Below are 245,110 nucleotides of genomic sequence, written 5' to 3' on the forward strand. Positions count from 1 at the left end.
ACTAACAAATTTAATATGGTATAAGATTTTTTCGATGGTAGGCTCCAGTTCATGAAAGCTTATGCCATAATAAAGCTAACGCAAGACTCCCTGTTAATTTTAACATGCTGAGGGTGAAATAAAATGAGGTTGGGGGCCTTAAAACCCCTGCTCAGTAGTCCAACACTATCCTATCTAACCTCCTGGGATTCCCACCAAAAACAGCCTCCTTTTCAAAGCCTATTTTTGCTTCCATAATGATTAGAAATTTGCTGAGATTCCCAGGATGTTCAGTTATGTGTGCAATCCCAAACTCTCTGCTTCCAAGGTATGATCATGGAACCAGGGGATAAACATAGCTCTGTGTTTCACCATATGAATTTATTAAGAGGGGACAATAAGGATTCTCCCCAGTATTTATACAAAAAAGCAACTGAAATTGTCTAAACTTATATACACAAAGACAAGGAGGGGAAGCATATAGGATTGTCAACATTCTCCTGTTTGCAAAATTCAGCCACTATATTCCTGAAGAGGAAAATAGTGGTATAGAATAAAGCTAATTGATAAATCAAGATTACAAGATATTTACCTCTGTGCTAGCCAATCATATAAAACACTTATTATACAAACTGGTTGCCCCAGACCAGGCTGGCTTTTTTCCATGCTGAAACATAATGGACCTAATTAGAAAATTGTTGAATGTAATTATAACGATGTCTTGATCAGAAACTTTTAAAATTTGTTTTTGTATTTTTTAGATTGAGAATACATGTTATACATTGATAAACTGCTATATTGTTGAAAATGAATAACAACTATATATACATATACATACATATATAAAAAAGAATAGCTGTTTTCATGATTTCTGTAACTTTTTTAAACATACTGCTCAAATATCAAAAAGCATGGCACTTCTGAGACACCTTGTAATGGGATGTGCTGCTTGTAAATGTAGCTTTGTTCAAGTATTTGACCATTAAAGAGAAAAAGATACACCCAGGCATTTATAAAACAAGACAAACAAAAGGGGGGGGGAAGTATTAGCAAAAACTGATGGACACATTCAGACGTCACAGGTGTGAGAAGTGGAGGTGTGGCTTGAAAGACTTGGAACGCCAAGGATCCCTGGAAAAGCTGGGATGGCAACCATGGGGACTCCAAACCAACTGGAAGGACACTCTTGAGATGCCTTGGAAACCGACTCAGGGGTCTGCCCTGGCGTATTTTCTCATCACAGCAATGCCCACTTCTGTAGAGCATGTACACAATTCAACGCACGCCACGTGGCAGCTTCCTTGGAACATTATCCCATCGGTGGGATTTTGCTCTTAGGGTAGGTTCCCTGTCTCACCCGCAGCAGGACCCACGGGATGCTCATAAGGCAGCGATGGCTTTGGCTGCCACCCTGCGTCCCAGAGGCAAGCTGAGATCCGTGATGGCCAGCACAATTCTTGGGCTAGACATGGTGGATGCTTTCACCAACTCCGACACCTGCCCAGAAGTAAAGGAGGGGAAAGAGGTCAAGGAAGACATGCCAGTGGCAAGTAGATGCTAGCAGAGTGAGCTCTGGGGTGTAGTGTAGGTTCCTCTTTGACGCAACCCATTTCCCTCCATGGCAAAGCAACAACTCAAGAGAGCTTGTGGCACTGATCCAGATGCATTGCCTAGCCTGTGTCTCATACCGCGTGTAGGGGTGTTTATATTTATTTACTGCACTTGTAAATATTAGCAGACTTGGGCATGATTCATGGATTTGTAAGCTATAAATAGCTACAAAAGGTCAATAAAAAAAATTTATTGTCTTTCTGCCAAGGCATTCTGAGCAGTAAACAAATTTGAAATACAGGGGATAAGGAGAGTTACAAGAGAACAGCAGGCGTATCTCAGGCTACTGGAAGTTTGTTCAGGAGCTGATGACCTAAACTCCCCGGCCTGGGCTTCTTCCTTTCTGCTTTTCCTCAAGGCATGAAAAACTTTATTTGGCCTTTACACAACCCTCTTTTCCCAGAGTCTTTTGGATGCTGAGGAAGCTGGAAATTCCAGGGTGGTGAGGGAGTAGATTTCCCCATGAGATCCTTTTCCCTTTAAGAAGAGGTTGATATTGAGAATTTATACCTTCTGGCCTAGGTACTCCCAGCATAGGATTAACAGTAGCTGAGGAGATACTGGAACCTTACCTGTTATGCTCAAAGTGGAATAACAGGTAAAGCAGAATAACAAGTACAGCAGAAGTTCTAAACCAGGAGCAGGAACTTGTGGTCTTCTGTTGATGGATTACAAGTCCCATCATCCCCAATTAGGCACGCTGGTTGGAGCTGATGGGAGGTGGAAGACCACAGGTTCCTGAGCCCTGGTTTAAATACTAAAAGGATGCTTTTAAATATAATAATGACAACAGTTACTATTATTATTATGTTCCTTTCAACAATTGTTCCCTCTCAACTGTTTTTCTATACACATGATTTGGTTGGTTTTGAAACGTCTGCAGGATTACATTCTACATCAACCCCAACATTCTGTAATATGCAAACTCAATAAAGCTTTAAAAATATAGTTTTACATGCACACAACAGACACCATCAAAAGCTGGGGACGATTCCCACCTTCATATTTCTGCAAAACTCACATCTCTAGTGTTTCTTCAAAGAGGAAGGTATATGCATGTACAAGTCAGAGAAAGGGATCAATTATGTTCTCTCAACCTAAGACATGTGTTTAACAGTACATTTCTATGCAAGCAGTTAAGTTCCACTATGTTCAATGGGCTTTACACCAATTAATTGTACACAGGATTGCAGCTTAGGGTGACCCTCACTTACTCCTCTGTCATTGTCTCTGGAGCTGTCAATTCCTGCCAACAGACTCCCTCTAGTGTTTGCCTTTCCTAACAACAGAGAACCAAAGAGACTTGAACTCTTAGGATTCATATGGATCATCTGTACCAGCCTTCCTCTATCTGGTGCTCTCTAGATGTTCTATACTATGTCTCCCACCAGTCTCAACCAACAATGCCAATGGTAAGGGAAGATAGGAGCTGCAGTCCAGCAACATCTGGAGGGCACCAAGTTGGAGAAGACTGGTCTACATGCATTGGGGAACTGCAAAGGGAAGATTTGCTTGTGCCTTTCTGGGCCAGGTCATATGACTGTTGGGTACTTAGAAGGCATCCCCACCCCCCACCCCTAGCTCATGGTAACACTTTTGCTGGCATATAGTGCATTGTCGCCACACACAAAACCCACATGTTTTGTACACCACCGTTTAGCCACTTTGGAAGCAAACACCCCTAACATTACGTGGTTCTCTATCTGTTAAATTCATCCAAAACTGAACTCTGAAGTGCAAAGAACCAACTAGGACCGAGATCCAGGTGACAGTTCTTTCTGCACGGCTCAGAAGTTCAAGGGGCTAAAATAGGGCACCCAAAGGTATGGAGGTGGCTTCCCTTAATGATTCCTTACTTTCCAGGGGCCATGCTGAATTGTGACTGCTGAGTGAGCAAAACTGCAGGAATTGGGGCTTTACTCAGGTCACACGGAAGAAGTCTGCCTGCAACCCCCTATAAGCCAAAAGCTTTCCTAGAGAGCAGCAATGGACCAAGAGCCCGAAGAGAGACTACAGAAATCTTCAAGAGGAAAATGGGAGTCGCTCACCATGGTGAAGGGCATGAACTGGAGGATGCTGCCACGGCTTCCTTGCTCCAAGCAGTCTACACACTCCTCCATGAACCACTGAACAAATTGTGTGTGTGTCCCGGCTGTCTTGGCTCCCAAGATGGAAGAAATCAGCAGGAAGAGGTTGGCTGGGGAGCAGAAGAGGGAGAAACTAAGCATTGTCTCCTCTAAACCCCTATTTTGAGGCCTTTTCAGTTTTTAAAAATACAGTCATACTCTGGTTTTCGAACACCCTACTTCTCAAACATTTTGGCTCCTGAATGATCGAAACCCGGAAGTGACTGTTCCGGTTTCCAAACGTTCTTTTGGAAGCTGAACGTCCAATGGGGCTTCTGTAGCTTCCGATTGGCTGCAGGAGCTTCCTGCAGCCAATCAGAAGCTGCGCTTTGGAAGTTGAATGCTTTGGAAGTAGAACGGACTTCCGGAACGAATTCCTTTCGACTTCCAAGATACGACTGTAATAATGTTAATAGTAATATTCACCATACATACATGCATCTATATCTATAGAAAGAATTTCAAGTGCATCTTTTCTCTGTGATCCTTACAAGAACCCCACAAAGTGCTATTGTTGCAGTTATATCTCCAACAGGTTTTCGTTTGGCAGCCACAAGATCCTAGATTCAGTTTATGCCAACATCAGTAACCGCACGCCGGCAGGCTGTGTCTTGCCCAAGGCCACCAAGCAGGGAGTTCATGGTACTGGAGAGATTTAACATAGTGCTGCCTGACAGTGGAACAGACTGCCTCAGGAGGTGATAGGTTCCTCTGCTTTGATTTAAGTGAAGTCTAGATGACCACCCGGCAGGGATGTCGTTGTTTTATTCTACACCGCAGATCGTGCATTGATAAAGGAAGGGTTGGCTTAGATGACTTCAAAGACCCCTTCTGCCTCTATCATTCCATAAAACGTTCAAAAGCAGGTTTCACAGCTGAACCCCTAGTGATCATCAAACAAAGCCCCACATAAACTGAGCTACATTTCAACCAGGCCAGCTGGGTGCCCAGCCTGCTTCTATAACTTTCCCTTCCGTTTAGCTAGGACTGAAGAGACTTACCTAGAACTCTGTTGAGAGGATCTCTCATGCTGACTGTGTGCAGCTGCGAGGCGGACAGCGAAGTGCTCATCGTGCGGTCTGCTGAAAGTAGAGAAAATACCAGAGTTTGGTGACTACTTGCATCCCAAACAAGAAATGCCTTTGAATTGGACCTTCCTTCCCTTTTTTAATGGGCTGGGTGCCTGAGGGGCTTGGGATGACAAGATGGCAGCAGCAGCAGCAGCAGGTTTCTGGCAAGTCACTTTGATCATGTTGGATCGCCATCCTAATGTTCAACAACATTACATTAAACTAACAGCACCACAATTTAGTATTTCCAAGTGTTCAACGTACGTTACCTCCACAAGGCCTCAAGCCATTTTCTCTTGGGCAACAGGCCAACAACTGCAATATGGGGATAATAGCACTGACCTACTATGCACGACTACTGAAATGATTACAACATAGTAATGTAAGTGAAAGAATTTGGGCGTATGAAAGCAGTCTGTCAAGGGTGGGGAAGCTCCAGCCTGCAGGCATAATTAGGCTTTGCCAGCCCACTGCCCCCAATTTGTTCTGTGAGACCGTTTTGGACAAGCCCAGGGCACCTGCCCCATGCCTGATGTAATATATGATGTCAGGTATGGGATGCATAAAGACCTGGCTCAAGCCAAATGGGGGTTTGCAGCATTGGCGATCAGCTGATTGGTGGCACCAGCAAAGCACTGCGCACAGGGCTTTGCAACATTCAAGAATCAGCTGATCATCAAGTCCTGTGAAGAGTTTGTCAAGATCCAGCAAGATCATCTGGTCTTCCAGAGCAGTTTGCAAGGGGATTCCCAAGATCCGAAGATCAGTTAATCACTGGCACTTTGAAGGCTGTCCCTCTGCCAGCACATTGATTTCAAACCATGTGGGCAAATAAGGGTCACTTGATGTCATTGTGTGATGTCAGATGAATGACAGGTGGTGGCCCTGCCCACTTGTCAAATGTTGACCTGGCTGTTGGTAGAGAGAGGGAGAATGATCTGGCCCGCTAGTTATAACCAGTTCCCCACTCCTGCACTATATAAATGTAAAGATTTAACTTCGTCTTACCACATTGCATGTTAGAACACTAAAAAAAGAAAAATGAACAAGGTGTGATTGAGTACCTGCTGCAAATATCCCAAGAGGACTAGACTAGAAACTTCTTTTTTTAAGAAGACATGAACACAGAGATTGGTCAACTGTTAAATCCAGCGCCAATTGTGCCCAGATCTGTTCTATGTGGCATAACTGAGGAATGTACAAAGATATTCTACAAAATCTATTGTACCACCAAGTGCTTAAAAGCTAAGCAGTTCAGCTTTGGATGGTGGGTTTCACAGACCTTCTCTATCCATTTCCACAATTCTGCCATGGAATTGCCCTGAGAGTGGAATCAGATGCAATGACGCTGCAAACAAGGAAGTTAAATTCCAACACTCCCTCTGATTCATAGCTGGATCAAGGATAGAGGCTTGGTTGTAAATAATCTCGTATGCAAATCAGAGAGGAAACACGGGTGTGCCAAATCACTGCTATGACAGGAGGAATTAGGGAGAGAAAACTCCCCAATAGCATTGTTATGTAGACAAAAGTAAAACCACAACAAAAGGATAACGAAATAAAGGGAAATCACGGGCCTCGAGAGCAATGGAAATATACAAAAACAAGATCTCTGAATCACCGGGCAAGAATCCAAGGTGATGAGCAGTGATGTTCTCCATATCCATAAACAAGAGGTCACCAGTTTCCCCTACTGACAAAGTTACTGATCATTTGATCTCCTGGTTCTCATCTGTGAGCTGATAACTGGAGCTGCATAGGAAAGTGGCCTTTCTCTTTGCATGTGGCTCTTGGTCCCCCAGAACACAGAAAGCCCAAGTGGGATTTGTGGCATGAAGCACCTTTTACTAGCTTTTACAGCTCCTCCTGGACACAGCCCATCCAGGTCTCAGTTCTTTCTAAGTAGTTTTAAGTTGTTGTTTTTTTAATTAGTTTTTCAGTTTAAAATTTTACAGTCCAGCAACCAACATAAAAACAAGATTCCAAAAAAACTCCTGAACTTCCTCCCCTTTGTGGGTCCTTGTGTTAACCATTTCCTCCTGCATCTTTTATAATAACCCAAACCTTTCATATCTCCATTATATCCAAAACTCAACATTCAACTACAAGTGCTATTCCAATCCTACTAATGATTTTAGCTGTTTACACAATGGTTTTTAAGATAAATTATACATTTTCCCCATTCCTTATTGAAATTTTGGTCTTCCTGATTTCTTCCAGTCATTTTTGCCATTTCAGCATAATCCACCAACTTAACCTGCCATTCTTCTCTGGTAGGGACTTTTGTCTTCTTTCCATCTAGTAGCTTTTGGTTTTTAGTTCCTGCGCCATTTCTTCCTTCATATCAAGAGATTCTTCCATCCGAGTTGGATGCCTACGCTGAGCCAGACTCCGTTTTGGACACTTCCACTGCCGACAGTGTTCTGTGCTGTACTGCTATCCTTAACTTTTAAAAAGTCAGCAAGGTAGGAAATTTTACCTTTACAGTGGTGCCTCGCAAGACGAAATTAATTTGGTCCGCAAGTTTTTTCGTCTTGCGAGTTTTTCGTCTTGCGAAGCACGGTTTCCCATAGGAATGCATTGAAAATCAATCAGTGCGTTCCTATGGAAACCGCCTTCAGACGAGGTCCGGGGACAGTCTGTCCCCCGACCTCTTCTGAAGGCCGGCGGGGGGCAAAAGTTTTTGCTCCCCCCCGTCTGCCTTCAAAAGCCGTCTGCCTTCAAAAGCGCTGCGTTTCTCCGCTCTCCCGGGAAGGCAGGCAGGGGGGAGCAAAGACTTTTGCCCCCCGCCGGCCTTCAGAAGAGTTTTTGCTCCCCCCCGTCTGCCTTCAAAAGCCGTCCGGGATAGCGGGAAGCGCTTCCCTGCTATCCCGGACCGCTTTTAAAATGCTGGCGGTGGACTGGGAAAGGTTGTGGACCACTGGGCTGAACTTCACTGCATGTAATGCTTTGAAGGAAAATGTAATGAAAATGATATACAGATGGTACATGACCCCAGTTAAACTGGCCAAAATATACCATTCGTCTGATAATAAATGCTGGAAATGTAAAGGAAATGAAGGAACATTCTTTCACCTCTGGTGGACCTGCCCTAAAGTGAAGGCCTTCTGGGAAATGATATATAATGAGCTGAAAAAGGTATTTAAGTATACCTTCACCAAGAAACCAGAGGCCTTCCTCTTGGGTATTGTCGGCCAGGGGGTGTTAAAGAAGGACCGAACATTTTTTATGTACGCAACAACAGCAGCAAGGATACTCATTGCCAAGAATTGGAAGACTCAAGATCTACCCACACTGGAAGAATGGCAGATGCAGCTGATAGACTATATGCAACTGGCAGAGATGACCGGCAGAATCCGAGACCTGGGAGAAGAAAGGATGGAAGAAGACTGGAAGAAATTTAAAACTTATTTACAAAAATATTGTAATTTGATTGAATGTTAAGAAGGATGCTTGATCATAAATAATTGGCCACCACTAAACTAGATTGAAATTAGATGATAAGTGAGATTAAGGAAAAGACAAATCCGTTGGGAGAACTATCAGATTATATTTAAACGAGTGGATATAAGATTGTAAACAAGATGATAATTTGCTTGAAAAAACTTTTTAACAATGTAAGTGGGAGCGGGAGACGTGAGGAAGTCCAAACGAGTTTTGAAATTTTGTGTATGACATAAGCAATGTTGTTTGTTATTTATGCTTTTTTCTTATAAAAATTCTTAATAAATATTTATAAAAAATAAAATAAAATAAAATGCTGGCGGTGGGGAGCAAAGCCTTTCAGCCCCCGCCGGCCTTCCTGGACCTCTTCTGAAGGCCGGAGGGGGGGGAAAGGCTTTGCTCCCCACCGCCAGCATTTAAAAGAGGTCCCCGGAGATTTCCCTATGGGCTTTCTTCTTGCGAAGCAAGCCCATAGGGAAATTCGTCTTGCGAAGCAACTCGCAAACGGAAAACCCTTTCGTCTTGCGGGTTTTCCGTCTTGCGAGGCATTCGTCTTGCGGGGCACCACTGTACTTGCTCCTGGTAGCATACCCTCCCAGGGGGCACAATTACAAATCAAAATGATGTGCAGAAGCCTCCAATAAGGGCCAGAATTGCTAGATAGCTGAGGAGCTGCATGTGACCTACATTGAGCTCTGACACCTCCACCCATTCCAAACAGCACACCTACATTTTCCCTGAAGCAAACAAAGTAACCCCCACATTCATTTCCTGTGGCTTATACCTATTTACTTATTATCTTGGAGGAAGCACAGTTCACAATAAATAACTTTTTTTAAAAAAAAGCAAAATATTAAATCTTTTAAATAGATCCATCTAATCTGAATCCTCCTACATGGAGAGAAGGTGTTGTTTTGACGTGATTAAAAGGAGAGAGAGAGGAAGTGGAATGAGCTTTAGTCAGGTTTAGAATGGATTCAAGATTGGCTAGTCTTTTCCAGGGAGCCTGTTTGGACTCATATTAATTTCAGGAAAAGCTTTCTCACCATGATTCCACTTACTGGGGCTAGACAGGATGCTGGTGTCTTCCTCATTGGAGCTGAGCAGGCGCATCAGTTTGGAAGGCTGGGTATCATCCAACGGGAAGAGACTGGTGTAATCCTGGAAGAGGAACCAAAAGGACAGAAAAGAGTCCATCATGGTTACTGATATACACAACCATGAATAAGGCAGGCGGTCTGGTCCTGATTTTGTCATTCATGTATGGACTTGTACTGTCTCATCTTTGCCTCTCTCAAAAAAAAGGATGATTCACATACTCCATTTCTCATCAACATATTTAAAAGAAGGAAGTAGAGGTGCCAGAGAGCCATTGTAGTGTGATGCCTGAGACTGAGCTGCGACCCACAAGCCCCCAATTCAAACTCCAGTTCTAACCTACCTCACAGGGCTGAGCTACTCCACAATGGATGTGACACACTGTAGAAATGAAATGCTATCCCTCCTGTTTGTAAAATGTCTGTTCCATTTGCTAATGTGACAAGCTGCTTTTGCACACTGATCTCACGGAAACAGGAATAATAATAATAATAATAATAATAATAATAATAATAATAATAATTTAATTAATTTATACTCCACCCATCTGGCTGGGTTTCCCCAGCCACTCTGGGCGGCTCCCAATAGAATAATAATAATAATAATAATAATAATAATAATAATAATAATGCGATAATAATAATTTAATTAATTAATTTATACTCCACCCATCTGGCTGGGTTTCCTCAGCCACTCTGGGCGGCTCCCAATAGAATAATAATAATAATAATAATAATAATAATAATAATAATAATAATAGCGATAAAACATCAAACATTAAAAACTTCCCTAAACAGGATTGCCTTCAGATGTCTACTAAAAGTCAGATAGTTGTTTATTTCCTTGACATCTGATGGGAGGGCATTCCACAGGTCGGGCGCCACCACCGACAAGGCCCTCTGCCTGGTTCCCTGTAGCTTCATTTCTCGCAGTGAGGGAACCACCAGAAGGGGTGGAGACGCTCCTTCAGGTATACTGGGCCAAGGCTGTTTAGGGCTTTAAAGGTCAGCACCAACACTTTGTGCTCAGAAACGTGCTGGGAGCCAATGTAGGTCTCTCAGGACTAGTGTCATATGGTCTCGGCAGCCATTCCCAGTCACCAGCCTGGAAGGTTGCTTTGTACAAAGGTCAGACTGTCGGTCCGCCTAGCAGAGTATTTTCTACCCTGACTTGCCATGTCTCTCCAAGGATTCAGGCAGAAGTCTTTCGCAGCCCAACCAGCAGATGCTGAAGACTGAAATTGGGGCCTCCTGTAACCCAAGTATATACTCTTACTGAACTATGTTTTTTCTCCTTCACTGGATCAGCTGAAGAAGCATCCAGGGAGTGAGCGAGGGATAGAATGAGGGAAAAAAGACTTTCCTGTTCCCCTGTGCGCCACACCTCTTGTTTTCATACAGAACTTTTTTCTCTGTGTGTGCTCACTTAATAATAATTGTTTTTGGAATTTCTAACACTGCAGAGCCACGTTATCTGATGCATGGACACTGGTGAAGTTCCCAAGAGGCAAACTCGGCCCTCCAGATGTTTTGGGACTTCAACTCCTATCATCCCTAGCTAACAGGACCAGTGGTCAGGGATGATGGGAGTTGTAGTCCCAAAACATCTGGAGGGCCAAGTTTGCCTATGCCTGCCCAAGAGCTTAGCGAACATAGGGAGTCACTTTGGTATCAATAAAGTTTCATATCTCAGGGGTCTGCATATATATTTTTTAATGCAAGCAAGTAAGGAAAACTGAAGTCCGAAATTGTTTCAGATAGGGTTGCATGCAGTCCAAGATGCTACACAATATCAGAGGGGCGGGGGGGGGGGGGGGGCGGGGAAGATAGCTTACCACAATCAGATCACCTTAGTGAAGGATTGACAAATTCATGAAGGACACGTCTATAAACAGCTATTAGTCATGTAGAGACAAAAAACCTCAATACCAGTTCAATTTTGGGAACATAAATTAAGGGAAGGTTGTCACTTCCATGCCCTGTTTCTGAGCCTCTCGGAGGCAACTGACTGGCTGTTCCTGGAAACGAAACGCTAGTTGAATTGAATCCTTGGTCTGATCCAACAAGGTGTTGCTGGTTTCTAATGTTCTTAGAGGTCAAGAAAAGACAATTCCTTTGCTACAGTCTCAAAGCTTACAATTTAAAACTGCGATTAATTTTTTAAAACGAAAAATCATAATTAAATTTTACAACTGAAAATTGTACAAGTTTGCTTTTTTGCACAGTTCTCCTTCCCCCATTCATTCCTCTCGCTTCTTCAAATCCAACCACTCCAATTGCACTTATCAATCCACTGCGGCCTGTTTTCCTTTTCCCAACATCCTTGTGGGAACAGCAGTTTACCTCTATATCTTCTCGGTGCCTCTTGCGCTGCCAAGCCGAAGTCTGCCCCTTGTTGTGGGAGGAGTAAGAGCTGGAGGCACACCACACAGACAGCCTAATGGAAAAAGAAGCATACATCAGCTCCAAAGAAGGACAAGTGATTTTTTATTTATTTTTTGCTTTTCCTTACTGGATGCGGGTTTTCATGAACCACGACATTCTCATACCGTATATGGAGTACAGGGAAACTAGCATCATATTTGGAGGAGATCAGTAATCAGAGAATGTCTCCTTAAGTTTACATCAATAAATGCATTCTTCCACTCCCACTCCCTGGACCCCATCATCCCTGGTACCCCAGCACACAGTATGTCACGCTAAGCTTGGAAGGCGGCCTCAACAGGGGGAAACAACATATTGCTGGGGCAATATGAGAAAAGCCGAGCTTGTGGTTTAATGGAGTGAACCCTAGAAGCTTGCATTTGGGTTGTGAAACTGTGCCATTTTTACTGCCTTGATGCAAAAAAATATGTTTCTTGTTAGTGTTTGTGGGAATTAAGCTTTGAAGTTCTAGGAGGGCCTTGGAGATGGGCTGGAAGGACTCCCATGTTTCATTCCCAAAGCTTGCCTCTAACAGCGTTTTCAATTTGTGGTCATTTTTCAACTTCCCATGTCTTATTGCTTCTAGCTTTCAGCTATCATTATTTCACATGTTTTAAAGCGCTCAGCAAAATGTTTTCACAAGAAAGAAAGAAAGAAAGAAAGAAAGAAAGAAAGAAAGAGGAAGGAAGGAAGGAAGGAAGGAAGGAAGGAAGGAAGGAAGGAAGGAAGGAAAGACTCTAGTTTTCATGGCTTGAAAGGGTACAGGGCAATAATAGTAATTTATAATTATTTATACCCCACCCATCTGGCTGGGACGCGGGTGGTGCTGTGGGTTAAACCATAGAGCCTAGGACTTGCTGATCAGAAGGTCGGTGGTTCAAATCCCTGTGACAGGGTGAGCTCCTGTTGCTTGTTCCCTGCTCCTGCCAACCTAGCAGTTTGAAAGCCCGTCAAAGTGCAAGTAGATAAATAGGTATGAAGGTAAACGGTGTTTCTGTGCGCTGCTCTGGTTCGCCAGAAGCGGCTTAGTCATGCTGGCCACATGACCCAGAAGCTGTACGCCGGCTCCCGAGATGGGCGCCACAACCCCAGAGTCGGTCACGACTGGACCTAATGGTCTGGGGTCCCTATACCTTTACCTTTACCATCTGGCTGGGTTTCCCCAGCCACTCTGGGCGGCTCCCAAACGAATATTAAAAACTTCCCTGCCTTCAGATGTCTTTTAAAAGTAAGATAGTTGCTTATTTCCATGAAATCTGATGGGAGGACATTCCACAGGGCAGGTGCCACTCCTGAGAAGGCCCTCTGCCTGGTTCCCTGTAACCTCACTGGTACCTGCTAACTACTGAATGCAGGATTCCCAGGAAGCTGGAGACAGAGCTTCTGCACTCAATATTTTTCCCTTTCTCATGGCAACCAGAAACTGAATAAACTGTGCAAAAAAATGGCACCAGTGTCCTTAGCATCACATCATATTTTGGCTTGTGGATTTCATACCAGCACAGAATTGGGGCTCATTAACACCTGTCTGCTCATCTCTTACTTGGCAAGAGCCTTGCCCGGAGGGTCCATCAGCATGTGCCACTTGGAGGAGTCTGTGAGCAGATTGGGCAGGATGTGTCCCAGGAGGGTGAGCGTCAGCTGCTGCATGTCCAGGCAGAAAATGGAGTAGAGCAATTCGACAGCCCGCATTGCGTGCTCTTTCCGTGTCTCTTTCAGCAGCTCCTGAGAGGGAAGAGAGGACAACAGAAAGTCACAAGAGCAGAGGGGCAACGAGCAGCAACATTCGCTCCTCGCTTAATGCCATGAGTGCCGAACTACTCTGGGAGCCTATGGCAGCCTAGGGCCGCGGACAAAACTCACACAGACTCTCTCTCTCGCCCATGCTTTGTCAGTGGTCAGAAACAGCCCCATAGAAAAGCACCGTGCAGCTAAACGCAGAAGAAGAAACATTCCTCTTGCAGTATCCCCAACAGAAAGAAGTGGAGGGGGTAGGTAGAGAGAGAGAGAGGCATAGTTTTGACCCACATAAGCCCACCTCTCAGGTGGCTAGGAGCAGGGAATATACCTAGGAGGCATTCAGTCCACTACATGCAGCTACAAATACCCCCAGGACTGTCTGTCATGGTGCTGAAGCTTTGGAAACTGTCTGCTCTGCAGTTCCACCTGAGTCCATCACTGTGGACATTTAGTCTCTGTCTCCATCGTTCAGCCTGGACACTGAGGTCCAGTTCCAAGGCCCTTCTGGAAGTTCCCTCATTGCGAAATGTGAAGCCACAGGGAACCAGACAGAGGGCCTTCTCAGTAGTGGCACCTGCCCTATGGACCGCCCTCCCATCAGATGTTCTGAAGACATCTGAACACAGCCCTGTATTGGGACGTTTTTAACGTTTGATGTTCCTCTTTGCTTTTTTATATTCTGTTGGAAGCTGCCCACAGTGGCTGGGGCAACCCAGTCATATAGGTGTGGTTTAAGTTAATAATAATAATAATAATAATAATAATAATAATAATAATAATAATAATAGGCAATATAACGGGGGGGGGTTGAGCTTAGAATTATGTGACTTGACTATTCATAATTAGCTCACAGGTCTTTCTCAAATATGCATATAGGAAGGCATGCAGCTGAGGCCAGGCATCAAGAGACTGCAATTCCGAGTAGCCTCATCTAGGCTGAATGTAGCTGCTAATGAGCTACGGTAAGGCCAAGAATGCAAATCATGGCGTCATCATGAGAATCCCTTGGGTGACTTAGAGGCAAGCCACTCTCTGCTTCAGTCTTGCCTCACCCAAGCGGGAATGCAGAAAGAAAACTTTTCTGCCTCGTAGGAGAGTGGGTGAGGGTTTTCAGAACAAATTCAGAGCCTTTTGACCACTTAGGTAAAGCAACTTGTTTTATGAAAAGCAAAGCTATTCCACTTATTTATTAAGCATTTACAACCCACATCTTGGCACCCACAACAATTTCAGGAAAACCATTTACAACGTAGTGCCTCCAATAGGTGAAGTCTTTTTTCTAGCTGTTGGAAAAGTACAGTACTCGCGTGTGCCCGTACCTTGACAAGGTTGTTGCAGAACCAGTAGACTCCACCCATGTGCAGAAGGGTGTCGAAGATGTGGATGGAGCGGCTGTCCACCCAGCCTTTCTCCAGCACCTTGGAGAAGACGCCCATCAGCACCTCTTTGATTGGCTTCTTGGCAGGAAGGAAGTTCCAGTAGGGCATAGTGACGACTCCTGTGGCTGAGAACTTGATATTCGCAGCTGTCTGCTGCAGGACATCAGCACACATGTGCTCAAGGATTGAACTCATGATCACCACTCTGGACGGGGGGCAGGGGAGAGAAAAAAGGGTAAAGTATGACCACCCTAAACCTGCATCCTTATCAAGGCTTCTTCGGCAGCTCCAAGTTGCTGATGCCCCCAAATTCCAAGGGGTTGAGGCTCTAAGGAATGTGCTGAAGCAGTCTTTGACCAGAGCTTAATATTTGCAAAATGACCCTTCAGAGCAGCAGTGATTGAGGAATAACAGAATTATCTTAGCGCTGCTGTGTAAATCTAACCCTCGCACTGGGACAGGAAACCATTGTCTCTCAGACCCAGATGAATGAGTGGCAATTCAGCAGCTTCACATTGCAGGTTCCCTCTGATGCTCTTTTTGTCCCAGGATGGCCACCTTAAGAACAGTGGGAGTGCAGCCTGGTAGCCAGAGTAGCCAGAGTAGCCTGATCAACTGCTCACTGCCCGTACTGCCTGTGGAGCCATAGAATCACAGAATGGTAGAGTCGGAAGGGACCCTGAGGATCATCTAGTCCAACCCCCTGCAATGCAGGAATATGCAGCTGTTCCATAAGGGGATCAAACCTTCAACCTTGGCATTAGCAGCACTATGCTTTAACCAAAGAGTATTCAAACTTTTTTTTTCATGCAGCAAAAAGCCTGGGCCGCCTCCCAGTTATATCTGAAGTTTCAGGATGCTTAATTCAGTGGTTTTTTTATGAGAGACATGATATCAGCATGGAAATCATACAAAAAAGCAGAACACGCACCGGGGGCACAAAGCAGAATACAAGCAGGTAATCCTGCCCTGCAGATGCAGCCTTTACCCCACATTTTAAACCCTTAGCTTAACACCCTGTTTTCTGCTACCCAGACTCTTACTTGCCTCTCACTGTAGAACTGCAGGGTGTTTTCAGCATACAGGGGAGTTGCCAACTGCCGGATCATCTGCAATGACTTCTCTCTCTCGTCCAAGCCCAACATACGGACGTGAGCTACGAGCCAGGCCACAGCGCACACGGCCATGCTGCACACCTTCCCCTTGATGTTGTCTGTGATTTTCTGGGGAAGAGAGGAGGAGGAGAAGGAGGAGGGAAAGTGAGGCAAAAAGGCAGCTGTTGAGACTCTAGATTTTCTACTTTTCATTCACTGAGGGATGGTTTGGATACCAAACACACTGCAACTGCAGCAGTAGTTCTAAGATCACTTCCAACTCTCAATTCTATGCATCCCATATGCAAGAGAAAGAACAAGCCTAAAGCACCAAATCATCAGGATTGTGCAGTGAGTTTGTTGCTACAGTTTTCTCTTTTCAGAGAGGTTTTCTATAAAGGGAGAAACACGCAGCCTCCCTGTTGCATGGTACAGCCCAGAATGTTTTTGCACCATTCCCGATTTGGATTTTTGCTTCTGAATGGTGGGGGGGGGGGTTTTAAAAGGTGAATAGCAACACATCTCCTTTGTATACAAGGCTCACTAGAAAAGCCTGCTCTTTGTCATTACCTGGACGGACTCAAAGGTGAGAACCCCGTTCTCCCAAGCGTTCAGGATCTCCAAGATAGCAGCAGAGATGCTCAGACACGCTTCTTGCCATTTCATCTGCCTGCTCAGATGCAAAGATATACAGGGAGGGAAAGAATCAAGGGGAAAACTGCTCAGGAATATAGGAGATCATTAGCTATTCCCTCCCCCATTCCAAACCCGCCTCCTCTTCTCTTGACAGTGTATTAGCGATACCTGCTAAAAGCTCAAAAGCGAGGGCTGAGCAAAGATTTCCAGTCTCTCCCTCCCGCAGTAAGCAGAAGCAGAATTATGCACCATTTGCAGGTTTTGTTGGCACCAAACGTAAATGTTGGTGAAACCATGTATACAGGATAAGGAAGGAGGCAGGAGCAGCTAGGGATGCACAGAAAGTCCACATCTTAACTATCAGAAAGCTCTGTTGAGATTGCCTGCCCTGTGTTCAACCATGAGGACTAGAAACCTGCTTTAAGAAATTGAAAGCCACGAGTCTCAGGAATCCGCTCTACAGCATGGACAGAGAAAACAACGAATAGCCCTGCAGCATGAAGAAAGTGACTGGTGCTCAGGAGAGGAGGGAACCTCCAGCGCGCTATTTTTAGTGCACCAATTCCTAGGCCAAGCTATTCTAGCACAGCTACTTACACCAACTTCATTTCTGACGAATTGTTGAGCAAAGCAACCAGAGACTCCACCTTGGTGGAATCGGGCCGGAAGCAAGGGTGGTCAGGGTTGAGGATCTTCCCTTCCTCTGGCATGCAGGTCTGCATCCAGGTCTCAAAGAAAGGCACTTCCCCAGGTGGACCAGCTTCAGAAAGGATCACCTGAAAGAGAGAAGGCCAAAGGGGTTGGGCAGGGTAGAGACATCATGAAGCCCTCGACCACAGCAACAGTGCCACCTAGTGAGAGGCTAGGGACAACACATGCAGGGCATGAACATGGGACCTGGTTTCCCGTGCCTGGAATAAGCCCTCACTGTCAGGGTTCTGGCCACCCAATTTGTTTATTTATGGCATTTTCATGGTACCCTGTTGCCAAGTTCTCAGGGTGGCTCACGACAAAACTCAAAGCAAATTAAAAATATTCCTCACAGGTGGAGGGGAGAAGAGAGTGGAAAGCTCGGAAGGTACACTGCACATGTTCAGAGAAGAACCCCCTTTTACTTACATCTCTGTGCCTATGCAGAGAACCTCTCCTCCACCATTACCTCTCCCTTGCCCCCGTATTGTACAGCGCAGAGAAGACCCTACCTCAGAGCCGTAGGTCTGGGCGACATGGCACAGCATGAGGAAGGAAATGTCGAAGAGAAGCGCTCTGACTGACGCCGCTTTGGCTAGAGAAGTGGGAGGAAACCCACAATGATAAGTTCACACAACAGCAACAAGAGATATATCAGTAATTTATTATGACCATTAACGACATCTGGTGCATAAGAAGTGCTCTGCAACTACATTCTTGTTCGTTGTACTGACACAAGAGGAGTTCTCTCGCTCTGTGTTTTTTCATTTCTTTCCATTCCTGAGTCCTTACGTCCCTCATTGATAACTGACAGCCTCTGATGGGGCGCTTCTGGCAGTCCCTCATCCCATATGCCTTCGCTGCGCCTTTAGCCTGGGGCTTGCCCTGCCCTGTGGAACTCCTTGCCAAGAGAAGTCTTGGCAGGGCTCAACCCTGCTTTCTTTTAGACATCTTTTGAAAACAGTCCTGTTGCCTGGGCTTTTGGTACATGCATCTTCTCTGCCTTTCCTCCAAACATGCATATATAAATGACACCCCCCCTAAAAAAAACATGGATCTATCTATTTATTTAAAAAGGACCCCCTGGACGGGTAAGTCCAGTCACATTCGACTATGGGGTTGCGGTGCTCATCTCGCTTTCAGGCCGAGGAAGCCAGTGTTTGTCCACAGACAGCTTTCCAGGTCATGTGGCCAGCAGGACTAAACTGCTTCTGGTGCAATGGAACACCGTGACGGAAACCAGAGCGCATGGAAACGCTGTTTACCTTCCCACCGCAGCAGTACCTATTTATCTACTTACACAGGTGTGCTTTCGAACTGCTAGGTTTGCAGGAGCTGGGACAGAGCAACAAGAACTCACCCTGTCGCAGGGATTCGAACCGCCAACCTTCTGATCGGCAAGCCCAAGAGGCTCAGTGGTTTAGACCACAGCGCCACCTGCATCCTTATCTATTTATTGGCCTTATAGTAATCATAGAAAGCAGCAAGAACAGAGCAATGGACATCCTTAATGAAAATCAGACTCAGGCCCCTCTTTCCAGCTCCTCACTTTTTATCAAACCCTTTTGAGGGTGTGACCAAGATTAACAGTTTCAAAGCACTCCAAACATCTTGAAAAATGAACGAGAAGGAAACAAAAACTGCCAATGGCTAAAGAGAGCTCCCTTTCCCATCAGTCCAGTGGAAGGTCAGAGGGTCTTTTGTGCATTTAATCACATGCAAAACGCATTCAGAATCCTTATCTTGGGTTAAGTGGGATTCACACACATCACTCCATCCAAAGGACTTGAGCTGTATGGGCGCTCAGAGGACTGTGGGGAGGAAAGGAAGGGGAGAGGAGAGGGAGGGCAAGCTCACAGCTGCAAGTTAACCCTTCTCCTCCCAGGGCCGAGGTCCCCCACCAAGCAGCACAAAGTGACTATTCTCAGGGGTGGTGGGGAAACGGGAGGATGCACGTGGTAGCCCAAAAGACAAAGAGACCCCAGTCATAACTTGAATGTCCCCCTTGTTGCATCAGGAATGCTGCGCTGGCACTGCCTACGCTGCCAGGCACCATGGCTCACTTTCAACTCTTCCCCACCCCCTCCAGACTTTTCAGTTAACACGCAAAAAAACCTAGAGCCTCAGGAAGGAGCTGCAGTAACATCAGACTGAAAAGAAAAGAAATAAAGCAAGACAACAGGGACTTACAGCCTTCTCCGCTGATGTGCTTGGTAAGTTCATTAAGCCTAAAATGAGAGGTGAAGGAACAGAAAAGGGAAAAGAATGAGCTAAGGCTGCATTTATTTTGTAAGAGACCAAATCAAGTATTGTAACTGCCCCCATGTATTTATTTTTTTGCTTTCTAAAATGTCGATCACCTTGCTGTGCGAAACACAATGTGAACTTAAAAAGTAGGTCGCAATCATTCCCATTCTACAGATGATAAGAAGAACCAAGACAGCAACTTGGCAAGACTAAATGCACCTCTCAAGTGGGACTTGAATTTGGGTGCTGTCCCATCCTTTTTTCTTTTTACCAATCTCATCAAGGTGAAACCTTCTTAGCCATTCCCCGCCTCCATTCTTCTCCTCTTAGGCTGTGCACACACTATACATTTAATTCACATTTCTTCTCACAAAGAATCCTGGGAACTAAAGTTTGTAAAGGGTGCTGGGAATTGTAGCTCTGCTGTGGGTAAGCTACAGTTCCCATATTTGGGGGGGGGGGAGGCTTGCTTTAGATATGCTCTGAAAATACAGTGGTACCTCGGGTTAAGAACTTAATTCATTCTGGAGGTGCGTTCTTAACCTGAAACTGTTCTTAACCTGAGGTACCACTTTAGCTAATGGGGCCTCCTGCTGCCACCGTGCGATTTCTGTTCTCATCCTGAGGTAAAGTTCTTACCCCGAGGTACTATTTCTGGGTTAGTGGAGTCTGTAACCTGAAGCGTCTGTAACCTGAGGTACCACTGTATACAGTGTGGATGCAGCCTTAGTCTGCCTTTACTCTTTTGGAAAAGATTCAGGCCTTTCCCACCCAGATATGGCTCATCCAGCAAGCCAAGTTCCCATAATGCAAACATTTTGACATTCTGGCAGGGCTTTTTTTCTAGATAGAAGAAGTGCCGGAACTTGTTTAGGAGGAGCACCCAAGTTGTTGAGCTTTTGTTAGGGGTGGGATCGCCTAAGAAAGGTTCTCACCACCAGTTCCAGAGCCTTATGCCACCACCCTCTGCCGCACAGATGTGCCGCCCACAGCCTCTGCCGCACACCACCGTGCTGCAGTGCTAGAGCTGCCGGAACGCGCCACATAGGTGACAGAACCCACCAACTCAGACACACTCAGTTCCGGTGAGTTCTGGCTGAAAGAAAGCCCTGCTTTCTGGTATGGCACAGCCTTTCGCTTTCAACCTCACACAGGATGCTGAATTACATACTCGGTATCATGTTCCACACTTGTGTGGACTACACATGGCCACAGCAGCTATACTGCAGCGCTAGGGCTCGCACGCTTGCAGCTTATACGTGGAGGAGTGGAATAGATTTATTCAGACAGGAGTCTTGTGACAGAAATATACCATCACATGGCTCGAAAGATAGTCCAGCCCCACCTCCCACTCCCGGTTCCCCCTCCTGACAGCAACATCAAAAACAAATCTGTCTTTACCCTGCAGGAGAATTGTTTGCGTCTAATAACGGGTGGGAGAAGACCCCCCCCCACCCCACAATCTTGCTTGATTTGCTCAAGTACAGAAAGGCCAGAGTGTGCTTGTAAAATAACCACTTGTGGGAGGTTTAACAGCCTCGTGAGCGGCTACCTAATAGCCCCTTCAGCTAAGACACAAATGGGTTCAGAAAAAAATGCAGCAGCCTTACATGGAATTGGGGATGGGCTGTGGAATAAAAGAAGAGGAATGGAGATAGGGGGTTGATCTCTTGTCATTGGCAGGAATCAGAAAAGCAAAACAGCCTTACAGCTAAAAGACATATAGTGCCTGTGTTCTGTTAGGATAGATTGGCTTACGGGCTTGAAGGCTTAGATCCAAGGCCAGTGCTAAACATTGGGGAAGCCACCTGGCTGCCATTGAAAGCAGCAGATCTGTATTGGGCTGCCCCAACAACACCTAAGTCACCATGTCTACACGTATTTCCAGTTTCCCAACTCCCAGGGCAGAGGAACACAACATGCAGTGATGTCATGTCATGAGAAGTGTTTCACAAGATGTCTGGGGAGAGAAACATTAACGAGAACTGCTAATTTGACATTGTTCACGCTGCTCTTGCTGTGAGATAGGTCAGCCTACCATGCCACCGAGGCTTCGGCCACCACCTCAGTTTCCCATCTATGCGAAATGGGAATTCTAAGAATCTGCCTCATTGTTTCTGCAGGGGGAGGAAGGGGAAGAACGAACTCCAGATCAAGAGCGATTTGTACATGATAGGGATATTTAAGTTGTTAACAGCTGGGGGCGCTTTACTCCGACACCTTGTGCAGTGGTTCCCCCACTGAACTGTGCCTGGAAGTGCTGATGCGGATCTAAAAACAGCCTGAATCCTATGTAGACAGAAGCCAGGTGGGGTACAGCTTCCAACACACTCAACCAATGGATGCTCAACTGCATTTTAGCCATTGCACATCAGCCTTGCAAGCTCCATTTGAATGACAACAGCACAATATTTCATTCTCCCAAGTTCAGAACTGGAAGGGCAAGGCTGGGTGAGACTATAGCCTTGGAGCATATTGTTTATCTGTTCTGTTCTATTTTATTTTGCTACTTTTTTCACTATTTTAATTGTACTTTACTTTATTTTTACCTCCCCCCCTCAATAATTTGTATTAGATTTCAATTACAATAATCCAATGGTAGCCTCATTATAACAATGCCAAATCAAAGTACAATTACTAATCCCAATCATTCAAATATCAAATTATAAAATTTGGGTGGCCTCCCACATGTGCTAGAACTAATGGTTTGATTATTTACTTTTCTGCATTCCAAACCTTATTCATCTCAAATACATTCCATCCAAAATAACAATCCGTTATACAACAACTGTAATATGAATGACATCCACTCATTTTAACACATTAAATGATTTATAAATCTATAGGTGAAGCATTCAAACTATATCCTTATTCCTCCTGTGTGTGACAATTATTCTGTTGGTGGTGTTCCTTCCTGTCCTTGTAAAATGTTATGTCTATCTTTTCCCAGCCATTGCTGCTCCTCATCATGCCTTGGGTGGAGCTAATACCCCACTGTTTATTTTTACTATTTTACCTTACTTTATTTTACTATTTTTATTTTACTATTAATAAAGACTACAGTATTTTTTGTTCTATAAGACTCACTTTTTCCCTCCTAAAAAGTAAGAGGAAATGTGTGTGCATCTTATGGAGCGAATGCAGGCTGCGCAGCTATCCCAGAAGCCAGAACAGCAAGAGCGATCGCTGCTTTCGCTGTGCAGCAATCCCTCTTGTTGTTCTGGCTTCTGAGATTCAGAATATTATTTTTCTTGTTTTCCTCCTCCAAAAACTAGGTGCGTCTTATGGTCTAGTGCATCTTATAGAGCGAAAAATACGGTATTTTTTATTTATTTTTTAAATAATAGGCCAGAGAACAGCAGAAGCTCAACCAAGCTGTGGGTGGGTGTTTTAGCACTTGCACGCTCTGTGACCGTAGTGACAGACTCCAGCTCCCCAACTTGAAAGGAGGCAGTGGCCAATCATATCCAGACCCACTCACTTGATAAATTTCCGGGCAAAGACTTTCAGCTTCCCTGTAGCTGCTGCAGCTGCCAACAACAGATCCAAGCTCTTCCCAGACAGCATATGTCCCAAGACACCCAGCAGCCCTTCTGGGGTTTTCGAGTGATCTGAATCCATTGTCTGGAGTAGCAGAGAAATAAATAAAGAAAGTAATTGAGTCGACGAAGGTTCCCGATTGGTAGCCGGCAGGGAACAAACTACAGAGAATTGTGTAAAGAGAAATCAGCTCTTAGCAACTTAACCACATGCCCGTGGGTATTCATCACCATTTCACAGAATTCAAATTGTAAAACAAAACAAAAAAAATGCAATATGAGAAATAAAAATAAATTAAAAATCAAGATGAATGTGGACATGCCGTGGTCCAGCTGAATGAAGCCAGCAGACCACTGGTGGTCTTCAGATCACAGTTTGGGAATCCCTGAACTAAAGAAAGGTGAAAAATTTTCCGATTGCTAAAAGGAATGTGAAGGCTTTGTCCAATATTAGAAAGAGAATTAACACAGAAATGTCTCCGGTTCCATTCTTTTAAAAAGAAAAAAATATGACTAAGTCACAATCAATCAACACACATTAACAAAGCACCAACTAAGAGGGGGGAAACACAGAACGCGTAACTTACCATAGATTGTCTTGATTGTCTTTACAAGCAGTATCAAGACATACAAGAAGGTAACAAGATACATAGAGAAGTCTTCAGAGAATTAACAGATATATCTGGATTGCATTTCCAAGACTAGTTCATGGATGTCTTTCCAGGTGAATTTGTATACTTCAGATGAGGGTCTGCCCATTGTTTCTTTGGTTACATGTTCAATAAAGGTTTGTCAGGCCTTGTAAAAATGTGTCTGGCTGTACTTAACCTTCAGAGTAGCAAAACTGGTAGTTGCTTCTCCAATAAACCATACTTTCAGATACCTTATGTCTAGGGTCACAATGTTTGTTAACTTGGTAAATGTTGGTGCGCCACCCCCAATTCCTGTGTCACTTTGTCCCAGAGGGCAAAGCCACCACAGATTTATGTGTGACAGCCCAATGGGTGTGACAGAACAACAGAATAGTGTGTGTTTTGCTGTGTTCTCTCTAATACAAGCACAGACAAACTACTCAAGTGGCTTCTTGTGCCAAACAGCTGACCACTGTCCCAGGATATTTCGTGCCCTGTCCCTTTCCCCAAAATGCCTTGAAATCATTTGATACACTTTGATATGCAAGGCGTAGGTTCAAATCCCCAGTCGTGAAGCTCTGCTATCAGCCAGAGACAAGACACTTTATTTCAACCTAATTTACAGTGCTATTCAAACCATGGGCCATGGGCTGGTCCACTGTCCCTCAGACCTTGTGGGGGGCCGGACTATATTTTTTTTTGGGGGGGGGGGAGAACAAATTCCTATGCCCCACAAATAACCCAGAGATGCATTTTAAATAAAAGCACACATTCTACTCATGTAAAAACACATTGATTCCTGGACAGTCTGTGGACCGGATTTAGAAGGCGATTGGGCAATATCCAGCCCACGGGCCTTAGTTTGCCTACCCCTATCTAGATTTCAGTAGCACCAAAGCACAGCAGTAGTACTAAAATAAATAAAGGTAATCCAGTTTCTGTGTTCAAGATGCCATCACAAGTTTAGTGCCTACTTTCAGGATGTTGGTGACGGTGGGCTCTGCTCGCAGGATGAGGCCTGGGTTGGGTTGAATGTTAGCATTCTCAGGAGACTTTAAACGTGGCGCATGTTCCCGATCAGCGGTCCTGGGTGAGGTCAGAAGAAAAATACCCAAAGTTGAAATAAGAGGGTAAAGAGCTCTTTAATGAAAGTGGAATGCTCTGCTATAAGGGCCACCCAACCAGTACAAAATTCACATATCTATAAGCTTCTGATGAAAAGTCAGGGCAATGAACTTGTAATTTCTGAGAGTTTGACTCAGGTTAGCATATTTAACCTGTGGGTTCTCAGAAACAAAGCTTCCTAGTCCCCGTGGGCTCAATGCAGATGACAAACTGACTGAGTGGTAAAGTTTTCTACCATGGTTTTGCTTTGTCTATACCCTTTAACCCTTTGGAAGCTTTTGGACTCCAACTCCTATCAGATTCGGCCAGCGTGGCCAATGGTCAGGGGGTGATGTAAATTGTTGTCCAACATCTGGAGAACCATAGGTATCCCATCCCCAGTCTGTATTTAGGAAAATGTGGTGGGATTCCCCCATCCGCTTGCAGCTCATTCTAATGTGTGCTAAAGTTTGAAGACCTTATCATGTGGCTAGGCTCCCCCACACTTACAGCTTATTTATTTGAAACATTTTTGTTCTAAAAAAGTAAAGGTAAAGGGACCCCTGGCCATTAGGTACAGTCGTGACCAACTTTGGGGTTGCGGTACTCATCTCGCTATGTCGGTGACAGGACAGTCCCTGTCTCCAGGCTCACAATCTAAAAAAGACATGGCACAAAAGGAAATGCAACTGAGAGGGTGGTGGAGGGGTTGGGTGGGGAAGCAAGCTCAGGAACTATTATTTCTTAGCTACAGAATTCTTGCAATGACAAGCTAGAATAGAAGGATTTCAAGGAGAGGAGGAGCAAAAAGTTTCGGGGCTTTTGGAAGAACAGATGAAGAAGGCCTACAGTCCCAACTTAATAAACTAGTCATCTGTATTAGTAATCTGTGGCAGGCAAATATGACCTGGAGTAAGGAAGACAGTCCCTGAGTTATAGCATGTCACAACTACGGCTGTCTTTCAAAGCAAGATTTTTGTCTCCCCTGCTTTTTTGCCATAGTTTTTTTTTAAAAAGAGTTCAGATATCCATTCCAAGTGCTGTTTATCATTTAAACATGCTGAAATATCTACAGCCTCTGACAGGTTGTTTTTTTTAATTAAAAAAAAATTATTAGCTTAAGTTTAGTGTATTTTGTTGAGGAGCAACCTTTTAATATGCAAACAGAACTCCTACTCACAAGCTGTTTGTGGCTGGATACCCTGAGCAGAAACTGAAAGAAAATGGAAGGAAAAGTCTACGTACATCCTTGCCCAATCCATATTAATAAAACAAGACTAAATCAGCACTGGACAGCTTACTACAGTGTGTCTGAGGGTTTATTTGCTAAGGCGTCAGTTTGTGCTATGGTGAGAGGTGGGTGGGGAGGGAAAGAGAATACAATTCCCCCCCAACCAGTTTAAAAGGTGTGAAATTAAGCACAGCAGATGCTTCGCAGGCTTAAAAAGCAATGCATTTAATGACTTTGCCAGCTTAAAACCAAATGCAATCTTTTTTTTAAAAAAAAGCCGTATTTTTTTTCCCCTTAAGAGAAAGAAAATTTGAAAGACAGGGTGAGAAGTTTCACTGGCCTCTTTGAAACAACAACGCTATTATCAGTATGAATAAACCCTTAAGATTGTGGGAATATATTAACCATCCACTTCCCTAAAGAAATAACTAGTGACAAAACGCTGCCAGAAGGCACAGAGGGTGATGTCTTCCCTCCACTGCAGCAGAGCAAGTCAGTAAATGAAGCTGAAGCCACAGCAGCCACAGATTAAAACAAAGCCTGCCACAGTCACCTGTGTACACTTGCACTTTTAAGCTTACATTTAAGAAATGGGCAAGCTTCCTTGCATTTACCACTTGATAAGTTGGATCGCATGCATTCGCCCATGGTTTTAGAGAAGCTGAGGATAATGCACGGCTGCTGGGGGAACGTCTTCAAGACGGTTGTCAGGCAGCCGAGAACTTCCTTTCCTCTTCCCCACAAGTTAAGGGGCAGAAGCTCAAGATATGCTGAAGCAACCACTATATGCGTCTTTGCCCCTGCATCTAGCCTATCGCCCCTTTTGCGCAAAGCTAGATAAGCCTACCGTTTGGCAATGAGGTTGTTCATGTTGGCTTCGGAGAGCAGACCCTGCTTGCCACATTCTTGAAAGAGAAGGCTCGTGCAGTCACAGCTGGAAGAACAACCACCAAAAGAGGAAGGGGAAAAAAACATGTGTAAAAATGTCTGAACAAACATGGTCCATGATGGAGACAGACTGTTCTCTCGCTGGGCCTTTTGGAGAAGGACACTAGATGGCACAAGGTGAATTAAGGAAGAGATTGTGGGAATACGACTAAAGGTAAAAGAATGTAACTGGGAGGAACAGAAAGAACCCCCTGTTAAAATGCCTCTCTTTGATCGGGTCCTTGCATTTCAGCTGTCATAAAATTTGTAGAATTTTTATTGTGCGCCATTTTTGACGTTGCAAATATAGTAACGATCGGGGAAAGGAGGAATACAAAGGGGGATACCAGGGTTGAACCTTCTAGTTTCCACAGTGTTAAAGAAAGGACAAACCTTGAGTGGAAGCAACTGCTGTTGAAAGGCTCAAAAGTTCAAAAAGGATCCGTGTGGTTTCAGTGACTGACACCTGCATGCTCTAAATTTCACTTTGGGCCCAGTAAGGAAATTGTTCAACCTGTCCTGAAGGGACTCAAGGATTGGTTAGCATTTTGAGAATGGCCACAGATCCAGCTTTGTCTCTAGAGGCCTAAGTGGCCTGCTGCAGTATGTTTTGCATTTCTATCTGTGCTGCTTCCAAGTTTTGCTTTCATGGGGAATATGTCATTTTAGCCACACAAACGCCTTCCGGGTAGAGACAGAAGCTTGCTCAATGCTGCCCAGTCAGCTTCCTAGTTGAGGAGCAGGGAAATGAACTCTGGTCTCCTCCATCCAAGCTCAATGCTCTTCCCATTACTACACAGCTACCTACAAGACCAACCAAATTGGTTGGCTCAATTCTGTAAACAAAGCACATTTGCATGTGTTCACTCACTTCCTTTGCATAATCTATTGAGTTTTTCTGCCAGCCATGAGAGAGAGGTCGCTAACTACTGGACGTTTCTGAGCCTCTATCCACTCATTTTCAAGGCTACTTTAAAAAAGCATGACACCTAAAAAAAACAACAACCCAAAAACCCGGCAGAAACCTAAAACAAACACCTGGATTCTCAGGAGTGCAGAATGAACAGAACCCAGGAATTGCCCATTCTACCCTACAGCTCTTTGGCAGGCAATTTATCATGTATCATGCACAGAGCACATCCAGCCCAGGCTGAAGGATTAAGAGTAAGAAAGAACCACCTCAAGTTTGTGCTTATGTCTTCATAACAGAACAAAGCGTTCAACAGCTGGGCACAAGAAAATTGGACCAAACTGATTCAAAATACTACTTTATGCAAGAGCGACACCGACTGCTTCACACATTGGGGAGTTTGGGTCTTAATCTTTCATGCAGAACAAACAGTTCTAATTGCGACATCAGCAGCAAACCTATGCATGGCGAATTCTGTTTACAAGGCTGCCCGCTTTCCCTGGCCCTTCCCCCAGTTCTAATCTCCTGTTATATCCCACCCAGCAGGGGGAAAACAGGGAATTTTCCTTGAAATATTCCCATTTCAGATTAAACTGTGCTAGCTTCTAGTTTTCTGTTGTCAGTGCTATTGTTCTGTATTTTATATATCTGTATTTTCAACACTTTCTTTCGATGCTTGGTGTAAGCCGCTTTGGACACAGCGGCATGTAAGTAAACGCAGTCAACCAATCAACATCTGGAATGCTACTGTGTTGGGAAAACAGGGAGTCCTCCCACAGGCCTCTTCTACTAACCAAAACCAGTTTCTGTAACTGGTGACCACTTCAGAGAGCTTCTACCAGGTTCCAGTTTGAGTAACAAACACACCTCCATCACCAGTTGGTCCATGTAACTTCCTCTGGATGTCAACCACCTCAGCAATTTATCCCACTATCTACCCTGCTCAACTCTGCCATGTCTATCAGGCTGTTCTCATCTCAACCTTGACTGTTCTCCCACCTTGTGTGCCCCTACTCCAAATAGCAAACTGGTTTTGCCCAAAATATCCCTCCAACCTCGTCTTCAATGCTCATTATTCAACTTGGCTCAATGGGGGGAAATAATGATGTGTTTATGTCCTGTCTCTAGTCACTTGCTGTATTTTTTTGCGTTCAATTAAATATATCAAACAACAACAACATTAAATTTTAAAAGCAGCCTTCATTTAAAAATTTAAAAAGCAACACCAGGGTTACCAAGCTCCCTAAGAGTTGGACCCTGAGATTCAAGGAGTGGAGCTTTGGAGGACAAAGGATGGTGGCTGGCAGCTAAGAGAGTAGCATCTCATGGGAGCAAAGACCCTGATAAACATGGGAGTGAAACTGAGAGAAGAACTCCCAGGCCAAGCAGGAAAAGCCCTTGGGCTCTGTCCCCTCTACTTGAAGAGCCATGAAGAAAGGGAACCTACTTGCAGCGTTGGTCAGCCTTGTCCAGAAGGGGCGTCAGCTTCAGGAGGAACTCAAAGGCACAATTCACATCTTCGGTGAAGTCCTGCAATTGCACAATTATTTTCTCCCTTACATCTAAAGGGTCTGCCAATGCTGTACTGGAATCCCCACCCAGAATCCCCTATAAAAATAGGCCAAGGCAGTGCATCCCAATAAGCCCACTGAGAACATTAGCTCCTGGTAATTTCTTTTCGGCAAGTTTTATTCTACAGAATTTGCCACTGAGCGAGCTAGGAAAAAAATTCCAGCAAACTTAAAGGGTTGGTTGTTTGTTTCTCTCCACGCCCCCCTTTTGTGGTGTAGAAGCTTGAATCACTTGATTAAGTAAACTGAAGCCCTGCAGACATACTGGTGAAGAATTACTTCTTTTGAACTGCTCTTTGCAAGTGGTACTTATGAATAGCAGGTGATTTTTTAAATTTGTATTTTTTAAAGGAGGCAGTCTCAAAAGTTAAGCTTTGAGGCTAATTTGTTTCCATTGGCCTCTCTTAAAGACCACATTAGATGACCTCCATTTAGCTCAGCATTCTGTCTAAGGCAGCAGACAGCAGTCAAATGCCTCTGTGAAGCTCACAAAGAGGGTATGATGGAAATGCCTTTCTTCTTTGATCTAAAGCATGATAATCATAGAAATTCTGGCTCTTCATCCTTACCCATCATGGCTAGAGTCACTGATGGGCCTTGTTCTCACTGAAAATCCCATCTTTAACCTAAGCATTATTAATTGCAAAACTAAAATTATGATGACTTGCTTCCATTTTTCTTCCCAAATAATTTTTAGCAGTTCTAAACAAATACAGTGGTACCTCGGGTTACGAACTTAATTTGTTCTGGAGGTCCGTTCTTAACCCAAAACCGTTCTTAACCTGAGGTGCGCTTTCGCTAACGGGGCCTCCTGCTGCCGCCACACTGCCTCCGCACAATTTCCGTTCTCATCCTGGGGCAAAGTTTGCAACCCGGAGCAACTACTTCCGGGTTAGCGGAGTTTGTAACCCAAAGCGTTTGTAGCCCGAGGTACCACTGTAAATAGAACACTGATGTAGCTGTTGTGATGATGATGATGATTTGCTTTTCAAAAAGCAACCTTTACCTTTTCTCCTTGAGGATATTTTTTCAGTTTTACGAGTACTTGTGGAATCTGAAAAAGAGCAAAGTAAGAATTTAATAAGGGACGTCAAAACTATCACCCCCCCCCCATCTCCTTGTGAATTTTGCTCCCTGGCTCACTCGTCCTGGACTGCCAAAAACTCCTTTGCATTTTCACTCCCTTCCCCCTTTTCACAGCCCCTCCTCCTCCTCCTCCTCCTAGACCCTGCAAGACAGTTGTTCTTGACTTCTGTTCCACTCAGTCCCATTGCCCTTTAACAATCCTCTGGCCCTCCAGAAGTTGCTGAACTACAACTCCCATCACCCCCAGCAAGAATGGCCAAGGATGGTTCAGCCATATCACGAGCGTCCAAAGTTTTCCACAGCTGCTTGCAGTCCTTTCCCAAAACACTTTCCTACCTCTATTCTCCTGTGGACCCTAACTACACACAGACCCTGTGCAAACTGGCCTTTGCTTTCCTCATAAATGCCAAGATGTTTTTCAACTTCTTGTTACTATTATCTTCACACTCCGATATTAGAACATTTCATGTTCCATCTACGAACATTCCATGACATGAAACTAGCCTAACTAATGCTCAGAAAAGGTTCGAAGTCAGTGTGGTTGCCGCTTCTGGTCTCCTTATCAACCAAGTCAAAGTCGCAAACTGGCTTAATTACTTCCAGTGACAAATCTGGGGTGGATGGTAATGTGGTCGAGGGCGATAAATATTGAATCGGAAGGTTTCAAATCTCAACTCGGCTATGAAACCGATTTCTCCCTTGCTTTTGAAGATAAGAAAGCATTTTGCACATGAAACTGGAAATAAATATTCAAAAAAACCCAACAAACTCCTAAATGTAGAATTAGGCATGTCTAATCTGATCTTCATGCTATCATATGGCAACAAGCTCCAGAGATTAACTGTTTGTTATTTCTTTTGCTTTCCAGTTTGTTCAGGAGTGTGTGTGTTTGTCTCTTTCATACTTCTTAATTTATTCCTCTTTGCATGGCTGATAAGTTACATGATGTACTTGAGTTGCAATGGAGATTTACTGAGCAGGCAGGGAATGCTAAGTTGCAATTTGCTGGATCTCTTTGGGGGAATCTAGCAGCATCACAAGTGTGTTTACCAAGAAAGCCAGGGAGAAGGAAGACAGAGCCATCTGGCTTATGTTTACATTGCAAAAAAAATAAAAAATAAAAGAAGTATATAGCTAAATACAGATACTCTTCCAGGCTCTACCAAAGATGACAGCCCAGAAAGAGCATAAGAAGAGATTGGTGTTTCCACTCACTATAATAGTGAATGGCATCTAAGACCCCAGCTGCTAGTAGATCTGAGAACCTAGATTGATGCAGATGGGGTAAACTATGATTACAAAGGGCAAGAATTAGCACGGCAGAGGTTACAGTGTGAGAGTAAAAGTCTTTGACCAAGACCCTAGAGGATTTTGGTATTTCTTCCTTTTTATTCCTAATCCCTAATGTTGCAGCTGTGTTGTGCCAGGACTGATACAGGGGCAGCCATACTTGATGCTGATCAGCAGCGTGTTTTACCAAACCAGGGTTCCAGAAGCCAGAGGTGAGGACTGGAGTAGAGTTGGCAGAAGCTACCGTTCTGTTGACCAGTCAAAAGCAAAAGGCTGGGCTCCAAAGTGCTCACAAGACTGGCCATTCCAGAGGTCTCGTGCTGCCTGCCAATTGCAGAGGTCGAGGTTGGACACACCTATCCATGCCTTCTATACCTGAAGAGAACTCTGGGGCCCAAGAACAGCCCCAGGTACTCATTAGGCTGGGTCCCAGCCAGAGTTCAATAAAGGTTTTAAGCAGAGATTGAGAATCTGTAGCTTTCCAGATGTCGTTCAATTACAGTTCCCAATTCCTGACCCGCTGGCCAAACTGACTCAGGCTGTTGGGAGTCTGAGTCCAATGACACCTGAAGGCCACAGGTTTAGATTCCCTGGTTGAGAACCTAGTAAGGAGCACTAGAGTGGTCAGGTTACTGAGACACTCTCCTTCCCCATTTTGCTTAAATAACATTTCTAGACCTTGCAGTTGCAGAAAACAACCACAGCCTTGAACATATAACTCACAGTTTCTGCTAAAAGTTTGGAATCAGTGTCTGAATGTTCCACATACACGTTTCCAAAGGTGCCCCTATCAAAAAATGAAGCAGGGGACAGGGGGCTGCAGGTAGACCCCCAAGGCTAATTGGGTGTTTGTGTGTAACCAGGCTGGAAAAACAGGAATATCAACCAGATATTTGGGAGAGTCTATCAAGCCTGTGCAATGCCAGAAAATAGAAGCAGAAAGAAGCCTGATGCAGGGAGGAGAAAACTGTTGAATTACGGAGAAGCGGGGTAGGTGAGGGATAAAGAGAAACCCGTTCCCTTCACCTAGGTCAACAACACTGCTCAGGAAGAGACATGGGCTAAGGCAATGTATCAGGAATGCAGGGAACTGCTTTATATCATGTCAGACTATGGGTCCCTCTAGTACTGTCTGCACCAACTGGGAGTGACCAACTGTCTCCAGGATTTCAGGCAAGGGATGTTCCCCAGCTCTCACATGGAGATACCAAAGAATGGACTTTGGGCATGCAACGCATGCGCTCTACCACTGAGTTACTGCCCTCTCTCTTGTACCTGATGCCCTAAAAAGACCATGAATTTATCCAACTTCCCATAACCCTTTTGGTTTCTGTTGCTCGGTAAGCTGGAAAACTCAGATGGCAACAAAAGAACTTTACGAAAGGCTGAGCCCCAGCTATTTGGGCTTAAGGGCACCTTACCTTGAGGAATGTGAAGGCTGTCCATTTGAGTTCCTCTGTCCCTTCAGGAGACTCAATCAGCCCCACAAAGCAGGCTTTCCAGATTTCCAGAATGAAAAGCGGGGACGGAATGCGCTAGCAGGGAGAAGAGAAACAGGGAGAGAAGGCCTCAGGATCTTCCTCAGGGAACACAGTTTGGATTCAGAGTGGTGCAGTACTGACAAAAAAAAAGGCTGGATGCAACTCGTTGGACTATCCAGCAGTCCCATTCCACCATCACCCCAACTTCTCACGCAAAGCAGACTTCCCACACTCTGAAGAGTGTTGTACATCATGATCCTTCAGCCAAGAGTCCACAAACTGCAGCTGGGCTTGATAACCTGTAATAATTTATCCTAGCCAACAAGAATAAGTGCCTATAAGCACTGACAGTCCCTCTTTCCACTAAGAGAGTGCAGCGCCCCCCCCCTTCCTCACCCACAAATGAATGAGAAGGGCTTAGAGGACAGATGGCATGGCTCCTGTGTACTTCTCTTATTAGAAAGCAGATACGGCCCCCACCTCCCTTGCAAATATAACATATGCTACTAAATAACAGAGCCTCCCTCTCCCAAAGTCTAGTCCTGGTTTTTCCCAACCCCTGTCTGACAGCTCTTCACAAAAATACTGCCTCCCTCTCAGCTCCTCCAAACTCTCTCGACTCAAATAGGTTCTTCCCTGTTCTTTGCACCCACTTCTACACAGATTCATTCATGCCCATACACAGCAAGGTAGGACTCCAACTTCAATAACAAGGGGCAAACGGCCAGTAAATGTATCCTTTCCTATCATAAACACCCACTTCATGTTTTGCTCTCTTCCCTGCAGCAACACACAAACACACAACCACATTTTTCTTTTACTAGGGGCTGCACCCCTGCTCACCAACCCCCTGCCATTCCCCCCACATTAACCCCTAGAGCTTCCTTCCCCTTCCCACCCCATACAATTACTAAGCTTGTTTTCCACCTTCCCAAGCCATTTCTGAAGCCACTTCTCTTTTGTATTCTGCAGCCCCACCACGTACCTGTTTTCACCTTTACCCTCATGCCCATTCCTCCCTCCTTTACTGCAAGCTCCCCTATACACCACCTCTGTGGGTAACTTCCTGCGTCTTCCTCCTACACATTTCAACTACTAAGCACCCTTACGTCCAGTTATGAAGCCACCATCCCCTCCTACACTTCAGAGAGAAAGAGAGAAGCATCACAAGAAAAACTGGGCCTTGGTTATCAGCCTGTTAAGTGAATAACGGCGGGAGAAATTATGCTGAAGCATTCTCTCCAGAGACTAGAAGCTCCCAGCTCTCCCAAGTTTCCAACCAAAAGCACAGAAAGTTTGCTTAAAAAGCTACATCTGCCTTTTTCCTCTTTCCATCCCCAAATTTATAGGGCAAAGCCAGCACTATACAGCCAGTATAGGTCTCCTACTGTCATCTAACTCTCTTTAATTTTCCATTGTTTTAATTTGTATTTCAAAAGAGAGGTACAACAGATGCCCAGACTAGATAAACAGTTCGCCTCATGGTAAAACTGATCCTGGACAGTACCGTTTCGGAATGCATAGGAGGGACCACAAGACTGAATTCACTGCTATACAAGCACGTTATTCATATAGAAAACTGTGCCAGGGGGAAGGGATCTAGTCCAGTCTTCCTGCGACATGCTAGCTACCTAAGTGCTGGATGTTCTTCTTTATTCATGGAAGAAAATTCAAATATGCAAGCCCCCGTCTGCAGTCTGAAGTGGAGCATTTCTACCATGCAATGGGACTGCCCAGCCCAATCCAATGGGAGTCACAGACACAGTGAGACAAAGCATCCTTCCTATGGTCCAGCCATACCTGCATCCTTTTGACCATCATGAGTTGCTCCACCAGCGGCTGTGGCTCTCCAGTCAGGTTCATTGTCCCCTCTAGCAGCACCACGGCATGGATTGTGGGGAAGCCAGTTTTGTTCAGCTGTTCTGCGTGCACAGATAGCATAGTGGGGATACTGTGTGGAAAATTGGGACAGGGAGGAAGAGGAGGTATTAGAAGTTCGGTTCTGCTTGTGTATGGAAAGGAAAAAGCTCGCTCCTCACTGTGCAGCTGCCATCTGCCCACCTCTTGACAAGGCCGATGCACTCCTCTGCCTGGCTTTGCAACTGGCTGTTGCTGATGTGTCCTAAATTGTCTCCCAGCTTGGAAAGAGACTGTTCGATCGCACTCCAGGAAGCTAAAAAGGAAAAGCAGCATTTTAAATTCCAATCAAGTCTTAGTCCTTGGTAACAGATTTTCCCCAGTTCTGCTGCCTTGGGAGATGCTAGGGGTTGACCCCAGGACCTTCTAAGCGAAACCGTTTCCTCAAACTGAGGCTTTTATCGTGACCAGGTAAATTTATTAATGTTTGGGATCACACCTCGAACGCTGAAGATACTGCTTCTATGTTGAACTTTTTAAAAAGGCAATGGAGACTCTGAAGTTTAAAAACAGGCATCAGAGTATTTCCAAATATTAATTTTTTTGAGGGAAAGCTGTGAAACAGCAGGCTTGCCCAATAGGGAAGCAGCAGTGCAATCTCCATGTAGGCAAAACACAAGAAACAAGGCCCGTGAATAAAGAAGACTGGGGTGGTGCTACTTCAGATCTTGTAAAGCAGTGTTTCCCAACCTTGGGTCTCCAGCTGTTTTTGGACTACAACTCCCATCATCCCTTGCTAGCAAGACCAATGGTCAGGGATGATGGGAACTGTAGTCCAACAGCAGCTGGAGACCCCCCACGCTGGAAGAATGGCAGATGCAACTGATGGACTATATGGAACTAGCTGAGATGACTGGCAGAATCCGAGACCTGGGAGAGGAGAGGGTCGAAGAAGATTGGAAGAAATTCAAGACTTATTTAATAAAACATTGTAATTTGGTTGAATGTTAAGAAAGGATGCTAGATCATAAATAATTGTGCACCACTAAATTAGATGGAATTAAGATGATAAGTAAGTTTGAGGAAAAATTATAAACCTATTGGAGAACTAACAGATTATATTTAAATGAACCTGACACAAGAGTGTAAACAAGATGATAAATTGCGGGCAAGAATTGACAACGATGCAAATGGGAGCGGGAGGTGTGAGGGAGTCCAAAGATGTTAAGAAAGTATGTTATGATATATGTTATTCTGTTTCTTTATCTTTGCATTTTTATTCAAAAATCTTAATAAAATATTTATTTAAAAAAAACAAAACAGCAGCTGGAGACCCAAGGTTGGGAAACACTGTTGTAAAGGGCCCTTGTGATTGAGGGGGCGGGGGCGGGAATCCATACCAAAACTACAGGAGAGTTCTGTAGTTGGCACTAGAATCTTGGATTCAAATCAAGCCCTACAGTGCTCAGTGTAAATATTTTGCCTCTCTCCCACAAGACCACCAGCCACTTACGTGTCTCTTCCAACTTGGCTATATGAATCAGGGCCCGGTTCTTGGTGCTGCCCAGGATCTTTGCGAGCCGCTCCAGGCACATTGTGAGCTGGTTCTCAGCAGACCCCTGCTCCAGAGGCTCCTTCATCTTCTCTGTGTAGAAGGCAGCGCAGCGCAGCATCCAATTGAGGACACTCATCAAGGCACGGCAGAGGCCAATGCATTCTTCTGCCTTGCCGTGGCAGCTGCACAAAAAGCAAAAATGAGAGGGCAAATTCAGTCACATGACTTCGGTAGCCCTAAGAACTTCACTTTGGGACACCTGCATCATTTTCCAGGTCTCATTCTCCCCCGCCCCCCCAAGCTCCACTCAGATGCGCGTGGGAACTTGGGAGACAATGAAAGAACCACCAAAAGAAAACTGTATCGAGGACCATCCAGTAACTTCTCAGGGGGAGGGGAAGCAGGACAGAGATGGGAGCAGAAAAGACAACTTGAATGTGAACACAATCAGGGAAGGTCTTTTTCTATTTGTGTTCTGGTTTATTGTGCCAAATGACAGAGGTGGGACAGGAGGCCTGAACTAGTAGAAAAACAGTGACTGGCCACCTAAATACCTTTTCATGCCCCCACCTTTATCTTCAACTCCATTCCCATGCCTCACACTCCCTCCTTTTGTGCAGTCCCCTTTGCCCTCTCATTTTCACCTTCATTCCCCTTTTTCTTACCCCCTCCTTACTTTTCTGAACTCTCTCTTGCACACAGATAACCCCCGTTTCCTTGCCTTATCCCCTCTCCTTCTGTTTACCCCCAGCTCTGCTATTTCTCCTCATTAAAACTAGTTTGCTTGCTTTTTTTAAAAAAAAGAACAGTCCCTCAGTGTCTCTCCATCCTTGCTATACTCAAATTTCTGCTGTTGTTTGAGTACAGCAAGAAGGGAGGAACACTGAAAGGGGTCGGAAATTGTTGTTGGAAATTTTCCTCTTCCTCAGCTGCCTCATGTGAGTTTCACAGTACAGTGGTACCTCAGGTTAAGTACTTAATTCGTTCTGGAGGTCCATTCTTAACCTGAAACTGTTCTTAACCTGAAGCAACACTTTAGCTAATGGGGCCTCCTGCTGCTGCTATGCCGCTGGAGCACGATTTCTGTTCTCATCCTGAAGCACTATTTCTGGGTTAGTGGAGTCTGTAATCTGAAGCATATGTAACATGAAGCGTGTGTAACCTGAGGTATCACTGTAACTGGTTTTTCCACAGTGATGTCTGAGCACTCTAACTGCCCTTACTGAAGAGATACAGTAGCCTCATTCCTGAGAGTCCCAATGGTCTGGCAAGTCTAGGCATATTTACTATGTGAAGATGCTGAATGCAATAGACAAGGGAGGTGGAGGCAGATGCATTTATGACATATGGTGCGTGCCTTCACTTCATCCACAGGAAGTAGTGAATAAAAGCTGCAAAGCTGTGTGTGGTTCAGTGAAAAGAAGACTAAGTACATTTTCAGGGACTCTGTGCAGCCTATTAAGAGAATAAACTGCAAACCAGGAAGTTCCTGGTTCAAATCATATCTTCAACAGGAACCTGCCAGGGTGCTCAGGCAAGCCATTATCTCAGCTTTAACCCTCCATCTGCAATATAAGCGTAACGACGCTCAGGTACCTACCTTACGGGACTATTTTAAGAATCACTGAGATAATATGGACGTAAAGCTATTCACAAGGGACATGGGTGGCGCTGTGGTCTAAACCACAGAGCCTAGGACTTGCCAATCAGAAGGTCAGCAGTTCGAATCCCTGTGATGGGGTGAGCTCCCGTTGCTCGGTCCCTGCTCCTGCCCACCTACCAATTTGAAGGCACGTCAAAGTGCAAGTAGATAAATAGGTACCGTTCTGGTGGGAAGGTAAACGGCGTTTCCGTGCGCTGCTCTGGTTCGCTAGAAGCGGCTTAGTCATGCTGGCCACATGACCCGCAAGCTGTACGACGGCTCCCTCAGCCAATAAAGCGAGATGAGCGCCGCAACCCCAGAGTCAGCCACGCCTGGACCTAATGGTCAGGGGTCCCTTTACCTTTTAAAAGCTATTCACAATAATGTGACGTATCATTACTGCCACCACACAGCAGTACGTGGGGAATGTAGGGGCTCAGAGAATGGCTCAAGTCGCAAAACTCTGTTGCCCAACCTCCTTAAGCTTCCAAGCATCTCTGCCCAATACTGTTTTACTGGGGCTTCACAGCAACCCCAGGAAGGGAGAGGATAATGGGGGATTTCTCCTACCATCCTGGGATGCCAGAATCGATGACTGGAAGAAATCAAGCATCTGGAGCTTGCACCCTGTGGCACTGCTGGGTACACTGTCACATTCACCATCGCCACAGTACTTGCCTTTGTTTAAACAAATTAAAAAAGGGAAAGGAAAATTATCCAAGCCTATGATTAAAGTGGCCTGGCTCAGAAAGCGAACGAGAATTGAAGAAGAAACCCTCTCAACGGGACAAGCACCACTGCAGTAGGAACAAATAATCCCAGACCTGAAGGGTTTTGATCAAATTGAAAAACAGAAGATTGAATTAACCAGGGAGAGGATTAAGTCGTCGGCTTTGTATATGGCTGAGACCAGCTGTTTATCACCATTCTGGTGACAGGTTAATATTCATTGTTTCTGTTTTCTTGTAGGAAGGGAGAGTTCCTGCTTCCTCCTGTTTCAGTCTGCTCCAGTGTACTCACCTGTTAGCTCTAAATAAACTAAGGGCTCTTATAGAAAAAATATCACAGGCTTTGTCAAGATTTTAGAAAGGCAGGGGTTTTATTCTTTGATAAAACCAAATATATGAGAGTTTCATGAAAAACTGTGGTTCTCCTGTACAGAGGGCAGAACTGGGTTTCCTGACAATTCTTGTGTTCTTTTACTGATACATCATTCTGCACATTTTAAAAAGCGCATTTCTAGTTCTCACGGTTGCGAATATAACATTTGCAATATCAGTCACTGCATGCCACTCAGGGGGTTTAAGCACATATTGCTGCCAATTTAGGTACAGTATTTTCATTGTAACGGCTCTTCATCCACCAAACTCCAATGCACTGTATTTTGTATGCATGCATATGCATGTCCTGTACAAACTCTGTCCCTAGCTACTTACGGCCACTGGACAAGGCACTTGATGAATCTATATTTAAAAAGTAGCACATTGTCACATTTAATACTGTCATAGGTAAAGGTAAAGGGACCCCTGACCATTAGGTCCAGTCGTGGCCGACTCTGGGGTTGTGGCACTCATCTCGCTTTAATGGCCAAGGGAGCTGGCATACAGCTTCCGGGTTATGTGGCCAGCATGACTAAGCCGCTTCTGGCAAACCAGAGCAGCGCACGGAAACGCCATTTACCTTCCTGCTGGAGCGGTACCTATTTATCTACTTGCACTTTGACATGCTTTCGAACTGCTAGGTTGGCAGGAGCTGGGACCGAACAACGGGAGCTCACCCCATCGTGGGGATTCGAATCGCTGACCTTCTGATCAGCAGGTCCTAGGCTCTGTGGTTTAACCCACAGTGCCACTGTCATACAGCATGTTATATAGGCTAAAAAGCTTTCCTGTGGCTCCCCATTGCTTTACATCACAAGTCTAGTAGCTGATTTTGAGCTACAAGGACTTCTGTGGCTTGGGCCAACCTACCTAAGAAAGCACCTCCACTCTAGTATGCCATCATTGGGTGGTATCCAATGCTGGTCATACTCAGAATAGACCCGCTGAAGTTAATGGACATGATGAACTTCGGTTCATTATTTTCTTTTTTCTCCCCCCACCCCCACCTTCGGTTCATTATTTTCAATAGGTCTGCTCTGAGTAGGACTAGCATAGCACACAGCCCCATTGTTTCCAAGTATCAAGAACATACTCTAAAAACACTCTGGACTAGCCAGGCCTTGGTCTGATCTAGCAGTACACTTTCATGTTCTTTTTTCTTTTCTTTTTTGAAATCGTTTTTTATTTTACAGATATAAATTTATAACCATACACAACCATATAAAGAGATTACTCTGAATCTTAAGACTTCTCCCCATCCCCTCCATGGGTCCTATTGTCAACATTTTCAACTGCATATTATTTCTTAATCTGTATTTTATACCTACCCATATTGTCCATAGTATCTGTTACACTGTAAGGGAGATTAAACTCTGCCAATGTTTTCATCAGCTTACAGTGGTCTCCTAAATAAATTCTAAACTTTTCCCATTCTTTCTTGAATTTCTTGTCTTCTTGGTCCTTGAGCTTTCTGGTCGGTTTTGCCTTTTCAGCGTAGTCTTCCCCTTCTCTAATCTTTTTCTGGTAAGCATTTTGTTGGGTGAAGAAACCTCTCATTACACTTTCATGTTCTTACACGGGCAAGTATACTGTATATCCAATGCAAATTAGTTCTGCTTTAATTATTAGGAGATGTAGTTGGTGGCTGTTAGTTGTTGTTTATGTCTGCTGCAGGTCAATTTCAGTCTTGTAGGAGTTTTTTTAAAAAAAACTAAATTACCATGATCCAATTTACAATGCAGGAGTACATACTTAGGACCTCCTAACAGTCAAGGCACAAAATAAAAAAAAAAAATCCTTCCAGTAGCACCTTAGAGACCAACTAAGTTTGTTCTTGGTATGAACTTTCGAGCACACGAAAGCTCATACCAAGAACAAACTTAGTTGGTTTCTAAGGTGCTACTGGAAGGATTTTTTTTTATTTTGTTTCGACTACGGCAGACCAACATGGCTACCTACCAGTAACTAGAGTCAATGCACAGTTCAGCAAAACAGAATACTGTACTTTTCCCTGTATAAGACGCCCCCTACTTTGAGGGACTCAAATTTAAGAAAATGGGGGGAGATGGCACAGAGTTGTTGAGCTTTTGAGGGGGGTTACCCAGGACTGTTGAGCTTTTTTGGGGGGAATTGCTGAAAACCACTCACCCACACACGTCAAAAAGTCTGCTTCTCGTCTGTCCCCTCACCGGCAGAAGCTGCCAATTGCCCGCCCAATTGCCGCAGCGTCAACCAATCAACACCAACCATTGACGCAGCAACCAATAACACGCACAATAGCTGCTAACAGCTGCGGCAGCAACCAATCAAACACCCATCCTTATACCCATGTATAAGATGACCCCCGTTTTTTAGCATGATTTTAAAAGAAAAAAACCTAGTCTTATACACGGAAAAGTACGGTACATGCTCTTATTTAAGAACCTAAGGAGTCCCTTGCCAGATCAGATGAAGGCCCACCTACTCAGTAATTCTTTTTCAACAATCCCAACAACCAGCAGGTGCCAGGTGGTCCATTAGCTGATTACTGTTCAGCTTCTGCCCACCCTGGATTATGTCTCACTACAAACGTGTGTACTGGAAAGTATCCCTCACTCCCTACCTGAGCCGGTCACAGAACATATCCATGATTTCCAGCAATGACTGGACACAGAGGTCTCGGGAGAAGTCATCAAACTGAAACAGGTAAAACAAAAGCAAGAGCTGGTGTCAAAAGAAAAGCATGCAAAACACAGACTTGGGACAGCTTCAAAAGGGAATGAAGACAAATTCACGGCATCTAAAGCTACCAGCCATGATGGCTGGGTACTGCTAGTTGCTTGGAATCACAAGTTGGGAGTGCTGTTGTGCTCAGGTCTTGTGTGCAGGCTTCCCATAGGCACCTAGCTAGCCACTCCAAGAATAAGATACTGGGCTATATGGGCTTTTGGTCTGATTTATAAGGCTCTTCATACATTCTATGAGAAGAGAGAAATCAAAGCACGAAAAGAAAGGAAAGAACTGTGAGCTGGAAGTGCACACCTGGTCTTATAGACACAGCTAAGAGTCACAGCTGGGTGATATCTGGTTTTCAACATTGCAATATATCACCAGGTAAACATCGCAATGTCTAAAATATGGATGGAACTATGTAGAGGCAAACAGTAGGGCGGGCGATGTCTGGTTTTCAGCTTTGTGATATATCACCATCTAAACGCTGTGATATACTGATATATCACAATGTCTGAAATAAGGATGGAGCTATGTAGAGATTTTGGCTGGCTTCATGGTTTCTCCCACATTTAGATTTTTGCATAGCGCGCGCACACACAATTTGCAATATATTGCCAGGTCAAAAATTATGAAACCAGTATCACGATACGAACTTCAAACTCTTTTGGACCATATAGACCAAACCTAGGTCAACAGAATGACGAAATACGTGCAAGTTTAAGGAATCTAATGTGGTAGGTGGGGAAGAGGAGATATGATCAGCCCCAAGACTGTGGTCATGCAGAGATTTCAATCCTCAGTCGTCTAAGCAGAACACTAGTACACTGGTTTCCAGTTTCCATTTCACATTTTGCCTTGCAGATCCTTGTAAGACTGCTATTCTTGTGATTTTATAGTCCCCTGGCACAGTGGCCATTCATGTCTACATTCTCAGCGAAACCACTTAGTGGATTGCTCCAAAGACTGTACTACTCGAGAGTAGAGTTGTGGGACAGTGTTTTTAAATACTTCATGTAAAAATTAAATCAATCTCACACTTTACATAGAAAACTGACACACTGAGGAGATGGCTAGGATAGGACCTTGAGATCCTTGTTTTCTTCCTACACAGGTTTTTGTTAATTCCCTTCCATTTGAAGTGGTGCGGTCCAAAAATACAGTACAGTTTTCCCCCCCCTTATAATCAAGTGCCATACAATTTTTTATGAAATAAATAAAATAAATAAGTAGTGCAGTTTATCACAGTTTCTCGAATTGAGTCCAGCAGTGCACCAGTTCCAACGCATTTTTTTAGAATCAGTACTGGAGTTTCAGAATTATTTAACTCCAGCGATGTTCTGAACCAGCTGCAGCACCTCATATAGTCTAGCCTGGCTGTTACAAGAGCAATGATAATTGCACCAAGGCCATCTCTGCCTAGAAGGGGCCATAATTAGTACGCCTAGCTGATGAAAAGGCGCTTTGTCCCATGTATGCAACTCAAGCGTCTAAGGAGGGGGGGCTGGATGTAACAGAACCCCCCCCACCCCCAAGTTACAAACCTGCTCCTTAAGTGAGAGTGCAACTCAATCCAGAATGGGCAAAACATCAACTCCCCAATCCACTGAATCACCAACTATCCTATCAGCACCTTGGTTTTGGTTTGGATTGCATTTTGCCCTGGCTATCCATTAAATAAATCCAGAAGTGATTTGGAGTCTTCCTGGTGCAAAGCGAGGGGAGAGGGGGCAAGAGGGGGTCCACGGCAAACACCCTCTGGGGCGTACATTTTTAAACTAGGCCCACTTTGCAAATACTTTAGTAACTGACAAAAGAAACTCTGCAAAGAAACGCTAAAGGAAAAGTATTGCATGTTCCATTTGTTGTGTACCATTTGAATTTCTGCTGGCTTTTGTCTGCTAACCTCTACTCAGCCTACACTTCTACAGGGTTAGAAGCCCAGCAGTGAAGAGGATGTTTTTATATATGAGAGTTGAAGTTCAACTCCTGGTAGCTGCAGTTAATGGATCTCAAGAAGGAGGTGAGCAAGACTACCATGTGAGAGGCTCAGGAGGGCTGGATTCAGATCTGCTGCCTGTTTAAACATCATGATCTCTTTTTTCCTATTTAGCAGGGACTTTATACACCTTTTAAAATCTCAAATTCTGTAAATAACCCAGGATTCTGAAATAGTGACAAACCATGCCGTTTCTATTTTATTTTCTACCATATTGTGAAGCACTTGTGAAGGACTAGGAAAGAAGGGAAAGGTACATGTCTGAAAAATAAGGCAGGGATAAACTCAGAGAATGCAAAGAAGCCTCATCTCCTCTCAAAACTTCAGTTTAGCAAAACCTGCAACGTATATTCTGACAGCTTTCAGCCATCAATAGTAACTACATTTGTACATAACGATGAGGGCTAGAAACATGCCATTGCTGTGCTTCTCTCCTGAGCTTACAAAAGCTGCTGGTTGTATATCATACACAATGCTGCAGTGAAGTTCCCACAATCCCTCAGTATTCACTGATGCCTTCTATCAAGGGATATTAGGAAAGAAAGCGGTGCTCAGGATTTAGGTAAAGGTAGAGAGAGAAATGCTTGAATGCTACCTTGCTGATGGCCATCAGAACTGAAGAATAGGACACCATCTGTAAACAATACAAAGGAGAGAGAGAGAGAGATGGTTACAAGCCAAAGATAACATTTAAACAAACCAATCCACAAACAAGCCTTGCCATTTCGACCGCCGAGGGGGGGCGACAAGGTCACTTAGCAGGGACGCAGCTTGTTGCTCAAGCACTGGTCTGGCACAAATTTAAACAGACATTTTTAGGTGATGGCATATTTGCTTCACATCAACTTTACAGTGAGCGAGTAGAGAGGAGGAAAGAAGTTAAAAAGCAACTGAAAAGCTTCTCTCTGTGGCGAGGGGTCTTGCAAACATCTTGTATGCACACAGCCAAGCACCTCTTGTAGTAAGAGGAAGAAAGAGGAAAGGCCATTTGTCATTTTCATCTTGGGAAAATTGCTATGTGGGAAAACACACTGTCAGTATCAACTTGGCGTAAGGTGAACAAAATATCCCAAGATTCTCTTTCAGACCCAGAGGTCCTTTAGTGGCAACTGCTTAGTAAACATTCACTTATTTTTCTTTTTAATTGGCCCAACGGCTTGTAACAACCCTTGAACTCCTAAACCAAAAATATAACATTCAAGACTACAATGGCACAGAATTTTTCAGAATTCTGCATCTTCAGATGCACATGTTTTACTTTTTAAAATAGCAAGTGTCTAGCGCTTGTGGTTGTAAAAATGTGCCCAAAAATGTGTGGGTAACTTATTTTGAAATTTCTGAATCCAGAAAAGGCACTTAGTAAGATTTCCAGTGGTTTGGGGTGGAGCTTCAATGCCCTGCATATCACCTTCCCCACAATTTAGCAAAACCAGAATAAATAATGCAAACGAATAAGAACTACAGAATCATGCAAAATAAATAACTATTTGTTTATTTATTTCATAAAAAATATGCATTGTAAAAAAAAGGGGGGTTAAGTACTTCAGAAAGGAAAAAAGCAGGAAAACTTTGTCAAGTTACTTAGGTCATGGTTCTGTCAAAAAATCTATTTTTTAAAAACATACAGATTTCCTAACTAAATAATTCACCCATTAATGTGTTTACACACTCTGAAGATGAAAGGGTCTACGATGGGATTATTACCTGGGAACTAATGGCATACTTCAGATAGGACAGGAGCAGTGGGTTTGGCGATGGGCCAATCATGGCTTGCTCAAGAAGTGCTTCTGCAATTAAAAAAAGAAGAAAAAAAGGAAAGAAATTCAATCTTGGAAATGTATATACACACTCATGAAGAATAAAGACCATTATGGCAAAGGCCTCTCACAAAATGTGGGGAACTCTCAGGAATTGCAAGGATGCTATAATATTGCATTCTCTGGCGGCGGCAGCAGAGTAAATAATTCAAGGAAGAAAAGAGGCAGTTGGTGGCATTCTGGATAGGAAATGGACACCGTGGCCACACACTCTCCCCATGTGCAGAAATTGCTGCAGTCAATGCAATGACCTCTGCCTGACCTCTGCGGCCTCAGATGGAAAAGGACACGTACACAGACTCTTCTCAGACCTCACCTCTGCTCGCTGGCAGCATCAGGGTTTGCAGATGCTTTTTCCTAAGACTGAAGGTGGTATGGAGGGAAGGGGCTGTGGAGAGATGGCAGGCAAGATCTCTCAGCAGAATGAGCACCAACTGCTGGCATGCGCTTCCCTGTGGCAGCCTGCCAACATGCCAGATTTGGCAAGGCTGAAAGGGGCAGCATACGTCTTATCTGCTCAGTCAAGCTTTTGATTAACCATCTGAATAACTACAGGGGTGTGGGGGGGATTTTCCAAGTCAAACCCATTTTACTGTGTGCCCTTTAACTATTACTTCCTGCTCCCTTTTCGAATCAGACCCCAAAAAAGGCCACAAACCCCCATTGCATGGTTGGCCCTCTTTGCCTACCGGTGTATAAATGACACACCCCGCCCATCAGTGCCGGATTTACGTATAAGCTAAACAAGAACTTTGAATTTTATTGTTATTCATGTTTTTATACCGTATTTTATGCTGCTTCTACAATTAAGTGTTTTAAATTTGTTGTTAGCAGCCCTGAGCCCGGTTTTCTGAACCAGGAAGGGCGGGGTATAAATAAAAAAATATTATTATTATATTAGGGCTACACTCTCTTGGGGGCCCAAATTTTTTTTTAAAGGAAACAAAAAACCAGGATGTACATTTCCAAAATATAAGATAAAAAACAAATAAAATAAAACCTAAATACAGCAACAGTGTTTTGTGTTGTGTATGGACCTATTAGGTCCACAAATTACCATATAGCATATATATTTTTTTTAAAAGACGATTTGTTGTTGACAAAGGACAGCTGGACATATAGAGCGCCCCATTACCTTCAGTCGCTTAGGGCCTCATAAAACCTAAATCCGGCCCTGCCTCGCATCAACATCCACAGTGTACTCAAAAGGTCGCCAACCACAACTAGAGAGACTACGCCAAAGGCAAACTAACAATTCAGGCAATGCACACCTTCACAGTGAACAACACCCCTATCATCAATTTAGGCCCAGTGGGGGTCTACCCCAAACAGCAATCTCAGCCATTAAGTTGTTCCAGTGTCAGCAATCGCTAGGCCTAGCCTGTGGTGCTGCAGCCTATGTCTAATGCTATTGCTAATTATTATTATTAATTTATTTATTTATTTATTTATTTATTTATTTATATCCCGCCCTCCCCAGCCGAAGCCGGGCTAAGAGCGGCTAACAACAATAAAAGTAACACAGCATTCTAAAATCAATTCATTTCTCAGTTATCTGTATTTTGAAGTTGCCCATAGCAACAGCTGCAGCCACCACAGGTGTGCCCTTTTAAGGCTGACCAGCCCACTCAAAGCCCAGTTTACTACAGTCCTTCCTAAGGTACCCTTCACAGTGTTGCCTTAGCAACCGCTAGGCCTACTCACAGTTCCATCTACCCAAAGCAGTTCACAGCATGAGGACTTCCCTCCAATGGGCATATCCTTCATATCCATCTCCTATGACCTTTGGAGAGTTATCAATGTCAACACCGTGATTATTCCTCCTCCAACTACTACAGCTACTCACAAAGGGACCCATCTTTACAGTCCATCCATGGCCTTCATGTGGAGGAGAGTTTCCACAGCTTATGCAGACATAAAGTTGTCACGTCCAAACAAAGAACCCAAATCTTCTGTGCTTCAGCTGGAAAACTCCAGAAGTCACGAAGGAGTATTAATGATGATCACTGCGGTTTATAGTTCATCATTAATCCACATGGTATGTTACAAAATTAAACAAAACAGATCCCAGCCATAAAATCTTTGCAGCCTTAAAAAAAAAAAAGTGCTGTGCAAACTTAATTCCAAAGCTTGTACCGTACAAGAAAAGATAACTAAAATGACCATAAAAGTGTCATCTGGGTTTTGAAAAGAAAAAAAAATATTAAAACAGAAGAGGAATGCAAGCAACAGCCAAAAGAGAGGGAAGCCCAGAAAACTACAGGGAAGTGGTAACACAAAATTCAGTAATATAGCAGAATTCCAAGTATCACATATATAATATTTCCCTAAAAAGCAAGCTTTTAGTCCTTAATGTTATGAAACCAAGTATGACAACCTGTGGACAGTGTCTACTTAGGTCTCAGGTTTCAGGATCTAGAGGGCAACATGGTCTGAAGGTGTACCTGTATTAGAAAATTAAATGTGAAACAAGTTTAATTTTCACTGCGGTCCTATTCAGATGGAACAGCGAACTATGGTTTATCATTATGTGAACAAGCCAAGGAGAATCTGGGACTTGCATGTCGTCTTCATCCTCTGGTGTGCCCATGAAGAGGGGCTCAGACACTTCCACTTCTGTTTGTAATTTACTACAGATAAGCATTATGTTCTAATCCAGACAAACAACAGATAAACTATGGTTTAACCATAGTTCTCTACTTGAGAACTGCCAACCTAGCAGTTTGAAAGCACACCAGTGCAAGTAGATAAATAAGTACTGCTGCGGCAGGAAGGTATACGGTGTTTCTGGGCACTCTGATTTCCATCACGGTGCTCCGTTGCACCAAAAGCAGTTTAGTCATGTTGGCCACATGACCCAGAAAGCTGTCTGTGGGCAAATGCCAGCTCCCTCAGCCTGAAAGCAAGATAAGCACTGCAACCCCATAGTCACCTTTGACTGGACTTAACCATCCAGAGGTCCTTTATCTTTACAGGATGATTTTAAAATAGGCTTGCTCCAAAGTTTAAACAGGACATAAGATTGATTTGAACTCTGTACTACTCATTCTTGCTCCAAGAAGACAACCAGGAGTTTTGCTCTCGTAACCCCACCCATTACTTCTTCTCAATCACTCCAGTTCTAGCAATCAGAACATTAAGAGACCCCAGAACAGTTGAGTCGGTCTGACTTCCCTTAGATCCCTCCTTCTGCTTTTCTTCTTTAATTTTCAATGCACACAATGTGAAAGTGATGCTTCTAATTATTATAACTATGTGCTTTTTAATTCATTCCTATCCCACCTTTTGGGCTGTATCAGAACCACACATCAGCCCAACGATAAAAAAAACCCAAATTTAAACTTTCCAAAGCCAACTTAAAACACTGCACAAGTTTTTAGATTCGTTTTCAATGACTGCGAGATGCGCAATAAAATTGAAGAACCAGTAAGGAGATAGACCTGCTAAAGTTACAGCTCATCAAAAGGCTTTCCAGAAACAGATGAGTCTTAACAAAATGTTTGAAGGCCACTGCAAGCCAGTCTGACCAACCTCAGTTTAATTGGTTGATTAATCAACAAAAACTTTAGTTAATACACTGGCAAGAGCCTAAGCAAAGACCAATTTTAACAGAGTTGAGAATGGTCTGGCTTGCTCATAACACTAAGCTGAACTATGGCTTAGCATGAACACAGGCGTGAGGGTACCCAGAGAGGAACTTGCAGCCGCTTTATTCCTTCTCTGGGCCTGCTGCTGCGAGCTAATCCATGGTTTGGCTTAGCATGTCATCTAAACCCAGGCCTTTTAGTTTGTCTTGCTCCACACAAATCACAAGCTGTAACCAAGGTTTGTTCCTGGTTTTCCAGCCCATGGCTTCTCTGAAGCAAGGCAAACCACCATGCAACATCGGATGGCTGAGAGGTGGACGGCCCCACCCACCCACCTGCCAGTGTGGCCTGCAGAGAGTTGAGGGATTTTTGGATCTGGCCCACCACCCCACCCCGTAATAAATAAAACTTGACTGAATAAATTCAGTCCCCACCCCGTAATAAATCATTGTTTGTTGAACACAAACCGTAATTTGCCTGCGAACTAGGCTGGCCATCATGCTAAACCCTGGTTTGGTATTATGTTTGAAAAATGGTACTGGGGTACAGCAAAAAAAAAAGTGGATATACATCCTTTATGTGGGCAAATGGTGAGACACAAGTCAAGGCACACACAGATCTGGCAAATCGGTCTCTGTCTAATTATCTGCATTTATTTTCATAACAAGAGCAGGCAGAGGCAATGTCAGTAGCAGCCTCTCTCAAAACTGCCCACAACCTGAGTCTTAAAATACAAAATAGAAAACAATTGATGAATCCAGAATATTCAGTTGCATGGTGCCCATTCACCTTAACTAATTGTCTTTTGCAGCACCAAAATGTACAACTACATTGTGATTTAGTCATGTTTACTGCCTTGTATTCTGACACAATACACATGAAATGTATTTTTTTCCCCATTTATTAAATTTCTATTCTATTCCTGGTGGAGCACAGGGTGGTACACATCAAAACAGAAAAACAATTTAAAGCATCTGAAAGCAAACAAACTACACACACACCTTCTTACTCATGTGCAAGTAGCATAGCATAAGAGGGAAGAGATGGAGCATTTGAAAAAGCCACAAGACTCAAATATTACTTTTTTTATCCATTTCATAATTTGTAGCTGTCAGCTTGCTGAAGTTCTTTAGGCAGCACCCAAACTAGAGAAAATATATTTTTTTAGGAAGCAAAAAGGTAGTTACTCCAAACCTGCAGACCACCTGCATCATCTCTAACATGATGGACCTCCCTGTAGCGACTAAATTTAATATAATGCAGCGCTATAAAGAACTAGAAACCACCGCAGTGGCTGGGGCATTTTCAGTCAAGTGCTAATATCTATGCTGTCAAAACAGTAGGCAACTGCAGTTTATTGCTTATAGGTCACAAAGTTAACTTTAGGAAAAACAAACTCAACACTTATGATTTGTACGAACTTTGAACCAGACCTGCTAAATTCAGGATGTCCCATGTAGTCCCCCGGGGAAAGAACTTTTTCATGTTTATCGCCCACTGGTAATCACTCCACCGCTCCTTCCAAGCCTGGAGGATGGCCTGTTTGAGGTTGACCACTTTCATCATCTTCCTGTCCTAAAGGAAACAGAAAAACATGACACAGCAACTCTGCCATATATCCCTGTCGAGTTTCCAGCACTCCAGTTATTATTAAACAACCCTATAACATTTTCCAGTGTGCACAGAGTAACCCCTACATCCTTTAGGCTAAGAGAACCCTTTCTCGGAGCCTTCCATGTACTTCCTGTACACAAAGATTTGAACCTGTGTTTCCCAAGCCCATACTCTTATCCCTCCCACCTCCTATATGCCATATACAGGCCCCATTTTGCTTAGACATTTGGCTTATGACAAGCTGTCTCCCTCAAAGAACAGTACTTGACATTCAAATGTGAGAGGCAGCCAGATCCTGTCCTCTATTTCCACTTCCAGAAAATACATCTGAAAAGCAGGTAGTGCCATACGGTGCTAGGTGAGTTAGGGAAGGAAGCATTCACAATCATTCATATAGCTTGTGCACATACATAAGCATGTCCAGGTTTTAGATAGGTCGTTATTCTACAGCAGCACCTCTGACCAGCCCACTGGTTTTAAACAATGCAATCCTATACATGTTTTTAATCAGGATGTAAGTCCCTCTGTGTTCAAAAGAACCAATTCTCTAATTATGTTTATGACTGCAGCCTAAGTGACTATGTCAGGCATCCCATTTAATTACTGATGACCAAAGGCATAAATTCCTTTGCTTAAAATATAGCGTGATTTTGCAATTTAATGTTGCAAATGATCAAAAACAAGTCTCTGAACCTTGCTTCAAATGTTGCATGCCTATACAAATGCAGCAAATATGAAATGGCACTGGTAGGTCTTGCAAATTGGGTGGTAGAAAAAGTGGGAAACCTGAATTCCTGGTTTATACTCCCAGGCCTAGGGAGGAAATCATTTTCGCATGTCAAATTCTAATGCTTTTTTTTCTAAGAAACAGAAGGGCTGAGCTACAGAAAGCAGAAGATATTTGGTAAATCCCACCATTCTATCTGGTTTGCCTGACCCAGAACCAAAATTAAATGAATGAGATCAGCAGGACAGGTAGACCACATTTGCACATCACTCTAATCCATCCCCCATTTGCTGCAGGTAGGATAGAGAAGAATCAGGTCTGCTGGATCAGGCCCAGTTCAGGTCTCCCTACCCCTGTGACATACATTCTGTTAAGCTCATCTCAAGAAGGATATGTAGCTGGAAAAGGTGCAGAAAGAGGCAACCCAAATGATCAAGTGCTTAGAGTATCATTCCCAGGAGGAAGGAATAAATCACTTGGGTGGGTTTTTTTTAGGAAAGAAAGAAAATGAAGAGTGGACATGATGTGGAGAAAATGGCGACCCATAGTACTAGAACGTAGTCACACAACGAACTTGATTTGTAGATGATTCATGTCAGACTTAAGTCCTTCATCACCACAATGTGTAATTGATTTAGTCTCGCTGTCACAAGATGTGGTGATAGTTTTAAAAAGGGATTAGACAAATTTAAGGAAGAAAAAATATATGAATGCCTATTTGTCATGATGCCTATATGGAGCTTCCATATTCTTGTTGTAAACCACTGAAATCCAGTTGGAAGGTGGTAACAGCTGGGAAGGGCCACTATCTTCAAACCAAGCTTGTAGGCATCCTAGAGGTGTCTATTGGCCACTGTGGGAAAGCAGATGCTGAATTAGATGGACCTTTCATCTGATCCAGCAAGCCTCTTCTTACGCCTCTTTTGGGAAAATCCCAGTTTACTAGTAAACCAGCAGAGCTGGCTGGTCCTATGTTTACAAGACCAGAACAGGTGAGAAGCAGGCATTCACACCAGCTTACATCTGCTCAGAAAACAAGGGCTTTTTCACAAGCCAGTATTTGCTGTTATATACACACTCACAGAGCCATTACTAACCATCGCTCCTGAATGAGCATATGTTTATGAGACACGTTTTAGGCTGTAAACTCAGCGAAGAAACCTGTCCTCTTTAAAGCACAATGAACACTGGATGGTGCACTCTGAAGATACAACAACATATCATAGTCCCCACTTTACAGTTGTACTTGTAAAACATGTTGAGAATCCATTCCTGTGCATCATGCTTATTTGGAAGTTCCACTGATTCTAACAGTGTCAACCTTAGGCTACATTACAAAAAAAAGAGTAATCCATGAAGTGGTTGTTAACCAACGCATGAGACAAGTAAAATGATATGAAATATCTTCATCTCACATTTGAATAACTACATCCAGCTACTCCTCATCTATTAGGGAGGTCTGAGAACCCAGGTAAAGATATGAGTCCTTAAAAAAAAAAATCCTAGGAAAATAATGTAGACTAGAAAAGAGATGGGGAGAAGGCAGATCATAGTGAACCGCTAGCTAATTTATGTTGGACCACCTGGCACTTGCTAAGATTCTTACAAATAAATAAATGATGCTGGACCTTGGTCTAAGCCAGCAAGACGCTTTTCATACTTTGAAACAAGAACAAGTACTCAAGATTACTTAATACACACCATTTAGGCCTGATTTGGAGATCCTGAGTTATCTGTATTCTAGAGTTGCCCTTAGCAACATGCTTACTTGGGAGTAAATCCCGTTAAATTCAGAGGGACTTTATTCCATATGCACACATATGGGATTCCCTGTTAAATTCTGAACACATCGGACGTGGTGCATTCATTCAACAAATACAGAGATCGCGAAAAGCTGAAGATAGTTTGCACCGGAATTAAAACAAAGGCGGGAGATTGGGGTGCCCGGGTGCTATAACTAGCTCTGGCAAGGAGAACTGGTTGGCCAAAGCAGGATTTGGCCGCTAAAAGGAAAAAATGCGCTGCCAACACTTACCGATTTCCTTTCCTGTACAAAAGAAACACAATCGTCTTAGTTCCTGGGCTCCGCCATCTTTGCACCTAACAAAGAACCTTTCCCGGATTGGCTGGGATCCACCCGTAAGCCGCACGGGCTTCTGGGAAGTGTAGTTTTTAGGCTGCGAGACTGAGCACGCTTACAAAGGCAAAAAGGCTGTTGAACAGACTTTGTTAATGGGTTTACTTTAGCGTGATTATTTAAGAGTCTGGGCTATAATTTCCGTATAATCTGTAAATCAACACTGCATAGAAACAAATGAGGACGAGTGGATTTTCAGTTATGTTTTCCCTCTTATCAAGAATTTTTTTCTTTATTTAATGTATTTCATTAGCCAGTTGAATATGGTTGTCATCATGAGCATGTAATCCTCTACATGAGAGAGTGCTGCCAGGGAGGAAGGTGTTGTTAGCCTCAAGTCTTTGGCAAGTGAAGCCTCCATTTAACTACTGTATTATGACTAATAGCCATTGACTGAACAGTTCAAGTCTGCAGCTTGATAAGCAGGCATTGGAAGCTGATCAAGCTTAACTCTGTTGCCGTCAAGCCGACTGAAAAACAGCCTAGGCTGCTTTCTCCTGGTCAATTGGCAACCTGAGAAGCTCCTGCACACCACTTTGGGTTCTAGGATAGAATAAAGGCAGTATATAAATGCAAAACAGCACATGAAAATATTTTAATGGTCATATTTATTAATATGTATTTTAATATTTGGTTGGAAGCCGCCCAGAGTGGCTGGGGAAGCCCAGCCAGATGGGTGGGGTATAAATAAATTATTATTATTATTATTATTATTATTATTATTAAGTCCAATAGTATATTTCATTCAAAAATAGCTTGCTACAATCATCTGAGAGAGGCACTGTACTATTAGAATAGTACTAATCTTTCTTCCCCTAAAAGTACGACAGAACCATACATTCAGCCCAACAGAATATGCCATAATTTTTGACACAGAGGCAGCTGATTGCAAGGAGGCAAAGCATTAGCTGCAAATATAATTATCAATAAATTGTTTATATGGAGTCATCCATTGAAAGAATGAGTGGACAGATCACTGCCCCAGGAGATCTACAATCAAAAAATAACCCAAAGGAGACAAGAGAGGAAGGGGGTGGGAAATGGAGGTAGGGGGATTAAGGGAAAGAATATGCAATTACTGTGGTTGCATGCACTTAGACTTAGTTGTAGTAGGATGTGGGGACTAGGCCTAGGGGTTTGCATCAAGGAAGCCACAGGAAAATGAAACATGCAGGAGAGAAATTAATCATGGCAGGGCAGGCAGCTTCTCTTTACTAACACCTAATACTGTACTTTTTATTTGTGTTTGCATTTTCAATCGGTAATATCAAGCAACTCATCAAAACATCCAGCATGCATTGAAAACACCAATAAATTGCAGTTGTAGGCTGTGTACACACTATACTTTCAAAGCACATTATTTCCTTCAAATAATTATGGGCAGTGCAGTTTATCCTTCACAGTTCCCAGCAAAGCCTCTCCTCCGTCCAGCAATCTGATTCAAAGAGCATCTCTCTTCTTTCCTACCTTCCAAGAAAGACACATTTTCCCCACCCAGGTATCACAACTTCTGACTATTGCAGCATCCATTTCTGTCACATGCTGCTCCATTTGCAGCAGAGGACTCTACAGTGTTCGCCATCTGCCTGGAAGAATCAGGCAGTGATGTGGAAAGGGACCTGAGGAGGTGGAGAGATTGATTCACCAGCAGCATGTGATCCTGCTGAGCTGTCAGCTTTTTACCCAGGGAATGGATGTTGTCACAGATGTGACCCGGACTTTCTCAGAATACCAGCAACCTGCTGGAATATGCTCTAATCTTATAATTAAGAGGTTACCTATATCGATTCCACTGCCCTAAAACGAAAGGTGGTGTATAATAAGTCTTAATTTTGTGGGGCAGCAAATCTTAGCCGTTCATATGTTTATGAATTAATCTAAGTGGCAGAGAGTGGGTGGCACTGTGGTCTAAAACACTGAGCCTCTTGAGCCTGCTGATTGGAATGTTGGTGGTTCAAATCTGCATGACGGGATGAGCTCCCGTTCTGTCCCAGCTTCTCCCAACCTAGCAGTTTGAAAGCACACCAGTGCAAGAAGATAAATAGGTACCACTGCGGCGGGAAGGGAAACAGCGTTTCCGTGTGCTCTGGCTTCCATCACAGTGTTCTGTATGCAGATGATACCCAGCTCTACCTCTCTTTCAAATCAGAACCAGTGAAGGCGGTGAAGGTCCTGTGTGAGTGCCTGGAGGCGGTTGGAGGATGGATGGCGGCTAATGGATTGAGGTTGAATCCTGACAAGACAGAAGTACTGTTTTTGGGGGACAGGGGGCGGGCTGGTGTGGGGGATGCCTGGTCCTGAATGGGGTAACTGTGCCCCTGAAGGACCAGGTGCACAGCCTGGGAGTCATTTTGGACTCTCAGCTGTCCATGGAGGCACAGGTCAATTCTGTATCCAGGGCAGCTGTCTACCAACTCCACCTGGTACGCAGGCTGAGACCCTACCTGCCCGCGGACTGTCTCGCCAGAGTGGTGCATGCTCTAGTTATCTCCCGCTTGGACTACTGCAATGCGCTCTACGTGGGGTTACCTTTGAAGGTGACTCGGAAACTACGACTAATCTAGAATGCGGCAGCTAGACTGGTGACTGGGGGCGGCCGCCGAGACCACATAACACCGGTCTTGAAAGACCTACATTGGCTCCCAGTACGTTTCCGAGCACAATTCAAAGTGCTGGTGTTGACCTTTAAAGCCCTAAACGGCCTCGGCCCAGTATACCTGAAGGAGCGTCTCCACCCCCATCGTTCTGCCCGGACGCTGAGGTCCAGCGCCAAGGGCCTTCTGGCGGTTCCCTCATTGCGAGAAGCAAAGCTACAGGGAACCAGGCAGAGGGCCTTCTTGATAGTGGCGCCCGCCCTGTGGAACGCCCTCCCATCAGATGTCAAAGCGATAAATAACTACCTGACATTCAGAAGACATCTTAAGGCAGCCCTGTTCAGGGAAGTTTTTAATCTGTGATATTTTAGTGTATTTTTGGTTTCTGTGGAAGCCGCCCAGAGTGGCTGGGGAAACCCAGCCAGATGGGCGGGGTACAAATAATAAATTATTATTATTATTATTATTATTATTATTATTATTATTATGACTATGAACACCTCCCTTGTTCTCTTAGAATGGCAATGGTGCCCTCCTGAGAGATGCCAGAACTGAGTTCCAGCAAGTTCCAGCTGAAAAAAGCCCTGGGGACAGGCTTTTGTTTAACCTTCACCTTAAGGGATGAATCCAGATTAAATGGGATGACTCCCCGCAAAGAATACTGGGAACTGTAGTTTACCCTCCCAGAGCTACAATTCCTAGCATTCTTAACAAACTACAGTTCCTAGGATTATTTGGGAGAAGTCATGTGGATTCTGCAAAAAATACTAATTACCAGTACATGCATGAGGAGCACCAGTTCCACAATAAACACCCATCAGAAGAACCCAACGCTGTCAATGAAACAGGTAACTCACATCCATTGTGGGTTTGGGCCTAGCTTTAGAACTGAAACTGCATTTGTCACCCAGGTAGATGGTAACAGACTGGATGTTGGCCAAAAACAAACTTGGGCCCAACAAGATGGAAGTTCTGAGGTTGGATGGGTTACATGTTTGAAATTAGGTCTTCATCCAGTATTAGATGGGGTTGCACGGCCTCTGAAGGATCAGGTTAGTAGTTTGGGAGGTGATTTTAGATTTGCGGTAGCTTTGTCATGAGATACCTAAATAACCTCAGTACATTTCACCATTTTGGTTTGATGTTCTAACTGCAACCTCTCCCAAGAGACAGAGTGAGGGGTTTGTCACAGACAGCTGACTTTGCTTGTCATTAAAGGGCAGCAATTTGAGAAGGATGTGATGTTTTATCGTGTTTTTAATATTCTGTTGGGACCCACCCAGAGTGGCTGGGGCAACCCAGTCAGATGGGCAGCATACAAATAATACTAATATTAATAATATGATATTGACAAGCTGGAACGTGTGCAGAGGAGGGCAACCGAGATGATCACGGGCCTGGAAACCAAGCCTTATGTGGAACGGTTGAGGGAGTTGTAATGTTTTGCTTAGGGAAGAGGAGACTGAGAGGATATATGATAGCGATCTTCCAATATCTAAAGGGCTGTCATATGGAAGATGGAGCAAGCTTGTTTTCTTCTGCTCTGGACGGTAGACCCATACCAATGCAATCAAGTTATAAGAAAGGAGATTCCGACTAAACATCAGGAAGAACTTTCTGAGGAGAAGAGCTGCTTGACAGTGGAATGGACTCCCTCGGGAGGTAGAGGTCTCTCCTTCCTTGGAGGTTTTTCAGCAGAGACTGGATGGCTGGCTGGCACAGATGCTATAGTTGAGATCTGTGCATTGCAGGGGGTTGGACTAGAATCAGGCATGGCCAAACTTGGCCCTCCAGCTGTTTTGGTACTACAACTCCCATCATCCCTGGCCACGGGTCCTGTTAGCTAGGGATGATGGGAGTTGTAGTTCCAAAACATCTGGAGGGCCAAGTTTGGCCATGCCTGGTCACTAGATGATCCTCAGAGTTGCCACTCTACAATTCAGTTTACAGTGGTACCTCAGGTTAGGAACTTAATTTGTTCTGGAGGTCTGTTCTTAACCTGAAACTGTTATTAACCTGAGGTACCACTTTAGCTAATGGGGCCTCCCGCTGCCGCTGCGCCACCACCATGTGATTTATGATCTCATCCTGAAGCAAAGTTCTTAACCTGAGGTGCTATTTCTGGGTTAGTGGAGCCTGTAACCTGAAGCATGTATAACCTGAGGTACCACTGTATTTTTATTTTTACTCCTAGGAAGAGCTGCTTGGGGGATTTTCTTCCTCAGGTACCAAAACAACTTACTGGGAACCTATCCCATAAGTGTTGCTAGCTTTGATAGGACCCCATACAGCTGGCTGATTTGGTGATGGATAGCTTTAACTGAAGATTCAGGTAGGTAGCCGTGTTGGTCTGACGCAGTTTAAATTATATATATATATATATATATATATATATATATATATATATATATATATATATATATAATTGTCCAGTAGCACCTTAGAAACCAACTAAGTTTGTTCTTGGTATAAGCTTTTGTGTGCATGCACACTTCTTCAGATACACTACAGTGTACTAAGAACAAACTTAGTTGGTCTCTAAGATGCTACTGGACAATTTTTAATATATATTTTAACTGAAGATGGTAAACTTTAATTGGCAGGTAATGGCCAAGCTTCGTTTTCTTATGCTGGCTCAGATATAGTACTGTAACATAAAATTAAAATGTTCTTTGAGTGGTAGCCCTTGTTTATTAAATTGTTAAGTCATGTTTTGCTTGCGTCAATCTCTCCGAAAGGCACTGTTGCGTAAATTGTGTCGGTATGCAAATCAATTAATTGATTACATTTTAAAACAGTGAATTTAATCCACTAATTTTGTTAATAAATTGACAGCCCTAGATGTCTAGAACGTGGGCTGAGATCCAATTATCCCATTTGCTCAGGCTGGCTTCCGATGATTTCCCTCCAACATATTCCGCCCCCCCCATTCCCACAGCCCCAAATTACAATCTATATTCTAAACAGCTGGGCAGTTCTAAAGCGCATTCTGCCGATTTGGAGCACAAATCAGAGGGAGAAAACAAAATCTGATATACCCCCCTCCTTTCCTTTTTTCAGATGAAGCTGCAGGGAAAATGTGTAAAATGTTTACTCAGTTGCAACATCATGTTGGGAATAAAAATAATACTCAAAAATGGAAGAAAGGGGGAGGCCTTGCTAGGTCTCCAGTAAAGCTGTAGGAGGTCTTCTGTTCTTAATAGAACAAGGATGGAACAGATATTGTCCTATGAATGAAAAAGTTCTGCCAAGGATAATTGGGGTGTGGGGTGTGGGGAGAATAACTGGATGATATGAAGAACAAGGAGGGGCTTGCATCATAATGCACATTAAACAGAATACTTTATTTATTATCACTGCAGAATTTTTCCACGGCAAAGCTACATCTGAGTCTGGGAATGGGCCCCAGAATCTGTTTTTCTGTGACATGTTTTCAGCAGTGGGACATGTGAAACATTAATAAGGCACACAAAGGAGGGGGCAGAGCTTAGCAGCACAGCGTATACGAGAGGTAGGCAAACTACGGTCCGCGGGCTGGATCTGGCCCAATTGCCCTCTGGATCCGGCCCGCAAACGGTTCTGCAATCACCACTTGGATTGGCGTGGTCGCCATTTTTTTCCATTTTTCTTCAGGCGCCATTTGCAATTCACCCCCCTCACCGTGGCGGCGCCTCCTCCCTTCTCCCTCCTTCCCTCTTCCTGGCTTCTCCCCACCCTGCGGAGGAAGGGGGCTGGGCTTTGATAGGAATCCTTGCTGCCTGCCCACCGGCCTCTCCCCACGGCCATGCTGTGGGCTGGAGCTTGGTGTGCCTGCTGGCCCCGTGCCTGGCGCCTGGGAAAGCTGTCCCGAAAAGGAGAGGTGCCGCCACCGCTGCCAGCTCCCAACTGCAGGCAGAGCGGCGGAGGAGGTAGGCTGGGGGGGAGAGAAGCCCCCTCCGCCACATGCACATAGTCCGGCCCGCCACTAGATCTGGGGGACGGTGAACCAGCCCCCTCCAAAAAAAAGTTTTCTGACCCCTAGTGTATACTCTGCATGCATCAAAGTTGTGGATTCGATCCCTGGTATCTACATTCTGAAAAGTTAACAGCTGGAAGAACTGGGAACTACTTTTACCTGAGGCCTTGGGAAGCATCTACCACTCAATAGGCAATACTGGACTAAATAGCAGACCCTCCAAGTGCCCCTATTTTCCAGGGACAGTCCCGGATTTACAGAAGCCATCCCGGTTTCTGATTTGATCCTGGAATGTCCTGCTTTTCCTTAGGTCGTCCCTATTTTCATCAGATAAATATTGCAGGGTATGGAGTTATGCAACCCGTTAGCCAAGGGGGTAAGTATACAATCTTTAGAAGACATCTGAAGGCAAAACTTTACCAGGAAGAAATTCAGCAGGACAAGCTTTTCCCCACATTTCCATAACTGCTGAATTTCTGGCTGCTGTGCCGTTGTTAAAAGGCACAGCAAGCTTGCCAGGAGCGAAACCGACAATGACATTCCACACCCATTCACAAAAAAGTGTGGGGAAAACACAAGCTTTGCTCCAGGTGAGCAATTGAATCCAGGCCAGGAATTGCTTGAGGCCTTACCTGAACAGGTATGGGGGGGAACCTCATCAACAGGAATGTGAGCCAAAGGGACCCCACCCACATGCCTTGAGGCCTGATATCCTTCATTTTATTGGAAAGGAGCCAGAGAACTTGGACTGGACAGGGTGGGAGGTTGATGGCAGCGAGAAAGATATGGGGCAGGGTGCAAAGGGCTTTCTAGCAATTATAAAAGCTGCGCTCCAGATAGCTCTGCACACTTCTGAAATCAGTCCTGGCAGCAGCATCTGAGGCTGGGAGTCATAATGTTGCAGTGCGATTCCCCCACCCCTTCTGCTATGCCTCAAGTCGCTCTGTTTCTTTGAACTATCATTATTAATAACTAACAGAATGCCCATAATTATGGCAAACTCTCTCTGTGTGTGTTCGTGCGTGTGCATGTTTGCAGGGAGGGTTCATGCCTTGCAAGGCTGTCTGGTGGGTGGTTACTTGTCTTTGAGGACCTAGTCACCCACTCTCGGGAACGCTGAGCAAGTTTTTGGTCCGTTTTTGTAAATCCGCCCCCTCTTAAGGACCAGATTCAAAGTGTTTCAAGGGCTGCGGCCAGCCCTTAGACGAGGGGGTGGCCTGTCCCGTTTTGAGGCCTGAGACAAAATGGGAAGGTGCTGCCTTGTGCATGTTCCTCGTGCCCCCTTCCTGCCCTCACCAATGCCTCACTTTCTGGGGCTGCATGGTTGTGGCTTCTGGGCTCTGTTGAGATTTTGCGAGAGGTCTGTGAGATTGCACAGAGGCCTCACATGACCTTCCTGAGACCCCCGGCGCATCGCTTATCGGGGTTTCGGGAAGGTTGTATCAGGCCTCTAGGCAACCTCGCAAGATCTCGCCAAAATGTGGAAGCCACCAGAGCTGCCTCTCCTCACTTCTCTGGTGCCCACAGAGGCTGAGGTGGCTGTCTCAATGTGCCTCATGGACAGGTCAGTCCTGCCTTGGGCTGCCTGCTGGCCTGCTCTGCTACACAACCATGTGCAATAATACCAAAGAAATTGACCAGAGGGATAATGTCCCTGTTTGTGTGCTGCCTCATTCCTACACTAGAGGCCTTGTATGAGGTGCCACTCACTAGCAATCCCCTCAGCCCTTAGCTGATGTTCATCTTGCTCCCTTAGCCGCAAGTAACCAACCTAGTGATGGTTTGGTCCCCTGAAGGCTGTTGGTTATTGTTTGGACCGCGAATCGGGCTGCCTGCCCCTGGCTCTGGATGCACAGCTGGTAGTGAAGGACACCACGTCCTTCCTTCCTTCCCTCTCAGGCAGCAGCCAAGCAGTGCCTGCTGTGCCAGCTAAAGGGGAAACAATGAAGGGTTTTGACACAGGAGATGGGTGTGTTGCAGCACCGAGAGCCTAACACACACGGTAAAAGTTTAGCCTCTGTGATTCCAAGCAAAAGGAGAATGGTAGGGCGAGGTTTACAAGAGGCCTTTGTTATTAGACATAAATCCCTTCCCTTCATCTCCTTCATTTGTGTGTGTGTGTGTGTGTGTGTGTGTGTGTGTGTGTGTGTGTGTATATATATATATATATGGGATTTAACTGTGCAGATGGCAAGAATACGATATCATATATTCTAATGGTCAAATCAGGATTTCCTGGTGTGGAAATCTGGGTCCTTTTGGTGCAGAATACAAGTCACTTTGGGCAAAAGTGCTGGAATAATATTTTCAAATTCTTGGGCAGCTCTGCACAGAGATTTCATACATGCATTCTTTGGATGGCAACACCAAATGTTTTAATAATCTGGACAAATAGGCATCTGAGTATTTCTCAGGCCTGCTTGTCTTTATTTCTCTCATTCAAGGTGAGTGAGTGAGTGAGTGAGTGAGTGAGTGATGCAGGCGCATTTGTGGTCTGTTTGTGTGCAGTGTTCACGAGAGAGGGATGATGGTGTAGCCAGTTCATTGTTTCTTGTACTGGGAAATGCTCCCTATTGTTATTAGCAACAGCACGTGTGTGTGTGTGTGTGTGTGTGTGTGTGTGAGAGAGAGAGAGAGAGAGAGAGAGAGAGAGAGAGAGAGAGAGTTCAGTAGTGTATCTCCAGAAACAGGACCAGTGGGACATGGCTGACTTCCCTCAGGAAGCCTGAGGTTGTCCAGGTTGCATGGAGCAGCAATGACTGTACTCTAATTCTGTGTCATGCCATTCTCCCACAGCAGCCATTTTGTGACTGGTGCCCGCAGCACTTTCTCAGAATTCAAAATGCACCCACTGGTCCTAAACGGTTGTTGACCACTGGCACAAGTGGGTATGAGTTCTCCTTGGAGAACAAGCTGTATGTGAGGGTCCCACACTTCATAATATCCAAGCAGGAGATCCCTTCTGCTGTTAAATGTGTACCACCACTAAAGTTTTTACTGCCATCCTGGCATGATCCCTCCCTGTCTCGCTCCATTGCTGATGCTCAGGAGACCAGTGGGTGGGATTGATTTCTCTTGAGGGAAGAGCAGGCCTCTTATTGTGTGGTGCAGGCCTAAGTTACAGAAAGGCACATTTTGGCTGAAAATTAAGAGAAGCCTCTGGCTGGTAACAGCAGTTGGACAGTGGAACTGACTTCCTTGTGAAGCTGGGCTACTTTGAAGACGGGCTACTTTTGGATATTTTTTTTGCCTCAATCAGGAAATTGGACTAGGTGACATAAAAGCAGGGATGTAAAGAGGCTGCTATTTCCATGTTTCCTGTGTTCATTGCAGTCAGCACTGTCTCCTTTCCATTTCAGCTTGGCTGCTGCTAAAGCCTATGATATTTATCTCGCTATAAAGTATGGCCGAAACAGACATAATTAATTATGTAATTAACACCAATGCATTTCAGTGGAAGGCAAGCAGTAACAGTAATGCAAAAAATAACGAAATTACTTATGTAACCTTCACAGACTTGAAGAAGAAGAAGAAGAAGAAGAAGAAGAAGAAGAAGAAGAAGAAGAAGAAGAAGAAAGTGAATATTGCTTGTATTCGCTTGGTGATTCTCCACTCCTGATCTCAAGTAAACATGCAGATTGCAGCAATTTCTTCTCCCATTTCCGATGGAATTATCCAGAGTCCCTGCCTACAAGGTACCCTCTGTGATTCTAAGATTATTGCCTGGGGCCCCAGCAAATATTCTGAGGGCACATGGTGCAGTTCTCATGTTGAAAAAAACTAATCAGACTTGGCCACATTAATTGCCTGGCTATAAAGATACTTGGGAACTATATGTAAGCTACTCCGAGCTATTTGGAAGAACACCAAGGTATAAGTGTAATAAATTTATTTATTTACAAAAAAAAAGCACCTGGAGATGGCCCTGATAAGACCTTAATTAAATGCTCAAAATTAAAAGGGAAAACACTCTCACTTTCACTGAGAAGACTCGAAAGAGTTCAATCATCTTACAGGTGAAAGGTGTGCCGTCATATGGAAGGGCGACCTTGCCTCTGGAAGCAGTCCTTGTTTTTATCTGTAAGCCGCCTTGGGTCCCGTTAGGGAAAAAGATGGGGTATAGATAAATATATAATGATAGTAACAATGCTGGCTGGAGATGATGGGACTTGCAGTCCAAAGGATCAGGAGGGCACCAGGTTGGAAAAGGCTCTTCTATTGCATATGGAAGTGTGGGCTCACTTAATTTGGGAGAGGTGGGGCACAGAAAGCAAGAATTATAATTATACCTGTGGGCCAAATTAGATGTAATAGCAGCCGATGTGACATTTGTGTAATCTTGGGTCTGCCTCATCTGTTTAGAAAGCGGAGAGGTTGAGCGTTTGATTTTACATCAAAAGGGAAGTGTGGGTAAAGGCTGCTGAACCCCTCTCATAGCTCCTCGCAGTCTGTTGCTCCAGGAATTATTCTCACTGGAAAATGAGCTTAACTGTGAGAAAAATGTCTGGCACAAAAAACAACAACAACAACTATGGGGCGCTGAGAAGAGGAAAGGTGTCCTTACCTTTTGAGAACCCTTTTTGAAGTTAAAATTAGACACACCTCACTTTGTACATGAACAAGGGAGACGCGGGATGAAGCAAGCACCGATCCACCATTCACATCTGTTTTTGAAATTGTGGCACAGCTGGGGCAATGTGGACCCTTCGCTCGGCCTGAACTCAGGCAGTCCAAGCTATTTTGCTGCCTGAAGCAGCATGCAAGGTGTTGCTCCCTCCCATTCCATGTACCAGCCGTTGAATCTTATCTTAATTCTTGTCAAAGGAAGGCTTCTTCCACCACACCTGATGGCAAAAGGCTAAGTTAGGAAACACAGGGCACAGATAGCTGTCCTCCACTGACTCTCCACTGGTCATTTCACCCCCAGCACCTGTTGCCTGAAGTGGCTACCTCACTCTGCTTAATGGTAGGGCCAACCCTGGGCCAGGAACAATTGCAGAAAGGACAATCTCAATAGCCATAGGTGGAAAACAACAGTGGTGCTTCCCTGTGAGCAATTGTTCATATTTCTCGCTCTTTTCCTTAAACACTGTTAACGATAAACATGTACGTATTTTTGCATGTTGGTAATATTTGATCATTTTATTTCTGTCAGGATTTGATGGGTAGTATCAAAAAGGTTCCGGAGGGTGGGGTGGGGGGAAGAGAATTTACAGGGCAATGTGGCAATGTCATTAGGAAAAATCCAATAGGACTTCATTCATTCATTCATTCATTGGAAGCGCCAGCTTGGCTGAGCCCCTGACGGTGTGGAAGTGGGTTATGGTTCCACCCGTCAGGGTGACTGCGATTTAGTTCCATATCAAGAACAATGCTATGCCCCCTGCAATGAGGTCGTTCAGCAGCCGCCTCGCCAATTTTGTCTTCCGGGGAGGCTCTGACCCTGTGGAGACCCCGATGCTGCTCCAGTTTTTTATTATTATTATTGCTCCAGCAACTGAGGTGGGGGGATGGGGGAAAGCTTGTCGGCGGGCAGCTCTTCCATGAAACTGCGGGAAACTGGGGAGGGGGACGTCATGTCTTGTCAGACCTAATCCAGAGAGCGGGAGGAGAAATCTCTCAAATTCCCGGAGTAAGAGCATCTGATATTTAGAGGCCAAACCTGAACAGAAACACAGCAAAACATTTAAATTTCTAACCTCATGTAGGAAATGCTTCAGTGCGTGGGCCCAGCCCCACCAACTCACAACACATACGTGTGCAAGGTAGACTCTCAGCAACTATTTTTCCTTTTAATTTGCTTTTGTTTTCTCTTTTCCTAAAACATGACTACTGTGATGTTCACAGTGTCTTGTTATCTGTCTGCCGTAGGAGTTATGAGGCTTTTGTGTTCTAAGGGGCCCTGGGTTGCCGTAGGTCCTCTTTCCCCAGGACATATCCTCTTTTTCATAGGTACATAAAATGAGAGTTGTCATAGAGATCCATTGTTAAAAGCAGAAGTTGACAAATGTGTCCTCTTTTTTTGCTCTTCAGAATATGGCAATGCTGCATAACAGGTTGAGCCCTACACTTATAATGGTGTAGCTCCTCCCACTTCTGCTGCTGCTGCTGTGTTGGGGCTGGTCTTCTGTGCTTGCTTTAAAACCCTTGATTTAAAGACTTGGAGATCTGGACTCCCCAGTTCAGATATTATAGCTGAGTACCCTGGAAGCAGGGGTAGAAGAATTTGTGCAACTTCTGTTTTTGGGTTAGTTTGTTCTTATTTTTATTAAGTATTTTGTGTTTTATGAAGGGCGGTCTACAAATTGAATAAATAATAGGAGTAGGGCTAAACACATGGTCCCTCAGCTTTATGTGAGTATTTGCCATGGGAGAGCTAAACCATCTGAACCTTTGTACCTTGGGACATTACTGGGGGGGGAAAGCTCAGCAACTTACGGGGTGTCCTGGTCTATATGGCAACCAGTCCTATGCATGGTTACTTCACTGTGCAGGACTTACTCCCAGGTAACCGTGGTTTTAGTTACCATCTGCTGCCTCCTTTTTTATCCAATTGCAATCTTAGGAAACCATGGGGGCCCCTCCCTTTTAATATACACTATGCATCAACTGGCAATGGCCTACAGAGAGGCATGTCTGGAACTCACTACCAGTGCAGATTCACAAGTCCAAGCCAAACTAACTTTTGAAAGCACTGCAAGATCTGCATGTTTTCAATAGCCCCTTGGGATCGTCAAGCAAAGAGGGACAATCTCACGGAATTGTCTGTTAGTAGATATTACTCCGGTTTGCCATTTATTGATTTATTTTGCTTTAGTTACCCACCTTTGGGAATATCGTGCAAGTGTTAGTTTGTATAATTTTATTCTGATTTTTCTGGATAGATGCACATAACTAGATGGGGCACATAAGCCCTTCCCACAAAATGATTGGAAATCCTGCAGTCCTCTGACAATTGGAAATCCTGCTCATCCTCAGTTTCTGAGACTCCATCAGATATTGCCTGAACATTTTCAAGCTTATCTTCAAAGCCTGTAAGCAGGGGTAGAATAAGTTAATTTTTAAAAACAAGGGTGCTGAATTCTGCATGTCACCACATTTTGCAGTTGTGTGCTGCAGACAAGGAACATACACAACCTTGGCAATGCACATATTGCTCGTAAGGTTGGGAGTTCACACACACACACACACACACACACACACACACACACACACACACACACTATCCTCCATTGAGCCAAGGAAGATTAATTTTAAGAATTCAAGGACACATTCCAGACAGGCAAAAAAGGAGGGTGTGAAGCAGGTAGGGATGTAAGAATCTGTCATTTTCAGCTCCCTTCGTTTCTCATTTCTCCAGTCTTAAATTCAGTCCCCCCTATTTGACAGAATTTTAAAAAATAATAAATTCCTCACGAAAATTCACCAGCATCTTAGTGCATATTTCTCCTAATACAGTAAATACTGTACTTTTGACGAGTGTACGCATTTTTGCAAGCCATCTCCCTAATATAATGCAATTCTGATCATTACTTTCACCAACACCTTCATTTTTATGCATGTTTCCCCCCATGAATGCAACTTTGTAAGCATTGTTCGGTCAGAGAACTACATTGCAACATTCAGATAAGTGTGATTTAAAAAAAGAAAAGAAACGCTGTGTTTCTATTTCCATATTTGGGAAAGTACAAATTTGATAGATTTGGCTTTCAACATGTGTTGAACTGAATTTCTTCCCCATCCCTAGAAGCAGGGCTGCTGTGGGGTGTGCCCTGAGCAGAGGGCATGTGATGTAGGGAGAGCCCCAACGGTGCTTAGACTGGGCCATATTTGAAGTCCTGAGCCTGGGTTTATTTATTTATAACATTTACAAACCACCTTTTCTTCCAAGGAGCTCTTAAGCTGGTCACATGTTTCTCCTCCTTCCCATTTCATCCTCACAACAGCCCTGTGAGGTAGGTTAGGCTTTGTTGTTGTTTAGTCGTTTAGTCGTGTCCGACTCTTCGTGACCCCATGGACCAGAGCATGCCAGGCACGCCAGGTTAGGCTAAGAGATGGTAACTGGCCCAAGGTCACCCAGCACTTACCTCATCCACCAAACTCCACCACAACCGCTCCCTCCAAACGTTCTTGCTCAAACTCCAATCCTCCACAGGTGTCAAAGGTCAGTGCAAGGGCTCCTGGGATTGCATTTATAAGGGCTTGTGGGGTTGCTAGATGCTGTTTACTTGCAATGTTTGCTCTTTTAGAGCCGTTTTTGCCCCTTTTTGTGCCACTTCTGGGTTCGCGGCGAAGCATGAATGGGGAGTTGCCCGTATAGCTTTCAGAAGACACCCATTAGCAATAATGGGCTGTGAGTGCAGCCACCGCTCTCGTGTGACTGATGATGTGTCAGGCACAAGCATATGCTCTGACATATACGTACACTAACAGTAAGAAATGAAACCCTCAACAGGTTGCTGGAGGCAATTTTAGAATAAATGAGGGCTGAAACAAGCTGAAACAACCCATTTGAGAATTAAGGCCCCGTCTGGAAGCAGCCCCAAACAAGACAGGACTGGTGTTGGTTGGGCAGACTGCTAATCTGGATGGAGGTTTGCAGCCAGTTGTGAATGAGGTTTCACTCCCCCTAAAGGGCCAAGCTCACAATATGGGGCTGCCTCTGAAGACGGCTCAGAAGCTTCAGCTGGTGCAGAGTTCGACAGCCAGCTTGCTCATTGGGACAAAACGGTTTGAGCGTATTACACTGATCCTGGCCCAATTGCACTGGCTGCTAGTTAGTATTTGGGCCCAATTCAAAATGCTGGTTTTGACCTACCAAGCCTTAAACTGCTCAAGGCTGCAATACCTGAAGGACCAGCTCTCCCCATATAAACCGCCCCAGACACGGCGTTCATCATCTGAGGCCTTTCTTTGTGAGGTCCGGAGGGTGGCAACACAAGACCAGGCCTTCTCTGTAGTGGCTCCCCATTTCTGGAATGCTCTCCCCAGGGAAGTTTGCCTGGCGTGTTCATTATATATTTTTAGAAGCCAGGCAAAAATGTTCTTCAGCCAGGCCTTTGGGTGATTAATATTCTACTGCCTTTTAACTGTGTCTGTGGGAAGCGGGTGGCTATTGTTTTACTGTTTTGTTTTATTTATTTACTTGTTTTTATCCTGTGTTTTATTCTGTGTACTGCCCTGAGATCGTCTATAAATCTTATAAATAACAACAACAACAACAACTGTGTAGGTGGTTGGTAACCAGATATGCCTTTTATCAGCCTTAACAATTTGGGACTGGTTTATTTGAAGGTCTGCCTATACCAGGGGTCAGCAAACTTTTTCAGCAGGGGGCCGGTCCACTGTCCCTCAGACCTTGTGGGGAGCAGGACTGTATTTTGAAAAAAAAAATGATCAAATTCCTATGCCCCACAAATAACCCAGAGATGCATTTTAAATAAAAGCACACATTCTACTCGTGTAAAAACACACTGATTCCTGGACCATACACGGGCCGGATTTAGAAGGTGATTGCGCCAGATCCGGCCCCCGGGCCTTAGATTGCCTACCCATGGCCTATACATCTTTGATATTCTTGGGCCCTAAGTTCAGACTCTCTGGCCTGCCCTTAAGAATGACCAATCTGGCAGGTCTCTCTGGTCAAAGGCCTTTTCAATCATGACCCCCACATCTTCAGAACTCCCTCGCCAGCTTCAGACTTTTAAAGTGAGCCCTGAAAATGCTTATGTTTTGCCAAGCCGTTGACTTATCCATTGCTCGTTTTTGTTGCTTTTTAAAGTCATGTGTGATATGGCTTTATTATATTGTTTAAAAGTTTTTATTGAATGCTTCCTTGGGAGGGTTTGTCCTAAAAGGTGGCTTATAGATAATGGAAATTCAGGTAGGTAGCCGTGTTGGTCTGATGCAGTTGAAATAAATAAATAAATAAAAATTTAAGAATTGTCCAGTAGCACCTTAGAGACCAACTAAGTTTGTTCTGGGTATAAGCTTTCATGTGCATGGTATCAGAAGAAGTGTGCATGCACATGAAAGCTAATAATGATGATAATGATAATGATAATGATGATAATGATAATGATAATGATGATAATAATAATAATAATAATAATAATAATAATAATAATAGTAATTTATTTATTCCCCGCCCATCTGACTGGGCTTCCCCAGCCACTCTGGGCGGCTTCCAACAAAATATTAAAATACAGTAATGCATCAAACTTTCAAAGCTTCTCTAAACGGGGCTGCCTTTAGATACCCAGAACAAACTTAAGATGGTCTCTAAGGTGCTACTGGACAATTTTTAAAATTTATTTATTTATTTAGATAATGGAAATAAGTATAATAATAATAATAATAATAATAATAATAATAATAATAATAATAATATAATTTGCAAACCACCCTTTATCTGTAGATCTCAGGGCAGTCCACAACATAAAATCACAATATAGAAAAACATAGAAGCAATCCACCACCCCACCTTATTCCAGCAGCAAACCTTGGAGCCTGAGACCTCAAACTGAGGCTCGTCTCCTTTAAAGAGGACAAGGGGCTCCTGCTGTTGATGTTTATTCTCAGGCACCAGGTTCCCTTCTTGCTGCAAACATTGGCTTTTACACCTCTGCCCTTCAAAGGCAGCTTCCTCCAGCTAAGTCCTGTCCATTCAGCCATCCAAAATGCCTGTGGTTTGGCCTGGGATTGGCTCTTGAGGTCACTGTGCCCTTGGGGACTGGCCATGGAGAGGATTTCTTCCCGAGGATACACACATGCATTGCTTAGGTGAGCAATGGACTGCCTCCGAGACAAATCTTTTTCCTAATGTGGATGCCAGCATCTCTTCCAAATATAGTTTATCCAGGGCCAGCAACTTGAAGCAGCCCAAATGCTTCTTCAGTTAAGTTTCTGCCCTATAGGCTCGAGTGGATTGTAAAAACCCCAGCCCAACTTGTATAGAAAATGAGCTGAATAACTGAAAACAGCCGGCATTTTTTTAAATTAAAAAAGCAATGGGATTGATCTAGGAGCCACATTATCTGAACTACTGTCGGACTTTCTCCCAATACTGGTGGCCAGTCGTGGTTAGCAAGTAGTACGTTACAAATTATCAGCAGCACACCTTGGTTTTTAAAAAAAACACTTTTGTGTTGTTTTCCCTGGGATAAAACCCTGGTTCGTGTTACACCTTCCGCTGCCAGACCTCTTCCTTCTCACCTTCATCCAAAACTGATGCCAGGTTTACCACTCTCAGTATTTAGATGTCTCCTTTTTCGATTCCAATCATGGCTTCCCACAGTGCATCTGGTGCACTCTTGTCTATACCTTTAAAGTGACTTTTTGGACCCCCTTACCACTCTCTCCTCATTTCCTGTTATATTTCTGACTATGATACCTTCATTTCAATCTCTGTCACTTGAACAGATGGTGACTGGCCCAAGGTCACTCAGTGAGCTTCAAAGCTGAGTGGGAGTTCAAACTCTGCTTTCCCAGGTCCTAGTGTTGTAATCAAAATCTGGCCTTCTTCCCTTATGGTGTACACAAGAGCCCTCATAGAGTCCTTTGTAGGTTCTCCATCGGTAGGAGAAAATAACAGAGGCCAACCAGAGAACATTGAGAAGCAAAGCAGCTAGTAAGCCTGATCTTTATTAAAGCTGTTGCAACAGAATGCTCCCCACACATGCAGGAGCGATGAGGAGAACCCATAACAAAGGTGTGCTCGCCCTTATATAGACTTTTGGAATTGCCCACCCTCAAACTCCAGACCACCCCCAAAAACATCATACATACATCACAGAAGGGGTGTAGCCCAGGACCACCTCCCGCAATACATCAGACATACATCACAGGGGGCTGTCTAAAACAGAATCCTGAGTGTGTTGTTTATCTCCTGTCTGGCAGGTTAGGTAAAGGTAAAGGGACCCCTGACCATTAGGTCCCGTCATGACCGACTCTGGGGTTGCGGCACTCATCTCGCTTTATTGGCCAAGTGAACCAGCGTACAGCTTCCGGGTCATGTGGCCAACATGACTAAGCTGCTTCTGGCAAACCATAGCAGCACAAGGAAATGCTGTTTACCTTTCTGCTGGAGCAGTACCTATTTATCTACTTGCACTTTGAGGTGCTTTCGAACTGCTAGGTTGGCAGGAGCAGGGACCAAGCAACAGGAGCTCACCCCGTAGCGGGGATTTGAACCGCCGACCTTCTGATCGGCAAGTCCTAGGCTCTGTGGTTTAACCCACAGCGCCACCCGTGTCCTATCTGGCAGGTTACCTGCTTGCATTATCTGGGTTTTGGCCACTCTTTTGTTATTATAATTACTTAATTCCTGAATCCAGGTTATGGGTAACAGGCTTGCCCTATTCACACTTTAAATGTGCCCTTAAGACAGGATTGGTGAGCACAGAGACGATGGGGAGGTTTTTTCAGTTCTTCCCTCCTTGCAGAGAAGCATTTGGTCAGTTTAGGAGAGTCAAAATGGTTTCAGGACTGTCTTCCTGTACTGTTTCAGACATGTGGCTTATGTATTTATGTACATGTTTGCCTTGTACATTTAATTTATATATTTGAGACCTGAAATTCTTATAACACTAGTCCAACACTCCAACAACTATGCCACTCAGGCTCTTAAGACTCTCAATCACAGGGTAATGAGTTCAAGCCCCATGTTGGACAAAAGATTCTTGTTCCAGGGGGTTGGACTAAATGACCCACGTAGTCCCTTCCAACTCTAAATTCTGTGATTCTGTGTTTCTCTGCAAAGTGTCTTCCTCTAGCTCTGCTCCTGCGCGTTTCACAGCAAATTTCTGTGCAGTAATGTAGGACATGCAACTTTTCCTTGCATAATTGATGGGAAAACCTTAACCTAGTTGGCTTATGTTTATCAGTTGGATGTTGAAGGCACAGTGGCAAAGCCAAGGGGGGGGGGGGGAAGGTTGGCAAACTTAGCCAAGTTTCCTCATCATATAACAGGCAGAGATGAGGGAAGTGAAAGTGACTCGTGCTTCTTCGTTTGGCATTTCCTGCAAAGCAGAAAGTTATATACATCTCCCTCAGGGAATCACTTCCTCTGTCACCATCTCTTCATCACATGGGAAGCTGCTCTTAAACTGCGATACCAGAAGCCACTTCTGCTTCCGAGAACTTAGCTAGCAAGAAGCTATGGTTCTGTGAGGCCCAGGGACAATGATTGGCTTGTCAACTGGCTGAGGAAGGAAAGATGCGCCAAGAATGTGCCTTTCGCACGATCCAATTTTGGAGAAGCGCTTCCCAAACTTGGGTCTCCAGCTGTTTTTGGACTACAACTCCCATCATCCCTAGCTAGCAGGACCAGTGTTCAGGGAAGATAGGAACTGTAGTCCAAAAGCAGCTGGAGACCCAAGTTTGGGAAACCCTGCTTTGGAGGATAAAGCTGCCACTGAAGCTATTGGGTGGTTGTGGATCTGATACAAATATGGCAACCCTAATAACCCCAGCTAGGGGTCTAACTCTACGCCATAATGTTATAAGATAGTCTCCATTGTGGTGGGATGGATGACACATTAATATCAGAAGTCTTTTTTAAATGAGCAGGAGTCACCCCGTATTTCTGACTTTTATTACCTTATTGCCACCATTTGCAGGGATTGTGTGCTTTTAACACAGGCAGAAGTTCACCAGGCATGGTTTTGTCCAACGGGAAACTGTTGTGAGGATTTTAATGCTTCACCTGTTGAATTTCTACATGTCAGGCAGGTATTTGAAGCAAAGGGATCTGACCAGGAAATAGCATACCTGATAGAGAGATGTGGCTCAAGTTAGACTGCTCAGAGAAAAGTCAGCTTGCACCTTCTACACACATTGCCGTTATTGATCTAAAAAAACCCACGTCAGGAGTAGGGTTGCCAACTGACCAGGAAAAAGACGCCTGCTCTGCTCTTATGCCTTTAACAGCAGGTTCAATCTGCAGAAATCAGCAGGTGAAGCTTTCTGCAACGTGATGATAAAACAAGCCTGTGTGCTAAAGTCAGCAGACCAAGCTGCTATTAAATATATAGCTATACGTTAACCAGGGTGGGTTCAGAATGGCTACAAATCTCATAGAAGGCCTCTGGTAGTTAGGTGGGGCAGCAAGCTATTGTAAACAGGCCCCTTGGCAGTTGGCTGCAAATTTCCCATTATTCCTGAATTACTAGGTACCCCCTCCCCCTTCCCACCATATCACACCCCACCTCCCAGCATTGAGTTACAGCAGTTGCTACTGCCAGGCAGGCTTGAAATTAAAGACTGGTGTATTTGCAGAAGAAATGGTAAATACTAGCTGGGTGTTTGTTTGGGGGGGAGCAAGAGGGGGTGGTAATTGCATGAAAGTCAGTTTTAACAAAAGCCAGCTAATTCTCATTATTAGCTATTCACTAGGCTGTGGATCTCCTGGGGATTTGGGAGATGTGGAAAGTAGTTGGGTGAGGGGGGGGAGTGCACTGTTGATCTTAATAGACGGGAATTTTTATTAATGACAGCTGAAATAAGACACCCAGGTCTCGCTGCCCTTTCCAGGGGAAATAATGGGATGCTGTTTTGGTCTCTCAATAGGAGGAGGGGAGCGTTCACATGTGCATTTAAACCTGACTGCTCATCCTTTTAAAAACAATTTAACCCCTTTTCTTTTGTTCACACAATGTCCTGGTGGTGGGGGATGTTTATGTGAAGTCAGGTGAGCAAGCTTCCCCCCCCTTAAAAAAAAACTTTTCTCAAATAAAATATAAATGGTGGTTGTGATTATTCTAGTATTTGCTAGGCCCTATTCACAGGCACAAATTGAGAATGCTGTTGAGTGGCTATTCAGAAGGTTGTGCCATACCCTCACTATGTACGGGAGTACATTTCCCCCATTTCATCCACAGTGATATCAGTGTAAGGCCTTTGCTTGTTCTCTGCTTACAAGAGAGGAGGTTGTTGTGTTTTCGGTGGGCAGAGCAGGAGCAGCTTGGGAAAAACAGGGCAGGCTAATCATGAAGTAAATTCAGGCATAGGGTTGCCAACCTTCAAGTATTTTTATTCATGGGCTGGGTATGTCTGCCTCTGTTTTTTTTAATTTTTATTTTAAGTGTACACTTGTACCTCGGAAGTCGAACGGAATCTGTGCCATGCCAGAAGTCCATTTGACTTCCAAATTGTTCGGAAACCAAGGCACGGCTTCTGATTGGCTGCAGGAGGCTCCTGCAGCCAATCAGAAGCCGCAGAAACCCCATTGGATGTTTGGGTTCCAAAAGAATGTTCACAAACCGGAACAATCACTTCTGGGTTTGCGGCGTTTGGAAGACAAAACTTCCGAGTTCCAGGGCGTTCGGGATCCAAGATACAACTGTATAGGGAAGGAAGAGTGGGAGAATGAAACTCCCCGCCCCCCCACTATTTCTGATCCACAGGTTTCTGCCACCTGGCTCAACTTGGGTCCCCACTCAAAAAATCCTGAGTGACACCCCATGTGTCAACATCCACTCCATACACTGCCCAATGGCCGGGTTTTTTTTACTGTCACAAGTTGGCAAACCTAATGACACAGTCGCATTAAGTAGTGGCTGACTTTGAATGCCTTTAAGGATAGGAAGGATAGGACTGAGCCACAATGAGACCAGCTGGTTAGTGTGTCAGACGAGGAGCTGGGAGACCAGGGTTCAAATCCCCACTCAGCCATGAAGGTAACTGAGTGACCTTGAGCCACTCATTGCCTCTCAGCCTAACCTAACCTCACAGGGTTGTTGTGGGGATTGCATGAGGAGGGTAAGAAACAGGTACACCACCTTGGAGAAAATGTTGGATAAAAACATCATCATCATCATCATCATCATCATAATAATAATAATAATAATACCTACTGGGACGTTCTCATGTGTAAGCTCCGATGAAATACAGTGGTACCTTGGGTTACAGACACTTCAGGTTACAAACGCATCAGGTTACAGACGCCCTAACCCAGAAATAGTACCTTGGGTTAAGAACTTTGCTTCAGGATGAGACCAGAAATCGTGCTCTGGCGGTGCGGCGGCAGTGAGAGGCTCCATTAGCTAAAGTGGTACCTCAGGTTAAGAACAGTTTCAGGTTAAGAACGGACCTCCAGAACAAATTAAGTTCTTAACCTGAGGTACCACTGTAAATGGAACCATACCAAAGCACTGTGTCTTATTAAGCCGAATGCACATCCCTAGATGATCATATTGGCACTATCCATGCATCAGAAAGAAGTATTGACAGGCTCAGGGGGAACTCGAGGTTGACAGAAGTACCAAAAAAAAAAAGTGGGGGAAAACTAAGAAAAGGTGGACTGAGAGTGCTCACTGGCAATTAAATGTTGACTGACTGGAGGGTGGTAGCAGTTGAAAACTGGGGTGGGGGGGGGGAGAGGAGAAGGAATGGAATGGAATGGAGCATCCTAACAGATCGCATGGTTGTCTGGAACCCTCAACAGGAGCATTCTACACTGCAATATTTTGTTGCACATCCCACCCTTGAATTCTAAGGGGACTTATGCAGGAGAATGTCCTAGCGTACAGTGCTATGTGGGTTAGATCTCTCTGCATCTCACCCATGCTGCCTTGAGGTACATCCGAAATCTGCTGTCCAAATTGCCTTTCTCATGTTGCCTTATGGTAGTACCGGTACATTGGCTCAGGGTTGGGCAAACCCCAAAGAACAGGGGTGGGGGGTTGGTATGGCTGAGGGTCCGTTTGGAGACGTTTGAGGGGTATGCAGCCCCTGAACGAACATACTAGTCTCTGTTGCAAAGTTGCTGAAGCTCAAGCATAAACAATCCCCCCTTGCCCCCCCTTCCCCAAACTGTGTTCCAAACTCATATCCCCAGTGGCTGTTTCTTAACAAATTGTGCAACATCCTGGATTCCATAGACCACAGAAGGGGAGGGGAGCTGAGGGAAGAGGAGGGGAGGCTTGGAGACGGCAAAGGGTGGTTGGGAGACATAATTTAATCTAAAGGAAGGAAACATGAGAATGGTGATGGGGGAGGGGGAGAGCTGTGGTGCTTTGATCCATGACTCCTGGGTTATTCGCAGGAACTCACCTATTTGTGGGGTGGGGGGGTTGCAAGGCCTCCTGTGCAGTTGCATAGCAGGCAGAAATTTAGTGAATGAAGTTTCCACCCTCCAGTCTGGAGAACGGAGATGTGATTTATGAGGAGACAGTTGCACCTGTTGAACTTCTGCCTATACTACACAGTTCTTACAGCTTGAAGAGTCTTCAGGAAATTTTTTTTTTAAAAGTGATATCCTTAAATTTGATAGTGCCCAGATTGAAAGGAACCAGAGTGAGGCCTAAAGGAGGAGAGGTCCGTTCTGAGTGCTTGTACCACTCCTGTCCATGGAGCCTGGTGTGCAGGGGACAGGCCTGGGAATCAGCCTGCCTAGATTCTCTCTGAATGTGCAATGCAGCCAGAGCTACAACCCAGGCAGGATGGATGGATTCCGTTTTGAACTTCAGAAGCAGAGGGAGGCCAATTGGGGTGGGGTTGTTGGCAGAGAGCCAGGATTCCTAGCTTCTCTTGGGAGGAGATGAACTCCTCTGGATTATACAAGGCGGTTTTTACAAACCAGGATTTGGGGGTTCCACCCCCCCAGGTTTGCAAGGAGATTTATGAATTAGAAAATGGGTGGGAGTTTCCTGGGGACCAGAATTTCTGGCTTCCCACTCTTCATCTTGGAGAAGAGTGGGGATTCACTGAGAACCAGGGCCGGTGAATCTGGTGTTGGGAGACATACATTCTTAGCTTTGTGAAGCTGTTTCTTGACTTACTTAATGGGAGCGTTTGGAGGTGGAGGGTAGGGGGACAAAAAAATATAAATCAAGAACCCCCTTTCCTCCAAAGGCTGTTGCAATTCTTTCTTTCTTTCTTTCTTTCTTTCTTTCTTTCTTTCTTTCTTTCTTTCTGCTATGTTCCTCCAATTACCCATCCAGCAACACCTCCCTTAAGATAGCAGGCCTTTTCGTAAGTTGCAGGTGACACTTGCCGGCTTACCCCTGAGTTATCCCAGAGGGATGGTTGTGCTGTTGTGTGTATAAGTTATTGTGTTGTGTGCATATGTGCGATGATCTCAGCCTGACTGGGGGCTTATCAGGGCCAGACGGAGCTTGCACTTGGGGAAGGGGCCGCCCAGACACTGCTTATTTGCAGAGGATAAAGTGTACTGTACAGGGGGAACGTCACAGACATGAAGAACCTTTTCCTTCCCCTCCCCTTTCCCCTCCGCCTCCCCCCCCCCCGCCCCTTCTCCCTTGCAGCATCCATGCCACGCTGGCTTCCTTCCATTCCACCCCCATCCCCAGACAGCAGAGCTTGCTTGAACTCTAACCCCCCTAGGAATAACCAGCCCTCCCTCAGCTATTCTGTGGCTGGAAAGACTCCCGGCAGAAGTTCTATCTATGGGGAGGGTGGGGTGGGGGCAGCCTGAAGGGGAACTTCCCTGTAAGCTGTAGGGTGGATCAAGGTCCTTTAAAGGCATGTATGTAAGGACAAAGTGTCACAATTCTTTTCTAGGAAGCTTCTCTAAGCCAAGAACACTGGAATTGCCAGCTTATTGCAATGCAAAAAATAAAATAAAATCTTAAGCTGAATGCCTCTGAGTATATGCAAAGTATCTGTCCTCTCCCACTGGGAGCAAAGTGTTTTGTTTTAATAACTTAAGCATAGTGCTTAGGAGCATATGCAGTAGAAGAGAAGCATCTTTTATCATAAAACTATGTAATAGTGCCCCTGGACATGGGCACTGCACTGCTGGAAAATGCCATTTTTAAAGACATGCATACTACTTACAGAATACAGGAAAATAACTATATATAAAAACAGTTTTAACATCATTTTGTCTGCCTAGGAGGATAATTGATGCCTGTGTGTCCTACTTTAAAGAGGACAGTCCTCCGTATAAAGCAGTCCTCTGTTCAAAGGGTTGTTTATCTAGTTTAAAGATAATGGGCCTTAAGGAAGGGGAAGGACAGGGGCCTTGAAATTGCCCATCAGCAGGTGACACCTGGAAGGCAGCCTGAGCAGGCACTCAACAGGTCACCTGGGCAGTTTTCCTCACTATGGTGGGATATATTTCTATTTAAAGTATAGCAATTATTTTTAAATCTGCATCTATACCTATAAATTGGCACATGAAATTTTGTGAAAATCCGTGTCTCTCTTTCTGGCCACCCTAGAGCATGGGTGGCCAGATCCGGCCCAATTGCCTTCTAAATCCGGCTTGCGTACGGTCCGGGAATCAGTGTGTTTTTATATGGGTAGAATGTGTCCTTTTATTTAAAATGCATCTCTGGGTTATTTGTGGGGCATAGGAATTCGCTCATTTTTTTCCTTCAAAATATTGTATGGCCCCCCACAAGGTCTGAGGACAGTGGACCAGCTCTCTGCTGAAAAAGTTTGCTGACCCCTGCCCTAGAGGATAACATTGTGGCTGGGCAGCAGCTATTCAATTTTAGCTTTGTTCTTGTCTCAGAGAAGTAGCCATTACAGTTCCAAAAGGGGAAATAAAGGGAAGGACTGTAGACACAAGCAACTTTTCCTTCCCAAATGGATGAGAGTAGCCAACTCACACAAGGTGAGTTAAAGGCCCGGGGGGGGGGGGGGCGGATTCCTGGCACTCTGCTTCTGCTTGTTGGCACCTTCCTGATTGCAAAGTGCACAATGCAAATTAAACTTCTGCCCTGGGCTTTTTTTCTCCTGTAAGCATCCCCATGGAGTTCTCAAAAGGATGCTCCGAAGTTCCCAACATTCTGGGGGGAAGGCAGCAGGAATTCACAAAGCTGGCTTTGGTGTTCTCCTGCCCTGTAGCATTGTAAAAGCATGCCTTACAGGGACGGATGGGAGACGGACTCTCTGGAGGGCCACCACCTCTGTATTTCCATGTGAATCCCTGGCGGGGGGGGGGGGACCAGGAAAGCTCGGATAGTTTTGCAACATCTCTGTTTCCACCAAACAAGGATACTGCCATGGCTCCTGTGTGAGATCACCATCTCCCCCAGAGCAGCCTTAAAAAAATATGTGGCTGGTTCTTAATCCCAGCTTTGCTGCCAGCTCATGTTTTTTTATATGTCACTGATTTATGTGCAACCGTCCACTTGACTGCATGGGCAGAGACGTCTCAGGGAGCTCCAGCATGTTTGCATGCGATCCGTGTGCATGGATCAATGAATCCTGCTTGTACACCTGCTTGTAGAAATCAAGGGCGTTTGTGTGCGTTCCCTGCTTTTGTGCATGTGTGTGGTCATACTTTCTGCTGCAGTTCTGTATACAAATAACTTTGCACAGGCCGATATGCATTCACACACTGGTCTGCCTGTTCTGTTCATCTGTATTTCTCTTCAGCTGATAAAAGGTGGGGGGAGTGCCATTTTTGCCACCTTGAGCAACTTGGAGAAGAGGAGGAATAACAAACGCAACAAACAAGCAAGCATGGTCTCCAAGCTTAATCTGTTTTCTCTCTCTTCACACTGGCACAGTGCATTTGAAATGTTTGCATATTGAAATCAGATCATTGGGCAGTACGGTTGTTTTATTGCGAGGGTTGGTTGAAATACAGACATAAGGGATCATATTCAACAAAGCTCTGCTCCGAGTAGACCCATTTAAATGAATAGAAGACCTGACTGTTGGCTCATTACATTTCCACTTGTCTCATTGTTTTCCTCCAGCAAAACTCACTGTTTACCACTGAATCGAAAGAAACGGCAATTGGGTTTTCAGCAGATTGGCATTTTCCCCTACTGGTAAACTGTAGGTTTTCCAGGGGAAAGCAATGGAACAAACAAACAAAAACCACTCAGACTGGTGCCGAGAAGCACAGGACAAGGGAAAACCTCTCGGACTCAGCACTGGACAAGTGGAAGTGTAGGTGAACAGTCATGTACAGTAACTTCAGTGGGTCTACTCTGAGTACGTGTTAGTTTAATGCCATCCAAGGGGTAGACCCATTGAAAGTAATAAACCTGTTAGTTATGTCCATTAAGTTAAAGGGGGCTGCTCTGAGTAAGACTAGCATTGAATACCACCAATTGTAATCTACCTTGAGCTCTTTAGATAGGGTGGGGAATCTAACTAAATTATCCATCACTAGCTTCATTCCTTCTGGGCCTTTTCAGTGACCTCTGGGTTCTTGTTCAGATACTAAGAATTAATAGACTTACTTTCTTTCCCTTTTTTTTAAGCACCAACAATGAAAGTTCCAGCCCTCACATACTCCATGGTTCTTCATATGTCAATAAAATGGAGGAGCCATAGTAATTATCTTACTTGTATGCGAGAGATGAGTCAGTGCAGAATCCGCCTCACCTCCACCTTACTACCCCAAATTGATATGCAAGTAGGACAGGCCTCTTCACCTCCTCTAATCAACTGCACCTGCTTTTGTAAAGAGAGTAGATGATATTATCCCCTCTGCACATACTGAAAGGCACTGCTTCCCCACCACCACCTTAATATTACTAGTTAAGGTGCCTCCAGAAAAGTAACTGTTTTGTGGGAAGGATCCAAGCATATACCGTAGCTTTTGGTTTTCTCAGATATAGTGGATTAAAGGGTTCTGCCCCCAGTGCAGCGTCTCAACCTTAGGAGGAACGAACAACTAGCAGAAAAAGTCTACGTAGCCCACAACAAATCAGTTTAAATGCAGAACGGATGTTCATTAGTTGTACAACCACCCCACAAACAAACTGGGACAGATGCTCAATGAAGACCAGAAACAGTCTAACGTCCACCTAAGCTTTGTGCAAGCAAATCAGGACAAATGCTTGATAGAACTGGTTGTCTGGAGAGGGCATTAATGTGCTCCAATGCTAAGCCACAAATAACTTTTAACATTCAAGGAAGGTGGGAACCAGCTAGATTCCACTCCACTGATCTGCAACAGTCTAGCTCTCTCACCTGTGGAAACTCCACCCTTGAAATTAAAGACCACACCTCCGTGAGCTTAGCCACGCCTACTGCCAAAGGAGGCCAGAGTGCGCAGAGAAGTCGCCATGAGCTACTTGTTATTTGAACAATGAAATGAACAAACCAATAAGGCTTTTATTGGTCCATAAGCATAAGTTAATAATTACAATGTTTGCCGCGTATTTTTCACTTGCATCTGCAGTTCGTAGTCACATTTAATGCCCAAAGAAGTTTACTGAGTCCACGGCTTTTGTGGAAGGGATCCTCTGCACTGCCTGTTACTAGGGAAGAGTGGTGGACTCAGGAATAGGGCTTGGCTGACCCAAGATACGTTGGAGATAAACCTGTGTCTTTGCAGGTGGCTGAATGTTCCTTGGCACAAAAAAGTTCCCTGCACGTAAAGGCCTAGGCAAAAACCATCCTCCTTGCATTTTAATTTCCTGTGCAGTGGTCATTGTTTTTTTGCATGGAGAACTATTAGCTCATATAAGCCTCCATGAGCACTGCAACCAGTCGCAAGTTGCTCTGGAGACATGAAATATACTCAGAGTTGAGAGTGGATTTCATGCTCTTTATTCAGCTCATAGTGGTGAGGAGGAATGAAAGTCCCCTCAAAGTATCTGCTTTATATACATTATTTACACAATGGGCTGCATGTGATTGGCTAATTCCAGAATTCTCCTGTAGGCCAATCAGGTTGTGGATTCACTTCCATCTGGATCTGGATTGGGTGGCTCCTGCAGACCAATCATACTGCTACATTGTTCTAGGACCAATCAGACTGCTGCATTTTGGATCCTATTGTTCTAGGACCAGTCAGACTGCTGCATTTTGGATCCTATTCAACTCAGTACATAACAAGACAAAAAGGAAATGCTGCTTCACACAGCGCATGGAATTTGATGTAGTGGCGGCCGTCAACATGGATGGCTTTAGAAGTGGATTTGACAAATTAATGGAGGATAAGGCAATCAATGACTACCAATCATGGCGGCTATTTACTATCTCCAGTATCACACACTTCAAATTTCTGAATACCAGTTTCTGGGTAACCAACTATGGGAGATGGCTATAACACTGCTTGTGGGATCCCTGGAAACATCTGATCAATGCTGCATTGATCCAGGAAGGCTCTCACTTTGTTTTTAAGTATACTGCCTCATTGAGTACCTGGCTTCCATTTGCATGGCACCCTCAACCCTGCTGTGCAGTCCCACTGTATTCTTTGGGGTTCTTCACCAAGGGAAGTTGAATGGTCCATAGCTGGACTATCAAACAGCATGCAAAGTTTTTTTGGTGAAGGCTATCCCCTGAAGGGGACGCGGGTGGCGCTGTGGGTTAAACCACAGAGCCTAGGACTTGCCGATCAGAAGGTCGGCGGTTCGAATCCCCGTGACCAGGTGAGCTCCCATTGCTCGGTCCCTGCTCCTGCCAACCTAGCAGTTCGAAAACACGCCAAAGTGCAAGTAGATAAATAGGTACCACTCTGGTGGGAAGGTAAACGGCATTTCCGTGCGCTGCTCTGGTTCGCCAGAAGCGGCTTAGTGTTGCTGGCCACATGACCCGGAAGCTGTACGCCAGGTCCCTTGGCCAATAAAGCGAGATGAGTGCTGCAACCCCAGAGTCATCCATGACTGGACCTAATGGTCAGGGGTCCCTTTACTATCCCCTGAAGAGACCAAGTCAATTGTCTCTCAAGAAGGGCCTTATTGCAACTCAAGATGTCTTGAACCTCAGTATGTTGTTCTCAATGCTCCTTGGTGGTCTCCTTCCTCTTCCATCTCATGCTATTCCTCAGGTGGAAGGATGCAGATAGAAATGGCTCTCCAAGAGTTTGAAATCTACTGAGAGGCTTGCCTGCTGCCAACTTTTGTTATCATTTCTGTGTGGGGCCTTTTTGGACTTTCGCAAGCATTTTAAATGTGAGTTGATCGTCATCGTTGGCTTTGTGCTGTTCCGCCATATGCTGTTCTACGTTCTGTATTTATTTATTTTTTAATGTATTTTTATCACTACAGCTTGAATTGCTGTATTTTTTAAAATAGTTTTGTGTAATGCCACTCTGGGGAAGTGGGTTTGGGGTTGTTGCGGGAAATGCATCTTTCAAAATAACTTAATAAATGGGACCTTTAACAGCGATGAAGAACCCGTCGCTCTGTGGATGTTGTTAGACTCTGACTCCCATCAGCTCCAGCCAGCATTGCCAGCAGTCAGGGAGGATGGGTGTTGTCATTCATCAATATTTGGAAGGCTACAGTTCCTTTACTTCTGGACTAGACAATCCATTTGGTTCCTTCAAGCCTTACAATTTTATTATCAGGGTGGGACCCAATGAAAGCGTGATTCACAAGATAAAGGAAGAAATTTTTTTAAGGCTACTAGTCACAAATTTGGGGTGCAGGGGTGCCACCAGTTACAAAGCCTCAGCAGATAGAGGCATAGATAGGCAGCTACTAATATCATGTTTGGTTGATATCTGATTCCTCCGTGAAAATGGCGACAGTCTTCACCACAGTGAATTCCTTGTGGCAGCGAGCAATTGTTCAGCTTTCCTCAAGCTAATAACCAGATACTGGCGCTGGGAGTATTGTGACTCAGATGCCACATTTTAAGAAGAATTTGCTGAGCCTTAGGCTGTGTACTCAGTGGCAGTTTAAAGTGGATTCAACGCACCAGCTGATTGCGTGCTTTTCACTTTGTCCTTTTTTAAAATATTTTTTATTAGATTTTCCATTAAAAAAAACATTTTTACAAAATTATACATCCATTTTTAACTTAAACCCTTTTTTCCAGAACTTCCCTCAGCTTGTCTGATAATTTTCCATTTATTTTTTTTATCCTTGTCTCACATTTCCCAATATTATATTGCACTCAGATACTCTTAATCACATCATATTTTTTAAACAATATTTCTAACAGTAATTTCACAGAGCTTCTTGAAAGCCAACGAACGTTATTTGCTCATCACAGAAATTTTTGATATACTCTGTAAATTTCTTCCAGTCCTTGGAGAATCTCTGGTCACGTGCTTTTCACTTTGTCAACATGACGTCGTCCTCCTCCAAGTAGCAACCTGTACTTCCTCTTCATTTTGTTTGGATTTTCTCAATCTATGGATAATGTAGTAAAGGGGAGGGGGGAATCCAGCATAAAATCACACATTACCCAACTTTGGACATACTGACGGGTGTTGTGTGGGCAGGTGTTTTTTCTTTAAAAAAATGTGTGTTGTGATGTTTCCCTGGGAGCTGTCTGTCACATGCCCTATTTCCCTTGGTGAGGTGCTCCTCCATAGGCTGCTGGTTGGGTAGGGTAAAGTGCAAAGATTATTTTTTGTTTTTCTAACCCACTTTGTTGTTGTTGTTGTTACCACCATCAATTTAATTTGTATACCACCCTTCATCTGAAGACCACAGGGTGGTTCACAACCTAAAGGTACAAAATGAGAACACAAAATACATAACAAAAACAACCCAGTAACAATCCACCCACAAACACATATAAAAGGCCGTAGAATGTTAATCAGCCCAAGTCTTGGTTGAAGAAGAATGTTTTCACCTAGTGCCTAAAGATGTACAGTGGTACCTCGGGTTAAGAACTTAATTTGTTCTGGAGGTCTGTTCTTAACCTGAAACTGTTCTTAACCTGAGGTACCACTTTAGCTAATGGGGCCTCCTGCTGCCGCTGCACCATTTCTGTTCTCATCCTGAAGCAAAGTTCTTAACCCGAGGTACTATTTCTGGGTTAGCGGAGTCTGTAACCTGAAGCATATGTAACCTGAAGCGTATGTAACCCAAGGTACCACTGTATAATGAAGGCACCAGACAAACCTCTCTGGCAAGAGCATTCCACAAACAGGGAGCCACTGCAGAAAAGGCCCGTTCTCATGTTCCTACCCTCCAGACCTCTCCTGGAGTAGGCACACAAAGAAGGGCCTCAGAGGATGATCACATGGTCTGCATTGGTTCATATGGGGAAAGGTGGTTCTTGACTGTTCCCTTCCATCAAAGTCCTTGTTTTGTTAGTTCTGCCCTTTATATATATCTGAGTTACAGCTATAAAGACAGCTCATCTTGCATTGATTTGTATGTGCCGAAATGTCTCTTCAGGCCGCCAACAGTTTTATGAAAGTCTGGTATATGGAAAAACTTGTATCTCAAAAATAATTTTTGAAAAAGGCTACACATACAGATCAACAACTACCTGTGTGCATTCCACAATAGACCTCAGGATTCTGGGAGGGTGGCATATACTATCTGTGAGGGAAGGGGGCAACAATACAAGCATCGCCTATTAGTGTAGATTGGGAAACACTGAGATAAGAGTTCAACTGAAAGTTTTTGTGTGGACGAACATGCACAAAAGAGCACATGGGAAACTGGATCTGTGCCCACCCACAAATGCCTCTCAGAGTACTTGTCTGTCATTTCTTCTTAACTTTCCACACTTAGCTTGTACCTTACCCCCCTCATCGAAACTCCCTTTTTCTTTCATCCCTCCTCCCAGCTCCTTAGAAATTCTCTTTTTCCTTTTATAAAAGCTTCCCTCCCTTATCTCCTTCCTCTCTATTCCTAGTTTATTACTATTACTTTTTTAAAAAAATATTAACCTTTTATCTCTCTTTCTGATTTATTTCAATGCCCCACTAGCTTTTTTCCCTCAGAGGAAGAAAGGGAGGCCTTGGCAGCAGACTGGGAAGGAAGGGAGGAAGACTGGTGCGTGGGGGGGTTTGTGAATGGTGTGTTATAAATTCTGTCCTTTATCCGATTAAAAACGATTTGTCATGTCGGTATGAGATTTGGCACGAAGAATCTAATTGAGACGGGGTATAATTCAGCCAACTTCCTCTCACTGTGTCTCGAACTTTTAGTTACAACGATGGGTTTGGTATGTGCACCTTGGTGCGTGTTGAGACAGAAATTCGCCTGATGCATTTGTCACAAGTTTTGGGATGCCGTATCTCACCTGAGCATTCACCACATGTTGCTATGGTGAAGAACACAATATATTTTACGGCAGAACGCAAAGCAAATGTTTCAGAAATAAGCACCTGTAGAATTAAAGATTTCCTCCTAAATAAAGACATTAGCAGTGGAGGTATTCTGACTTAGTTCTCCATTTCAGGAACAATCTGCTGATCCAGAGGTTCCGGGTAGACAAGGTCATTTAATTTATATTTTCCATCCTCCACTCATCTCTCTCAACCTTTTCCCCCACAATTCCTGTATCCGCTTTCCTTTGTTTTCATAATGAACTTGTATCTCATCCCCGCTCCACAAACTGCTACTTTCACTCCAGTTTACTTTTTTAAAAAATGCCTTTTATCTCTCCAGTTTCAGACCCTCCAAGTGCCCTGATTTTCCAGGGACAGTCCTGGATTTACAGAAGCTGTTTCGGTTTCTGATTTGATCCTGGAAGGTCCCACTTTTCCTTAGGACGTCCCTATTTTCATCAGAGAAATGTTGGAGAGAGTGGAATAGGATGTCTCTGAGGCTTTTTTTCAGTTGGAACTCACCACAACTCAGTTCCGGCACCTCTCAGGTGAGTGCCATTGTCACTTCTAGGACAGGGGTCAGCAACCTTTTTCAGCTGTGGGCCAGTCCACCATCCCTCAGACCATGTGGTGGGCCAGACTATATTTTGAAGAAAAAAATGAAAGAATTCCTATGCCCCACAAATAACCCAGAGATACACTTTAAATAAAAACACACATTCTACTCATGTAAAAATACCAGGCAGGCCCCACAAATAACCCAGAGATGCATTTTAAATAAAGGGACACATTCTGCTCACGTAAAACACGCTGATTCCCAGACTGTCCGTGGACAGGTTTGAGAAGGCGATTGGGTTGCATCCGGCCCATGGGCCTTAGGTTGCCTACCCCTGCTCTAGGAGAACGAGGGAGGTGTTCCTGATGAGTTCCAGCACCGCTTTTTCTAGAAAAATAACACTGGACATCCCTATTTTTATCAGCAAAATGTTGGAGGGTATGCAATTTCCTTCAGTGTATCCTCAGGTACTGTTCTACCTCTTCTGGCCCTCCCTGAGTCTCAACTCACCATGCAGGAAGTTACTGGTGCTGAATTCAGATCCAGTCAAAAGGCTACAACACATCAAAGTGGTTCTATTCAACCCCTTCCCCGACTCTACTTCACCTTCTCTTAAAATAGGTTTTGTAGAAAACATGCATAGGGGGATACCCTTACAAATCCCTGTTGATAAATATTGGCCACAAAAAAATGCCTTTTTAATTAGAACTACAAATACATTACATAACTGGATGCTGACCTTGACTTAAAACAACTTGTTTCCCAAAAGGAACAAAACAGATGGATAAATGTTTTGCCAAAACCCACCCCAGCGAAGTATATGGCAGAAAAATGCACATCACTTGTCAGCTTCATGAAGTCACTTGTCAAATGTTTAACTTGTTCAAAATAAGCCATTTCTTATTTCTTTTCCTTTCTACCTCAAACTTGGCACGGACCATCATCAAACTTACCTATCCTACACAGCCAAGTTTCAAATCAAGTTAGATGAGTCATTTTCTAACTAGGAGCCTAGAACTTCTTTCCCCTCCCCAATCTCTCATTACGATGGTGGAGTGGGATTCAGCCAAACTATAATTTTCACAATTAAATTTTCTCCTTCCAAATACACACCAAACCGCTCAGCTACACTTTTTATAAGTACTTGAATTCAAAATGCTTTAAATAAATCAAATCTGCTGCCCAATTGCCATTTTTAATTCATTTTAGAAGTGTCATTTCCTTGGAGGGGTTGCAGAGCTTAGAATCTTAGAATTGTTGATTTGGAAGGGACGAGGCTCATTTAGTCAAACCCTCTACAATGTCAGAATCTTTTGCCTGACGTGGGGCTCGAACCCACAACATTGAGATTAAGTCTCATGTTCAGCCAACTGATTATACACATGTAGCAGGGATGTAGGTTTGTGGAGCATCTCTCAACCATGTTTGTCATATGTTAAGGGGGTGGTGATTTAAAACCACAAAATTGCCAGTGGTTTTTTTTCCTTTTTCTAATTTCGTTTTTCTTACAACAGTTCAATTTGTCCCCTCCTCTCCATCTATTAGCATTTACACTCCCCACCTTCGTGCATAACCCGGCAGACACATTTTTGTATGATGAAAAGGTCAAGTCAGAATAGAATAATCTATACAGCCAAAGATAGCACAAGTACTTACCGTAAGTTGATGATATTACTGATATTAAAGGGTACACAATGGGGAAGAGGAAGGAAAAAAGAGTTCCATCTTTCACTCAGCTTGGTGTGTCTGCCACGTTATGAAGCATCAGGTGTTACTGAACAAACAGTTTCAAAAATCTGTTCCAGAGTTTACAGAATTTATCTCTCTTTTGTAGTCTGCTGTTTCTTGCATCTAGCAGGCAGGATAGCGACATCTGAACAGCTCCTTATCAAAAAAAAAACGTTTTGTATGTAAATCGTTAGGTTGCTTCTAGGCAGGAGGTTATTGTGGAGTTGTGGTGCTGCTCATGTTCTGCAGGGTTTTTGTTGTTGTTGTTGTTTTTATAAAAAATCATCATTTATTATTATTATTATTATTATTATTATTATTTAATTAATTAATATCTATCCTGCCCTTTCTCCTGACAGACAGACCAACACATCAACAATAAACCACCACTATTATTATTACAGTGGTACCTCAGGTTAAGTACTTAATTCGTTCCGGAGGTCCGTACTTAACCTGAAATTGTACTTAACCTGAAGCACCACTTTATCTAATGGGGCCTTCTGCTGCTGCCGCGCCGCCAGACCACAATTTCTGTTCTCATCCTGAAGCAAAATACTTAACCTGAAGCATTATTTATGGGTTAGCAGAGTCTGTAACCTGAAGCGTATGTAACCTGAGGTACCACTGTATTATTATTATTATTATTATTATTATTACTACTACTACTACTACTCTAAACACAGTTAAAACCTTTCTCTCATCCAGGAATATATTGGCTGTCAGGAACAGTGTCTTTCAGCCATCAAATGCCTGGGTCAATGGGAATGTTTCAAAATCCTGAAAGTCAACAATGAGGGAGTCAGATGCCCCTCATTAGGGAGGGCATTCCACAAACAAGGAACTGCCACTGAAAAGGCTCTGTCATGGGTCAAGGCGTAACAGGCATTGGCACAGTGTTGTTACTGGCCCATATTTTTCCTTCATTTAATCTAGATTTACCTGTTATGTAGAAAACTCATAAGTAAAAGTTATGCCATTATACATCCCGTGGTGTGGAAAGTTTGATGGCATATCATTATTTTGAGAGTGGGTTGTTTGTCACATAGTGGTGCTTCAGTGTGCAGCCTCTATCACCATACCTCTAGGCAGTGTGGTGTAGTGGTTAAGAGCGGTAGATTCATAATCTGGGGAACCGAGTTCGTGTCTCCGCTCCTCCACATGCAGCTGCTGGGTGACCTTGGGCCAGTCACACTTCTCTGAAGTCTCTCAGCCCCAGCTTTGAGACTCCTTCGGGTAGTGATAAAGTGGGATATCAAATCCAAACTACTACTACTCTTCTTCTTCTTCTTCTTCTTCTTCTTCTTCTTCTTCTTCTTCTTCTTCTTCTTCTTCTTCTTCCCTACTTCCATTTGCTCCTTGCCTAAGCACAACCTTGTCATTTTGCTCCGGTCCAAAGATTCTTTGCCATTTCCAGCAAATGTTGCATGCTTGAAGGCATGTCCGAATTTCAACAAACCAGTTTGGAAGAGCTATTTTCTCAAGAACTCCACACACCACAAGTGAGGGATTACCTCAAAGACTGTAATTGCAGTACATATGCAGGGCCTTTAAAAGAAAATTTATTATATGAAGGTTGTGCACAAGACCTCTGTATCAGAATTCAGTACAGTGGTACCTCTGTTTTCGAATGTCTCCACTGACAAAAGTTTTGTTTTTTGAATGCCAAAAACCCAGAAGTAAATGCTTAGGTTTTCAAACACGCCTTGAATGTCAAACATGCCACACGGCTTCTGTATTGAGTTTTCTGTATTGAGGTTTCTGTATTGAGTTTTCGGTTTTTGAACGTTTCAAAAACCGAGGTACCACTGTATTCCAATGTGGCTGCATGTTTTTGGGTGGGGGGAAATGTGTGGTTGGTTGTGCAGTTAAAAGGGGCTTACTGGGTATTTTATATATACAGCGCTATTTTGCTAGAAAAAGAGGTGCCAGAACTCACCATGAACGCCTCCCTCTTTCTCTTAGAATGGTAATGGCATTCATCTGAGAGGTGCTGGAACTGAGCTCTGGCAGGGGGAAAAAGCCCTGTATATATTCTGTATGTATAGCCATCCAGCCCAAATGAAACAGCGTATAGGTAAATATTTCTCCTTTGCAAGACCTCGGTATAATTACAAAAACAAAATTAAATGTATATTGCTGTTCCCACCTCAAAAGCTCAGCCCTCCATCTTGCCTACTGAGAAACACACTAACTTCGGTCTGGTAACATTTGCTCTTCTTCCAGTGGTTTTCTTGTCTGTTCATTTAAAGGTGTGCACACCCATGCCCAAAATGGAGGGGGGGGGGAAAGGATAGTGGAGTGGCTGAGGCGAAGAGACAAAACAACACAGAGCAGAAATATTCCCCAAGCTTTGCCCACAGGTTTGGGCAGAAAACAAGCTGAATAGCAGTGAATATCCATGTGGCCTGTGTGGAAGCGATGGTGTCAGTGGTCACACACATCTGACTGGCTTGTTTGCGACACACAAAGCTCCCAGCTGGAAGCACCCTAAGTTCCGCAGTGCAAAAGGACTCTGTGTTGTTGGTCACTGTTGTTTCCTGCTCTTTTATTATCCTGTTAAAGTTCAACTAAAAAATGTTTATATCATCCAAAAAGAAAGAAGAAGCGTCATTTTCTCTTCGATGTGTGGGGATGTCAGAAGAGCTCTGCTAGATTAGACCAGAGGTTCCATTTAGTTCAGCATCCCTGTTTCCTGCCTCTGAGAAACCTACAAGCAGGACATAGGACTCAACGCCTCTCCTGCTGCTCTACCCTAGCAGCTGGCAGTCAGTAGCAAAAGTCATCCGAACCTGGAAGTAGCATGTAGCCATCACAACTAACAGGAGCTACCGAGAGCTTTTCTGAATGAACAGTCCTTTTAAGGCAATACCTGCCACTTGTACTGTTTTAACTGATCCGAGGGCTTTTCAGCAACTAACTGACCAAACTTTGCAGCCTTAGAATTAACCCCTCAGAGGTGCCCACTCCTGATGGTTGCAACACGAGTCTTTGTTCCATGTGTGCCTTCTAACTAGAATAAGTCCATCCCAGAAATGCAACATAAAGCCAGCTCGAAAGATGAATAACTTGGCTGGGTCTCTACGCAGGAAGGGGTTGAATAAGCCAACTATTATGGAAGTCCCTCCAGATTTGGGGGGTGTTTCAGGTCTCACAGCATGTCATTGATGCAACAAAAGTGCATTAATGCTGGATTTATACTGGACTGTCCACACACATTCCTCTTTGTTAGTTTTATGTTCCTACCCCAGTGTTATTACTTTATTGTTGTCTGGAGGGGCATTCTTGCCCTTTGGAGGTTTGAGGTTTTTAAAAATCAATTGTATATTTTTTAATGAAACAAACAAACAAACAAACAAGTGGGACCAACATACCCTAGCCTTGAACATATGGGGTATAAAAAGTTGCAGGATTTCAACAGGAAGTTACGGTACCGGACATGCACTGATGGGAAAGGGAGCATTTTGGCCGCCCTGAAACCTTTGCAAGCACAAACGGTATTGAAAGAGGGATGACACAGAACTGCCTCAATACCATTGTGAGCACAAATAATAAAGAATCCACAATACAAAGGACGTCAGAAGCAGCCCACAGTCAGAAACCCATAATGTTCCAATTATGCAACACAGTCAATAACGATGCATTAAAAAAAAAGCATTGTTTCCACTAATGAATTTGGGATATCCCCATGCTTCAGATTATTATGCTAATGCTCTTCTAGGTTGCATCAACAGAAGCATAGCGTTCCGATCGAGGGAAGTAATTGTCTTGCTCTATTCTATCTTGGTCAGACTGCACTTGGGAGTATTGTGTCCAATTCTGGGCACCACAATTTAAGATGGATATTGACAAGCTGGAAGGTGTGCAGAGGGTAGGACCCAAACCAATGGCTTCAAGTTACAAGAAAGGAGATTCAGACTAAACATCAGGAAGAACTGACAGTGGAACAGACTACCATCAAAGGTGGTGGACTCTCTTTCCTTGAAGGTTTTTAAACAGAAGTTGGATGGCCATTTGTCATGTATGATCTAGTTGAAAGCCCTACATTGAGGAGGGTTGGACTTTTTTCAGCATTTACTTGGTATCAGGGACTGGACTGAGGAGGAATGGTGGGGACTGCCCCCCTCACCCTGAACCTTCCCGAGAAGAGGAGGACGGTATAGATTTAGAACAGTGGTTTGTAGAAGGTCATAGTTCAGAGGGGAGAAGCTGAGAAATATTGGGAGAGCAACAGGCAGCAGCAGCAGCAGCAGGGGAAAGACAGCTGACAAACTCAGTGTCTCTAGAAAGCATTCCTGACCCCCCCCCTCCCAGGACCCAGCGTGCATCGAGAGTAGTAGAACAGAAAGCTCAGAGGCAGAAAGCACAGATCAGCAGGCGCAGGGATGACGTAGAAGAGGAGAGACAGAGGGGGTGGGAATTTACTTGGAGCAATGTCATTATTGGAGAGGCAGCATCATCCGTCTCTCTCTGTGAATATTGAATAAAATACCATGGTAAGAACTTCTTGGTTTCCATTTCTGGGAAAGCTCATACCAATAACAAACTTAGTTGGTCTCTAAGGTGCTACTGGAAGGAATTTTTTTATTTTGGTTTGACTATGGCAGACCAACATGGCTACCTACCTGTAATAATAAATCCATCCGCCTTCTTAATCCTCTTGAATTCTGCTTCCAGAATAATGGTGTCTAAAAGGGCTTTATTCTGTTCCAGAACCCATTATGAATGCTATGGTTCAATCTTAGAACAAATGAAAAAAGACTAAAAGCAACCAAACTGTGTTTCCTTGACTTCCCCACTGAATAACTAGCACCGGTCCTAAACTTTGACGGAAGAGGAAACATATAGAGCTGCCTTCTACTAACTGGGCATATGTTTACATTACCGCTTACTTTGCAGCCAGGGTGTTCTCACTGCTGTTGGGTTGTTGTTTTTTTCTTTTTTTAAAAAAACATTTTTATTAAAGGTTTTATCATGCTACAAAACAAATAAAACGGGGGAAAGTAAATCTTTCATATCTTTCGCCATGACGTTAGCCACAATCCATTATTGATCCTGTAGTTTCTGGACAAATACTGCTGTTGCTTTGACTTTCCTTTTTCAAACCAGCTTCAATCCAATTTGAAAGCTGGATGTGGAGCAAGTGGTAATATGAACATTTGAGATCGCTGCTGTGCATTAACAGGTGAGAGTGCACATGCGCAGACCGACAGCTTCCTGAATAGGAGTTCCAGGGGGAGGGGATGCTGCAGGGGCAGTCATGTGCCTCGGGTACAGACATCCTTGCCTCCTTTCTGAAGTGAGCAACACAGTGCAAATGTAGCTTGAAACACAGTGTGGGTACGGGGGGCGGGGAATGACCTTGCTGCGTGTGAACATATCTGACTGATCAGACTGTTTGTTCCTCTAGCCCCGTAATGTCTTGTCTCCTCCACTCTTGACTGGTAGTGGCTCTCAGGCAAAGATAAATCTCTCCCCCCCCCCCCCGTTACCTGCAATTTGATTATTTTGATGGGGGATGCAAGGGATTAAAACTTGCACCTGTGCTCCAGTGGAGAGTGGTCCTTTTAGGTCAGTGATGGCCAAACTTAGCCCTCCAGCTGTTTTGGGACTACAATTCCCATCATCCATGACCACTGGTCCCATTAGCTAGGGATGATGGGAGTTGTAGTCCAAAAACAGCTGGGGGGCCAAGTTTGGCCATCACTGTTTTAGGTGAATGGGGCAGGGCCATTCTCACCAACCTCAGTCAACTCCTAACCAGCCACACTTCCCATACCTTATTACTTACAATTGGGTGGCCCTAGCTGTCAACACCCTTAGGGAGCCTCCATACTTTGCTTAATGTGGATTGTGAAGCCACACTTTCTCCTTAAATCCGAAGACTCCCTTTGCAACCAATGTAGCCACATGGATGAGAGAGAACTGAAGGAGGTACCAAGGGGGTTGACATTCTGCATTAAGCCAAGCAATGGGCAGGGCCTTGGACCTGGATGGGTCCACTGAACTCAGCAGGGAGGATGATAGGGACAAAACAAGTTGGCTCCACTCCCCGTCATTGGTCTTGGACCTCCCTATCTCCCACCCTACCAGAGATGTGTTCTACTGCAGAGACATGGTTTCTCAATTAAAGAGTAGGATAGCTGTTAGTTGTGGAGTGGCATGAAATAATAATAATAAGGTCCCAGTCTTTCCTTATTTATTGTGTCTATCCTGAATTTCTTCCATGACATTCAAGGCAGCATAGAGGACAGCCACGTGGTTTAGCTTCAGCAAGATGACCCAAAAAACCAAAATGTGCCTTTCAGACCACACCCTGGGGCTCTTTCCCAAGAACGGGAGTACCAACTTTCCCCACCCTCCAACAGGTATGCCAAAATCAGCGTGCAGCCCGAGCAATGATTGATGGGAACGCTTCCTCGGTTGGGTTCCAGTCTGTTGCACAGACCGTAAAACTTTCGAAGGAAAACACTGAAAGCTTCAACCCCTTGGCACCTTTATTTATTTATAACCCCGGCAGCAACTCTCCGGGCATTCCCTTTGGAGTTCTGCCCCGCGGAACTCAAGAGGGAATCACTTTCCCATCAAGCCCACGCAGGACCCGGCTTTACAAGCCTATGGAAAAAGCTCGAGCAGAGATGCTGCGAGAAGCCGGCGGCTTGTCCGCTTGGCAAAAGCCGGCGTGTCTTTCTGCGCAGCGCGGGGCAACGCTGTCGGGGCGCGCGGGCTGGCGAGAACTTGGCGCCGGGAGGAGTTGGGCGCTCTTGCTCCAAGAACCCACCTCCGGCCGCGAAAGATCCGCCGCGCAGGGACCGCCGCCGCGCGCCCTGGCGCACTCGCCCTCGGCCTGCAGGGTGCAGGCGTTAGCCAAGGCGGCGGCGGCGGCTGTGGGGAGGAGGAGGAGAGGAGGAGGAGCCAGGCCGGCCTCCTTCCCTTCGGCTCTCGAGTCCATTTCCCCAGCTCGAGTGACACAAACACACCAGGCGAGCGCCGCCGCTGCCCAAGCCAGGATCTTACAAACCCCTCTCCGCCGCCGCCGCCGTCCCTGCCGCCGCCTTCGCCTTCGCCGCTCCGGGCCCGTCTTCTCGCAGGCGCGCCGAGCACCCGAGCCGATCCCCTCCCCGGGGGCTGCACCGAAAGAAGCGCGCGGGGAAACTCCAGCTTGCAAGCAAGGCGAGGGGAAGGGGAGGGGGGCACGACGCCAGCTTCCTGCTTGCAAAGAAGGGGGGCGGGGGGAGAGAGAGAAGAAGACGAAGAAGAAGACGAGGAGAAGCGGCGGCGGCAGCAGCAGCAGCAGCAGCAACCCGAGGTAGGTTGCAGGGGGCCGAGAGGAGGCGAAGGGGATGGCGCGTTTCCGAGGATCCTCTTTGGGGAGGGGTGGTGGTGGTTTCCTTCCTTCCTTCGCGTTCCTGAACCCCAATATGTCTTCCGTTCCCGGCCCCCCACCCTCTCCCAGCTGTCTCCACCCTGCGCTCCCCGTCCCATCGCAGCTGTTCCTGTCACTGCCAACGTTGCAAATCTAAAGGAGATCGGGCAGGGGTGGTGGGAAAAAAGGTGGAACAGCCCCCCCCCCCACTTTCCATATAGAGATTTTTTTTTTTGGTCTCTGGAATCTTGTGGAGCGCAATGTTTTCTCGTCTCTCTTCCACCCCCCCCCCCTTTCTCGTTTAATCTCATCACTTACTCTTCTCCACCCCGCATCTTCTCTCCTCCCCCATCGGGTTTGGCACTATATATATATATATATATATATATATATATATATATATATATATATGCGTGCCATATATGTGTGTGTATGTGTGGCACGCACATACAGACACACACACACACATATATATACTGTCTTTTCCCCAGCAATGGAGAGGAGAGTGCTTTTAAGGAGAGAGGGAAGAAAAAGGGACACACACACACTTCCTTTAACATTTTTTTGCTGGTTTGTTTACTACCCTCATCAGGAGGTTTGTGCCAACTTGGGGTTTGCAGTAATTTTTCCCATGCAGAAATAAGAGGTTGGAATTGGAGTGATTCCTCGCAAAAGCAAAATTCTCTATAATGTACCACAGTAATCAAGATTATGTGTTCTGCAACTTAACTAGGAGATAAAGCAGCTATTTGGGTTGGATTGATATATATATCTTTTTTTCTCCTTGTGTGAATCCAGTACTTGGCACTAGTGGTGCCTCGAATTCTAATCCCGAGTGGGTTTATGTTTTTCTTATTTCATTTTACTTGTTATATTTAACTCTTTTTTTAAAAAATGGTTTGCAAAGGCCACAGCTAGGAAACTAGTTTTGACATTCACTTTGGGGTGGAGGAGTTTGGAGAGGGGATGGCGTTTTATTTTCTATTGGTGTTTAAAGGGGGGCAAATATGGGTAAATATTTTCTTAAAAAATAAGGACGTTTGGCATGTGGCTGGCCGATCACAAGTCTGGGGGGGCTGTAGGGGGGACTGCGTAGTGTTTGTTTCACATTGGCAGCAGGGCCCATTTTCGAGCTGGATCTCGTCACTGGTTGAGCTGGATTTAACTTTGCATGTTGCAGTCCTTCTTGCCCCCCCCCAAATATGGGAGGGGAAGGGTCGGAGGGGTGAGTGATGAGTTCCCCCTCTTGGCTTGATCAGAGAGAGGGGGGAGGAAGGGGGTTACTTTGGGTTGAAAGGGACCCATGCAGCAGGGAGCCTGTCCTTGAAGGAAGGGGGGTCCTGAGGGTCGACGCTGATCCTCAGTTCTGTGGTCGTGGTGACAGCTGTCCATGATGGGACATGACTGGGGGGGGGGGGGCTGGTTTAATCCTTGCTGCTAATGCATCCTGGTTCTTAAAAATCAAAAGCCTTGAGATGTGTGTCTGCAAAAGCTTCTCACCCCCAGCTCCCTGTGACATATTTTATTTAAATGTGAAAATGGAGACAGCGGTGGTGGCAGTGTGTGCAGGATAGCTCTGATATGCTGCTGTGGCCTGGAATTGTGCCCCTGTTTTTATGTCCATGGCAGCCCAGACAGCATGCAAGTTTTTGCACGCATCTGGCCCGAGGGGGGAACTGCAAACGCTGCCTCCTCCCTCTTCTCGGCAGACTTGGACTTGCTGTTTGTATATGTATATATATTTAATTGCAGCAAAAGCTCCCCACTTCCACACATTTTCCTTGCTGGTGCCCGTTAAGGTGGGGTGCAGGACGCAAAGGAAGGGGGAGGAAGAGGGCCTGCCCTTTGACACAAGGCTGTCCCTAGAGGACTGTCCCTTACTGTGGGTCAGCAAGAGGTGACAGGGTCAAGCCAGGCACCTTTCAGCCCCTTTCCCCTGAAAATGTGGGGCGCAGGGGGTTTTTTGGGTGGGGGAGAGGAGGGGGCAGGTGTGCTGGAGGGGAAAGGTGGCTTGGTTAGGTGGAGAATTCAGTCCGCCTCTCAGGTCGGACCTTGTTTCTTTCTATGTGGGTCCAGCGCTCTCTGTCTGGATGTGTGCATGTGCGACCCCCTCCACTCCCTCTGGACCCGTGTCCCTCTCTCTTCTTTCACTAGCCTTTAGCTCCCACTCTGACCCCCATGTAGGGATCTCCCTATGTCCGCCTTTAGCTGCCTTGCCCTGCCATATCACCATGCAATATTAATTGTCACATTACCTCCCTTCGGAGAGCGAGATGACTTTTGCTCTGTGTATGGGGAGCAGGGAGGGTGGTATCAAAGTCACCTTTTACTGCGGGGGGTGGGGAGGCGCAACTGTGCCTTTTCTTTCTTTAAAGAAAGAAATTCTATAGCTAGTAGGCTTTGAAGGAAGTTACAAGTGTTGGTTGCATGTTGGTAGTGGGTAAAAGGGCAAAGGTCGTGACCTGGAGAGCAACTTCAGCCTTGCCCATCCTAAAGGAGCTTATGCGGCCTGTAAGCAATGGAGGGGTGAGCGCAGGCCAGGCAATGTGACTTGTCCAAAGTCGGAGGTCAAAGCTGGGAATCCAACCCATAAATCCTTTATTTTCCTGCGAGAGCAGAGTTTTGTCAACATCGCAAAGAGCTTAGGGCAGACTTGGGGCGTTTTCCTCCGTCGGTACACTGAAAGTCCTTCACTGTCGTTGTCCTGTCCTGTGTCTCCCCCCTCCCCGCATTCCCTACCCTTATAAAACGTTACAGTAAATATTTTAAAATTTGAAATGTCCCTCTTTGCCTTTGTATATCACAATGGCACCATTTGTGCATTTAAAAGACTCGAAAGGAAGTTGTAAGGGTCTTTTGGTGACACATGTGAAAACACCCCTGCTGGATTTGAAGTGTGTGTGTGTGTGTTACACATGCCCCCCTCCACACACACACACACACACACACACACACACACACACGGAGGACCTGTAAATTCCCTTATTCCCAGGCAACTGGGGCTTGGCAAAAGCATCAGAATGTATTGTCCCTGCTGTTGGCTAAGGAAAGGAGAGAGAGGACACTGCTTTTCAAGTATCCTTTCAGATTCTCGAGAGAGAGAGAGAGAGAGATGTTGTGCTGTCCAGCTTTGGAAGCCCTTCCGTCCCAGTTCCAGAGGCGTGGAAGAAGCAAACTGTGATTACTCTACAGTGGTAGGAAATACACTTTGTGTGTGCTCAGATATGCTGCCCTTTGCATCAAAAAACAGGTTCCTGGCTCTGGTGACTTGTATTTGTAGATGGAACATTTTTGGTTGGTACTGGAATGTAAGGGGTGCTTGTCCTGAAGGTGGGGCTGTGTGTGTGTGTGTGTGTGTGTGAGAGAGAGAGAGAGAGAGAGAGAGAGAGAGAGAGAGAGAGAATATATCTGATAGGGCGAATGGGTGCTCTGCTTTGCTATGGCTGTGCCCAGGCAATGTTTCGTAGGAGCCCAGAGGTGCCACTGTGGGGAATAATCTGCAGTGGGCAGCTGAAGGGCAGCATTCTGGTTGCAAGCCTGAACTGCCTGTACGATATGTGGGTGATTGTGCTTTTGCTGGAAGCTTCCTGACAACAACCAAACAGGTTTCCCTACCTGTAAACATTATTAGCTATGTAAATAATTATTAGCAGACGTGTGCCCACACTCGCGTGGTACACCTCGGACTTGGTGGCAGCACCGTTAGCCAATGCTGTGTGCCGTGGCTTCCGGCTGGTGAATGCTACAATGCTGGTTTGACCTTTGGTTGCGATGACTCTGGGGGATACCCTTCCCCTGGGACCATTGCTGATTCTCCTTTCCGTATTGACAAGTTGCTGCTGCCATTGCAGAGAACAGAGCAGACTGCAGGGTGATATGCTGGGTTTGCTTACCCACTTGAGCATTTGCTTCTAGGGTTAATCTTACATCGTTCATTTCCCTTCTTGCTCAGAGACGTCCCAGGCCGGTCTGTTTGCCGTCACAGATTACTGGATTATTTTTCATTGTAAACATTTCTTTACGTTAACGTGATTTCATGCACCCCCTCTAAACCCAACACTTATGTATATTGGGGGTGTGTATGTGTATCTTCCTTTTAGAGGTGTGCACTGGTGTCTGGTCTGCACATTGTACGGGTTTGCCGCGCAAGGGTGTGTATGCACTCAGTTGCAGTGTGTGCCCAAGTTTCTTGCTTGCTGTATATGCAGGAAGTATAATATTTGCACGTGCCTTGTAGGAATACAGTACCTATATACATTTGCTCACAAGTGTGCACTTATACATACAGTTAGCACTCAGCTTGCATGACCACCCAAGCAGTTGTGGGGGATATACATATTAGGAGGCTTGGCCAATAGATAATACCTTGCTTGGAGCCATTTGGTGAGCTTCATGGTCGGGTAAGGGTGTTGCTTCTGTCCCTGGTGCATTTGACACAGTAGTCTTTCCATTGCACCACACTGGTTCTTGTGTAGCAACAGCAACATAGGCTGACCTTTTACACAGTATGGCTGTCTGAGTTTCACTGCTGCAGTGGAGGAGGCCCTGGAAGCACTCAGCCAGCATTAGTGGCACTATCCTCTGGTGCCAGAAACCAAGGACACATGGTCTCTTAGCAGGAAACCCAGGCATGGCAGACTTTCCCCAAAGATTAGAGATCTTGGGACTCAGGAATGGGCAGAACACTGCCAGAGAAATAGCCACTCTTTGCAAACTTTCAACAAAGTTAAATGCCCACTAATAAAACAATTTCCAACAGTGTTTTGTTGTGCCTAGATGCCTAGATACATGTTATTGGGAGCTGGAAAAGCTGTGCCTAAAAAAAAAAGTCCATATGCACATTGGTTTTCCGAGCCACGGACTAAAAAGCTGACATTTCCAAGAGCATTCAGAAAACCCCAGAGTGCAGAAACTGTGAGTTGTGTATTTTCGTAACCACGGTGTGTAGCGGCTTTTTTTGGTTAGGGGAGGTTGATGCCAAGAAGGTTATAAAATAAGAGGTGCTGGAGCTCAGACCTAGGTGGGAACCATCTACTTAATCCCAGAAGTTGTGGCGATTCAGTAATGAGGGAAACACTCTGCACATGCCCATAGGCATTCTTTCCCTTACTATGTTCCAGGCAAATGTTGGTACCTAGAGGTTTTGTGCTACAGCAGCGAGATCTGAGGGTTTGTTTCTTCTTCACTGCCACTGGTGTTGGTGGTGGAGTGCGTTGTTATAATAATACGCTGAAAGATATAATGCTCTGTCTAAATTGTAAGTGCGCTGTGTGTATTTATCTCGGTAATCCTTACAACAAACTTGTCAAGAAGACCGGTGGTGGTATTAGGCTGAGACGCAGTGGCATGCTTAGGACAATCTAGCGAGCAGTTTGTGACAGAAGCGAGATCCTCCGATAACGTGACAACAGCTTATTAATGCCCTCTCTGCCAAAGTTTTCGCATGGGGAATCAGAACTCCCTGGTTAGATGCTGCAATTTCTCCTTTTGGCCTGTATTTGCACCCTCGCTTTTGCTCTGCTTCTGGCAGGTAGCAGCAGCTGAATGCTGCACGCCCACAAGCCACCCCTTTGGTGAAAAGCAGCTCTCAGTCCCTGCAAGGCGTCAGGGAAGGGCAAACCCTGCTGGAAGGAAGCCACCCGAGAAGCTGGTCTGGGGAGAACTTGTTGATCAGACGCGAGCCAAGCAGACTCGCCCCTCCCCTGTTGCTGTGGCCTAGCACGTCTTCAGGCAGTTCGCCGTCAAGTTACAGTACAGTATAGGCCACCCCGGCCGGGTCTTCTGAGGCACGCAGGTCTGCCGCTGCTTTTTCTCTTTCCAAATTCCCTCTTGCTTCCCGAAGGGAGATGTGGAAGTGGAGCAGAGTTCACCACGCCTGGCAGAAGCAGGTGGAGTTGCTGTGTGAGGGTGGCGGTGGGCGGAGGGTATGTCAGCTGTGAAACCCACGTGGAGAGTCTCTTCCCCTGACAGTTTTGATATAAATGGTTGATTCAAAGGGGCGGGGTGGCGAAGTTGGGCAGAAAACAGGCCCAGCTCCACTGGGCAGAAATGCTGTTTCTGAGGCCACTACAGAGGCCTCTTCTGATTGAAGCCTTAAAGATTCCCTCAAACATCTCCCTAGCAAAGGGGCAAAAATGGCATAGCCTGGAAAAAAAGTGGAAAAGGAGCCGGGGTGTGGTGGGTAGGGAAGTTTTGGCTGAATATTGTCACTGTTAACCACATTCCATCATTTATCCTTCCTCTTGGTTTTAATGTATCTCCGTGGAGTTTTTTGTCTGCTTGTTTGGTTCCAAGTTGCTATTGGATGCCTTGGGCAAGACAAAGCAGGCAAAAAGGTAAAGGACCCCTGGACGGTTAAGTGCAGTCGAAGGCTACTATGGGGTTGCGGCACTCATCTCGCTTTCGGGCCGAGGGAGCCAGCATTTGTCCACAGACAGCTTTCCAGGTCATGTGGCCAGCATGACTAAACCGCTTCTGGCACAACGGAACACCGTAACGGATGCCAGAGCACATGGAAACACCATTTACCTTCCCGCTGCAGCAGTACCTGTTTATCTATTTGCACTGGCGTGCTTTCAAACTGCTAGGTTGGCAGCAGCTGGGACAGAGCAATGGGAGCTCACCCCGTCGCAGTGATCCGAACCGTCGAGCTTTCGATCGGCAAGCCCAAGAGGCTCAGTGGTTTAGACCACAGTGCCACCCACAAATTTAATTAATTAACAATAATGATCATTTGTTCACCTTTGAGGACTTTGCCTCCCATCAGCTATGGGAGTTCTCTCAGGCTCCTGTCTGTTACTCCATTTTTAGACTACAGCCAGGGATAGTTTTGCAGACATACAAATTGGTCTGGAGGGGCTTTGACCTGGGCACTGGTGTTGTAGCTGTTTCTAAATGTACTATGAAATCTGGGCGGGTGGGAGATTTGATAGGTGAGTGGTTGTTGCATTGGAATTTTATTTTTGTTGAGTTTTATTATTGCCCTTAAAAAATTGTTCTTTGAATTGCATACTGAAAAGAGGAAAACTGCACACTAAACATCTCCCCTTGCACTGGCATTTATGTTAATTCTCAGCCTTTGGCCTTGAAGATACGGCTTCGTCCAAGTCAGGTTACCTGGAATTTAGAGAGGGGACAGTTGCCTTCTTTCTGTCCTTGGTCGTTCGGTTGACTTGTTTGAATCTGCCTGGAGGTTCCTCCCAGGCCACTGCCACAAATGCCTCTTCTGTACTGCCTCTGCTCTTTTTTTTGCATATGGGGATTTCAGCCTTGTGGATTAATGAGCAGATGCAGTGGTGGCGGCGAAAAATTATCATGATTAGAGTACATTGCAATTTTTTAGAACAGCAACAACAAACACTTCTCATCTTTCCAGTAATGGCGCTGTGTTTAAAATGAAATGAAGATGGTAAGGTATGGAAAGCTAACATATGCTTCAGTGTTAGTATGGGGATACTGCTAGGAGTTTGAAAAATATTCAGACGCAGTTATCAGAATGCTGTTGAAAGGATAAAGGGGCAGTACTTAATTGTTGGAAACAGAGGTGACCAGGCTTGGACCTGCATTGGGAGCCTGCCGGCTACCTTAGATTTAAGACTGCTTCCTTAATTCCAGATGCGATGGAATTTGCTCAATAAAGAGGGGAAATTAGTCTGTGCATGCTCAGAGGTGCATTATCCTGTATATCAGGAATGGGGAACTGTGGTCCTTCAGATGTTACTGGAGTCCAGCTGAAGGATTAAAACAAAATGCTTAGAAAGAGCCCATAAGGAGAAGGAACTCTATAAACAGCCCAGTGTGAACTGAGCATGCTCCGTGGCTGTGGAATACAGTCCTTTTGCTGATGGTGAGGAGTGGAAGCCATGATCTGTGGCGGAGAGATGTGCAGTAGAATGAAATGGAGTACTGTATCCTGTGATGTGCAATGGGAGTACTATATCCTGAAAGAGTGGTTGTGACCCTGAAGAGGAGCACTCCACACTGCAATGCTTTGTTGAAGATTACATTTAGAACAGAACATTGTTTTGTTATCTTTGTCTTTTAATGAATGAGGCGGGACCGTCAAGAGGTGGCTAACGGAGAAGGGGACTTCAAGGCCAACGAAACCTGAACATTTATTTCTTGTTTCTATTTACACTTCCCTCGTCTCGTGGTTTCTATCGAGGCACATTTATTGTAAGCTGCAAAAGGAGCCATAGTTGACTTTCTATGCTAAATGCGTGTTGGGGAAGGGGTATAGCATGTTGCATGGTTTCTCTCTCTTGCCCATCCTAATATTTTGCATCTGCGCTGGTCTCTAGCCTAGTCTCTAGTTGGTACGATAAAGTCTTATGGGTCCCCACCTAGGACAATTCACCTGAGCACCTCGTTTTGATTTTTTCCAAACACTTTTTAAATAACTTGGGGGGGGGGGAGGCGGGAAGAGACTGTGCTAAGACACCTTTGAAATTCCAATGTGTCTGCACAGTTTCTTAAAGTAGAAGATGCTGCCTAGGAACCCTTGAGGTCTGTGATGGAAGAAAAGTGATAAATATATAAGAAAAAACGAAATAGTGCTATAAGAGTGCTGATGCAAAAGGAAACACACACACACACAGAGTTAAAATCAGTGTTCAGATTTGTGCTAAAATGCTTGTCAGAGTAGGTGCTATTCTGAATATATTTTAATAATTTTAAATATATATAGAAAAGGTGCAAATTAAAAGATTGATTTTGAAAGGGGGAACTGAACTGGCACTGGCGGGCAAACGGAGTTGTGCCAAATTCTAAAGGTGTGTCAATAGATGCACCCACTGGGGAGGTTGCTGCACGGGTCAAAGCCACAGTTGAAAGAGCAGCACCAAGCTGGGACTGCACTACTATTGCAACATTATTATTTTTTTAGGGTGGCAGCAGGGGGAGGACAGATTTTTTGAAGTTGCAAATAAGACAGAAGAACCTTACAGGGTTGGGGAAAGCAAACTGTTATGATATCATGCCGGTGCCCTGTAAAAAGTGAGTGGACAAAGGATAGCTGTCCCACAGTAGATTCCTAGCCCTCTTTTATTCCCATTTTACAGAGAAGGGGCTTGAAGACAGTGAGCTGTCCTAGGCTACAGCACTATGAAGGCATTGCTAAAGAAGGCCCTAGACTTTTATACAGGGCCTTTCGGTTATATGGATTTGAGGGCCAGTTAAAGTGGTTCACATTTGTCAGTGATCTCTGCCTGAACACCAGCTCTCTGTGCTTTCTTATGGAGGCTGTATATGCAGCTGCCACAACGTGAGGTATCTCAAAAAAGGTGCCGCCACAATCTGTGTTAATCGCAGCATGCCTCTGGTGCATCTCCCCATAAAGTCATACCTTGGAAGTAGGACAGAATCCGTTCCGGAAGTCTGTTTGACTTCCAAAACGTTCGAAAACTGAATCGCGACTTCTGATTAGCTGTAGAAAGCTCCTGCAGGCAATCAGAAGCCGTGGAAGCCCCACCAGATGTTTGTGTTCCCAAAGAATGTTTGCAAACCGGAACAATGACCTCCGGGTTTGCGGCGTTTGGGAGCCAAAACGTCTGAGTTCCAGGGCATTTGACAACCAAGGTATGACTGTTTAGAGACCCCAGTTCACATGAAGCACATTTCCAGGCGAATTCAGCCTGGGGCAGAGTTGCACTTCCTATTTATATCTCCACGAAGGACTGAGCGCAAGAGAGGAACTGTGCAGAAGTGGTATGTTACTTCACAAGGGCATAGCCCTGGTATGCTGCCTACAAATCTCTTAAACAAACAAACAAGTAAATAATACGAGGCGGCCTTTAATCTTTTCCCAAACTGCAATGCTACAGGTTTGCAACTCCCAATAACTGGGCTCTAAGCCATTCTTGTTCTAACCTTGTGGGCATTTAGAAAAACACCAGAATGTGGGCTCCCAGATCCTTTCCCAAAGCTTATTAACCTGTTAAACCCAGTTTGGCTTTCCACATCTATTGGGCCGGGAAGCAAAAAATTGTGGACGCCTGGCTCTTGTGCACCAAGAAATATGCTGCGGGGTGCAAATGAGTTGTTTCCAACGTAAGTTGTATTTGATGAGTAGACCCGTCAGAATTAATGAACCTAAGTTAGTCATGTTAATGAACTTCAGCGGGTCTACTCTGAGTAGGGCTAGTATTGGATACAACAAGGCTAAGGCTTTTTGAAATATTTATTGTTCCGTTTGGTACATTAAAAACACAGATTTCTGGGGATTTTTAAATGAAGACTAAAACTTGGGGCTGTGAGGTGATTCAGGGAGTGAGTATAACAGAGCAGAGCGACTTGGCGGTTTGAGCATATTACACGGATCCAGGCCCAACTGCACTGGCTGTCAACCGGTTTCTGGGCCCAATTCAAAGTGCTGCTGTTGTTGTTTTGACCTATAAAGCCTTAAATGGCTCAGGACTGCAATACCTCAAGAACCACCTCTCCCCATATAAACTGACCGGGTCTCTGTGATCATCACCTGAGGCCCTTCTTCGTGTGCCTCATCCAGGAGAGGTCAGGAAAGTGGCAACACGAGAACAGGCCTTTTCTGCAGCAGCTTCCATTTGTGGAATGCTCTCCCCAGGGAGGATTGACTGGTACCTTCATTATATATATTTAGGTGCCAGGCGAAAACATTCCTCTTCAACCAAGGCTGATTAATATCCCACAGCCTTTTCAATGTGTTTGGGGGGGAGAGGTTGTTTTGTTTTGTTTTGTTGAAACTATTTATTTTGGGCTTTTATCCTATATTTTAACTTGTGAACTGCCCTGAGATCTGTGGATGAAGGGCGGTATATAAATTTAATTAATAAATTAGCAATAAAGACAGGTTGCATGCAAAGACATTTATTGAAGGGCGCCTTATTCCAACAGGCTTTTGAGAACTGACTGTTTTTAATGAAAGGGCTGGTGCCATGCTGTTTTTATTTGTATGTTTTTAATATTTCTCACCTATATATTTATATTAATGTTCAATTGTTTTTTACGATATTTGTCCCCCTCCCTATGCTTTTAACTGTTCTTATTTTATCCGTAAACCGCCAAGGGTCCCTGTCAGGGGGAAAAGGCAGGTTATAAAAAAAGTATGTTGTTATAGTAATAATAATAATAATAACAACAATAATAATATACGGCTTTTAAGAAAGAAAAGAAAAACAGCTTTGAGAGGCTGCAGTTTTGAGCAATGAGGAAGCAGAGGCAGTGCTCCCTATCTGCTCTCCCTTCTCCACCCTGCACAACTGAAGGTGATTTTGAGTGGGAAAACAGCCGGTGGGGAAAGGATTAAGTGCCCCCCTCCCTCTGCTTTTCTGCTCTCAATTCCCTAAGTGGAATAACCCCTAAGTGGGAAAGGGAGGTTGGATCAGCCTGTAAGAGACAGATTAAGGGTGAAGACAGGAGGAGCTTGTCTGTGATTGTGTCATGAAAGTAGAATGTACAGCTGCTGACAGAAAATCTGCTGGCTTGTCATGAATGTGGCAAGCTTATATTGTAGGCTCCTCATGGCAGGGACCTGCTTGTGTGTCTTTTGTTTTGCCTGTGGTATTATGCAATAGGCTTACATACACAGGTATGTACTGAAACACATTCCTGTGTTTATCTTTCAAAAGTCACGCTTCTAGTCCCCTTGAAAAAAAGCCTGCCTGCAGTTTCCACGTCTCGGCAACAAATCTAGCCTCCCTATGAAATGCTAGGTATCAGGAGTCTCAGTCAGTACAATCTTTAAATCCTTTGCTGTTCTCACAGCTGTCCAATCAGCTTCTGACTCTCTCATTCCTCTGTGACCTGTTCCCCCTCCTTACTCTGCTAACTAGGCAGGCTGTGTTGGCAGTTGCATCCAGCGGCTAGATTTAAAGCTGCATTTGAAGGATGGTGTAGCTTTGTTTCCATATGCTCATCTGTTAGTGAGAGTTGGAGGGGTTTCCTGAGTGGACCACAGTCCTCTGTCTTCCGACGGTCTTGCATATCCGCTCTTCTGTGCTTTCATGTCAGGACTGGAATCAAGCTTCATGACAGGAAAAGGCCATAGCTCAGCCGTAAAGCAGAACACCCCACGTTCAATCCCTGACATCTAAAGTTCGGACTTAGAATGTCTCCTGTTGGAAACTCTAGACAGACAGTACTGAACTACATGGACCGATTGGTCTCACATGAAAGACGGAGTATGTTTCTTCCTGCTCCGGAGGGTAGGATCTGAAGGAGTGTCTCCACCCCCATCATCCAGCCCGGACACTGAGATCCAGCTCTGATGGTTTCTGGTGGTTCCCTCATTGCGAGAGGTGAGGTTACAGGGAACCAGGCAGAGGGCTTTTTCGGTATTCGCACCCACCCTGTGGAACATCCTTCGAGCAGATGTCAAACAGATAAACAACTATGTGATTTTTAAAAGACATCTGGAGGGAAGTTTTTAGTGTGTGATGTTATGTTGTGCTTTTACTCTTTTTTTTTGTTTGTTTGTTGGGAGTCACTCAGAGTGGCTGGGGCAACCCAGTCAGATTATTATTATTAATTGAATTTATATATTGCCCTATACCCGGAGGTCTCAGGGCGGCTCACAGAATAAAATCTAAATCTAAAACTACGAAATACATAATCAAAATAAAAAAAAAAAACCAATAACTCCCCCCCCAAACCCCACATTTTAAAAAGGCATAGAATCAATCAAATATTGATTGATTTGACCTAGAAAGCCTTAAACGGTTCAGGACCAAATCAATAGCCTGGTTAAAAAGGAACGTTTTTGCTTGGTGCCTAAAGGTGTATAATGAAGGTGTCAGGCAAACTTCCCTGGGGAGAGCATTCCACAGATGGGGAGCCACTGCAGAGAAGGCCCCGTTCTTGTGTTGCCACCCTCCAGACCTCTCGAGGAGGAGGGCCTCAGAAGATGATCTCAGGGTCTGGGTAGGTTCATATGGAAAGAGGCAGTCTGTGAGGTATTGCGGTCCTGAACTGTTTAAGGCTTTCTAGGTCAAAACCCGCACTTTGAATTGGGCCCACAAACTAATTGGTAGCCAGTGTGGTCAGACCAGGATTGGTATAATATGCTCAAACCATCTTGCTCCAGTGAGCAACCTGGCCGCTGAATTCTGTACTGAAGTTTCTGAACGCATCTTCAAAGGCTGCCCTACGTATAATGCATTGCAATAATCCAACCTTGAGGTTTCCAGAGCATGGACAACAGTAGTTAGGCTATCCCTGTCCAGATAGGGGCGTAGCCGAAGCTGATGGAAGGCAATCTGGGCCACTGAGGCCACCTGAGCCTTGAGAGACAGCAAAGGATCCGGGAGTAGCCCCAAACTATGAACCTGCTCCTTCAGAGGAAGTGTAACTCCATCAAGAGCAGGCAATCTCCCATCCATCCAGTCTAGCAATCTACCTACTAACAGTGCCTTGGTCCTATCTGGATTGAGTTTCAGTTTGTTGCTTCTCATCCAGTCCACTATCCAGTCCAAGACACTAGCCCAGCAGTTCCACTGCCTTACCTACAGATATAAAGGATAAATAGAGCTGAGTTTCATCAGCATACTGCTGACAACGTACAGTGGTGCCTCGCAAGACGAAATTAATTTGTTCCGCAAGTTTTTTCTTCTTGCGAGTTTTTCGTCTTGCGAAGCACGGTTTCCCATAGGAATGCATTGAAAATCAATCAATGCGTTCCTATGGAAACCGCCTTCAGACCAGGTCTGGGGACAGTCTGTCCCCCGACCTCTTCTGAAGGCTGGGGGGGGGACACAAGGGCTTTTCTTCCCACCCCCAGCATTTTAAAAAACCCCGGGACCTCTTCTGAAGGCCGGCGGGGGGCGAAAGTCTTTGCTCCCCCCTGCCTGCCTTCCCGGGAGAGTGGAGAAACGCAGCGTGTTTCTCCGCTATCCCGGACGGCTTTTGAAGGCGGGCGGGGGGGAGCAAAGACTTTCGCCCCCCGCCAGCCTTCAGAAGAGGTCCATGACCTCTTCTGAAGGCTGGCGGGGGGCGAAAGTCTTTGTCCCCCCGCCTGCCTTCCCGGGGGCTTTTAAATCGCCCCGGGACAGCAGAGAAGTCCTCCGCTGTCCCTGGGTTTTTTAAAATGCTGGCGGGCTGCAGCGAAGGCTTCGCTGCCGCTCGCCAGCATTTTAAGATTGCCCCGGGACAGCGGAGGACTTCTCCGCTGTCCCGGGGCGATTTAAAAGCCCCCGGGAAGGCAGGCAGGGGGGACAAAGACTTTTGCCCCCCGCCAGCCTTCAGAAGAGGACCTCTTCTGAAGGCCGGCGGGGGGCGAAAGTCTTTGCTCCCCCCCCCCCGCCTGCCTTCAAAATCCGTCCGGGATAGCGGAGAATCACGCTGCGTTTCTCCACTCTCCCGGGAAGGCAGGCAGGGGGAGCAAAGACTTTCGCCCCCCGCCGGCCTTCAGAAGAGGTCCCGGGGTTTTTTAAAATGCTGGGGGTGGGAAGAAAAGCCCTTGTGTCCCCCCCCCAGCCCACGCCTTGCTTGGACAGTCGCTCCAAAAGGATACCATGGTCGATGGTATGGAAAGCTGCTGCGAGGTTGAGAAGAATTAACAGGGACGTGTTCCCGTTGTCTCTCTCTCAACAGAGGTTATCATACAGGGCAACCCAAGCAGTTTCTGGGCCTAAGCCCTGATCGAAATGGATCCAGAAAATCAGTTTCTTCCAAAAGTGCCTGGATCTGGTCTACGGCCATTCACTCCAGAACCTTGTTCAGGAAAGGGAGATTAGCAACTGGCCTGTGGTTAGTTAGGCTTTCCAAATCCAGGGAAGGTTTCTTAAGGAGTGGTTTTACCACTGCCTCTTTCAAACAGGCAGGGACCACCCCACCTCGTAAAGAGGCATTGATCACCTCCCTGGCCCAGCCAGCTGTTCCATCTCTGCGGGTTTTTAGCAAGATGGGCAGTATATAATAAATTACTACTACTACTATCAGGACTTTTTCAGCTGGAACTTGCCAGAACTCTGACACCTCTCAGGTGGGCACCATTACCATTCTAAGAGTAAGAGGGTGGTGTTCATGGTGAGATCCTGCACCTCTTTTTCTAGAAAAATAGATCTGATTGCTATTATTATGAACCAGAAAAGGAGATTCCTACTAAACATCAGGAAGAACTTCCCGATTGCAGGGGGTTGGACCACGGGGTCCCTTCAAATTCTACCGTTCTATAAGTCTAAGGCAGAGGCAGGGGTCAGCAACCTTTTCCAGCTGTGGGCCGGAGGCAAGAGTCTGCACTACTTCTCACTACAAGGAGTCACTTAGACTGAGTAACCAGCCTGGATGGAAATAATTTATAAGGCCAGCTGTGTCTCCATTGGCTCGTGGAATCATATGGCAATGCTGAGTGTAGTACAATGGTACCTTGGTTCTCAAACACCAAAAACCCGGAAGTAAGTGTTCTGGTTTTTTAACCTTTTTCGGAAGCCGAAAATTCAGTGCGGTTGTCGGCTATTGTTTCCGGGGCGCCCGCATCAATCAGAAGCTGCGCCTTGGTTTTCAAACATTTTGGAAGTGAAACGGACTTCTGGAACGGATTAAGTTCAAGAACCAAGGTACCACTGTACTGCAGCTTAGATGACACCCTTGACCCACAGAGGCTGAGGGACCTGGATGAGGTGGTGCAGATGGCATGGTGCTGGAGGCTGGTGGTCCCTCTTTAAGGCTCCACCTTATTGTTTATTCTGTAGGCCCCAATCTGCTCAGCCCAACCTTGTCACAGGTGTATGAGCTTGGGTCAAGATCTGAGCCAAACCGAGGGTTAGTTCTGCTGCTGTGGTGGTCCGTAGATTCTGGAATGGCTTGCAGAAGTTCCTGTGCTGTTTCACTCCATCCAATAAGGAGGTATGGTACAGCTCTGATCTGAGGGCAGATGAGATCTCTTGGTGCCTTATTGGCTCTTCTATCCTTCCAAGCCTCTCATTTATTCTGTCTAATGGTAGAGGCCCTTCTGAACCTCAGCTTTTGCAGAGAGGGCTCCAGACTCCTTTACCAACCCCTGCTGTGATGTCAGTGGCCCTCAGTAGGCAAGAAGGGCATTATCTCAATGACATGAAAAGGTTTACTTGCTGAATTATGCAGATCAAGCGGCTGTTAAAGGCGCCTGCAGTTATCTGTTCCCCCACCTTCACTGATAATCCTAATTGCAGAGTCACGGGGGATTCCCTGCTGACAAAATCTGAGACCTAAGTAGTGGCTCCTGGAATTCAGTTAGTATATATATATTAATAGATTTCAACATGGTTCTGATATCCCCCAAAGGGCCTAATTAATAAGAGTGTTGCCTATGGGATCCTTGCCTCCATATATTTCTCTCTCTCTCTCTCTGATGTAGGATCTAATTCCCTCTCCTCCTCTCCCCCCCCCCCATTTGAATTTCCCTTGCCAGTTGTCGGAAAGCATTAAGCAATGGGCTGCCACTGCCTCCGTGCCAAATGAAAACTGAATCCTTCTTTCGTAGCTGCCTGCCTGCCGGGGTGGCAGAGAAAGGGGGAGGGAGTGAATGGGTGGGTGGGAGGAGAAGAGCTGACCCTTTTTCTTAGATGTCTTCCCCTCCCCACTCTCCCCTCTTTGGAAGCCTGTGTGTGTGTGTGTGTGTATCAGGAAACAGTAGCTAGCTGTGTCCCTGAGAAATCACTGTGAGCTGAATGACCTTCTCTCTGTGACACAAGGGGGGTTGATAGTTTTATTCCTTTATGGGCACCAGGTTTGGGAATGAGAGGGCAATGCTGAATATCTGAAATGAGGAGGGGCCAGACTTCCCCGGAAGGCCCTGGCAATCTCCTTTCCTACATTTCCTCTATTTTGTTACTTAAGCAACGTGGCGATTTTTACTGGATTTTATCAGTCGCCTTTTCTGGGTTCTCAAGGTGACATGCTGTGGCGTTACAATAAAATCACCCAAACCTGAATCAACAGTAAAAATAATGGCTAATGAGAAGCTGAAACTAGGTTCACCCCTCCTTTGAAAATTTGGGTCTTTAAAAAATAAAAAAAACACTGAGAAGGCGTTTAAAAACAGGACAGATAGTGTAATGGTTGAGGTAGTCAGGCCAAAATTAGACGTTACGTTACTCATGTTGTTAGCTCTTGTGCAATTTTTTTTTTTAAAAATAATTTGCAGGGGGATGAGGCCGTTCAGGACTGTGGCATGGGGGGAAAGGGGTGGTGGTAGTTATCCCTTTGCCCCTTCTGCTGTTCCAGTTGGAATGGGGTCCTAACTGGAATAAGGGGCTTTCCCAGTTGAGGCTATGGCAGGGCCAAAGGCTTAAAGGTCCCTTCCTCTCACCCCATGCCTCACAGCCTCTTGGACTGGGGAGAACTGAGTTTACACTCTTGTATGGCTAAGAGTGGATCCATAAGTCACAAAGGGTGGCCCAGCAAGATCAAAGCAAGCCGCCGGTTTTAATGGACAGCTCCACAGTAGAAGAGCGATTCTCAGAACCTCTAGTCAGGCATGGCCAAACTTGGCCCTCCAGCTGTTTTGGGACTACAACTCCCACCATCCCTAGCTAACAGGACCAGTGGTCAGGGATGATGAGAATTGTAGTCACAAAACAGCTGGAGGGCCAAGTTTGGCCATGCCTGCTAGCTGAAAGGTCCAAGTAATGGGGGGGGGGAGGGAGAGAGGAAATTGTACCTGAGGACTCTGGAAAGCTGCTGCCAGTCAGAATCAACTTTATTGAGGAGATGTAACAGAATTGCCCTGCATCCTTTTCAGTGGTGTTTATAAAGTGAGCAACATATAGCAGCTTACTTTTGATATTTTAATCACATATATTGTGTTTAGCTTTTGCTATAGTTCTCTTATCAGACCTGATTTCTCCTCCCCTCTACTTCTTCTTAAAAAAAAAACAACCCAACCCACCAAAACATCATAGTTGTGGTTTCTTGCTGGGCCGCAAGCAGTCACCATTTCAAAGCAAAAGTTATAGCACAGCCTCCCCAAACCTGGTGGCTTCCAGATGTTGTCAGGCTCTTTAACCCCTTTGCCAGCTGTGAAGGCTTCTGGGTAGCCCTTGACAAATCACGCCTCAGTTTTCCCCTTCTAAAACGGGATTATTACTTGGAAGGTAAATGAGAACTAAAAAAAAGTGCTAAATTAGCACATGCAAAAAGGGGTCTGAGCTGCAAGACAGGCTTTCCTGTTCAAATCCCATCTTAACCACTTAGTTACTAGGTTGGTGGCCTTAATTAAGCCCTGGTCTCTCAGCCTCATTCCACTATTTGCATATATGTGTATAATGCTGCCTTTCTTAAGGAGCATTGAGGATTGCTGAGATAATGCGTGTGAAGTGCTTTGAAACACTCGCGTGACATTCATATATTGCTTTTTATCACTAATAATGTTAATTATAGTCCGTATGTGGTGGTGGTGGGGCGGGTCTGGGTTTTGCATTAAGAGGGGCTTATAAGGTGGGAAGCTGGTTGCCTAGGCTTGGGCCTAGCTTTCTCAAAGAGCAAGACGGTGAAGTGGCAAACCTTTTCACCACCCCCATTGCCTGTTCCGCTTCAAACTGCGGTTGGGGGCAGAGCGATAAACGTGCCCCTCCAGAACCCGTTACAAACCCCCTTCACCCGCCCGAGTGGGAATGGAGATGACATTGTGGACAAGAGATAAGAGGAAGAAGGCCTCCTTTGCCATTGTGTAATGCCAAGGGGCCCTTTCGCACCACACACGCTGACCGTGTGCATCTGTCACGGTGCTTCTCGGAAGGCCAGGAGGCCCCCCAAGTCGTTGGGCGGAAGTTCCCTATCTAGCGGCATCGACTGCCGGTGCTTCCTGTTGAGAAGGACTTTGCAACATCCCTGTAGGGTGGAGAAACTGAAGCCCCCATTTCTCCCCCACAACAGGGACAAGGAACCCAACAAGGCCTGTTTCCAGCCCCACTGCTCCGTTACCCTTTGGATTCCTGCATGCTCTAACATCGCCATGTTGCGATGATGGGTGCATTTTTAGAACGAAAACACTAAACAGGCTACATGGCAATGGGAATGGGGTCTGGTCTATTCAGTGGCATTCCAGGCTCTTTCCTTACGTTTCCAGGTTTCCCTTTTAAATAAATAAATACATTTTCAGTTTGGTAGATTTCAGGAGAAATGTACATATGCTATTCTACCAAACTGTTTAGTAAGGAAGAGCCCTGCTCCCAGATTCTAGTCTCCCTGCCTGTGAGTATAAAAAACACTGGGGAGATTTCAGCAGCCTTTTTTAAAATTAAAATTAAATTTGCCCTCACTGGGTGCTGAGCCTAGAGGGTACCGCAGGAGGCTCGCAACAATGACTTAGAACGGAAGGTGGGGCAGGGGGCGCTGAATTTTGGCATCTCACAAGGCACCTCTGAAATTTTTGAAAGCCCAAAGTCCTCCACTGGGCCTGCATTTGGCCCCCGAGCTGAAAAAGGTACCCCACCTTTGCTATGCAGGTCTGTTTCAGAAGTCGAAGAAGAAAAAGGACACCTTTCTCACTCTCCAGAATTGCATCCTCTCTACTCCCTGGCTGCATAAGACGTTCTAGTTCTAGGCTGGAAGGTCTCTAACCTGGGCCACTTTCAGGGCACCCTGAGCAGAGGGCTCTCTGGTGACCCCCCCTCCCCTGTTAGTGGGCCCTGACAAGCCTTCCTGGACAGTGCTGGTGTTTGTGTGCGCTCTGTTGAAATTTACCACAATGTCCAGAGAGACCCTACATTGTAGGAACTGTAGGAAACTATAAGGCATCAGCTAAACCAAAGCCATGAGCTGCTTCTCGCAGCAGCAGCAGGCCAGAAAGAAATTAAGCTTTATCTAGGGCTTGATTTGAGCCAAGTTTATCTAGTTTCAGAAGTGGCTAGTCCACCTGTGTGTCTCTTGTTATAAGTAGGGTGTGAAGCTGCTGGATATCTTCTCCAATTTTTTTCTCCCTTTAGAATCGTGTGGCATTTAGAGATACACTGCCCCTGCACATGGAGGCTCCATTTTCACAATCCCTAACAGTAGCCATTGATTTAGCTTCCATAACAATTTGCTTGCCTAATCTTTTTCCTTTCTTTTTTTTAAAGCACCAGTGCTTCTTTCAAAGGTTCTTCTTTAGTCCCCCCCCCCCAACCGTCTTTCTAAAATATTTTTTAAATCCCAGAGTCATTTAAACCTTGACTAATTATGTTAAGGCTGATTCCAGGGGACCTTTGACCCGCTCCGAGGATGGTTGCCATAGGTTCTGTTGCCCCTACCCCCGCCCAAGTTTTCGCTGCGCATGTAACTTGCATTGCCCAATGACATTGATTGTTTGCTTCAAAATCCGAGCCTTTCCCATGGCGTTTTTAAACAAGAAAATCAACCTTGAGATTGCTCAAGGGAGCTCCCTTTTGCCTCCGCTTCCCACTCAACAACAGAGAGCTGTCACAGAATCAAAAGTACGAAAGGGGGAGAAAAAGGGTGAGGTTGGGGGAGAAACGTCTGGCTGCTACTTTCGCAGAAAAGCTATTTTTCCTGTTTTTCTGGGTGGGTTGGGACTTTGCATGCAGAGACAGAAAAAGTGAGAAATGTAGATTTTTCTCTGCTGAACTTGCTGCAGTGCTACACTTTGCAATTGCTGCAAGGACGCAAGGGTGTTACACCCGTGTTCCTGCAGCCAACAAGTGAAGTGTGTGATTCAACGCCCATGTAAACATATGATTGGAAACCCTGGTCCAGGCAAGTAAGCAGGGGTTTAAAGAGGCGTATATGTGCAGGTATATCGTTCACACTTCGCATGTTGTGGGCAAGGTTGGTGCCAGCAGCTGTTCCTTTGGCAGCTGTGGGGCTGATCACCAAATCCTACTTGCGCCCACATTTGAATCCACCATCAGGGAGGTGAGCCCAGGTGCTATTTTAATTTTCCAAGATTGCCCCAAATGTAGTGTGACTGTGGGTATTCTGCAAATTTTAAATGGGTTCTGTTTGGAATACCTCTGCTGCCACACGGGCTTGCTGGGACACACCAACAGAGAAGGGAGTCCCTCCAGATATCACTTTGCCCAAGATGTTCCCAGGCCAGCCCTGCATACAGGCAGCAACAGTGTGACAACAGGGTCGCTTGCACCAGTTGCACAGCTACCCAAAAATATTTGTGGCACAGTGTGTGTGTGTGTGTGTGTGTGTGTGTGTGTGTGTGTCAGAGAGAGAGAGAACAGGTGTGTGGGTTGTGCACCTTGGTTCCATTGGGCAGAGGCGACAAAATAACTTTTGTTGGACTGAGTGAGTTTGTTAATGGAATCATAGCTTTGGAAGGGACATCTAGTCCAACCCAATATTTTGCCCAACGTGGAACTCGAACCCACAACCCTGAGATTACGAGTCTGATAACCTACCGACCGAGCCACATGCTCTTGTGTGTGGACTTTGGAATTCTGCAAAAGTAAGCAGCAGCCAGATTTGAAAAGGAGCAGAACCTAGGGTTACATGCAAAGAGAATGTGCCTGGAAAAAAAGGAAAGGTTTTCTTGTTTTTTTAAAATAATGTAACGAAAGCATTCTTTTTGGGGGCGTCTACCTAAGAAGCAACACAGCCTGGATAAATTCCACATTTCACCTAATCCAGCATAGTTTGTGGGCATTTTGGAAATCTCCACCTTGTTGTGAAAACTGCCTTCTACATGAAGAGACCGAAAGCTCACTCTCCGAACCCAAAGGATCGATTCCTTCTCCCAGCCTGCCTTGACTCGTGCTAGCCCAGAGAGAGAGAGAGAGAGAGCCCTATGCCGTCAGTTCATGACCTCCAGATATAGGTCAGCTGTTTTCCGGATCAATCGTCGGGTCCGCCTGTCACAGGCCCAAGCAGAGGGAGTTCCTCTTTTTGCTTGATGTTCTTGGAATCGGAGGGACGCGCTGGCAAGCCACGTGACCTGGCCCTTTTGTGTTTTTTTGCTTTATATTGCGGTCTCTCTCTTCACCTCTTACAAGGAGACGTGTCTGTTTCACAATAGCTTGTCCTGTCGCCATGCCGATGGGAGTGTGCGTTGCAGGGCGAGGCATTCTTGGACATACATCTGGCGTGACCTCCCCTGGCGCCTCGGTGTTCTTGGGCTCTGCTTTGAGAGACCTGACGTGATACTGTTGGGTAACCCCGGGCCGTGGATTTGTTGTGGGGACAGGCACTGCGAGTGACTCAGTGTCTCTCCCACTCCAGGGACCACACTCCGTTTCCTTTGCTTATGTCATCCTTGTGGCATCCTCCGTCCGAACCAGAGCTGCTGGCAGTCTCAGCAGCTGCTGTCCCTAAATGCTTTGGATTCCAGTTGGGTTTGCTAATGGAGGGGCTCAAGATAGATCCTCTTTGGAACAAGTGCCCAGGGAACAAGTACGTATTTATTTGCACGTTCGTTTGCACACCCGTTTGCACACAGGTATTTATTCTGTATGTCCCTTTGCCTTATCCTTGGTTTTGGATCCCTTGAACCTGCTGGCGGCATGCAGGGTTTGCCCTGGTCATGATATTCGCTCAGAGGCAGTCAAGATTCCCGTACACATGCGTGCAGGCAACTCCCAGCCTTTTTGCTAGCTCACTCTTGCTTGCTGGACTCTGGAACCTAAAATCTGGGTGTTCATTTTGTGTGGGGTAAAACCTGTAGTTTGAATAGTTTTGGAGAGAGATTGGAAGATACGATGGTGAGAAATGAAAGGTTTGGGATTAAGCATACAAAATGTCCAAAACCAATGTTTTCAGCCAACCTCTCCCCACACAAAAATAGTCGCAAGTTGGAGTTGCTGCAATAAATTGCCCAAATGTTTACAATCTGCATAGATGGGATGGTCCAGATCTCCGTCTTGGCTCCCCAGATGCTCTTGAACCACAACTCCCATCATTCCTGACCACTGCCCATGCCGGCTAGGAATGATGGGAGTTGTAGTCCAACAACATCTAGGCACCCAAGGCTGAGAAAGGCTGGTCCAGAATCCAGATAGCTACGGCTGCCTGATTCATTTTACCTGGGGGGTTCATAGAAGAGAGGATTCTGTCCTCGGAGGTGGTGAGCCTTCTGTTCACCCACAAACCATAGATCTATGCATTCGCTGGAACATTTACTCAAACCCAGGCAGACATCTGTTTGTGTCTTCAGCTAGAAAGGCACTTAGGTGGGCAGAGAGTGATGGCACAGGCTCTACTAGAAAAGGAGGCTGAATTTATTTCCCCCTTGTCTCTCTGCACACATTTTAAAATGTCCAGATTAAACCTGCACAGAGCAGGTGCACATTTGACTTTTGTTATATTGCTTGCCATCCATGCAAACCTGTTGGGCCTTGCAGCAAGGTATATCACCGTTGACATGTCCAGCTGCTATTAGGCATACACATTTGTCTGTATAATGTGTGTGTACCTATAGATGTATGCATGCATGCACACACACACATATTAAGTGTTTATTTGTTCATTGTTATATTTATATCCCACCTCTCTTCCAAGGAGCTCAAGGTGGTGTGCATGATTTCCCCCTTCCCCATTTTATCCTCGCAACATGGAAACTAGAAATTCAAAATTGTTTTGCCATGACTGCTGTGGCCTAAGGAACCCTTGGAACTGTAGTTCGATCAAAGGTGTTGATAACTGTCTGCTGGAGGTCCCTGGCAGCTTTGTGGAACTATCAGACCCAGAGTTCTTTTCAGAGTTGTAAATATTTTTAAGCTGGTTTTCTAGTCTTGGTAGTAATAGCGGAATGAGTCCCAAACAGTGCGATGAGACACACCGTTGCACCATAAGAGAACTGAAAGCTCCCACCTGCTTGCAGATTAGGCTGCCTCTTGCCTTGATTCCTCTTGCTCTGGCCTTGATTCCTTACCATCAGTCTCTGCTGTGGGTGGATATTTCTGCCACACCTGTACACTGAGGGAGCTTGAATTATTCAGATGCTCCAAAAGCAAATGCAGCAGCCTCTGAGGAGGCTACCCGTTGTTTCTCTGAATGAGTATCTATGCTGGGTTTACCTCCTTCCATGTAGAAGCCATGTCCATGTCAGTGCCAGAAACACACGATGTGGTCTCCTATGGGGGTAAGTAATACTTACTCTTTCCATACTCTAAAAGCAATAATATGGGATTTCCAGAAGTGTTTGAATTGGGAAATTTCTTGCAAAATATTCTGATGCCCAGAGATCTGATATAGCATGTTTGTTTGATGCACAATGTAATCCTATGCATGACTACTTTGAAATAAGTCCTTTGTTTGTTCAGTGGCTCTTGCTCACTAATTGTGTTTGTGATTGCAGCCTCATATTTCTTTTTTTTATTATAAATATTTATTAACAGTTTTTGAATACAATACACAACAAAGAAACAATATAACATATATCTTAACGTAGTTTCTTGACATCTTTGGACTCCCTCACGTCTCCTGCTCTTGCGTTCCTCACAATAAAATTTTGCCAGCAATTTATCACCTTGTTTCCAATCTTATTTATCTAATTTTCCCATGTTGTTTCTCTAATTTTAGATATCCTTTATTCAGATCCTAAGAGTTTAGTGTAGTCTAGTAATTATCCAAAAATTTATCTTTTCTTAAATCTAACTTATCTTCATAATTCCATCTAAGTTAATGGTGCCAAATTATTTATGATCTAGCAACCTTCTTAACATTCATACAATTTACAGTATTTTTGTAAATAGATCTTAAATTTCTTCCAGTCTTCTTCAACCATCTCCTCTCCCAGGTCTCGGATTCTGCCGGTCATCTCGGCCAGTTCCATATAGTCTATCACTTGCATCTGCCATTCTTCCAGAGTGGGTAGATCTTGGGTTTTCCAGGGCTTAGCGACGAGTATCCTTGCTGCCGTGCAGCCTCATATTTCATGTGCATAATTAGAAATATGTCATGCTAATTTCATGTGCCATATAAAATATCTGAAAAGTTGTTCTGGTAGCCAAAAGTAGTTTATCTGAAATAATTTGATTTAAAGGGGAAGGGGGCAGGATCTATAAATGGCATTTATTGCACATTAAGTTTTATACTCAAAACAAGTGCAAAGCTTTAACCAAGAAATTATTTTCATTGGGATATTTGTAAATATTTTAAGACATGTTAGTTCAGTAGCATACACTTCCCTAATGTTATTTAGAGTTTAAGAAAAATAAGGAAGGCGCTGAAAACTGTTCCAACATATGTTGAATAGCTGTGTGCATGAATATGTGTCCTTGGAAGACTCACCGGGGGAAAATGTTAATTGCAGATTTTAAAAAATTGAGTAGTACAGTATTATGTCCTTTCCACTTTCAATTTTACTTTTATTGCGTTAGTTCATTATGTTACTAATTAATTCTATCTATGAGGAAAATACATTTCTAAAAAAGAAAATGGGAATCCGTGGAAAAATTTAGTACTGGGTTTTTTCCTGGGGAAGAGATTGTTACCGCACACCACTGTTTAAAAGCAAACCTTTTTCAGATGTCTGAGTAGAGTGGCCATCAACTCACAGAATTTTAGGAAACAACTCTTGCAGAAAAATACCTGGAAGTGAGTAGAGTTAGGTCTTTTTTCCAGCCCTAGTTGGAGATTGAGCTTGGAACCTTACTGCAGGTTCCACTGCAGAAGTGCTACCACTGAACAGGGCTGCCCGCCACTCGTATGATTTAGTTGATTATAGGCACATTTGCACATTAATGAAGACTTCAGTGTCCCTTTTGAGCATATTGAAGGAAGTGGGTGTGCAGTTGTTAAAGAGTGTTTTGGACTTCCCAGGCTGAAATCCTTGCTCAGCTACAAAGCTCTCCAAGTGACATTGAGTACGTCTACTCGGGTTTCCTTAGAAATCTGGGGGATAAAATGTGATAAACGCTACTACACATTAATTAGAAGGAAAAGTTGCCTTCTAATATTTTGCTTTTTCATTCCCTGCTCGAGTACACCAGGAACAAAATAGGTTTTTTTAAAAAAAGGGTGCCCTTCCATCTTGGTCTTGGTGTATGCGGACATGCTGGCTGGGGCGGAAACATGCCTGCTATCGTGGCTCCACTTGTAGAAGGAGCCACACATGTTGCCAGCACATAACTGCCCGTGTTAGCAAACGTGTTGTTGCCATGCGCTTTGGGCATGCGCTAAGACTTGGCCACTGTGGCAAATTCCTTGATAACGTCTAGATCAGATTACCGTAACATCGCTTTGCGTGAGGTGCCTTTGAAGAATTTTTTTGGAAACTTCAGCCGGTCCAGTAGATGACGGCTGGATTGCTAACTGGAGTTGGCTGCAGAGAGCGTATATTGCATGTGCTTAAAGTGGTACGCTTAGCTTGCAGTGAAGTGAACTTCCAGGCGCAAATTCAGCCTGCTGGTTTTAACCTTTAAAGCCCTTAGCTATCGGGCAGCCGGGGTACATTCAGGAATGCCTTGTTTGTGTGGAATCCTAAGGCAATGGTGTTAAAAAGTGGACTATGTTGTGGAAGCCATGGTTCTTAGAACCTTATCAGGAACTCTGATTTGGAAAAATCAGTCATTTGTGTTCACATTTTGTTAACTGCATTTTAAATCCCACCTGTCCTTCAAGTTGCTCAAGGCACCAAATGCATTTTTTGCCCTGGTGTCCTCACAACAGCCCTGTGAGGTGGGTTACGCTGAGACTGGCTGAAGATCACCCAGTGAGCTTCATGACTGAGTTGGGTTTGAACCCTTGTCTCCCAGGTCCTAGTCCAACACTCTGACCACAGTCCCACACTTGCTCTCTTGTCATGGCAGACGAGCTTCCTGGAAAAACATACTGTATTTTTATTATCATCTTCCCTGCAACCCACAGATGCAGGAGAGTGTCAGAGAGATTCTAAAAGGGTTTAAAAGTGGATCTGCCTGATGGGAAGTAGTTTGAAATCCTGCTTGAAAGTCTAAAGGTCCTGCCTTTATATGAGGTGCCACAGGGAGTTGGGTCACCTTAGTGCGGGGGCTTATCCTTGTGGAATTTGCATCCCAAGGAGAGGGTGATATTTAAAAGGGTGGTGGAAAACACTCTGTGGTCTTCATAGCCCTTATCTGATTTTTTAATTTTTTTTAGAAGGTGGATGCTCTTCCGGTTTAATCTTCTCTATTTTCCTGTGCATTGTTGTATTTATAGTCAATACTGTGTGTTAGCTTTTGCCATCTTGAGGGCCTGTTTTTGGACTGCAAGGTAGGGTGAAAACTTTTTTAAAAAGAGAGAGCAAATGAGAGTCTCTAGCATTGCAACCGCACCCATGCGTGCAAATCTTCCCTACCACCGACACATCTGCAAGATCATGCAAACACTTAGCCTAGCCTTCCCCCCCAATCCTGTCACTCATCCTCCCTCTTGCCAGATGTTGCTGATTTTTTGATTTTTTTTGGTTAATCAGCTTGCGTTGTCCCTACCCTCTGCAAAGTGTTCTCTGGATTAAACCTAAGCAGGGCTGAATCCTCACGCAGGTCACTTAACGCCATTCCCTGTAGCTCCATCCCCCCATTCTTCTGTCTGTCTGCTTGCCAGATGGGTGCTAGTTGGCAGCCTTGATCATGCTGCAGTCTGGGGGTGGGATTGGGAAGAGAAGTGGTGGTTCCCCAGTTGAGTAAAGAAGCTTACAGAACTACTCCAGTCGGAAGGGATCTCATCAGATCCCTTTCCCCTAAGCCCCCCACACACCCTGAACCATCTCCAGCAGATACCAGCCCTGGCTTGGAAAACCACCTACGGAAAGAGGTGCTTCTTGCTATTTGTAGGGATGTGTAATCTTTGGCCCTCCAGATGTTGTGGAACTCCCATCACTCCAGACAGCATGGTCAGTGGCTGGTGATGTTGTGGTCCTGCAACATCTGGAGAGGCACTCGTTCCCCACCTCTGACCTTCCTCCTCAATATTGCTTGTCCTAGGGCTGGACTTCTCTGAAAGGTGGAATGTTCTTCCCTAATGCCCAACCCATATCTACCTCCCTGTAATTTATTATAATCCTACAGCAACATCAGTGCACACAGTGCTTTTCAGAGAGTGCAAGTCAACTGAACCTTGCCCCCAAGGAGCTTACAATTTAAAATATGACAGGAGAAATGAAAGAGGGGGAGGATGTGTGAGAACTGCAGGTACCTATACATAGGACTAGTTGCAGAAGGATATAGAAGCTTTGGGGTTCTGCCAAGGCCTTCACAAGAGAAGTGGGTTTTGAGGGCCATTGCTTCGTGGCTGAGCATCCCACGATTTAATCCCTGGCATCTCCAGGTAGTTCTGGGAATTGTCCCTTGCCCACAGAGAGGTCTGTTCAAGGTAAGAAGGAGATGCCATAGAGGAGCCCAAGGAGGCAGTTCTATGCTTGAGCAAGGAGACAACAATAAGCATAAGGAGACCTTCAGATGACTAAGGATGATGGAGCTGGAGATGCAATGGTCATGGACAGAGACACATCAGGGTATAAGAATGGGAAGATATTGGTGCGGGGGAGGCCGTTGAAGACTTTGAAGTTGGGGCCAAGAATCTTGTGCTGGATCCGGGCGAGGGATCATAATTCAGTGACATTGTGTGGTTTGCATGCAGCAGCCGGTCAATTTATTTTAATTTTTTTGCAGCAGTTGATTCATGAAACACGCCTGGAAAGCTGCTGCCAATGAGCATAAATTGTACAGTGGTACCTCTGGTTACAAACTTAATTCGTTCCGGAGGTGCGTTCTTAACCTGAAACCGTTCTTAACCTGAGGTACCACTTTAGCTAATGGGGCCTCCTGCTGCCGCTGGCATGCGATTTCTGTTCTCATCCTGAGGTGAAGTTCTTAACCTGAGGTACTACTTCTGGGTTAGCGGAGTCTGTAACCCAAAGTGTTTGTAACCCAAGGTACCACTGTACTGGGTTGGACGACACTCTGATATCCTGTAAATCAGCTTCCTGTGTTCCCATGGGAGCAGACAGGAAGTCTGTGTAGGAATGTGAAGAGGGGCATCATGTTATCAGAGCAACGAGAGAGATGAATGATTTGGGCATCAGAGTGATGGATAGAGAGAGGTGCCTGGTCCAAAGTGATACAGTAGAAGGAGGAGAGGAGATTGCAGCAGTTACTCCAGGTGAGACATTAGCAGGCCAGGGAAGAACGTTTCCCCCCCCCTGAGTTTGTTTGTTTTTTTAATTAAACACGTGTCTTCTTACCGAAAACTGCAACTAGTCTTTTTTTCCCTGGTGTGCTTTTAAAATATTTGAATGCCATCATCTGTATCCCCCTCTCCTTGGCCCTTTATGCCATGAATATATCTGGTTCCTTTAGCCTGCCCTGGTGGGTTTGGCACCTGAGACCCTTTTCCATATTAATATACAGTGGTGTGGACTTTTCCCTATTAAGGCTTGTGCTGCAGTCAGTGAGTGGGGTTTTTGCACACAAGGTTTAAATTGGTTTGGGCTTACGTTGCGGTGCAGCGGGAGTGGACAATTTGATTCCTTTTGCAACATTTGTCATTTTTTTCTGTTTTGTTTGTTGCCGTCTCGTGTGCAAATGGCATTAGTCTTGAGGATGCCACGCGAGTTGCAGCTGCTTTTCTAGAGTTTGTCTTCTCTCTTCTGAGTCTCCCCTCCCAATGCCCCTTAGTTTGTCAGCTTTGTTTTTGGAACTGGGGGGGGGGGGCAGTCTAAAAAGCCGCCTGGGGAAATAAGGCCCCTTCTGCACTATACATTTAAAGCGGTGTCATACTACTTTAAGCAATGGTGGCTTCCCCCAAAGCATCCTGGGAACTTCAGTTTGTCAAGGATGCTCCCATTCCCCTCACAGAGCTACAATTCCCAGAGTCGTTTCACAGTCAATTCCTCTTCCATGGAAACTCTGTGAACTGTAGCTTTGTGAGAGGAATGGGAGCACCCTTAAGAAACTGCAGCCCCCAGCTATTTTTGAAGGGAGCCATGATTGTTTAAAGTGGCACGACACATCTTTAAATGTATATACTACATATATGTCATGCAGATTGGATAAATTTCTCGATTTTGCATATCAGTGTTTTGTTTTTGTGAGTCCTGGGAAGGGCACTGAAACTATGACCTGGAAATCTTATTAAACACTATACCTCTCTGGCATCGTTCCATTTCTGTAGGTACAGTGGTACCTTGGTTCTCGAACTTAATCCGTATCTGGAGTCTGTTCGACTCCTGAAACGGTTCGAAAACCAAGGCACGGCTTCCGATTGGCTGCAGGAGCTTCCTGCACTGAAGCAGAAGCCGCATCGGACGTTTGGCTTCCGAAAAACGTTTACAGACCGGAACACTTACTTCTGGGTTTGAGGCGTTTGGGAGCCGATTTGTTCAACAACTAAGCCTTTTGAGAACCAAGGTATCACTATTGTCCACAGGAACTGTATCCATCCACATCCATCCTTTTGTGCTGAGCTTCCTAGGCACAGGTGCGGGATTTCCAAGTCCATGTACAAGCGATTCTTTTTTCCTTTTGCCACTGTCCCAGGGAACATCTGCACTTTACCACTGAATTGGAACCAACTGCAATCCACGAAAAACCTGGTTGCAGTTTGCTCCGGGATCCAGTGATAAAATGCTGGTTTTCCTGGGAAAAGTGATGAAATCATAATTTTTAAACAACCCACTCAGACATGGACTCGGAAATCCTTTTGTGCTGCATGTATAGACACAGCTCCTGGAAGTGTGGACAAGGCCTAAGTTCTCAGAATAGACCCATTGAATTTAACTGAACTTAAATTAGTCATGTCCTGATTTCAGCAGATGCACTCTAAGCATGACTAAGGTTGGATGCAAACCTGATGTGTTTTAAAAACCTATATTTGCAAAAAGGGATACACACGGTTGAAATATTCAGAGTGTTAGCCATGTTGGCCTGTGTTGCAGCCAAAGCAACAAAGAATCTTGAAGCATCTTAAAGACTATAACACAATTATTACGGCACAAGCTTTTGTGAAATAAAGCCCACTTCATCAGATACACAAAGTGTCCTTCTCAGTTGCAAGCTATATTTCCATATGAGTGGGAGGGTTTGTAAGTAGTTAGGTCAGAGGGAAATGAAACGCAAAAAGCACACGCAATTAGAACTTGAATGCATGAAAAAGAAAGCACAGTGACCCTTCAGAACAGCAATGATAGGTAATAACATAATCAACTTAGAAATTAATATCTTTTGTCTCTATTCAGAACCAAATGAATGGAATTTAATTCCTTGATTAACTGTAAGCATTGGGACTTTGCTTTCAAGTTCCATTGTTCAAGGACGACCATCTTTAAGATTAGTAAGAGGGTGGCCTGGTAGCTTGAAATGTCTCCTGCCAAATTTCTGTTTATAGCAGAGGTTTTCAATCTTTTTGGATCCATGGCTCCATTGACCAACTATATTCTTTCTGCGGCACCTCTGTGGGGCTAAGGAGCCCAGATATGTCACCCCTTGCCTGCAGAGCTGGTAGCCTCTCAACCCTTTTTGAACACCCTTCCTTGTGGAGTGTCCCCTCAGCCTCCTCTCCTCTCCTCTCTCCTCTGGGCAGCCACTGCTGCCAGCCCTGGTCTCTGAGCTGCCCCCCCCCTGCCCCAAAGAGAGGTACCTCCTCACACCGCCCCACAGGAGCCTGGGAAACAACCCTTGGCCGGCCCCAGAGACACCATTCACCTGGGGAGCTTATAGCTGGGGCTGCTGCAACAAACAGCTGTGCAAACCTTTGGGAGGCAGAGACGCAAGAGGGCATCAGAGGAGGGAGGGCAGGAAAGAGGGACAGAGGTCAATGTTACCCATGCCACCCCTGACCATCATTCAAGGCACCCCAGGGTGCCATGGCACACTAGTTGAAAACCACTGGTTTATAGTATTGCCATTTCTGTTTTCAGGTTTGTGTCCATTGATTCTTTTTCACAAGGACTGGCCTATTTGTTCTGGCAAATAATAATAATAATAATAATAATAATAATAATAATAATAATAATAATAATAATAATATCATCTTATTTATACCCCGGCCAGGGTTGGGCTCAGGGCAGCTAACACCAAATATTAATTACAATAAAACATGATAGAAAAAAGCCAACAGTAAACAAACAAACAAACAATTAATTAAAATACGGCTTAAAATATGGCTTAAAATGCAGCCTCATTTTAGTAGTAGCCCATAAATCAAGACCATAAAGGGAGGAAACATCAGATATTCACCCGAGCCAGCTATCCATCCTGGTCCTACATGGGCCAGCAAAAAAGCCAAGGGAAAATTTATATACCAAACCCCATATAAGGGGTCAGAGTGAGTCTAAGCTGAAGGCCGGTCGGAACAGCTCCGTCTTGCAGGCCCTGCAGAAAGATGTCAAAACAAATGCAGAAGGGCATTTCTGGCTGATGGTAGCATGTATCCCATTGGAAGGTGAACTACTGAAAATTCAGTTTCTTGAGAAGCTTGGTTCTGTGAACTGCAGGCTGGTGATAGCTAGCTTCTGAGTCTTGGAAGCCTCCTGTCAACAATCGCAGCACTGTAGTGATGAGTTGTGTTCGGTTTCTTACCTGCTTGGAGAACTCTTAAATCAGCCTTCTTCAGCCTGGAGCCCTCCAGATATCTGGGACTATTAACTCCCATTAGCCCCAGACAGCACAGCTGTTGTAGTGCAAAAACATCTGGAAGGCACCACTTAGGAGAAGGCTGCCCTAAATCTTCCCAGGGAGTGCTTCTGGCCGACTAGTCATCCTGTACCTTGTACCTGTTCTTTTGGCTCTCCGTTTGGTCTGCTTAGTGCTAATTACTGAAGTGAGCGAGCTTCCTCTAAAGCATCTTACCTTCCTGATCCACTTTAGGGCCACTAAGCTGACAGGTTGTGGAAATGGCTGGTGCAGGAAGTGGCCATTGCGTTAAGCTTCACAACGCGGCCTTTGGCATGGTGGTTTGTGATGGTTTCATGTCTCTTCTCCATTTGGGCCGCAGAATGTGAAGCCTAAGAGTTTCCTGTGTGTTCACTGCACATCTTTCGACTTTTTTTTTTTAAAAAAAGACTGAAAGCTTCTAGCCCTCGTGGTGAAACAAAACCTTTGAATGAAAGCCTGGGTTTGATTGTTTTTTATGCATGGGATTAGATAAACGGTATCCTGACCAAGGCTTTTGGAAATTGCTCATATTCTTCTGGACTTCCAGAGAAATCTTATGCATGTTTACTTGGAAGTAAGACCCACCGTATTTAGTGGAGCTTAGTCCTCGGTAATATGTCAATAGGATTTGAGACTTAATTGGCTTATGATTTATTTATTTATTTGGGTGGATATTCATGCTGATATGCAAGAGCCATTATTTTAAATGTGCATTTTGTGAAGTGGAGTTGACTTTTTTTTAATTAAAATAATCTGGTTTTGAGATGGAAGGAATTTGATTGTGAACAGCAGGTTGTGCACAGGGATTTTGTGTGTGTGTGTGTGTGTGTGTGTGTGAGAGAGAGAGAGAGAGAGAGAGAGTGCAGAAGATCAAGGACCGCTTCTCTCCATATGAACCAACCTGGATCCTGCAATCACCATCTGAGGCCCTTCTTTGTGTGTCTCCTGCAGGAGAGGTCTGGAGAGCGGCAACACAAAAGCAGGCCTTTTCTGTGGTGGCTCCCCACTTGAAGAATGCTTTCCCCAGGGAGGCTCGCCTGGTGCCTTCGTTACATGTCTTTAGGCACCAGGCAAAAGCATTCCTCTTCTTCCAGGCCTTTGGCTAATTAAACCATCTTCGGCCTTTTAAACTGCGTGTGTGAGAGGTATATGTGTGTGTATCGTTTTTGTTTGTTATTATAATATGTATTTTTGTGTTTTTTATATGTGATCTTCAGATACAAATTTAATCAATAATAACAGTAATAGTAATCTTCAAGCCAGATCCCAGAAAGAACTGATGGCGTATCCCATCGTTGACAGCCTTAAACATAATGACAGGCTGTGCAATGCCTTACAACATGATGTGGGAGTTGAGGTGTAAACATTAACAAATCCTATTCATTTTAGGGAATGAGTGACTTGCCCGCTTAAAATAAATAAATCCTGATTTTGCACCTCATCTGGTTTCAAATATTCTACCGGGCATTGACAATGCACACTCAAAAGTTTGCTTGCCCAACCTTGAGGTCTAGAAACATACTTTCTCAGAGAGGAGCCGGAGATTCTCTGCAAACCAGAAGAGGAGATACTAACTGGTGGTGCATAGAAATCATTTCCCTTGCCTTCCCCCACATGCTGTGGCAAGGGGAAGGAACCCATTTGCTTATTATCCCGTTAGTCTCGGTCCTCCCCACTTATCTCATTGCTGCCAGTAAATTTCAGCTGCAACCTTATAACCAACCCCAACCTCCTCCCTTGCACTGCTGTTTATAATCTCCAAGATTTATTATAGGCACATGGATTCTTCTTATTGCAGCATGCAAACACCCCCACGCATCTATCCCAAGTTGCTTCTTTGCTCCCTTGTGTGTGTCTCACTGTGTGTGTTATGCCACACTACAATATCGCAGCAGGGTTCCCTTGCTACACACACACACACACACACACACACACACACACACACTCCTTCGGCCACCACTTTGTTTCCAGGTGCAGCTTGGCTCCCTCTCAGCCCTGGACTTCGGCCGTGGCTTGTTTTGCAGCTGCAGAAGTCCTGAGTCAGCAGGAAAAATCCTTGCTGGGTGCAGGGATGGTGGGAACTGGGAGCCAGCCAGGCGGTTGCATGTTAAGAGGGTTGTTTAAACGGCTGGAAAAGGGGAGCCAGTTTATCTCCTGCAGTGACAAATTCTCTGTTTCGTTCGGGGCTTAATTTGAACTTGGAGCCTGGCCAAGGCTAAAAGCCCTGGAACCTACTTGCAAAGGGTGTTGCCGACATGTGCTTCCCTTCTCCCTAAGAAGAAGGAAAAAGGGAGTCTCTGAACATGGGCAGAGCACTTTCCCTTCTCTGCCAAGGAGCCAGAATAACCTCTCATGAATCTTGGGTTAAGAAGAAGGCCAGCTTTCTTGGCAGAGGCGAGGATGATGTGCAGGCAGAACTGAGACCTAGAGAATCTGGAGCCTGAGAACCGAAGCACAGTTTTGTCTACGTGCCAGAACGACTCCTGACAGAACCGCTCTCGCTGATTCTTCCTTCCTGTGCTCCAGTGACGGTGGCCTAGCCCCATAACCCTTTAGCAGCCGGTGGTTGCCGCAGTCTGATGAGGATGTGCTATCCAGTAATTTTCCGCGCAGGTGCAATATTTAATTAAAATAGGGTTCTCTTCCCTGCCCTGGCATGCCCCTCTTCTGATGCTATCAATCATGGTATCTAGACTGTGCTCATGGAGTAACATGAGGAGGAGCTGTAGTACGTATCCCTCTATGTTTGAGGGAGGACCATAGCTCTGTTGCAGAGGATTTGCTCCTCCTGCTCCTTGATCTAGGAATGCCCATTGTTTAAAACCTTCATGAGCTGCTATTGGTCAGTGTGGGCGATGCTGAGCTAGACGGACCAGTGACCTGACTCTGTGCAAGGTAGCTTCCGATGCTCCTAGAAGGCATGGTGCTACAGTACCTCTGACCTTTCTGGAGGGCTGGATCTGAAAGGTGATGTTGCACCCCATGGCTGTTGGGGTGGCTGCCTCAGGGTTCCAGCCTTCCCCTCATGCGTTCTGAAACATCTACGTGAAATCTCTAGAATAAGTCATCCAGAGGTTTGAGATGAGCTGTCACCACCAGCGTGCAGAGAACACTCAACTCCTTTCCATTTGCTAATCCCAAGGAGGTAGGGTTGGGGTGGGATGGTAGGGCAAATATCTTGAAACTTAATCCAGATAAGATGGAAGTACCATTGGATGGGAAGACCACTAATGCAAACCAAGGTTTGCAACCAGTTTTCAATAGGGTTGCACTGACCCTGAAGGAATCAGCTATTTGGTTTTACTCTTGAGTAGACCCATTGAAATTACCGTATTTTTTGCTCTATAACATGCACCCGACCATAACACGCACGTAGTTTTTAGAGGAGGAAAATCCGTAGGCATGCCACCCGTAGGCATTCCCTCCATAACATGCACAGACATTTCCCCTTACTTTTTAGGAGGAAAAAAGTGAGTGTTATGTTGCAAAAAATACGGTAAATAACCTAATTTAGGACTCATCCAGGTTTCTACTTGTTCCGAACAGATCCACAAAAGGTTATCTTGCAAATGCTAGAGGTGTTCAGTAAGTGGTCTTGGTCATCATCTAATTTTTACAGAAGAGACACTATGAGCCTTCTGCTCCACCATCTTGCAAAACAAACCACCAGAAAGGCCATGTGCACCAGTCATCCAGCATGCTTCCTTTTGCCTCCAGGTTCACAGTCAGTGTTAGAAATTAGCCAGGCGCCAGGTGCGTTTTTTGCGACTGGGCGCGGATCCAAATGTGACCACATGGGAGATCTCTGGATGCCTGGTTGGCAACTAGGGAAAGCAGAATGTCACTTAGAGAAGGATCCTTGGAACTTGAAATTCTTTTTATTCTGGATTCTTTCATTTGAAGTTTTAATGTGTTGCAAACTGCTTTGAGATTTGTCCTTTATAATATAAAGCGGTATAGGAATGAAGTGAATAAAAATAATACTAATAGCGAACTTCATTGGAAAAGAAATGCACCTAGACATTCCATTGTGGCGACTGTAACCTAGGTTTAAGGCGCCTTTTAGCGATTAGATTATACTGTATATTTGAATCTTTAACATAGTTGGCAACTGCTTGGGGTGTGTGTGCAGGAGGTGGCTCAGTGGTATTTGCTTTGCATGCAGAAGGTCCCTGATTCATTTCCCCCCAGCACCCCTAGGTAGGGCTGGGGAAAATTCCCTGCCTACAGTGTTAGAGAGCCACTGTTAGTCAGAGCAGACAATACTGAGCTAGATAGACCCAGTAGTCTGACTCAGTATAAAACAGCTTCCTCTGTTCCCATGCTTTTAAGGTTGCAGTATTTGACCCTGGAGTACCCCAGTTGATGTTCCCTACTCAATAACTTGCATGCTGCTGTGCGGATGAAGTATAGAATCGGACTTTGTGTGTGTGTATGTAATCTCTGAAATTATGTATTTTGACCACACAGCATTTTAATGGCTTCGATTCTAGCGATAGCCGGTGTTTGTGTGCTGTGCTGGAGAATCTTGGAAGTCACGCTGACCTTCAGATCCGCAAGAGCGTTGGCCATCATTCCAGACACTAAATCTGCAGGCGTCGGTTATGTGACATGCTCTGTGAACTGGATTATATACGAGTGTTTGTACATATATTTATATAGTTTGTGTGTGTGTGTGTTTTATCTGTTTGTCTTTTTTCTCCAGTTTGAAACCCTCTGGTTATTTGGCACAGGAGGAATTCTGTGTGCTTTTATAGGAAATGATTTGCATCTCTTGTGTTTTGGGAAGTGGCCCGCTTTTGATGTTATTGGAATTAGTTGCTGTATTAAATCTCTTTTTTAAAAAAACCAACAACAACGAAAACTGAAATGACAGTCCTAGACAGCACTTACTCACAAGTAAGCAGGGAAGTAGCAATTGATGCGGATGATTGGGCCAAGCTGTCTGGGAGGCAGACTTTCACAAAGGGCATAAAGAATCCATTTATAAAGAAAGCCATTTGCACAATTGCTAATTGTATGAGTGGCAACTGTCTAAAAGTAAATCGTAGGTGTAAATTGGTACCGTGACATGGGGGCCATGTTGTCATGTGTTGTTTTTTTTAAAAAAAAACCTTTGTCCCCACTGCAGTCATAATTTGGACTGGGGCTTCCATGCCCAATATTTACATTGGAGATTTTAGTTGGAGTGAATGGGAAACCAAAAAATTAAAAGCAATCACAGCCCTTACCATGCAACTATTTTATCAGTGTTGCTAATAAATAACGCACCATTTCTGATTAGCACTTTCAAGTGTGCAAAGTGCTTCTTCGCCTACATTATGCAGTTGTAATCTTTACCTATAAGGTAGGTTAGTAGCATTGTCTCCTATATTGCAGGCAGCAGTGGACTGAGTCTGAAAGAGAGAGAGCGTGTGGTGAGATTTGAACCCAAGGACTTGTTGCTCAGTCTCTTAGCTTCTCCGCTAAACCGCTTTACACCACTATGTCACCACCTTCCCCCAAAGCATTCTGGGAGCTGTAGTTTGTTAAAGGTCCTGGCAGTTGTTAGGAAGCCCCTCTTCCTCTCATGGAACTACAGTTCCCAAAGTGGTTTTACAATCAGTACCTCTTCCCAGGGACTTCTGGGAATGGCTGTGCCACAGGTCCACACAGTTGTTGAGCTGAAAATTAGCGATAGCAAACATTTGGCTTGAAAAGGCTTTTTTGTGAAGGTGAAAGGTATACACCAGTGGTGTATTTTGTTTCTTTCCTAGAGCTGTGCTGAAATTTTCTCCTTCATTTCCCTCCCCCCTCCAACCACTCTCCCATCAGTTAGCGAGAGAAGAAATTGCATTTGAAAATTATCAAAAGGAAGGGAGAAATGTTTTGGTGAAGTTCCACTGTGGAGGGCTTTTGGTGTTCTTAATTTACCTTTGAAGATGCCCTTTTATTTCATTCTGCAAGTCATCTCTCCAGTGGCCTGGACCCTGCAGCCCAGGGCAAGACACCATGAGTTAATTCTTCCCGTGAGCTGGAAGTGTGGGCAGCCAGGGAATCTGCAATGTGCTGGATAAATGTTTATCAGAAAGAAAGAAAGAAAACCCCTCATGCATCACACTTGGCCACCTCTGAGTTCAAAACCCTTCAGCCAACGCAGTTCTTAAATGCCCTCCGAATGAGGCAGAAAAACAGAAACCTCTTTCCAAAGGGAAGGCAACTTTTGAGACATTGGAGGATGGATTTTGGCACAGAACCAGCTTTTTTCACCTCCATATTCACAGTGCTGACGCTCCTCCCACCAGCGATGGCAGTTTTTCTCTCGACAACAGAGAGCTGCCATGTATTTCCAGCAGAAATTCCCTCAGAAATGCTCAATGCCATGATGTAACATGGCCCTGAGGGAGCTTGTGGGTAAAAGAAAAAAACATGATGGCAGCCCGAACAGTGTCACGTGGTGCCAAAACGGCCAACTCTAGCTTTAATTCCCAAAACTGGAGGGAAAACCAGAGGTTTGTTTTGATGCTGAATGGTCCAGCGCACTGAGGGCCACTGCCTCCCAGCCCCAAAGCGGCCAGACCCAGAGGCAGAGATCTTCCCCATAACTGACATGCTCCTAAGCACAGGGCACCTGTGGAGATAATGGATGCCTGCTTCCTAGCTCCAAGGCGAAGAGGAAGGCTTTGACACCCTCACTGAACGGCCATGGGTTATTTGCCTTGTTGGTGAGGATGGTAGGCAGCTGGCCCAAGGGTATCTGTCAGGCCGCACAACGACCCCCTCATCCAGTTTCCAGAATATTCCGAGTCTACTCCTAAAATGGCTCCCCTTCCCATCATACACAGGGTTCAGACCTTGGATTGTATTTGGGGCAGAATGAGACCCCATCCCTAATTTGAAGGCCAAGCTTCTTGTTTCTCCTGCCACATAGAGTTCAACCCACATTGCTCCACGTCGTGGCTGCTGTCTGTGAAGCGAGGCGGCTGCAGTGGGTTTGGGGTGACATTAAGGGTGATGGGATGGGAGCCAGGACAGATGGTGTCCTGTGGGGCAGAAACAGAACAGTCTGCTGTGCAAGCTCAGCTGCGGTGAGCTCTTGCCCAGCTCTGCTCCCGCAAGAGAAACCTGCAAGTGGATTTTCCCCGGTGTTGATTTGGTATGTTCAGCATTTGGATTTCCCACCCCCAAACCAAATTGCATACTGTAGTTACACTTCCCCAACCCCCACTGCCTCAATGAGGGTTTCTATTGTCAAGTTGTTTATTTTCAGAAAATGCAACTTCCAAATTTCACAGAAGCTATGCATTCCATGAGAATTTGAATCATCGCAAAGGTGTTTGGGGGAGCGGGGGGGGGGGGGCTTGTTTGTTTTTAAAAAGTGACTTTCAGTTTACACACCTAAATTTCAGAGGAGCTTTGCCTGTCCCTGCTCATCTGGATAAGCAAATATTTCAAGCATTGTTTTGGCATGTTTTCTTTTTTTTGGGGGGGGGAATCCAATTTGTGTGGAAGCAGGGGTGTTGGGAAGAGCCCTAGTGTGCAAAGGAACATGGAAGGGGGGGGGGGACAAGTCAGGTACAGTTTAACTCCTTCCTTCCTGCAGCTGAGCTCTCTTGCAAGCTTTCTCTCTCTCTCTCTCTCTCTCTCTCTCTCTCTCTCTCTCTCTCTCTGTGTGTGTGTGTGTGTGTGTTTGCGCAACTGCGTGCCTGCACTGTGCACAGAAGAGGGTGTGTGGGCCCTGGCTCAAGTTTACGTGGGAGCCATGGTGGCCTCCCGCAACAGATGCTGTGTGGTGGATTGTGCTGCATTGACTGCCCTTTTCTCCTCTCCCCCCCCCTCCCCGCTTTTCCAAGCACTTAGGCTTAATTAAACATCTTCCGAATTGGCTGGACAAGGAACTGCCTGGGCCTGGCTGCATGCCACCCCTTGCAGGGTGGAGAGGCTTTAGATGGGGACACTGGCAAAGGGCTTGGATTTGTCACAGTCAAGCAACAGCACCTCCTCCCCATCTTCAGTGGAAAGGTTTCTCTCCCCCCCCCCCCCGCCTTCTCCTTTGGGTTTCTTTTGGACATACAAGCTCTTTAATCTCTACCTACTCATGCACTTCCCCCAATTCTCTCCTAATATGCATTCAGCCTCAACCAAGATAGTCCAGGCAAGAAATCGCTATAGGTGTTAATGCCTAGAATCTAAGGACATATCCCCAACCACCGTGAATTCTGCTCAGCTCTGGTTGTTTAAACGGGTTGGCTCTGTTAAAACCGGGTACTAGAAATATATTTTTCTGACCCCGATTGAGTTTCTCACTGCTTGCTGTCCAGTTCTCCTCTTCCTTCTCCTCCTCCTCTCCTAAGCACCTTTTGGCTTCCTGATAAGGTGAAGGAAGGACTATACCATTCCTGTTAAATCGGGGAAAGTCTTATGAAAAAAGGAAAGGACACACTCAGATTGATGACACTGAACCTTCGTTTGTGGGGAACGTCCAGCCTGCAACGGCTCCATTTTCGTTAGACGGAAGGAGGAGTCAGTGCGGGATGCAGAGCTAAACTGTATGCATTCAGCAGCATTGGGTGATGCAACTGGTACGATGCTGTACCATTTCCAGCTGCAAAGGGCAGTGAGGGGGTAGTGCTGCATGTTTGAATAACCTCCCATTTAAAAGACAGAGAGATTCCCTTTGCATAGAAAATAGCCTGTTAGAACTGCTCTCTCTCTCTCTCTCTCTCTCTCTCTCTCTCTCTCTCTGTGTGTGTGTGTATGTTTAATGTTGGAGGCTTTTAAATGTCTGATTTCCCAGCCTGAGATGGTGTACTCCAGCAAAAGCTGCATCCCATAATTTTGTTTACCTGAAGGAAGCAAACTTGATAACCTGAAAGAGGTGCTTCACCTGCTGGCGTTCCACCACCGTCTCCCCACCGCCCCCCAAAAAGACTGTTCATGTACTCAGGGTGGTTGAACACTACCATGTTTCCAGTTTTTAATGCACTCAGAGTGAAAATAGATGAAGTGTTGAATGTGGAGGTCTGTCCTGTGCGCTGCTCTTCACTGTGTAAATGAAGGTGGTTCCTAACTCCCATCCATTAATCTCAGGGTCGAGCCCCATGTTGGGCAAAACAAGTGCATAAATAAGCTGGATAAGGACCTGAAGTCTCTCCCCTTCCCAAATACACACACCAAAAAAGAGGCTTTGTGATACCCTGTATTAAATACATTTCCCCCACAAACGAACTTCAACTTCAGTCTCCTTAATGGTGAGATCCTGTGCGCCCACTGCATTTGTTTGGTCTCACTTCCTGGTGCATGCACATAGGACCTTATTCTTTTGCACCAGCAGTAGAGAACTTCTCTACACTTCTTTTTGCCCAGGTGGAAGCCTTGCACGAAGTGGCTGTACAGGAGTGGAACTTCGGGAAATGTTGGGATGTGTATGACCTGGGGATGGGGCTTGAGACGTGTGCGTTCGCCTGTTTCGGGTCTCTGTGTGTACAGGACGCCCTGCCCCCACCAGCTCCTTGCAGGCCGGCCAATTGGTGGTTAATTACCCCTTATTGTTAGCATGGGCTTAGCTAAACCCTGCTAATTCCTTCTAATTTGTCCTTGTTGATCAGGTGGTGCAGGTGGTAATGAGATGGGCAGAGAGTCTCCATCTGTCTATGCCCTGGTGTGGGTGGGTTGGGGTTTTTTGCTGCTGCCTCCCCCCCCCCCCCCGCAGCAGTTTCCTCCACCTATGCCTTCTGCTTTATTTGTTGAGTGGGGTGGGGGTTGTTCTCTCAGGAGCAGAGCACTCTAGGCAAGTAGCATTAGAGGACAGAATCTAAAAACCTGGTGACTCAGCACCCCCCTCCTTCAAAACAACTCCACTTGCCAATTCTCCCCCCATCCTCTAAAGAGCAGCCCATGGAATCCCTGCTATCCAGGCTTGCAACTCTACCTGTTCTCATTCAAATCTCTTTAGCCACATCCCTGCCTCCTTAGGATAAATATTAGATGAGGCCTGGACTCAAATCCAGACTTCAGCCAGGAGCTTTCCCGGTGGCCTGGGGGCAACTCTGTAAAGTAGAAATAAGAAGCTTTGCCTATTTTGCAAGGGGACATTCTGAGAATGCATGTATGCAGCTGAATAGACCATATCAGGTTTGTTCCCCAGTGTGTGTGTGTGTTTTTCATTCCCTTGCCTTAAATCCGTGAATGTGGAGAATCCGTGGGATGGAGAATGACCATCTTAAATTTTAAATTAGCGCCCCTTCATTGGTGGAGCTGTTCACTTTTAAGATGTGTTTGGGCACATCTTCTGACTTTTGGGGGTGCCCATTGTTGGCTATCTGACTGTCTTTCCTCCAGTTTTCTCCCCCCCCCCAAATTGGAATAGGCAGTAGCTGGGGGGCAGGGGGCAACCCCCAAATCAAGTAAATCAATAAAAATACCTGACTGAGGTTCTGGCCTTCCCCCTCAACATAAATCCTGACTACGCCCATGGGCAGTGGTTACGTGAATATAGCATCCCAAGTGTATGTTCTCTCAGAAGGAAAGATGAGACTAGCTAAGGCCAAGTGCCATTTGACTCCTCCCCTACCCAAACTGTCCATCTGACATAGCCACAGCAGAGGGAAAGATGGAACAACAAGTGTTGTTGTGTCCGTGAAGCTAGCACCATTTGATTCCTTCCATCCTGGAACTGCTTTCATTCAGTTAAAGGGTTGTTGTTTTTTTTAAACCCCTTTGAATGAACTAAAAAAGCTGCTCTTATGCTGTTATTGGTGACCGTCTTGAACATCACTTGACGGAAGGATGGGTCACAGGTTTAATTTAGTAACTAATGAGTTAAAGTATAGCTCCATTGTAGGTATTTCTGTTAGATCAGGGTCCTTCTGTATGATGGATGTGTTTGTGTACTTTAATGAACTGAACAGAGTGAAAGATTATGAGTCATTGGGCAGAGAGAAGAGAGTATGTAGACTTAATACAGTCGTACCTTGGAAGTCGAACAGAATCTGTTCTGGAAGTCCGTTCGACTTCCAGAACGTTCAGAAACCAAAGCACGACTTCCGATTGGCTGCAGGAAACTCCTGCAGCCAATCGGAAGCCGCGGAAGCCCCATTGGATGTTCGGCTTCGGAGAAAAAAGATTCGAAAACCAGAACACTCACTTCGATCAGGAGCCAATTTGTTTGGGAACCAAGGTGTTTGAGATCCAAGGACGACTGTATAGCGCAGGCTTCCTCAAACTCAGCCCTCCAGATGTTTTTGGCCTACAGCTCCCATGATCCTTAGCTAGCAGGACCAGTGGTCAGGGATGATGGGAATTGTAGTCTCAAAACATCTGGAGGGCAGAGTTTGAGGAAGCCTGGTATAGTGCTTCACTTATTTTTTAAGTTTTTTAAAAAATATTGCTTTATAAATGATAAAAATGCCTTATTGATTTTGTCAGTCGTATGACTTAGGCTGTAATTGTGCTGTTTCGCTTATGTACATATATATAATGTGCATATATAAAATACTATGTTGCCATCAGTGGAACTGCCAGCCTTGACTGTTGAGATGGTGTCACTGAGGGCACAATAAAAGTTCTGTGACTTGTAAGTTGCTGGGTGACGTGTGTCATCATTGCAGAGGCGAGGAAGGTCAGAAAGCAATTTAAAGTTCTCTTGTGGAAGCACCTTAGTTTGCTAACACCTTTTGTCTATAAAACACATGTAAACCGATTTGAAACTGGTGCTACTCTCTCAGACTGCTTCAGAGATCCCTGGGAACAGCAGTTTGGGGAAGGCGCCGGCTCTGCGTTGCATGTTCCTTTTGCTCTTGGAGCTGCCATTTCCAAGGTTCTGATAATTGTGACAGACCTAATTCAAACAAACAATGGATGGGAGATGGGGAAATAGTCACCTCTGTGTATTTGAATGTGTCGACACTGAGGCAAACTTTTAGCCATCCCTCTGACATACTAGATTTTTGTGTGCAGGGATTTATTTTACCAGGGTCAGGAGATTCTCCAAGCTGTGGTCTGAAGTGGCACAGTCTAGCATGAGTTGTATGATGTGACTGATGTGTAGAGTTAAAATGTTTTTCGGTGGGAAGCAGTTAAATATGCAAACCCCCTGCTGTCTTTGATGACATGGTCAAGGTACTGTACAGATTTGCCATCCGCTGTACTGCCTGCCTAGATTCACCTTTTAAAAGGACTAGTTTTAAAAGGACTAGTTTAAGATTTTAATGTAGAGACATCCCAAAAAATCCTGTTAAATTTGTTGCTGTTAACATGCCTGAAAAATGTTGTCCTAGGCACCCAAATCAAAATGTTTAGGTGCTGCCCTGACTAAGAATGGGAAAGCTTTTGTTTTGTTTTCTAAGTTCTGCGTCACACCCTCGTCACGTGCTTTTGCTTGGCGGGAATGTATAATTGAGCTGGGATAAAAACTCTTGCTTGCCTTTATGTTGTATGTGTGTGTAGAAAGCTCCGGCTTTTGCATGGTTATAACCTACTTTACAAAAAACACCACCACCAGATTGGATAGCTCGATTGGTTAGAGCATGGTGCTGATAATGCCAAGGTTGCAGGTTCGATCCCTGTATGAGGCAGCTGCATATTCATGCATTGCAGGGGGGTGGACTAGATGATCCCCCTTCCAACTCTACAATTCTGTGAAAAGCAAGAATGTGGAACTTGTGGACGTCCAGATGCTATTGGACTACAACTCTCATCAGCCCTGAGCCAGCAAAGCCAGTGGATTGGGATGATGGGAGCTGTAGTTCAGCAACATCTGGAGGTCAGTGAGCTCCCATCCCTGGTACACATGGAAGGCTAAATCCACTGCCCATGTTTGCCTGTGGGCAGTGGCCCCTGGAAAGTTGTCAATGAAGGAATGTGGCCCTTGGGTTGAAACAACTTCCTCACTTCAGACTGCCTACATTCCTCTTACGCGTGGTCTAACTTAGGTACATTGCTGTCAGGCTAGTAAAAAAGTTCCCTGGGCTTGTAATTTTTTCCAGATTCGTTTGCAAGGCTGGATTAGAGGAGAAGAGGGTTGTTGGGGTTTTTTTGGTTTTTTTGTAGTTAAAGACCTGGGACTTCAGTGTTCAGCTTTACAGAGATGAATAAGGTCTTCTGGGTTTCCGGAGTGTGGGGAGGCTTGGTGTCAGGACATTTGGATTCTGCCTGCACTTCTGCATAAGGTGTGTCTTGTGTCGTTTTGGAACAGGCTGGGAGCCAAGACTCTGGGGTTCCCTTCCCAGCTTCAAATGCTGGAAGCAAATGGGGCCTAGCTGCTTGCTGCAGTTCCCACAATGCTGCATTCTTTGGGGGGAAATGGCTTGCTTGATGCTGGACAGATGCAAAATTGCCCCTGCCTGCCCTGCTTGATCCGCCACGCTTGTCAGTCTTAGCCATGTACGTTCGTCTTCTTGAAATGCCACCACAACCATGCGGAAGCTGCTCTTGTGTGGCAAGCAGATCTGTGCAGAGCTGGTTTAGACGCATTCTTCTGGGCTCTCCGCTGCTACACAACCTCCAAACGGCAAGCAGTGAGGATTCACACCAGCGTGATGCAAAAATTCCTGTGGCTCACTTGAAGCATTTGTTGCGTGTAAGGAAAGCGAGGGTCTCTCTCATTAATGGGTGCTAGAGCTTGTAGGCTTGGCCACAAATTGAACAGAGAAACCTGCGCCTTAGGCAAATAGGAGAAAGAGCCCCATGCTGATAGCATGAGAGTTATTGTGGCTCCCACTGCCCTCTTTGCAAATGGTGGCTTTCAGTTTGATAACTAGAGCTGCGTACACACCGTACCTTTTAAAGCAGGCTGCCAAAGAACCCTGGGAACTGTAGTTTGTTAAGGGTGCTGGGAACTGCAGCTCCCAGCATTCCTTGGAGGGGGCGTGGAATATGGCTTTAAAGATATACAGTGGTACCTCAGGTTACATACGCTTCAGGTTACAGACTCCGCTAACCCAGAAATATTACCTCGGGTTAAGAACTTTGCTTCAGGATGAGAACAGAATTCATGCTCCAGCGTCGCGGCAGCAGCAGGAGGCCCCATTAGCTAAAGTGGTGCTTCAGGTTAAGAACAGTTTCAGGTTAAGAACAGACCTCCAGAACGAATTAAGTTCTTAACCCGAGGTACCACTGTAATGTGTTTGCAGCCCTCCACATTTGGAGGCAACATTGCTTCTGAAATATCAGTTGCAGGAAACTGCTGGAGGGAACAAGGCTCTTGTGCATGAATCCTGCTTGCTGGTTTCCCACAGCCATCTGGTTGGCCGTTGCGAGAACAGGGTTCTGGACTAGATGGGCCATTGGCCTCTGATCCAGCAGGCTCTTCTTAAGTTCTTCCACCCACACAGCTGCAACAAGAGTGCCGGTTAAGAAAAGGGGCTCTCTTTTCTTAACCCACCCCTTTCCCATTTCCCCTTCATTTGACCCATTCATTTCCTCTATATCACATCGAGCAAGAGTTCCAGTTTGTGGGATTACGGCTCGGCCCAAAAGCTGTCAAGAAGGGCCCTGGTTCGTGGGCCTGACCTGAGCCCAAAACAGGGAGGTTACGACCCTGAGTGCTCCGTGCCTCTCGTGTCTCAGAGAAGGGAGTGGAGGAAGGAATAGAGGACCCTGTGTCCAAGCCATATGCTGCAAAGAATCTCTCTCCACCCTCCCACCCCCCTTGTGCCCCTGTGAAGGACATGGATTCTGTGTACGTCCTTGGCACGCTGCCAGTCTCTATACTTGGCAGTGGCTGGTGTGCGCCAATCCCATATGGAATAAACACTCGTCTCTGCTCTCCCACATATTTACACTTCATGGTATAGGTTCCACAGCTTGGAGGGGGGCGGGAGGGGAGAGGGTTGGGACACTGCGCAGGAATGGCTAGGGAGGGCGAGAGCAAAGGAAAATCCAGCTAGCAGGCAAGATCTTGGGAGCTGGTAACTGGGGAGAGACGCTTGGGAGCTGGTAGGGCGTATAATGGTTAGAGTGTTGGACTGTGACCTCGGAGACCAGGGTTCGAATCCCCACTCAGCTGTGAAGCTCATTGGATGACCTTGGGCCAGTCACCATCTCTTAGCTTGACCTTCCTCGCAGGGTTGGTGTGAGGATGAACTTGGACGTCTGGCAACCCTTAAAGAACAGGAAATTCCAGGTTCAAAACTCTCACTTGCTATGATTTCATTCAGAAGGCCTTAGGGAAGCCACCTCTCTCCCTGCCTCACCCTTCATTTGCAGTGTGTAGGTGATAATAATGGCCTATATTACAGCCAAATAATGTATGTGGAGTGCTTTGAACACTCTTTATAAAAGTGCGTGCAGATGCTGAACTTTGCCACTTTCCTCTTTTTGGGAACCTTCTTGCTTATTTGGTCGGGGATTTGATATTCCGAACCTCTTTCTCTTATTACCTGATTTAACGGGCAAGGGATGACTTTTTGAGCCTCCTGAATCCTAGGCCACATTCACAACACACATTTAAAGCACTGTGATATACCTACTACCTTAAAACAACCATGGCTTCCCCCTCCCTCCCAAGAATTCTGGGAGTTGTAGTTCCTTAAGGGTGCTGAGAGTCGTTAGGAGCCTCCAATTCCCCTCGCAGGATAGATGGCTAAACCACACTGAAAACTGTAGCTCTGTCTCCAAACAACACTACTTTAAAAATGGTATCGGAGTGCTTTAAATGTACCGTATTTTTCGCCCCATAGGACGCACTTTTTCCCCTCCAAAAATGAAGGAGAAATGTGTGTGCGTCCTATGGGGCGAATGCAGGCTTTCGCTGAAGCCTGGAGAGGGAGAGGCATCGGTGCGCACCGACCCCTCTCGCTCTCCAGGCTTCAGGAAGCTATCCGCAAGCCTTGCAAGCCCGGCAGGAGTTACTGCGGCGGGCTCACAAGGCTTGCGGGCAGCAGCCTGCAGCCCCAGCGAGTGTCCGCAAACCTTGCGCGCCCGGCGGGAGGTCCCGCCGAGCGCGCGAGGCTTGGGGCGGCAGCCTGTTGCCCGAAGCACAGGGAGCCCTCCGGAGGGCTCCCCATGCTTCCGGTGAGTGTCTGCAAGCCTTGGGCGCCCGGCGGAAGGTTCCACCGGGCGCGCGAGGCTTGGGGCGGCAGCCTCGGAGGGCTCCCCGTGCTTCGGGCGAGTGTCTGCAAGCCTTGCGCGCCCGGCTCCGGAGGGTGCCCCGTGCTTCGGGAAGGCGTGTGCAATTTTTTTTATTCATCCCCCCCCCCCCAAATGAGGTGCGTCTTATGGGCCGGTGCACCCTATAGGACGAAAAATACGGTATGTTTTGAAGGGGTCCCTGGTATACTGTCCATCTAGCTTGATCCTTCTCGGAGCTGGGAATACCTCTGTTGCACTGCTTCCCCAGACTCCATCCTTGAAGTGCTTTAACCAGTTGCTCCCATACCTACATCCCAGAAACAGAAAACACTAGCCAAGCATTCCCTGTGCCTCCCTAACTCATATCTATTTCCCGCACTGGGATCGAGTAGTCCTTGCTCTAACTTGCATACTTTCAAAAAACCTGTGGGAAGAGAAAAGAAGTAGTTCGCCTTTCAACATGCCCGGTTCTCCTCCCGGGGGAGCCCATGGCATCTGCGTGGTTTTTGTGGTTAAAGTGTTGGACTAGGACCAGGACTTCTTCGGGAGGGAAGGTGAATTAAATAAATAAATAGGACCTGTGTTCGAATCTCCACTCAGCAACAGAGCTCCCAGGGTGACCCAGGGACAGTTCCTGTCTAACCATCCCTAAGAAAGGGAAATGTCCTTCACTATTAAGTCTCCTCTTGGCCCCATCCTGACCAATAGTCTCCGCTCCCTTGTAAGAGCTGTGGAGCGAACCCAGGAGACTTAGTGGTCTTGGTTGTTGTCCTGCACACATGCCCTCCCCCCACCCAAAAAAATTCCTCTATTCCTGGAACTAGAGTCTAGCCATTCTGTGACTGAGACCACACACTCCCTTCCCTTCCCTGTTATAACCAGTTGCTTCCACTCCTTTCCAAGCGCTGGGAACAGTAATACTTTAGTCCTTTTATAGCGTTGAAAACACGTCCTGTACATTATATCAGTAATCGTCACACCGGCCCTTTAAGGTAGGTCCATGTTTATTATCTCCATGCTGCAGATGGGGTACTGAGGCTGGGAGAATAATGGGAGGTTGCCTAAGGCTACCAAGGTGAGTTCCTGACTAAGGAGAGATTTGAACCAGGGACTTCTCAGCTAGGTTGGCTAGGAGGGGCAAAGCCCCCAAAATCCAGGATTCTAGAGGTATCCCCTCTTCCCCTCTATATAGCTCTGCATTACCATAACTAGAAAGCAGGGACCCATATGTTTCTTCTCCTGCACCCCCACCTGCATGGGGGTACTAGACCACATCCTTCCTGCTACCTGCACCCCATTTGTCAAAGCACCTGGGAAATATCTCTGTCCGTAGAGCATGAGATTTTTAATCTCAGGGTTGTGGGTTCGAGTCCCACGTTGGGCAAAAGATCCCTGCATTGCAAGGGGGTTGGGCTAGATGACCCTCGTGATCCCTTCCATCTCTACAACTCTATGATTCCATGAAAGTTGGAAGCAGATCTTTGGAGTCGTGGTCTGTCTGCTGTTCTGCAGGGGCCCAAGGACGCAGCGCTGTGAGAGTTAACTTGATCTCTCTCTCTCTCTCTTTCCCCCACCCCTTCTCCCCCATATCTGTCTAGGGCTGGGTCATGCCAGAAACTGACTAAGCCGGATTGTGCAACAATTTTTCTCCCCCACCCCCAGCTGCCTGGGGCTGTCTGATGCTGCAGCAGCAGGCAAACTGCTTAGGGGCTGGGGGCTGAGTGGTGGGGGGGGGGCCTTGCAAAGGGGAGAGGTGTGCCCAGGGTGGGGCAGCCAGGTGGCCAAGGGGGAGAACAAAGAAGGGAGGGGGCCTTCCCCCCCTATTTACCCAGCCTTCAGTGTTTGCTCCGGATGGGTGGGAGAAATGGAGTGTGGAGAAAAGGGAGTGGAATTGATCAAGCCTGAGTTTCTCTCTCTCTCTTTCTGCAGTTCTGGGAAGGGAATGGGAGGGTGGCTAGTGGGTTAAAACAAGGCTGTGGGAGAGCTGTCGCTCCCAGCCCTGGGAGAAAGCAGATCCGAGATAACTTGGAAGCCTAACACTTCCTTTTAATTTGGCGTTGGTTGGCATTGCAGAGCAAGTGAGGTGGCCTCTGCCCCAAGGAACTCGCAGTGTACTCTAGATACAGACAAGGCCATCAGCCGGGAAATGAACACAGAAGGAAACCAGCGCTCTTCCCCCGAGGAAATCCATATTTTCACTGCAGAAAAAGCTGGATTCTGCCACTTCTATAAAATATATAGGATGCACGCAAATTATCTCACCGTGCATATTTTTATATTCTGCACGGTTTGCTGTTTGGCACTGGTGTTCTGTTAATCCCACCCCTTTAACCATGTGTACTGTATCTTTATTCAGCAGCACATTTGTCTTCTGGGATTTCGGCAGTCATTTACCTACATAATTTCAGACCTAGATCGTCACAACCCCATAAGGGTTAGAAACTTTAAGAAGAGAAATAAAGTTGTGTTTGCACTGCAAAACCTCAGTATACACAGAGTCCTGGGGATGAGCAGTTGGTTTGCAAGAGGCAGGTCTACCTTGTGTCCTGCTATACAGTCCTCTGTTCGAAGGATTGTCTGATTTGAAGATGAAGAACCCTAAGAAGCAAGAGCAGGTGGGGGCATCAAGAGTTAGTTAACATGTGGGGCGCCCCCAGACTGGCGTATTATTGCAGGTGTATTCTGCAACACGTTGTGTGACACAATAATGTAGTGCATTCATGGTGGATTTATTCTGCTTTATCAGTTGTTTTGTGGCGCTTTCTCAGTGTTGCCACACAATTGTTGTCTTGCTGAGATTTTGTGCATCAAAAGCGAGGCGAAACAACAACCACCCAGAACATTTGTGATACAAAAAGTTTCAGGATTTCAGCAAGAAGTTACAGGTTATGTATGCACTGATTGGAAGTGAACCAGCATGACCACCCCGGAATTTTTGCAAGTGCAAAGAGAATCGAAAGTGGAATCCCATATGACTGCCCCGATAGCATCATGAGCACAAATGGCCATCAATGCACAACAAAAAAGACATTTGGAGGGGGTCCCAGACAGCAGACTGAGCAGGCACAAAGGTCGCCTGTTCATAATCTTGCCCATTATAGTGCAATGTTTTTCCTCAACCCAATTTAAATCTGTACTTATAATTCAGCAAACGCATATACTATTCAAGCCTCTGCCCACCTTTTGTGGGCGATGTAGCCTCTCTTTTCCAGCAGTGCATAAGTAACCACCCTAGGGGATGGTACAGGTAGTCATAGGGAGGTGTAGGCAAAAGAAGGGCGGCTTTTTGCTGAAGGCTCAGATCTGCACGCTCTTCAGCTGTCCTGTCTATCCTTGCAATCAGGCTGAACAACAAAGAATTCTGTGACACCCTGAAGAATAAGTAAACGTGCTGGGCTCTTACTTGCTGGACGTATTTGCACGAAGCATAAGTTCAAGGTAGCCAAATCTGAAGTGGTTAAGAGGGGACTTCATTTCAATGTGTGCCTATCGGGAGTGATTGCATATGAGAAGAACTATGAGGGCATGCAATCTGTGCGTGCGCGAACACTTTTGAGTGTGGTTTTTGTTTGTTTGCATTTGTTTAAATTTTATCCTTATGGCAACCCTGTTGGATAGATTACGCTACGGCATTTCCAAACTGCATGCCGCAGGAGAGACTGAAATGTATAAATAAGTTAAGCCACCATGTTGGATTGCATCCACCGCCCTATGCAGCATTGATTTCCCTCTCCCCCCCCTCCCCACCTCGGTACTTTCCCTGCCAATATGTGATGTCATCTCCAGAAGAGTATGCACCAGAGTTCCCAGGTGGAACTCTGTCCTTTGCAGTGTGATGAGCATGGGGAAATTGTAGAAGCACCTTCATCACCCTGAAGGCACATCCCTGTCCCCAGAGCACTGACTAGGTGAAGAGGAAGGTGGGGTGCAATGCATTATAATTATTGACTGGGCTATCCAGCAATCTCTGCTTTTTTTCACAGGAACTGGGGGAGGGGGAGGGGGGAGAATTAAAGGTGCAGCATTCAGTGTGTAAAACTGAAGTTTGCTACCATGTCTTAATCTAGAAGCAAGAACTACTGCAGCCCTGAGCATTAAAAATTAGGGAAACACTGAATTAGAGATTAATAGGACGATCTGAACCCCAAACTCCTTGGGCATTGATCCGCACAAGTTCTTTTCCTAAACAGACATTCAGGTGCAAGGGAGGTATTGGCGAGACAGCCAGGCAGAATTGGCCGTCAATGGTGGATCGGTGTTTTCCTGAGAGAATATCTAAGCAGCTGAGATCATGGAAACTTAACTGGTGACCTGAAAATCTTTTGTTTCTTTGCACAGTGAAAAGCTTGCACAACCAGGGTGTTTGCACAATAGCTGGGGCGAGGGGGTGCTGGCAAAGAACACCCGTAGACGCCCTAAGAGCAATTGCACTAGGGCTGGTCTTGGGTGAAGCCTGCCTTTTTTAGTCTGTAAAAAGAGTAATGCTTACTGGGGGGCAAGGAAGCTAGTTTTCTGGAGGAAATTCAGCTTTCCGCAGGCACAGTGCCCCACCGGTGCTTTCGGGCAACCAGGCAGGTGCAGTGTGATTTTCGGCGTACCTTTAAAATCCCAGCAGTGTCCATGGCCTTCATCAGCTTCTTGTGTGAAGAAATGTATCTGAAAACGAGCTGTGATGGGGTGGATTCTAATTCTAAATTTATTTACTGTATTGATTTATTGTATTTCTATCCCTCTTTCCTCCCAAATTTGGGACTCGAGGCTGATTACAGCATTTTAAAAAGCACCTTTTTAGAATGCAAAGTAATAACAAACAAGTTAAAGACAGAACCAGCATCAAATTGCTGATTTACCTGGCAGCTGCTCAGTTGTCTACATCGCCTGCAAGTGCAACCACTCTCAAACAGGAAGGTCTTAGCCTGCCAGCGGGAAGATAACAAGGAGGGAGCCAAGTCAAACCTCTCTTGGGAGGGAATCACACGATCTGGGAGCAGTCACAGAAAAGGCTCTCTCTCATGCCATCATTAACTGTGCCTCTAATGTTGATGGCACTGAGAAGGTACTCCCTAAAAAGAGTGAGCATTCTCACCAAGGGAAAGGGGCATAGCTCAGAGTCAGAGCATGCAGAGGGCCTTGGGGTCCATCAGTGAGACCTCCAGCTTGGGTTTGGAAAGACTCTTTGTCCGATACCCTGGAGAGCTGCTGCTTCCGCCACCAGCCCAAGGATGGGGAAGAAGCTGTTGCTCTTCATATGTTTGTTTGGGCCACAGTTCCCCATCATCCCAGACCACTGGGTGTGTCGGCCGGGGCTGGAGGGCCATAGGTTTCCCATCTCTGGTATAGACAGTGTTGAGCTTAGAAGACTCAAGTGGCCTGACTCATAGCTTCCTGTGTTGCTTCTCCCCCGGAAAACATGTTTCAGTGCTTCATTTTATCAGTTTACTCTACTCTACTCCTAACTTTTCTTTTACGTGTGCGAAAACATTATCTTCAGATTTACCGAACTGTTTATTTTAGGAAGCCACAGTATAAATATCTTCTTCCCTTCCTCCATTTAGGAACAATCAAGCTGGGGGTTTTTGGTTTGTTTTTTAAAGAGGGCTGCTAATTTAGCACTCTATTCACAAACCATGCGGATTTTGTAGGAAAACCTTCTGCTTTGCATACAGAAGAGCCCCAGGTTCAATCCCTGTTATCTCTAGGTAAGGCTGGGAATATCCCCAGTCTGAAACCCTGGAAATCCACTGCCAGTCTGTGTAGACAATACTGCACTAGGTGAACTAATGGGTCTACTCAGTGTAAGGAAGCTTCCTGTGTTCCTTTATCCCCCAGTTAAGAGGCAGCTGAACAGTGAAGGATCTCTACTGTGCACTTTGGAAAGTAGCTGCTTGTCAAAGTAGACAGTATTGGGCTATGGGAACCAATGATTTGACTTGGTATAAGCCAGCATTTTATATCTGAGATTCAGACCTCACAGAGAAAGATCTGGGAACTCTTTCTTTTTCCTGAGGAGGCAGTGCCTTTCGTCCTGGATTCCTAGGAATGGTAGGGTTCCTCCGGAGTTTATCAAGGGTTCCTTGCTGAGGAGATCAGTTGACAGTAGCTCAGCTGCCCAGAAGACTTCTTGTCAACCCTTTTGCTGATTGACCCCCAGCAATGTGCAGCTGTTGGGGGTGGTGTTCTAAGGATCACTCTCAGTATGCGCAAAGTGATGTCATCACACAGCCCAAGTGCCATAGCTGTGGGTGGGGTCATCGTTTCAGGTTTTTGGAAGGTAGGGAGAAAATATTCCAGCTGGGGTGGAAAGCAAGATTCACAGTGTAGCTCAAAACCTTGATTTTTTGGGGGGGTGTATAGGAAGGAAGTCAAGTTTTGAAATGTTAGAATGACTATAAAATTACACTATCAAATGTATAAACCTGAAAATTACAAACCAATCTTTGGGATTCTTGGTTTTTGTCCAGCACTCTTGTGTAGAGAGGGTTTGTTGTGGGGGAGAGGGAAAGAGAGCAACCTTGAACTTTGCTATAAGTCACATCACCTTAGAAAGGTAATCCCCAAGCGCATCCACTATTCCTCACACCTAGTTTGCTTTCTTGCAAAGAGAGAGACGGAAATTCCCCCTTCCTTCTCAGCTGAGCCTTTTCCACTTTAGCTTGCCAGAAGTAGGTTCTCCATCAGCCCTGACAGACTATGACCACATTCACAACACATAGCTAAGGCACTATGATGCCATTTTAAACAGTCATGGCTCCCCCCCAAAAAAAACAACAACTCAGGGGTCTGTAGTTTGGTATGAGTGCTGAGAGTTGTTAGGACGCCCCTGTTCTCCACTCAAGAGCTACAGTTTGCAGAGTGGTTTAACCATCAGTCCCTTTTCCCAAAGAACTCTGGGAATTGTAGTTGTGTGAGGGGAATAGGGGTCTTCCCCTAACAACCCTCTGCATCCCTAATGAACTCCAGATCCCAGAATTCTCTGGGGGAAGCCATAACGGCTTTAAAGAGGTAACATCGTGTTTTTAATGTGTGGTGCGAACATGGGCTGACATGTAAAAATGAGGGAAGGAAGTTACTCCTTCAATTTGATGCGGTTTATGGGATGGGGAAATGAGTACAACGTCTCACTAATGCTCTTTTTAATTTTATTATAGCACATTCCTACCCTGCCTTGTCCTTCAAGGAGCTCAAGGCAGAATACATGAATCTCTTACCCATCTCCCATTTTACAACAGCCCTGGGAGGTAGGCTAGGTTGGGATCACCCAGAAAATTTGAATCTGGATTTCTTCGTCCTAGTCCAACACTCTTAAGCCTGAGGTGGTTAAAGTGCTGACCTTCTGAGATTCTTAGATGACAGTACCCATCAGACGCAGCCAGCAGGGCCAGCAGTCAGGAATGATAGGAATTGGAGTGCAACAGCATCTACAGGACATTGCCCATAATTTTAAGATTTGCTGGCCAACCTACAGCTGCACTGGAGAAGCCAGAATGTGTGTCTTATTTGCAAATGAGAGTGCAGAGGATTTTGTACTTCTTGCAGAGGCTCTTGATTTTTGTACAGGTGAAAGAATTTCTTCCCACCTGCCAACACGGATTCAGAGGTATATGCACTGGGGTTCCTCAGCCAATTAATACAAATATGGATTTGGGAGGCTAGGAAATCTGAAACTCCCTGCTGGAATGTTGCCATGCTGTCACACGCTGCCTGTGAAGGCACTTGAGAGATGAAGAGGGCAACCTCAGATGTGACGATTCTGGGAATAACATCTCTTTGTAGGAAGAAGTGTGCAAATGGCACACTGGCAGTCATGTGATGTTTTGTGCTCACAACTATTTTACTGCATAGGCAATGCCTATAAGCAATAACTTTCTTCCTGGTATGTGATTGCTGTATGTATAAGCAGCAAAATGATATGTACTGTCGTCTAGTGTGATAGCTGTGAACGAGAGCAGATGTACTGTTGTGTTTAAGTGTGTGATGTGCAGAGTCCTTGGTTTAAATTCACTAGGTGTCTTTAGGTAAGCTGCTTTCTCTCTCTGTCGGCCTCAGTTCTCTATCGGCAACACGTAGATAACAATACAGGCCTACCTTTCCGGGTTGTTGTAAGGCTTACAACAAGGTATTGCCTCAGTTCTGATGTGGTTCTAAACCTTAAAGGTAAAGGTACCCCTGACCGTTAGGTCCAGTCACGGACGACTCTGGGGTTGAGTGCTCATCTCGCTCTATTGGCCAAGGAAGCCGGGGTTTGTCTGCAGACAGCTTCCAGGTCATGTTGCCAGCATGACTAAGCCGCTTCTGGCGAACCAGAGCAGTGCACGGAAACGCCGTTTACCTTCCCGCCGGAGCAGTACCTATTTATCTACTTGCACTTGACGTGCTTTCAAATTGCTAGGTGGGCAGGAGCTGGGACCAAGCAACGGGAACTCACCCTGTCATGGGGATTCGAACCGCCAACCTTTTGATTGGCAAGCCCTAGGCTCTGTGGTTTAGTTTAGCACTATTACAAGATCGGACCAAAACAAGCTATGGGTTTGCACACCCCTCCGCTGTGTGGCTTCAAGGAAGAAGTTGGAAGTCACCATTTTGATTACATCCAACAAGGACAAATTGTTTAGTTTACACCATAGTTGGTGAACAAGCCAGGATTACAAACCATGTTTCAATCCTTGCTTGTTTCAATAAACCATAGTTTAAGCTAACTGTTTTTTCCATTGTTGCAGATAAAAACAAACTATGGTTGATTTTAAAATGGAAAGCAATTTCTTCCATTCATCACATGGCTGCAAGGAGCCTGATCATTCCAATCCCATTCTGCTAAACCAAAAATGGGGAATCTGTGGCCCTCCAGATGTTGTTGGATTCCAGTTCCCATTAACCTCAGCCAGCATGGCCAGTGATTGATCATGGATGATAGGAGTTGTAGTCCAGTTACATCTGTTCCCCATTCCTATCCTAAATCATAGTTTAGCTTTATGGTCTGAAGCAGGCTAATGTATGTGGACCGCTTGGAACAGTTTAAATGTGCTGTATGAATCTTGTTGTCGTCATTATACAGTTCTGCTCTTGCAAAAAAGAATTTCTGATTTATGGAGTAACTTGACAGTTTTTGTGCAATGTCTTGTCCACTTTTTTTTTTAAATTGACATCTTAGGTCGAACTTTAAAAAATTGCTTTGTGGAAATGCAAACTGTAAAGTATGTTATGTTGCACTACTAAAATACTTAGAGAAAGGAAAAAGGGGTTTTGGACCAAGGAGGCAAGGCTGTTTATTATTATTTCATAACAATTATACAATGCCCAATATTATATTACATTTCTATTGATGCTCTGTAAAATGTGTTCTTAAGTGCTGTGCACTGCCCGGGATCTTTTGATAAAGGGTGGCATGTAAATTGAATTAGCAACAACAGCAATAAATAATAAAGCTAAAGTGGTTTACAAAAAGATAAAACAATAAAATCAAGAAAAATTCACAACCCTACTTCAAAACATACAAAAGTTAAAAATAACAAAACATTAAAATTACCTCAACTTTCTAAGCATCTGGGTTGAAGCTGAAGTGCCCTTCAGTGATTTGAAACCTAATTTGTGAGGAAAGCCTCCTCCTTACCCAACCCAACCCCCTTCATTTCATGATGATATTGCACCTGGGTTTCAAAATGTGTGCATTTCCTCTGGAATTTGGCCTTTTCCACCACTCCAGATTCCACCTTCATATTCACACGAGCCCTTACCACAGATTTTGCTGCCAAAATGCGGTTTTTGAAATCCGAAACTGGTTTTACAAAAATGCTTGCGCATTTACACACATACAAATATGTTCCCTTCTGGAGAGACCTCCCCCCCCCCCCTCTTTTACACACACAGACACACACACGCCCCTTTAAGGTCAGCATAAGATCATGTGTAGTGAGAGTCCTATTTAAGGAGAACCTATTCTTGGATTGAAACTCTCCTCCCCCCTCTATTCCTGACAAACAGCTAAAGCTTCAGCTTGTCTTGCCCACTCCCCACCTATCCCTGCGACCCCCCCTTCTTTCTTTTTTAGCGGCTCTATGCTGTACTTGCTGCTTTATAAATCCATCAAAGGAATTTTCCCCCTCAGCCAAGAAAAATGTGACCTACTTTCCGCCTCTCTAGTCTCCGTCAAAGGCGCAGGCAAACAGCATGGGCAGGAAAGCCTCCGTGGTGGGGAGTCCTTCTTGCCCCTCAACCTTCGCTCTCAAGCGTGTATTTGCTGTCCTGGGGTGTCCTTTTAGAGCCCCGCTGCCTTGTTTCTCTGAGGAAGAGCGTTGTGGCTGTTGGATATTGCCAAAGCTGGCATCAGATTGCACCACACTGTGAAGGTTTTTGTGCTGTTTTCTTTTTGCAAGGAATTCTCCCCCACCCCCCAATAAAAAGGAAGGAGAGTGGACTGCAGTGGGAATAGTGGGGCAGTTTACAGGTACCTACAGCAGGGGTGGGTCAACATTTGGCTCTCCCGATGTTGCTGGACTCTCAGCTCTCATCAGCGGTCATGGATGATGGGAGTTGTAGTCCAACTCCACCCTGACATATAGGAACACTTTCCCCTGTTTGTCCCAGGGGCAAAATCTCACCCTGTGCATTTCAAGGCTCCCATTTGCCCTGCTGCTTTTCTCTGGGGAAACCTGCGGAGCAAGCAGCACTCGGGAAAGTTGTGTGGCACATTTAATACCTCATGGAGCCATGCCTAGAAAACACGGGGCAAGTGGAAAACCGCTTTCTGGACATGGGACAAGCAGAAGTAGGGACGAGCCCTCAGAGATCATTCCGGCACCTGGATAATAGGACACATGTCTTTTGAGACAGAAAATTGTGAATCCCACGTTGTGATTCACTGTTATTTTAATTTTTTTAATGTACTCTTCTGTCATTGCTGCTTCCTTTCCATTTTAAATCTCTCTATCTGCACAATGTCATTGTGGCACAGGTCTTTAAGGGAGCCATTTTACAGATGAGATCAACTGAGACTGATGGGGAACTGGCTTTCATGGGGCTACCCGAGGAATTAATGGCTTGTGAGGGATTTGAGCCCAAGTTGCCTCATGGTGCTTGCCCATGAGGACTGAGTATAGATAAATGACGTGCCCATTAATCTGCCCTCCCCAAAAAACCCATATATGACTTACCACTTTAAACTCTCAGACTTGTAGAAAGCCTCTCAGTTTGCCACCTGTGACAAATAAGAACCGCTTCCAGGCTGGGACACTATAAAAGGTAAAGGTAAAGGTACCCCTGCCCATACGGGCCAGTCGTGTCCGACTCTAGGGTTGTGCGCCCATCTCACTTAAGAGGCCGGGGGCCAGCGCTGTCCGAAGACACTTCCGGGTCACGTGGCCAGCGTGACATCGCTGCTCTGGCGAGCCAGCGCAGCACACGGAAACACCATTTACCTTCCCGCTAGTAAGCGGTCCCTATTTATCTACTTGCACCCGGGGGTGCTTTCGAACTGCTAGGTTGGCAGGCGCTGGGACTGAACGACTGGAGCGCACCCTGCCACGGGGATTCGAACCGCCGACCATGCGATCGGCAAGTCCTAGGCGCTGAGGTTTTACCCACAGCGCCACCCGTGTCCCGGGGACACTATACACTTGTTCTTTTTTTGCAAATTTTTGTTTATGAGTAGGATTTTATGGCAAGTGGGTTAGTAAAAATGTTGTAAGCCATTTGCAAAAATCTTCTTGGTTTCCAGAGACAGGGTGGTTAAAAACTGATAGGACAGGTGCCCCTTTCAGTGCTTCGCAAAATAATCCTAAGCATGTCTCTTCCAAAGAAAGTACCGTTGAATCTTGTGGGACTTACTCCTGTGCAAGTGCAAAGGATTGTATGCTGAGGGTGGCTTTTTCCAATCCACAGTACCATGTATGAGCACAGAAAACAGGGCAGGGTCATTTTCCAGGTCAATTAATATAGAGTGCAAATGTTGAGAAGCAGTGTTTGATTTCTTTATAAAGAGTGAGGGGGAGAGAGAGAGAGGAGATTGAGGGGTGAGGGGTTTCGTGGGGTTTTTTTGGTGGGGGAGTTTGCCAGAAAATCTCATCCTTCGCCCTGCCTGACCTGCAGCCTGCTAATTCCTGGGTTGTGTATGTGCTTGGCTGTGGATTCCTGCTGGTGTGAACCAAAGGTGCTCCACAGTATATTGAGAGTAGGGTTGCCATATTGCAAAAAGTAAAAGCCAAAACACCCTGATAATTGTGTTAGGAAGACCCCCAAAAATCCAGTCATATGGCAGCCCTAACAGAGAGGCACTGTTGCTTTTTTTCTCTTCATGTGTATCAGGGATGAATCCTGTTGTGGAAAGCAGTCTCTGGGGTGCAGGGAGTCAAGTTAAGCTCTGATCCACTAAACTACAGCTAAGTGAAGAGACAGAACCAGGATTGAATTTTTAATGATTAAATACTGGGCCTCAAACTTGTTGGGGTACTATACCTGATGACTATCACTACTACAGTATTATTTCTACTACTAGTAATTAGTGTATTAATTTTGGGGATGTGGTGAGTGATTTAGCATTCATTCTCTCTCTCTCTCTCTCTCTCTCTCTCTCTCTCTCTCTGTGTGTGTATATATATATATAGATAAAGCCATCCAGTGAATTCATGGCGGCATACAGATGGTGGATTATGGTATATTATATTTAGATTATCTTATACTGCTAATATGTGTATTGCTCTGCAACATAAGCCCAAAAAGAATCCCTGGCCTCAAGGAGCTTAGACTCAAGTTTCAGAGAGTGAGGAGAAGAGGCAGTATCTGATCTGGAAGACATTCTCTCTCCTCCCAGATGCAGGGATGTTGACTGGATTATTTGGTGGCTAGGCCTGAAGTTCTTGCTCAGAGGAGTTGTCGCTTGCTATAACAGTTCTGTTACAGGTTCCTAGACTGAGTCCTGACACTGAAAACTCGTGGTAAATGCCTGACTTTGCAGAGGCGCTGTGTACAGCCAGCCTCTAGTTCCCTGTGCCCAGTTGTAGGCTTGAAGCGACCTGTGGGAGACTCGACTTCCTCCTTTCTGTTGTTGCAGAGGGATGTGGAAACTGCAACAGCCTCTTTTTGTTGGTTCGTGTGGAGCAGGGAAGCTGTTGAAGGGGGTGGATGTTGAAAGGAATCCGCGGTTGCATGTTTTATATTCCTGAGGAAGGAAGTTATCACGAGGTAACTCGGGTTTCTTCAAGGGCAACCCTCCTGACTCTGCAGAGGAAATTAGATGGGCACTGTGCCACCTTCCTCCACGAGAGTGCGGCTGGAGTTCTGCATGCCCAGGTAGGCCCAGAGACCTCCCCCTTCGCCCAGGAATGGGGAACCTGCAGCCTTCCAGATATTGATGGCACTTAATGCCTACCATCCCTGGCAATTGAGGGGATGCGGGTGGTGCTGTGGTCGACTCTAAACCACTGAGCCTCTTGGGCTTGCCGATCAGAAGGTTGATGGTTCGAATCCCCGCGACAGGGTGAGCTCCTGTTGCTCCATCCCAGGTCCTGCCTACCTAGCCGTTCAAAAGCACGCCAGTGCAAGTAGATAAATAGGTACCCCTGTGGTGGGAATGTAAAAGGCATTTCCGTGTGCTCTGGTTTCCATCAAGGTGTTCTGTTGCGTCAGAAGCGGTTTAGTCATGCTGGCCACATGACCCAGAAAGCTGTCTGTGGACAAACGCTGGCTCCCACGGTCTGAAAAGCAAGATGAGTGCTGCACCCCATAATCGCCTTTGACTGGATTTAACCATCCAGGGATCCTTTACCTTACCTTTTACCCTGGCAATTGGCCATTTTGAGTGGGGCTGACGTCAGCTGGAGCCCAACATCGTATGGAGGTCTGTATAGGTCTCCACCCTGGCATTCTTCACACCCTCTGATGTTCTGATAAAATGTTGGTGACCCAGGTGTGTCCTTCTCTGGCATCGGCTCCAGAAAGTTTGTTTTCTCTCTGTGTGAGGTTCCAAGAACTCATTAGCTAATGGAGCAAATGAGCCCTTTGGTGTTGCTGCTTTTCCAGTTGTTTGTGTGTGTAGAAACCACAAAAAAATGTACCGTACATTCCTTTTGTGGTGCTGGAAAGGTTCCTTGTTGGGCCTGAAAGCATCTTCATCCCCCGAGGGGATAGAGTGGCAGTTTGTATGTTAGGGATAAAAACCAGGGATAGTTATTACCTAAGCAGGATGTGACTTGACTCGCTTGCTTGAGACACCTGGAACTATTTTTTTCTGCAGGTCTCTTTCCTGCAGGGTGTGAGTGCTCTAAGCTTCTAGTACACTATGGCCTGGTTTGGGTGAACTTATCTTTGGCTGGACAGCAAGTGGAGCAACGTGTCTTTCAGCCTATGTTGTGAGACTCGGGAGTGTCTGGTTCAAATAAGCCCTAACCATGGAATCCCTGGTTGCCCTTTGGGCAGGCTGCTGTTCTCTCAGCCTTAACTCCCAGCAGCCATGGCCATCTGCCCAGTGGGCATAAGGAATGCTCTCACTTTTGATAAAATTGTGATAAGGAATTACGAAGACATTGATGAGAGATGAGAGGCAGGACTGAGATTTGGAAATGCTTCGGAATTCAGACCGTGGGAAGTCGCAAAATTAATATTATAATTTGGAAGACAATTTGATTTTTTTATATTTTAGTTTTTTAATTTTATTGGATTGTGATTTGATATGTTAATTGGATGTTTTTTATTGGAAAATTAATAAATGCTCTAACAAAAGAAAAAGAAAAAGGAGTGCTCTAACTTTTAGGGCTGTTTTAATAGTTACACATTGATGGCACGAGAGGCAGCAATTAATAGATAGGAGTCAGAAGGCCCATGAGCCTGGCTGAGGCTTGTTTGTCTTTGTTATTTTTACTAGATTTATGTACCACTTGATTGGAATAAAATCTCAAAGTGGTTTACAAAGAGAATAAAACAAAAAGATGATCAGTTTAAAGCCTGTTAAAAATAATAATTTAAAACATTCAACACATAATTAGCATCAACAATAAGCTTTTAAAAAAAACAGATTAAAAACTCATGTCAACATTCTACATGTTTGGATAGGTTTGCCTAAATAAACATTTGTTTTAGCAAGTGCCAAAAAGAGAATAGTGAAGGTACCTGCCTGATGCCCATAGGCAAGGAGTTCCAAAGTTCTCAAAGATCAGTTTCTTACAAATGTGGAACGAGTATTACGTGACACTTGTAACAGTGCTAATTCTGCAGATCGAAGCAGTCAGTTGTATGGGTAAGGCAATCTCGCAGGTAAACCGGTCCCTAGCTATTGTCTTCCTGCCTGCCTCTTGAGATCCGTAGACCAAAGCTCACACCAAGGAACTGGGAATCCGCAGTACAAAATGACATTATTCGTGCTGTCTGGCAAAATAATAATAATAATAATAATAATAATAATAATAATAATAATTTAATAATAGGCTACCACTGGGCTCACTGAGGTAACGTATATGCAACCCGGCAAAAGGAATGCAATGCCATTTCAATTAGTTAGTTGTCACATTTCATGTTAGATAAGCAGGTTTGGCTAAGCGGCTTTGATTTTTATGGAACAGTGTTCACTTTACATGGCAGACATATGTGCTGCTAGTCGATTACATTTTCTCTGCTTCTATTTGAAAGGGAGAATGACACCCCTAATTGCACTGGAGCAAAGATTGTTTTGTTGTTGTTTTTAAGAAGAGTGCTGCAAAACTTGTTGGAAGAACTGCCGGTTTCCAAAAGCAATGTTGATTTATTTATATATATATATTTTGCTACAACCACGAGGACAAGAAACATACTCTTTAAAAAGCACAAATGCCCTGCAGTGTATCGAGAGTATGGGCTCATTGCAAAGCCGAAACTGCTGCATTTACCCCTGTGCTAAATGGAAATTGCGTGTAGTAGATTGACAGTCATATGACCCAACCGCAAGAGGCCCAATCACACCCTTCTCCCCCTCTTAGTTTATGAATGCCAAACTAGGCCTGAGATGAGCTATAGGGCTGCCATACGTCCAGATTTTCTCAGACATTACTGGGATTTCAAAGGTGGAATTGACATCTGGGGGCAGTTTTGGAAAGGCAGCACTTCGTCCTGGATCTTAGGCAAGTCAGTTGAAAAATCACGGGGGAGTTTTGGACAATTTTGGGGTTTTTTACTTTTTGAAATATGAGAATCCTAGATGAGCAGATCTTGAAATCATGTAGAAAATAGGAGACAGGAGATATTTGGCTTAAGGGGCAGAAGTGCAGACCCTCTCCCCAAGCACTTTCCTCCCAGCTTGGGAATAGGTTCTGGAAGTGGGCTTAACTGAGAGAAAAAACACTTTGAGGAAGGGGGGGGGAGAATGTAAGTCATGGGTCTTAAATCAGAACAGTTCCACAGTGTCCACATCTGTGTGATTGTGGCAGACCATGGCTTAACCCCCTGAGATCAGCTGCCATTGTGGTGGTGGGGGGTAGACTTTCACTGTAGGTGCCCACACAGTCTGTTGCAGCTACCCCCAATCTGATGCCTTCCAATTGTTGTTTTTTGGGGGGGCTACAGCTCCCATCTAGACAGCATCTTTAAAAACCTAGGCAGCATATTAAAAAGCAGAGACATCACATTGCCGACAAAGGTCCGTATAGTTAAAGCTATGGTTTTCCCAGTAGTGATGGAAATGAGAGCTGGACCATAAAGAAGGTTGATTGCCAAAGAATTAATGCTTTTGAATTATGCTGCTGGAGGAGACTCTTGAGAGTCCCATGGACTGCAAGAAGATCAAACCTATCCATTCTTAAGGAAGTCAGCCCTGAGTGCTCACTGGAAGATCGTGAAGCTGAGGCTCCAATACTTTGGCCACCTCATGAGAAGAGAAGACTCCCTGGAAAAGACCCTGATGTTGGGAAAGATGGAGGGAACAAGGAGAAGGGGACGACAGAGGACGAGATGGTTGGACAGTGTTCTTGAAGCTACCAGCATGAGTTTGACTAAACTGCAGGAGGCAGTGGAAGACACGTGTCTGGCGTGCTCTGGTCCATGGGGTCACGAAGAGTCGGACACGACTAAACGACTAAACAACAGCAACAGCTCCCATCAGCAGCACTGGCTGCAGCTGATGGGAGTTGTAGTCCAAAACATCTGGGGATCTCCAGGTTGGGGATGGCTGGTCTGCTGCACACCACCACACTTTCTTCCTCCCTACCCGCAACTTGGCAAGAGGCTCAGTCGTCCTGTAGCTGAGCCAGAAAACCCCGTCTCCTGATGTTTCAGTTGTCCCTGGCAGAATCCTAGACATCTTATTCCTAGCTTGGCCCATCACTGCCTTCACTTCCTAGGTTTTATGCTCTGCCGCAAGTGTTGCAAGAAGTCTAGAAACCATGTTTATTTCATGTTCAGCAGCCACAGTGAGATTTGGAAAGAGGCTGGGAGGAGGCAGGAAGCAGGAGTGTCTTCGGCTCCTTTCTCCTGCTTGGTTGCAAATGTCCCGTTGCCCCCCCAAAGATCTTTGCTTCCCAAACGTTAATCTGCAAAGACAAAAACCCCAAAATCTAGCAGCCGTTTGGGATCGGTCTGGAAAACAGTCGCCGTTTGCAAACTTGAGTCAGTTTGTCAGTCACTTTTGCAACCTGCTTTCGAAAGCAACAATAGTATATTTGTTTCCAAATGGTCATTGCCTTGACCCAGCCTGTGGGGAGCATAGGGAGAATTTGGACTTAGAATCAAACCAAAATAAATAAAACCACAGCAGCTTGATTGGCATCAAAAAATGTCGTGAGAGCAGCAAATGTTGGCAATTGTTAGAATGAGTGGTGGGTAGTTCTGGAGCACAGTATCTTAGTCCTTCAGTATTTGGAGCAGGAGGAAACAGCAGCTGAGTATCCTCAAAGGTAGTTGTCATCCACCTCCCCACAGTTACAGTATTAGAAGGGAACGCTGTGGACTCTCCCAGCTTTCTTAGGGAACAACAAACAGGAACAACACTAGCTTAGATCACAGGAAAGTCTCTCTGCCGGCCCTGAGTTTAACCTTGCAGGCGATCAGAATACATTCCCAAGCTTACCTGTGTATCTCAGCTTTCAAGTTGTAGTTTACAAAACTGGTAACATTAATTGTCGGCCTCATTTGATGATATGCTGGTGTATATCGGAATGTTTTCACAAGGACCCCTGAGAAGAGGTTGCAATATGTGTCTGCGTGCAGATGTTCCTTGCACGATTTTTGTCACTGAGGGCCCAACCTTCCTCATTAATTAGGATAGGCATAGGCAAACTTTGGCCCTCCAGATGTTTGGGACTATAATTCCCATCATCCCTAGCTAACAGGACCAGTGGTCAGGGAATTGTAGTCCCAAACATCTGGAGGGCCAGAGTTTGCCTATGCCTGAATTAGGACGAAAGGGCATTGCAACAGCCCCTCCCAAATGCAGGTCTTTGACCCTTGCCTATAGAAGCGTGTGCGGAAGTTTCTTAGATCGGGATGTGGACTGGACCTGGCATAGCATAGTGGCTAAGAGACTGAGCTGGAAGCTCGTGGCTTGACCCTCGTTCCTGCTATGAAGTCACTGTGTGTGGCTGCGTCTCGCTCAGCATCTCCCCCCCCCCACCTCTACAAAATGGAGATGATATGACACTAGCCTGACTGACTGAATTGTTGCATGGGTTAAAGCATTACAGGCAACGACTGTTTTATGTGGGGCTTGCGTTCCGAGGCACCGCACATTTAGGATAAATTGCATATATAGGGAACACCATTGAAAAAGCTTGCAGGCACCTGAGTCTAAACCTCTGGAAACCCTTGGGAAAAGCCAGCAGCACTTTCCAGATTAGCAGGAATGATGGCAGTGCCTCTCGGTCTTCCTCATAACTGGAGGATGATGTGGAAACAAGAAGAAGGGAGGGTAGACCAGTACCCTGAAGTGCACTGAGCACCTGCCTGCCCTGGACAGATAGCTAGGCACCGTTTTGTGCCATTTTTGCCCTTTTTCTATTACTTCTGGGTTCGTGGTGATGTGTGCATGGTCATGCACATATTGAACGTGCGTAAAATGTTAAGTGAAATACTTTTAACATTTGAAAGCACTTTGGTGAGTTGTTATTAAACCTGCTGCCCGCCTTTGGTGACTCCAGTTGTTAAGAATTAAGCTTGTTACAGTCTGCATGGCTCCAGCCCCTTAGCCCCTATGTAGCCCCTTTCCTGTTCTGTTCCTTGGCCATTCTAAGGGTCTTCCACTGGTGGGTGTTGGCCGGAGGCACAGTGGGCAGGGCAAAAGGTGTGATACCTTGTCCAGTGGTCTGGGGTGAGTAAAAAGGAGACTCATAGAATGGAATCATAGAATTGTAGAGTTGGAAAGGACCACAAGGGTCATCTAGTCCAACCCCCTGCAATGCAGGAATCTTTTTGTCCAGCATGGTAGATTGGGATCTACTGGTAGATCTTGGGGTGATGTGAAGTAGATTGTGGAAAAGGCACCTAACCCTCGCAGTGGTTTAGCAACACCAATAGAGAAAGGCCCTACCCTCGCCTCTAAATTCAATGGCTGAAACAAAGCAAAACAAAATCAGAAGTGGATTTGTGTGTGTGGAAGGCCTGCAAGATTAATTCTAAAATAAATTCTTGGAATGAACATGTATGTGCTCAGTGTAGGGAGATGGGGGCGGGGGGAAACTTGGTTCCATTCTACTTTGCAGTTGTGGGAATGATAGATGGACAGAGGCATAGCTCTCCTTTGCAAATTTTGCTTTTTCTTTTTCCCTCTTTTTTAATTCGTTTATTCAAAATTAAAACAAAACATAGAGGAAACGGCATGCGAAACTCTGTGTATTCCGAGGAATGTGCACTGAAATGGTGACACTTTGCGGGCAGGAGAGGCGTTTAGAAAACAAATTTGCGCATTGATGTGCAAATGTGTTGAATATTGGGGAAAATGAGAATCTGAAGGAGATTCATCCATCCCTACCTGTGAGGCACCCCGCCCCCTGTAAATCTTAAGTGTATAGAAGCCCCTCCCCATTCCATCATTTTTTATTTAGCTCTGTTTGGTGGATGCCATGGTTAGAGTAAATAAAACGGACCATGTAGATCTGACAAGCCTGAGGTCTCTCCTTCAGGAGGCTACATTCCAGCCATGCAAAAAAACAATAAGAAGTTTCTATCCACTCAAACATGCAGACACCTCCTTCCTCTGTCCAGGCAAGCAACAGAGATTGGTTCTCAAGGACACATTCCAGAGAAGCAAACACTCTTGAGAAGGCTGTGAAGTTGGCCTGGGAAGAGGCCTGAGGCTCAGAATACGCTCCTTCTGGCCCTGAGGTTCAGCTGCCCTAGAACGTTCAAAACTAGCTCTTACACAGAAATAATTTGTTTTGGTTTTTTTCCCTTTTCATTGCAAGCCACCGCAACTTTAAAATACTAGTAATCAGACAGGCTTAGAGATTATTCGTTATTGCTACTATTTTTATTATTGCTATTACTTTTTAAGGCGGCAATAGTGAAGCATTTCACTACTGAGCGATAAACGATGGAAGCGAATTTACCTTTTTGTTGATAAAGGCCAACAGCAACGCACACTTTCTGGCTCTGCGAATGAGTGAAAACAGTCCCGAGGGCCATTACATAACAGTTCTGCTTCTTGCACCCCAGGATTCTGCCGTGCTGGGGGTGGGGTAGGGGTTCAAAGTACCATTCCCCCTGCAGGCTCCCTGCTCACCCAGCAGATTCGCTGCCTTCAGGGGTTTAAGGCCAGCAGGTAGTTTCTCTCTCCTGGAACTTGGCTGCTTCCCACCCCCTGGTGCTTCCCCATCTATGAGCATCCTGCCCCATGTCCTCGGGTAACCCTGGGTCCCAGCCTTGCTCTTAGCAGCCCATTGCAGGAGGGTCTAATCCCCCAATGGGGGGAGGTCACTTGAGGACACAGCCGGGCCTCCCTGCCTTTCCTTTCTCCTTTCTTCTTCCCCATTCTTTCCCCCTTCTGGGGAGGCCGGCAGGGACCTCTCGGCCGCTGTTGTTTCCATGCCGCCTTTGATGTTACAGCGCTGGCAACTTGCCAGAGAGAAGCTGCAGGTTTCCTTACAAGAGTGCTGTGCATGCAGACTGGCGGGGGTTTGCGGGGGGTGTGTGTGGCCTGGTTAGAGGCTGCGGTGGCAGCAGCAGCGGCGGCCAGAGAGAAGGGGAAAAGAAATATGTGTGAGGAAGAAGTGAGCCATATGCAGGGAATAGGAGGGGCATCACCGCTTCTTAACCTCTTTTTAACCTCTGCGTGGAGTAAAGGAGGCAAGATTCCAGGCAGTGGAAGATAACACATGTGTGGCTTGGGAAAACCGAGGCAGCATTTCTGCCCCCCCCACCCCCCGTTTATGTTTTCGCTACTTCCTCGCTTCGATCACCTCTCTGTCCATCTCCCCTTTTGTGACACAGTTTCTGCCATCCCTCCAGTGTCCACCCTTACCTCCTCTTATCACGTTTCTGTCCCTCTCGAGGAAGGAAGTCAGCGTGATACAGTGGAACCTCGCTTGCCGAACGTAAACTGTTTTGGAAGACCGTTCGATGTCCGAAAACGTTAAGACAACCAAGGCGCAATTGCCAGTCGGCAAAATCCGTTGAAAAAAGTGGAGAAATGCGCCTTGGAGCTTCCAAAAACCATTCGAAAATGGTTCGGTGTTCGGGTTACAAATTGTTCAGCTTTTGAAGCGTTCAACAACCGAGGTTCCACTGTAATCGCTATATTGAGGCGTTTGAGAGCCAAACATTGGAGCCGCCGGGTCTTGAGCCGAGAAGATTAGCTCCGAGAAGGGTGAGGTTGTTCTGCTTGGAGCACCAGACACCCCCCCCCATCCGCTCCCCACCGCTGCTCCCTTGAACCGAGGTACCTTCCCAGAGTGGGTGGGGAAGGCAGAGAAAATATCCATGTTTGCCTGACTTTTGTTTAAATATATACCGAGTGGTGGTGTTCGTCACCCTGTGCTTTTTTGAAAAGGGGAGAAAAGAAAAGGAGAAAATGTCTGGAGATGCAAACCGGTTGGGGCCACTTGAAACCAGTTTGGCAGCTCTCCTTCCCACCCCCCACCCCAGTCCTCCCAGCCCAGTTCCCTCTAGCCTTAGAGGGTGTGTGTGTGTGTGTGTGTGTGTGTGTGTGTGTTTTTTCAAACTGCCAGTCTATAAATGCAGAACAGGAGCTGCAGCACAGCCTGGTGTTGGAGGTTCTGCCACTGTTGGTAGACGTAGGCCTAAATATTTTCCTCCCCTGTGGCATGCAAGTAGATGAACTACTTCTGGAATTGGTTGCTAGATGAGGCAGTGACTCTTACTGTAGGCTTTCCCCCCTCTTCTCTCCCACCTTCCTTCAATGTCTCATACACTGTTCTTCTGTTTTATCTTCACAACAATCCTGTGAGGTAGAGTATGCTGAGAAACCGTGGCTGGCCCAACAACGTCACTCAGAAAGCTTCACGGCCATGTGGAGATCTGAACCTGGATCTCCCCAGGCCAACCCCACACTGTCTAGCCCAGGGACAGGGAACTCATGGCTCTCCAGATGTTCCTGGACTACAGCTCCCATCTTTCCTCACCCATTGACCATGCTGGCTGGCCCTGGTGGGAGTTGGAGTCCGCCAGCATATTGAAGGCTGCAGGTTGGTTCTCCATCCTTGCCGTCATCGCTACATCGCACTGGTGGTTGTTCATTTGACCCTCTGTGCTTCAAGGCAGGTTACCTCTGAATACCAGACGCTGAGGACAGAAAACAAGGGACATCTGCTATGTCCATCATGAGCTTCGCAAGAGCTGTGTGGGCGCAGTCCCAGATTGACGTTCCAATCAGTTCACATGGCCGAGCTGGAAGGCCTGTATTCAGATTCCGGCTCGGTCTGAGAGTCCTTGCCATGGCAGCCTTGAGCAGATCTTTGCTTCTCAGCATCAGAGAAGAATAAGCTGGTGTGATTTCTTCCTCCACCAATAATAACGTTACAAGAATTAGAGAAATATTCCTGTTAAGCCACCAGCCTCCATGGTAAAAGGCTGCCCTGGTTTGCCATGTACAACTCCCTCTGGGTTTACGGTATATGTCACAAATGGAGAGCAGGTATACTTAGAAAGTTAGTCAATGGGGAAGCAGCTCTGGGCTCAAGCAAGTGAGCCAAGCTGCATGCTAGGGCTAAGGAAGCAACTCACCGTTTCAGCTTGGTGAATCTTTGCAGAGCAACATACGAAAAATTCCCCGCTTTCTCCCACTGTTTCCTTCTCTAACTTCGTCTAATAATAATAATAATAATCCATAGCATTTATATTGTGCTTTAGGGCATCTGTGTACGTTATCTCAGTAACACTTACAGCAACACTTTAAGGTGGGTTGCTGCTGCTGTTGTGGTTGTGGTTGCTCCTAAACTGCAGAACATTGTCTGATGGTGAGAAATAGTGGCTTGCTTTGTGACAACATCTGAGTTCATAGCAGAGGCAAAATTTGAATCGGAGACTTCCTGGTTCACAGCTTGCACTCTTTATCAGCCACAAGGGATGTAAGAAGGCAGCAATTGGTAACAACCAGCGCTGTTTTCCATTCTGCTGCACTTCAGTTTCTGCCAAGAGCTATGTTATTTGTCTCGCTGTCTGCTATTTAACGTAACTTATATAACCGACACAACTATTTACATAACTTCTACAACTTATATTTATTTCAGTGTAAAGGACACATCAAAACAATGTATAAAAAAGTGCCATTGATTATGTATCATTTGCAGACTTAAAAACAAACAACAATGTGAACAAATTGTGATAGCGCTCGCTTGACTGATTTCCATTCCTGACCACAGGCAAACACACAAAAGTTCCGCTTTCTTTTCCATTTTTGTTGCAATTTTCTGACACCCCCAGCAGCTACTCTGCAATTAACTCTAAAGAGTAGCATACAAGAAATGTGATGCACAGACTCAAGTACCACATCCAGCAATTCTCTGTCTTCAGTCTTCAAAAAGGATTGTATTTCTAGCCCTCATGGAAAACTTGTGGGGCAGCACCCAGCTCCGGTTCCAATGATGCAGAGGTGACATGGAGGACAGCTGATCTCTATTATTACTTTTTATTGGGGTGGGGTGGGGGAATCCATTAGTGGTCAAACGTTAATGAGGAAAAAGGCACTCTGCATATGCTCAAAGGTAGTGTCTGAAAAGCTTTGGTGCCTCTTTCTTCCCCATGGCTGCTACTTCAAGCGGTATAATGTAGCAGTGCTCAAACCTTTTCCTTCTTCCATTTGTCCTTCCCAGTACAGTGGTACCTCGGGTTTAGAACTTAATTTGTTCCGGAGGTCCGTTCTTAACCTGAAACTGTTCTTAACCTGAAGCACCACTTTAGCTAATGGGGCCTCCTGCTGCCGCCGCGCCGCCGGAGCACGATTTCTGTTCTCATCCTGAGGTAAAGTTCTTAACCTGAACCACTATTTCTGGGTTAGTGGAGTGTGTAACCTGAAGCGCATGTAACCTGAAGTGTATGTAACCCGAGGTACCACTGTACTTGAGTCTTTACCAGATTATTCTGCAGTGGAGGTGCAGAAAAAACAACAACCCCCAATTAATCCTGCATGGCTTGGAGCGAAATAATCAGGAACTTTGGGTGGGTGGTGGGTTAGAATTTGCACAACCCATACACTAAAGTAGGATCGTGGTCGGGATCTTTTTATTATTGTTATTACTGCATTGTGTTCCGAAGTCGAAAGAGATAGGAAGAGCCTGCACATTTAAAAAAGTGAATTTTTTAAAAAAGCAAACAGTTTCTCCCATGTGTTGTTGTTTTTTGTCTTCTCAGCCTTTCACCGCCACGTTTCGCCCCAGAATGCTTGCTGCTCACCGACACTGAAGGAGGCGCACATGGGGCCTGCCTCCTAACTCCGGTTCACGGCCCCCTCCCAAATCCCAAATCCCAAACCCGCATCTGTCGTGGCGACCGCGGAGCGTCGTCTCTGGGGGCGGAGCCCACCTTGGTCTCTCCTTATTGGTTCTGGATGGAATTGCGGTGAATGGAACAGAAGCCCAGCACGGTGGAGTGCCTGTCGGAGCCAGAGGACACCCGGTAAGGGCACACCCACCCAGTAGGGATCCTAGCGCACCACGCACTGCAGATTTTGGTTAGTTCTGCTTGCGTATACCCCAACTGCAGCTGCTTGTTTCAGAGGACGCCATTTAAAAAACCCTTCATTCTCTCCCTTTCCATCAACACAGTAACAGCGAGTTCGCAATAAATAATAATAATAATTATTATTATTATTATTATTATTATTATTATTATTATTATTATTTATACCCCACCCTCCCCAGCCAAGGCCAGGCTCAGGGCGGCTAACAAGCAATAATAAAAACAAATTGAATGAATACAACTTAAAAACAAGATTAAAATGCAACATTAAAATACTGAAACATAAAATATTAAAATGCAGCCTCATCACAGGAGGAGAAAGGAAAAAGAAAAAAGAAAGAGGGGGAGGGAATCAAATTGGCTGCAAGCCAAAGGCCAGGCGGAACAACTCTGTATTACAGGCCCCGTGGAAAGAAATCAGATCCTGCAGGGCCCTGGTCTCATGAGGCAGAGCGTTCCACCAGGCCAGAGCCAGTGTTGAAAAGGCCCTGGCTCTGGTTGAAGCTAATCTAACTTCCTTAGGGCCTGGAACCACTAGGGTGTTGCTATTTATGGACCTTGAGGCTCTCCATGGGGCATACCGGGAGAGGTCCCGTAGATATGAGGGTCCTAGGCCTTGAAGAAGCAATAGAGAGTGTGCAGCTCAAAGTGATTTTTGGTGGTGTCCAGTATCTGAATCTTTCATTTCTGAATCCATACCATGCAAGCGGCAAATGTGGAACTGAGTGTCTGAATGTTGAATTCAGGATCATGTGTTTCCTGTTAGCCTTCCCTTTTAAAAAAAGAAAAGAAAAAGCTTGAATTGGAGGAACAACTTTCCCCCACCCTGTCCGCCATTTTTCATCTCTTATTCTGGGTTGTAACCAATGATAGTCAGAGTAGACCCATTGAAATTAGTGGACAATGACCGACTTGGGTCGCTTGTTTTATTTACGGCATTTATTTATTTATTTGGTTGATTTGTATGCCACCTTTTCCTACAAGCTGCCCAAGGTGGCATACATGATTCTCTCACTCCTCTTTTAAACCCTGCAACAACCCTGTGAGGTTGGTTAGGTTGAGAGGCGGTGACTGGCCCAAGTCAGCTTCATGGCTGAGTGGGGATTTGAATCCTTGTTTTTCTGGTCCTAGAGCGACACTCTAGCCACCATGTCACACTGGCTCTTTAGTTACCGTACTTTTCCGTCTATAAGACGCCGCCGTTTATAAAACTACCCCTATTTTTGGGGACTCAGTTTTAAGAAAATGGGGGGAGATGGCTCAGAGTTGAGCTTTTTTTGCAGAGCATTGTGCAGAGTTGTGCCAATATTCGATCACCTGCACTCATCACAAAATCCGCCTCCTTTCTGTCCCATCGCCGGAAGAAGCTGCAAATCACACGCCCAACTGCCAGAGCGTCAGCCAATCAACACGCACAATAGCCGCTGACAGACACAGCAGCAACTAATCAAACGTCCATCCTATGCAGTACCCATGTATAAGACAACACCCACTTTTTAGCATGATTTTTAAAGAAAAAAACATAGTCTTATACACGGAAAAGTACGGTAGATTCATCTCAGTGGGTCTGCTCAGAGCATGAGTAGCATTAGACTATGTCTTGGTCCTCCATCTTGGTGGACTAAATGCATTCTCATATTTTTAAGGAGTGGCAGCCTGATACACTGGATCAAGCAGGGCAGATTTGACCATAAATCTCAGGCTTGCCTATTGTTTGCATCTTTGGGTGGCATGCCTCATTCCATGTTAATTTCCAAGCACTGCAGGGCACACTGATCAGGTAGCTTCTAGCACATCACTAGGAAGCCATAAATTAAAGGCTGCTGAACCAAAAACCGCTACCTGCCAAGGAGTCTGCTTCCTGTCTCCTCTGGGCATTTTGCTCCTCTGTTCTTGCCTCCTTTCAATCAGCCTCCATTAGGGGTGAGTAATTCTGCCCTATAGCTCTATGGTGTATGGTTGGATCATTCAACTTCTTCGACTGTGGAAACGCAGAAGAATTATATTGCTTACCAGGAAGCTACCCATTGCATCTCTGCGTGAGTCAGTGTTAGAAACTCAGATATATAAGCTAATTGCCAATGGCAATTAAACCTAGGTTATAGTTGCCACAGCGAAATGTCTAGGCTCCTTCTCCCCCCCCCCCCCGCAAAGGAATTTATTGCTGCTGCTGTTGTATTTGTTATTATTTTCATTTCTATGTCACTTTATATTTTAAAGAAAAAGTCTCAAAGTGGTTTACAACTTGTTTAAAACAGTAAATAAAACAATCCAGAATAAAACAAATTCAAGCTTCAAGGGCAATACAGTATTTCAGATCCTCCTCTAAGTGACATTTTGCTTTCCCCATATTAATCTAACTACCATATTTATTTGAATGCAATGTGCACCTTTTTTGGCCAAATTACGTTGCATTAGATTTGATGCCGCATTTACACTCGCCACCAAATACTTTTTCGGTTTCGAGGTTTTGAAAATTGAGGTGGTACGCATTAGATTCAATGGCGCATTAGATTTGCATAAATACGGTACATAATTTATAGAGCTGCCCCATAGCAGAAGTACTCTAGGAAGCCAGTGCAGTGTAGTGGTTAGAGCATCGATAGGCAAAGTAAGGCCTGGGGGTCAGATCTGGCCGCATGTTTTTACACGAGTAGAATGTGTCCTTTTATTTCAAATGCATCTCTGGGTTATTTGTGGGGCCTGCCTGGTCTTTTTACATGAGTAGAATGTGTGGTTTTATTTAAAATGCATCTCTGGGTTAAGCCCCCTCCGCCCGCCCGCCCCAATATAGTCTGCCCCCCCCACAAGGTCTGAGGGACAGTGGACGGGCCCCCAGTTGAAAAAGTTTGCTGACCCCTGGGTTAGTGTGTTGGACTCAGACCTGGGAGATCAGGGTTCAAATCCCCACTCAGTCATGAAGCTCACTGGATGACCTTGGGCCAGTCACTGCCTCTTAGCTTCTTAACCTACCTCACAGGGTCGTTGTAGGGATTAACTGAGGCGGGGAATGAACCATGTACTCCTTGGAGAAAAAGGTGGGATATAAATGCACTGAATAAGCTCTTCTGCTTACTTGCTTAAGAGAACTGGAAGGCTCAGCCAGATGGAAATTTCACTTGCCAACCTGGCATCCAGAAATCTCCACATGGTCGCAATTGGACCTGCGCCAGGCACAAATCGCGCCTGGCTAATTTCTATCTCTGGTCTGTGTACTGGGCTTGCCTCCTTCCAGTCAAGAAGCACCCTTCAAAAGAGTGACCCGCACAGAAATGGGGCGAGTGGAGAATTCGTAACTCTTACATGGTCCTAAAGTGAAGTTCATTTTTTAAAAAATGTAAAGGTGATCCCAGACTGTCACTCTCCTTGGGTGGGATTCTGCCACATCCCAGCAAACATTGTTTGTGCAGTTAAATCTGATTGGGGCGGTCTTTCAGGAAACCTGTTCCTTCAAAAGACCGGACGTTTGGGGATAAGGAAAAAGAGGGGAAATTGCGCTGGAAAGTGTAGGGCAACAAATCAGAAGCAACCTAAGTGAAAGGCATCTTCTTTCCTGAATTTCAAGTATGGTTGAGGTATCAGAAGTTTATCGCTGCAGTTGCATGTTCTTTCAAGTCCTTTTTTTTTTTTACTGTTAATATAAATCTGCTTTTCTGAGAAGTAGTTTGGTGTTTTGCATTTAATCTGGTAAGTAAATCAGGAGAAGCATTTCCACGAAGGCTGATTAGGGTCGAGGCGGAGCGGCTTTTGAACCTGCCTTCTCCTTTGATGCATGAGCCAAATAACCTATATGTCGAATCCCAGGACTCCATAGCTATGGGGCTAGGGGTGTGCTATGCTCTGGGTGGGGCTGTCTGAGATCCCAGCCACAGGTGTGAATGAGGGTGCAAAAATGTGGAGCGGGCTCCAGAATAATATTTGCATTGTGCATTTATGGTGTTGGCAAGGGGAGTCGGTTTTCATAGAATCGTAGAAGGGGTCACGAGGGTCATCTAGTCCAACCCCCTGCAATGCAGGAATCTCTCTGCCCAACATAGGGTTCAAAACCACAAGTAATACGTATGTGTGAAATGGATCTGTCCCACTAAATAAAAGATAAGAAGGAAATGAAGATCCAAAAGCCCGAGTGAATAAAAAACAGATAATGATGGCCCCAGGAGTGCCATCAGATAGAGCACTCTGTAAACGGGGAGTCACCACTGAGAAGGCCCATTCTCAGGTTGCTGCCCTCCGCGCCTCCCTTGAGGAGGGCATGCAGAGAAGTGCCTCAGATGCTGAATGGAGGGTCAAGGTGGTTTCACGTGGGGAGAGGCAGTCCTTGAGGTCTTGGCATCCTGAGCCACATAAGACTTTATAAGCCCAAACCTGCACTTTGAACTGGGCCCAGAAACTAATTAGTAGCCACCGCCATCAGGCCAGGATTGGTATTAATGGGTGCAGACTGCCTTGCCCCAGTGAGCATCCTGGTTGCTGAATTCTGCATAAGCTCCTGTTTCTAAACCGTTTTCAAAGGCATCTCCATGCATAAAGCATTGCAGCAATCTATCCTAGAAGCTACCAGTCAGGTGCCTTTGGGTGCTTGCAAGCAGGGCACAGCGGGGCGGGGCCTACTGCTGTGGTTTCTCCCCATCTTCTTGCACTCAGAGGTGTATTACCGCTGTATGCACAGGTTCCATTTGGCTACTGTGGCTAATAGCCCATGAAACTCACGGTGTTGTTGCCTCAGTCAGCTCACTCTCCCCGTTAAGGCTACTGTGCAGGGTTATTGCTTCAAGCTTTTGTGTGATGAAAAGTGTCGCAATTTGGAGAGGTGCTAGGTGCCTTCAGACCCCCGTAACTTCTCTCAGGATGCAGTAAATCAGAGGGTTGCATTTGGACTCGGGAGACCCAAGTTCAGCCACCGTGAAGCTCCTTGCGTATCTTTCAGCCCGTCTCTGCCTAATCTACCTTGCAGGGTTGTTGTGGTGACAATGGAAGGGTATAAATGAGATGATGTAACAAGAGTACATATTCACCCTGTAGTACTTTTAACAAAAACAAAACAAACAAGCATCCACAGTGGGGTACAGAACCCAGGTGTCCTAGATCTCATCTTCCCTTCCTCTCTGCACTCAATAGCTCAGTTGGTAGAGCATGAGACTCTTAATCTCAGGGTTGTGGGTTCGAGTCCCACGTTGGGCAAAAGATCCCTGCATTGCAAGGGGGTTGGGCTAGATGACCCTCGTGATCCCTTACAACTCTACGAGTCTGTGATCTACAAAATGAAGTAGTGCAGCTCTGTGTTTATTGTGGACTTTGCTGATGATTATCTTGCAAGTGGGTAGACCGATTTTAATCCTTAGCATTTGCATTTTGCACTTCGTAGGGTTTCAAAGAATTGTTTCCTTTTCTTGGTAATCCTTGCAAAGACCCTGCAAGGTAGGCCAGTATTACTTATCTCTGTTTTAATACATATTAGGGGAGAGGGCTGAAGAAGAGAGAATGGCTTTTCCTAAGGCCACCTGGTGATTTCAGAGCAGAGGCGAAGCTCGAATCAGACAGTTCCTGGGGAGAAGGCGGACGTGCTTTGCCTGCAGACAACCCCAGGTTCCATCTCTCGCAGACTCCAGTAAAGAGTTTCAAGTAGCAGGTAGATGAGGAAGGGGCTGTACATGAAACACTGATGGCCCACTGCCTGCCAGAGTAGACACTACTGGGCTGGATAGATAAGCACACTTGCCTGGTATAAGGCATCTTCTTCCTATGTTCAGCTCAGTCTGTGAGCCACTGTGCTAGAGTAGCTCTCATAGATGCAAATATAATTAAGCTGCATAATTTAAGATGCAGAGGCATTCCTTGATATAGAACAGAGAGAGAGAATACGCTTGGGAGCTTGATGTCCTACTCAGTCTCCTGCCAGAACAGCTGTGATTTTTATCTCTTTCCACAGTGCTGCTGCTGCTAGTGTTGCTGCGAGAGTCGCAGTCCTAGGAAGGGCTCGTCTCTATGTGTGCCAGGCCGCAAGCCCATCCTGTTTACCCCTTCCATCTGTGGCATACGGAAGGGCCAAGGAGAGAGGGTTGGGGTCAGGATAATGGGCCCATTCTCCAACACTGGCACCGGCTGGGCCCTAATGGGCCCCACAACTCAGCAGGTGCCTTTTTTTGCCAGCGAGACTGTCTGCCCGCCCGTCAGCCAGCTGTGCTGCTGCCTCTGTTTGCCCAGACTTTCCTGGCATGTAGCGCTGGCAGCCAGAACAGCCGTGCAGGGTGGGGGTGGGAAACCAAATTACGTAGGAAACAATCTCTCCTCCACCACCACCTTCCACCTGCCCCCAAGCATTGCGAAGCGGCTGCCTTTTTGTCCATGCAGCTGCAATATCCTTTTGCATGAGTGCAAAGTGTTTTTATTGCCTTTGCCCCTCCCCACAAGGTTTCCACCATTCCCTGTTGTACAAATGGGCAGGGGAAATGATGGCTGTGCCACAGGCCAAATAGAGAGTCAGTGGCAGAGTGGAGTCTGTCCTTAATACCGGCATTCTCCCCAGCACCTTTTACAGTGAGTCTGGAGAAAAACAAGTGATGTTGAGGTGGGTGTGGGTGGGAGGAGCAAGCGGGGGGGGGGGGGTCCTGCACCCCAAATCAGCCTCCCATCTGGACTCTTGATGCCCTCCAAACATCACCCTCTAGTAGACTAGCTAGGCAGTTCCCATCTCCTTCGTCCCTCTTTTTGATGGGAACGCAGCCTGCTAGCCGCTTGCTACCAATCCCAGACTTCAAATATTTGCTGCTTGCCCTGCTGGAGGCTGACACTAGGCCTGCCAGAACTGCAAGGGGAGAAGGGTATATCCAACACACTGCAGTGGCTCAGTGGGTAAACTAAGCCAAGGCAGGAAAATAGGAGGCTGAAAAGGACTTCATTGAAACCATTATTATTATTATTATTATTATTAATGTTTTTTTCAGATTTCTTACCCTGCCCTTCACCATGCGCTCCCAGGGTGAGATGTAATCATTTAAAAAACACAACATTAAAATAAATTACAGCCAAGAGAATAGGGCGGGCACTAAAATATATTGGGTGTTGAAAGCTAGGGTAATTTGAGATGCTTTCAGTATGTGTCGAAACCTACGTAATGAAGGCACCCGGTGAACATCTTTGAGCAAAACAAATGGCCCACGTCTGCCCTCCCCACCACTGCAAATAAAGGGTGGAGAAGAAGCGAATCTGGGCCTGTTTTGGAAAAACTCAAAAGTCACACCACACAGGGGCGCTTCCTTGCAGATGTTGAGTTTTCCAGTTGTAGCATTTACATAGGTATGGGATTAGGGGCTAGCAAGGAATGTGCAGGATCCTTGTGGCAAGGAGACCACATCAATGCAGTTCAAGCCCTGGTGCTGGGAAGACATGCTGGTGAGGGCAAACTCCCACCTCCCACCCCAAGCATATGTACACACACACGCGCGCGCGCGCACACACACACACACAGTTCCCCTGAAAGCCACAGTGAGCCATCAGCCGAGGGAAGTTACACACCGCAGAAAAGATGGCTGAAGTATAAAAAAGAGCTTTAGATTTCTCAAGGAAGCAAGCCAAGCCGCAATTGAGGAGAAATATGAAAACCACCCTGGGTCGCAAGTCAGTTTGTTCTGGAGGGAAATCCCTTCCTGATGCCAACTTTCATAATGCCTCAAATTCAAGTAAAACCCTGTTTATGGAATCCTCCACAAGGCAATTTTATTTTTAGGGAAGGTAGTGGAATCATTCCCAGACCACAGTATTATAGATTCCTCTTCCCCTGCTTCCCTCCCCCCACCCCACCCTGAAGCAAAGGGCATTGTAGAGTAGCTAAGAGGGTAAGTTGGGAAGTCTCCAGTTTTTAACTCTGCCATAAACTAGCCAGCCCCATCAATGGGAAGCCACTGGCCTTATCAACCTCAGCTTCCCATCTGCAGCAGCACGATAACAGCACTGGCCTACCTTACAGGCTTGTTGTAAGGTCACCGAGCCAAATGCCTGGGTAAGTGCTGCATAAATACGAAGCATTTTGCTTGTTACTATTATTAGCCATTAGCATCATCATTTTGCTGCAGGTAAAGGGCCTTGTAGGTAGCTGCACAGAGGATTCCTTAACAGGTGTATGCCAGGAAATGCAAACCTCACGAAAGGCATCTGCAGTTCAAACAGTGCTTGCAAACAGCTTCTTCATTCCCTTCCCACCCCAGGGTTGGGAAATTTGGCTCCCGCCAAGCGCCAGGGGGGAAAACATCACTTCTAGTCCTTTGAGATGCTTCTGCCTTTTTGCCGGCAGTAATCCTGATTTTGAGTTGCAAGATCATCTGCCGCAACACGCTCACACCTGCACATGCACTTCTATCATTGCACAAGCAGCGGTGGTGATGTGTGGAAAGGTGCTGGTGGGGTTTTTTGGGGTTGTTGGTTTTTTTACCTGCCCTCATGCACACTCTTATGGCCATTTTATGGGAGGGGCACTTTTGTGTGTGGAAGTCTAGGTGCAGTTCTGGGGAAACTCTGCATGTTAGTGACTATGCAGTGCAGGCTTGGCACCCTTCCCTCTGCAAGGAGAGAAGTGTCATCCTGCTAGGGTCCAGACTGTAGAAGCTCCCTTATCTTTTCCCTGCTGTACATACACCCCTTTGGCAAAAAAATTAAGATAAATGCTGTTGTTCAGGTGTGATGATCACACCTGGCCACATGGTGGCAGACTTGCTCCATAATGTACCCTAGGCAAAGCCGTTCAGGGAGCAAAGGGTAAAGGGCATTGGAGGTGGGATGGTAGGCAGGACTTGGGACAGACGTGGTTGCAGCTGCAGCACAGAGCAACCAGCGATTAAGAGGAGAGTTTGAGATTGATATGTAATCACCAGCCCAGCAAGGAAGGGGTTGGCAGGCCAATGGTGTATGGACACATGCCATCAAAGTTGTAAATGGCCAAGCAGGGTTTCGACTGAAGCCAGTAATCTGCCTCTGGATGCGTAGCTTTAAAGCACAATGCCCAACTCCAAAGGATTCTGGGCAGTGTAGTTCTTTAAGGGCTCCTGGGAATTGTAACGCTGTGCAGGGTAAGACTACAGCACCCAGAATTCTTTGAGGGGAGGGAATGTGCTTTGAATTATCTCTGGACAGTAGGCCTCAGACCAGCCACACAAAAACCAGAGGTTTCAACATTGAAACCTCTGCATCCAGTCCAGCAAGAGGCATTATTGCCTGTCAGAGACAGGGAAAAGACCTGAACAAGGGTGTGGAGTTGAGCACTCCTGCTTTACACAGATGGAAGCACATTCTGTCACCCTCAAAGGATTGGCAATGTAGTTTGCTCAGCGTTTTTGGGAATTGTAACCCTGTGGACTACAGTGCCCAGAATTCTCTGAGGGAAGAAAGGCACTTCAAATGTGCTTTCAAGGTATCTTGTGAAGCGGTGTGGAGTGCGTTTTTCTTGCATCTTGTCTCCATGTGTCTTGATAAACCGTGTGTGCATTATTCGGGGTGTGCTTTGTTCACATAGGAAGAGCCTCATTGGGCCCCATAAGGATGCCCGGACTCCAATCTCTCCGGGCCCCGGATTGGGAGCTTGGTGTGCCTTGGGGCACAGCCCTTGCCACGGACATGCCCCCGGCACAATCTTCTGTTCTTGCCACGGGGCCCCAGGGCAAGCAAGTTTGTTCTCACGGCTTTGCATGCTGCTCCTGTCGTAAGCAAATAGCGAAGCTCCTCCACCTGGGATGGGAAGGAGAATGTGACTGGGCGGCTCTGTGGTTTTGCTTGCCCCACAGAGATGGGGCAGGTCCTCTGTTCCCTAGTCTCATGTGGGAGGTAGGAACAATTGTGACGGATAAGGTATGGTTTTGTCACCCCGCTCCTTGAGCAACCACTTTTCCCGCTCGCTCGCTCGCTCACGTGCACGTACACCTCATTTAGAAAGTATGTGCTCACCAGAGCCCAGGTATGTGTGGCTGACCTCTGCCGCCTTTTTCTCGTGTTGCTTATGTGGTTGGTCTTTGGATTAGCTGTGCGTGCTGCTGCGATTCTTTGGGAGCCGAGACGACTGCAAAAATGTGTCGCTGGCTGCAGGAATCAACTTCCTGAAAATCCCCGACCTCGTTGCGAATCAAGTTCCTGGCCCTCAAGATTGTGAAGTCTAGGGTGTGGGTCTGAAGGGGTATGGTGTAAGATTGCTAACCATCGCGCTGACAGGGTCATTTCTCTCCCCCTCCTCCTTGTGGGTGGAGCCAATGGACGGCAACCACACTGCCACCTGCTGCAAAGAGTTAGTGCTGCATCCTAGTGTAATCAGCAAATCTCTCACCCCCACCCCCCCAAAATCTGCATGACTCTGAGAGTTTAGGAAATCGGGGATTGGATTTGTTCTCTCTTTGTGTGTCTGTTTAAAGATGAAGGGTACTAATGCTTCACCAGGAAATCCGACTGATCCCTGTTCACACCAAGGCGCTGGCCTATGCTTAAACTAGGGTTACAGGAGCTGAAACCTCCCTGGAATTCCTGGCTTCTAAAATGCTCCTGTGCAGGCTGGAATGGCTCTAGTTGTTCCAGGTGATGAGGGAATTGCACTCTGCAGGGTGGCTCCTCCTTTTCTGTTCTGTGCCACAAATGATTAACAATGGGAAGGTCTGCCGGTAGAAGATATATTGAGGGATAGAACCTTACTTTTGCAAGGGTTGGGGTAGCATGTGTTTACCAGAAATTCCAAAATGTTTTGAAAGTACTCTGTACTTGCCTGTTCATGCCCTGTTGGCTGTGAGAGAGTGATTGTCAGCTACAGCGGTTGGAGGAGTGAGGGCCAGGACTCTTGGGTTCTCTATCTAGCTCCGTAGAAAACAGGAGGGACATCTGATTCACTGGTTATACCTTCTGAACAGGGGAGGAGGCTTGGCCACGTAGAAAAGAAGTCACTTCCCAACACACATACTTGAGAGGCACGTTCTCCTCGGGTCCATAGCATGGATGTATTGGCTATTTAATTTGCTGTATTTTGCTCAAAATTAATGTTGGTTTCTTTGGTTAACTTTTTGCTATCTATCTGCACATGCATACTTTTTTGCTGCATGAATTTATTTACTTACTTAGTGTATTTAAATTTCCTTTAAGGCTTCCCCTAAAGAGTCCTGGGAACTGTAGTCTGTCAAGGGTGCTGAGAACTGCTGTTATTATCATTACCATCATTGTATTAAATTTATCACCCTTCCCACTACGGCCCCAGGGCAGACTACAGCATTAAAACGCAACATTGCAATGGCCAAACAAATACCCTTCCTAATGTTTACCCTGGATGGGGGGTAAGCTGGAGATAGCTGCCAAGTTTCTGCAACACGCAACAAGGACTCGTGAACGTTACACAACAGTGTTTTAATTGTTCGAGGCAGATTTTGCTGGTTTTTATTGTATTGAACCTTTCAAAATTTTGTCCATATGTCAATAAAAGGTTTGACAACGCAATATAAAAAACAGTCTGAAGCAACTTCAGGTGGGCTCCCCAAAATATACAGGGCAGAGAGGAGGTCCTTAAAGTACAGATTCCAGAAACCTTGGAGTGGGCAAAGCCATTCATGTTAAAATAGCATTGGAGCACTTTGAAATGTGTGGTGCAGCCGCGTGGCCGCCTCCTTTGGGGTCTGCAGAAGAGGCGTCACCTATGGACTCCTTGCCCTGCCAAGTACCTGGAGCCCAGAGCGAGAACATTTTGATTCTGTCCCCTGCTCCACCTTCTCCCCACCTTCTTGCCCGCCCAGGGAATCCCAGGTGCCGAGAGGGGGCACCTCCGTGCCTCCCGTGTCTCGCTGCCGGGCACACGCTGTCCTCAGGTGCCGAGCCGGCCTTGCTGGCCAGGAGCCAAGCCTCCTCATGCACAGCCCCTGCGGAGGAACAGCAGAGCACAGTCTGGCGCTGGTCCCAGGAACTCCTGGTACAAGCCGTGCCTACAGGCCTTACGTGGACAAGAGGACATCCTGTTGGGGAGCTTTTGCAGTCGCCTGTGGGGTGCGGGGGGGGGGAGAGAGAGGAGGATGTGGACAAGACAAACTGGTAGTACCAGCCTTGCCTACCCACCCCTCTCACTCCCCCCCCCCTTCGTTCTGTAGTCACTGTTGACGGTCTTTTTTTAGAAGCCTGCATTGTGTACATGCTGATGTGTTGTGTTTGTTCAAAGGCTGCACGTACGCACCGCCCCGGCTTGTGTTATTGTTGGGTCCTTTCCCCAAACGACACTTAAATCATTTCTCTCTCTCCCCCCCCCCCCCCGTGTTTCCTGTTGGTGTGATTCAAGCGTTTAAGCCCTCTGTTCGCTGGGGGGGGGGGGGAGCCTCCAAACGGAAATGTGTATCAGAGCAGCTGTTCAAAAGGACTAGTTCTCTCTGCAGCGGCAAGAGCTTTTGACGCTTTGGACTGTAGGTGAGGGCTCATATTGTGAAGCTCTCACCCAAACAAACTAGTGTGTGTGTTTGGAGGGGAGGGTAGATTAAAGCCCTTCTCCCTGAAATCTATTTCTCTGAGGGAATGGCTTTTGTATGGGTAGGAACTGAGTCCTGTCAGTCTCAATCTGCTGCCTGAAGCACTCAAGCACAGGTGCAAGACTAAACCAAAGGCATAGAAAGCCTAGCAGAACAAAATGATGGCATTCCTGCCTCACCGTGAAGGGCCTTCTGGCTGCCACTGCATCTTTCCCTCTATTTCTGATGATCAGGGTATGAGTGCTGTTTGTAGCAAAACAGCAGCACCCATGCACAAAGGGAGGGGGTGTCAGCAGACCTAGGGGGACATGGAAGCTGCCAAAATAAATAATAATAATAATAATAATAATAATAATAATAATAATAATATCCTTAGGTAAAAAAGCTGGGGGGGAGGGGGGAAACCCAAAACAGCCTAGTGAGGACTGTACAGCGCTCATTGATCATGGAACATTGATTGTCTATTGAGGGGAGATGGACAACTGGGTACAAAGGGGATGGAATGGAGTTTCATCACAGAGGTGAGCATCAATGGCTGACTGGAATAGCTAACAGGAACATTCCATGCCGCAACATTTTGTTGCAGTCTGCATATACAGTGGTACCTCAGGTTAAGTACTTAATTCGTTCTGGAGGTCCGTTCTTAACCTGAAACTGTTCTTAACCTGAAGCACCACTTTAGCTAATGGGGCCTCCTGCCGCCGCACTGCCGGAGCACAGTTTCTGTTCTCATCCTGAAGCAAAGTTCTTAACCCGAGGTAATATTTCTGGGTTAGCGGACTCTGTAACCTGAAACATATGTAACTTGAAGCATATGTAACCTGAGGTACCACTGTAATAGTTTCCCTGATTCTTCCCACCCCCCTGCTTTGAAACCAACCTATTTGCAAAAGTCATTTTGAAACTTGCTGTGTTGGGTGACCCTTGCTCTGAAAAGCGTGGTCAAAATTAAAAGGTTTGGGAACTCAAACTAGACCAAATTACAGGAAAACACCAAAGAATTACACAGATTAAAATAGCTCAGCAGTAAGAAAACAACCAACACTAACTTATCCAGCTAATTAACATAAACGCTTACACTTAAATGTGAGTAGGTTAAGCAAAGGGACAAGAAGCCGTCAAGCTCATTATTTCTGAGGTTCTAACCTATTCCCATAAACCAGGCTTAAAGGGGCGACATCATCACACTTGCTTAGGAAAGGAATTATTTTACTGATTTTAAGAAGGCTGCAAGATTGGGCTCAGGTGGGTTTCTTTGGGTAAGAGACCCCTCAGCCCTGGGACCCTTTGCCCAAGGAGGCCCATGTAAGCCAAACATTGCAACCTTTTAAAAATCCATTCAGACATTTCCTTTCATAAGCAATCTTCAAAAAGTCTCTCGCAAATAGGGTGGTGCTATTGGTTTCTGTATTTCACTACTATACATTTGCAAAAATGTGTGTCTTCTTGGCTCCACCTTCTGCATTCCACTCGTGCCGCTGCTGCCAATGGGGTATCGGCATGCAAATAAGGCTGCAGTGACTGGCGGCCGATTGGGTGAGCTGCCACTGAGGTCATCCTTTGTTATTGTTTTTTAATCTAGGCCAAAAAGGACATTTTGTCTTTTGAATTTAATTTGGAAGGAAAAGCTGGGGGCAGGGGGGGGCGGGGAGACACTTTCATGCACACAGATTTCCCCTTCTTCCTTGGTTTGTGAGCAGGTACTAATACGATTATTTAAAACGAAGGGTGTCCTTTAAACACATTGCAAAGATTTTTAAAAACCTCCTCTTTAAAATCCATCTATATATAAATGATATAAGCTGTTGAGAGGTCAGTCCCTACAAAACTGGGGCAGTGGGTGAGAGCTGATGGAATACCATACAAGTTTTAAAAAAACACACACACCCCACACACATTATTGCTGTTTATTTACTATTTTTTAAAGTGCCTCAATGCTAGATGCTCTACATGTGAATTAGAGCAAATTCTGTTCACAGGATGACATTGGTGTGTGTTTCATTTTTTAAAAAAATAATGCATGAATCTTGAACTCCTTCCTGTTAATCAGCCCTCCCACATTTGAGTTGTGATCTCCCAATAGCATTCACTTGCCTTCACTGCCTAATCTGTGTAGCCTTTTCCTCTTGAATTGCAGTTTCCTCCCTTTCCCAATCCTCTTGAAACTGGGGGGTGGGGAAGAGCAAGATTATTCAGCTTGCAGTTAATCCTAACGCTGTTTTTGGGGTTAAGCTGGTTTAAAAAAACCCAGAAAACCGATCACCACTGTGTGCCTCCATACACCTCTTTGGGAAATTGAGAAGAGCTATAGCTTATTGGTTGCGCGGCTGATTTGCATGCATAAGGTTCTAGATTCAATCCTCCGCATCTACAGGAAGGGCTGGCAAGTACCCTGGAAAGCCACTGCTGCTGCCAGTCAGTGTAGATCTTACTGAATTAGATGGGCGTAGAATCATAGAATTATGGTGCTGGAGGAGACTCTTGAGAGTCCCATGGACTGCAAGAAGATCAAACCTCTCCATTCTTAAGGAAATCAGCCCTGAGTGCTCACTGGAAGGACAGATCCTGAAGCTGAGGCTCCAATACTTTGGCCACCTCATGAGAAGAGAAGACTCCCTGGAAAAGACCCTGATGTTGGGAAAGATGGAGGGCACAAAGAGAAGGGGACGACAGAGGACGAGATAGTTGGACAGTGTCCTCGAAGCTACCAGCATGAGTTTGACCAAACTGCGGGAGGCAGTGGAAGACAGGAGTGTCTGGCGTGCTCTGGTCAATGGGGTCATGAAGAGTCGGACACGACTAAACGACTAAACATCAACAACAGAATCATAGAATTGTGTAGATTTAGTCATCCACCCTTGGGTGGTTGGCTAGTAGCTTACTTGGCAATTTCGCTCACTGGCTTTTGCACTGGGAAATATGCATAAAATGAAACCAGCCTTGCAACATCTGCTGCAGTGTTCAGTCAGGGGCAGGGAGGAGAAATGGAAGGGAAATGACATCAGATACAAATATAGCCACCCTGCAGCTTCAACTAAGCCTTTTCAAGCTCAGAAATCCTGTTGAAAGAACAAACCACACCAGCTTCCTGATTGCCACCAGTCTCTTGTTCCCAAAATCAGTGCGGTGTTGTTGCTTTCAATTATAAAAATTGCAAATGTATAGACTTGGCCGTGAAAAGCGACTAATAAATAACTGGAGCAAAATAATTAAATAAATGTGTCATTCCAAAGGAATGTTTTAAGAATACATGTTCCAGTTATTTATAAACTGTTTCCACTTTTACCAGAATCTTAATGGGTTGTAAGAAGGCAGTCAACTATGTATATAGATAGAGATAGAAGGTCAATTTTTCCACCTTGGCTATGCCCAATACTTACCTCAACTCTTTGGAAACTGGAACGATCATCAGTGATTTCCAATACTTAACTTACTTCAGATAATCTTTTCTGCAAGATTTAATTTTTCAGCAAGTCTGGAGTATTTTTCTTGCATAGTTTAAGAAGGGGGGCGGGGGAAGAAAAATTAGATTCTCAGAAGGTTGGCTTCTGTTCACAAAGCACTTGCTCAACTTTAGAACTCTGTTAGTTTATTACATTTGGATAGGAGATGTTTTTGAAAAGTTTGGATTGCCTTATATTGCATTATGGGTAACAAGGAGTTTTGGGGTTGGGACCACTTATGAGTTAAGTCAGCTTTTCATTAAAAATGAGCATTCTGTGATAACAATCCTCTAGATTTTAATGTGTGAACAAAAGCAAATTGAAGATGCATAATGTACCTCATTACTCCTTCCCCAAATCTGCAGCTTCTAATGGTGGCTGAATTGGGAGCTTGTGACAGCAGGCATTCACTGTACAGTGGTACCTCAGGTGACATACGCTTCAGGTTACAGACTCCGCTAACCCAGAAATAGTGCTTCAGGTGAAGAACTTTGCTTCAGGATGAGAACAGAAATCGGGCTCCGGCGGCGTGGCAGCAGCAGAAGGCCCCATTAGCTAAAGTGGTGCTTCAGGTTAAGAACAGTTTCAGGTTAAGTACGGATCTCTGGAACGAATTAAGTACTTAACCCGAGGTACCACTGTATTACTGAGCTCTTTCTTCTTCTCCCTGTTTCCACATAGCATCTACAATTCAGCTGCAAACTGAATTGCCTTCACATCTTTTCCCTCTTATTTCCTTTCTGGAGGTCAAGGGCAAGGATGCATTCCCACCCCAAAATTCCCAGGATTTTTGAGGGGGGAGAGAATGTTCTTTAAATGTATGGTGTGTGCTCAGCCATAGTATTGCTGGACTTAACACTAGAGACTTCTATTCCCTCTCTTGCTGTGAAGCTCACTAGGTGGGTTTTTTGTTTGTTTGTTTGTTTGTTTGTTTGTTTGTTTTACTGAGCATGACAAACATGGGTTGGCATGGGCTGCAGTGTTAGAAACTGAGATATGAGAGCATGGAGCTAAATGGCACCTTAAACCTAGGTTATGGGCGCAACAATGGAATGTCTAAGCACGCTTTTTAATAGCGAGAATACAAAGCTGAAAATGAATGAACTGCAGCTAAAATACTATATTCATTTTTCACATGGTCTAGTCCTTCCCACCCCCCTAATATTCTTAAGAGGGTTTCTACTCCAGTCTTCACAGAGTACAGTCGTACCTTGGTTCTCAAACGCCTTGGTACTCGGATGTTTTGGCTCCCAAACACCGCAAACCCGGAAGTGAGTGTCCTGGTTTGCGAACATCTTTTGGAAGCCGATCATCCAACACGGCTTCTGCGGCCTTAGTTGTCGAATGGACTCCCGGAACGGATTAAGTTTGACAACCAAGGTACGACTGTAGCTGGAAGTGGGGAGGCGGAAAAAGGTCCTCCTTTCCTTCAACTCTGCAGTTTTCACCTGAAATCTTAGGTGCAGTAGTGCGCCCAGGGCTCAGAAACTGCTTGCGCTAATGAAATTCTCTACTGCAACATGTGCCTAGAACAACGGGAGTTCCAAACGCTGGTGGGCTGAGTTGCTGGTGGTGGTTTGGCTTCTCTCTTTTGACCTCCTGCTGCAAAGTCATGCCAGCTCTTGGTGAGCGTGCTCCAAAGGCCGAGGCAAAGGAGAGCATGGGAATCTCAGGTCAAGAAGGGGCTAGCTATGTCTCCACATCTGCATATGTATGTGCGTATGTGTTTGTGTGCATGGTGAACCTTCTTCCCAACCTGCTTATCACTTCTGCTGCTCTCAGATAACATAAAGTGAGACCACTTGTACTGCTCTCCACGCCTCCTGGGTTCTTTAAGAAGTGTGGGATGATGGAACTGGAGCTGTATGAAGCGAGAGGGTAAAGCTTGTGTGTGGCCCTTGGGAAAGCTTTTTAAGGGCTGCAGATTCGGATAAAAAGCTATAAGGCTGTGGCAGGTGAAGGTTGCCCTTCCCCTGATGAATCCACAGCTCTGTTTTGTTTTAAATGTCCTCTCCCCTTCTTTCTTCTCTGCAGGTGGCCGGATGGGAAACGTAAAAGAAAAAGCAGCCAATGTTCGGTGAAAAGCAGTATGTCAGGTAAGCCACCCTTTTCAGGCTGTTTAAATCTGTGGAATCCTAACTATTTGTCCAGCTCCCACCAGCAGCTCACTTGCATCCCTTATCGCTCTGCTTAATCAAGAATAATCAAGAACAAAGTGGGCCGCAGCAAGCGGAGACCAGGCCTTCCACAGCCACAGGCTTGCGAAGCCAAATGCCTCCCAAATGACTCGAGCAAGTGAGCCAAGCCACATACTTCAGAGCCAGGGAATGCGTAGATATGTATCTGAGGCAGTTTGAACTGACAAGATTAGTCTCTTTCTGGCACCCCTGCCTCCAATCAAACTACTATTTAAGCCTTGATGCTACAGCAATCTGTCCCTCAAGATTCCTCAGAAATATTTTTAGTGGTATGTGACTTTTAGTGCCACACAATGGTTTCTCTCTATAAAGTTGTAGCAAAACCTTCTCTTGATGCCCCAGAAAAAAAAAAATACATATTAGAGGGGAAAGGAGAAATGCAGGCAGGAGGGGTGGGGAGCCTTCATTGATGCAAACAAGCGATGCCCCGAGACTCCAGAATATAAATAACAGGATATCCTCCCAAAATTTATCCAACTCTGTCCTTGAACCCATTGAAGTCCTTTTGATGTTTTCCACTGGCCCAGAGAAGGAGGTCACGGGGCAGCTCAGGATATCGGTTCTCAAACGGCAGAGTCTGCAGCCGGAAGATAAACCACTAAAGGGCTGGGGGGTGCAAGAGGTGAGGCCACAATGGGTCATGGGGCAAAGGCGCAGTGATGTGCGGGTTTGTGAATGAGAGTACTCAGCCGGATATTTGCTTCTTAGGATAAAATACTCCCCATTGGTCTGCCACCCGCTCAAGTCAGCCACCCTCTCCCCACACAGAAACACGTTCCAAATCAAATCATTTTGATTCCCATCTGCCATTAATACCTTCAGTTCTTCAAAGCTCTCACTTTAATAATACCTGAGGTTCCTCCCCCAAAATACAGTAGTAGTGGTCGTATTGCTATTATTATTGCTACTGTTGCTATTATAATTATTATTATTACTGCCACATTTATGAATCACTTCCCATGAGGCATTCCGAAGCTGCATACAATATAATTTAAGAGGTTTATTAAGTGGTTACATGAATAAAAACAATTGCACATATAACAACCATTTTAAATAAATAAAACCTTTTCTCATATTTTGTTTTTTTATGTTGTAGACTGCCCTGTAGTCCCTTGATGAAGGGCGGTATATAAATTTAATAAGAGCAATAACAATTTTATATGTAGAGCGCGCACACACACACACAGCAACAATAGCACATGTGTAAAATCAGTTCACATCCCATGCAGATACCAACTAGGATAAAGATCTCCATTTAGAAGACATGCAGTAGCTCATTTTACAACGAAAGGAGCAAGATGCTTCAAGGGAGAGAGGGAGAGAGATACCAGGTTTGAGATTTTACATAGCAGGTCCAAGGGGGAAACCCTGGAGAGGAGGGGACTTAGGCAGCTGTGGTAAGGCAGGGGCCTTCGGTCTCCACAAATGCTTCATAGGGGCAAGACCTACCAAAGAAGAGTCATTGTGCTCATTAGGCCTGACACATCCTGTGCAGATCCAGCTTTTCTAACCGCTTGCTGTGTGTGATTCCCTGCTGGTTCACTGCTATAATTGTGGAAGTGTCCTAGTTCAGTGCCAGAGCACACCCACTGGCTGCCAAAGATTCACCAGGTTCAGCTTCTGTGATCTCCAAGGAAGGCTGGGATTGACTCCTGCCTGAACCCCTGAAAAGCTACTACCAGTCAGGGTGGACCCTGTGGTTTGGATCCTATGTCCCTATTCTGTCCTCTCCCGTCTTGAATAGGTCTCTTCCAATGGAAGCTTCACTGTTTGCAGTACGTCCGGCATTACTATTTTCCTTTTGCTGTTTGTGGGTTGGGAGGTTGGTTTTGTGCTGGTCCTCCCAGCCTGGTCTAAAGGGCAAAGACATCCCTTTCCTTAGAAGAGTCGTTGCAAGGGGCTGGGTCCATGCCTTCTGTTCCAAGGGAAGGCGATACCTTTGTGACCCATGAAGGACACAGGAACTCAGGGTAAAATAAAAATCCTCCTTCTCAAATCAAATACACAATGTAATGTGTGTTGTGGGTGGCAGTCACATATGGCATGCAGTGTGCCATTTGCATGGGCCATGCATACTAGTTTATCTTCTGTGGCACACATTAGATCGTAACATGCCTGTGGGAAGTCCATTAATATGCCACGCTAAAGAGGATTCCCTGTTCGGTGGCTGTGTAAATGGGATACCTTTTCACAGTCCATTTTTCGTCTCATGGAAGCCGATTTTTCAGTCACAAATGTGGAAATGTGAATCGGTCTAACATGGCTGCAAATTGTGTGGTCTCTTGGGGAGGGGGGAAAGCGTCACAGCAGAACTCGGCGCTTTCTCTTCCTACCCAGATGCTAGCTGTCTTGCTGGCAAAGGGGAGGGGAGGGCTTCTCGTCTTCCCTCCTGTCCCCCCCCCCCCCGGCACCAAAAGCCATCATGCTTTCATGTTGCTAACAGCTGTATTCCAGATGAGTTTAAGACCTTGTCTTTCTTCTCTCACATCCTCATCCCATTGCCTCCATCTGGAAAATCACACAGGGTTTGAGGGACCTTCTGGCTCCTAAACTACAAGGGCCAATTTGCGGCATGATACTTTCCCCAGCAGGGATCTATACTGGTGCAGGGAAACCATGTGTAAATTTGTCGTATGTGTGGCTGTATGGAAAACGTCGCGTCAGAATTGGCCCTCGGCCAACTTTTATCCTGTTTATCTTTTGAGAGAAAGCTCCAAACTCCACTCACCAAACACACTCACTGGTGTTTCTCACAGTGAACATGCGGCACATCCGTAACATGCATGTGTCGTTTATATACTGATATACATACATCAGAACCCCCAAGCATGTGCAATGGGAGATTTTAAAGAAAATCACATCTTTCATGTTTGCTCCCAGATGCTCTTGGCACTCACTCTCACACACACATCATATAATTCTTTATAAATTCTATAAATCGGCCATGAATTCTATAAATCGGAAAAGGCCAACGAAACAGAAGGGCCAAGTTGAACGTGAGCATTTGTTGGCAGGAAATGGGAATGTGCAGGCAAAAGAGGCTTTGGGGAGGGTTAAGGGATTGTGGGCCAAGCAGGCCGAGAAGGTGGCCTGAATTTTGCATGTTTCGTTTATTTATTTATTTGGATCTCTCGCTCCTTCCATCCAGTCTCGGATGCTGCAAATATCTAAGCAACATGCCACTGCTTTAAGGCAGCTGAGACCTAGGCTTTATCCCCCTCCACACAGGCATACCAATGCCGCAAGGGGGGCACGTCCCCTTTTCCGTCATGGCTGGGTCATCCTAGGGTCATGTGGAGGTGACCCTTGCCACAACCCTAGACAATAGGACATTGTGAGGGCAGGGGGTGAACGAGAGAACACAGCTCCTTTTCCTGGAAGGGGGCAGAGGGGGCACCTTCATTATCAGGGCTGATGAGGCCCTGGAGGGTAAGCAAGGTTACGTGAGTTGGGGGTGGTGGTGGCAGGAGATAATTGGAAGGGGGGGTCGCAGGCTGCTTCCTTCCCCTTCAACAACCCCCCACAAGCCCAGAGATAAAGAGCCTTTTTGTGGACGTACATGGCTGTTGTGTTTTCTGCATGAAAGCCGCCCTCGTTAGCGGTACTTTAAATAGCCTTTCAGAAAGACTAACGAAGCCTGGAAGTGGGGGGAGCAGACAAGGACAGGCCTTGCCATTGCCCCCTCCCTCCTGGAATGTGGGGTCAGAGGGGATCTTGAGAGCCATTCAGGCCTTGGGGTGCCTGTGCTGTGAGGGGTGGACCGCAAAGGAGGACTGCAGTCTTCATTTTTGCCAGCGAAGCAAAGCCAAGTCAGATATGAGGCAGCTTACAAATTAAAGTTGGGGCAAATACTTGTATCCTGCCATCCCCCCCCCCCCCTCCATGAAAGTCATATGTGGTGTTGTGCCACTTTATGTTCATAACAACCCTTCATTGTAGGAAAGTCAAAGCAAACGGCCCAAGTTTTGCCCAGTGAGCTTGATGTGGCTTCAGGTAGATTTGAAACCAGGTTGACCTGGTACAAGTTAGCATTCATAAAGAGAAGAGTAGCTCTGAGCATATGCTCAGATTTCCAGAATGCCCTTTCCAGAAGACCTAGTCAGAAAGGGTTTGGGAGGAAGTTGTAAGGGCTTCAGGAATGATCCCTGACTGCTGAAACATGAAACGGGGCTCGCCAGCTAAGCCTCTCTCTGGCCTTCCTTGCTCCATATATGCTCCACATATACAGTCACCAGCTTTCTCACTCTCCATCTCTGTCCCTGCTCTCTGATCCTCATTCACTCCGCCTGTGCTTCCCTCCCTCTTCACAGTGGTCTAACTGGGAGGTCACTACAGCATGGATCACTGAAGGCCAGGCTGACCCAGGCCCAGGAATGGCTGCAGCTGGTCAACCAGCCTAAGCTGGGCATAAGCTCCCCTTGCCTAAGTGGCTCCAATGACAAGTTGGAATCCAGGAGTGATCCCAGACTATGAACCTGTTCCTTCAGGGGGAAAGCCATGCCTCCCAGGATAGGTCATACACCTAATTCCCGGATACAGAAGCCATCCGCTCACAGCATCTCCATCTTTATTAGCCCCCACCCAGCCCTTCACCACTTCCAGACACCAGTCCAGCACCTTCACACTTCACAGATGGAATGGAGAGAGACACCTCCAGACAGCAATACAGTGGTACCTTGGTTCTCATATTTAATCCGTTCCGGAAGTCGGTTCCAAAACCAAAGCGTTCCAAAACCGAGGCATGCTTTCCCATAGAAAGTAATGCAAAATGGATTAATCCGTTCCAGACTTTTAAAAACTACCCCTAAAACAGCAATTCGACATGAATTTACTATCTAATGAGACTATCGATCCATAAAATGGAAGCAATGAAAGCAGTCGCACAATCAATCAATCAGTAGCTGAACTGGGTTCCACACAGTCACAAAAACGAAAGAGCCACAAAAATGCAAAATAGATAGCAAAAACAGACAGACCTCAGCATAACACTCAAAACAGAAGTGTGGCACTCAAAACGGAGCATGTTCTACTTCTGAAAAAAGTTCGCAAACCGGAACACTTACTTCTGGGTTTGCAGTGTTTGGGTTCCAAGTTGTTTTGAGTACCAAGGCGTTTGAGAACCAAAGTACTACTGTAATGTGGTAGCATGGGCGAAGCATCACAGGACCATTAATAAAGCAGAATAAATTTGCCACTAAAGCAGTGTTCCTGTGCCAAAACCACGTTGCAGAATACACCGGCAACACAACACCCATCTGGAAGGGCTTGTAGTGTGTTAACCTTGTGGTTTTGTGCAGCTTGGTTGTGTTGCTTGTGTTTCTAAAAGGGAGGCGACTTTGAGAGCTGCGAATGGCTAGTAAAGTGTGTTGCTTTTAAAGATATAAAATTGTGATACGGCCTCTTTGTGTTTCAGAGGTGATATGGGTCTAGCCAGCAGGTAATGATGACCAGTGAAAGAGAGTAAGGGTGGCCAGGCCCATTGAAGTCTGGTGTGTCCCAGTTCTGTATTCCCCCTTCCAGCTCTGATCTCTCCATTCTTGTTTTCTCCTCCAGGGTACATCCCTAGCTACTTGGACAAAGATGAGCAGTGCGTTGTATGTGGAGACAAAGCCACGGGGTACCACTACCGATGTATTACCTGTGAAGGCTGCAAGGTAATGGAAACATGGGAAGGCCATCTGGCCCGAGCGGCTCACTAGAGGGTGAATTCTCCCCTTTGACTTGGTGCCTCTGCATTATCCCAGGCAGCTGCCAAGGACGGCATTGCCCAGGGCTTGGGTTTTTTGGGTGCTGCGACTGATGGGAAGCATTTTGGTCCTTTTCGCAGCAGGGGCCAGAGGAAGGCTGTGGGTGAGCCTGGTGCTAAGTGAGGCCGGGGAAGGGTGTGGAAGGTTTGAGCCAAATGTGTGAGCAGCAGTCGCTCATAATTTCTGGGCCAAGCTTCACTGAGATATATAGAAGGATAAACTAGAGAGTGAAAAAGGAATTGATATGTCTTGGCAAACTGCAGTGTGGAATGGATAAAGCCAGATTTTTACAGTGATGGGAGCTAGACAGATTAATATTTTTCGTGGTCTCTGGTTACATTTCTTAATTTGTTGACTCTTCTTCTGTTCCACATTTACCTTACTGATCTGTCAGCCTCCCCCACTGCCATCACCCTCCCCCAGGATTCTTTTCACCGCCTCTGTTGTGCTCTTTCTCCAAGGGACTTGGAGTGGGGCCTGTGTGGGGTTTCCCAGCTTTCTCCTCACCAGGTTAGGCTGGCAGGTAATGATTTTGGCCCTGTGCATTTTATAGATGTGTAGGTGTTTGAACCCGCATCTCCTAGGTCTAGGGCCAACTACCTAGCTGCCACCACACCACAGTAATGACCGTATGTCACTAGCATGCTTGGGGCTGCATAGGACACAGTCGTGATAAACTTTGCTGCCCAACGTGTCTGCAAGTCAGTACAGTCGTACCTTGGATCCCGAACGCTTTGCGAGTCGAATGTTTTGGCTCCCGAATGCCGCAAACCCAGAAGTGAGTGTTCTGGTTTGCAAACGTTCTTTGGAACGCGAATGTCTGATACGACTTCCGATTGGCTGCAGGAGCTTCCTGCAGCCAATCAGAAGCTGTGCCTTGGTTTCTGAATGTTTTGGAAGTTGAACAGGCTTCCGGAACAGATTCCGTTCGACTTCCGAGGTACCACTGTATTAGGTGGACAAAACCAGAAGATTTGGAAGTAGAGAGCATGGATTCACAAAATAAGTGGGGATGGGGTAGAGTAGAATTAAAAGGCCCTTGAGGGACAAGTGAGATGTGCCTGAGGAGTGGATCAGGAAGGACTTTACTGGAGGAGAGGACCTTGACAGAACAGAGAGGGTTGTTGCTGCAGGCAGAGTGCTCAGATTACTCAAAGGCAGGGAGATGGGAGAATGAGCCCAAGGGGCCTGGTTAAGAACAACCCAGCAGTTTTGGGAAAATTCAAATGGCACCCCACATTCCATAAATGCAACTCACCATGGCATCCTTTTGCGCAAGCCTCATTGCGGTGGGCAAGAATGCTGCCATTTATTTTGTTTTTTGTACAGCAGAACTTTCTAGTGGATTGTGTGCCTCAAGGGTCAGATCCTGTGTAAAGCCAGTGTGGTGTAGTGGTTAGCGTGCTGTGCTAGGTCTGTGAAGACACCGGATCAATGTCTCTCCCTCTTCCCAATCCACAGTGCCCAATGGGTGACATTGGATCAGTCATACCCTCTCAGCCTGACCCACCTCACCATTGGTTGGTGAGAAGACAACATATGTGTCTATGTAGGGGAGAGTCATGCTTGCTAGCTTGAGCTCGTTGGAAGAAATCCAGGTTACGAGTGTAGCTTAATTTAATGAAATACGTGCACATCTCGCTCAGCTGCCCTTAATGGTGTCTAAAACCTATGAACTGAGGTGGCCGCTTTGCTGTATGTACCTTGTGGGAGTGTCAACACCAGTTGGCAAAAGAACTTGTGAGAAAAGGAGCAGCATATGGAGGAAGGAAACAGCAAAGAGAACGGGAAAATAGAATCCACGCTGAGAAATTGAAGGAGGTTGTGCCAAAAAGAGAGAGAGAGAGGAGAGTACTGTTTCTTCTGTAGTATTGACTTCCAGGCATTACTTTTGAGTGCTGATCTTGAGATTTCCCAGCGCAACGTGGTTTTCCCAGGCAAGAGATTTGTTTTATTGCACTGTATTAACGTCAGTTTTGTGGTGCTGATTATGACTTAGTTAGGCACTGGGTACTGTTTGCAAAGAGGCACCCCTTATTCCAATGCCCCCCTCCTCTCATGTTCTCGGCACATGGTGAGCCTTCCTGGGTGATCTAAGGTCACTGGGCACTGGGAGGGGGGTCTTAAAAGGGCCTTAGTGGCAGGGTAGAAGAGTCTGGCGTTAATATAACCAGTCATGCTGGGCTCCTAATGAGGGAGGACACATTTTAGGACCAAACTTAAGTACGGTAAGTGTGTGTTTAGCAAATGAATAAATCACTCCCACATGCCTATATGTTGTAATAATAATAATAATAATAATAATAATAATAATTATAATTATAATTATAATTATAATTAATAATAATAATAAAAAAATAATTCTATTATTTATACCCCACCCATCTGTCTGGGTTTCCCAGTGTGCAAATGAGTGTTCATTGGAGGGCGGGGTTAAAACCTCCCCCTCAACTCAGCTGCTTTAAATCCTTTCTTCCCAGCTCACTTCCACTATTGAACTCAGGCAGACAGGAAATAGCTTGGAAACAGTTGAGTGCAATAGTTTCCAATTGATGGAACGTGACCAACAAACTGCTGTGCCCTGACCTAAAGTGGGTCTCTTGCCAGAAGCAGTCCCCCCTGCCCCGCCCCCCCCCCGCACACACATTCTTCTTTGAGAGAGAGGAAAGAAAGAGAGGACAATAAAACTAATCAAAAAGAGAAAAGGAAAGGCAGGCATGTGCAGTAAAAGCAGGCAGAGACAACTCAAGACCTCTCTGTTCCTGAAGCGGAACATTCAAACGACAGAGATTTGAGCTGCCCCCGATTCTTACCCCAGAATCTACTGACTACTGCAGATTGCCAGCCCTGGGTGCAGGGCGGAGTGCAAGATGGGCTGCTCCTGGCTTTGAAGGAAGTTGAAAAACTAGTGGCAGCTTTGAGTCGCCGTTAAAGGTTGTACAGTGGTACCTCGGGTTACATATGCTTCAGGTTACATACGCTTCAGGTTACAGACTCCCCTAACCTAGAAATAGTGCTTCAGGTTAAGAACTTTGCTTCAGGATGAGAACAGAAATTGTGTTCTGGCGGCGCGGCGGCAGCAGGAGGCCCCATTAGCTAAAGTAGTACCTCAGGTTAAGAACAGTTTCAGGTTAACGGACCTCGAGAACAAATTAAGTACTTAACCCGAGGTACCACTGTATAGAGAGAGAGCTAGCAGATCCAACCCATCAGGCACAACCTGCTGAGACGTTCTCCAACATACACCTAGACAGAAATGAATGGGAGCAGTATGAGAGCACAATAGGGGGTGGAAAACATCCTTGTCAGTTGTGCCCCATGTTGATGAATGGGAGGCCTTTGGGGCAGCCCCAGGACTTGTAGATTAGAACCACAGATTAGATTAGAACATGGGAGCGCACCACCTCAACTTCCACAATAGAAAATCACCCATTTGCCTGATGGACTTGTATTTCTAAGATGCAAGCCCTAATACGCTTGACGTTGGTGGTTAGAATGGGCAGGAGTCTCGTTGGAAGTGCCAATAGGGCTGTACCCCGTTGGTTAGAAAACAAGACCCGAGTGGGTGGCTTGGAAAACGGAAGACGCTCCTTCCTTCTCAGGACTGCCTGTTTCTGATTCCGCTCTTCCCCTCTGCAGGGCTTTTTCCGGCGGACCATCCAGAAGAATCTGCACCCGACATACTCCTGCAAGTACGATGCCTCCTGCGTCATCGACAAGATCACCCGCAACCAGTGCCAGCTTTGCCGATTCAAGAAGTGCATTGCCGTTGGCATGGCCATGGACTGTAAGGGCGTTGCGCCCGCTATGGAGGGATGCGAGGGTTGGGGAAGACGAGGGAGGGAGTGGTTGCAACCGGGGATCCCATCACGGAAGTAAATGTAGCGAAGGATGTGGGGGCAGGGAGGGGGCATGCTGCTTGTTCCAACATAGAGTTGTGTGGGACCATCTATTAATCCCAATGTAATTGGGGCCATGGTTGCGGCATGAGAACCCCACGGGCCGGAGTAAGCGGCCTCAGAATTCCGTAGGCTGTCACAGGACCGGCCAATCAAATGGCTTCTTGTGAGGCCATTCAGCGCATTGGTTAGTGGGCTGCAGGATGCGACGGGCGCCACACAGAGTTCTGATTGGCTGTGTGTGAGGCCCCACTGCCCACTCATGCCTCTCCATTCTTCGCGCCCCCTAGTGGTGCTGGATGACTCCAAGAGGGTAGCCAAGCGGAAGCTGATTGAAGAGAACCGGGAGAGGCGGCGGAAGGAAGAGATGATGAAATCCCTTCAGCACAGGCCGGAGCCAACCACGGAGGAGTGGGAGCTGATCCACATCGCCACGGAAGCGCACCGCAGCACCAACGCCCAAGGCAGCCACTGGAAGCAGAAGCGGAAATTCCTGGTAAATGGTGGAGGCGGGTGCGGCAGGCAGAGCCTTAACCAGGGGTTGCATGTATTTGTCAGAATTGATCTGGTGCAGGATCCCACACAATCTCTTCTTCTTATTCCTTGCTTTCTTTTTGGATTAACATTTCCTGGCTCTTCTTCCCCAGTTTCTGAGCGTCCATATCTTTCCCCCAACCTTTGTGTGCTAGCTCACAGACATTGTGAAAATCTGGCAGAATAAAGGGTGCCAAATGAGCAGATAACAACAGGTATATCTTGTTTTGCATCAGGGCTGGGTTACGTGTCTGTGTGTGCATGCAAAGTCCACGTAGCTTTGCTTAACACTTTCCTTTGCTTTGGGTTTTGTTCTTATTCCACCATGCGTAAGCTAGGTTCTGTAGAGAACAGGAAGTAGCATGGTTACTACCTAGGGAGCTAGCCAGGCATACGGGCCACTTCTCCTGCATGTCTTCCTAATCCTGTGGAAACAAATGCACAATTTTATGCTACGCAAATGGTTTAACACAAGCTGGAAGCACACATCTGGCCCAAGGTATGCTCGTGTTCTACCCGGCTTGTTATTTGCTACAGTGGCATACTTTGCATATATCGCTAAACCGTGGCTTTGTGCTTCATGAGGAAGCCTGCAGCTTTCCCTGCTTTGGTCATGCTGCTGCAATGCTACTGGGACCAAGCCATGGTTTGAGTTCGTATTACATCCGAACCCAGGCTTATGGTTTGTCTCGCTCCAGACAAAGCCCAAGCTTCGCAAGCCTGGGTTTGGACATAACACTGTAACCAAAGTCAATATGTTTTTGAGAAAACACCAACTTCCATGCAGTCTTCCAGGTTAAAAAATTACTACTATTACTATTATTAGTTATTGCTTGTATCCCCACCCATCTGGCTGGGTTGCCCCAGCCACTCTGAGCGGCTTCCAGCAGAATATAAAGAACACACGCTACACTCTCCTTCGTACCTAAAGTAATAATAATAAATCCCTGTGCAAAGAGATCTAGCATGCCAGGAAGAAGGGTCTAGCCTGGCCTTTTCTTACATGCTTACAAAAATAAATGAATGCTGGATCGTTCAACTGTGTGGTTTCCTATTAATAGGGCAGAGAAGCAGGTTTCCCTTTTCCTATTATTATTATTATTATTATTATTATTATTTCAACTAGGCCTTATTCACAACTGAATTTTGCTGTCTCGCAGCCACATAGTATCATATAATTTCCCCCTTCCTTTTTTAAAAACCACACTTTGATTAACATTCAATAGGCCCACAAGAGCCAGACAGTGACATTTTTACCATGAAGTACCAGTTCACGGGTGGCGCTGTGGGTAAAACCTCAGTGCCTAGGGCTTGCCGAAGGCATGGTCGGCGGTTCAAATCCCCGTGGCGGGGTGAGCTCCCGTCTTTTGGTCCCAGCTCCTGCCCACCTAGCAGTTCGAAAGCACCCCTAAGTGCAAGTAGATAAAAAGGTACCGCTTTATAGCGGGAAGGTAAACGGCGTTTCCGTGTGCTGCGCTGGTGCTGGCTCGCCAGAGCAGCTTCATCACGCTGGCCACGTGACCCGGAAGTGCCTCCGGACAGTGCTGGCGCCCGGCCTCTTAAGTGAGATGGGCGCACAACCCTAGGGTCGGACATGACTGGCTCGTACAGGCAGGGGTACCTTTACCTTTACCTTTACCAGTTCATCACCCCAGATTACTATTTTTGTTTAAAACACAGTTTTGCAGTGCAACCCTAGGCATGTCTGTTCAGACGTAAGCCCCCCTCCTAAGAGGGTGTCTTCTAAGAGAGAGCGTACAGAATTGCAGTAATACATGTATTTTATACTTTTTACTTTTAAACCTCTTTTAAAATTGTTTAATAGCCTGTATTTTTATTTGAGCTAATTTTTTGGTGGCTAGGGTTATTTCCCTTCAGCAGGTCAATACACACACACGCGCGCACACACACACACACACACACACACACACACACACACAAATATGTGTGCAGATATACAGTCATACCTCGGCTCCCAAATGCCTTGGGAGTCTAACGTTTCGGCTCTCGAATGATCGAAAACGGGAAGTGAGTGTTCTGGTTTTCAAACGTTCTCTAGGAAGCCAAATGTCCAATAGGGCTTCTGCAGCTTCCAGCTGGCTGCAGAAGCTTCCTGCAGCCAATCAGAAGCCGCACTTTGGAAGTCGGATGTTTCAGAAGTTGGACGGACTTCTGGAACAGATTCTGTTCGACTTCCGAGGTACGACTGTATATCTGTGGTATAAAACCATACACAGTGGTGCACACTCCAGCCAAATTTCCAATAAACAGTTTTGAAGCCCCTTCTATTTCAGGAGGATATATGTAGGCATGTGCTAAACCCTCTAATTGAAATTGATTGGATTTAAAACTGCTTAACATTGGTGGTGCCCACTCTGAACGAAACGTATCGGTTTCCTTTTCCAGACTGCCATATGCGTTAAATCTGACCTTTTTTTTTTTTATGTGGTGAGATTTTTTTTTTTATGTGGTGAGATTGTAACCCATGCTTAGACTTAGCACTGGTAGTAAGCTCGGAAGTCAAAACATATGGCGATAAAATCCAAGATCTCAATAGTTTTAATTAAATAAAGGTTTCTCCTCCTCCCACAGCTTTAGCAAATGATTCAGGCCCTACAGAGGGACCTTTGAAGGGTTAAAGTGATTGAGCAAAGGGACACAGCTGTGACCTCTCAGCTCCCTCCAAGGGCAGATGGGCCGGAAACCCCCCAACCCAGCCCCCTCCCTTCCCCCTTGCCTCACACGAGTAGGGATTGCTGGTGTGGGGTGCCCTCTTCTGGCCACAGTCAGCTAGTGCCAGGGCAGGTCAGGACATAGAGGTCAAGGGAAGTGGGGCTTGAGGGGAGGGGGAGAAAGGAAATCAGAGGCCAGCAGGCAGGGTGGCTCTTGGAGAAACATTTCTCTCTCGTAGTCCTTTTTCTCCCCTTTTTCTTCCCGTAAAAATTAATGAAAACAAAGCCGTATTATAATTCACTTTTGAATGCACATTTCACAAAACACACAGCTTGTATGTGTTTCACTGCAAAATAATCATTTCTGGGTGCGTTTTGGTACTTCTTTTGAGTCAAGAGCTGCATTGCAAAATCTAGGGAAGCACGGAAACCTTAAAAATCGCTTCATTCTGATCCTCCTCCTCATCCTGGAAGTGCGAATCACTTAAAAATGAGAGCTGGATGAAATCCTGGAGCTTCCCTACCTTGAACACATGAGGCTGTGGCTTGCTCCAGATCTTGTCAGCACTGTTGACAGAGCCCCAAAGTGAAATGTGCGCTGACTGAGTGAGAGACATCAAGGTTATTCACTTGGAAAATGAAGCAGCAACTTGGTGGGAAACTGTGGGTTTTGGTGTGAGATACAGCAGTGAGCTTTTTCGTGTTGACGGACAGATTTGTAACCCAGAGAAACTTTTCTGGGCACTAGCTTAATCTAGCACACGCTACTACAGCCTGTTCTAGAGGATGCAATAGAATGCTTCTTTCAAATCTAATTTCAGCAGAGCAGGGGACCCTGTGGTTGCCCATGAGTGCCAGGTTGTTGATATGCTCAAGTCTACCTTGCAAAGTTTTATGTTGCCAGGGTTGTGCGTCCTTCAGAACCAGAACAGACAGTTCAACAAGAGGGAATTGCCTAATGGACCATGTGCCTTAAAAAGAAGGCCGTGTTTCAATGTGTTTTTCCCATTAGTTCCCTGCAAGCTGCACGTGCAGCACTCATCAACAGAAGATTCAGAACACGTAGTTCTTCCTGTTGCAAAAGTAGAATCAGATTCTGGTGGTTTTTGAGACTGGAAGGTGGATTCGGCCCAAACTTTTGTTCTGCAGAGTCATGATTCTGCCTCTCTTCTCGCCCCACTCATAGCCCGAAGATATCGGTCAGTCACCTATGGCCTCCATGCCCGATGGGGACAAAGTGGACTTGGAGGCGTTCAGCGAGTTTACGAAGATCATCACCCCCGCCATCACCCGTGTGGTGGATTTTGCCAAAAAACTGCCCATGTTTTCAGAGGTAAGCGAGGTGGGTGGGTAGATTCCATCAGAGGGTTGGGGAGAAAGGAATTTGGTGATAATCTCTTGAACATGCAGAGATCACAGGTCTTCCCATTACACTGATTAGTAAGGGGAAAGCCACAGGTGTGGAGCTAGCTTCTTGCTTCCTCCCACCATAATAATCTCCATGGTTTGCCACCAGAAGGAAATATTAAGGGGCAGAAAGAGAGGTATGATGGGGTGCAAGCAAGCTTGTTACTGATTTGTCCAGTCAGGCTGAGGTGCTGATGACGGGTAGGCCCAAACCAAAAGTGACAGACAATTTTCATGACCGCCTCTGTCAGTGTCAGAAGGTGCTCTGTTCTTTCAGCAACCTTTCATAAATCAAAATGAAAAGGAAGAGTGTTGGTTCGGAATGCATTGACTTGGAATGGGCTTCCTGATTAGCTAGGATCACCTAAGTGACCAGTCTAGGTACTCTAAAATAGCTTGATTTGGTCTCTGTAATGTAAGCCGAGCATCTAGAAAAACCAGATTGGTTGTGTAGCATCATGATGCCATTGTGGCCACTATGTGATTCCTGGTTAGCTGGGATCACTTAACGAAGGTAAAAACCCTAAAAGGGAAAAATGGCTGTGAAGCTGTAATGTATTGGGCGACTAATGGCTGCAAAATGATGAACATTCTCAGGGGTAGGAGTTCGTTTCAAGAAACATTTCAGGATAGCTGTGTACATTCCAATTCCCACCCACCCAAACCATGCATATAATAAACCTGTAACTTGGAATACTTCTTCGTGCAGCTGATGATATGGACCGTAGTCCACAAAAACTTGTGCCACAGTGTAATGGTTATATGGGGTTGCTTGTGCGTAAGTTGCCGCCACTCCTGGCTAGGTGGCCTGGTTAAACCTCTCCTGGCTGGACAGCCCTTCACTTCGTGGCTGTTCAGTCGCTAGCAGAATCCGTCAGTGGGCGTTTCTTGAACCTCTTCCAGCAAAGAAGCTCTTTGATGCCAAGTCGCCGCCTACTTTCCCTGCGCGGAAGTCTTCTGCGCAGGGTGGGTTTGGGCAGCGGAGGACCTGTGCTCTCCTCGCTGGTCTCCTGCGAAGAGTCCTGGAGCCTCCTCTCTGCTTCCCCCATCGGCCCCCCTCTATCCCTGGTGTAGCGCTGATTATCTTCCCCAGCCGGAGACCTGCCTCTCTCCTTGCTTGGCCCCTCTCCAGCATCGCTGTGGAGCCTCGCCTCCTCCGCTAGTTGCGATGGCAGTTCCCTGACACACAGGAAGTGTACTAAGGTGTCACAAGACTCTTCTTCCTTCAAACAAATGGCTTTTGAAGAGAACTGCCAAGTTCTTACCCTCTCCCAAGCGATTCCTGATTTCCCGCTGCTCCTCACCCTGCTTTGATTCATGCCCACTCTGGCCTTTCTCCTTCCATGATCTCTCCTTAGTGCACCTTTCCTTGTCTCCTCATAAACCCTCCTCACTTTGCTCCTTTGTTGGGGGCAGTGGAAACATACTAACTCCATGGAGTCTGGAGCAAGGAGTGCAAAGGGCCCTATTCTCTGTGAAGAACAGCCCTAGTAAGCCGGCTGCCACTGACCGCCATGCCTCTCCCTGCCCACAGCTGCCTTGTGAGGACCAGATCATCCTTCTGAAGGGCTGCTGCATGGAGATCATGTCGCTGCGGGCGGCTGTGCGCTATGACCCCGAGAGCGAGACGCTGACGCTAAGTGGCGAGATGGCTGTCAAGCGGGAGCAGCTGAAGAACGGCGGCCTGGGCGTGGTGTCGGACGCCATCTTTGATCTGGGCAAGTCCCTCTCTGCCTTCAACCTGGACGACACCGAAGTGGCGCTGCTCCAGGCTGTGCTGCTCATGTCCTCAGGTACAGGATTCGGGATATACGCGGCCACCCCATCTGGCCCATAGCACCCCCAATCTGCTCACTCTCAGCCATCAGGCTGGGGTGGGAGCCTTTTCTTGGAGCCAATCAGAGGCTTTTCTCAAGCCTAATTTTGGCAGGTTTGTTGGATGGGGTCACAGCTGGGGTGGGAAGAATGAATCCTCCACATATGCTGCAGCACTGCCAAAAATATAGATTTTTGGCTTTTTAAGAAGCCCATTCAACCACTCCAATTGAAGGGTTTGGGGTTTTTTTAGCCGAATTGCTACACTGGGCTTGGGAAGATTGGAGCTGGTTGCAGCTGGAGGGGGAAGGGTTAACGCCTTCCTTGTGCCATGTGACCCACTGAACCTGCCCCCTGCTGCTGTTAAACTTGGGGGAAACCCTTACTGGCTGCTCCAATAGTAGGTTTCCTCCAAGCCTAATTACAGCACGTGGTGCTGTTTGTGTGAGTGCAGAAGGGGGAGGAAGGGTTAATCTTCCCTTCTGCAGCGGCAGTCTCCATGAAGATCTGGCAATGAGGCTTGGGAAAAAGTCGAAATGCTTCCCCCACCCCCACCCCAAGACTAACTGCTGGCTGTGGGAGGGGGGGAGTGAAAATCTGCAGGCGACTGTGTATGCTGCATGTATGGATATGAAGTGGTGAGCATGCCTGCTTTGCCAAAACCTCCTTTTTGCCTTGATCTGCTGCTTGACTAGAAGGTTGGTCCAGTAGGAATCTGGGCTTCTGCCCCAGGAGGGTTCCCCACTTCTTGTCTGTGTTGACTCGCAGCAGCTGGGCAGGGTTTTGGACAGGCGACTGCCTAGAAATGCTGGGGATGAAACCCCAAGGCCTTTTTGCATGCAGAACACATCTTCTGCCACAGTCTGAGCCCTTCCCTTAAAAGGCATAGAATTGGGCTCACCTATGAACATAGATAAAAGGGACGCAGGTGGCGCTGTGGGTTAAACCACAGAGCCTAGGACTTGCCGATCAGAAGGTTGGCGGTTTGAATCCCCGCGACGGGGTGAGCTCCTGTTGCTCGGTCCCTGCTCCTGCCAACCTAGCAGTTTGAAAGCACGTCAAAGTGCAAGTAGATAAATAGGTACCGCTCCGGCGGGAAGGTAAACGGTGTTTCCGTGCGCTGCTCTGGTTCGCCAGAAGCGGCTTAGTCATGCTGGCCACATGACCCGGAAGCTGTACACCGGCTCCCTCGGCCAATAAAGCGAGATGAGCGCCGCAACCCCAGAGTTGTCCGAAACTGAACCTAATGGTCAGGGGTCCCTTTACCTTTATGAACATAGATGCCTGAGCCGCTACTGCAGGACATTTGCGGCATTTTGAGTGGGGTATATTTGGGTATTGGGCAGGTCAGTGCAGGCATGGAGGGACAAGGAAAGGGGTGATATAGTAGAGAATATGATAACCACTCAATGGGTTTGCCAAGAGGAGCATAATTCAGCCACCTCTGAGGTCAATTAAACTGGTCTTGGAGCCAGTGGGTGTTAAGAAGGTGGGTTCAGGATCACTGCAGGTGGGGTGCACTGAGCGGCCAGCTTGAATGTAGGGTTGCAGTTGGTCGGACAGTCTCCTTTCACTTTTACCGTATTTTTCCATGTATAAGACGCCCCCTTGTATAAGACGCCCCCTACTTTTGGGGACCCCACATTTAGAAAATGGGCATATGCACTACCCGTGTAGACAATGCCATCAGATTTTTAACCTTATTTTAAAGTAAAAAAAAACCCCTAGTCTTATACAGTGGTACCTCGGGTTAAGTACTTAATTTGTTCCGGAGGTCCGTTCTTAACCTGAAACTGTTCTTAACCTGAAGCACCACTTTAGCTAATGGGGCCTCCTGCTGCCACCGTGCCGCCGGAGCACGATTTCTGTTCTCATCCTGAAGCAAAGTTCTTAACCTGAAGCACTATTTCTGGGTTAGCGGAGTCTGTAACTTGAAGCATATGTAACCCGAAGTACCACTGTACATGGAAAAGTATGGTAATTTGTATACTGCCTTTTATATTATTATATACAAGGCGGTTTGCAGCAACAAAATATACAACAGAGAGCGCATACCTTATCTGATCCAATACCACAAAATCATAATAAAACATAACTTTAAAATGGAACAACTTATATCGAATCATAAAGTAATACTCGGTGATCTATTAGAACAGTAAAATTAACTCTCGAAACATCAGCAAATAATAATTAAACAGAAATTCACTCTTGACCATTGCAGTTTGTAACTACAAACTATGATCAATAAAAATACCGTATTTTTTGCTCTATAAGGCTCACTTTTTCCCTCCTAAAAAGTAAGGGGAAAAGTGTGTGCATCTTATGGAGCGAATGCAGGCTGCGCAGCTATCCCAGAAGCCAGAACAGCAAGAGGGATCGCTGCTTTCACTGTGCAGCAATCCCTCTTGCTGTTCTGCCTTCTGAGATTCAGAATATTTTTTTTCTTGTTTTCCTCCTTCAAAAACTAGGTGTGTTTTGTGGTCTGGTGCGTCTTATAGAGGGAAAAATACGGTAACTGCAAGTCACAGGAAACAAGACATACAAAACCAAGTAAAAGGATCAAACTGAGAAACAAAGGCACCCGGTTGGCTTCCTTGGACTTGCATTCCTAACCTGAGTTTGGCTGGAGGAACTGACTGTTGAGTTGCCTGTAAGCAGCCACACTGGAATCCAGAGCCAGGATGGAAATTTCCAGCTCAGGGCCATCCAGCCGAATGCTGGAAGATTCGGGCCCAACAAAAGCAAGCACACAGTGCGCAGTAAAATTTTGGAGCTCATTGATCCTAAGGTGGCATGACAGCCAGCAGCTCAAACGTCTTTAGCCAGGGTGTGACATTCGTGGAGGACAAGCCGACATAGCTGTCAGAGGCATGTATGCACTCTGAATCCCAGGCACTGGGGATCCCAAATGGGAGGAGGCTGCTGGGCTCATGCTCTGCTTGTGTGCTGCTTCTCATCAACATCTCGGGAGCCACTGCAGGGAAGTGGGAGGTTGGGCTAGGCAGGGCCTGGGCATGGCACCCCGGGGCACCCTTCTCACGCCCCCTCTGTTCCTCCCTTTGCAGACCGCAGTGGGCTGATCTGCGTTGACAAGATTGAGAAATGCCAAGAGACATACCTGCTGGCATTTGAACACTACATCAACTATCGCAAACACAACATTCCCCACTTCTGGCCCAAGCTCCTCATGAAGGTGACCGACCTGCGCATGATTGGAGCTTGCCACGCAAGCCGCTTCCTGCACATGAAGGTGGAATGCCCCACGGAGCTCTTTCCCCCGCTCTTCCTCGAGGTCTTCGAGGATCAGGAAGTCTAGGGGGGGAGGGGGGCAGACAGGGTGGCGTGGGAGAATTGGGGAGATGGGGCAGTTTGGGACTGGGGCGATGTCTGGACTTCTGGGCCGCGGGGCCCCCACCCCCAACCTCATCACCTCGGACACAACAGATTTTCTTTTTTTTTTGTTCTGTTTTGTTGTTTTCATTTTTCTTTTTTGTTTTGTTTTGTTTTTTCTAAATATTGCACGTCAGCGTCAGTGAATCACATGGAAGGGGAGGCAAGGCATTGTGGATGGGGGTCGGGCCACCAAAAAAAAGGTCGAAACTATACAACAACAAAAGAACCTTCGTTATATGGTAGACTTGTGCAGCAGCCAATACTTTTTTTTTTTTTTTTGTCTAGGCAGACAAACACAAAAAATTAAGTGGGCAATATGTTTCTCACTCACCCCCTGTTTATCTTTCTTCCTCCAATACCCTTTTCTCCCAAAGCTGTCTTTCCAGGGTGAGACATCTGTCTTAAAATTTTTGACACAATGTTAAGGAAATTAATCCATATTTTACTCCCCCCCCCAAGCCCCCCCCACCTCTTTGCCCTTCTCCTCATTCAGTAGCAGTTCCCCCACCCCTGACGGCACTGGAACGAGTCAGCACCTCTTCTTTTGCCCTGATCAAACCTCTCTCGTTTAAACGGACTTGATTACCAATATATATAAATATATATATGTTTCTTTTGCACATAACAGTCCCAGGAAACGTCAGAGTGTGTTTGGTTGTTATATTCTTTTTCTTCTTTTTTTTCTTTTAGAACTCTTAGCATTTAGTTACCCTCCCCAGGAGGCTAAAATATAAAATGCACTTTTTTTGTAAAAGAAATAAAAGATTTTTTTAAAAAAAAAGTTAAGAAAAGGAGCCGAGAGAGAGTGAGAGACAGAGAGAAATCCTATTAAATTATTGGAGGTTGGGTGGGGAGGGGACATTGCTGCAGGTGGTTTGGCAAAACACAGGCGATTAAGGAAAGACAAGAAAGAAACCCCAAACTGAGGCTTAAGGTCCGCACGGGAAGGACAAATGCACTTTGGAAATAGGCAAAGGCTCCCCCTCTCCACTCCTCCCCCTAGTGGGAAAAACAGGTGATTGAATAAGAGATCTATTATATTTTGCTTCGAATCGCACTGCAGGGCTGAACCGAAGAGGTGCCTGCTTTGCGTTCCAGTGCTGAGGGGGGGCGGGTCCAGGACACACCTCTGCCTTCCCCCCTGCCCCTGAAACTCACCCCCCCACCCCGCCCTAGGCTTCAGCCAATCTACCTCCATGTTGGGCAAGGTGGGCTGGTCTAACGTGGCCCCGCCCAGTCTTACACTGCCCCTCCCCAAGCTGAAAGTCCGCATGCAACGTTCCCACCGGGCTTTGGAAGGGCCCTTGCTCCTTCTTTTGCACACGCTTTCCCGCGCCGCATGGCGGTACACTTCTTGCTGCACTATAATAACCTTGCTGCCCTCCCTTATGCGCTCTGCTCTCTGGGGAAGCGGCGAGCCCGGGAGCCCGGCTCCTCAGCCCTCCGAGAGAGCCAAGTAAGGGTTGAGTCCTTTCCCCCCCCCCTTTCTCTTTATTCGTCGTCGTTTTTTGGGGGGGTGTTTTGTTTTGTTTTGTTTTGCAAATGGCACTTATCAATACAGAAGAAAGGACGGCATCCCTGCAGAGGTAGCAGCGTTCCTTCTGCCACCCAGACACCTACAGGCCACTCTACTAGCATTAACAGATCTGGAGGGTTCCTAACCGAACGGGGGAAGGTGCCAAGTGTTTGGGTTTTTTGGCCCGCCACTTAAAGATTTCCCCCGCCCCGTAGCGTTCTACGCCCCATACACTCTTCAACCTTCAGGGCTGTTGTAGCACAGGTGAAGTCATGCCCAGGGAAAGGTGGCAGGGCTGTGGGGAAAGGCCTTTCGAACTGGCTTCTCCGGGGCAGGGACATGGGGATAGCACTGCCTGATCCAATCTAGTCCCCCCCCCCCTTTCAGAGGGGCGTTGGGTCACCCCATCTTCTGGTGCGCTTATACCTCCTAACCACCCAGGGTGGTCGTGCCAGCCGACCCTTCATGCCATGGGCAGAACCAGGCCCCCTTCACCTCAGGAGGCAACAACCAGGTGGGAGGAAGCCCAGCTGGAAACCTGGGTGCATTTTGGAAAAAACAAATTGGCCAAGCAGGCGTGAGGATCGCAAAAAAGGAACGCCTCAGGTTTCTGGTCTGGGTCTTGCCTCCGTCTGCCATTTTGACCCTTCTTTCTTCCTCCTCCTCCTTCTTCTTCATTTTAGCTTTCTACTTCTCTGTTTATTCCTGGTTGTTCGGCAAACGGGCAGGTTCTCTGAAGACCTGGGCAGCAGATAGTCCTAAAGAAGCGTCGCTTTGAGGAGGGAGGACGGAGCGTGGCAGTAATAGGGCCAGGCTTCCCTCCCACTCCTCAAAGCAGACTTGCCAGTCAGTTCCCATTGCCATAGCCACCCCCCACCCCCACCCCCGGGGCCTTTCACACAGCTCTCCTGCCTCTGGGTTGGCAGGGGGCAAGGGGGCAGCAGTTGGAGCTTCGGGGGCCGGATTCAGCCCTGGAACTTCCAGTTGCTGATCCCAGTTGCTCTACAGATTGGGAGAAGTGTTGTTGTTTTTTTAAAGGAGGAAAAAAATATACTACCAGCTTCCCGCTTTCTTCTTCCTGTTTGTTTTCTGCCCTTAATGCAAACCAGACTGTGATCCCCTTATTTTGGCACTTAATGCTGTTAATGGGTCAGAACTCTTGCCTGAGCCACATATTCTGTGATACATCCATCTCTTTGTAATCTGTCAGCCAATCCTCCCTCTCTCTTTCTCCCCCCCCCCCAATTTTTTTTTTTTTTGCAACTGTAATATTGGGGGAGCGGGGGAGTGATAATCTTTTTCTTTGTTCCCCCCCCCACTCTCCCCTTCCTTTTCTTTCTCTCCTCTGTCACTTTTCCGTTGGAAAAAAACAAAACCCTTTACCTCTTACCTCATTCAAGATGCCGTGGGGAACGTTTTTTAACGCGATGGGTTGGGTGCATGTCAGATGTACCGTTTTGAAGGTTCAGGGGCCGGCGCATGGAGAAACACAGCTCCAGTTTAAGCTAATATACAGAAAAAAATATATATATAAGTATGTATAATTTTTTTTTTAATTAAGAAGATAAAATCTTTGTACGGGTCTGTTCACATAAAAGAAAAAAAAGAAAAGAAAAAATCACGCAAACGAAATTGGGGTTGGAAGAAAAAAAGTAGTCCTTTTGTTTTGTTTTGTTTTGTTTTAATCACCTATAAAGATGTGGGATATGTTTGGGGGACGGGGGGGGGGGCGCGTTGCTGCTGAGCCAATGGTATTGAATAGAGCTTAGAGTTCCAGGTTGCCGCCACAGCATGGCTGGTGATCTTAGAGGGCTGCGACTGGTCCATACAGACATAGGGACTTGGCATAGGACACAGGTCATCAGGAGTCCCAGTTCTCAGAAAGAAAGCCAATTCCTAGCCGATGACGGCTGCAAAGATAAGCTTGGAAAACCTGGCGAAATATTTCGGAGTGGGGCTAAGTGGAATTTCTCGTGAGGAAGGTAGAAGCAGAATACATTATGCAAAATAAGCACACATAATGCCGTTTTGCTCAATTATTCGGCTTTTCTTAGCACAGCACCCAGCTATTCTCGATGTGGGATTTAGACGTCCATTTGTTTTTAAAGCGCAGAGTAAACACAGTCCTAGTTGTATTCCCATCAACTCTCTCCCCAGGGGAATTGCAGCTGTGTCTATTGAAATTGTTTATCTTGGGGGCGTGCAGTTGCCGAATTCTTGGCCTGGAAGATGTGAGTTAATCTGTGGAAATGCGGGGTGGGGGCCCTCTGGTGGCCGGCTTCTTGGGAGTCAAAACATCTCCTAGTCCCTCACAGAGACTAGGACAGTCTTGCCTGAACCACCCACAAAGCCTAATGCCCATGCAATAATAATTAGAAAAGTATCCAAGGACGAGGGACTCCACAACCTGGTTAGTCGACTTTTTAGCCAGCCGTTTCTCCTTGTACTTAAATTGCGACATAAAACTTCCTGTCCCCCGTGTGTGCACATACACAGAACAGCCCTATAAATAGAAGCTTAGATTCTTTCATGCTCAGTCTTGCCTGTCCACAAAAGACACTGAGAAGCAGCCAGCGCACATGAATAACTTAACTCTGCCCCTTCTTGCTGCAGACCCAGTAATTCTACTCCTCCCCGATTTCCGCTCCACTAATTTTTAAAACCTGTTGTGACCCCCCCAGACAACCAATCCTGCAAGCCTATTATAAGCAAGCATTACAGAGGTCTTTTCGCACTTAAAACACTTCCCTTCTTGCATTGATATCTGTACTTTGCAATGAGCTTAAGAACGCTCTGCGTGTGTTTGTAGGTATGTGTGTGTGCGCCTGTCTGTCTGTCTGTCCCAAAACCTTTATGCAATTAAAGCTGCAGTCCTATGCAATTTACCCAGAATTAAGTCCCACTGAAACCGCCTGGACTTTCTGCTTAGTAAACACACATAGGATTGATCTACTGGGCTCTGATCCTCTCTCAAAGGCTTCACAGGAAGTCACAGTATTTCTGGAGCTTCTGAACAAGGAACCAAGAATCCATCATATGAACATAGGAATCTGCCTTATACAAAGTCAGCCCATTGCTCCATCTAATCCAGGCTTCCCTAGCCTTACTAACGGCAGCCTTCCCCAAGGCATCAAGAGAGGTCTTACCCAGATTTTGTATCTAGTGAAACGCAATGCAGATCTGTGAAGAGTCTCCTAGCAGTTTGGGTCCCCCCCCCCCCGAATCAGACTATGACTGGAGCAGCAACAGCAAGGGCGTGGGTCAGATGGCCATCAAATTCCCACTCCATTTCCTTGCCAAAGAAGGGGGAGGGGAAGACCCATGGTCCTATTGCTGCAGGCGACAGGGGTTGGACCTCCTTCCTGCAAAGCATAAGCTCTGCTCCTGAGCAATCAGCCTTCCTCCATAAGAGAACATTTGGCTGAGTTCCAACCAGAAGCCACCAGCGTGCGTCTTTGGCAGGTTTTTAAAGGCTGCGCAAAACACGCATGCAACCATGCACACCCACGAATCTCTATACCCAGCTTCCTCTCCCCTTGATATTGCATCCTTTCAAGAATTCCATGAATGGTTACTCCATAATCTGCTGTTTTCCTGCTATGCAAGAAATCCTTCAGAGGGGCAGAATTAGAACACTCTGGACTCTCCGCTCCCCGCTCTGTTTGCATCCTTCCTCCCTGTGCATCTTCTGATCCCCCAGCCCATGACGACACAGTTCTGCATGGAGCTGTCCTCTTTCTCTTGCTCCGTCAGAATTTTCTACCAGCAGAAAGGGATGAATGGGATGGCAAGAAAAGCTCTGCTGCCTGGTCATGAATGAGCTGCAACAGCCGTTTCCATTGAACTGGATCTCGCTTCGTAAACCGGGGGCCCATCATTCCATCAATTGCACCCAGTGCTCCACTGGTGATGCTTCCTCACTCGCACCCTCCTGCCTCCTCCTTCCGTTTTACCACGCATCCTCCAGAAAAAAACAAAACACTAAGTTTCCTCATGCTTAGTCACATCTACTCTGGCAACTTCAAAGCTTCAGGCAGGAGTCTTCGCTACCAGAGATCCTTCCGCATGGAAACATGGGGAGATGAACCTTCATATGTTTGACATGGAGATCTGCCACTGATCCGCAGCCCTTCCCCAACTCAAACTTGATTTTCTTTTCCTTCAAAAATTAAATGAAGTCTGTATTACTGTAATGGTCAGTATTTCAAACCCAGAGTCTAAGGAGCGCAACAGATTATTTTCGCACATGTCTCAAAATGTTTGGTCTGGAACCTCATCTCCCTAGCCCATTGAATGGCCTTCGAATGGAATATTGAATGGATTTCCATCTCCTTTGAAATGGGGGAAGGTAGCAGATGGAGCCCCCAACCGGGAGGTATTTTTCAGTATCTTCAGAGATTCCGATGATTGGCTGGCAGCCCAGGCCCTGATCTTACATTCCTGATAAAGGACAGAACATGCTAAGAAAGCTGCAGCTTTCACGAAGTTATCTGTAACATATTCTGATAAAGGTGGGTTAGTACTCCCACCCACTCCTGTCCCATTTCAAAACCATTCTAGCACCATGGCCAGAAGCCGTGTCTCCCAGTCTGTTGAAAAAATATGTCTTTTCTTGGGCCTCATGCATCCTCATCAGTTGATGACTACGACATCAAGCGATGGCTTGTTTTTGTGAATTGGTTACCACCAAGTAGAATATTCATGTCCCCTTGTGAATGATGCTTTTTCCTGAGTGAGCTGACACACTCGGCATCAAGTCAACATCGTGCATGTGTGAAACGCTCCTTGGGCTGGGTTCATGGGAGATTTTGTGTGTGTGTGTGTGTGTGCGCGCACACACACACACACACACACAAAACTTTGTTCCAATGTTGGCTGTAGTGGAAAACTTTTTAACATTTAACCTGAGACAGAAGTGTGTGTAATGTTTAAACAACTATAAAGATATGCCTGGTTAATTGGGCAGCAGAATTCATATTATTATTAAAACATTATCAGTACAAGTACTGATAAAATTTGCAAATAGGAAGCTGTTAGTAGGCATTCCCTTTTTCTCTCTCACTTGGGTAGGAATATATGTTCCAATATGGGGTCTGCTGTTGACATTTATGCCGTATCCCTAAAAACCTCTTGCTCCAGAAATAATTGCTCCCATGGTCTTTGTGCAATCACATATATGGGATCATCTGCACCTGTGTAGAGCAACATTTTGGAAATTTACAGAGCTTCATGTAGTGTTCTAGCCCCTGCACTCAAAAGCAGGGAAACCCCTTATGCTCCACTGACCCGAGGGCAGGGAGAACACTTCCTTCCCTCAGTTATTTCTCTTCAGCCTATTCCTCTTATTTTTCCACATTTCCAGCCCCCCCCAAAAAAAATCAGTGCAATGGGTAGACTAATCCAGTGTTTCCCAACCTTGTGCCTCCAGATGTTTTTGGCCTACAACTCCCATCATCCCTAGCTAGCAAGACCAGTGGTCAGGGATGATGGGAGTTGTAGGCCAAAAACATCTGGAGGCACAAGGTTGGATGAATTCAGTTTCTCGGGTTGTAGTCCCATGTATGTTACAGACTGTTCTTTTCCAAGTGGCCCAACCAAATGCCCTCAAAAATGGTTTGCACTGTAACTCCCACAATCCCAAGCCAGCAGACACTCCAAACAATGATCCCTCTTCTAAAGCCACCTTAAACTGTCTGATAAATTTGCCACCAGCCATAACTCTTGCAGCATCTAGAGAGGAAACAGGAGTGTGTAACATTTGCAAACATTTCCCCACAATTCATCATATTGGAAATGGGAGTTTTACTGCTGCCGTTGTGTTTGCTTAAAGCACACACACAAAAATGAACAGACAAACACAGGGCTTCTGCTAGGAGTGTTGTTGCTGTTGTTTGCAAAAATGATCTGCAGTATTTTGAGAGTCACAAGTGCTCTTAGGTTTCTCTTCAGTATGCAGCTACAGTGACCACATGCAAAAAGACCTGGGGTAGGAAAGGAAATTTTAGCCACAGCTTTTCCCACCCCACCAAAACAAAGCAGAACTCTTCAGTGCAGCTATTAAACGTAACAGATGCCCTCTCGTCCATTGCATCTGTTCCACCCTACATGCAGCAGCAACACTACTGTTTCCATGTGAGGACACACACATGCACAGTGCGCTCAGAACTTGTTTTGGGCATCAGAACTGCCATTTTGCTAGCCATGCTCCCAGCTCCAGCCTTCAGTTTTGTAACTCTGGAGGTTAACGTCCCTTCTGCTTTACCTTTTGCACGCAGGCGGAAATTCCAGCCAAAATCATGCATTGGAAGACTTGGCACTTTCTGCTGTTTTGCTGCTCCGTTATCAATCTTGAAAGGGTAACAAATCAACATTTTTTGGATCCCTGGTTCATCTTCTGTGGTCAAGCCTAAATCACCCAAGTACACAGAAAAGCAAGTGACAAGTAGCTGCTCTTTCATCAATTTACTCACCAATCTACCTCCTCCATTTGGAAAAGTCCCTCTACCCACCACTTCCTGTGTGTGTGTGTGTGCGCGCGTGCGCGCTCGCGCGCGTGTGTGTGTGTAAGCTTCCCCTTAGGGTCTGGTAGGAGGCAGCCCGTGACCCCCTTCTATGGGGCGGGGGGCTGCGCTCAACAAAGATGGCTTCCGTGCAAGTTTGTATCTGTTGTGCACCCTCTGGAAGTGCTCCAGAGGAGACCAAAGGCTTCCTTCCCTGTTGCCACCAGCACTTCACCAGGCAGGGCAGCAGAATGGGCATTCAGATGCCAAGGGGCTCTGCAGAGATCGCCTTGAGTCTTGAGCAAGCTTTGAATGCCATACGAGGGCCATCCATTGGCACAAATCCGCATTGTTTATTCATGTGGGAGCTTTATTACCCTGACTCTGTGTGGCATGCCTGTGTGTACGTGTGTCCCAAGTACATGAGGGCAGGATATGGCTGTGTGTGTTGTGTGAGCCCAGATGTGTCCATTTGTATGCAGTGGGCCAGATATCTGAACATGTACTTGAGAGGTGTGTGCATGTAAATAAATGCCCAAGCTTGGGAGTGGTGTGTGTATGCAACGTGTGTGTGTGTGTTTGCACACATTCAAGTATACCTCTTGCACATTTCTCCTTTCCCATCTGTGATTTTTGCCCCTGGACTGTGTGCCCTCATCCCTTGGATCCCATATTCCTGCCATGTGGGTTGACTGCAGCCAAGTGTGTGTGTGCATTCAGGGGGTTGTGAGTGCCAGGGCTCTGGTCTTTTCCGATGGTATGTTTGGTACAATTGTGACAGGCAGCGAGGTCTGTTTTCCAGGGTGCTCAAAAGGTGACTGCGAGTTGCTTCTGTGTTCAAGTCCCTGGTTGTCTGGTTTGTATGTTTTTTGCCTAAGGCTTCCTATCCTGTGTGAGCATCAAAACAACCTCTGTACTTCTTCTTAAAACACTCCTGTCGTTTCCCCCTCACCTCTCCCATCTGATCTCACTTGTTTACCACCTTGTCAGAGGGGCTGAAGCACTTGCTATTCACCATTCCAGCTCTATCCCATCTTGACCCCGTCAGCCCCCCCTGCCCCTCATCCCCCTTCTTTCTGGAGGCCTTAATGCTATTCCTTTACCAGCCAGCAGGGGCGCACTTTCATACATCAAGCTGTGTATAGTCTGGTCTGTATCCTGTAAATCTTGTACATATTTTATATATATAGCCCGTCTAGGCAAAGATCTCTATGTCTATGGAGGCGTGACGGGGAGCCTGTTTGCTCTCGTGTCAACAAGCCTGCAAAAGCAGCTAAAGACACCCCTGATTATCAGGAAGGGAGAAGGGGGCAGGGTATTAATTCTTCATTGCCTTATACCAAATAATGAAGTTTCCTTGCAAAGTAATATTTTGATCTCTCCAACACTCACTGCGCATATCCAGCTACAGGAACTGGGAAACTCCATACCGGGGGCGGGGTGTGTGTGGATTTTAGAGCCCTGAGAAAATAATGGTCGACATCCGTTCTGTCTTGGAGCAGAATCCTGGTGCAAATGTCTATGTTGGGGGTGTCTGTGCACATGTGCTCGATTGCACCTATAATGTGTGTGTGTGTGTGTATATATATATATATACATATACATATATATATAAATATAGTTCTATTAACCGTGTGTTACTAAACATGCGCAGATTCCCTATGCATACAAAGCGTTAACCCCCCCTGTGCACTTTGCACGATCTCGTGCCACGCAACACACATGCACAAACTGCTGCCCGTAACCCCCCCCCCAAAAAAAAATTGGTTTGGGTAGGGGGAAGAGATAACAGCCATCCATCTTTTAGCCCAATGGACTCCCCTTCATTCATTCTCCTCTTCTGTTGATGGGGATCTCTACCCCTTTGAGGCTCCGAGAGGCACTGCTCCTAGTGGAAGCAGACGTTTGTGATTTCTGCATAGCCCCTGGTGCCGTAACCCTACTGTAGTTGGGTTTTACCTGCTCGGCAGCCTGAACTCATTTGGGTGACCTGTTTGACTACCTTCATCGCTTTGAGTAACTTGGCAAACTTGCCCTGTCCCATCGGTCTTTTCCTTTAAGAATGCCCTGTCTCAATCCCTTGAACATTTAAAGAAGAGTGAGTGATTTAACACCATGTTTTGTGGCAGAGAGAGATGAAAGACAGGTTTCCCAAACCTGGGTCTCCAGCTGTTTTGAGACTACAATTCCCATCATCCCTGACCACTGGTCTTGCTAGCTAAGGGGTGATGGGAGTTGTAGTCCAAAAACAGCTGGAGACCCAAGTTTGGGAAACGCTGACCTAAGACCTAGTTCGTTCATATATACATATATATATATATATATATATATATATATATATATATATATATATCATCATTTGTTTGCCAGTGGCAAGAGAGGGGGAGATCTGCATGTGAATGAGCAAACTCAGATTATCCCTAGAGCTACAACTCTCACGGTCACTTGACCCCACTTCAAACTTTGTCTGCGGACTCTATCCACACACACAGTTAAGCCAGCCAACTCATCCAGCCGTTCCCCAGAAAAGAGAAAAAAGGGGGCAGGTACACCAAGACTCCTTCAGGGGGGTTACTCAGGTTTTGAGGCAGTGGCATGGTAGCCAAAGAAAACCTTTCCACCCTGGGCATCTCCTTGGCTCTAGCTATTGAGGCCAATCTCTGGGCGAGGCAAACATCCCTCCGTAAGAACAACCAGTGTCGCTGACATCAGTGACCCCCCTCCCCTTCCCCCTCAAAAAATGCCTCTGAAAGGGAAGTAGATAGCTTTTGCATACTTAAGTTTAAAAGGGGATGGGTGGAATCTGCACATTTTGAGTTTGTACCAGGGATATATGCAAGGCACCCCCATCAAAATGGGAGTTCTCTGAAGTTTCTGCGGTGCACCAAAACTCCCTACAGAGGGCATCATGAAACATCTCGTAATGGCTGCCGGGGCAAGATGGCGCTTGTGCCTCAACCCAACTCTTGGAGGAAGAGAACTCAGGGTTCATCCCATCTCATAACACCCAGTCCCCCTCAGGTGCCACTCATATACCATCATGCCAGTCCTTTCCTATCTTGCCAGGGGAAAGCAGCAAACAGCACGGCTGCTCTCCTACTCCTCTGGCGGCTGCCAGGCTGCATCTTTGCTGATGGATGTCTAACCTGTCTTGAGACGCTCAAGGCCTTTGTAGCAGGAGGTTTTGCTCCTCCAGGGGAGTAACACCCCACCATCATGTCCTCTGCCTCCCAGGCACTTGACGACTGTGACAATTTGTGGGGTTAGGAGCCAGTTTTCCCCACACCAGAGGCCTATTCAAGGGGGGAGGAGGAGAGACAAGACTTTTCCTGTACCACTTCTCAGTATTCCTTTTGTCAAGTACATACCTCATATAGTTCCTGCCGATGGTACCCTACGGATCTTTTCTGCGCCTCCCCCTGCCCCACCGGATTCTCATTGGTTCTGCAAGGATATTAACTCCAGGAGTTGCAATGACAGATTCAGACAAGAAGGTTTAGGGAGGAGAGGAAGTGAGTTTCCATTAAAGGGGGCACCCCCTCATATACTATGCATTGTGGTTTTTCCCCCTCACAGTCCAGAGCAGGGAAAGAAACTGTGAGCAGGGAGTTATTAGTGAATGTACGTTTGGGACATGGGGTTTTCAGTGTGTTTCAGAACGGGTGTTGGGTTGGGGGAGTCCGAGGGAGGGGAAAACCTGGTGGGGAAAATTGTGTCTCCCTCCACCTCATCTTTATTCCCTCTCCCTTCCCCTTTCTTCTTTTTTTTTTGTGTCTGGGTAGCAGGAAGCTGCTGATGTAAAAAAAAAAAATACGACAATCACGATTTGTCTGTGACGTGCGATTTTGGAAAAAAGAAAAAAAAAACCCTGAAAAGTCTGGGGCGGGGAAAACAAACAAACCCTTTTTTGTGTTTTTGGTCAGGATTTTAAAGAAAGATATTTTTATGGTAATTGTCGCTGGTCTATTTTACTATATATTTATGTAATAAATATATGATTAAAAAAACAAACAAACCTACCCTTAAAAAAAAGACAAAAAAAAACCAACCCTCACAGCCCCAACTGGTTTTTGGTGTCTCATTTATGGTGAGTAGCGATGGGCAAAATATTTATTCTTTAACTATCAAAACACAGAAGAATGTGGAGCTTGCTTGATATTTCTGTTTTGCAGGTAAAAATCGTGGGAGCCTTTGTTCTCAAGGCTTTCCCCCCTCCCCTCCCAATTCACCATTTTAGTCATTAAAGCCCCCACACCTAAAAGGTCAGTAGAAACCCCTTTTTTGCTAAACAAAAAACCACCACCCTCACCAAAGCAAAATAGCATCAACACATTTTAGGGGTGGGGGGTGGGAAGATGGGTTCCATACTGATGACATGTGTAAGTGCTTCACATTATTGAAAAAACAGGCTGAAGGTAGATTGGCCGGTTTCAGGGGATTTAAAACAAAAAGATTTGAAAGAGGGTGTGAAAGATGTATGTAATGTAGATGGTCTTCCTCTTTTTCACCTGGTAACAAGGCCTTTCAGCTGGGAGGCTGTAGTGTTTCAAAAACTGGTTTGACCAGAGGTAGGAGTAGGACAAAATATGTGGGTGCCACACCAATGGAAACATATGGTTTTCCCTTAAACCGCCATCTTGCCATACTTAACCCCTGGCAAAATAAGTGAGACAGGACAGCCACCATTTTAAGCACCACAATTCACTTCTGGCTTGCAGGGGGCAGCCAATGTCTCCCTTGTGTACAGAGCTCCAATCGTCGCCTCTCTCTAGCCGCGGCGACTGGTTAACCCCAAACCTCCACCAAACCTTCCCTCCCGATTCAGGAGAAGAGCGGGGGCAGACACACAAGGCGAACTCGGGAAGAACGTGGATCCAGGCCATTTTGGTTTTCAATATATTATTCCCCTGTGGCCAGTGCCACAGCAGGGAAGAATGCCGGTTCTATTCACACAACTCCAATATACAGAGAGATATTTACAAAAGGCGGCTTGAGCCGCTTGCTTCTGAGCAGGTGGGGACAGCAGCTCCTATGTCGGTATAAATATAGTTTGCTGGGTCCAGGCCCAGAGAGCAGTCTGGTTAGTGCAACAACGCAGGGAGGTCAAGACAAGAGGGTGGTCCAGTAGTTATGTGCAAGGTCCTCCCTGTCTTCTACTGAGCATCAATGCGGAAGGAGAGCAGCTTCTCAGAGTGCATGTTGTTGAGGGTGCGCAGGTCGGGAAGCTTCAGCAGCAGCTTGGTGAAACGAGACGTTTCCTGGGGGTGGTTTTTGAGGACGAGGGCTCTCAGGGCACGGATAAGCATCTCCTGCAGCTGCTCCACTGATCCTGGGTTCTCAATGCCTGAACGATCTGCACAAGAGAGGAACGGGCAGTCAGTAACATGTAAAGAGCAGCGTGCCCAGCACAACAGACACACCTGCCTGGTTTTCAGGTCTCTGATCTATCAAACTACGTTTTCAGCCTCCCACAAGGTCACAGATTGCCTGGAGCCCAAGGAGCAGTGGTGCCAAAACCTGACATGTAAAAGATCCCAATCTCCTCGGAGCTCTGAATTATTTTTATTAAGAATTGTTCTCTCTTAAAGCACCACCACTGTTCATAGCATTTTGCAAGGTAACATGAGGAAAAAGAGACAGATCCCCACTTCAAGGAGTTTATACTCCCAAGTTTGAACAATGGGGAAACGAGGAGCTGAGGCAAAGGTGTCAGAGGAGAAATATGAAGATATGTAGTTAATTTAGGGGTTTGCTGTGGTTGCAGGGTGTTGGTGTTTCAAGGGTGGAAGTTCAGACTAAGGCAATAAGATGAAGGCTTCAAGGAAAGGAAGATTTCCAAAGGAGGAAGCAGGGAGAGCAAGGGAGACTACTGTGGATATCCTGGGAGAAGGTGCCAGGCATAAGGAGCAGAAAGGGGGAAAGGTGTTGAATTGTGTAGGTGTGTGCCTGGGTAGCCAAGGATGGTAGAGTAGGAGGCTTGAAGACCTTAGGACACAGGTGAAACAAGGACAGAAAAACACAATGGATGGGTGTGACTGGAGAGCTTCGAGGAAAGGTAAGGACAAGGAAGCTTGTGATCCATGACTGCGATTCCCGCCTGCTCATGCCCAAGGACACCCACCTGCAGAGATCAGCACCACAGCCGTGAAGAGGCCAAGCTCTTCTTCAGAGAGTCCCAAGGCTCCAAGCTTCTCGCTGAACTCGAACATGGATGTCAGCAGGTCGCCCATCCCCATCCCCCACAGCTCCTCAAGGCTGTACTTGGTGCGACTCATGAATGTCACTGTCTGTTCCTTAATGTTGAAGAGGGATGCAAACCGAACCATCAGCACCTGGGGAAATGGCAGGAGAGACCTGTTAGAATACATCTGTGCCCACACAACACAGTCAAATGCCATCTGTATTCTTCCGAGTAAAAATGCACTCTAGCTTTGAAAGAAGTGGGACTTTCTCTGAGAGAACTTAGTTAGGTTCAACTGCAAGGTTGTTATTTTTCTTCTTAAGAACCAAAACAAACTGACACGTTCTCAGAAGGATTTTCACTTTTTCCCTTTGGGGTTTTTGAGTATGTCTGGGATCCAGCCTCCCAAAAGCAGATTACACCCCTTTAATTACTCCTAATGTCTTTATATTTCAAAATGACGCCAGCAAATAATGTACTTCATGCATTCTCATTATTATAGATGGATAAATAAGGGTGTAGACTTGAGTTTCGGGATTTTAAAACAATCATGTCTCCCCATTATTTTCACCAGTCTGCAGAATTAACCAATATTTAATGGATAAATATTATTCTCCCACTTTTATCAGCCTTTCCTACATACATAAAATCGGTAGCTGTTAACTAGCAAGGGTCTGAAGTAGTGGATGGAGATAATCCTACCTCAAATGTGCCAGCTTTGAGTAAGGAGACCTGGTCATGCTGCGTGAGCTCCCGGAAACCAGGGATGTGCTTTGCAAATTCCACAACTTCTCGTACAGCAGGTGTGAAGCTCATGGAGAAATCTTCCCAAATCTCCTGGCCTGTACGGCCACTGCGACCATGTGGGTGACAATTCATAGGACACGCCTGTTGGGATGCGGAAAAAATGAGACATGTTAGATGAAGAGTAGAGGGCTGGAATCAGAGTCAATGGAACCAGTTGCAAGCCCACATAATCACTGAGAATTGAGGACCCTTTGCCAATCTGTTGCCTTCCAATGCTTTGTAATATAAGTCCTATTAGCCCCAGGGAGTTTTAGTCCAGGTTAACAGGTGGAATAGAAGCTTCTAAACTTCCTTCTTTTGCTGCTCCTGTGCATTTGATGCCACTACCCCCAGCCATAAGGAATGAGGTGTTCCTTTGCAGAATAGCCAGACAGACTGAGCTAATACTGACTTCTAGCCTGACAATACATAGGAGTTAAGTTTCATACATGAAACTCCATAATCTAACTGCAGTAGTTAACATCCCACCCATTGAAAACAGACTAAAAGAGAATACCACCAGGTTGACTTTTCAAGTCAGGATTGAGTCCAACACTACCTGAGCTAAGAAAATACTTCTTGTAGGCTAAGTCTTCGCTTTAAAGCAGGAACAGAAGACCTGTGGCCCTCCAGATCCTGTTGGGACTACAACCCCCACAATCCTGGGCTATTGGCCATGCTAGCTGGAGCTGATGGGAGTTGGAGTTCAACAACATCTGGAGGCGCCACAGGTTCCCTACGCCTGGCTGCTGAAGACTTCCTGACTGATATTCCTTCATTAATAGACTGAATTTTCACATGCATAAACATAAATGAAGGTACAGTGAAATGTTGAACATATTATTAAGAAATATTGATTGCTTTTCACTGAAAGCTCCAAGATATACATGATGGAACGTGGCTGAGAAAAAGCTCATTTTGTGAGCCAAAGAATGTAAGAGATACAAAATATGTACAAGGAGCCACCTATCCCTGAATAACGCAAGTAGCACAGGCCTAACCCAACTGTGACTCAGGTGGCAGGTTAAAATCAGGGCTTTCATCAGCCGGAACTCTCCAGAACTCGGTTCCGGCACCTTTCAGGTGGGAGCCATGGTCCTTATAAGAGAAAAAGGGAGGTGTTCGTGGCAAGTTCCGGCACCCCTTTTCCTAGAAAAATGGCACTGGTTAAAATATATCCAAATGGCTGAGATGGTGGTGGTGAATATCCAAAATCGTAGCAATACAGTGGCTACGACTAGTGAAGCTCCTGGTTCAAATCTCATCTGATTTGCTTCAGGCAAAAGCCAGGGGTTTTCCTTCTCGGATATTAAAACAAGCTGGCTATATAATAGCTAGAGAAAAGGCAGCTGGAGGCTGAACTGGATAAGCCTTGGCTGGCAAACGAGAGAGCACCTTGTGGGGTGCCGTGAGGAGGATGCGACACTCACCAAGAGGATATCTCTGGGCTCGCCTTGCTGGGGGCAGCCTTGGCCGACTGAGGGATCTGTCTCCCCGGAGGGGTAGCCGGAGGGGCAAAACCGATGGCCGTTCATGTTGTTCTGGTGGCATGTGTTGCTTGGGACGGAGCCAGAGTTCCAGTTGTCATTTTGGTGGCAGGGCCCGTTGCCGTGGTAGCCACTGGACAGCCAGTTGCTCTCCCAACTCAGAGAGTTCTCGCTCCCCGCGGGAGCCAGGGGCCCTGCGGCCAGTTTGTCGTGGGCATAAACAAAAATCTCCTTGTGGGCCTTGGACACCTGCGAGATGACGTCTTCCATGACTTCACCGGGGCTCGGGGAGCGGGGCGGCGTCAGCTGCTGGGAGAACTGGGCGAAGCAAGGAGATGGCTGGGGAGGCGAGGCCGCGTGCTGCTGTGGGGATCGTGGCGCCAGCTGCGGCTGGTGGCACAGAAGGGGGCTGGCGGGCTGCTGGTGCCCCGTCGACAAGCCCTCGGGCTGGCACTGTGCACTGAGCTGGTTGTTAGCCATGTTGTTCATAGCGCTCTGCATCTCCGCCAGCATGCGTTGTTTCTCGCGCTTGGGGATGCGGCCGAAACGGACAGCTGTAGGGGGGAAAAAAGGGGGGGTGTCAAGGGTCAGTACGGCACCTGAGGATATCACGTTTCCAAGCACAATTCAAAGTGCTGGTGCTGACCTTTAAAAACCCCTATATGGCCTCAGCCCAGTATACTTGAAGGAGTTTTTCCACCCCCATCGTTCAGCCCGGACACTGAGGTCCAGCACCAAGGGCCTTCTGGTGGTTCCCTCCCTGCAAGAAGTGAAACTAAAGGGAACCAGGCAGAGGGCCTTCTTGGTAGTGGCGCCCGCCGTGTGAAACGCCCTCCCACCAGATGTCAAGGCAATAAACAACTATCTGACTTTTAGCAGACATCCGAAGGCGGCCCTGTACAGGGAAGTTTTTAACAGTTGATGTTTTATTGTGTGTTTAATTGTGTGTTGGGAGCCACCCAGAGTGGCTGGAGCAATCGAATCAGATGGGCATCATATAAATAATATTAAATTATCATTATTATTGTTATTATTCCACAAAGCAGAATCCTAACGAAACAAAGCCTGCAAGGGGTAAATAAAAAGTCAAATCTCCAACCCTCGCATGGCAGGGAACTCACCATCACGAGACATGCCAACTCCCAGACACTTCTTGAAGCGGCACTGCTGGCAACGATTCCGGTTGATGCGGACAATGTTGCAGGTTTCGTTCTTTAGGCACTTTTTGTATTGGATGTTTTGCTGAATGCTGCGCCGGAAGAAACCCTGACAAAGAGGGAGAGAGAGCAAATTAGCACCTAGGCCTGACGAGCGAGCAGCTGTACCCAAACCCAAACCGAGAGCGGCTGCTTTTCAGCCCAGTTCCCTTGAGGCTGTGAGCTGGAGGTTGAGGACTTGAACTGGAAGCAGAACCAGCAGAAGGCGACTGCTCATCCACTGAGCAGGCAAGGGCAGAGAAGGCCGGGCTCCCAGTTTTAGTTATATTAGGCCCATCTGGCCAGCCCAGAGGCATGGTAAACAACTGGCAACCACAGAGGAAGGGCCCCAGCATGCAGAAGGCCCCAATCTCAAGCCCTGGCATCTCCAGGTAATGCTAACCCTGGAGAGCTGCTGCCAGTCTGTGTAGACAATACTGGATAGATGGACCAATGACTGTGACTCTGTATAAGGCAGCTTCCTATGTTCCCAGAGGCCAATGCAGCCCACTTCCATTCGCTTCTGAACCTGAGGAGCGTTCTGAGGCCTGAAAAGACATAGTCCGAAGGGGTGCTAGCTCAAGCAGCAGAGGAACAGTCTTTGCAGGCCAGTGGCTGCATGCTGCTGTAGTCCCTACTGGTCAGGGCGGTGGTGCAACCACCTGAGCTGGCTTGCTCTCCCAGCACAAGGCTGTGTTGCAGGGCTTAAATCCCCGTCTCCCACATCTCACTTAAGCTCCACTGCCCCGTACCAGCGTGGGAAAATGAGGGTTTCTTCTGTGTGGAGCTGCAAAATATCTTGGCGGTGGGCCTCGATCCAACCCCTTCCAGCTTTCGTCAGCCAAATAAAAAGGCCAGAGAGAGATGCTCACCTTGCAGCCTTCGCAAGCATGGACACCGTAATGGAACCCAGATGCCACATCTCCGCAGACTTTACACAAGAGGACCATCCCATTCAGCTCTGGAAGGAGAAAAGAGGAAGAGGGGCTGTGAGACTCCATACCCAAAGGCTGGATTTTTTTGGCTGCTTGGTTGCTACTCCCCAACAACCCTTTGGGGGAAAAAACCCTTGAGGCCTACAGTGCAGCCTTTGAAGAACCCAGGAGGAATTGTGGCTGGCAGAAAGGGCCAAACTGACCCGGGGAAGGTAGGCCTGGAGTTTGGGCTTGGACTAAATCTGCTGGCATAGTTGGCTGGATCCGCAAACACCCCAGGGCTTCCCACCCGTGCCCAACTTCGCATCCGCACTCACTTGTGATGCTGCTGCTGGTGCTTTTGGCAGGGGAGATGCGCCTCCCGTCATCCATGGCCACTTGCAGCCCCACAGGGGAGCCTCCAGAGCTGTAGGAAGAGGATGATGACGACGAAGAGGAGGAGGAGGAGGAGGAAGGGGAAGCATCATCCCGGAGCCCAGTGGAGCTGGTCCCATACAGGCGCCCCGAGTCTTGCACCAGAGACCCGGTGGGCGAAGGTGGGAAGTAGCTGGGAAAGGCGGGTTGCGAGGACAGCTGGCAGCTGCCGTTGGAGCTGTCGCTGCCACACAGAGAGACGGGGCTGGTGCGGCTTGGAGAAGACCCGTTGGAGCCAATGTAGCTGATGACGCCACCTGCAGAGGGTTAAAAAAAGGAAGAGGGTTGAGAATCCCACCTCACTACAGCCATCGGTGTCCAGCTGCCCCAACTGATTGTTTGTGTTGCGCAACTTGAAGACATCATGTTGGAAACCTCGAGTTTCCTTTAAAGAAGAGCAAGTATCTGGACCTCACTGTGGCGGATGATATCCTGACCACACAGCTGCACCCTAAAGAGGCATTTGCAAAGGCAAGCAGATGTTTTGGTAGCCAAGAAAGGCAGCAGGTTTCAACCGGGGCAAAGTAGAACGAGAGAGAGAGAGGGGCTCTGACAACCTTCCTATGTTGTAACCAAGTTAGGTCTGTTGTGTTTTGAAACTGTGAATCCCTAGAGGGGTACAGCATTGGAAAAAAGGGAGTCTGGAGTAGTTGGATGCTTTGTACAGTTCTGGTTGTCTCCGAAAAGAAAGAAGACTACGGCAAAGCTAGGAAAGTATTGTTTTTTTAAGGGCTGCAAAGCACTAGAAGTTGTAACTGCATTAAAAAGAACAGAGCCCATCTGCAGGCTTGCGCTCTAAGAGAAAAACAAGACCATTGCAAAGGCAGAAGGGAAGCAGGGAGAGAAGAGGCAGGAATCAGAAGTGGGAGGCTGGGGAGAGCGCAAAGAAATGGGGCCCAGAGCAGCTGAAGAAAGGTTTGGGCATTTGGGGGCCTTTTATTTTAAGCTTTGTAAAAAGGACTACTAAAGTGGGAGATGGCAGAAGGTTATAAAATTAGGAGCAGGGTAGAGAGGAGAAAAGTTTTCTCCCATAATGCTAACAGAGAGCAAATGTGATGTAAGTATTGCTTCAGAGAGCAACTACTCAGGCTAGTGAGCCAAGCTCCATGATGCAGAGATAGCACAGCAAACATAAATCCAGCACATTTGAGCTAAAATTCATTTCCTGTTCCAAATATAGGATTTCTTTTTTTAAAAAACTTTTTTTTGCAGGAACAGTACCACAGCTACCCTTCCCCGAGTCAAATGCACTAGGTGATATTCCATAAGAAAACCTTCTAACTGCATTGCTGGATCAAACCAAGGTGTTTCTAGTCCTGCACTCTATTTCCTAGCAAGTACTCCCGAGAGAGACCCCATTTGCTCTCCACATTGTGGCCTTATATGCAAAGGGGTGCTGTCTCCAACCATGGACAAAAGGGAGGTGGTAATTTACTGTGAACATGTGAGTTCTCAAAGGCACAAGATGGGAGAGGGGAAACCCTGGAACACTAGAGGAGTGATAGGTTAGGGGTGAAAGTAAACCTACTTGTGAGCAAAACACGACAGAGAGCGAGAACAAAGCTGCCCCGGTATGTGGGAGCTGACTCTTCCCAGCACACACCTGATAAAAGGTTTGCAAAGTCCAACCCCACATTACTGGCCAGTTTCAAGCTCTGAGCTGGTCTTGCCAAAATTCTTCCCTTGCAATCCAGCTCTCTCTCTCTCTCTCTCTCTCTCTCTCTCTCTCCCAGCTTTCAGTTGTTGACCTACATCTCAGAGCTGCAAAAGGAAAAAACACCAAGTGAGTGATGCAGCGAGTGGAGAGGGAGGGAGGAAGGCGTGCGGCCAAGAAATTGTTGAAAATTGGGTGGAAGCCAAAAAAGCCATCATACACCCGACCCTGGAAGCTGGGGGGAAGTGTGTAAGCTGGGAAGGGCCGAATACTCCAGCCTGGAGATGGCTTGGGTTTTTGTTTTTTTTCTACAGAAGAACTACCACTGCTCCAGGCTTTGTAGCTGGGCTACATGCCAGTGGCCAAAGTGCTGTAGGAAAAGCCTCAAGCAAAGTAAAAACAAAGCCATCCGTGCCAGAGGGATTATAAACAAGATCACGTGTGGAAGCCACGTTCAGTGCCCAGGCAGGCCTTTAACAACAAGCAGGGAGCCTTTATCTTGTTGACTGGTTACCACCAGCTAATGACCTTCCTTGCGTGTGGCCCAAACACCTGGGACTGGTTGCTTAGCAGACATTAAAAGGAATCAGGACAAATAAAGCTGTAAATGGAGTTTCTCCCTTTCCCCCTTCTCAGGGATAGGAAATAGAGCTGGATAATGATCCAAGTCAATTTCTGCCAGCAATCCAAACAGTACACACACACACCCAAGAGAAGTGAACAAAGGATAAGCAATTGATTAAAATTAAAATTTAGCAGCCATGCTTTGGATGGAGCTCTTGTCCTGTGGGACCACAAATCCCCTTCTACCACTTTTCGCTAAGGGTCCAGGACAAGCTGCTCAGGTCAAACACTTGTGATTACCGCCTTGCTCTTCTGCACACAGGAGAACTTTGCAATCCTGCCAAAATTAGGGCAAAGCTGGAGCTCAGTGACAAAGCGCCAACAGATGTGCCAGAAGCAACTCCACTCACTTTGGTGCCTATTCTAATCCCGTGCCGTTCATACATCTCCCAATATATCTCAAATACTGTGCAACAGCTTATTAAAAGCAGGCTGTCCTTTCCTCTGTATAACAAACACTTAACCAGGAGAATCATCAAGGGCAAATAAGGGTAGGGATATTTCAAGCAGGCACCTTGATTTGAACTTGGGGTGCAGAGGCCCAAGAGCCAGCCCAACATCTGGCTTGCTAGGGAAGCAGTCTGGGTTTTGAGCATGCGGCCCTTGCACGTGACCTTGTTAGTAATCTCTTCCTCAATGCTGATGATGGCGGTTGTTTTTCTTCCTTACTAGTAGCCTCTCCTAGATTACTTCACTTTCCTTCTTTTAAAAGGCGAGAAGCAGAGTTTCCAAATCGAGCAATTCAGGATGGGAAGGGTGGCGCAGGGAATCCTGCGAAGGAGGAAGGTATGCAAGTCTTGCCGCCTTCTTCCCTCCCGGCTTGGAGTCCCTAGCTTCCGTGCGGCTATTAAATGCAGGTTGCGTCAGGGAAATGACTGCCCCAAGTGGGTCAGGGAGGATAAATAGAACTTGCTAGAAGGCACAGCGGGGGTGGAAGTTATGTGCGGACCAAGTTGGCAATCTTCCAGATGGGCGTGAAAAAAAAGGGAAAGGCATATCTCGTCCGTTTGCAATGTGTCTTGTCAGTCTTCTCAAGGCAAGGAGCCAGGAGTGGCTGGAGACACATGTGGCATCACTAAGCACACGTGGTCCTTGACACAAGGCCACATGCTACCCGTTTGCTCACCCCAAAGGGGAGGACACCTGATGCAAAAGGGGGGCAGGGGGGAAACCTGCAGCAAAAGTAGCACTGAAGGTCTATATGCAAGCACCACCAAAAATAAAATTAGGCTGAGCTCAAAACCAACAAGGTCAATCAAAGGGAAAGGGATTTCCATCACCCAGATCCCTGAACCACCTTGGGCCCACTAACTTACTAACCCAGCAATGGAATCAAAACTAACATGGTAGGTGTACATACAAACCATATCCACAAGAGATGGAAAAAAACAAGCCCCTAGATCTTAAAAACAAACATACCCTTAAAACCCACGCAATGCAGGTTGCTATTCTATGAGGTCTTATTTGGGGGGAATGACACACTGAACTCACTGGGACTTATTTCTGAATAAATATGCTTAGAACTGGGCAGAATGGCAATCAAGCCACATGGCTCTGGGAGACTTTCCCATCTTCTAACATAGGCAACTCCCGACCCCTCAAATCCTACCCCACTTGAAAGTGTTGAAACCCCAAACACCAGATCTTTAAAAAGGAATTATCCCACTGCTAACCCACAGCAAATGCGGAAAGCCTTTTCTCATTCCTAAACACTTTCTCCTTTAAGGGAACCTTAAGACCTTATTATTGGATTAGACAAATACCATTCACTTAAACCACCCAGGGTGCATTTTATTACATAGTTCCATTGTTAATACTTAATCAGTATCTACATCTAACAGAAATACAAATGTAGTATACACCAAAGCAAAGACCACAGGGAAAAAAATATTTGTGCCACCCAGTCTTTAAAATACTGGAAGCTTTTGTGTCCCCCACTATTCCTCCTCAGGCTGGAATGACTCCTCTGTAACTAGAACATTTATTTCCAGCATTTAAACACTAGTTAAAGAACATAAAGGTGGGGTTTTGGTATTTTTGTTACTTCCCTATTTTCTATCCAATGCTGTGAAAACACATGTGCACCAATAAATATTGCCTGCTTTCCACCACAAAAGAAAGACACTCTGTATATGCACTGAGGCAAACTGTTTGGGGCACAAATGGAAGGCAATCTGCACATGCACTAAGGAACACGTGACCTTACACGGTTTCCTTTTTCTTTTTCCTGAGAAAACTTTACGCTTTAATTGGCCGGGTGCAAGGCTGCAAGCTTTGCTGCCACTGAGCAAGCAGTAGCAAAGTGATCTGGCAGATGGCCGTCCAAACAGTAAGAGAAGCCTGATTTTTCCAGCCAAAGACGACACGCCAGGACGCAAAGACTGGTGAACGTGAGGGATTCGCCCACTCGGTTCTCATGCTCCGTTAAGTTGCCCGTCCAAGACTTTCGCACTCCCAAAAGACCCATGAGGGTTACCTCCCGAAAGCTGAATAACTAGGAAGCGAGATGGGAAGGCTGGCAAGTCGGCCAGTTCACCTCCACGTGTCCCACTTGCACGTTGCCCGCTTCTATCCCGGCTTCACCCATCACGCTTTGCCCCGCCCCCTGCCCTCCCATTGGTTCCCATTTCCCCTCCCTGGCAAGGGATGGTCCATCCTTCAGCCGCGCCCTCTACGGCGAACTCGGAACGTTCGAGCTTCCCGGATGGTGACGTAGCTCCAGGGGAGGCGTATCTAATGAGCTAATGGGGCGAGCTCAGCCAATGGGAGGCGACCGGAGGCGGGGCCGATAGGGAAAACAAACGTTGCACGTGGCTGAGCCGGGTAAGGGGACACGTGAGAGGATGAATGGGAAAGCTTGAAGGGGGAATCCCAGGAAGGGTGGGATTCCGAAGCGGGGTGCGGGTGCTAGTAGTGTGACTCCAAAGCCGTGGGGGTGGGGGGGGGGAGAGAGAAATCCCTATAACCAATAAGGGATCATCAATTTGGAGGGGGGGGGGCAATATCAAAAGGAGATCTCCGGGCATCCCTTCCCCTTCCGAGGCTTCCTCCCAAGAAAACACTAGGTATGTGATGCTCACAGTGGAAGCAAGGCAGCCCCGATCCTCTCTCCCTACAACTGCCCTAATCCCACCCTCCCCAAAGGACAAGGTAGGGCGTCGCCTGCCGCTACTGGTAGCCCGGGCAAGACATTTGACTCTGCTCCCTCCCCCCACAAGGAGAAGGAAGGTTGACCTCTTTCCCTGAAACTGACACCTATAACTCCTTTCCCTTGCTCCCCTTGTCACCGATCCACCCTCCCCCAGGAGGAAACTACAGCAGAATGATGAGAAATCAACCTTTCCTAATTGGGTTGGGGGGGGTGAAATAGAGGAGTCTGATGGGCTAAAAGAACGGGGGCAGGTAATAGGGGCACTCTTGTTCTCCCAATTCCAAAACCCAGCACCTCTCTTCCTTGTGATTTGGGGGGGTGCATTCAGGCAGGATCCTGAATGCTACATACAGTATGAGACTCGAAGGTTGTTTGCACACTTCGTATCTCTATATCAGCAATTGCGGTATTTAGGGTGGGGAGATACGCTGCTTAGGAACTCAATGCCGCCGCCGCCACCACCCCAACTCCAGCAGACGCCCCACGAATAGCTGCAGGAGCGCTGGGTAGCAGGAGGACTGCTCCCTTCACTGCAGGTGCACGCGAAAGAGGCTGAAGCGCCAGACCTCTGCGACGGGAGGTCACCGCGAAGGGGAGGCTATGGGGCAAGTTTTAGGAGGGAGAATAGCATTGCATGACCCGTTCCCTCAAGACAGGGTCAGCCTCAAGAAGCCAGCCGCGAGAGGCTTACCTGGGGCGTTGTTGTTCGTATCCAAAGTGGCCATCCTGTTCAGTTGACAGCCGTCATTCATGTCGAGAGAAGAAGCGAGCCGAGATTCCGTAGGCGAGGAAGGAGCGAGGGGGAGCGAGAGGCTGCCCCTTTCTCCTCCTCGGACTTCTTCTGGTCCCCCCAAAGTTATTCTGCAAAAGCGGCTGGGAACCCAGTCAGCTTGCACTGAACGCTGGTGGGAATGCGCCCTTTTAAAAATTGCCTTTAAAAGATTATATTTGCACTGAGAGCCGCAGTGCAAAAGTCGAAAGAGCGCGAGAGCGGCTGAGTCTGTGGGATACCTCGCAGCAGCCCGGGAGCTCCACTCTGCTGCTGCCTCTCCCTTTGCCTGCAAAATTTTACTCTGCCAGGCTTCACTCACTCCCTGGTCTCCCTCTCTGCCTGCGGCTGCGCAGATGCCAGCACGCGGCACTGGAGCATCCACCATGTGACTCCTAGGGAGAGCCTCGTGCCCCAGTGACACACTTTTTGCTGCTGCAGCAGCCGCCACAGCAGGCACATTGCGCTCGGCTTCTTCGCTAGAGCGCAAGGGTTGCCGGGAGTTGTAGTTCGCATGGACAGAGTCTTGCCTCCCCCCCCCCCCGCTTTATGCGCGTGCGTGCGGGTATCTCTCTGTGTCTGCTGCATTCCTAAGGAGTGACTTCTCTCTCTCTCTCTCTCTCTCAGCTTTCCCTGAGAGATCAAAAGAGGTTGAGGCTTAAAACACACACAGAGGAAGGGGTGGGGGAATATCCCTGAAAAACGTGATGCTTTAACGTGATGTTTGGAAAGAACCTAGTTCCTTTTGAGCCACAGCTGGCTGCCAATTTAGAGCTTGGCAAAGGGTCGTGCAGGAACGGGAAAGAGGCGGGGGTGGGGAAAAGAAAGATTCAGTGTTTTTCAAAATAAGAGTGGATTCCCTCCAAGGGGAGCCAATAATTATCCCTCAATTCCTTCCAAACTCTCTCCCCCCCCGTCACCGCCCCCACCCCACTTTGGAACTCATTATTCTCTCCAATATAGAGAACCTATCTAAGTTTTCAAGCTGGTAGGTTTTTAAAAATGCAAACAAACCAGCCATTATATAGAATCTGTGATAAATGTTTGGTAATGCTCTTAGCTAGGGTTAATAAGGCGCTTTAACCGCTATTTTGTACTGACAGTTCTGGTACATAAAGAATAGAAAATAAGGTAATGGGTTGTGAGTCCCAAGCCAAGTGATTATGAGTTGTACCAGATAAACTAGCCTTTTCTTAAAGCAAACAAAAAAGGCAGCTTTTCATGGGTATTAATATCAAGGCAGACAGGCTGCATCACATGTACTTGGGATTCCTCCAGCTGTTTCCTCTTCAGCAGTTCCCAGGCTACCTGTTGCTGCTTTTAATTCAATTGAGTTTGGCTGAGACTACATCCGGAAGAATCTCATTTTGCATGCCACCATGATTAGACATTCCTACATGTGGTGGCACCCACAGGGCTCAAGGGTATCTCCCCCGTCCCACCCATGAGGCAAGGTGAGGCAACTGCCTCAGGTGGCAGGATCCATAGGGGCAGCAGATTCAACCTCCAAGGAATCCATTGCTCGCTGCTGCTGCTGCCACAGACTCCTTGGAGGCCAGACCTTGAATCACAGAGTTTGATGGGACCCTGAGGATCATCTACAGGTAGTACAACTCCTTACAATGCAGGAATATGCACCTGTCCCTTACGGGGATCGAACCCGCAACCTTGGCGTTATCAGCACCATGCTGATGGCAGCTCCCTACCGCCCACAATGCCACTTCTACAGCAGCCTCTTAGCAAATAGGAGGTGCTGATGGTCTCCTGCTCCCCTTGTTCCTGGTGAAGATCTTCACTCACGCCTCCTTCCCTGAGGAAGGGCCCACCAAGTTGGCACTGCTGTTACTGGGCATGAGCTTGTGCAGGAGAACTGTTTTCTCTCCCTTATTGACTGCTTGAAGCGACTGCCTTCCCTTGCCTGAAGGCAAGATCCACACAGTATGAGGGGGTTGTTTGTTCACAGCAGAGATGGGGAACCTGTGGCCCTCCAGATGTTGTCAGACTCCACCTCTCATCAGCTCCAGCCAGCATAGCCAAAGGTGAGGGGAGTTGCACAACAACAACATCTGGACCTTGTACTACAGAAATTGTTGTTAGCCTGCCCTGGGACCTCATGGTGAAGAACGAGTAATAAATCTAAAATAATAATAATAATCATAGAAAATAAATGACATTGTCTGAATGTGCCAGGATTTAAGAGAGATCAGAAGCTTTCTTGATTTATATTCTTTATTGAAAAATGAAAAGTACAAAATTACAAGTGCACAGAGTAAGATAAGACACACACACAAATAAGAAAAATCAATAAATAGTACCATGTATAAAACAAGACAGAAAACAAGATACTGTGTACAGTACATTACAAAAAGGGGGTGGAATTGTTATTGTAGCTAACCAGACCTTGACCTAACAGGGCATTTATAAAAATGAATTCCAAATATCGTTAAATTTGTCCGCAACAAATTTTAAAAAGCTTGAAATTTAGATCAAATGTGATATTTCAGCAAAGGCTTTTATATCTATTATTTCTATTCCCTGCCCTTAACTTTTTTTCTTTTTTTTGTCACTCTGAGGGAGACAGTACGGCTTTTTGTAACCTCTGGCCTGTGATCATGAAGTTGCACATGTCTTTTCCAATAGTTGCATTATTTCCCATGTGCCGTCTATAGCAACACACAGTAGGCTGGGCTGCTGCGACTCATATTTAGGTCACATAGTGTGGACAGCTCTTCCTGGAGAGATGTTGCTCACCTCGGTGGGACAGTCTGGGGCAGTTGCTGAGTAAGAGAAGCCAGCGGCTGGAGAACAAGTCACTGATTGTGGTTAGCATGCTAAGCTCTGCCTGCTGTGGATACAGCTAAGGCCATGGCATGACATCTCAGGCTCAGGAAGCTGGCGGCTTTCTGATTTCTTCATGCTCCGGATTCCTTTAGACACAAACCAGTTAAACTAGATATCCATATCCTAAGGGGTGTTTCAAATGCCACCTGCCAGGAAATGTGTGACTTGCGGAAGGTAACACAATTCACATCCTCGTGAGATTTATATAGCGCAGTTCGAATATTGTTTGTATATATTTATTTAGTTATTACATTTGTAGATGTCACAGCATAAAAATACAGGCGATTCCCCATTTTTGCCATTCCTGTGCTCTTTTAGCGCTGTTTTTGCCTCTTTTTGTGCCACTTCTGGGTTCGCAGTGATGCGTGCCTGCATGCACGTACATGGGGAGTTGCCTGTACAAGATACAGTGGTACCTTGGGTTAAGTAGTTAATTCGTTCCAGAGGTTCGTTCTTAACCTGAAACTGTTCTTAACCTAAAGCACCACTTTAGTTAATGTGGCCTCCCACTGCCACCATGCCGCCAGGGCATGATTTCTGTTCTCATCCTGAGGTAAAAGTTATTCACCCAAGGTACTACTTCCGGGTTAGCGGAGTCTGTAACCTGAAGTGTATGTAACCCGAGGTACCACTGTATAAGGGTGGGCACACATTTGTTCTGGGTCCTCCTCTGTCCTCCTGCGTGTGAGGGGAGCACCCTGTTGCAACAGCTTTAATAAAGATCAGGCTTACTAGCTGCTTTGCTTCTCAATATTCTCTGGTTGGCCTCTGTTATTTTCTCCTACGATAGGGAACCTACTTAAGGACTCTATACGGACTCTTGGATACCCCATAAGGGAAGAAGGGCAGATTTTGTTTACAACAGAACCTATAAATTAAGACCAGAGATCTCACACTTACTAAGCTCTGCACAATTATTAGCACGTTTATACATATCAAGACACAGGTGACACACTATTAGCATTGATTATGGTGTCATAACTATATAATTGCAAGAACATTCTGGCAATATGACAGGCACAAATTGATCAAGTGATTGTTACTTAGACTTCTCATGCACTTAAGGAAACCCCTTCCCATGGAGAATTCCCACAGGTCTAGGCTGAAGCCCAAACTTGATGGTGCCTCAGCCAGTGACCTATTTCCTAGGGGTGGCATATTTCAAAAAGTGATAAAGAAGTTGTTGAGCTCCCCCCAAAAAAACTGCAAAAAAGCAGGGAGGGTAAGCTATTTTGAACTATTTTTTTAGGAAAATCGGCAAGAACAACACTGCCAACATGGCTTGCCATATGTCTGTATTCCCCTCGACATTTTTAAATTTACTTTCATTTGCCAGTTTCCATCTGGACACTGCTTACAACAACAGTATTTGTTTAGGGTGTTGGGAATTGTACTTCTGTGAGGAGGGAAGCCACAACTGTTGAAGTGATATAAATGCACGTTAAGGGGATGGTTGTAGATATGTTTTGTGACCTGAAACATCCTTCTCTCTGGGCATGAGTTGAGACCTACTCCAGAGTATGTGGGTGAGGTAGAACAGGAAATTGTTGTTTGCTTAGATTGGAGAGCTGACAGAAGAATCTGGAAGGAGAGACTGACTTGAGGTTGTTTTTTTTATATGTTTCAGAATTGGATTGGGGGCATAGGCAAAAGTCTCTCGCCCCTTGTTAAACTATTTGCTGTGGTCATTGAAGATTGTTAAAGGCCTTGTGGCGTTTGTGCGTGTGCATTTTTTTCTTTCTCCTTTGTGGCGTGTAGAATTTCTACTAATATGCTACCTGCCTTAAATTGCTGGGCTGGGATGTTGCAGAAGCTCAGTAATGTAAATACATATGCTGGCATGAATGTTTTTGGTGGGGGGAGCCAACCTGAGGGAATCAAACAGGGTTATACCAGCACAAATCCAAATACTCAGGATTAAAGAGTTTGCCAACTGTAGCTTCAGTGGAACAGAGAGGCAAAAGGTTCCTTTTTATGTGGGACTTCTTACAATTCCATACCCTCCAACATTTATCCAATGAAAATAGGACGTCCCATTCTGTAATGATAATTTTACTGTTTATATCTCACATATCTTACTGGGTTGCCCCAGCTGCTCTGGGCAGCTTCCAACATATATAAAAAACATAATAAAACATTAAACATTTAAAAACTTCCCTATACAGGTTTGCCCTCAGATGGCTCGGGGGTCCGATAGCTCCATACCCTCCAACATTTCTCCAGTGAAAATAGCGACATCCTAAGGAAAAATGGGACATTCTGGGATCAAATCAGAAACCGGGACGGCTTCTCTAAATCAGGGACGCCCTGGAAAATAGAGATCTGCAATTTATTGTCAAAAGTATTAATAAAGCTATAGAACCAACAGCATGGTTGTTCTAGTTTTGGAAACTGGGCCAGCGGAAATAACACATAATCCAATCGCCTTTTTTGAGTATACAAAATCATCCATGTTAAACAACTACAGTACTTTGGGCTGATTCAGATGTTCAAAATAGTCTGCTAGTCAGAGGCTATTATTCTATGGCTATGCCAGTATCTCCTCAGTGAGTGACTTTGGTGCCTGAAAGATACACACATTCATGTTTGTCATGCAATGGCTCGTATGTGTGAATGGACCATAACAGAGAACTCTCATACAAAAAATAAGAATGCATTGAATCCAGACTGAATTGGATCTCAGTGCCAAGTATAGATAAGTTATGCTGGATATAATCCAATACTTTCTTTCTCAGTGGAGTCACACACTGAAATTAAGGCTTTTAGGTGTATTTATAAATAAATGCAGGTAGGTGTGCTTCATACAGATGATTCCCATAATTGCAGCAGCTGAAAAATACCGTATGTTTCCACAATTGTGCAAGTAGTCAGTGGGAGGCTGTGCCTGCATACACAGCCTGGGACATATGTTAAAAGTTCTTCCTGTAAATTGACCTTGGTTTCACACAGACAGCTGAACCAGCTCAGATTCTGCATGTCTGAACTGGTTCTGACTAGCTATAGAAGCTGCAAGATTTCAGACCTCCAGATATAGACTAAGGCCAGAAGGAGAAATATCGTGTTGTGTATTGAGTCAAAGGATTTTATATCTGCATTATTATTGTCTGTATTTGCATTAGGGTAAAGTAACTGCCTTTTGGTTCCAGAGGGTACAGCTACTATTGGTTCATTTAAGCTGCTGTATTTGGATCCTCTGGCTTATTGGTTGCCTCCAAAAGGCAGGACTGTGAGTGCCTGATTTTGTTCCCTGTCCCTATAAATGTAGCTCTCCCCTCCTCAGTCTGCAGTCTTGTTGCTTTAATAAAGAAGTGTTACTAGAGAACTGTCTCTAGTATGTTATGTCAAGAGAGCTGAAATCACAAACCCCACGTCACAACATATCGTATACATAGTTTGACATACTGCTTCACTTTTAAATGGGTTGACTCAATATAGTAAGTTGCTTCAACTATTTATCTTTCTTTCCATGTTCCATAAGATCACAGCTCGTCTGTTTCTAAAGCCCCCAAACTGTTGAGGAATCCCATAAACATTATCAAGCTTACGGATCTTGAAGGACAGCTCTGGCAGCAAAAAATGTGGTATAGGAATTGCTAAATAAACAAGCAATGCTGAACAAATAAACAATTAAGGTGTGGGTGCTGATTTGTCAGTTCACACCAGACCGGAATGGTTGTAAACCGGCATTTGCTGAATCATTGAAAACCCTTAGTCATGTGAACACAATCTTGCTGAGTCAGAGCAATTTGCCATGTAGAGCACAGGAAACAAGGGCAATAATGGGTTGAGCCATTAGCTTCCAGCTGGTTATACTCTGGGGACACCCTCTTGGCAAAATGAGGGATGTGCTTGCCGTGATTAAAATAGCTGCTGATGCTGTGTGCATTCTGTACATTTTCTAATGCTATTAAAAAAACCCAAGCAAAACTATTGGCTATCGGTACATATTGCTGTAGTGAGTTCCATAGTCAGTGATGTTGTGAAAGCGTCTTAAAATTCCATTGGTTTCCTTTTTAATTATGAAAATATAGTTGCCCCCAGTTTATTTCCACATGCCTCTGTAAATGCAATCCCGCCTCTAGATGTGGGTAGGAGAGAGGTTTGTGAAGTAATTACAGCAGAAAAGTGGTAGACAAGGAAAATGTAAAGAATTCCTTGCCCACCAGCTTCAAAAAGTGCTTCCCCCCCCCAAGATGGTTTCTGTGATTGTTTGCATGAGGTGCGTATTTTGGACTATATTACAGCACTAAAAGAGTGTGCAACCCTTTGGTTTACATGAGCAGTGGGATTAGGAAAGTGGATTAGATTAAGTAGATTGAATGCAGTGATGAATAAGGGAGAGATCTTCTGCAGCTGGCTAGAATTTAGTGCATCCATTTAATAGAAGAATGCACTCAGATCTGAGAGTTTTGTGTCCCAATCCAGCAAACACAGTGTTGGTAGACTGCTGTGCTTTAGAGGGATAACTCAGTGGGTAGAGCACAAGACTCTTAATCTCAGGGTTCGAGCCCCACATTGGGCAGAAGATTCCTCCATCGCAGGGGTTTAGACTAGATGACCCTTGTGGACCCTTCCAACTCTACACTTCTATGATTCTATAAGCCCTCCAGCAATGGACCACCTGAATTGGTTGACCAGTAAAAAAAAGCAACCTCCAAAAGCTATGGTGAGGCAAACCTTTATTAGCCCCAACCAAAATGTCACAAAATAGAAAGCAAGCTTTTGAATTCTCCCAAACCCCTTTATGAGGCTGGATGTTACAAATGGCATTCTGGGGGGCGGGGGAGCCAAGTAGTTCCCAGACACGGAAAAATGCACATATCTGTGGCTTCAGTGGCACATGGCCTGGGCTCAAGCACATGACAAGTCTAGCAAGTGAAGCCAACCCTAGTGCACTGGGATGGCCTCAGTGGGGGGAGGAAACTGCCTAATCTGGAACAACCTGCTTTCCTCCTGCTGTCACCTTGAGCCCTTCATGTAGCACCTAGTTAACAGAGAGGATTTAAATAGGCTCTGAAGCATCGTCAGGAAGGCAGAACTCCATATCTAATTTTGCATTGCATCTAGGATCCTGAAGAAACTAGTGTGTGTAGGGGGACTCCCCACTTTACTATGCTTTTGTAGGAATGGATGGAATGCTGTGAATCCAGTTGGTGGAATGATGTGTTGCATCTCTTAGTCCAGAATTCATACACAGGAATGTGCAATGCTTTCTTAGAGTCTGAGGCTCCAAAGGGATATTAAGATCAAAGGTTCATGGATCCCCCCCCCCAGTACATAAATGTTTTCCAGGACTATTTTGAGCTATGAATTGGGCAGACCAGAGTGCTTCAATCTTGGCCATAAAGGACTTTGTACAAACACTTGCGTGACTTCCTATATAGCGACAAAACATTTTAACACCTCTTTGATTGCAAATAAAACAAAACAGCAACTAGCGGATCGGTTACAGGCTGTTGCAGCATTTAGGAACCCAAAAATTGGGAGTTGTAATCAGGAACACTTGACACGAGCACCAGCAGTCATATTCCAAGCACAACACAATAGCGTCGGGCGTGGCCCGGTGATAACTTGTGTTCACATGTCAGCTCGGCAACAAAGCTAAGCAGGTAACCTTGGGTCAGTCACTCTCAGTCTAATAACCCAACTGCAAGGTTATGCGGATACAATGGGGAAAATGATCCTCCATGAGACACTTATAGGAAAGGTATGACATAAATGAAACAAACGATGGGTCAAACTATTGCCATCTGAACCGCCCCTTGCCATGAGGCAAGAGGTGCTGTAAAGTAACAGATGTAGCAGAAGCCGTAGAAATGTCAACAGACCAATTTGGAGTCTGTGGATGGGTTTCACTTCCCACTCCCGCTCTCCATTGGCTCTTTGACAAAATGTACTGCTGACCAAGGCCTCCTGGCAATGGACAGAGGGGTTCTCAGTAGCACATCTACAGAAAACTTCCCAGTGGAGGCTGACCAAAGTTTGACCCTCAGCACCCTCAGACCTTCCTGTTTGGCCTAGTTTTGGGTGCCAGGTGTTGGAACTGGTCCAGGATAATTTGAGTTTTCAGCTTTTTCCTCTCCTGGTTTTACTGATGTACTGTAAATTTAAAAGTAGCATTAGTCGAAATTATTTGGGTGAAGCAGTCAGAAATATAAGCGAGCAAAAACAAAACAAAACAAAACAAAACAATTCCTTCCAGTAGCACCTTAAAGACCAACTAAGTTAGTTCTTGGTATGAGCTTTTGTGTGCATGCACACTTCTTCAGATACACATGCATCTTTCGTGTGCATGCACACGAAAGCTCATACCAAGAACTAACTTAGTTGGTCTTTAAGGTGCTACTGGAAGGAATTTTTTTGTTTTGACTATGGCAGACCAACACGGCTACCTATCTGTAACTAAAACAAAACAAAACCTCCACAGCAAACTTTTCAACAAATTTGGAGTCATTATTATTATTATTATTTAATCTTTATTTTGTAGTTACTCTGTGAGGTTTTTGCATTTCACAGAATAGATTGTTGCAGTTCAGAAGTGCACCTTGGTGAAGGCCACACAGTGAGTCATTGACTTGGGACCAGGTCACTTAGGGCCAAGTCTCACCCTCTTAACTAAGACAAATGAGTCTGGGAGGAGAGAAGGGCGAAGCCAGCAAGTTTCTATGGATGCATGGACTAACCACAGGATTGCAGTAACAGGAGGAAGTATCTAATTTCACCGCTGGTTAAGCAAGTCCTGGGACAATAAGGTTCCTCAGCAGTGGAAGGGGTAGTGGGGTAGGATTTAAAGCAGACTTTTGGAAATAATACACAGAGAAAATACTGTCTTGGAAAATAACGTTGTTTGTCGTTGGCAGGGTTCCTTCGTTCAGGGAAATGCTTAAAATGTGTAGATTATTATTTTTTTACTTCAAGGGAAAAGGTGCAAGGTTAATTGAGCACTGCAAATTGACAAGTTATTTTCTACCTTATTTTCCTCTTTCTGGTGATATCCTGGCAGAGTACATCTTTTGGAAGGGTAGAAAAGTATGGCCCATATCCTTAATCCAGTGATACTTTGTTTTCTTTACCAAATAAAAATCAGTGTACTCTTCACGTTCATGGCTTTATAGTGGTGTCCATATTTCACCCTGAGTGGCTATTATCATGGAAAGTAGCTTGCAAGAATAAATTCCCTGTCTGAAGTAGGAATTCTTTCTGTGAGTGAAGGATGTTGGACGCCACTTGCAAGACCATGTGAGGCCCAAACTGCATATTCCTTGGACTTGCGAGTACATAAGTAGGTGTTATATCTTGGCATATTCAATTGAAAAATAACCAAAATATTACTAAAATGTTTTTCTTTAGAACTACAGAATAGCAGGCATTGTGGAGGAAAGGCTACTAACAACTTTTTCAATTTTTTACCACCACATTTATTTACTGTAATGCTAGAATTTTATTTTATGCAAGTCTAAGTATGACTTGCACTTTCACTTAGTAAAACATAAAACAATTTTGAACATAATTAAATTCAAAACACAGTGACTCAGTCACAAGTCAACAGCAAACACTTGTTTTATTTTTTCTGCAATATAGTGCCCCCAAAGGAGCTAATGTTTCTAACAAGATAGTATCTGAACTGCAGCACTAGCTTTTACAACGTGATGCCCCATCCACAAATGTAACATGCTGACGAAGTATATACCATTACCTCAATTTAAAGAATGCAACATGCTGCAGCATTCTTTTTTAAATCCCCTAATCTAAAACCAAAACCCAGTTACTCTACATTACGAAGTTAAATCTGAACCTTTGCTTTCCACAATGCTTCCTAGCAGAGCACAGAAAAATTTCGCATTTAAATCATACGTATACCTCTTGCAGAAATTTCTGCAATGCAGTGACTGTTAGAGGAAGAAATAGTAATCGACGTGTTTCTGTGATATACTGCCCCAAACTAGAGCAAAGCTTTTTTAATTTATTTTTTTCATGATCAAGTACTGCTCCGAAATTAAAGCAATAACGTGCTTCTCGCAGTGCAGTGCCAAAATCCTTACCAACTCCCCCCGCCCTCTGCAATGCAGTAGTCAAAATCCGGAGCAAGATCCCACCCCCAACCGCAGTGTCCGCGTCTACTGCGAGTAACTACTGCATCTCGCACACGGTCCGCTCCTAAAGCTGCCCCTTCAAATAATTTTAAGGCTGCCCCTTCAAATAATTTAACCTTCCACCGGGTATTTTGGGAGGCTGATGTATACGAAGTTTTCTGGACACGGGTTGTCTCTGCCCCCCAACGCTTTCTCTCCACCCCCCATGCGATCTAGTGGGCTTGGCTACTCGTGTGAAAGGAGCCTCTTGCGCGTGCCAATACAGCACACAAAAAAGTTGCGGGTGGTTTAGGAAGCCTCGCCGGGGAATCGAGGGACGGTCGCTGCCAAAGTGAGCTCCTTTTGCCTGGGAGAAGCCCCGATCCCCACGATCACCGCCGCCGCATACGTGGCGGGGGGAACCGGGGAACTTGGGCGCCGCCGGTCCCTCCCGGAGTCAGTTCTGCTTCCCGATTGCAGAGCGCGGAGGGAGGCGACGGGGAAGGAGAGAGTAAAGGAGGGAGACACGGCGCTCCTCCCTCGCCCGCCCTCCTTCCCCGGGGCTGGGCTCCAGGCAGGCGGCGCCTGCAGCTCACAGCTGCCCCGCGTGAGACCCGGCCAAGCCCGGCGCTCCAACCGCAGCAGGAGCGGGCCGAGCGAAGGGCGAGGAGCCGGCCCAGCC

General features: G+C 46.0%; 3 protein-coding genes and 2 long non-coding RNA genes across 19 annotated transcripts; 2 read left to right on the forward strand and 3 right to left on the reverse strand.

The window, feature by feature from the left end:
* Positions 1–341: 341 nt before the first annotated feature.
* On the reverse strand, positions 342–54,054 carry MED24 (mediator complex subunit 24). Of its 13 annotated transcripts, XR_014557364.1 has the most exons (28): positions 53,951–54,054; positions 51,008–51,149; positions 45,875–45,957; positions 44,766–44,804; positions 42,065–42,138; positions 36,679–36,902; positions 35,370–35,481; positions 35,109–35,259; positions 33,249–33,362; positions 30,458–30,505; positions 29,328–29,410; positions 26,891–26,977; positions 25,993–26,025; positions 24,683–24,794; positions 23,019–23,161; positions 19,481–19,518; positions 17,803–17,885; positions 17,198–17,376; positions 16,535–16,634; positions 15,918–16,093; positions 14,811–15,075; positions 13,295–13,476; positions 11,671–11,764; positions 9,277–9,391; positions 4,718–4,798; positions 3,639–3,787; positions 609–1,476; positions 342–571 (listed from the first exon to the last, which is right to left on the reverse strand). XR_014557364.1 is itself a non-coding variant. In XM_083708653.1 (27 exons), the coding sequence occupies exons 2-27, from the start codon at positions 51,138–51,140 to the stop codon at positions 1,360–1,362; spliced, it is 2,997 nt and encodes a 998-aa protein (XP_083564779.1). In that variant the 5' UTR covers positions 51,141–51,149; positions 53,951–54,054; the 3' UTR covers positions 342–1,359. The 13 variants fall into 13 exon arrangements, 12 of the variants coding, with proteins under 12 accessions (XP_083564779.1, XP_083564777.1, XP_083564776.1 ...); XM_083708653.1 differs by having other exon boundaries at positions 342–1,476; positions 4,718–4,795; positions 9,292–9,391; XM_083708651.1 differs by having other exon boundaries at positions 342–1,476; positions 9,292–9,391.
* A 42,598-nt stretch (positions 54,055–96,652) lies between these two features.
* On the forward strand, positions 96,653–208,760 carry THRA (thyroid hormone receptor alpha). Of its 2 annotated transcripts, none has more exons than XM_083708844.1 (9): positions 96,653–97,096; positions 170,404–170,667; positions 188,672–188,733; positions 194,389–194,489; positions 198,222–198,369; positions 198,772–198,977; positions 202,874–203,020; positions 204,629–204,887; positions 207,975–208,760. In XM_083708844.1, exons 2-9 carry the CDS (start codon positions 170,615–170,617, stop codon positions 208,223–208,225), a joined length of 1,227 nt encoding a protein of 408 aa, XP_083564970.1. In that variant the 5' UTR covers positions 96,653–97,096; positions 170,404–170,614; the 3' UTR covers positions 208,226–208,760. The 2 variants fall into 2 exon arrangements, with proteins under 2 accessions (XP_083564970.1, XP_083564971.1); XM_083708845.1 differs by lacking the exon at positions 96,653–97,096 and adding an exon at positions 121,077–121,127.
* Positions 208,761–210,842: 2,082 nt separating this feature from the next.
* On the reverse strand, positions 210,843–214,607 carry LOC310829874. Its single transcript, XR_014557392.1, has 2 exons — positions 213,532–214,607; positions 210,843–213,491 (listed from the first exon to the last, which is right to left on the reverse strand). It is a non-coding gene; the product is annotated as an uncharacterized lncRNA (long non-coding RNA).
* Positions 214,608–215,349: 742 nt separating this feature from the next.
* On the forward strand, positions 215,350–220,381 carry LOC310830713. Its single transcript, XR_014557687.1, has 2 exons — positions 215,350–216,347; positions 216,387–220,381. It is a non-coding gene; the product is annotated as an uncharacterized lncRNA (long non-coding RNA).
* Positions 220,382–221,200: 819 nt separating this feature from the next.
* NR1D1 (nuclear receptor subfamily 1 group D member 1) lies at positions 221,201–233,834 on the reverse strand. Of its 2 annotated transcripts, XM_083710543.1 has the most exons (9): positions 233,438–233,834; positions 228,921–229,078; positions 227,221–227,574; positions 226,841–226,929; positions 225,894–226,038; positions 224,716–225,326; positions 223,202–223,387; positions 222,440–222,650; positions 221,201–221,671 (listed from the first exon to the last, which is right to left on the reverse strand). In XM_083710543.1, exons 3-9 carry the CDS (start codon positions 227,273–227,275, stop codon positions 221,472–221,474), a joined length of 1,497 nt encoding a protein of 498 aa, XP_083566669.1. In that variant the 5' UTR covers positions 227,276–227,574; positions 228,921–229,078; positions 233,438–233,834; the 3' UTR covers positions 221,201–221,471. The 2 variants fall into 2 exon arrangements, with proteins under 2 accessions (XP_083566669.1, XP_083566668.1); XM_083710542.1 differs by lacking the exon at positions 228,921–229,078.
* Positions 233,835–245,110: the final 11,276 nt, after the last annotated feature.

Source organism: Podarcis gaigeae, assembly GCF_964106915.1.
Source record: "Podarcis gaigeae genome assembly, chromosome: 13".
NCBI lineage: Eukaryota > Metazoa > Chordata > Lepidosauria > Squamata > Lacertidae > Podarcis > Podarcis gaigeae.

Coding starts and splice junctions, on each gene's coding strand:
- MED24 (XM_083708644.1), bottom strand. CDS start 51,140: ATGATGAAAGTGGTCAACCTCAAACAGGCCATCCTCCAGGCTTGGAAG. Junction 26,026..26,890: donor AACAACCTCATTGCCAAACG/GTAGGCTTATCT, acceptor ATTTTCTTTCAG/TTTCTGCTCAGGGTATCCAG. Junction 16,635..17,197: donor TCGTCAGAAATGAAGTTGGT/GTAAGTAGCTGT, acceptor GCATCTGAGCAG/GCAGATGAAATGGCAAGAAG.
- THRA (XM_083708844.1), top strand. CDS start 170,615: ATGGAACAGAAGCCCAGCACGGTGGAGTGCCTGTCGGAGCCAGAGGAC. Junction 170,668..188,671: donor TCGGAGCCAGAGGACACCCG/GTAAGGGCACAC, acceptor TCTTCTCTGCAG/GTGGCCGGATGGGAAACGTA. Junction 198,978..202,873: donor AGCAGAAGCGGAAATTCCTG/GTAAATGGTGGA, acceptor CCCCACTCATAG/CCCGAAGATATCGGTCAGTC.
- NR1D1 (XM_083710542.1), bottom strand. CDS start 233,498: ATGAATGACGGCTGTCAACTGAACAGGATGGCCACTTTGGATACGAAC. Junction 227,575..233,437: donor TACGAACAACAACGCCCCAG/GTAAGCCTCTCG, acceptor AACCCTCTGCAG/GTGGCGTCATCAGCTACATT. Junction 223,388..224,715: donor AGCCCAGAGATATCCTCTTG/GTGAGTGTCGCA, acceptor GCATCCCAACAG/GCGTGTCCTATGAATTGTCA.